We start from the raw sequence: 238876 nt of genomic DNA, 5'->3' as shown, positions 1-238876 counted from the left end.
TCCATTCTGTATCCCTGTAATTTCTGCAGCTAATCCACCCATTCTGTATCCCTATAACTTCTGCAGCTAATCCATCCATTCTGTATCCCTGTAACTTCTGCAGCTAATCCATCCATTCTGTATCCCTGTAACTTCTGCAGCTAATCCATCCATTCTCTATCCCTGTAGCTTCTGCAGCTAATCCATCCATTCTGTATCCCTGTAGCTTCTGCAGCTAATCCACCCATTCTGTATCCCTGTAGCTTCTGCAGCTAATCCATCCATTCTGTATCCCTGTAGCTTCTGCAGCTAATCCATCCATTCTGTATCCCTGTAGCTTCTGCAGCTAATCCATCCATTCTCTATCCCTGTGGCTTCTGCAGCTAATCCATCCATTCTGTATCCCTGTAGCTTCTGCAGCTAATCCATCCATTCTGTATCCCTGTAGCTTCTGCAGCTAATCCATCCATTCTACCTCTCTTATTAGAGTCTGTCAGGTCATATTATCTCCTGATGAGATTTGTTGTACGTTGTCAAACCTATTTTGGGGATTTCCTCCCTAATAATGCAATGCCTGTTTCCAAATCTTGTTCATACATATTCTCGATGTACATGTAATATGTGTGTGCTTTCACATTGACAGCATTACCTCAATGTCTCCCAACATGTATTGTTCAACAGAGCATGACAAATATTTCCGCAACTTTTGAGTACTCTACAGTGAAACCTTTCCATGACGACCTGCTTATTGACTCATATCAACCTGCCATGGTGATGCTGAGCTAGATGCACAGGCAATGCTTTCTAGGTGTTCTCAGAGTAACACCTTGGCAACCGACAATCCGACTCACAATCACAACCAGCATATACCTGCTACTAGAGCAGGTACATGTCAGGTATGTCAGCTCAGCCTAGCAGAGTAGACGGAAAGCCAAACCAGTGAACCATATCATACTGGAGTTTAACTTTCACACCTTTTCCCACTTTCTAAAAGTGGAGAGCTCTTCGTCTAAAGAAGTGCTGAGACGGCAACGAGAGATGATAATCAACTTATTGTAGTTTGCCGTGAACTTCCCAAAGCCCAGAGGCAAATGGAAATTAGGGATGTTGATTCACTTTGTCAGTGTCAAGCATGGTGTCAAGCTCTCTGTCGGCTTTGATCAGTCACACTGCTTTGACTGACAGTGATCTATTCCCTGTGAAATGAAGAGAATGGAAGTGTTGAGCTGACTCTACTGTTTCAGAGAACATCGAGGAATTAAAGATAATGAAATCAAACAGTAGAATGAAATATTACTCAATATCCAGTACAATTACTCATCCAAACGATTTGTCATCAAATAGGCCTAACCGTAAAATGTGAAAAAGAGGATTCTTCCAAACTTCTGAAATACCATCAAATAGTAATTCCATTACCACACAGTTTGGTGAAAATACCCTTGACAAAGGGGTCATTTTGACAAAAGAAAATAGGGCATAACAAATGCACACACACAACCACACAGAAAAGACAGTTCACTCTGTGTTTTACATTCACTGTATGTAGCAAGTGTAGCCTATTCACCAGTCAACTGTCCTCTGTAACAGGTTCTCTCCTCTTTCTCCTCCTGACAGTGATAGTCGGGAACACAGAGACAGACAGGCAGGCAGGGGGAGAGAAGAGACTGAAGAGGGGAGAAGACGAGGAAAGCAGGCAGGTAGACTGGCAGGCCGGCAGGGAGGGAGACACATAGGGAGAATCTCAATTGCACACTTCTCGCGTCCTCTCTCCTCGCCTCCTTCTCATAACTCATTGGAAGAGAAAGACAGAGGTCCCTCCACTCTGACCTCCAATAGGTTTGAGAAGGAGGCGAGGAGAGAGGACAGGAGGACTATGCAATTGAGATTCTCCCATAGACAGCGTGGCAGGAGGAGGGGAGATGGAAGTAGAAAGGGGAGGAGAAGAGGAATGCAGGCAGTTAGGCGAGGGAAGCAGGAAGACAGGGATGCAAAGAGACGGAAGAAGAGGGGAGGAGAAGAATGAGGCAGGCAGGACGAGAGAGGTGACAGACAGGAGGAAAGTGGATCTCAGTCCAGACTCATTTCCACCTCCAGTGGAGGGAGACCGCCTACTTAGCCTGTCTGTGAGGAGGCCAGACCTCAGGCACGATAACAGATCACAGCCCATCAGGCAGAGGAGTGAGCTCAGATCAAACTGATTGGCAAGGAGTGAGGTTGGAGGTTTGAGACACATCTCCCTATTTCCATCTCCATATAATTATCTATGTCGGCACCCCCAAAGTAGTTCCTCCACTACCTAGTTTTTTCTCCTATAAGCACATTGTACCTACAGGGTGATACTGTATCTCACTTAAGGTGAAATGCTGTGAAGCATATCCCAACATCTACCTTCTCACAATCTACCACACTTGGATAATATAGCCGGAGGGATCCTCATTTAACTCCACTTAAATCACTATCAACATAACTTTATCTGGCAGGACGAGAGGGAGAGGGGTGAGGAGAAAGAGAGAATGAAAAGAGAGCGAGAGGAGAATGTGATGTACTAGCCTCCTGGGTGCAGTTGGGTTCTCTGGGACACGAGTAAACCACGTTCAATGTGGCAAAGAAATGAACTTGATGTCAAGAATACAAAGCGTTATGTTTGGGGCAAATGCAACACACATCACTGAGTGCCACTCTTCATATGGTGGCGGCGGCATCATGTTATGGGTATGCTTGTCATTTGCAAGGACTAGGGAGTTTTTTAGGATAAAAAGACACGGAATAGAGCTAAGCACAGGTCAAATCCTAGACGAAACCCTAGTTTAGTCTGCTTTAGTCTGCTTTCCAACAGACACTGGGAGACAAATTCACCTTTCAGCAGGACAATAACCTAAAACACAATGACAAATATACACTGGACTTGCTTACCAAACGACATTGAATGTTCCCGAGTGGCATAGTTACAGTTTTGATGTTAATCGGTTTGAAAATCTATGGCAAGACTTGAAAATGGCTGTCTAGCAATGATCAATAACCAACTTGATAGAGCTTAAAGAATTTGAAAAAGAATAATGTGCAAATATTGTACAATTTAGGTGTTACTTACCCAGAAAGACACACAGCTGTTGTAAATTCACTCTGTCAATATTATGAGGTATTGTGTGAACATGGGCGGGGAAAAAACTACAATTTAATCAGAGAGAGAAATACCTACCTATCTACATGAGTTATATGCTCACCCTGGTTAGTACTTTGTTTGATTACCATAAAATAAGCATCATTCTAAATCATAAAAGCCCTTGCCCCCGTATGGAAATCCTATTAGGTACCGTCACTAATGTACATAAACTAATGACTCTAATATCCCTCTCTACACCACATGAAATCATTTAAACCTAGTTTACAAAATGAGGAAATTCTCTAGCCTCTATACCATTATTACAGTTTACTGTGTGTGTTATGTATATCTGCTGCTGCAAAATGGATTCACAAACACAACATGTAGGCTAATGGGTTGAGGAATCACCATGGGAGTTTTCATGAATATGTTGTCTAGAAATCAGATGTATTGAATTTACATCTCTATTTTGAAGGTTAGAAAGAGTTGATATTGCAGCTAATCCTTATTGTAGACTATAGATGTAGTGGATGTTTTCTAGGCCTAGTAATATCTGCAAGATAAACATCTCATATTTGTTCTGGATTAGGCCTGGGCTACTTTGTTTCTCTAAATTGGTACATTACAGTGCATTTATTCCAGCCAAACAGTCCTAGCACAAACTTGCAGTTCAGTATTCTAAAAAATTTGATGAAAATAAACTAGGCTTTAGTTTAATCGCTGATTCGCACTACACTTCTTTCTCTTCACCCAATAATCTAAAACCGAAATGTATTGCTTCTCCTATTTTCCCCTCTACAGGCTAATGTAATGTCACAGCTAATATAATCTCAGTTGACGTGACAGACACAATTTATTTCCCAACATGCTCAAAGAGAGCGAGAGAGAAAGAGATTCACTCCTGCTGCCTCAGCTAGTCGTATCCCACCTGGGTGAAAGCCACCAGCGGAAGGAGATCTTGTTCCAACTAGCACACGGTGCTCTGCGCTGAGCTCATTTAGACACCGCTATACAGCTCGTCTCTCTGTGGTACCGGTAACGGAGGAACAGGATGAGACCAGATTAGACACATCGCTACTGTTGTGACTATTATGGCACAACAGCACCAGAATTGTATCTATCCATGTATTCAATATGATCATTTATCATCTATAATTACTACAGTAGTATTACCTAGTTATAGATTACATGTACCACATGAGTTATCTATTAGATATATCTATTTATTGTAATTAGATTAGGTTTGTCTGAGACTAGCTTTGTTGGCTTAGTTTTCCCCAGGTATATCATTTTTGGCAAAAGATGAACTCTGTAGGTGCTTTTGAAGTCAACAGTTGAAGTTCAGAGAGTGAGAAAGTTCAGTGGGTTCACAGATATAAATAAGAAAAACCATCCAGAACCTTCTCATTAGTGTTGACCTGCCGTATAATTATGACTGCACACTATCTCAGTGGAGTGGTAGGAAATAGTATAAAGAGCATTATGGCAGCTGAATTTCCTCCAATGTTGGCAGATGAAAAGAGTCACAGAGACAGTGGAAGAGACCCAAGGATAAGCAGGCAGGAAAGAAAATGATAAGAAAATGCGACTAATACAGTATGACTCAAATTAAATGTACTAAAGGCCATTACATCACCTCAGATCCTTTACGCTCTGGTGGGTTTGGACCTCCTCAAAGCCTGTCTAGCCCTGCAGATGTCAGGCTATCTCTGCTCTCGAACAACAGGAGGCACTTTGACAACTGGCTGGACCAATGGTTGAAAATAGCAACAGTTGTGGGGATTGAATTAGAGAGAGGGAGAGGAGAGGATGCGACCGGAAGCGAGAGGCAGTCTAGTGGAAGCAAGTGTTAAGAGGTGACAGACAGCCTGCGGGGAGAAGTCGATAGGGGATACATATCTCAGAGGACTCAATTACATCTGCAAACATCTGCTTTCAATCTCATCAGAGCTGGGGCCAGACCAAGAACAGCAGCACCAGATGGCTGCTAACATGTTCTACATGGGCAGACAGTGCACTACTTTTGACCCTATAACACCCTATTTCCAACAAAGTGCACTACTTTTGACTGGAGCGACACACTCTTAGAAAGGGTTCCAAAAGGGTTCCTCAGCTGTCCTCATAGGAGAACCCTTTTTGGTTCCAGGTAGAACCCTTTTATGTTCCAGGTAGAACTCTTTTGGGTTCTATGTAAAACCCTCTGGAGAAGTAGTTCTACATGGAACCCAATAGGGTTCTACCTGGAAGCAAAACATTTTTTTCCAAAGGGTTCTCCTATGGGGACAGCCAGAGAACCTTTTCAGGTTCCACATTGCCACCTTGGTTTTCAGTTGGAAAAACAGTTAATGGATTAGGATGAAACTACTACATGTTTATTTCTTTAAAGACTGCGTATACCCTTCTGAAACGACTAGAACATTTGAATATCTGTAATATATTGGTTAAGAAATATTCTTTGTCGTTTCACCTGAAAAAGCACAAGAATGAGGATTTTGACACCCACTATCTCAGGGTGTTTTCACATATAATCCTCTTTAAAAGAACCAATCCCAGTCCTCTCTTTAAAGTGAACTCTGGGGTAAAAAAAAAAGCTAAATAACTCAGTTGTCTTTGTATTCACACTGCCCTTGCCTTCGAGTGAGGACTTAACTATTTTGCCAGTTCACCTATTTCGTGGTCCGAGTCCTCTTTGCATTTGCATTGCTATGTTTAGAAAGGAACCAAGATATTTTTCCAACATTCACTAAATTCACTTTTTTACAAAGTGCAGGACAAAACATTCCATCAGAATGTGTTATTGGACAGCTAGATATACCTACTTACATTTTAATAGCTAATATATTGCAATTAGTTTCAAGATTAGACAATAATTGTAATCAGAAGATACTATTAACATATACATATTATTGGTAACAGAATAAATATCAGAAGAATAACTGCAGATTAAATAATGCTGTAATTGAAAATTGTACACTCAATGTACTATAGGCTACTGACCTTTTAAGAGCTAGAATAGATTTTGTACTATGTTGTGATTCTCACCAAATATGCTTTTGTCTTCTCAGATTATTCAAGCCCCAAAATCGAGTAAACAGATTATGAAGCTATCACAGCCTATAGATCACATTTTGCAAACAAATAATCTGAACAAAAAATTCCATTAATATTTTACTTCTGTGCATCTGTCACGTCCTGACCATAGAGTGCTCTTATTTTCTATGGTAGAGTAGGTCAGGGCGTGACTGGGGGGTTTATCTAGTTTCTTTTTTCTATGTTGTGTTCTAGTTTCTTTTTTCTATGTTGGGTTTTTTGTATGATTCCCAATTAGAGGCAGCTGGTCATCGTTGTCTCTAATTGGGGATCATATTTAAGTAGTTGTTTTTCCCACCTGTGTTTGTGGGAGATTATTTTTGAGTTAGTGCATGTTGCACCTCTGTCGTCACGGTCCGGAACCTCCAGCGGCGGTCGGCGGTCCGGAACCTCCAGCGGCGGTCGGCGGTCCGGAACCTCCAGTGGCGGTCGGCGGTCCGGAGCCTCCAGCGGCGGTTGGCTGTCCGGAGCCTCCAGCGGGGGTTCCCGGTTCGGAGCCTCCAGCGGGGGTTCCTAGTTCGGAGCCTCCGGTGCCGATCCACCGATCCACGGTCCAGGTCCTCCGGCGACGATCCACGGTCCGGGTCCTCCGGCGACGATCCACGGCCCGGAGCTTTCGGCGACGACCCCCGAAAGAGAGCTGCCTCCAATGTTGACGGATCTGCAGGATGAGAGGGTTCTTCGTCTTGCACCAGAGCCGCCTCCAATGCTGGCGGATCCGCAGGATGAGAAGGTTCTTCGTCCTGCACCAGAGCCGCCACCAACACTAGACACCCCCCCAACCCTCCCTTTTGGTTTCAAGTTTTGCGGCCGGAGTCCGCACCTTTGGGGGGGGTACTGTCACGTCCTGACCATAGAGTGCTCTTATTTTCTATGGTAGAGTAGGTCAGGGCGTGACTGGGGGGTTTATCTAGTTTATTTTTTCTATGTTGGGTTTTTTGTATGATTCCCAATTAGAGGCAGCTGGTCATCGTTGTCTCTAATTGGGGATCATATTTAAGTAGTTGTTTTTCCCACCTGTGTTTGTGGGAGATTATTTTGAGTTAGTGCATGTTGCACCTCTGTCGTCACGGTTTGTGTTTTGTTTATAGTTTATTGTTTGTCTTGCAAAGTTTCACATTCAAATAAAAGATGTGGAACGATACTCACGCTGCGCTTTGGTCTCTTTCATACGACATCCGTGACAGCATCCTCGACAATCCCTAATCAATATCCAAAACCAACACACGTTTTTTTTTGCGAACCTGGGGTGTAGCCAAACAGTCAACTAAAATTAGAGTTTCTATTGAACAAATTCAGTTAGGTTCCTCCCTGTTTCGTTCCATCTGCTTCTGTTTAAAAAAATCATTTAGCAACAAAATTGGCATAATGAATACGCCCCTGCATATCATTATCTTCTCTTTTTTTGTGGCATCAATGTGAGGGGTTATGGCAGGGGAAATGGTGTTGCAGTAATCTAGTGTGAGGGGTTATAGTAGGGGAAACAGTGTTACAGTAGTCTAGTGTGAGGGGTTATAGTAGGGGAAACAGTGTTACAGTAGTCTAGTGTGAGGGGTTATAGTAGGGGAAACAGTGTTACAGTAGTCTAGTGTGAGGGGTTATAGTAGGGGAAACAGTGTTACAGTAGTGTAGTGTGAGGGGTTATAGTAGGGGAAACAGTGTTACAGTAGTCTAGTGTGAGGGGTTATAGTAGGGGAAACAGTGTTACAGTAGTCTAGTGTGAGGGGTTATAGTAGGGGAAACAGTGTTACAGTAGTCTAGTGTGAGGGGTTATAGTAGGGGAAACAGTGTTACAGTAGTCTAGTGTGAGGGGTTATAGTAGGGGAAACAGTGTTACAGTAGTCTAGTGTGAGGGGTTATAGTAGGGGAAACAGTCTTATAGTAGTCTAGGGTGAGGTGTTATGGCAGGGGAAACGGTGTTACAGCAGTCTAGTGTGTGTGCGGGAATAATGACAAGTGACCCTGGGGAGCTTTGTGTTCACATTGCCCTAAAACAGGGAACCGGACCGCGGAATTCAAGCGAACTGAACTCAGACCACCTCTAGAAATGGTCTCAGTTCGGTTCGGGGGCTCTTTTGAGAAATCTGAGTTCCTTTTGAGTGTTCACACTGCAAACCTCATTGAGTTCACAAAAACTGACTGAAAGGGACCAAGTGTGACAACACCCTCATGCTCTTCTGAAATCGTTTCTGTTGTTAGAAACAGATAAGATTAGCATTCCTGCTAAATAATTTTCTTGAAATATAATTTCATATCTCAGAAATTAAGTTAATTGAGTGCATCCAAATTGGCCATTTTAATTCATAGGATGCATATAATATTCAAACGTTGTTCTAACAATAAGTTAGACATGGGGAATCCCAAGGAGTGGTAAAAAGCCATCGACTGACCACCCCACACCCCACCCCACCCCACGCCACTCCCACCCCACACCCCACCCCACGCCACTCCCACCCCACACCCCACGCCACTCCCACCCCACACCCCACCCCACCCCTCTCCGTACCAATGTGAGTAAGACCTTTAAACAGTTTAACTTTCGCAAGGCCGCGGGGACAGAATACCAGGACCCGTACTCCGAGCATGGGCTGATCAGCTGGCAAGTGTCTGCACTGACATTTTCAACCTCTCCCTGGCCCAGTCTGTAATACCTACGTGTTTCAAGGAGACCACCATATTCCCTGTGCCCAAGAATGCCAAGGTAACCTGTCTAAATGACTATCGCACCGTAGCACTCGCATCTGTAGCTATGAAATGCGTTGAAAGGCTGGAACACCATAATCTCAGAGACCCTGGACCCACTCAAATTTGCACAATACCCCAACATATCCACAGATGAAGTCATCTTTATTGCCCTCCATACTTCCTTCTTCCACCTGGATAAGAGGAACACCTATGTGAGAATGTTGTTCATTGACTATAGCTTAGCATTTAACACCATAGTGCCCTCCAAGCTCAGCACTAAGCTCAGGACCTTGGGATTGAACCCTTCCCTCTGCAGCTGGATCCTGGACTTTCTGACGGGCCGGCCCCAGGTGGTGAGGGTAGGCAACAACACAACCACAACACTGACCCTCAACACGAGGGCGCCTCAGGGGTGCGTGCTTAGTCTCCTCCTTTACTCCCTGTTCACCCACAACTGCGTAGCGGCACATGACTCCAAAACCATCATTAAGTTTGCTGACGATGGTGGTAGGCCTGATCACCAATGTCAATGAGACAGCCTATAAAGGGGAGGTTAGTGACCTGACAGTGTGGTGCCAGGGCAACAACCTTTCCCTCAACGTCAGCAAGACAAAGGAGCTGATCATGGACTGCAGGAAACAAAGGACTGTAGTGGAGCGGGTCCTCTGTGTCCACATCACTAAGGAATTAACATGGTCCACATACACCAACACAGTCGTGAAGAATGCACAACAATGTCTCTTCCCCCTCCCCCTCAGGAGGCTGACATTATTTGGTACGGGCCCTCTGATCCTCAAGAAGTTCTACAGCTGCACCATTGAGAGAATCTTGGCTGGCTGCATCACCGCTTGTTATGGCAACTGCTTGGCATCTGACCGCAAGGTGCTACAGAGGGTACAGCGTACACCCCAGTACATCACTGGGGCCGACCTCCCTGCCATCCAGGACCTCTATACCAGTTGGTGTCAGAGAAAGGCCCTCAAAATGGTCAAACACTCCAGCCACACAAGTCATAGACTGTTCTCTCTGCTACCGCACTGCAAGCGGTACCGATGCACCAAGTCTGGAACCAACATGACCCTGAACAGCTTCTACCACCAAGCCATAAGACCACTAAATAGTTAATCAAATTGCAACCCGGACTATCTGCATTGAACACCCTTTGCACTAACTCTTTTGACTCGTCACATACAGTGTATGCTGCTGCAACGGGCTTATTATTGCTCCTAGTCACTTTACCCCTACCTATACGTACTTAACTACCACAATTATCTTATACCCCTGCACATTGACTCTGTACTATTAAACCTGTTTATATAGTCACGTTATCGTTACTCATTGTATATTTATTCCTCGTCATTATCTTTTTCTATTTTTCTCTCTGCATTGTTGGGAAGCATTTCACTGTTAGGCTACAACTGTTGTTTACAAAGCAAGTGACAAATAACATTTGATTACATTTTTTTATTTGACAAATCGTACAACTTAAATTACTTTCTATGAACGGGGGGGGTCACCAAATGAACTGAGAATACATTGCAAAGTATGAAGAAACAATACTCTGAGCTGATGCTGTATACTGGTTGTTGGGTTGGGATTGGCTTGGTGATGATGAAAACCCTTCATAGGCTTAAACTCTAATTTCAGGGTTAGAGGGTTTCGCAAATGGAAAAAAACACCCTTCTCCTATTTTATAAAATATAAATGCAATATAAATATAGCAGTATGATTAATATTCTATACACCGTTACTGTATCCTCTCTGCAGCTACTGTAACCTTGTAGCCTCGCCTTACCAGATTCCCCATACAGACAACACTCTGAATAATTTAGCTGTTGATTGGAAAATATATTGGCGAGGCTGGAGCAGGATGATAGGGGTTGTAATTTGGGGAGCTGATGCACATTGAGGAACAAGCTAATGCAGATGTCATTGTGAACAGACAGAGGTAAACATGGGTAGTGTTCAGTAGAGAGAAAATGGTTTAATAAAGAATGAAATGGGGACGCACTACCTGAATAGTCCAATGAAAAAAAAAACGTTTTGATTGTGTGCCCTTCTGAACATGACACAGTTTCTGCTTTTTCATGTTTAATATATTAGCGATTCAACCCTTTATACTCTTATTCATTACACTTTGATAGTATGCTGATCAGTCTTTGATTTTGAATGTGCACTACTCCCCCTCATAAATAGCATAGTGTACTATCAGAGTGTGCCAGTTCAGATGACTTGCAGTATTCTGCCTTGTCCTTGTCTGGTTCACCTCAGTGTGTCCTGCTCGACTAACCCCTACTGCTGCTTGGAATGCATTTTCATTCTTATTACATCAATTTCCCCTGGACTCCTTGAGAGCTTCCAGAGGGCTGCCATCCACTGAATAGACTATGGTACTGTTGTGTACTGTTGTAAACTGTACTGTGCTAGATGAAATGGGTTTGTGCGCAGGCTTTTGTCTGTGTGTGTGTGTGTGTGTGTGTGTGTGTGTGTGTGTGTGTGTGTGTGTGTGTGTGTGTGTGTGTGTGTGTGTGTGTGTGTGTGTGTGTGTGTGTGTGTGTGTGTGTGTCCTCGCAGAACAGGTCAATGTCACCGGATCATTAGAAATAACATTCTTTATCTACCAGGTTTTGCAGCTACACTTGACAAGGGGGACTATTGTCAAATGAATCAAGGTGTACGGTGCATGTTGGAACAGATAACCCCATTACTTCCCAGAGTGACTGAGAGACTCTACTGTATTAATAATTAAAAACAGTGATGCTGTTGTCAAAGTTCATAAATCAAATCTCACAGCCAGGAGAAGGACAGAGACGGAAAGAGCTCTCTTGTGAATTGTATACCCTTCACAACAGTACCTTGTTGTGTGAATTACAGAGAAGTTACCTTGTGACCTTTCAGTTTGTGATGTTAACGACGACTTCTTCTACCTCTCTTGTAACAAATACAGTATGTCCTGTCCTATAATTTTGCCAAAAATATATTACTTAAAAGATAATTTACTAAATTAGACAGTTATGCTAATGTTCCATACAATTTAGACATGGGAGTTTCTGTTTTTCCTAAGGAACCGTATAATAACAAACATTATATTTTTAGAAACCAAATGAACTTGCCCCACCTCAACCCAGCTAGTAAATACATGTGCATCTTGTAAGTGGGTGTGGAGAGAGAAAAAGTGTGCGCGCCTGCGTGTGTGTGTGTGTGTGTGTGTGTGTGTGTGTGTGTGTGTGTGTGTGTGTGTGTGTGTGTGTGTGTGTGTGTGAACCTTTCGTGAGTGTATATAGCCACTGTACTCAGGACACTATGGCACCCAAGTGATAAATTGTTGACAACCTGCAGTAATTACTGATCTAGGATCAGATAGCTACAGAGAGCATGTTCAGCAGAGATAGATGAAACCCAAGATTGTATTCAATCTACTGTCTCATCACTAATAATACAGTGTCCCTGTTGATCAGTGCACAACTCTGTTCAAACCCAGGATAGGTAATTGGGCTCAATCTTCTCTGGGTGCGTAGCTTATTTGAAAGGAGAGATTCACCATCAGTAACCTGCTGCTGGTGACTTTCAAGTCCTGTTATCGCTGTGCCAAGACTCACATCTTTTATATATGACAGCAATGAGCAATGGTATCTTTGTGAATAAATGTAAATAATTGATTGGGTGTTTGTGTATCGCTGTGGGTGACTGTTGTCTGTATTTTCAAATGGAAACAAATCATTCCCTTTCATATGATTGAATGACTCATGTATATGATGTGAATGGGGGTATTTTGTTTTGTATTCATTAGTGATTTAATTGACATAGGAAATTAAAACGATAATTCATGAGCAATTAGCAGCTTTTATTTCTGCAGCTGCTTGTCCTCTAAGACCATGTCATGTGTTTGCTAGAGCAGCGTTTCCCAATCCTAGTCCTGGAGACCCCAAAGGGTGCAAATGTTTTTTTTCCCCCTTGCACTAAACACCTCATTCAAATACTGTAATCAAAGGCTTGATGGTTTGTTCATTATTTGAATCAGGTGTGTAGTGCTAGGGTAAAAACAAAAATGTACACCCTTTGAGGTCCCCAGGAGTAGGATTGGGAAACGCCGCTCTAGAGCTGTCCAACTGAGCTGTTAGCCAACCTGAACATGACTTCCTCCAAAGGTCTCACATGTCCTTTGGCTGTTTGCCCCTCGCACTGTCATCTTTGGTTAGCTCAAAGCAAGACAGATAATATTCTGTCTATTCTATTCTATTCCATCCCTCATTGAATTGGATCAAACCTAGCTAAAACATACTGTAGTTTAAATCAGAAGTGCACCTTTGAACTTAATAATTATAATAACGTAAGTGCTTCACATTCAAGGCCTAAATATAATTGCACTTTAGATAGCTATTAACAGTGATTACTTTCTACCACAGCGTCTTCTTATAGCTCATTGCCCGTCATAGCCCTGCATGAGAACAGTGCTTCAGATGTATTTTAAACATGTCTGAAGCCCTGATAGTTATTTCTGTTGCAGTGCGTCAGTCAGTCACCTCCTCAGAGGCTGCAGTCTATCCCAGTTTCCATAACAAACCACCAATCAGCCATTCATTACCGGCAGAGGAACCCAGGTGAGTCCACTCCCATCCAATCAATGACTCTAATTAATCAATTTAGAACCCAGGGCTTGTGGGTAATCAGTTGAGTGCTGCAGCCCCTCAACTGATGTTGTTCTCTACATCTGTCTCTGTTCTAGGGGAAAGCTGCTGTGCATTGCTGATAGGGTAGGCTGAAATAGCTATGGAATTGGAATTGAAGTGGAATTAGACTGTTTGAACTTTTTGAATTGGAATTGCATAACATGCAGACCACACCGCTCATGTCGCATGCCCGAGCGTTGCAAAATAAATGTACACATACTTGTTATTCAATCATTGCACCCACACTGCTCGCGCGCCAACGAGCGTCTGCATTGCCAAGCGGTTCAAAATAAGTCAGTTCTATTTGTGATGCTGAATGCGGTGCAACAGCAAGCTAGCTAAATAGGACAAATTAGCTAGCAACTGCAAGCTAGCTAACTAATTTGCCATAAATGTTTAATGCTTTTCATCCTGTCCCGAAATTAATAAAATTGGTTCAGAGTTTGTTTTGATATTTCAACCTGTGTGTCATGATCGCGCTTGGTGTGGGGGGACAAAATCAATTTGCGCATGATGGCGCACACACACGCACGTCCGGTTTGTGCATGGTGTAAGAATTGTAAAAACATTTAATCATTGAATTCAATATTTGTACATTTACAAGATAATAGAATTAACGCACATAGTTTCAAAAACGTACTGTATGATTTGTTTTTAATGGCCCTATATTTCCAGTATAGCTAGGTTGTCTGAAAAGGGAGATGATCAGCCTGAAAACCTGATGGAATTCAATTCTAATTGGAATTTGTGAAATTATTGAGGATAATATTGAATTGGGAATTGAATTATTGGAATTTGCCTAACATTGGAATTCAGAGGAATTGAATTATCGCTGAATTCGAAGACCTGGAATTTGAATTGAGTTAAATGTAATTTACAGAAAGACAGAATTTAATTTCTGTAGAATTGAATTTGTGGAATTGACCCCAACCATGATGGGGAGAGTTTAGTTTTGTGAGAGACATTATCGTTTTGTCTCTGCAGACGCTCAGTGACAACTTGTGAATGTCACCGTTTTAGCATTATGTTTAGAAAGCCCCAGGTTAGAATCACTCGGCTGGCAAGGGAGCAGAGGTGTTGGAGAGACATGCTCAAATGGAAGAAGTGAGACAAATGCTTGTTAAATACCCCTCTGGCTCATTAGCTGCAGCATCAGTTGTATAGTATAGTTATTTACGTGTTACTTTTACAGTACCTCTAGAATAAGCATCTCCACCTGTACAAACGTTAACAAAAGAAGACTAGCTAGAGTAAATGGTATATCCTGTAGGCATTATACTACAATATTACATTTACATTTAAGTCATTTAGCAGACGCTCTTATCCAGAGCGACTTACAAAATGGTGCATTCACCTTATGATATCCAGTGGAACAACTACTTTACAATAGTGCATCTAAATCTTTTAGGGGGGGGTTAGAAGGATTACTTTATCCTATCCTAGGTATTCCTTAAAGAGATGGGGTTTCAGGTGTCTCCGGAGGGTGGTGATTGACTCTGCTGTCCTGGCGTCGTGAGGGAGCTTGTTCCACCATTGGGGTGCCAGAGCAGCGAACAGTTTTGACTGGGCTGAGCGGGAACTGTGCTTCCTCAGAGGTAGGGGGGCCAGCAGGCCAGTGGTGGATGAACGCAGTGCCCTTGTTTGGGTGTAGGGCCTGATCAGAGCCTGAAGGTATGGAGGTGCCGTTCCCTTCACAGCTCCGTAGGCAATCACCATGGTCTTGTAGCGGATGCGAGCTTCAACTGGAAGCCAGTGGAGAGAGCGGAGGAGCGGGGTGACGTGAGAGAACTTGGGAAGGTTGAACACCAGACGGGCTGTGGCGTTCTGGATGAGTTGTAGGGGTTTAATGGCACAGGCAGGGAGCCCAGCCAACAGCGAGTTGCAGTAATCCAGACGGGAGATGACAAGTGCCTGGATTAGGACCTGCGCCGCTTCCTGTGTGAGGCAGGGTCGTACTCTGCGAATGTTGTAGAGCATGAACCTACAGGATCGGGTCACCGCCTTGATGTTAGTGGAGAACGACAGGGTGTTGTCCAGGATCACGCCGAGGTTCTTAGCACTCTGGGAGGAGGACACAAGGGAGTTGTCAACCGTGATGGCGAGATCATGGAACGGGCAGTCCTTCCCCGGGAGGAAGAGCAGCTCCGTCTTGCCGAGGTTCAGCTTGAGCTGGTGATCCGTCATCCACACTGATATGTCTGACAGACATGCAGAGATGCGATTCGCCACCTGGTTATCAGAAGGGGGAAAGGAGAAGATTAATTGTGTGTCGTCTGCATAGCAATGATAGGAGAGACCATGTGAGGATATGACAGAGCCAAGTGACTTGGTGTATAGCGAGAATAGGAGAGGGCCTAGAACAGAGCCCTGGGGGACACCAGTGGTGAGAGCGCATGGTGCGGAGACAGATTCTCGCCACGCCACCTGGTAGGAGCGACCTGTCAGGTAGGACGCAATCCAAGCGTGGGCCGCGCCGGAGATGCCCAACTCGGAGAGGGTGGAGAGGAGGATCTGATGGTTCACAGTATCAAAGGCAGCAGATAGGTCTAGAAGGATGAGAGCAGAGGAGAGAGAGTTAGCTTTAGCAGTGCGGAGAGCCTCCGTGACACAGAGAAGAGCAGTCTCAGTTGAATGCCCAGTCTTGAAACCTGACTGATTAGGATCAAGAAGGTCATTCTGAGAGAGATAGCAGGAGAGCTGGCCAAGGACGGCACGTTCAAGAGTTTTGGAGAGAAAAGAAAGAAGGGATACTGGTCTGTAGTTGTTGACATCGGAGGGATCGAGTGTAGGTTTTTTCAGAAGGGGTGCAACTCTCGCTCTCTTGAAGACGGAAGGGACGTAGCCAGCGGTCAAGGATGAGTTGATGAGCGAGGTGAGGAAGGGGAGAAGGTCTCCGGAAATGGTCTGGAGAAGAGAGGAGGGGATAGGGTCAAGTGGGCAGGTTGTTGGGCGGCCGGCCGTCACAAGACGCGAGATTTCATCTGGAGAGAGAGGGGAGAAAGAGGTCAAAGCACAGGGTAGGGCAGTGTGAGCAGGACCAGCGGTGTCGTTTGACTTAGCAAACGAGGATCGGATATCGTCAACCTTCTTTTCAAAATGGTTGACGAAGTCATCCGCAGAGAGGGAGGAGGGGGGGAGGGGGAGGAGGATTCAGGAGGGAGGAGAAGGTAGCAAAGAGCTTCCCTAGGGTTAGAGGCAGATGCTTGGAATTTAGAGTGGTAGAAAGTGGCTTTAGCAGCAGAGACAGAAGAGGAGAATGTAGAGAGGAGTGAGTGAAAGGATGCCAGGTCCGCAGGGGAGGCGAAGTTTTCCTCCATTTCCGCTCGGCTGCCCGGAGCCTTGTTCTGTGAGCTCGTAGTGAGTCGTCGAGCCACGGAGCAGGAGGGGAGGACCGAGCCGGCCTGGAGGATAGGGGACAGAGAAAATCAAAGGATGCAGAAAGGGAGGAGAGGAGGGTTGAGGAGGCAGAATCAGGAGATAGGTTGGAGAAGGTTTGAGCAGAGGGAAGAGATGATAGGATGGAAGAGGAGAGAGTAGCGGGAGAGAGAGAGCGAAGGTTGGGACGGCGCAATACCATCCGAGTAGGGGCAGAGTGAGAAGTGTTGGATGAGAGCAAGAGGGAAAAGGATACAAGGTAGTGGTCGGAGATTTGGAGGGGAGTTGCAATGAGATTAGTGGAAGAACAGCATCTAGTAAAGACGAGGTCAAGCGTATTGCCTGCCTTGTGAGTAGGGGGGGAAGGTGAGAGGGTGAGGTCAAAAGAGGAGAGGAGTGGAAAGAAGGAGGCAGAGAGGAATGAGTCAAAGGTAGACGTGGGGAGGTTAAGTCACCCAGAACTGTGAGAGGTGAGCCATCCTCAGGAAAGGAACTTATCAAGACGTCAAGCTCATTGATGAACTCTCCAAGGGAACCTGGCGGGCGATAAATGATAAGGATGTTAAGCTTGAAAGGGCTGGTAACTGTGACAGCATGGAATTCAAATGAGGAGATAGACAGATGGGTCAGGGGAGAAAGAGAGAATGTCCACTTGGGAGAGATGAGGATTCCAGTGCCACCACCCCGCTGGCTCGATGCTCTAGCGGTATGCGAGAACACGTGGGCAGACGAAGAGAGAGCAGTAGGAGTAGCAGTGTTATCTGTGGTAATCCATGTTTCCGTCAGCGCCAGGAAGTCTAGGGACTGGAGCGTAGCATAGGCTGAGATGAACTCAGCCTTGTTGGCTGCAGACCGGCAGTTCCAGAGGCTGCCGGAGACCTGGAACTCCACGTGGGTCGTGCGCGCTGGGACCACCAGGTTAGAGTGGCAGCGGCCACGCGGTGTGAAGCGTTTGTATGGCCTGTGCAGAGAGGAGAGAACAGGGATAGACAGACACATAGTTGACAAGCTACAGAAGTGTTGTTTCTTGTATTATTGTCTCCTGTGTCTTTAAAGAACTGTTTCACTTTGATATCCTTTTTCTTCTGTCCTGATTTTCTCTTTCTTTTCTTCTGTTAACTAGATATTCTTTGTTGTTCTTCGTTAGCTAGCTAGCTTCTTCCAAAAGAGATATAGTTATATATATAGCACACAAATGAATAACTTTTTTCCAAACGCGTCTCTCTCTCTCTGAAGGACATCCTGAGACGTCTATGTTTCATATTCAAATCATATTCTAGTTGTATCTATATGCTGAGGAAGTTCTATCACTAGAGGGAGGGAGAGTGGCTCACTACTATATGCTCATGGATTCCCTACAGCACTCAACCAATTTCCATTGTTAACTTCACACGGGCCAGAACAGGCCGTAACGTAAGAAAGGACACAATGTCACCTTCATGTACTATTATTTTATATTCGCTTCAAATTAGAGACATTTGCAATTTTAGGTCACGCATGTCCGGTGGAGAGAAGCGCTGATTATGAATATATCTATATGATATATGACTACACCTAGTAAGCCAAGTGTTGGTCATATCAATACCAAAATCCTAATTACATCTAACATGTCACAAAGGAGGAATGCAAAGAAAACTGTTACATAATTAAACCAATCAACAGGCTAATCAGTGGACCCCATTACCCTGTAGTAATTACCAACTGCTCTAATGGTCACACTGACCTTGGTCATATGCACACATACACAAACACACAGGTATACATATGTACACTAAGACAGATAGAGATGCTTTGACATTCATTCGTGTGGGCTTTATTAACCTTGTATAGAAAGAGAGCAACATGATTCATTAATCAGAGCCCTTCAGCAGTCATTAAAATGTGTAGACTAAAAAAAGAAAGAGAGGGAGGAGAGAGTTTGTGGATGAAGCCAATGAAACATATACGGTAAGACTGATCAACACTGAAGTCTGTCCATATTACAAAAATCTAAGTACAATATTAACCTCACTTTAATTCATTCCATTCAAGTCACACAGAGCAATGATAACTTATTCACCGTACCATTTGAGCCTATGAATGTCAAGTATGTAATATGGGATATGCATTAGAAACATGTTAGACATTATAACATGGCTAAAGAGTAGATCTCTCTCTCTCTCTCCCCCTTTACAGTTGATGTATTTGATGAAACGTGAGCAGCTCAATTCTCCTACTGACATAGAGGCCTCTGCTTCTCTCTGCAGCACAGTGCTTAATAGATGAATCAAAGAGATTGATTGAAACCCACTCACCTGGCCCCTCGAGGCCCCCTGGGCTCAAATCACTGACTGAAAGGTAACAACCCTGACAAGCAGCAGTTGTTCAAGTTACCATGCGCCTGATTGAATGGTGGTCTCAATCTCTCAGAGGAGAGCCAGGCCAAGTTGAAAATACATGGTAGAGAAAAAGAGGGAGAGGTAGGAGAGAGGGGGAGGGAGGGCGAGAGGAAAAGAGAAAGTTGGTGAGGGAGGGATGAAAAGAGAAAGAGAGGGAGATTCAGGAGCAAGGGGGAGGGAGGGCGTGAGGACAGAGAAGGTGAATGGCAAATAGGAAAGCATTGGAGGGTCGTTTGATCAAGGCCAATAACAATCCTTAGGCACTGAACATTGATTCAAAACAGCGTCTTCCTTACAACTCACATTGAATTCTAACCCATAGGCCTAAATATGTATTAAGAGACATGTTGAGAGAGGTGCGTTGCCACTCATTATCCCAGTCAGAAATGAACTTATATTCACACTCTCACTGAAAAATGCTTCCCAATGCGTTTTTCCCCTGCAGAAATAATGCACCTACATGCATTTATTTCCCGGTGAGAAATCTATTCTTATGTAGAAGACACAGGCCACTCTTTCTCTGTTTGTCTCAGTGGCTGTGTGTGTGCTTGGTTTTCACTTCTATATGTCCACTGGACTTTTAGTATCAGTCCTTCTTGGAATATGTCCGAAACGCCACCCTGTTCTGTATATACACTACCGTTCAAAAGTTTGGGGTCACTAAGAAATGTCCTTGTTTTTGAAAGAAAAGCAAATTTTTTGTCTATTAAAATAACATCAAATTGATCAGAAATACAGTGTAGACATTGTTAATGTTGGAAATGACTATTGTAGCTGGAAACAGCTGATTTTTAATGGAATATCTACATAGCCGAACAGAGGCCCATTATCATCAACCATCACTGCTGTGTTCCAATGGCACGTTGTGTTAGCTAATCCAAGTTTATCATTTTAAAAGTGTAACTGATCATTAGAAAACCCTTTTGCAATTATGTTAGCACAGCTGAAAACTGTTGTTCCGATTAAAGAAGCAATAAAACTGGCCTTTAGACTGAGTATCTGGAGCATTAGCATTTGTGGGTTCGATTACAGGCTCAAAATGGCCAGAAACACAGAACTTTAATCTGAAACTCGTCTGTCTATTCATGTTCTGAGAAATGAAATTGCCAAGAAACTGAAAATCTCGTACAATGCTGTGTACTACTCCATTCACAGAAAAGCGCAAACCAGAATAGAAAGAGGAGTGGGAGGCCCCGGTGCACAACTAAGCAAGAGGACAAGTTCATTAGAGTGTCTAGTTTGAGAAACAGATGCCTCACAAGTCCTCAACTGGCAGCTTCATTAAATAGTACCCGCAAAACACCAGTCTCAACGTCAACAGTGAAGAGGCGACTCCGGGATGCTGGCCTTCTAGGCAGAGTTCCTCTGTCCAGTGTCTGTGTTCTTTTGCCCATCTCAATATTTTATTTTTATTGGCCAGTCTGAGATATGGCTTTTTCCAGTTGAGGACTTGTGCAAAAGGGTTTTCTAATGCTCAATTAGCCTTTTAAAATGATAAACTTGGATTAGCTAACACAACGTGCCATTGGAACACAGGAGTGATGGTTGCTGATAATGGGCCTCTGTACGGCTATTTAGATATTCCATAAAAAATCAGCTGTTTCCAGCTACAATAGTCCTTTACAACATTAACAATGTCTACACTGTATTTCTGATCAATTTGATGTTATTTTAATGGACAAAAAATGTGCTTTTCTTTAAAAAACAAGGACGTTTCTCAGTGACCCCAAACTTTTGAACGGTAGTTTATATAGTGCACTCCTTTTGGCCTGAGCCCTTTGTGGTGCACTATAAAGGGAATAGGATGCCATTTCAGATTAGCCTCTGGTCTCAGTGTGGACGTGTCATTTTTCAGCCCATCTTCCTGATTCTCCATGCTGGTAAATCCAAAGAGGCAGAGTGAATGACAATCAGGCTCCATCCTCTCCTGAAGTTCTCACACTGCCAGCACATACTTGATCAATGCAGATGAGGTGATTTATTTCATATTTCTCATCGGAACATGATCAAAGTGTTACTCAAGTGTTTCGGCTTGCACCTGCCTCTGTACTTATTTCGGTTTTATTCTACAATAGCCTGGAATGACTTGGCTTATAGCTAGCCCCCCTTATATCAAGGGTTTCTCGAAGAAAATAGACTTAATCCCGTTCCATTCCATCCATGTAGCTAACAAAGACAGACAGCATGGCCGGTTACACCATGTCCACTGGCCAGCCAGCACAGACAAACTGAGACAGACAATGGATTTTCCCAAATCGCACCACATTCCTTTTAAATTGCATTACTTTTGACCAGAGTCCTATGGGCCCTGGTTTAAAAGTAGTGCACTAACTAGGAAATAGGGTGCCATTTGGGATGAAGCCACAGAGAAACAGCCATAAAGAATGGGTCATTTAAAAATAGGCACATCTTCCTGGAACAATGAGATGAGAAGCCAAATATGCCATCAGCTGGTTAGACTACAGGGACAGCTGGGAGGGAGGGAGGGATGGATTATCAACCTACTACAGTTGGGTCTTATTGAGGAACAAACATTTTATGAATTAAACATTTAATTCATTTCTGAAATTATAGGTTTTTCGCTTTGTAAATATCTATTTTAACCTGGATATAATGAAGCTACTACAGTACAATAGATCTAAGAAATGTAGTCTTAGTTGTGTTCCCAGGTTGCCTGTGTCTATCCAAATCAATCAGGATTGGTGCAGTTTCAACTTAATTTAACCAATCACAACCCATGTCCTACATAAGGATCAGTGAGTGCACTGGTGCGGGAACTTTGTTGGCCTCCATGCAAGCCCACATCTTATACCAGGTGCCACCTCTCATTGACCTGTCACACCTGAAAATGGGTATACATATGGTTTAGAGTCGCAAAATCCTCTGAGAGAGTTACCCATTCTCCTCACGTAAATCTGCTTTACAGGGTTGTGTGTTATTGTGATTTTATGTATTTACCACTAAACGGTAGAGAGACATTTATCCAAACTCCTGTTTGGGTCAAAAGGCTTATTTGCTTCCGGATACAAATGAATCAAATTCATAACGTGGACTGACAGATAATTCATATTAATCATACAAGATTAAAGAGGGCCCCGGCACTTGTCTTAATTAATAGTGAAGTGACAATGTCATTTTTGTGTGTACCGTTGGCGAGAGAGGGTTCTACAATGACCCCTGTAGCTTTGTCAACGGGCGAGTTATCTAAATGTGTTTTATGGACACAATTTGCTGTCAGGCAGGCACACGGGCGGGCGTGCTGGGAAGTGGGGAATAGAAATACTTCAGCTGAATATCAGCTTCCACCGGCTGCATATGTGGTCTCAGAGTTTCATATTTAGTATTAAGTTTTATTAGTCAGTTGAGTGGTATCTGTTTCAGAGAAAAGGGATAGCCTCAGCGTTTGCCTTTCATGTTCCCTCCCTGCGGTTTTACCATTACCATTATTCATGTAGATGCTCCATTGTTTATTGATTACGGCCTCATCAATTGTGAAAGAGTATAGCGACGGAGCAGGCCTAAAAGCCGCCTCAAATAGATTAAGGCTGGCAAGCCGAGAGCAGAGCGTGCACTGGCTACCACAGAAGACCCCCCGCTCTTCTCCCCCTCCGGATGGGTTATTCGGAACACTCTGCAGAGACCATGCATCTTCACAAAATGAAATTAACAAAACACAGGCGCTGAGAAAATGAGAGAAAGACACACAAAGATGCACACACACAAGCATGAAAGCATCCAGTCACACAACGCACAGTCACGTCACAGCTGTTACCCCTCATTCCCTTTTCCGTGGTTTTCAATTCAAATGTAATATGGTTATTATGATGATGTCTTTTGATCATGCTTGGTAGCGCCTACAGATAATTGAGTTGTTTAGATTACAAAAAACATGTCTCTCCATTCTATTATCAACCAGACTGCTGCCTGCCAGTGGTGCTCATGTAGTCAAACAGACCTCAGTTTCTTATACGTGTGTGTGTGTGTGTGCACGTTGTGCCTGAGTGCGTCCGTACATGCGTGTGTATGTTGTCATCACACTGATGAGAATAAGGTAGGACTGGTAATGCGGCAGCAGGAAGAGGGGAGTCCAGGTCATTTGTCTTTGTTGGGCGTGGTGATGCCTTGTTATATATCACAGAAAAGATGAATGCAGTTAATAGACTGTGACACAACCATTAACTACAGCTGTAATAGAAGTGTAATGGAATCAAACACAGCCATTCTTCCCCACGGCGCAGCGCAGCATGACACACACACACACACACACACACACACACACACACACACACACACACACACACACACACACACACACACACACACACACACACACACAGACACACACAGGTAAATGTTGGTTAAGGATCATCCACCCAGCCCAGCATTCAGTGGGCACCCGTGTCTTCTCTCTTTTCCCTGTTTTCTCTCCCTTTCTCTCTGTCTGTCTCTCTCTCTCTCTCTCTCTCTCTCTCTCTCTCTCTCATGATGATCCTTGAAATCAGGGCCTGCGTTATGTGCGGGCCTTAGGGGACCTGGGCCGCCCTACTGTACCGCCTTGGTTGACCCCCCCCCCAAAAAGAAAGACGCATCAATCTCAGATAAATCATCCGAGTGAGCAAAACAGCGCCCCTCTGTCTCAGTATTTGTAGCTCATGTATCTGATGCTATCTGGAACAAAAGAGTATGACATTTCATACAGTTCATTAGGTACACCGATCTAGTACTGGGTCAGACCCCCCTTTGCCTCCAGAACAATTTATTCAATTAAATTGGTATCAAGGGACTTAACGTGTGCCAGGAAAACATTCCCCACGCCATTGCCGTTGACACCAGGCAGGATGGGACCATGGACTCATGCTGCTTACGCCGAATCATGATGTAACAAGAACCAGGATTTGTTGGACCAGCCTATGTTTTTCCACTCCTTAATTGTCCAGTGTTGGTGATCGCGTTCCCACCGGAGCTGCTTCTTCTTGTTTTTAGCTGACAGGAGTGGAACCCAGTGTGGTAGTCTGATGCAATAGCCCATCAGTGACAAGGACCGACGAGATGCCGTTCTGCACACCACAATTATTTTCCTGTTTGTGGCCCGCATGTTAGCTTGCACGATTCTTGCCATTCTCCTTCGACCTCTCATCAACAAGATGTTTTCGCCCACAGGACTGCCTCTGACTGGATGTGTTTTGTTTGTCGCACCATTCTCTGTAAACCCTAGACACTGTCGTGCGTGAAACTGCACCTAGCACCGACGATCATACCACGTTCAAAGTTGCTTTGGTCACTTGTTTGCCCATTTTAATGTTGAATCGAACAGAAGCTGGATGCCTGTCTGCCTGTTTTATATAGCAAGTTATGGCCACCATTTTTGTGAACGGGGTGGTGTACCTAATAAACTCGGATGCTTTCTTCGGTGAGATAGGGTTTCCACTAGTTACCACAGCAACAAAGTCCAAATCGGCTGTCATAAAAAATCATGAAAACAAAAATGTGCTTTTTGGTCTTAATTTAATGTTCATGTTAGGCATAAGGTTGGCAGTGTGGTTAGGGTTAGGTTTAAAATCACATTTTAAGAAGATAAATTGTAGAAAGAGGGGTTTTATGACTTTGTGGCACAGTGGTAACTCTTGACGACCATCGTTTCAGCCACTTGTGAATTGAAAGTAGCGTGGGGGGAGCGGCGTGAAAATATTTCTGGAAAATGTATTTGGATAACTTCTAAATAAATTATTTAATTGCTAAATAAATTCTATGAAAATTATAGAATGACAAATTAAATAAATATGTAGGCTATAGGTGGGTAAATGGTGGTTTCTTCCCTGTCTTCTTTCTCTCTGGCGGTGGTGCGAATTACTAAATAACTGTAGGCGTGTGTGCAGTGGCCAGTCGGTCAGAGACTTGACCACTTCGAGAGGTCCAAATCCGACGTAACAAAAACAGCCACAGACAGAAAACTCTCCCAGGGGTTGCTAAAATGGCTGTCCTCAAAACAGTTTGTTATGGACTTGGGGCTCATGTATGACACACTTGAACTTGCTCTACTGTCCGAGTGCTTGGCTTACAGAAACGTACCTCCTCCATTGCGTATGCAGACAAACTGATCCACTGCAGGAAACTTATTTTCATACCAACAATATCTAGGATCCAAATTCACCATGGGTCTTCCTTGATGTTCATAAAACTCCACAGACTCCCTCTTGCACAGTGGAACCCAGAATGTACAGTGCCTTCAGAAAGTGTTCATACCCCTTGTGTAACGGGGTGAGTGACTGGTTGCCAGGAAGTCAGGCGCAGGAGAGCAGAGATGGGTGATAACAGGAGAACTTTAATATACACCCTGGCCCAAAGGCACAGGTGAGGCAGCACAAAGCACAACCACGGTAACATGAACCGGATTAAATAAAACAAACAAACCTAGGTTTGAAACAAACCTAGCGCAAGCCAGCCTGTAGCGTAAAACCCTACACAAAGAACAATTCCACACACAGACATGGGGGAAACAGAGGGTAATATACATTTAGTCTGATGAGGGAATGTGAACCAGGTGTGTGGGAAAACAAGACAAAACAAATGGAAAATGAAAGGTGGAGCGGCGATGGCTAGAAGACCGGTGACGTTGACCGCCGAACGCCGCCCGAATAAGGAGAGGGACTGACTTCGGCGGAAGTCGTGACACCTTGATTTATTTCACATTTTGTTGTGTTATAGCCTGAATTCAAAATTGATTAAAAGAATTGTCTTGAAAAATGTCTTCAAAATGAAATACAGATATCTCATATACATATAATTGAAGTCAGAAGTTTACATACACTTAGGTTGGAGTCATTACAACTCGTTTTTCAACCACTCCACAAATTTCTTGTAAACAAACTATAGTTTTCGTAAGTCGGTTAGAACATCTACTTTGTGCATGACACAAGTAATTTTTCTAACAATTGTTTACAGACAGATTATTTCACTTATTATTCACTGTATCGCAATTCCAGTGGGTCAGAAGTTTACATACACTAAGTTGACTGTGCCTTTAAACAGCTTGGAAAATTCCAGAAAATGATGTCATGGCTTTAGAAGCTTCTGATCGGCTAATTGACATCATTTGAGTCAATTGGAGTTGTACCTGTGGATGTATTACAAGGCCGACATCATGGGAAAATCAAAAGAAATCAGCCAAGGCCTCAGAATAAAATTGTAGACCTCCACAAGTCTGGTTCATCCTTGGGAGAAATTTCCAAACGCCTGAAGGTACCACGTTCATCTGTACAAACAATAGTATGCAAGTATAAACACCATGGGACCACACAGCTGCCATACTGCTCAGGAAGGAGATGCGTTGTCTTGTAGAGATGAACGTACTTTGGTGCGAAAAGTGCGAATCAATCCCAGAACAACAGCAAAGGACCTTGTGAAGATGCTGGAGGAAACAGGTACGAAAGCATCTATATCCACAGTAAAACGAGTCCTATATCGACATAACCTGAAAGGTCGCTCAGCAAGGAAGAAGCCACTGCTCCAAAACCGCCATAAAAAAGCCAGACTACGGTTTGCAACTGCACATGGGGACAAAGATCATACTTTTTGGAGAAATTTCCTCTGGTCTGATGAAACAAAAATAGAACTGTTTGGCCATAATAACCATCGTTATGTTTGGAGGAAAAAGGGGGAGGCTTGCAAGCCAAATAACATCATACCAACCGTGAAGTACGGGGGTGGCAGCATCATGTTGTGGGGGTGCTTTGCTGCAGGAGGGACTGGTGCACTTCACAAAATAGATGGCATCATGAAGGAGGAAAATAATGTGGATATATTGAAGCAAAATCTCAAGAGACATCAGTCAGGAAGTTAAAGCTTGGTCACAAATGGGTCTTCCAAATGGACAATGACCCCAAGCATACTTCCAAAGTTGTGGCAAAAAAGCTTAAGGACAACAAAGTCAAGGTATTGGAGTAGCCATCACAAAGCCCTGACCTCAATCCTATAGAAAATTTGTGGGCACAACTGAAAAAGCGTGTGCGAGCAAGGAGGCCTACAAACCTGACTCAGTTACACCAGCTCTGTCAGGAGGAATGGGCCAAAATTCACCCAACTTATTGTGGGAAGCTTGTGGAAGGCTACCCGAAACGTTTGACCCAAGTTAAACAATTTAAAGGCAATGCTACCAAATACTAATTGAGTGTATGTAAACTTCTGACCCACTGGGAATGTGATGAAAAAAATACAAGCTGAAATAAATCATTCTCTCTACTATTATTCTGACATTTCACATTCTTAAAATAAAGTGGTGATCCAAACTGACCTAAGACAGGGAATTTGTACTAGGATTAAATGTCAGGAATTGTGAAAAACTGTGTTTAAATGTATTTGGCTAAGGTGTATGTTTACTTCCGACTTCAACTGTAAGTATTCAAACCCCTGAGTCAACCCCTACATCACCTTTAGCAGTGATTACAGCTGTGAGTCTTTCTGGATAAGTCTCTAAGAGCGTTGCCCACCTGGGTTGTACAATATTTGCTTTATTGTTTTTGAAATTCTTCAAGATCTGTCAAGTTGGTTGTTGATCATTGCTAGACAGCCATTTTCAAGTCTTGACATAGATTTTCAAGCTGATTTAAAACTGTAACTAGGCCACTCAGGAACTTTCAATATCACCTTGGAAAGCAACTCCGGTGTATATTTGGCTTTGTGTTTTAGGTTATTGTCCTGCTGAAAGGTGAACTTGTCTCCCAATGTCTGTTAGAAAGCTGAACCAGGTTTTCCTCTAGGACTTTCCCTGTGCTTAGCTCTATTCCGTTTCTTTTTACCCTAAACAACTCCCTAGTCCTTGCCGATGACCAGCATACCCATAACATGATGCATCCACCACCATGCTTGAAAATAAGAGTGGTACTCAGTGTTGTGTTGTGTTGGATTTGTCCCAAACATAACATAACGCTTTTTATTCAGGAAATAAAGTTAATTTCTTTGCCAATTTCTTTTGCAGTTTTACTTTAGTGCCTTATTGCAAACAAGATGCAGGTTTAGAAATATGTTTTATTCTGTACAGGCTTCCTTCTTTTCACTCTGTCATTTACTTTAGTACTGTGGAGTAACTATAGTGTTTTTTATACATCCTAAATTTTTCTCCGATCACAGCCATTAACCTGTTTGGGATAGGGGGCAGTATTTTCACGGCCAGATGAAAAAATGTACCCGAATTTAAACTGGTTACTACTCTTGCCCAGAAACGAGAATATGCATATTATTAGTAGATTTGGATAGAAAACACTGGAGTTTCTAAAACTGTTTGAATGGTGTCTGTGAGTATAACAGAACTCATATGGCAGGAAAAAACCTGAGAAGATTCCAAGCAGGAAGTGGCCTGTCTGAGAATTTGTAGTTCTTCTTTCTTGTCCCTTTCGAAACTACAGTATCTGTGCTGTTACGCAGCACTTTCTAAGGCTTCCATTGGCTCTCTAAAGACTTCAGAAAGCGGATTGAGGTGTCTCCTGACTCTGGACAGATAATAGGAGCTCAGTTTGTCAGTGGTCTGCCTGGTGACTAAGAGATTGTATATGTGCGGTCCCGCGACCATGCTGTTTTTTCTTTCCTCTTTGAATGAATACACTATTGTCCGGTTGGAATATTATTGCTATTTTACGAGAAAAATACCATAAAAATTGATTTTAAACAGCGTTTGACATGCTTCTAAGTACGGTAAAGGAACATTTTGAATTTTTTTGTCTCCATATGAGCTCGCGCATTACCCTTTGGATAGTGACCTGAACGCACAAACAAAACAGAGGTAGTTGGACATAACTATGGATTATTTGGAACAAAAACAAAATTTCTTGTTGTTTTTGTTCCAAAAAACAACTCCCAGAAGTCCTGGGAGTACATTCTGATGAAGATCAGCAAAGGTAATACAATTTTTCTAATAGTAATTCTGAGTTTAGTGTGCCCCGAAGTTGGCGGGTGTCAAAATAGCTAGCCGTGATGGCTGAGCTATGTACTCAGAATATTGCAAAATGTGCTTTCGCCGAAAAGCTATTTTAAAATCTGACATAGCGATTGCATAGAGGAGTTCTGTATCTATAATTCTTAAAATAATTGTTATGTATTTTATCAACGTTTATGATGAGTAATTTAGTAAATTCACCGGAAGTTTTGGGTGGGAATGCATGTTCTAAACATCACATGCCAATGTAAAAAGCTGTTTTTGGATATAAATATGAACTTCATTGAACAAAACATGCATGTATTGTATAACATAATGTCCTAGGAGTGTCATCTGATGAAGATCAAAGGTTAGTGCTTCATTTAGCTGTGTTTTGGGTTTTTGTGACATATATGCTTGCTTGGAAAATGGCTGTGTGATTATTTGTGTCTATGTACTCTCCTAACATAATGTAATGTTTTGCTTTCGCTGTAAAGCCTTTTTGAAATCGGACAATGTGGTTAGATTAACGAGAGTCTTATCTTTCAAGTGGTGTAAAATAGTCGAATGTTTGAAAAATTTAAAATATTGCATTTTTTTGGTTTTTGTATTTTGCGCCATGCGACCCCATTGGCTGTTGGCTAGGGGTTCCGCTGGCGGAACGGGGTTCCGCTAGCGGAACGCCTAGATGTAAGAAGTTAAACTCTAAGGGTTTTAAAGTCATCATTGGCCTCATGGTGAAATACCTGAGTGTTTTCCTTCCTCTCCAGCAACTGATTTAGGAAGGATGCCTGTATCTTTGTAGTGACCGGCATAGCCACGGGAAGTAGGGTTGCTGAGGCTGCTGCAGAACCCCCTGAAAAAGTCAAAAAGTAGCGCTACAGATGGCTATATTGGTACGTTAATACAGGAGTAGTAAAGGCCTTACTACTCCTGTATTAGCGTACCGATATAGTCATCTGTAGCGCGGGCAAAAAAAAAAGTATTTCAATTTCTAAAAACAGGATTCCACCTTGACATTGTGGGGTAACGTGTGTAGGCCAGTGACACACTATTTCAATTGTATCCATTTTAAATGCAGGCTGTAACACAACAAAATGTTGAAAAAGTCAAGGGGTGTGAATACTTTCTGAATGCACTGTATGTGACCACTTTGTTACGGTGCAGTCCTTTCAGCACCGCGATTCAAATCGCTTAACATAACCCTCATCAAGTTCTGTTGCCTAACCCTCATCAGTTCTGTTGCCTGACCCTCATCAAGTTCTGTTGCATAACCCTCTTCAAGTTCTGTTGCCTAACCCTCATCAGTTCTGTTGCCTGACCCTCATCAGTTCTGCTGCCTGACCCTCATTAGTTCTGTTGCCTGAACCTCATCAGTTCTGTTGCCTGACCCTAATCAAGTTCTGTTGCCTGACCCTCATCAGTTCTGTTGCCTGACCCTCATCAAGTTCTGTTGCCTGACCCTCATCAGTTCTGTTGCCTGACCCTCATCAGTTCTGTTGCCTAACCTTCATCAAGTTCTGTTGCCTGACCCTCATCAGTTCTGTTGCCTAACCCTCATCAGTTCTGTTGCCTCACCCTCATCAGTTCTTTTGCCTGACCCTCATCAGTTTTGTTGCCTGACCCTCATCAGTTTTGTTGCCTGACCCTCATCAGTTCTGTTGCCTGACCCTCATCAGTTTTGTTGCCTGACCCTCATCAGTTCTGTTGCCTGACCCTCATCAGTTCTGCTGCCTGACCCTCATTAGTTCTGTTGCCTGAACCTCATCAGTTCTGTTGCCTGACCCTAATCAAGTTCTGTTGCCTGACCCTCATCAGTTCTGTTGCCTGACCCTCATCAAGTTCTGTTGCCTGACCCTCATCAGTTTTGTTGCCTGACCCTCATCAGTTTTGTTGCCTGACCCTCATCAGTTCTGTTGCCTGACCCTCATCAGTTTTGTTGCCTGACCCTCATCAGTTCTGTTGCCTGACCCTCATCAGTTCTGTTGCCTGACCCTCATCCGTTTTGTTGCCTGACCCTCATCAGTTCTGTTGCCTGACTCTCATCCGTTTTGTTGCCTGACCCTCATCAGTTCTGTTGCCTGACCCTAATAGTCCTACTAATAATGTGTTATTATTTGTATTACAAATAGAAGATGATCACTTCTCACAAGGGTGCTTGTTTAGTAAAGTTAGATCAACGCTTCATCAACGTCTTGCAAGGTCACATAATGATTCATTAGTATTTTATATAATATAACCAGACATGATAGCATATACTGTTGGCCTATAACATGCTACATTAAAAACACCTCCTCAGTCATTTCTTCTCTACAGCTGAATAGTGTCACGGCTGTCTTCAAGAATGGACCAAGGCGCAGCGGGAATGTGGATGCTCATCTTTTAATTACTTTAGAATAAAGCATACACGGGAAAAAACAAGAAACACGACAGTACAACAGTCTTGCAGGCTATACTAAACGCAGTGCAAAAACAACTACCCACAAAACACAAAGACAAACACACCCTACTATATAGGACTCCCAATCAAAGGCAACTCAACACACCTGCCTTCAATTGGGAGTCCAACCCCAATTAACTATACATAGAACCACAGACATAGACCAGTGACAAACCCCATACACATACATCAACTCCCCTCTGCCACGTCCTGACCAAACTACAATAACCAAATATCCTCTATACTGGTCAGGACGTGACAGTACCCCCCTCAAAGGTGCAGACCCCGGAATGCACCTACACAAAACACAGAAAAAAAACCAAAACAACAAACAATCCCCTAAACAACAAGGGAGGGAAGGGAGGGTGGCTGCCGTCAACGACGGCACTGTGCTACACCCCCCCTCCCCAACCCACCTATATAGGAGGCGGCTCAGGTGTGGGACGTGGACCTCGCTCCACTTTCGGCGTCGCCCACTTAGGTGGCGTCGATGGCTGCGCCGGGCAGACGGACCACTCTGGCTGGGCCGGAGGACAGGCGGGCCACTCGGGCTGGGCCGGAGGACAGGCGGGCCACTCGGGCTGGGCCGGAGGACAGGCGGGCCACTCGGGCTGGGTCGGAGGACAGGCGGGCCACTCGGGCTGGGCCGGAGGACAGGCGGGCCACTCTGGCAGCTCCGGGCAGTCGGGCCACTCTGGCAGCTCCGGGCAGTCGGGCCACTCTGGCAGCTCCGGGCAGTCGGGCCACTCTGGCAGCTCCGGGCAGTCGTGCCACTCTGGCAGCTCCGGGCAGTCGGGCCACTGGCAGCTCTGGCTCAGGATTCACCAGGCTGGGGAGACATGAAGGAGGCCTGGCTCTGGGTGCAGGCCCTGGACTCACCAGGCTGGGGAGACCCGCTGGAGGCCTGGTTTGAGGAGGTGGCACAGGAGAGACCAGGGTGGAGGAATCCACCGGAGGACTGGTCCTTGGAGGAGGCACAGGCTTGACCAGGATGAGGAGACCCACTGGAGGACTGGTCCGTGGAGGAGACACGGGCTTGACCAGGATAGGGAGACCCACTGGAGGACTGGTCCGTGGAGGAGGCACGGGTTTGACCAGGATGGGAAGACATGCAGGAGGCCTGGTTCTGGGCGTAGGCACAGGACGTGCAGGGCTGGGAAGACATGCAGGAGGCCTGTTTCTGGGCGCAGGCACAGTCTTCACCAGACAACCAGCACGCACCTCAGGACGAGTATGGAGAGCTGCCTCAGGTGACATCATTTCATCGACAGGCTCCGTAGGGCGAATGCCGTGCCTTATGCACCAAACTAGCAGCTCTCTCATCTCTCTCTCCTTTAATCTTCCCATTAATTCCTTCACAGTCTCTGCCTCGTACCCCTCGCTCACCTCCAATGTCAGCCCGGCTGGCTCTGGTTCCGACCTCGGCTCCGCAGACTGTCCCGTGTGCCCCCCCAATTTTTTTTATTGGGGCTGCCTCTAGTGCTCGTTGCGCTCTCTCTCCTCATAGAATCGCCTCTCCACTCTCGCCGCTTCAATCTCCCACTGCGGGAGGCGATAATCCCCAGCCTGAGTCCATGGTCCCTCTCCGTCCAGGATTTGTTCCCATGTCCACGAGTCCATAACGCTGTACTCCTGTTGCTCCCTCATCCTCCGCCGCTTGGTCCTGGTTTGGTGGGTAGTTCTGTCATAGAAAATGTAGTTTTGTTGAAGGGAGGACCAATACGCAGCGGGAATGTGGATGCTCATCTTTTAATTACTTTAGAATAAAGCATACACGGGAAAAAACAAGAAACACGACAGTACAACAGTCTTGCAGGCTATACTAAACGCAGTGCAAAAACAACTACCCACAAAACACGAAGACAAACACACCCTACTATATAGGACTCCCAATCAAAGGCAACTCAACACACCTGCCTTCAATTGGAAGTCCAACCCCAATTAACTATACATAGAACCACAGATATAGACCAGTGACAAACCCCATACACATACATCAACTCCCCTCTGCCACGTCCTGACCAAACTACAATAACCAAATATCCTCTATACTGGTCAGGACGTGACAAATAGTCAAAAAACGAATCCTCATGTGGCCAAAACTCAACAGCACGCACCATTGGGCAGGATATCTGCTTTGATTGAAACAAAATATGCATACAAGAAAGACTAATAGTTTGTTAACGCCATCTGTTTTAATTCACTCATAAAACAGTAATTCACTAAGATCTACAGTAAATGCATATTCCCATGAAACGTATTGAGATCAAATGAATGGTATGCAGTGTGGACATTTCACCAGTAAAATGTGAGGAGTTGTCATTCAGTCTGTTTTGAAATGAGGTCTACCTAGCGGTGTTTGATGGTATTAAAAATAGAAAATGTTCTTGAGACAGACAATGTGTGGTCATTGGCAGACGTTGCAATTGGAGGGTGCATTTCATGCATCAAATCAAATCAAATTTAATTTGTCACATACACATGGTTAGCAGGTGTTAATGCGAGTGTAGCGAAATGCTTGTGCTTCTAGTTCCTAGTTCCGACCATGCAGTAATATCTAACAAGTAATCTACCAATTCCACAACAACTACCTTGTACACACAAGTGTAAAGGAATAGGCATAGGCCTATTCTACCATGATATTCAATAGGCTACGTCTGGCATTACAAACTTTGATTGAGAAATGATGACCTCATTGAAAATATATTTTTTGTACTCCCTCACATTAGAAAAATAGCAATACACCACTGGAACTGAAGGAAGATTGGAGGGTGCACACAGACAAACGTGCGAAGGTAACCTATTATTTGTTTGACAATCAGATGAAAACATGACGGTAATACATTTTTACGGTTAAATTACGTCTTTACTATAAAACCCGTTAAAAATAAAGAAGTTTCCGTGAAAAAAACTTGCCCCCCTATGGAAATCAAATGCCCATCCAACTGTGCCAGCCCTACTTGGACTCCCATCTCCCCCATTTCAGAACATCAAAGCCCTGACAGAAAGTAGTTGATTGTCAGTTTTTCTCCCAATGTTCTACACACAGTGATGACATTGGCTTTTCACGCCTGTAACATCTTCAGAACATATATAATATAATATACAATTCTATGCATTGCATGAGTATCCCTCCTCAGGGATTTTCATAATTGTTTTAGTCCTTGTGTGTATGTTCCAGGATGAAATTACCTTATTGATTGATGAAAACATTAATGATACCTCCTGAATTTTCAGGGGGAAAATGGAACTTGTATATTCTACTATGGAGACAGAATGTTTTTGGAAAATCTTAATTATTATAATTTTTTTTAATTAACTAGCCCAATTAGGTTTACAGAGGTGGAATCCCATAATACGTGTAAAGTGGTAAAAAGAAATGTAGCTCGTTGTGCTAGACATTGTAAAGTTAAACGATAAGTAGGCTAGCGTATCATTTATTTAGGTGTGCATGCTTTTATCCTCCGAGAAAACAACAGTTTTAAAGGGGGTGTGGCGGATTAGGATACACCTAAGCATCCTCCGCTGGCATAGGCAATCACGGAAAGAAAAAAACTACTCCATTCAGCTATTAACAAATCAGCACTCTCCGACCAATTATCGGTTTCTGGGTCACGGAGGAGAGAAGGACAGAGTAGTCGAAGAGAGGATGGACGAGTCGAGGAGAGGACAGACTTTTACCCAATTGAGAAAAGGCCCATCTCTCTCATGATGATCCTTGAACTTCCATCTCCCCATCTCAGAACATCAAAGTCCTGAGATAAAAGTAGTCGATTGTCCATTTTTCACCTAATGTTCTACACACACAGTGCATCAGACAAGATCCATTGATGTTGGCTTTCATCCCTGTAACATCTCCAGAACAGATACCGTAAAATTGTATGTATTGCTTGAGTATCCATCCTTGAGGATTTTCATTACTTTGTGGGTCCTTATTGATTGTTGAAAGCATTACTGCTACAGTTACTGATACAGTAATGCGTTTCAGGGGGAAAATAGAACTTGTGTACTCTGCCACAGAGACAGAAAATCATTGGAAAATGGAGATCTTTCTATTAATGTATAAAAATGATCTGCTTATATTGTACTGACACTGATGTCTGCAGAGATCTTTGGCGCTATGGATTGAATCCAGCCCTTACGCTGTCTCCTTAGCTCAGTGTTCTTCACTCCTGGTCTAATGCATTCACAGGATCTAGAGCAGGGTTTTGTTCAAGCCTAACACTAACTCACAATTCAATGGCTCAACACAGCATTACTGTACAGACTGTTGTCTGGTGAAGATAAATCAAACACAAACCCTCAATCTGCTGTATACTGACCTCTACTGCAGTGGCGGTTCTAGATCATTTCAACTGGGGGGGCCAAGCTGGGGCTTGGCCCAGTTGTACTGTTAGAGGGGCCAGTTACATTAGACGTTATTGTTGTCATATCGTTTTCTTCACTGCATTGCAGGAATTAGCAGGCAAAAGACCATGTTCATAATCATTAGTGGTCCGCGTTGAACGATAGCAAAAATTAGTTATGTAAAAATTATTTCATACTCCACATTTAGGGGGGCCACAAGGGGGTCCAGAATTGTTGTCACTGGGGAACTGGCCCCCCCTGGCCTCCCCCCCCAGAACCGCCCCTGCTCTACTATATCTCTTGCTGTTGTGAGAGAGAAGAGTCATTGGTCTCCAATGTACCATCCACACGGATCCTGTTCATGTTGGAGCTGCCATGTTCAGAGCCTTGACCCAGGATATGCAGCAATTGCCTGATAAGAGATGCCAATTTTTGTTACCGCGACATTGCGGCACTCAAGGCCGCTAGCATTCTGGTTAGAAAACAGTCACCGTTCAGGTGTTAGCATTACCAGGAATGCTGATAAATGCTTGAGTTCCAGAAGCAGGCATTGTTTTTAAAGGAGAGTAGAAACACGAAGCAGGGAGACAGGCAGCAGGCTGACAGGCAGCAGGCAAGAAAGTAGGCAGGCAGGCAGGAACACTGGTAAACAGGCGGACAGACAGGCAGGTAAATAGGCAGGCAGGTAAGCAGGCAGGCAAGCAGGAACGCAAGCAGAAAGGCAGGTAAGCAGACCCCTTTATGTATAAAAAAAGATATATACAGCACTGTTCAAAAGTTTGGGGTCACTTAGAAATGTCCTTCTTTTTGTCCATTAAAATAACATCAAATTGATCAGAAATACAGTGTAGACATTGTTAATGTTGTAAAGGACTATTGTAGCTGGAAACGGCAGATTCTTTATGGAATATCTGCATAGGCGTACAGAGGCCCATTATCAGCAACCATCACTCCTGTGTTCCAATGGCACGTTGTGTTAGCTAATCCAAGTTTATCATTTTAAAAGGCTAATTGATCATTAGAAAACCCTTTTGCAATTATGTTAGCACAGCTGAAAACTGTTGTTCTGATTAAAGAAGCAATAAAACTGGCCTTCTTTAGACTAGTTGAGTATCTGGAGCATCAGCATTTGTGGGTTCGATTATAGGCTCAAAATGGCCAGATACAAAGAACTTTCTTCTGAAACTCGTCAGTCAATTTTTGTTCTGAGAAATGAAGGCTATTCCATGCGAGAAATTGGCAAGAAACTGAAGATCTCGTACAACGCTGTGTACTACTCCCTTCACAGAAAAGCGTAAACTGGCTCTAACCAGAATAGAAAGAGGAGTGGGAGGCCCTGGTGCACAACTGAGCAAGAGGACAAGTAAATTAGAGTGTCCAGTTTGAGAAACAGACGCCTCACAAGTCCTCAACTGGCAGCTTCATTAAACAGTACCCGTAAAACGCCAGTCTCAATGTCAACAGTGAAGAAGCGACTCCAGGATGCTGGCCTTCTAGGCAGTGTCAGTGTTCTTTTGCTCATCTTAATCTTTTCTTTTTATTGGCCAGTCTGAGATATGTATTTTTCTTTGCAACTCTGCCTAGAAGGCCAGCATCCCGGAGTCGCCTCTTGAGTGCATGTGCAAGAGTGTACCACAGAAGTGCCTCCAGCCTTTTGGGGGGGGGGGGGGGGTCTATGCGAGATTTTATTGTGGGCCCCCCCTCACCTTGCGGGCAAAACATTTTTGTGCCCCCCTCTTGGCAGTGGAAAATTTGCTTTGCAGTGTTAAAGTTAATTTCCTGTGTGGAGAAAATGTTGGCATTTTAAAACTAATTTTGTGCAATTCTACTCATTTTGCCACGGGGCAGAGAGAAAATGTTGCAGTTTCAAAGGTAATATCCTGCAATTCTATACATTTTGCCATGAGGTGAAGAGAAAATGTTGCAGTTTTAAAGCTAATTTTCAGCAATTCTACACATTTTGCCATGACTTATGCCATGTTCATATGATATCTGAGTGCGAGGGACTAACAAAATCAATGGGGGGTCCGCTGGACGTCAGGGCCCCTGGGAAAATGCCCTAGAGGCTTGGTTGGTAATTTGGGGATGATTATTGGAAGGTTTAGCTGGACTAGCTTACCTAGCAATAAAAAAAAAAGTTAGCTGACATGGGCTAATTGAGTGACTGTCAGTGACTGACATAACAAGTGGAAAACTGCTGATGTACTAGCAAAGTTAGACATTGCACCTTGTGTCTTCTACTTTTTAATAGAGGTGTTATAACTAATGACGTACATCATTGCCATTAACACAGATCCCAGTATTTAGTAGAAATGAAACAGAGGGGCCAGTGTAGCCTAGCTACCCCTGTGGTCTTTCAAAGATACTCAAACAATTTTCAAGACCAGCAACTTTCAACTCTATAAAAATTGATCTGTGTGTCGTGAGAGATAGACCTATTTGGGATCCCTCAGGCGTGAAATCTTTGTGAAATGGGTGTATCAATCAGAAAGATAGAGAGAGAGAGAGAGAAATGGAAAGGGAGAGACAGAGAGAGAGAGAATACCTCTTTAATTTAGTAATTGTCTCAGCTCTCCAACCCCCCCCTAGAAGATAAGCCATGAGGGAAGACAGAGGGGAGAGGAGAGCCAGCCTGTCTCTACACCAGGCAGGATATATCACTCTTTACTAGACAGTCATTCTACAGTCTACTCACACTGTAAATATAGTCAATAATAGCACTACTGTCACAGCATTATATTTACTTATCTTCCTCCTACTCTGCAAACACTCTACGCTAATATTATATATCCCTCGCCTATCTTCCTACTGTATGATATGAATATAATCCAAATATATGAGAGTATTCATTTAAATGAACAGCCAAACAATGAGATGTCCTCAGTACACATTCCTTTCATCTTCCAGTTCTAATGAGAGACTATGAAGCATGTTTACCACACATCCTCCCTCCGTCACCTGCAGCTACACTATCGATAATCTTTATGAAAAGAAGAAAGGGAGAGACGGAAGGGGGGGAGAGAAAAAGTGAGAGAGAGAGTGAGCACCTGAGAAAGAGTGGGGGCAGAAATATAATTGCGTTCACTCCCTAGAAGACAACTCTCGACAACAGAGACAACTGAGCAACGGAGGTTATGTCGAATAGAACCGGGGACATATTTTTGCAGAAGCGCAATACAGACCAATTTCTGGACCAACAAAGAACCACAGCCATGGATGAGACCAGCGAGTGAATTAACAGCATAGCGCTGTATGAAAAAGGCAAAACCATTTAATTTACACTCTGGTACAGTGGCTGCTGGTTGCTTAACTATTTCCAGAATCCAGATATCTAGATCTATATTAATCTTCAGAACATATCTGTGTCCTCCTTTTACAGTAGTGCTGCTAGTTGAGAAATTCCATTCTCCCTCCGTTCAGATTGAGGATCTGAACTGAAAACCCGATTACTGTAGCGTGAACGCTAGTTCAATTAGCCTTGTCTGATCCATAATGTGGCTAATTGCTGTCCTATCAGACCAAATGAAATGTGCACTACGGAGTCATTGTGCATCATCAACCCAGATTTTATCACTTCCCTCTGAATCATCTTGACTAATGAAAGAGGGTGAGATGGAGTGGCTGGCTGGGGTGGTGACAGTGGGGTGCGAGCTGGGGTGGTGACAGTGGCTGGCTGGGGTGTTGACAGTGGGGTGCGAGCTGGGGTGGTGACAGTGGGGTGCGAGCTGGGGTGGTGACAGTGGGGTGCGAGCTGGGGTGGTGACAGTGGGGTGCTAGCTGGGGTGGTGACAGTGGGGTGCGAGCTGGGGTGGTGACAGTGGGGTGCGAGCTGGGGTGGTAACAGTGGGGTGCGAGCTGGGGTGGTGACAGTGGGGTGCGAGCTGGGGTGGTGACAGTGGGTGCGAGCTGGGGTGGTGACAGTGGGGTGCGAGAGAGAAACCGTTGGTTTCTACAACCATTATTCACTCCTCTGGGCTGCTTTAACAAAGTAGCCAAAGCAACCTTTATAGGATGAAGGCTTCATTTGTCTTAATCTAAGGGGAAGAGGGTCAATGTGGGACCTCTCCGGACCTCTCTCATCCTGCGCCCCCATGGTGGACGGTTTCAGCCCATCTGAACATGTGAAGATGGCTTTGTAATGGGCTTCATTCATTTGAACTGACACACAGATTGAAAATAGATTTATTTTGTACAGTGCCAAACCAAAAGCTGCGAGAGATAGCGAAATTAAAATCCGATTGAAAATAAATGGCTTTTTCAAATTCTTTCTGTAAACCTCAACTGAAATGAAGTTAACCCCAACAATGATATGCATCCTTCTCCTCCATACATCGCTTCAGTATGCGGTCATGAAACATCAGCTAACCACTACATTTCTTTTCCCAGGGCGGCCTAGCCCAGTCCATGGATGTGAACCAGTGAAGACTTTCATTATGCTGTTCATTGGAGCAGTAATATGGTAGTCTACTGGGGACATTGGCTTCTTTAGCTGCTCTAGTTGTCTGTATGGGAGGGAGGGATCGCTGTGAAGGCACAAGCAGCCCAGAGGAATAAGAGACTGAGCCGTTAGAAGATAATATAGCAGATAACTGGGCCCCATCCCTCCTCTCATTCTTCCTCCCATCCCTCTCTTTCTACCGCTCCAGTGTTATCTTTCACTGAACGCTCGGGACAGGACAGGACAGGACTAGAAAGGGGTTTTGGACACTTTGTCATTTTGTGTGTGTTATAACGGCGTTGTAGATGCTTTTTAACTGATGATATACGTTTAGAACTGATAGCATAGGCGCTACATACTGTACATATTTGATCTACTATGGCTGGTAGTGTTATAAAGCAGAACATGGAGGACCTCACTGGGCACAGGAGATTATAGCATCGATGACTGTTTCTAATTTCCTTCATTTCCTCTAATATAGAAGAGTCTGGTTCAGACAGTCAGGAGGATACTGTCCTAAGCTCAATGAGGATTAGCTGATGAAACTAAAGCTATATAAACTCTACCAGCAGGGCCTACCATAGTCTCAATTTGTTTCAGTCTATAGCTTAATTAGGGACATAATTACAAAAAAAGGATGATTTGATTGATTAATTTAAACATAGCTAATATAACTCCTGTTAGCTAGATTAAAGGCAGCGTTTATTAACAGACATTAATAATTCTCCCAGGGAGGCTTTTTTTTTTTTACCAGTACTAATCAAGTGGCCAGCCCTCAACCCTCCTGACAGCCAATTAAAAAAAACCTGGCAGGCGTTCATTATTAGCAAATGCAAACCTCAGACTGCAAAACTTCAGCTTCAGCTGTCATGTTACTGTACTGTACTGTACTACATGGTACTACTTCCTCCTTTCTTTCGCTCTGCTCTCCTGCACCAGCTACTAATAAGACATGGTAGCTTTAAGACATGGTACAGTACTCTCTACTCTCCTGCTATACACCAGATAGGATTATTATATGCTAATTTGAAATAACATTTTGTTTTGTTTACTCTATCTGATAAGACTCAATATTCACATTACACAATCCTCAAATGATTTTAAACCCTGCCAAAAATATGCCCAAGAGTCCATTTAGATTTTGTTCTGTTCTGTTCCAGGTCATTTCTGACAAACGAAGGGAAGGACCCACCACGACCACCGGAACATGTTGAGTACTGTACATATTTGACACTACACTCTTAGAAAATAGGGTCCAAAAGGGCTAGAAAAAAGGTGTTATCTAGAACATTAAAAGGTTCTTCGGCTGTCCCCATAGGAGAACCCTTAAAAAAAAATTGTTTTGGTCCAGGTAGGATCCTTTTGGTTTCAGGTTGAACCCTTTTGGGTTCCATGTAGGACCTTTTCCAGAGAGGGTTCTACATGGAACCCAAAAGGTTTCTATATGGAACCAAATAGGGTTCTCCTATGGGGACATACAAAGAACCCTTTTGGAACCCGTTTTTGTATCTCTTAATGAAGTGTATCTGTTAAGGAAGCCACTTGTAGGGGAAATGTGCATTTCTCCTCAAGTCCAATCATTAGTCATATAGGGAACGAGATGGTGCTTGACAAAACCACAGTGCATACTATAGCATAAAGCAGTGCAGAACGTCAGGAATAAGTACAGCACAGTGGGCCACAAGTGGGTCAATTCATTCTCTTATCATAATAGCAAGGTTGATGTCTCTAACAACCATGTCTCTAATATTAACCTATTTATTTTGATTGGTTTTGAAGTTGAAGAATAAAAAGGGAACACCTAAGTAACAGGAAATTATTGGCTTACAAATGACCAGGAACCAATCAGCAATCAGTGTTTGGTTTGGTATTGCTACAACCAATCAGTGTACAGTTTTAACTTTGTGTGTCTGCATCCAGAAACTGGTTCAGTTATGATAAAAACCAAAATAGCCAGGACATAGTTAACACCCCTACTCTTACAATAAGTGCCATGGGATCTTTAGTGACCACAGAGAGTCAGGACACCCGTTTAACATCCTATCCAAAAGACAGCATCTTACGCAGGGCAATGTCCCCAATCACTGCCCTGGGGCATTGGTATATATATATATATATTAATATCAGTGGAAAGACCACTTCCAGCAGCATCTGGTCTTCCATCCAGGGACCAACCAAGACCAACCCTGCTTAGCTTCAGAGGTAAGCCAGCAGTGCAATACAGGGTGGTATGCTGCTGAAGACCGTCAAAGTTATATGGTAGCTCATTTTTCCTATGCAATGACAGTTCTATATAACAGTAATTCCCACATTCAATACTCCATTTATCTCTTTATACCCCCACCTCTCTCTCTCTCTCCAGCTCTCTCTCTCTCTCTCTCTCTCCAGCTCTCTCTCTCTCTCTCTCTCTCTCTCTCTCTCCAGTCTCTCTCTCTCTCTCTCTCTCTCTCTCTCTCTCTCTCTCTCTCTCTCTCCAGCTCTTTCTCTCTATCTCTCTCTCCAGCTCTCTCTCTCTAGCTCTTTCTCTCTCTCTCTCTCTCTCTCCAGCTCTCTCTCTCTCTCTCTCTCTTCGTTGAAATTGGAATTCCGCTGCTGATGTGGCCACTTTTTGAAACCCGTCTCATTTTGAATCGCAGACCTTCACTTCTTCATTAGACCAATCAATAATTGGAAACTGTGGGGAATCAGTGGCGAGGCGAGTGAGAGGGAGAATGATTCATGTCAAGGTATTTCTTAATTCAACCCAGAGGTCAGTGAAGAGCAGATGTCACCTAGGTTTTTGGACAAACAAATGGATGTGTTTCAAGCCTTCTTGACAGGCAGGGCCCCTCATGATCAAACGACATCATTAACATTTCAATCTGCCAGCTGGAAGATAACACAGCAGCCATTTTGAGACAGGCCAGTTAAATGTCTGGGGGGAGTCAGTAATGTTGGTGATTCTTCACATTTGATCTGAATCTGACCAGTGGTATAATCTGTAAACTGTACTGACCCTATGGGAGTGTACTCTTAATGAATGAATGTAACTTATTTGAATGTAACTTGTTTTTCTATAGTTAGTATCTGCGGGCCTACATGTTTTTCTATCAGGTCAACTGGGTGGTCAGACAAACTCTTGGCCTTGTGTATAACGATCTCTTTGGTTCTCAACCCAAGAAAAATGATTGAATGTGCATCTGACGAGGTACTTGAAGCTGACCACAATTTCCGTCCAGAACACACACATATTATTGCCTGATGACCCAAGCAGGACCTCGCTTGATGTATCCTTCCACCGTCACAGCTGCTTTAAATATAGACCCCCTGTTAATGGGAGGGAAAGAGAGCGTATTGCTTCCCGGTGTTGACAGTGGGTGTAAATGAGTTATAGAGCCATTTCCCTCAGACACACCAGATCACTGGCAGGTAATTGTGAGGATGGAGAGGAGAGGAAACGCATCACAAAAGGCAGAGGGAGAGAGAGAGAGAGCAAAAGAGAAGGGTGACTTGCCTGATGCAGTGTAAACCACACACACACGGACATACAGTGCCTTTAGAAAGTATTGACACCCCTTTACTTTTTCCACATTTTGTTTTGTTACAGGCTGAATTTAAAATAGATTAAACTGAGATTTTTGTGTCACGGGCCTACACACAGTACCCTATAATGTCAAAACAGAATTATGTTTTTAGACATTTTTACAAATTAATAAAACATGAAAAGCTGAAATGTCAATAGTCAATAGTCAACCCCTTTGTTATGGCAAGCCTAAATAAGTTGAGGAGTCAACGTCACATACGTAGCATGGACTCACTGTGTGCAATAATAGTGTTTAACATGCTTTTTTGATGACTCCTTCATCTTTGTACCCCACACATACAATTATCTGTAAGGTCCCTCACTCGAGCAGTGAATTTCAAACACAGTCTCAACCACAAAAACCAGGGAGGTTCCCCCCCCCATTTAGAATTCAGGCTGTAACACAACAAAATGTGGATTAAGTCAAGGGGTAGGAATACTTTCTGAAGGCACTCCTCCTCTTCAAGCCCTGCTCTGTGAGTAATATAACAAACATTTCACCCACGCCTCCATCTTTTCAATGGAATCACGTCTCTGTGTGCTTGTGTGTGTCCGTGCATGTGTGTGTGTGCACAAGAAGGAGTGGGGGGTCAGATACGATGTGAGAGGTTTATTGATGTGTACAATTATGGCTGGGGCATGGATGTAGGCTGTGAGCCATACAGAGAAGAGACAGGCTGGGGTGTGTTACTAGTGCCTCAGAGCCACAATGGACAACCAGTGGTGACAGAATCATAGCTAGGGACATGCATCTTTATCAGTGCCTCAGAGCCGCAATGGACGACCTGTGATAACAGAATCATAGCTCCTACAATTACCCCAGTTGAACAACAGGGATATCTGCAGGGCTCCCACCCCTCTCTCCGCATCCCCTGGCTGAACAATATACCCCTGAGAAATATTATAAAAAATGGGATGTATTATAATAACAGTGGATAGTTTATGTGCCCCTCCATCCATTCTCTGCTTTATGAAGTTAAAGCATGTAAGCGGCAGGGTAGCCTAGTGGTTAGAGTGTTGAACTAGTAACCGAAAGATTGCAAGTTCAAATCCATGAGCTGACAAGGTACAAATCTGTCGTTCTGCCCCTGAACAGGCATTTTACCCACTGTTCCTAGGCCGTCATTGAAAATAGGAATTTGTTCTTAACTGACTTGCCTAGTTAAATAAAGGGGAAAAAATACAGATACAATGTAGGCAGAGACAAATCTATGCATACTGCTCTCAGACTTGGACCTGATCTGTGAATTGAAAATACATGTTGTTATGAAGAAATGTACATAGAATTGCTGCCCCAAAGCCTTTTCTCATACCACTTGATGTTGCACAATTGAACTGTATCTCGTACTGATAGCTGGAGATATCAACTTGATGTGTTGTCATTTTAAGAAAAGGGATGGAAGGGAATGGAAAGCCCATGTTAGGTCTTGTGTCTAATCAATCACATGTTGGGCAGCTGCCTTCTAGCTATTTCCACGGGTAGGCGATTAATACCATGGTTGAATGATTGACCAATGCTAATTCAATTAACTTTTTCAATCTGAGTTAAATCTATTCAGAAGCCCCAATTTGCCTGCTTACTTGCTTTAGTTAAAAGTGGAGTGAGTAAAGAAGGACAAAGAAGGATTGCTCTAGGCTCTTGTCACAGAGAAATACAGTGTAGCAGCACTCATCAGTTATCCATTTATCTAGTTTGTAGATTCCTTGTTTTATGCTCATTGTATTTTACCGATTTTACATCCTCTGTTCTGTTTGGGTTTTAAAGTGATTGCAATCACAAATCAAATGTATTATTCCTCAGTTGCTTTGTCCCAGCACCCAGACTGTCTGCTGAAGAATCTGAATTTAAATTCTACCTTCCTCGAAGTTCTAAAATCTACAGCATCATTACAACAGTAGATACAGTCCAGTTTTGTGACTGACAGACAGAAAACACCAGGAGAATCTTCAAAATTGTCCGCTATTTGATCCATGTAAGGAAACTTGACCTCCGATTAGCCATGATAGATGGGGTCATCTGAGTGTTTCACCAGACAGACACAGAAACAGACCAAGAAATGGACCACGGTGCATTGCTGTCCTGTCTGTCCTCATTGTTATCAATCCACATACAGACAGACATTACCTATCCAGATCCCATGAAGATCAGATCAGCTACAGTCAGACCGAGGTCTCCAAGATGGCGTAGCAGTGCAGACGTGTTTTGTTCGTCCTCTCGTGTACTTTTGTATTTTTCGGCCTTTTTTGTATATATATATTTCGATTTTTATTTTCAATCTCTTTTCCATTTTAACTCAATTATACCTTCCGGTAACCTGCCTCTCACCCAATGTGATACAGAACCGCTATTATTTTCAATTTTTAGACCTTATAGCAAGAGCCACCTAGCCATCAGAAGCTAACCAGCTAATTTATCTACTAGCTATTTAGTCATTGTTAGCCACTGCTAGCGGCCTTTACCTTCTGCACAGAAACCAGCCCTTTTTTAGCTTGGATAATACTCGCCAGCCTACCAGTATCGGACTGTCTCTCCACTACAACGCCGGATTCCTGCCGTAATCCCTGGACCATTAGTCCTGATCTTCACAGCCAGCTAGCACCCACCGAGTTACCCAGTACCGAAGCTATCCCTGAGGCCCACCTTCCGGCCTACTCAGTTGTTCACCCCAACTCCACCCAAACGCGGCTAGAACCCACTACTCCACCGGATCCTCGCCGTAAGCTCTGGACCTTGGCACCAGATCACCGCTGCTACCGAGTGGCTGTAGTGGCTAACGCCCCATGCCCTGAAGCTAGCACCAGTTAGCCGTGAGCCAGGCGCATCCCCCGGCTAGCAAACTAAATTACTATATCTACAATACCTCTTTCGCCATCTGGCTTGGATCCTTTGTCGTCACGGCACCCCACCGCACCACCACGACTGGTCTGCCGACGAATACTCCATCCGCTGTGCCTCCAACCGGCCTCTGTCGGACGTCGGAGCAGACGCTTCTACTAGCCCCGGGCTACTAACTTTAAGCGCCGTGTCGCCCGCGCGCCCGCGGAGTAGCGACTACTCCGCGGCATTCTTGTTCCATCTATCGCTGCCCCCTGGACCCTATGATCACTTGGCTACATAGCTGATGCCTGCTGAACTGGCCATTTATCACGGTACTCCATTCTGTTTATTATTTGTTTATCTGTCGGCCCCAGCCGCGAACTCAGGCTGTGTGTGTAGTTAACCGACCCTCTCTGCCCAGTCATCGCCATTTTACCTGTTGTTGTTGTTTTAGCTGATCAGCTGTTGTCTCACCAGTTGTTGTCTAGCTAGCTCTCCCAATCAACACCTGTGATTACTTTATGCCTCACTGTATGTCTCTCTCAAATGTCAATATGCCTTGTATACTGTTGCTTAGGTTACTTATCATTGTTTTAGTTTACAATGGAGCCCCGAGTTCCACTCATCATACCTCTGTTACCTCCTTTGTCCCACCTCCCACACATGCGGTGACCTCACCCATTATAACCAGCATGTCCAGAGATACAACCTCTCTTATCATCACTCAGTGCCTGGGCTTACCTCCACTGTACCCGCACCCCACCATAACCCTGTCTGCACATTATGCCCTGAATCTATTCTACCACACCCAGAAATCTGCTGCTTTTATTCTTTGTCCCCAACGCTCTAGGCGATCAGTCTTGATAGCCTTTAGCCGTACCCTCATCCTACTCCTCCTCTGTTCCTCGGGTGATGTGGAGGTAAACCCAGGCCCTGCGTGTCCCCAGGCACCCTCATTTGTTGACTTCTGTGATCGAAAAAGCCTTGGTTTCATGCATGTCAACATTAGAAGCCTCCTCCCTAAGTTTGTTTTACTCACTGCTTTAGCACACTCCGCCAACCCTGATGTCCTTGCCGTGTCTGAATCCTGGCTTAGGAAGGCCACCAAAAATTCTGAGATTTCCATACCCAACTACAACATTTTCCGTCAAGACAGAACTGCCAAAGGAGGTGGAGTTGCAATCTACTGCAGAGATAGCCTGCAAAGTTCTGTCATACTTTCCAGGTCTATACCCAAACAGTTCGAACTTCTAATTAAAAAAAATAATCTTTCCAGAAATAAGTCTCTCACTGTTGCCGCCTGCTATCGACCCCCCTCCGCTCCCAGCTGTGCCCTGGATACCATTTGTGAATTGATCGCCCCCCATCTAGCCTCAGAGTTCGTTCTGTTAGGTGACCTAAACTGGGATATGCTTAACACCCCGGCAGTCCTACAATTTAAGCTAGATGCCCTCAATCTCACACAAATCATCAAGGAACCCACCAGGTACAACCCCAAATCCGTAAACATGGGCACCCTCATAGACGTTATCCTGACCAACTTGCCCTCCAAATACACCTCCGCTGTTTTCAATCAGGATCTCAGCAATCACTGCCTCATTGCCTGTATCCGCTATGGGTCCGCGGTCAAACGACCACCCCTCATCACTGTCAAACGCTCCCTAAAACACTTCTGTGAGCAGGCCTTTCTAATCGACCTGGCCCGGGTATCCTGGAAGGATATTGACCTCATCCCGTCAGTCGAGGATGCCTGGTCATTCTTTAAAAGTAATTTCCTCACCATCTTAGATAAGCATGCCCCTTTCAAAAAATGCACAACTAAGAACAGATATAGCCCTTGGTTCACTCCAGACCTGACTGCCCTTGACCAGCACAAAAACATCCTGTGGCGGACTGCAATAGCATCGAATAGTCCCCGTGATATGCAACTGTTCAGGGAAGTCAGGAACCAATACACGCAGTCAGTCAGGAAAGCAAAGGCTAGCTTTTTCAAGCAGAAATTTGCATCCTGTAGCTCTAACTCCAAAAAGTTTTGGGACACTGTAAAGTCCATGGAGAACAAGAGCACCTCCTCCCAGCTGCCCACTGCACTGAGGCTAGGTAACACGGTTACCACCGATAAATCCATGATAATCGAAAATTTCAATAAGCATTTCTCAACGGCTGGCCATGCCTTCCTCCTGGCTACTCCAACCCCAGCCAACAGCTCCCCCCCCCCCGCAGCTACTCGCCCAAGCCTCCCCAGCTTCTCCTTCACCCAAATCCAGATAGCAGATGTTCTGAAAGAGCTGCAAAACCTGGACCCGTACAAATCAGCTGGGTTAGACAATCTGGACCCTCTCTTTCTAAAACTATCTGCTGCCATTGTTGCAACCCCTATTATCAGTCTGTTCAACCCCTCTTTCGTATCGTCCGAGATCCCTAAAGATTGGAAAGCTGCCGCAGTCATCCCCCTCTTCAAAGGGGGTGACACCCTAGACCCAAACTGTTACAGACCCATTTCCATCCTGCCCTGCCTATCCAAAGTCTTCGAAAGCCAAGTTAATAAACAGATCACTGACCATTTCGAATCCCACCGTACCTTCTCCGCTGTGCAATCCGGTTTCCGAGCCGGTCACGGGTGCACCTCAGCCACGCTCAAGGTACTAAATGATATCATAACCGCCATCGATAAAAGACAGTACTGTGCAGCCATCTTCATCGACCTGGCCAAGGCTTTCGACTCTGTCAATCACCGTATTCTTATCGGCAGACTTAATAGCCTTGGTTTTTCTAACGACTGCCTCGCCTGGTTCACCAACTACTTTGCAGACAGAGTTCAGTGTGTCAAATTGGAGGGCATGTTGTCCGGACCGCTGGCAGTCTCTATGGGGGTACCACAGGGTTCAATTCTCGGGCCGACTCTTTTCTCTGTATATATCAATGATGTCGCTCTTGCTGCGGGCGATTCCCTGATCCACCTCTACGCAGACGACACCATTCTGTATACTTCTGGCCCTTCCTCGGACACTGTGCTAACTAACCTCCAAACGAGCTTCAATGCCATACAACACTCCTTCCGTGGCCTCCAACTGCTCTTAAACACTAGTAAAACCAAATGCATGCTTTTCAACCGTTCGCTGCCCGCACCCGCCCGCCCGACTAGCATCACCACCCTGGACGGTTCCGACCTAGAATATGTGGACCACTACAAATACCTAGGTGTCTGGTTAGACTGTAAACTCTCCTTCCAGACTCATATTAAACATCTCCAATCCAAAATCAAATCTAGAATCGGCTTTCTATTTTACAACAAAGCCTCCTTCACTCACGCCGCCAAACTTACCCTAGTAAAACTGACTATCCCACCAATCCTCGACTTCGGCGATGTCATCTACAAAATAGCTTCCAATACTCTACTCAGCAAACTGGATGCAGTCTATCACAGTGCCATCCGTTTTGTTACCAAATCACCTTATACCACCCACCACTGCGACCTGTATGCTCTAGTCGGCTGGCCCTCGCTATATATTCGTCGCCAGACCCACTGGCTCCAGGTCATCTATAAGTCTATGCTTGGTAAAGCTCCACCTTATCTCAGTTCACTGGTCACGATAACAACACTCACCCGTAGCACACGTTCCAGCAGGTATATCTCACTGATCATCCCCAAAGCCAACACCTCATTTGGCCGCCTTTCATTCCAGTTCTCTGCTGCCAGTGACTGGAACGAATTGCAAAAATCGCTGAAGTTGGAAACTTTTATTTCCCTCACCAACTTTAAACATCAGCTATCTGAGCAGCTAACCGATCGCTGCAGCTGTACATAGTCCATCTGTACATTGCCCACCCTATCTACCTACCTCATCCCCTTAGTTTTTATTTTATTTACTTTTCTGCTCTTTTGCACACCTGTATCTCTACATGCACATCATCATATGCTCATTTATCACTCCAGTGTTAATCTGCTAAATTGTAATTATTTGCTCCAATGGCCTATTTATTGCCTACCTCCTCATGCCTTTTGCACACACTGTATGTAGACTTTCTTTTTTCTACTGTATCATTGACTTGTTTATTGTGTTATTGGCTTGTTTATTGTTTACTCCATATGTAACTCTGTGTTGTTGTCTGTGTCACACTGCTTTGCTTTATCTTGGCCAGGTCGCAGTTGTAAATGAGAACTTGTTCTCAACTTGCCTACCTGGTTAAATAAAGGTGAAATAAATCAAATAAAATAAATCTCAATTCCTCACATCCTATCTCCTTGCCTCCTCTGAACCGTATTGGAGTAGAAGGTCCAAGGTCTCTCCCCTTGGACATTCTTTTCCAATGCATTTTGAGAAGGAGATGAGGAGAGGATGTGAGGAATAAAGGAAGTAAGAATTGAGAAAGAACCTCTGACCTGACATTCATCTTGAATAACAGCAGCAGCCCCATACGGACATCAAACCCCAGAATAATCTCAGAATAATCCATCAATATGTCCATCAATAGGCTGTATTCACTACCAGGCTTTAAGGATCAACCCCTCTGTTTGTATTGCACCCTGGCTGCGTCCAAAATGGACCAAGGCTCAAAAGTAGTAGCTTGTGATTTTTCTTTTTTTAAAGCTTTATGACTACTTAGTCATGTTAATCAGATTGTGGACTTCAGGTGTGAGGATTTGGTGTTTGTTGTCTTCTGAAATAAATTAGCTTGGGGATGTGTTTGAGGTTAGCGTGATAGAGCAGAAACAAGTGGTGGAAATGTGTGAGGCGATGTCTGGCTACAGAATGTTTTATTCACCATGCACCTCAGCTCCTTTATTTTGCTCTCTCTTTCTCTATCACTCTCTCTATCTCTCTCTCTATCTTTCTCTATCTCTCTCTCTGTCACTCTTTCTCTATCACTCTCTCTCTCTCTCTATCACTCTCTCTCTCTATCTCTCTCTCTATCACTCTCTCTCTCTATATCACTCTCTTCCGCTCTCTCTCTTTTTCTCTCTTTCTCTCCCTCTCTCCCCTCTTCCCTCTCTCTCTCTCCCTCCCCTCTTCCCTCTCTCTCCCCCCTCTCTCTCTCTTCCCTCTCTCTCTCTCTCTTCCCTCTCCCTCCCCTCTTCCCTCCCTGTCTGGGTGTGCCATATTTTTATTCTTGATGTTCTGGTGGAGGTTGAGTGCTGTGCTGCTGATCGCCCAGCCAGCCTCACATTCCCCTCACGTCATCACTCTAATGCAATCAAGGCCAACCACCTGCCCCTGTTCCCACCTCCACTTAACAACAGGCCCTTTGTCTCAGCAGACGCACAACGAAACAGGGCCCTGTGCCCTAACACTTGGACTCCATTTATATTTAGACAGCGCCCAACAGGTTTGTACCGGATAGTGCCCAACAGGTTTGTACCGGCTTTGTGTGTGTATGTGGGAAGGAGAGGTGTGTGTGTTCAAGGAGGGGGAAAAAGGGATGGATGGATAGGTAGGTTGGTATATATTAGGAGGGGGGTGTACAATAATGGTGACAGGGTGGTGACATTAGGCGGCTTAGAGACTTAAAGGAGTAGTTCACTATTTTACAACTTGATGTTACATGGTTCCTCATCCTGAAAGTAGTCTATGGACCAGGAAAAAACGTAATCTATGGTTCAGTTGTCTTTATACAGCCATTACAAACGTCAGCTAACTTTAGCCATCGCCAGCTAAAAATCTATGGAAGTGATGGGGGCATGTGAGCATGTTTAGAAAAAATCATGTCCAAATCACCTGAAATCAATTCCAAATTTGGTTTGATGTTATTTAAAGGTGATTTGGCCATAAAAAAAAAACATTCTCAAAGCCCCCACTACTCCATAGATTTTTAGCTAGCAGTGGCTAAAGTTAATTTGGAATGACTGTTTGAAGAAAACTGAACCATGGATTACAGTTTCTCCTGGTCCATAGACTAATTTCAGGGTGACATCAAGTTGTAAAATAGTGAACTAGTCCTTTAAGTCATATGGGAAATAAGAGCAGACTGGCTCTGTGGAATGCAGAGAGAGATCAATATGCTCTTTGAATTGCAAAACACAGATAATGCTGCTTAGATATCAGTCGTCTACAAGACAAAATGTCAGTCGCCTGCCGCTGCAGTACATTTCATATCACTGGTGATTACATTTGAAGGGTTTACATGTATCATATTTGACCCACATAAACCATACTCTCTAATAGTTAAATGTTCAGACACATCACTAAACATACAATAAAATACCTTACCTCGTAAAATAAGTGTGAGGCAAAGATTTAACAGCAGGCCAGCAGTAACATGTTTCACATCATTCTAGCATGGCATAATAAACAAATGCTCTTAGCTGGAATAGTTTCAATTCACCATACAATGTTGCCTTTTCTGCATTTACAGGGCTAACACCATTTCTTAAAAATGATTTTGGCTCACTGATCGCTGAGAGAACCCAAATGGGCTCGGAGGTGAGACTTTATTGTAATATTCCATGACACCTGATAAGGAAAAGGAGAGGAGAAAGAACTGCTCTCTCTCTCTCTCTCTACGTGTTTGTTCAATAAAGCTTGTGTTCGGGGAAAAACAGCAGCAGTCTCTGTCAGTTTAGCCTGAGGGAAAGTACCGCGGTGTTGAGGCTATACCACCAAAAGGTCAGTCCGTTCTGAGTCTGATGAAAACGATCTTTTCTGGTAACAGTCAGTGCCATTCAGATGGAGCTAGCATCATCTTATAAAGTACAACACAGTGGCGGGGGCAGCCCAGGAGGATTTGGTATATTGGATATTGAAATCAGTGTTAACACATCGGTTTGACCTGTCATTGGAATGAATGTAGATAGGGATATCACTGGGAATCAGTTGCCAACCTGTGTTTTCCCCCAATGTTCCCACTCTGTCTCTTATCTCTCCTCTTTTGTTCTTTATTTCTTTCCTCCCTCTTCCTCTCACCCCCTCTCTCTCCCCACTCTCTCTTTCTCTCTCTGTCTCTAGCCCACCCTCCTCTCATTTCATTCCTCCCTCGTTCCTCTCTCACCCCCTCTCTCCCCCTCTCTCTCTTTCTCTCTCTGTCTCTAGCCCACCCTCCTCTCATTTCATTCCTCCCTCGTTCCTCTCTCACCCCCTCTCTCCCCCTCTCTCTCTTTCTCTCTCTGTCTCCAACCCCCCCCCTCATTTCATTCCTCCAGTACACTGTGTCATTGTGGGGAGAGATAACAGATCTGAGGTCAGTGTTAAATGGATCCCCGCCTAATACTGACCTATTACTGACTGAATGAGTCAGAAAGTCCCCTTCACACACACACACACACAGTGCTGTAATTGAGGTTGTAAAGTGAGACAGGTCAACATGTTGTTCCATTTCAGTCGGTCGATTGGTATAACATACTATGGGGAGTCAACGACCAATCCTATTCACCTGAAGCAAACAGAAATCACACCCAATGGGCCAATGGATGCCGAGCCCGCCCTCGGAAGCCTCTCCTTCCTGGTTATGATACCGGGGATCGGATCCATTTCCTCAATTCTTCGCTCTTCAACTCGCATGAAGGAAGAACATGCCACGCAATTTACAAACTTTTCAAGCACAGAAAGGCTACGAGATTCAGCTCTGACTTAGGTGTCTGTTGGTGGGGAGAGAGTACTTGTCCCCCTAGATGTTGTGAGTTTTCGGTCTTGGAATTGGTTTTTGTGTTTGCGAAAAGCTACTTTCTGCTCTAGTTGTGTAGCCAGTGCCTCCTTGCTTGGGTAAGATGGCCAGTCGTAGGAGTAAGTTCAAAAAGGCTAACTAGCCAAGTTGGAACCTCCGACTGTGCCCTAGGATTAGGGTTTCATTTCACAATTAAAATTAAAAATACTCACAAGTGCTGTCCTTTTGCCAGGGGTGGAAACACGCTCGGGAGGCCTTGGTTCGGACCAGTTTGTGTGACCATTGTCTTCGGCTCGGTTCAACTTCCATTGTAGTCGGGCTGACTTTGAGAGGAAGATTGGTGGTGGGAGTTGATAGGGGTGACATCTCAGCTGAGTTGGCTCATTCTGGTTCCTCTGGCAGTATTCAGAGTCCGGATTCCATTTTGTACTGTCAAAACTATGGTTATATGTAGAAACCAGACAGCATAGTTTAAATTAAGCCTCTAAAATTGATAGGTCAAAATATCCCTAAGCAACCAGGAGAGAGTGAGCAGTCAGTTATATACACAACATGACCAAAGGTATGTGGACACCTGCTTGTTGAACATCTCATTCCCCAATCATGGGCATTAATATGGAGTTAGTCCCCGCTGTGCTGCTATACTTTCTTTCATTCAGCCACAAGAGCATTAGTGAGGTCAGGCACTGATGTTGGTCGATTAGGCCTGGCTCGCAGTCAACATTCCAATTCATCCCAAAGGTGTTAGATGGGGTTGAGGTCAGGGCTCTGTGCAGGCCAGTCAAGTTCTTCCACACCAATCTCGACAAACCATTTCTGTATGGACCTTTCTTTGTGCACGGGGGCATTGTCATGCTGAAACAGGAAAGGGCCTTCCCCAAATTGTTTCCACAAAGTTCGGAAGGACAGAATTGTCTAAAATGTCATTGTATGCTGTAGTGTTAAGATTTCCCTTCACTGGACGCGTAGATGAGCAGGACAACAAAATGGGTCTTCTGGAAACAATGTTGCAAACTTTAGAAGGTGAACTGAACAGCAAGAAAACAGAATGAGATGAAACAAAATGAGAACATTGTACCTACCAGAAGACAAGGAAAAAGGAGACCTTTCCAGCTACGTGATCAAGCTAATATCGGAGGAGCTTGGCATGAATGTATCACCGGAGGAGCTGGAGCGATGCCATCAGATCATTGTGAAACAGAAGAAAGTTAAATACCCTCGCATGGTAATCTATAAGCTGTGGAACTATCTGACCAAAGTCAACATTCTGGAGGCACATGGGGAAAGGAGATTCAAATCCATGGCCAGTCCATTCCATTCCTCCAGGATGTGTCTGCTAAACTGAGGAAAAAAGTAAGCAATTAATTCCGATCAGACAGTCACTGTAGGAAAAAGGAATCAAGTCTCAACTCCGATTACCGACAGTGCTGTGGGTATGAAAAGGAACACAGAGGAAGGAGTTCCCAAGCGCCAATGAATCCCTAAACTCTTTTTTGGTTACTACATGATTCCATATGTGTTATTTCATAGTTTTGATATCTCCACTATTATTCTACAAAATAGAAAATAGAAAATATAGGTGTGTCCAAACTTTTGACTGCTACTGTATATATATATATATATATATATATATATATATATATATATATACATATATTATATATATATAAAATATTGAGTTTGGCCTTTACTACTATAGCCCATAGAAACACAATGAATAACACATTCATAAATGGCAAAACAGACAGTCCAAAAATATATCATAAGGAATTTTAGTTTTTTGGACACATATTTAACCCCTTTTTTTTGGCACAAAACTACCTCCAACCTTCCATTCATTTTTTAAACTGGTACTGGTTACCATCAAACGAGTCCCGTGACACTTGTGGAGGTCGTAGAGCAAAACAGAGAACACCGTTGTGTTTGCGAGAATCTCCCTTTCCCATAGGGGGGGTCAAACGTTTGGACACTACAGACAAAAGGTTGGGTGCGTCAATACTCTTAAGGAGTGTATTTAATTAACCCTCTTCTAAACACAAAGCCTCTACAGTATGTGGTAATTATGCCCTGAGGCCAGTCATCTATGATCCAAAGAACCCCAGTCTTAGCTATAATAAACTGCTATGCTATTGCAAAACACTTATTCAGCCTAGTCTGCATGCTTCAGCTATCAGTTTCCTCCCCTCCTCCTCCTCCTCCTCCTCCTCCTCCTCCTCCTCCCCTCCCCTTTCTCTCCCTTCCTTCTCTCCCTGGTTCCCTACCCCTCCCTGTGTTTATTTATCAATTCTGTTTCGGTGGCTGACTGCACCTAGTCTCCACACCTTTATTATCACAGCAAAATAAAACTGCAGCAACAGGATTTGAACATTTAGTCCATAAGGATAGGCTATTAGTTGGACAAAAAGTAAGCCACATGAAAAGTGCAATACTGTTAATATAATATAACCGTGCGTTAATGTGTATTTTCAGTGAATTTATATAAATCACGAACTTCATCTGCAGGAAAATTTTGGGCAACAAAAGAGTGATCAAATGCAGATCCTACACCTGTATGTATGGGGTCATATGGAGCATATGGAGGGAGGATAGAGGCATGTGTGTGGAGTTTATTTTGGAGTGTGGGCCTCTCCAGGAATAGGTCCCGGTATTGTATAGACCCCCTCTACCTCGTCCTGGCCTAAAGCCAAATAACAGTGTTTTTTCGTCGTTGTTATTTTGACTTCCAGTGTTCTAAATATACTGTAGGTCTGGGCAGAGAAATGATTCTGTGTCGTTGCTTTGTGGAGTCGATCTGATCTTATTTTACCTCAGAAAAGCAAAGGAGTGAGTGTGTAATAACATCACAGATGTTAGGATCAATGGTATTCATTCTTTAAAAAACACATTTAATTATACAATCAATCTTTTCCAACGGTGATTGATATTATCAGTGAACCCTAATCAAAGTATATTCTTTGCTGACTTTCCAGTAAAATCTCATCATGTGTCATGTAATTTAGAACCACTTTTGGGTTCTTTTCCAACAATGCAAAGATAAATAATAAAATAAAAAATAGAAATAGTGGCATGAGGAACAAATATACAGTGAATAACAATAACGAGCAAAAATAACATAGCTATATACAGGGAGTACCAGTACTGAGTTTATGTGCAGGGGTACGAGGTAATTGAGGTAGCTATGTGTATATATAGGCAGGGGTAAAGTAATGAGGCAACAGGATAGATGATAGACAGTAGCAGCAGTGTGTGTGTGTGTGTGTGTGTGTGTGTGTGTGTGTGTGTGTGTGTGTGTGTGTTGGGGTCTCAGTGTAAGTATGTGTAAGTGTGTTGGTAGTGTCAGTGGAGAAAAAGGTCAATGCAGGTAGTCTGGGTAGCTATTTTGTTAACTACTTAGCAGTCTTATGGCTTGGGGGCGTAGAAGCTGTTCAGGGTCCTGTTGGTTCCAGACTTGGTGCACTGGTACCGCTTGCCATGTGGTAGCAGAGAGAACAGTCTATGGCTTAGGTGGCAGGAGTCTTTGTCAATTTTTTGTGCCTTCCTCTGACACCGCCTGGTATAGAGGTCCTGGATGGCAGGGAGCTCGGCCACAGTGATGTACTGGGCTGTACTCAGCACTCTCTGTAGCGCCTTGCGGTCGGGTGCCTTGCAGTTGCTGTACCAAGCGGTGATGCAGCCAGTTAAGATGCTCTCAATGGTGCAGCTGTAGAACTTTTTGACGATCTGAGGGCCCGTGCCAAATCTTTTCAGCCTCTCGAGGGGGAAGAGGCACTGCCTTTCTCTCTTCACAACTGTGTGGGTGTGTGTGGACCATGTAAATTCCTTAGTGATGTGGACAACGAGGAACTTGAAACTCTTGATGTTGATGGGGCGTGCTCACCCCTCCGTTTCCTGTAGTCCACGATCAGCTCCTTTGTCTTGCTGACGTTGAGGGAGAGGTTGTTGTCCTTGCACGCCACTGCCAGATCCCTGGCCTCCTCCCTATAGGCTGCCTCATCATCGTCGGTGATCAGTCCTACCACCGTTGTGTCGTCAGCACATGATGTCGGAGTTGTGCATGGCCACAAAGTCATGGGTGAACAGGAGGAGACTAAGAACACACTCCTGAAGGGCCCCCGTGTTTATGGTCAACGTGGCAGATTGTTGCCTACTTTCAACACCTGGGGGCAGTCCATCAGGAAGTCCAGGATCCAGTTGCAGAGAAAGGTGTTCAGTCCCAGGGTCCTGAGCTTGGTGATGAGCTTGGAGGGGACTATGGTGTTGAATACCGACCTGTAGTCAATGAACAGCATTCTTACATAGGCAATCCTTTTGTCCAGGTGGGTGAGGGCAGTGTGGAACGCAATAAAGATTGCGCTTTCTGTGGATCTGTTGGAGCGGTATGCAAATTGTAGTTGATCCAGCGTCTCTGGGATGATGGTGTTGATGTGAGCCATTACCAGCCTTTCAAAGCATTCATGGCTATGTATATAAGTTCTATGGGGCGATAGTCATTTAGGCAGGTTACCTTGGCGTTCTTGGGCACAGGGGCTATGGTGGTCTGCTTGAAACAAGTTGGTATTACAGACCGGGTTAGGGGTAGTTTGAACCTTTCTGTGAAGACACTTGCCAGCTGGTCAGCGCATGCTATGAGTACGGGTCCTGGTATTCCATCTGGTCCCTCGGCCTTGTGAATGTTAACCTTTTAAAAGATCTTAATCCCATCGGCTAAGGAAAGCAAGATCACACATTTGTCTGGAACAGTTGGTGCTCTCATGCATGGTTCAGTGTTGCTTGCCTCGAAGCGAGCATAGAAGACAAGTAGCTCGTCTGGTAGGCTCATATCACTGGGCAGCTCGTGGCTGGGTTTCCCTTTGTAATCTGTGATAGTTTGCAAGCCCTGCCACATCCGTTGAGTGTCAGAGCCGGCGTGGTAGGATTCCCTCTTAGTCCTGTATTGACGCTTTGCCTGTTTGATGGCTTGTCGGAGATTGTAGCGGGATTTCTTATAAGCATCTGGATTAGTGTCCTGCTCCTTAAAAGTGGCAGCTCTAGCCTTTAGCTCAGTGCAGATTTTGCCTGTAATCCATGGATTCTGGTTGGGGTATGTACGTACGGTCACTGTGGGGAAGACATCGTTGATGCACTTATTAGTGAAGCCGATGACTGATGTGGTAAACTCCTCAATGTTATCGGATGAATCCCGGAACATATTCAAGTCTGTGCTAGCAAAACCGTATTGTAGCTTAGCATCTGTTTCATCGGGCCACTTCTGTATTGAAAGCGTCACTGGTACTTCCTGTTTGAATTTTTGCTTGTAAGCAGGAAGCAGTAGGATAGAGTTATGGTCTGATTTGCCAAAGGGAGGGCGTTTCTGTGTGTGGAGTAAAGGTAATCTAGAGTTCTGTCGCCTCTAGTTGTACATGTGACATGCTGGTAAAAATGTGTTAAAACGGATTTCAGTTTCCCTGTATTAAAATCACTGGCCATGAGAAACGCAACCTCTGAATGTGCATTTTCTTGTTTGCTTATTATGGCCCTATACATCTCGTTGAGTGTGGTATTAGTGCAAGCATCGGTTTGTGACGGTAAATAGATAGCTATGAAAAATATTGATGAATTCTCTCTTGGTAAATAGTATGGTCTGCAGGTTATCATGATTAGCTCAGACTACCCATGAAAAACTGAGCATTTTTATGTTGTGTGTGGAGGCCCTTATAAACATTCTTGTGATTAGAAAACATTTCTACCCTCAGTATTTATACTCCTTTCTGTTTATCACACACGTTTGTGAAAAGTGAAGAGTTAAATCACTGCTCCTTCATTGTAAATCAAAGAAGGATGACAGCAAAGCTAAAATAGAGACACAGCAAATGCAGTTTTGGATGGGGCCCAAAAGTAATTAAGCGATAAAAGGAGTAGAGAAAGAGAGAGAGCGAGAACGAGAATGAAAGCGAGAAGGAGCAGGAGAGAGAGTGAGATAGAGAAAGGTGGAAAGAGAGTGAGGAGGAAAGTGAGAACAAGAGAGAGATGGAAATTGAGAGAGAAGAGGGAGAGTGGAAGAGAGAGACATATGAACACATTAGGTTTGAGATTTGGCCAATACCATTAACAGCATGATATATGAAGCCAGTCAGAGCGGCTATATCCTCTCTCATACACCCACCACCCTCCAGCAGGAATAGCTTCTTGGCTTCTTCAGGGCTCTACTAACTAACTACAGCATAGCTCACCTCAGGAGGCCCCCTGTCTCTACTACCACCCACTGTCCTCCCCCTTCTCCCCTTGCCATCCACTGTTCTCCCCCTTCTCCCTCTGCCCCCCTCGCCCGTCTCCCCCTGCCCCCCTCGCCCGTCTCCCCCATCCCATTTACCTGGCTGCTGACTGTGCATCTCATATCTCTCCTCTCATTTCTCTCCCACTCAGAGACAGAAAGAGAGAGCAGTGCAGGTAGTATAGCACAGCTTGTTGCCAAGGGCCCTTCTTTATTACTCTAGCTGTCTGTCTGCCTGTCCTGCAGTGTCAACTTGACCAGCTCCCATCCTCATTGTCAGCCGCAAACACAAAATGGCTGAATAAATATATATATACAGTTGAGAGAGATGGCAGGCTGTGCGGCACAGCTCGGCTTCACTATAGTCAGATAAGTTATTTGTTGAATGTGTGAAAAGGATGAAAGGTCAGGGTGACAAAAGAAAAGTGGTGTTCGTCAGTCATGTCATACACTGTATCCATGACCCTTCCTTCAGCCGTGTTGCGGTAAATGGGGATTAGAAGGCAGTTTTAGCATTCAACCAACCTACAGTAAATGTGACCACACAACTATGCCAAATGACGCACAATCAAAATGTTCCCTGAAGGAGGGAACAAGGTATAACATACTATGGGGAGCCAATGACCAATCCTATTCACCTGAAGCAAACTGAAATCAAGCCCAACGGGCCAATGGATCCCGGGCCCACCCTTGGAAGCCTCGCCTTCCTGGCTATAATACCGGGACTTGCATCCATTTCCTCAATTCAGTACCGCTCTTCAGTGAGCCCAAACCCCATGACGGCGTGAAGCCAAAATATTTTATACCTCATTCCCTTCAGGGTACAGTAGTTATATTCATAACTGTACGCTCCCTTTGTCGGTCACTCGATATAACATAGTATGGGGACGTACAATCACGTCCAAGCCGGCTCAGAGGGTACCAAACTAGGAGGCTCACGGCAGCCCAACGGCTCCAGGCTTCTCTTACCCGAGAAGCCTGAACTGTCAGAGCCTCATGAGGCCTGAACTGTCAGAGCCCAGCCAGCAGCATACCACCCTGGCTTGCTTCTGAAGCTAAGCAGAGTTGGTCCTGGTCGGTCCCAAGATGGGAGACCAGATGCTGCTGGAAGTGGTGTTGGAGGGCTAGTAGGAGGCACTCTTTCCTCTGGTCTAAACAAAATATCCCAATGCCCCAGGGCATTGATTGGGGACACTGCCAATTGGGGACACTGCCCTGTGTAGGGTGCCGTCTTTCGGATGGGAGAGTAAATGGGTGTCCTGACTCTCTGTGGTCACTAAAGATTCCATGGCACTTATTGTAGGGGTGTTAACCCCGGTGTCCTGGCTAAATCCCCAGTCTGGCCTTCATACCATCAATCACCTAATCATCCCCAGCTTACAATTGGCTCATTCATCCCTCTCCCCTGTAACTATTCCCCAGGTCGTTGCTGGAAATGAGAATGTGCTCGTATGGAGCAGTGCGTATTCCCTGTCGCACAGGAACACTTATCTTCCCAGATCTACTTTCCACCCCTCGGTCATGGCCCAAATATGGGACCGGTTTGGCAGGGCCGAAGTAGTGTCTTAACTATGAAGGAATTAATGTTCTTAGTTTTATCCTTTAAAAATAGACACTTAAAAAGATTTTGGGGATGAGTATGCACAGTTTCGGCATGTACCCATTGTTCCTCTTTAGTTCCTCTTTAGCGCCAAACCCACTGGCTCCAGGTCATCTATAAGTCGTTGCTGGGTAAAGCCCCGCCTTATCTCAGCTCACTGGTCACCATAGCAGCACCCATCCGTAGCACGCGCTACAGCAGGTATATTTCACTGGTCACCCCCAAAGCATATTCCTCCTTCGGCCGCCTTTCCTTCCAGTTCTCTGCTGCCAATGACTGGAACAAACTGCAAAAATCACTGAAGCTGGAGACTCATATCTCCCTCACTAGCTTTATTAAGCACCAGCTGTCAGAGCAGCTCACAGATCACTGCACCTGTACATAGCCAATCTGTAAATAGCCCATCCAACTACCTCATCACCATATTGTTATTTATTTTATTTTGCTCCTTTGCACCCCAGTACCGCTACTTGCACACTCCTCTTCTGCACATCTATCACCCCCGTGTTTAATTTGACATATTTTAATAATTTCACTACTACGGCCTATTTATTGCCTCACCCCCCTTATCCTACAGTGAGGGGAAAAAGTATTTGATCCCCTACTGATTTTGTACGTTTGCCCACTGACAAAGAAATTATCAGTCTATAATTTTAATGGTAGGTTTATTTGAACAGTGAGAGGCAGAATAACAACAAAAAAATCCAGAAAACCGCAGGTCAAAAATGTTATAAAATGATTTGCATTTTAATGAGGGAAATAAGTATTTGACCCCTCTGCAAAACATGACTTAGTACTTGGTGGCAAAACCCTTGTTGGCAATCACAGAGGTCAGACGTTTCTTGTAGTTGGCCACCAGGTTTGCACACATCTCAGCAGGGATTTTGTCCCACTCCTCTTTGCAGATTTTCTCCAAGTCATTAAGGTTGAGGCTGACGTTTGGCAACTCGAACCTTCAGCTCCCTCCACAGATTTTCTATGGGATTAAGGTCTGGAGACTGGCTAGGCCACTCCAGGACCTTAATGTGCTTCTTCTTGAGCCACTCCTTTGTTGCCTTGGCTGTGTGTTTTGGGTCATTGTCATGCTAGCATACCCATCCACAACCCATTTTCAATGCCCTGGCTGAGGGACGGAGGTTCTCAGCCAAGATTTAATGGTACATGGCCCCGTCCATCGTCCCTTGATGCGGTGAAGTTGTCCTGTCCCCTTAGCAGAAAAACACCCCTAATGCATAATGTTTCCACCTCCATGTTTGACGGTGGGGATGATGTTCTTGGGATCATAGGCAGCATTCCTCCTCCTCCAAACATGGCAAGTTGAGATGATGCCAAAGAGCTCCATTTTGGTCTCATCTGACCACAACACTTTCACCCAGTTGTCCTCTGAATCATTCAGATGTTCATTGGCAAACTTCAGACAGGCATGTATATGTGCTTTCTTGAGCAGGGGGACCTTGCGGGCGCTGCAGGATTTCAGACCTTCACAGCGTAGTGTGTTACCAATTGTTTTCTTGGTAACTATGGTCCCAGCTGCCTTGAGATCATTGACAAGATCCTCCCGTGTAGTTCTGGGCTGATTCCTCACCGTTCTCATGATCATTGCAACTCCACGAGGTGAGATCTTGCATGGAGCCCCAGGCCGAGGGAGATTGACAGTTCTTTTGTGTTTCTTCCATTTGCGAATAATCTCACCAACTGTTGCCACCTTCTCACCAAGCTGCTTGGCGATGGTCTTGTAGCCCATTCCAGCCTTGTGTAGGTCTACAATCTTGTCCCTGACATCCTTGGAGAGCTCTTTGGTCTTGGCCATGGTGGAGAGTTTGGAATCTGATTGATTGCTTCTGTGGACAGGTGTCTTTTATACAGGTAACAAGCTGAGATTAGGAGCACTCCCTTTGAGATGTTTCTATAATTTGATTGGAGTCCACCTGTGGTAAATTAAATTGATTGGACATGATTTGGAAAGGCACACACCTGTCTATATAAGGTCCCACAGTTGACAGTGCAAGTCAGATCAAAAACCAAGCCAGGAGGTTGAAGGAATTGTCCGTAGAGCTCCGAGACAGGATTGTGTCGAGGCACAGATCTGGGGAAGGGTACCAAAATATTTCTGAAGCATTGAAGGTCCCCAAGAATACAGTGGTCTAAATGATTCTTAAATGGAAGAAGTTGGAACCACCAAGACTTTTCCTAGTGCTGGTCGCCCGGCCAAACTGAGCAATTGGGGGAGAAGGGTCTTGGTCAGGGAGGTGACCAAGAACCCGATGGTCACTCTGACAGAGCTCCAGAGTTCCTCTGTGGAGATGGGAAAACCTTCCAGAAGGACAACCATCTCAGCAGAACTCCACCAATCAGGTCTTTATGGTAGAGTGGCCAGATGGAAGCCACTCCTCAGTAAAAGGCACAAGCCCACTTGGAGTTTGCCAAAAGACACATAAAGGACTGTCAGACCATGAGAAACATGATTCTTTGGTATGATGAAACCAGGTTGAACTCTTTGGCCTGAATGCCAAGTGTCACGTCTGAAGGAAACCTGGTACCAGCCCTACGGTGAAGCATGGTGGTGGCAGCAGCAGGCTGTGGAGATGTTTTTTCAGTGTCAGGTACTGGGAGACTAGTCAGGATCGAGGTAAAGATGAATTGAGCAAAGTACAGAGAGATCCTTGATGAACACCTGCTCCAGAGCGCTCAGGACCTCAGACTGGGGCAAAGGTTCACCTTCCAACAGGACAACGACCCTAAGCACCCAGCCAAGACAACGCAGGAGTGGCCCAGCCAGAACCGGATGGAACATCTCTGGAAAGACCTGAAAATAGCTGTGCAGCGACACTCCCTGTCCAACCTGACAGAGCTTGAGAGGATCTGCAGAGAAGAATCTCCCCAAATACAGGTGTGCCAAGCTTTAATCGCTGCCAAAGGTGCTTCAACCAAGTACTGAGTAAAGGGTCTGAATACTTATGTAAATGTGATACTTCCATTTTTTAGGTTTAATACATTTGCAAAAATTTCTAAAAATATTGTTTTTGCTTGTCATTATGGGGTATTGTGTGTAGATTGATGTGGAAAAAAGGTATTTAATACATTTTAGAATAAGGCTGTAACGTAACAAAATGTGGAAGAATTCAAGGGGTCTGAGTTCTTTCCAAATGCACTGTAAATGTAATTAAAGTATAATGGCTAGTATAATGGCAACGAGAGACGGAAATGGGATGAGTGGAAGAGCCCTGGACACCTCAGAGAAGTGTCTGATGCCTTCCAGTCACCCCATCCCTATCCCCCAGCTAAAGCCCCTCTCCATTCTCACCAATAGCCACCACTGAATCTTAGTTATTATGACAAACAAGGAATAATAATGATTTGACATCCTTTCCTAATCTGTCCTGAACTCTTATTCATTTTACAGCAGGTTTGCAAGTCACACATTTTTTTATAAAATGACATTGTTATATATTTAAGTCCTTCTTTCTCTCTCCCAAACCAAATCCACCCCCCCCCCAGTTCTCCCCTATTTACTCCACCCAAGCCAAGCTTATCCTGACCTCCTATCTTTACTCGCCCTTACCCACCCAAGCCAAGCTTGTCCCACCCTCCCTTCCTTTAATAACCTTTTAGAGCTAGGACAACTTCCTGTGAAACTGGAGGGCGCGCAATTCAAATAAATAATTATAAAAATTATGGATATTAAACATTTAGGTACATATAAGTGTCTTATATTGGTTGAAAGCTTAAATTCTTGTTAATCAAACTGCACTGTCCGATTTACAGTAGCTATTACAGCGAAAACATGCCATGCGATTGTTTGAGGACGGCGCCCCACATCAAAATATTTTTCCACCGGCACAGGTTTCATAAATTCACAAATAGCGATTAAATATTCACTTACTTTTTGAAAATCTTCCTCTGATTTGTCATCCAAAGGGTCCCAGCTATAACATGTAGTGTCGTTTTGTTAGATAAAATCCTTCTTTATATCCCAAAAAGTCAGTTTAGTTGGCACCATCGATTTGAGTAATCCACTCGTTCAACATGCAGAGAAAGGAATCCGAAAATCTATCCCTAAACTTTGTGTCAACAAGTCAAAATAAGTTTCTATTTACTCCTCAGATACCCTAAAATGTAATCAAACTATAATATTTCTTACGGAAAGAAGTATGTTCAACAGGAAACCGATTTTAGCAGGTGCGTCCTGTCTTCATGGCGCACGCAAACACGAATTTCCAAGACTGTGTCCTTCTGCTAAAACTGATATTTCTTATTCGTTTTTGAAGTTACAAGCCTGAAAACTTGAACATAGACTGCTGACACCCCGTGGAAGCAATAGGAATTGCATACTGGGAGATAATTTTTATTATGACCTTATACTTGCCATTCTAAGAAGATGGTTTCTCCCCCCAAAAATATTCTGGTTGTTTTTTCTTTGGATTTTCTCCTACCATATCTATTGTGTTATATTCTCCTACATTACAAACTTCAAAGTGTTTTCTTTCCAATGGTACCAATTATATGCATATCCTGGCTTCAGGGCCTGAGCAACAGGCAGTTTACTTTGGGCACGTCATTCTGGTGGAAATTGTGAAAAAAGGGGCCTAGCCCTCACCCTTGCCCCCCATGCCAAGCTTATCACCACCTCCAATCCATGCTCTCTCTTACCCACCCAGGCCAAGTTTATCACCACCTCCCATCCATGCTCTCTCTTACCCACCAAGGCCAAGTTTATCCCAACCTCCCGTCTTTTCCCCACTTCCTTTATGCTGCAAAGAAACCACTACTTGTCACGCCCTGACCATAGAGAGCCTTTTTATTCTCTATGTTGGTTAGGTCGGGGTGTGACTAGGGTGGGTGAACTAGTGTGTTTATTTTTATGTTGGACTGGTATGGTTCCCAATCAGAGGCAGCTGTTTATCGTTGTCTCTGATTGGGGATCATATTTAGGCAGCCATTTCCGCACTGTGTTTTGTGGGATCTTGTTTTTGTGTAGTTGCCTGTGAGCACTCCTGACGTCACATTGCGTTCATTCTTTATAGTTTTTTGTGTGTTTCATTGATTAAACATGTGGAACTCTACGTACGCTGCGCCTTGGTCCAGTTCTTACGACAATCGTGACAGAAGATCACACCACACCAGGACCAAGCAGCGTGCCCGGGAGGAGAAGGTATCCTGGGCTTGGGAGGAGATAAAGGAGGAGAAGACATCCTGGACGTGGGAGGAAATTATGGCTGGAGACGAAAGCCTTCCTTGGAAGCAGACGCAAGGAGAGAAGGGAGGACAGCGACAACGCCGGGGTTCGCGGCCACGTAGAAAGCCCAAAAGACAACCCACATTTCTTTGGGGGGGGGGGGGGTACAGTCACGCCCTGACCATAGAGAGCCTTTTTATTCTCTATTTTGATTAGATCGGGGTGTGACTAGGGTGGGTGAACTAGTGTGTTTATTTTTATGTTGGCCTGGTATGGTTCCCAATCAGAGGCAGCTGTTTATTGTTGTCTCTGATTGGGGATCATATTTAGGTAGCCATTTCCCCACTGTGTTTTGTGGGATCTTGTTTTTGTGTAGTTGCCTGTGAGCACTCCTGACGTCACATTGCGTTCATTCTTTATTGCTTTTTGTGTGAGTTTCATTGATTAAACATGTGGAACTCTACGTACGCTGCGCCTTGGTCCAGTTCTTACGACGATCGTGACACTACTAAAGGACACCAATAATAATAAGAGACTTGCTTGTGCCAAAGAACAAGCAATGTACATTAGTCCAGTGGAAATCTGTCTTTTGGTCTGATGAGTCCAAATTATAAATGTTTGGTTCCAACCAGCGTGTCTTTATGAGACGCAGAGTAGGTGAATGAATGATCTCCACATGTATGGTTCCCACCGTGAAACATGGAGGAGGAGGTGTGATGGTGTGGGGGTGCTTTGCTGGTGACACTGTCTGTGATTTATTTTGAATTCTAGGCAAACTAGGCTAACTTAACTAGCATGGCTACCACAGCATTCTGCAGCAATACGCCATCCCATCTGGTTTGCGCTTGGTGGGACTATCATTTGTTTTTCAACAGGACAATGACCTAACACACCTCCAGGCTGTTTAAGGGCTATTTGACCAAGAAGGAGTGTGATGAGTGCTACATCAGATGACCTGGCCTCCACAATCACCCGACCTCAACCCGAATTGAGGCGGTTTGGGATGAGTTGGACTGCAGAGTGAAGGAAAAGCAGCCAACAAGTGCTCAGCATATGTGGGAACTCCTTCAAGAATGTTGAAAAAGCATTCCAGGTGAAGCTGGTTGAGAGCATGCCAAGAGTGTGCAAAGCTGTCATCAAGGCAAAGGGTGTCTTCACTATTATTCTACAATGTAGAAAATAGTAAAAATAAAGAAAAACCCTTGAATGAGTAGGTGTGTCCAAACTTTTGACTGATACTGTATATAAAAGAAAGAAATTGTGGGGGGTGGAATACCTACAGGGATAACAATCTTAAAACTATTCGCTAAGACTTTAAGAGGTTAAATAAGAAGCCTTTCTCGTCCATAAACGTATGTAAGAATGGTCTCGTCTTCTACACCCAGATGGGGCGAACCTATAGGGAACTAGGCCATGAAGAGCACTATATTCCATTCCTGTACATCCTCCTCTGAATATTCCATTCCTGTACATCCTCCTCTGAATATTAGATTCCTATATATCCTCCTCTGAAAATGCTAAATGCTTGAATACATAATATACATTGTGTTAAGCAATTATCATCCTTGTGTGAGCCACAAAGCAAAGATGGCATGTTGCTTGATTGCATTTTACAGCTTTCAGAGTGCACTGCACTCTTCTCATCACAATACCTGTCTCTCTTTACACACATAATTGGCACCTTAAGAAATTAAACAAAATGGAAAGGTTCAAACAGATGGAGGGAAACTGTCCCACATGTAAAATCTACAGTGGCTTTACAAGTGTCTGGCAATTAAAAGCTTTGAGTCGTTGTAATTCATACATAGACAATGACAAAATATTCCAAAGGTGTTCATCTTAATTCACATTTGAAATGGCACCCTATTCCCTACTGTGCCATATAGGGAATAGGGTGCCTTTTCAACCTAGCATATACTAATGAAGTCATTATTGGCAGTTAAAGGGGCCATTTAAATGATCATCTCCACGTCCCTTCAATTCAACAGCGGCTGGCCTGTGAACCCCACTCGAAATAATTAAAACATGGAAGACTTGAAGATGGAGAAAAGGAGGTGAATTAGCCAGGGCTGGATGGATGTGTATTGATGTCAGTTGGGTAGGCATCTGCTGCGGGAGGGATAGAGGGAACAAATTAAGGAGTAATAAGTGGACGTTGTGTGGCTTATTGGGGCCAACAGAGGGCAATGTTATCTGTAATATCCATTTAAATCTGCCATTATCAGATGCAGCAGCACATCAGGGATGGAAATGAGGCTTGTTCCATGGATGTTCCATTCAACCCCGGTCACGCCAAGGGCAGATTCCCACAAATCCAGCTACCACACAATACATATGTAGCGTTTTGGAGCGCAATGATGAGGAGGGGTGGTAGAGAGGGGTTGGAGAAAGTGAAGAGGAAAGGCCAACTGAAGTCCACTTCTCTGATAACATATAGAAATGTCAGCATTTCTTATTTTTCCTTTTAAAAGCTTGAGGGTGACTTTCACATCTTAACTTTATGTATTTCCATTCCATATAGTGGTGTGTGTCCCAATGATGTAATTCCTAACCAACCACTCCGATACAGTACCAGTCCAACATTTACCTCATATTTCAGCACAGAAGCTCACAAAGTAGTGCATTCACACCACTTTAAAATCAAGTAAGCAACATTCTTCCCAATTGCAACTTTAATTCCTTTCCCACCAAAACCACAGCCCTGACCTGACCAAGCTCTAAAGCCTATCAGAGCCTATTTCCCACCAAAACCACAGCCCTGACCTGACCAACCTCTAAAGCCTATCAGAGCCTATTTCCCACCAAAACCACAGCCCTGACCTGACCAACCTCTAAAGCCTATCAGAGCCTATTTCCCACCAAAACCACAGCCCTGACCTGACCAACCTCTAAAGCCTATCAGAGCCTATTTCCCACCAAAACCACAGCCCTGACCTGACCAAGCTCTAAAGCCTATCAGAGCCTATTTCCCACCAAAACCACAGCCCTGACCTGACCAACCTCTAAAGCCTATCAGAGCCTATTTCCCACCAAAACCACAGCCCTGACCTGACCAACCTCTAAAGCCTATCAGAGCCTATTTCCCACCAAAACCACAGCCCTGACCTGACCAAGCTCTAAAGCCTATCAGAGCCTATTTCCCACCAAAACCACAGCCCTGACCTGACCAACCTCTAAAGCCTATCAGAGCCTATTTCCCACCAAAACCACAGCCCTGACCTGACCAACCTCTAAAGCCTATCAGAGCCTATTTCCCACCAACCCTATATAACAAATAGACATATCACCCACTGCTAAGATAGCATAGATGAAGATAAGGATTTGCTAGGTCACTGTACTCCCCAATACATATAAGACAGGGGTGTCAAACTCATTCTGCAGGTTTTTGGTGCTTCCTTTCAGTTAAGACCTAGACAACCAGGCGAGGGAAGTTCCTTGCTAATTAGTGACTTTAACTCATCAATCAAGTCCAAGGTGGAGCAAAAACCCGCAAACACTCTGCCCTCCGTGAAATGACTTTGACACGTGGTATAAGACATCAATCTATGTTCATTTACCCCAAATGATAACCTCTGCTGTGCCTAGATACCATTGTCATCTCACATAAAGAGCATTTAGTTGATGTGTTGTGGACAATAAGACAATAGGGGAAAGGTTTATAATTTTGTTTCTATAATACATGAATTGAGTTGTTTCGCTAAATGTATTGTCTCTAGTATTAAAACACACAGGTGTGAGGGTTATGAGACAGATTGAAGATTTACAGAAACGTTCTTCCTGCGATGTTCTGAAACATGACACGGTGGGCTGCAACGCGACTTAATCAAGAGTTGTGTAACATATTTTTTATAGGGCAATGATCAGTAAAATAGCAAGAATACTAAGGTTGAAAGGTTGAAAGAACTTCACAATCCAGTTAGTCTTTCAGGCCAGGGGGTTTGTGAGGATTCACTGACCCATTGACTGCACGCTATCTTCATGCCTACCCAACTGACATCAATACACATCCATCCAACCCTGGCTAATTCACCTCAGGTAGGAGAGGAAGCTAGAATAGCCAATTGTCGGGAAGATGTAATTGTGGGGCGATGGGCAACAAAAGCCTTGTTATTGTTGTCATCTGGCGGAGGGGGGAAGGGGCTAGGTCATTCCATATCCAGACACATGTCACTGGTTGTCCTGTCAGCTGTGCCAGCCAGAGATAACACCGAGCAGTGTGTCAAGTAAAGGGCATTCTAGGTGATGTGTTGTGGCCAATAAGTCAATGGGGGAAACGTCTATTTGCTTCAATTAATTCATTTAGAAATGTATCAATAATTGTATTGATTGTTTCCCCTCATCTCACAGCAGTCTTTACTGGTACAGGTGGCCAATGGTATTGGACCACCTGTAAAATGTTGTCTTCCTCTTACAGGCCAATGATCAGTTACACAACAAGAATACAAAGGTGTTCTTGACTCATATTGAAAGGTTGAATGAACTGCACTGTCCAGTCGGTCATTCAAGCCAGGGAGTTTGTGAGGATTCACTGACCCATTGACTGACTGCATGACATCACCATCATGCCTACCTGACTGACATCAATACACATTTATTTCACCCTAGGCAAGAGAGAGGAAGGTAGATTGGTCATTGTAGATGATTATAGGGGATGATGGGCAACAAGCGAAGCATTGTCTCTATATAGTCTGAATCAATGCCATCACACACCACTGACTGAAGTTGAATTACTAGTTATTTACTAGCAATTTTTATGAGTTTCTTCAAGGCCTTAAAAGTCAATGTGTGACCCCATGTCATCCCTGCAGAAGGCTACATAGCAATTTGGTGAACTAATCTGTAGTCTATTAAGTAAGGGCTATGTTCCTCCTCCTCTGTCTCACACAATAGGCAAGACTGTAGAGGTCCTTTGTGTTAGGTGAGTGAGTCACTAGACTGTTACTCACTTCCCAGAAAGGCTCCTTTGGTAGGACTGGAATAAACCCATCATTTCTCACTCACTCACTCACTCACTCACTCACTCACTCACTCACTCACTCACTCACTCACTCACTCACTCACTCACTCACTCACTCACTCACTCACTCACTCACTCACTCACTCACTCACTCACTCACTTTAGTACACACACACACAGCTACAAAAACACACACGCAGGCAGGACACACACACACTTACAATTTAGTACTCAGATTCACAATGATCATTACATTCACATCTAATCTTGCCTTTACAGATACTTCATTATTGTACCGCTGAAGAATGGTGCAGCTAAAGTCATTATTGTACCACTGTAGAATGGTGCAGCTAAAGTCATTATTGTACCGCTGTAGAATGGTGCAGCTAAAGTCATTATTGTACCGCTGTAGAATGGTGCAGCTAAAGCCATTCCTGTACCGCTGTAGAATGGTGCAGCCAAAGCCATTCCTGTACCGCTGTAGAATGGTGCAGCCAAAGCCATTCCTGTACCGCTGTAGAATGGTGCAGCTAAAGCCATTCCTGTACCGCTGTAGAATGGTGCAGCCAAAGCCATTCCTGTACCGCTGTAGAATGGTGCAGCCAAAGCCATTCCTGTACCGCTGTAGAATGGTGCAGCTAAAGCCATTCCTGTACCGCTGTAGAATGGTGCAGCCAAAGCCATTCCTGTATCGCTGTAGAATGGTGCAGCTAAAGCCATTCCTGTACCGCTGTAGAATGGTGCAGCCAAAGCCATTCCTGTACCGCTGTAGAATGGTGCAGCTAAAGCCATTCCTGTACCGCTGTAGAATGGTGCAGCTAAAGCCATTCCTGTACCGCTGTAGAATGGTGCAGCCAAAGCCATGCTGCTTTTACTGTAATACAAAATGTCATAACAAAAGGTAATCATGGTGGGCATGATCAGTCGGTCACACGTGGATAATAACCTACAGACTGTTCTTTAACCCATCTCCCATTATCTTCCCTGCAGTTATCATCCAACCATCCTAACCATAACCATCCCTTCAGTAGCTTTACTGCTGGGCCAATTAGCCAAGACATTGGTGTGTTGATTGGGAAGTGGAGAGGCAGAAGATGTGAATATTGCAGCAGCCAACTGTTGTTTCAATACATATCCACACTGTCTGGTATTGCTGTGGTTGTTTTTGTATATACTGTGTGTTGATAATGCGCTGTACAGATACCGCTGATTTGATTGAATGGAGGCCCCTGACTGACACTGACATGTCTCCATGAGGATGCCTCCTTGATTCCATCAGATCCATTTCACTAATCAATAGGCATACATCATCTAACGTAGCTACATACAATATTGTGCCACAATGGATTTTCACCACTAGGATGAGACGCCCTCTTCTTGCACAGCCTGGATTTGCAGGGGGAATGTTTTTAGGAAGAACACAGGCTACAGACACAGGCAGGCAGGCACTTGAGGCTCAGATGGTTGCTGTCCCCCTCTCTCTCCGACTGTGGGAGAGACTCAGCCAATCTGTGCACGGTGACGCTGCACAAGGCTGGATCTAGACGCGCTTCATCATAATATTTAACACACCCAACCTCAATCTCACATGCGAAGGACAGTGATTGTCTTTTTCCTTGCTCACAAGGCACACTGTAGTCTATCTCCGATAAAGAAACCGAATCGGCACCTATCCGAATTATTTGTTTGATTCGTCTCGCTTTGGTTGTTTTGTATTGCCTGTCTTTATTCGGGATTTGCTGTGAACATTGCCATTTATTCTCATCCTGGGTCGCTTACTGTACTTTGCCTGCTGCGCCTTTACACGTTGTTTTATTGTTTCTAGTGGCAAAGGAGGAGTCTTTCGAATAGTCTTCTTTTAAAAATATATTTTGACATTGGTGAATAGCGCTCTCTGCGCTTTTCCTATCCCGGACTGGACCAATGCGTAGCCCGTGCCCAGCGGATCCACGACAGCTCCGTTTCTCACACAGCAGAGTTCACGCTCAATGGCCGGACCGATGTGCGCCAGCAGTCCCCGCCAACATACACCTCTGATGGATCATTTATCTACCGTTTTTGAGCTGCTTTCGGGACCCTTGCACTTCCTTTATACCTTATATTGTGCGTAAAGCCTTGGGGTCGGAGCTGTAGAGCGAAAGCAATTGAGATAATGCCGCTTCCCCAACTCGACCATTGGTCTGAACCGATTCGACCTGTTTTATCTGGGCGCATTCGGAGAATCCTCTCGTTCTGAATCACAAAACGAGCCTGCCGTCTGGATTTCTATGTGGTTGGAAATACAAAAGTTGAACACTGAAACATTTAGTCTACTCAAGACGGCAAGAAGTGAAGATGGTTACGTGTTCAACGTGTATTTCATTAAAGTGGCGTCCAGTGTGATAAACATAATCAGTGATGTAGTGAGTCTGTTCATATGCGTGCTCATCATTTGCAGTAAATACTCGCAACTGCTCAAACAGGGGACTATGAAGATGATACTCTTCAGGAAATTCCGGGTTTTGATTCTCATGGTGTTTCTAATCGCCTGCTCGATGCACATCATGATAGACTTGTTACCAAAGCTGGAGAGGCGCAGCAACAGCGGCTGCTCCTGCTCGCACAAGCCGAGCGAGGACCCTCAGAACTGGGCTAAACACCGAGCCAGGTCGGGAGCGGAGTCAGGCTGGCCTAACAAACACACACTGAGAATCCTCCAGGACTTCAGCAATGAGCCAAACTCTAACATCTCTTCCCATTCTCTGGAGAAGAACCCCAAAGCGGGAAACAAAACGGAAGCCTTTAAACGGCTTGAACATTATGCACAAAATGGTGACAAAAAGAGACGGTTCATACAGGACACTGTGGTCACCAAAAACATACCTGTCAAGGGTTCAAGGTTGCTGGCTCTGTTTGACCACCCGTTATTCAAGAGAGCCTTACCGTCTCTGACCGACGAAGACACCTTGTTCAACGTCAACACAGACATCAGATTTGACCCCGACGCCGCCACAGAGAATCAGGAATGGTAACATATATTTTGTATATATTTATAGACCATCACCACAATCGAAAAGTGATTATTAGCCTCTTTAAATTCAACTCAAGACAAGAGCATAAATTAAACAAACAATACACCTAGGATATTATGTGTAAATTACAAATTTAATCTTGTTATTTCACATTAATAAAGGTGTTTTTACAGAAATGGTTATAGGCTACCTAAACATATTAGCAAATGTCCCTCTTGCAAATTCAAGTCATGTCATGTCAAAACATGTCACCTCTTAACACATGAAACACTAAAACAGCTGAAACACTAAAAAGGAGGGTGGTCCAGGGCTACAGAAAAAAGCATACTCATGTCATAACACGGATCACCTCCTCCTCCCTCCCTTCTTCCCCCCAGGCACGCTGAAGGGAACATGGAGGAGTACACTCCAACAGGAGGAGAGCTGACGGCTGACTCCTATCCCAACTGGCTCCGCTTTCACATAGGGATTAATCGATATGAGCTCTACTCCAGACATAACCTAGTCATCGATGCTCTGCTCAGGGACCTGGTCTCACAGAGAATCACCAGCGTCGGTAAGTGAGAGGAGAGGAGAGGAGAGGAGAGGAGAGGAGAGAAGGCAGCGTCTCTATAGCCTTGTCTCAGATCTGTTTGTACTTTATTCAGCCAAACCTTATGTCATATAGCAGGTTTAGGCAACCCTGGTTCTGGAGTGCCACATGCACTTATTTATTTTGGTTTAACCAACATGGAAGTCCAGGTGTGTTGAATTTAGACATACCCACAGGAAGTGGGGGTGCTGAGGGTGGTGCAGCACCCCCTGAAAAATCAGGATAAAAAAAGCATATATATAAAAAACGATGTATCACCCCCACCCACAAACCGCTATGAATTTATTTTGGACCATGAATTTAGGCAATCACTGAACTGATCAATGATCTCAGTTGGTCAGGTGTGGTGCCTACAGTGTAGTCGGAAGTAAATTCTGTAGTACCCGCGGCACTCCAGGAACAGAGTTGTCTACCCCGTCATTGAGGTTGAGATACTAGCCTGGTTCCAGATCTGAATGTAGCCAACTCCTCTGACTATCATTGTCACAGAGGACTTGGCGAAGGCACATACAGATTTGGGACTGGCTAGTTTCTCCTCCATATGGCACAGCAATAGTCAGAGTAGTTAGCTAAACTAAGCACATAAGGGTCTTTCTATAAACAAGGGTACCAGTGAGAATTTCCCACACTGGACAACTTGTTACAGCTGTTGATAAGTCATTGATAATAATCTGCTAATTTATTTCATGTCATTACATTAAGATATAAGGGGGATCATAGCTATATTTAATACAATTCATAACTTGATGTTTAATTCTTTGTCATGGTTGGTGTCTTGATGGATTTTTCCAAAATCGTGTGACATAAAACATTACTTTTCTGTCCTTGCATTTATGGCAGTGTAAGTTGACGTTATGTCATATATTAAGCATTAATCATTTAAATTAGACAATGAACGTGAACCCTGTAAGAATCCTGGATCTAGCTGTCGGACAGTTTGTTGTATAGAGATCTCAGAAATGCAGTGTAACTACATAACATTTTGTGTCTTCTTATGTTACGGGGTGAAAACAGTTTTCATGTGCACACAAATCCCAAATAATAATTCACTTGCAAAATCGAAAGACGCTAACCGAAAGAGTAACCATAACTTGATATTTAAAACCTAAATTGATACTGTCGTTAACGTGTTTTTTCAATAATTATGCCTAATACTTGTTGGATGCGCATTTGGTGTCCAGCTGATTAGTTACGCTGGGATATTTTCACATGTCATCATCTGTACTAGAAAGGAATTTTCCGAATGACAGTCAAGTGACAAGCAGCTGTTCTGATAGCACATGCGATGCAACAACAGCCCAAGTGCTGGAAAAAAAGGTGGTTTCGAGGAATGTCCAGAATAATTTGGTGTCTCATTCGTTACGCAGGTGAAGACACTTGTGCCTGGATACACGTTGGGTCTAAAATCCCTAGCGAATTTATGTTGATCATCTGTTATCTGCTTGATTTACAGCAGGGTGTCGTTAGATTTAACAGAGAATGCATCAAGGTAATGAGTTCATGTTTTCATATGTTTTTGTGCCTCAGATTGGACACTGTCTACTTTGCGCAATTGTGTAGGATAGACTATTGCGCAACACCCAACACTATTCTGATGAATTATTCTGGATATAATGACAACAAATGACATACCTAGTGGGCTTATTCACAACATGATCTGGTAATGAAATAATATGACAAATACATTTCAGTTTCCATGTTACACCTGCAATTTTAAACAATACAATTTCCTCAATTGTAATTATTGTAGTCAATTTAAAAGTTCTCAAGCTCCCTTATAATTGTGATTACGTTTTTGTTTGAATTTCTGTTGCGGTAAAACCACTTGCGGTTATAATGAGGATGACGACATCTAATGTTGGCTTCAACTTGTCTTTCCATACCAATCCTTCCATTTAAAAAGGAACCTGGTTGTTGCTCACTTTCTCATTATAAAAACAGCGATAGGTGAGATTAGTGGTACTGCTATTCCTGGCTTTATTATGTGTCCTTGCGTCTGCCACATAGGCTACAGAAAAATAGGCATGCATCCAATCTATTTAGTCAGGCGATGTCCACATTATTCTCACATATTTTAGAATGAAATAATAATTGGAATGTTAATGCATTGGCAAGGCCTAAAAATGTTTTTTTTTCTTGAAGTGGTAAAGGGCCTACTTTTTTTGACATTTTTTGCATGCATTTTGCCGGAAGTGGGCCCTATATGTACAATGATATAAATTATACAACTGTGTTACATTGAGGTCCTTGGAAATTACAGTTAAGTGTTTGAAAAAGTCCCTGAAAGTCCTTGAATTTGACTTGCCAATGTCTGTATGATCGCTGCTTAAAGGATGTATAGTATTAGTACTATGTTGTGGTGTTGGTGTAGTTATGGGTCAATTTGCATATATTCACTTTTATTCCTCTAAGTACACAGGTAGAACTGCATAAAAATCTTTTTTATTTTTGTTTCAAACCATTTTGAAATGTTGATCCCAGTGTCACACTTCGGCTCCATTATTCCTAAAAAGACCCATAAACAGATTACATTTACATTTACATTTAAGTCACTTATCCAGAGCGACTTACAGTAGTGAATGCATACATTTCATGCATTTTTTTTGTTTGTTGTACTGATCTGGGACCAGGCTATGTTCTCTCTCCAGATCCACACACAGTGAAACGAGAGGATGCAGGGTGGATTCAGCCTGGTCTGCCAGTATGGTCAGCTACATGCTCCTCCCTCCAGCCCATGTAATTACACAGCTATATGACTGAGTGGCTAGGATGTGAATGTCAATTGAGACTACAAAAGCCAGCAGTTGGTAGTATGGGTTTTGCTTTGTATAGCAGGCCTAGCTACAGTCAGACCTACTTCACTCATGTACAGAAGGAATACAATACAAATGATAAACAAATATTAGATATTGTATATTGATAGTGTATGACAAATTCCATGTTGTAGTTAATAGGTGATATATTTGGTCATGTGAATTTGATGAGTTTATTTCGCTATATCCACCAATATTTCACATTTGTGTTTTTTCACCAGGAAATATTGCCTATGTGTACCTTCATGTGTGTGTAAAATGTTACTGTTGTCAGATTTTTAATTCATAGATTCTAGGGGTCTATTAAAATGTGTTTTCTTCTGCATTGTTTAGCTGGAATGGAGTGTGTCTATTCTGTATATTTGAGTGTGATATTTGGTTGTCTCACCTAGCTATCTTAAGATGAATGTACTAACTAAGAGCATATGTTAAATGACAAAAATGTTGAAATTAAGTATTTTACATGCAGATCTCATATTACTGTATTGATATATATTGATGTCAGAAATGTATCATTTGCACAGTTCTTTATAAAAAAGGTAGTTATTTGTTACATTTGACTGTGTAAAACCTAGCAGTACTACTTATTTATCTGAGAATGAGGCGTATATACACTACCGGTCAAAAGTTTTAGAACACCTACTCATTCAAGGGGTTTTCTTCATTTGTACTATTTTCTACATTGTAGAATAATAGTGAAGACATCCAAACTATGAAATAACACATATGGAATCATGTAGTAACCAAAAAAGTTTTAAACATATCAAAATCTCTATTTTTTTTTATTTGAGATTCTTCAAATAGCCACTCTTTTCCTTGATGACAGCCTTGCACACTCTTGGCATTCTCTCAACCAGCTTCACCTGGAATGCTTTTCCAACATTCTTGAAGGAGTTCCCACATATGCTGAGCACTTGTTAGCTGCTTTTCCTTAACTCTGCGGTTTGACTTATCCCAAACCATCTCAATTTGGTTGAGGTCGGGGGATTGTGGAGGCCCGGTCATCTGATGCAGCACTCCATCACTCTCCTTCTTGGTAAAATAGCCCTTACACAGCCTGGAGTTGTGTTGGGTCATTGTCCTGATGAAAAACAAATGATAGTCCCACTAAGCCAAAACCAGATGGGATGGCGTATCGCTGCAGAATGCTGTGGTAGCCATGCTTGTTAAGTGTGCCTTGAATCTCTTCACCTACTCTGCGTCTCACAAAGACACAGCGGTTGGAACCAAAAATCTCAAATTTGGACTCATCAGACCAAAAGGACAGATTTCCACCGGTCTGATGTCCATTGCTCGTGTTTCTTGGCCCAAGCAAGTCTCTTCTTCTTATTGGTATCCTTTAGTTGTGGTTTCTTTGCAGCAATTCAACCGTGAAGGCCTGATTCACACAGTCTCCTCTGAACTGTTGATGTTGAGATGTGTCTGTTACTTGAACTCAGTGAAGCATTTATTTGGGCTGCAATTTCTGAGACTGTTAACTCTAATGAACTTCATTAGAGTTACCAGCCTTATCCTCTGCAAATCAAATCACATTTTATTGGTCACATACACATGGTTAGCAGATGTTAATGTGAGTGTAGCGAAATGCTTGTGCTTCTAGTTCTGACAATGCAGTAATATCTAACAAGTAATCTAACAAATTCACAACAACTACCTTGTACACACAAATGTAAAGGGATGAATAAGAATATGTACATGTAAATATATGGATGCAGTAGATGGTATAGCGTACAGTATATACATATGAGATGAGTAATGTAGGATATGTAAACATTTTTAAAGTGGCGTTATTTAAAGTGACTAGTGATACCTTTATTAAGTCAATTTATTTAAGTGGCCAGAGATTTGAGTCTGTATGTTGGCAGCAGCCTCTCTATGTTAGTGATGGCTGTTTAACAGTCTGATGGCCTTGAGATAGAAGCTGTTTTTCAGTCTCTCGGTCCCAGCTTTGCTGCACCTGTACTGACCTCGCCTTCTGGATGATAGCGGGGTGAACAGGTAGTGGCTCGGGTAGTTGTTGTCCTTGATCTTTTTGGCCTTCCTGTGACATCGGGTGCAGTACGTGTCCTGGAGGGCAGGTAGTTTGCCCCCGGTGAAGCGTTGTGCAGATCGCACCACCCTCTGGAGAGCCTTGCGGTTGAGGGCGGTGCAGTTGCCGTTCCAGGTGGTGAAACAGCCTGACAGGATGCTCTCGATTGTGCATTTGTAAAAGTTTGTGAGTGTTTTAGGTGACAAGCCAAATTTCTTCAGCCTCCTAAGGTTGAAGAGGCGCTGTTGCGCCTTCTTCACCATGCTGTCAGTGTGGGTGGACCATTTCAGTTTGTCCGTGATGTGTACGCCGAGGAACTTAAAACTTTCCACCTTCTCCACTACTGTCCCGTTGATGTGGATGGGGGGGGGGTGCTCCCTCTGCTGTTTTCTGAAGTCCACGATCATTTCCTTTGTTTTGTTGGCATTGAGTGAGATGTTATTTTCCTGACACCACACTCCGAGGGCCCTCACCCCTTCCCTGTAGGCCATCTCGTTATTGTTGGTAATCAGGCCTACCACCATAGTGTCGCCTGCAAACTTAATGATTGAGTTGGAAACGTGCATGGCCACGCAGTCATGGGTGAACAGGGAGTACAGGAGAGGGCTGAGAACGCACCCTTGTGGGGCCCCAGTGTTGAGGATCAGCGGGGTGGATATGTTGTTTCCTACCTTCACAATCTGGGGGCGGCCCGTCAGGAAGTCCAGGACCCAGTTGCACAGGGCGGGGTCGAGACCCAGGGTCTCGAGCTTAATGACGAGTTTGGAGGGTACTATGGTGATAAATACTGAGCTGTAGTCGATGAACAGCATTCTTACATAGGTATTCCTCTTGTCCAGATGGGTCAGGGCAGTGTGCAGTGTGATGGCGATTGCATCGTCAGTAGACCTATTGGGGCGGTAAGCAAATTAGAGTGGGTCTAGGGTATCAGGTAGGGTGGAGGTGATATGATCCTTGACTAGTCTCTCAAAGGACTTCATGATGACAGAAGTGAGTGCAACGGGGGAGTCATTTAGTTCAGTTACCTTAGCTTTCTTGGGAACAGGAACAATAGTGGCCATCTTGAAGCATGTGGGGACAACAGACTGGGATAGGGATTGATTGAATATGTCCGTAAACATACCAGCCAGCTGGTCTGCGCATGCTCCGAGGACGCGGCTAGGGATGCGGTCTGGGCCGGCAGCCTTGTGAGGGTTAACACGTTTAAATGTTTTACTCATGTTGGCCACGGAGAAGGAGAGCTCAGAGGCTTTGGTAGCGCCGTGTCAGTGGCACTGTATTGTCCTCAAAGCGTTTAATTTGTTTAATTTGTCTGTGAGCAAGACATCGATGTCCGCGACGGGGCTGGTTTTCTTTTTGTAATCCGTGAGTGACTGTAGACCCTGACACATGCGTCTCGTGTTTGAGCCGTTGAATTGCGACTTTACTTTGTCTCTATACTGACGCTTTGCTTGTTTGATTGCCTTGCGGAGGGAATAGCTGCACTTTTTTCATACGACATCTCCGATGCACTTGCTAATGGACTCGCTCACCGAGTCAGCATATACATCAATGTTATTGTCTGAGCCTATCCGGGACATATCACAGTCCACGTGATCGAAGCAATCTTGAAGCGTGGAATCCGATTGGTCAGACCAGCGTTGTATAGACCTGAGCTCGGGCGTTTCCTGTTTTAGTTTCTGTCTTTAGGCTGGGAGCAACAAAATGGAGTCGTGATCAGATTTGCAGGGTGGGTGAGGGCTTTGTATGCACCACGGAAGTTAGAGTAGCAATGGTCCAGAATGCTACCAGCTCGTGTTGCGCATTTTATATGCTGATAGAATTTAGGAAGCCTTGTTCTCAGGTTAACTTTGTTAAAATCCCCAGCTACAATAAATACAGCCTCAGGATGTATGGTTTCCAGTTTACATAGAGTCCAGTGAAGTTCTTTCAGGGCCGACGAGGTATTTGCTTGGGGGGGATGTACATGGCTGTGACTATAATCGAAGAGAATTCTCTTGGAAGATAATGCGGTCGGCATTTGACTGCAAGGAATTGTTTACAACATGAGTCGTTAATCATAAGGCATACACCCCCGCCCTTCTTCTTACCAAAGAGATGTTTGTTTCTGTCGGCGCGATGCGTGAAGAAACCGGGTGGCTGTACCGACTCTGACAACATATCCCGAGTGAGCCATGTTTCCGTGAAGCAGAGAATGTTACAATCTCTGATGTCTCTCTGGAAGGAACTCGTGCCCTAATTTCGTCCACCTTGTTATCTAGAGATTGGACATTGGCAAGTAATATGCTCGGAAGCGTGGATGGTGTGCTCACCTTCTGAGTTTGACCAGTAGGCCGCTTCTTCTGCCTCTCCTGCGGCGACCGTGTTGTTTTTGGTCAGCCTCTGGGATAAGATCCCATGTCCAGGGTGGAGGTCCAAACAAAGGATCTGCTTTGGGAAAGACATATTCCTGGTCGTAATGTTGGTAAGTTGACATCGCTTCTATATCCAATAGTTCTTCCCGGCTATATGTAATAACACTTGAGATTTTCTGGGCTAACAATGTAAGAAATAATACATGAAAAAACAAATAACTGCATAGTTTCCTAAGGACCTGAAGCGAGGTGACCATCTCTGTTGGCACCATCTTTCGCAGCAGAGGAAAATCTGGGTCTTCCTTTCCTGTGGCGGTCTTCATGAGAGCCAGTTTGATCATAGCGCTTGATGGTTTTTGCGACTGCACTTGAAGAAACTTTCTAAGTTCTTGACATTTTCCGTATTGACTGACCTTCATGTCTTAAAGTAATAATGGACTGTCATTTCTCTTTGCTTATTTGAGCTGTTCTTGCCATAATATGGACTTGGTCTTTTACCAAATAGGGCTATCTTCTATATACCACCCCTACCTTGTCACAACACAACTCAAATGAATTAAGAAGGAAAGAAATGTTAAGAAGGCACACCTGTTAATTGAAATGCATTACAGGTGACTACCTCATGAAGCTGGTTGAGAGAATGCCAAGAGTGTGCAAAGCTGTCATCAAGGCAAAGGGTGGCTACCTTGAAGAATCTGAAATAGAAAATATATTTTGATTTGTTTAACACTTTTTTTTCATGTGTTATTTCATTGTTTTGATGTCTTCACTATTATTCTACAATGTAGAAAATTGAAAAAACAAAGAAAAACCCTGGAATGAGTATGTGTGTTAAAACTGTAAATATATTTAAAAAATCCTTACTTTTTTTTCAATTACTAATGTTACTGTCCCCACTACAACAACATCAAATATACTTCAATACATGTCATTTTTTAGCATTCCATTAATTGCTATGGATGATTGCTCCTACTGAGGAGTGCCAATATGTGTTATGCGGAGTGGAACAGGGGAAACCAAGAGCAGACTCAGACGAGGAGACTGGGATGACGTAACCAAGGTATTTATTGAAACACGGGGAGATGGAGTGCAGGCCAGGGAAAGCTCAGGTGGGTTGCAGGAAACCAGGTGCGGAGGCTGAGGCTGGAGCGAGACAGGGTAAGCAGGTCCGGAGGGGAATCCAAGGGAGTAGTAGAGTGGGGAATCCAGGACAGAGTAGCAGGATGACGAGACGTGGGACTGGAGACAGGGACCAGAGTCAGAGCAGGCAGAACTGTAGCGGAGAGGAAAACAGAGTCAGGCAGGGAAACAGGCACAATAGAACAACAGGATCTAACAGTAACAAACGGCTAGAAGCGTAGACTGACTGAGCAGAGATTCCGATCTGGCAGCGTGGAAGTGGCAGGGCTGAGTATTTGTAGAGGTCTTGATTATGGAACAGGTTGCAACTGGTGGGGATCTGCTCAGACTCCAGTACACCTGTCTCCGCCCACACAATCACACACACACACACAGAGAGGGGGAGAGGGAGAGAGTACTGGGGAAGTGGTGGCAGGTCAAGGAGACACAGGATGAGCAGTAGAGGGCGTGGCAGGAGCAGATGTAACAATATGACCGACCGGTGGCTTCAAAAGTGTCTCAATGGCCAATACATAGTATCTGCAATCCGGGGTTTATATACTGTACATAATTGGTTCCGACCCCTCTTTATCTGATTTCTGCCACGGAACTTCCCCAGGTTTCCTGTTTTAGGGAAGCCTGGTATGCGATGAGGCTAAGTCAGGACATCTGATTACTAAGTGAGTATGCAAACAGTCTAGAGACTGAAGCATTGACATTTTCACTTGAACTTTTCGTCCTTTTCTCTCTTTTGTACAGCACCTGTCAACATCTCTTTAACATGAAACAGCATGTAAAATAGGAACATAATTGGAAAATGCCATGGATACCCCCACTCTCAACTTAAACTGGTGACTGAACTAAGATTTGTTAAAGGCAATGGTATTGCTGTTGTGATTAGTTGTGTAGTTTTGGGTACCGGTAGTTAGGAGTACGGCAAACACCTTATTTCATTGGTTCCTCAATATACATTTACCATATTACAATGTAGGCTATGTGTTACAGCACTACTTTTGGTGTCCCCCTCAGGAATTGCTCTTGAGAAAATGTAATGTAATTGTCCCCTCCAAAGTTGATATCAGATTTTCGCCCCTGCAGAGACCCAAAGACAGACAGAGACCGAGAGGCAGACAGACCGAGAGACAGACAGTGAGAGACACAGACAAAGACAGACAGACAGAAGGAAGAAAGAACACAGAGAGAGAGAGAGAGAGCGAATGAGTGAATAAATAAACACAAAGAGAAGATAAGCTATGCCCACTGCCCACAAAATGAGGTGGAAACTGAGCTGCACTTTTTGACCTCCTGCCAAATTTATGACCATGTTAGAGACACACATTTCCCACAGATCACAAAGACCCACAAAGAATTTGAAAACAAATTAAACATTGATAAACTCCCATATTTGTTAGGAGAACTATCGCAGTGTGCAATCACAGCAGCAAGATCTGTGACCCGTTGCCATGAGAAAAGGGCAACCAGTGGAACACAAACAACATTGTAAATACAACCTATATTTATCTGTTTATTTATATTCCCCTACCTACCAGTGGTACTTCAAAACATGTCACATAACAGTTGAAATGCCTTTATCTTTTTGAAGTCTTTGTGAGTGCAATGTTTACTGTTAATTTCCATATAATTGTTTTTTGTTGTTTTTTGTTGTTGTCATATTTGTTGATTGTTTATTTCATTTGCTGTGGCAATGTAAACATGTTTCCCATGTCAATAAAGCCCCTTTGAATTTAATTGAGACAGAGCGGGAGTGAGAGAGAGAGCAAGAGAGACAGAGAGAGACACAGAGAGAGAGAGACAGAGAGAGAGAGAAGAGAGAAAGAGACGAGAGAGAGAGAGAGACAGAGAGACAGAGAGAGAGAGAGAGACAGAGAGAGTGAGACAGAGAGACAGAGAGAGAGCGAGACAGAGAGAGACAGAGACAGAGAGAGACAGAGAGAGAGACAGAGAGAGAGAGAGACAGAGAGAGAGAGAGAAGAGACAGAGAGAGACAGAGAGAGAGACAGAGAGAGAGAGAGACAGAGAGAGAGATAGAGAAAGAGACAGAGAGATAGAGAAAGAGACGAGAGAGAGACAGAGAGAGAGACAGAGGGAGGAGAGACAGAGAGAAGAGACAGAGAGAGAGACAGAGAGAGAGAGAGAGAGAGAGAGAGAGAAAGAGACAGAGAGAGAGACAGAGAGAGAGAGAGAGACAGAGAGAGAGATAGAGAGACAGAGAGATAGAGAAAGAGACAGAGAGAGAGAAGAGAGAGACGAGAGAGAGAGAGAGACAGAGAGAGAGATAGAGAAAGAGACAGAGAGAGAGAAAGAGACAGAGAGAGAGAGAGAGAGACAGAGAGAGAGGTGGAAACTGAGCAGCACTTCCTAACCTTCTGCCAAATGTATGACCATATTAGAGATGCATATTTCCCTCAGATTACACAGACACAAAGAATTCAAAAACAAAGCCAATTTCACCCATATCTACTGGGTGAAATACCACAGTGTGCCATCACAGCAGCAAGATGTGTGACCTGTTGCCACAAGAAAAGGGCAACCAGTGAAGAACAAACACCATTGTAAATACAACCCATATTTATGTTTATTTATTTCCCCTTTTGTACTATTTGCACATAATTTGAAATGTCTTTATTCTTTTGGAACTTTTGTGAGTGTAATGTTTACTGTTCATTTTTATTGTTTATTTCACTTTGGTTTATTATCTAGTTCACTTGCTTAGGCAATGTAAACATGTGTTTCCCATGCCAATAAAGCCCTTAAATTGAATTGAATTGAAATTGAGAGAGACAGAGGAGACAGAGACAGAGACAGAGACTGAGGGAAGAAAGAACAGAGAGAACATGAGGGAAGAAAAGAGAGAACAGAGAGAGAGAGAACAGAGAGCAATGTGATTGCACTCTCCATCCTTCTCCTTCCAGTCTCCTTCCTGGTCAAACAAACACCGTGATATCATCTGTCACTCACTCTAAGTACACTTGATGCTTTCAAGTCAACTGGGAACGCTGAAAAAAACGAGGTCAAGTCATGACGTCAGGGATCTTCAGGTCGGAAAGTCTGAGCCCTAGAAAGATGCCAGAGTTGGATGACAGTTCAAAAAGATTTTTCCCATTCTGAACTCGTTTTTCTTCTCCAGAGTTTCCAGTTGTCTTGATCACACTAAAGTCTGAGATCTCCCCGAGTTCTGAATTCCCAGTTGTCTTGAAAAGCTGTTAGACACACAGTCTGAAGTGAATCAGTGGGAGAGATTGACCATCCTCTGGAGGGGGAAATCATTACATGATTGACTAGATCATATTTGATTGTGTACTCTATAATGTCATTCTGTGAGGAAATGATTCTGCCATACTGTACATTTGCTGCCAATGACTGTTTTCGTTGTTTGTATTTTTTCCAACAGCCATGAAGTCTGGAGGCACCCAACTGAAACTGATCATGACGTTTCAGAACTATGGACAGGCTCTGTTCAAACCTATGAAGTAAGTAGACTGCTTATGCCAACCTACATAGATTTGTGTGTATTGGGTATATGTTGTGTAATTTGTTAGATATTACTTGTTAGATATTACTGCACTGTAGGAGCTAGAAACACAAGCATTTCGCTACACCCGCAATAACATCTGCTAAACACGTGTATGTGACAAATAAGGATTTGATTTGACTGCATATGCCAACCAGAAATGTTTCGCATGGTGATGTATTGTATAGGTTCAATAGGCTATTTGCACAGTTCTGCAAGGGGATAGTCTCAATGTGGTCTCAGAGCATTTCGTAAATCCAAGACACTCCGTTTAGTATGATATGTTTATGATACGTTACGTTTCGTATGGTATGTATTAATGAGTGGATGTCCATCATCCATTTCGTATAATATGATATAAATTACAATTCATATGATATGTTACGAATTGCAATTCGTACAGTTTTTTACGAATTTGCAAAATGTATGATATGTTATGAATTCCAATTTTGTTTTGGGTAACATTAGCTAGGTGTGGCTAACGCTAACATTAGCTAACTAATTAGCTAACCCACCCACCCTGAACGACCAACCAACCACCCACCCTGAACGACCAACCACCCACCCACACCAACCAACCACCCACCCACCCTGAACGACCAACCAACCACCCTGAATGACCAACCAACCACCCACCCACCCTTACCTCAGGGATTCGATCTTGCAACCTTTCGGTTACTAGTCCAACACTCTAACCACTAGGCTACCTGCCACCCCAGATGAATAAAGGTTAAATGAAAACAACAATTATTTAATGCATCCTTATCTGTATCCAGGTTGGCCATATTGTGATGATGATATACTTCCTCATGATAGACTAAGTCCTTTAGTCCTAATCCCTTTCGTGATTGTTGTAGCTAGCTGGGTTTTAAATGTAATTCCTTTTGTTATCGTAATTGTAATTTAATTGAGGGTTAATCATTGTCACCCTCCTGTTGTGTTTGGCCTCAGTGTCAGTGTGGAGGGCTGGGTTAAGCCTGTGGATGATAGCAGGGAGGATGAGGTGGCGGAGGCAGAGAGAAGCTATTCAGAGGCTGTCATAATTACTAACTACTTCAGTCTACTCACATAAAGTCAAGCTAGACGCACCTCAAATCACCCTGACATAACTTTGTGTGTGTGTTTGGGTGTGTGTGTGTGTGCGCGTGTGGGTACGCAGCTGTAACATCGCAAAGAGGCTCAGAGGAGGAGCATACCAACAAATACTGAAATAAAATACAAATCTATCCAGATTATCTCTCCGCGGTACACTAATATTGAACTTAAAACAGAAACAAATCTATTTGTTGTCTGCAGCTGTCAACTCATCTCCGGTAGTAGCCACTTGGTGTTCCTATAATCTAGAGAAAGGAGGGGCAGGAGGAGTATGAGGGTTGTTTTCACTCCCCCGTCTTGATACACTTCATTTAACAAAACATGGCCATCCCAACTGTCTTGACTGCACAGTTGGATGCCGTTCTCCGTCCAGCTGTCACTCCTCCATACTATCCCCAATTTTGTTTGTTTACTATGCTTGTGGGGACTTCTGGTCCCCACAAATATAGTTAATCCCGTCCACACACACACTGACATACACGCACACATACACACATACACACGCACACTGACATACAGTGACATACATGCACACATCGTTCCATAACACCCCACCAACTCACACCTCTCTCCTCAATCTGTTGGCGTGTTGCCACATGGTGCATCAAAGAGACAGAGGTGCAACATCAAAGACTTCACAGGGCATCAGCTTCTCCTCTGAACACAAATGCATCATGGGAGAGATCGGGCTCCTTCTACCAGTAAACCAGCTTCAGAATAGAAAGGCACAGAGCAGAAAATCCAATAGTGCTGCTCTTTATCGATCCCATGTCTGTCTCTCTCTCTCTCTCTCTCTCTCTCTCTCTCTCTCTCTCTCTCTCTCTCTTATCGACAAATATTGAAATACAATCAAAATCCATTCAGATTATCTCTCTGCGGTACACTAATATTGAACTTAAACAAAAACTAAATTACAGAAATGAAATTACGTTTGGGATTTAAATCTATTTGTTGTCTGCAGCTGTCAACTCATCTCTGGTATTATCCCCTTGGTGTTCATACCCTCTCACTCCTTGTATAACTGACCCTGTGGGGACACACAATTCAGTCCCATTCAAAGTCCTATTTTCCCTAACCTCAACCCAAAAACCTAACCTTAACCCAAAAGCCTAACCTTAACCCAAAAACATAACCCTAACCCAAAAACTTAACCCTAGCTCCTAACCATGAAACTAACCCTAATTCTAGCACAAATACTAATTCTAACCTGAAACCCTAAACCTCCTAGAAATAGCATTAGACCTTGAGGGGACTAACAAAATGACCCCAGTTGGTCAAATATTGTTTTGTTTACTATTCTTGTGGGGACTTCTGGTCCTCACAAGTATAGTTAAACACATCCGCACACGCACACGCACACGCACAGGCACACGCACAGGCACACACACACGTACAGGCACACGCACACGCACACGTACACGCACACGCACACGCACACGCACACACACACACACACACACATACACATACACACACACACACACACACACACACACACACACACTCTTGTACAGCTAACCTCGTGGGGACACAGACTTCAGTCACATTCAAAATCCTATTTTCCCTAACCCTAACCCACACTCTTAACCTTACCTTAACCTTAACCCTAACCTTAACCCTAACCCTAGCTCCTAACCCTGACCCTTAAGGTAATTCTAACCCTAACACTAATTCTAACCTTAACCCTAAACCCACTAGAAAAATCATTTGACCTCGTAGGGACGAACAAAATGTCCCCAGTTGGTCAATTTTTTGTTTGTTTACTATTATTTTGGGGACTTCTGGTCCCCACAAGAATAGTTAAACACACACACACAAACACACATACAAACACACACACATTGCCACATGGTGCATCAAAGAGATAAAGCCGCAACATCAAAGACTTCACAGGGCATCAGCTTCTCCTCTGAACAAAAATGCATCATGGGAGAGATCGGGCTTCTTCTACCAGTAAACCGGCTTAAGAATAGAATGGTACAGAGCATATCGCTCTCTCTCTCTCAATTCAATTTAATTTAACGACTTTATTGGCATGAAAAACATATGTTAACATTGCCAAAGTAAGTGAACTAGATAATAAACTAGATAATAAACGATAAAAATTACACTCACCAAAGTTCCAAAAGAATAAAGACATTACAAATGTCATATTATGTACAAATAATTAAAGTACAAAAGGGAAAATAAATAAACATAAATATGGTTTGTATTTACAATGGTGTTTGTTCTTAACTGGTTGCCCTTTTCTTGTGGCAACAGGTCACAAATCGTGCTGCTGTGATGACACACTGTGGTATTTCACCCAACAGATATGGGAGTTTATCAAAATTGGCTTTGTTTTCGAATTCTTTGTGTATCTGTGTAATCTGAGGGAAATATGTGTATAGTCAAAGCTTTCCTTAAGTTTGGTCAGGCATAGCGGTCAGGTATTCTGCCACGGTGTACTCTCTGTTTAGGGCCAAATAAGCCAAATTCTCCGTTTTTTTGTTAATTCTTTCCAATGAGTCAATTCTTTTTGTTTTCTCACGATTTGGTTGGGTCTAATTGTGTTGCTGTCAAGGGGCTCTGTTTGTGAACAGAGCCCCAGGACCAGCTTGCTTAGGGGAATCTCCTCCAGGCTCATCTCTCTGTAAGTGATGGCTTAGCTCTCTCTCTCTCTCTCTCTCTCTCTCTCTCTCTCTCTCTCCCTCTCTCTCTCTCTAGGGGTGCTGTTGATGCAGGTCTCAATGTTCTGTGCTGTGGAGAGGTGTGCTTTTAGAGACGTTACTGTATGTACTTCCATTATGGTTTGACATGTCTATCCTGTGTCTTTACTGTAAGGTTATTGCATCCTGAAGCCTTGTGTTTTGTGAAGAGTTCACAAATCCGTAGGCAATTTGGGGCATGAGTCAAGTCAGTCAGCTTCCCGAAAGCATTGCCCAACCCAGGCATCAGGCCTGTGTGAAAAAGACCTATAAGTCTGATGATTCACCTCTTGACGTCGGCCTTGTCATGTTGGGTGCGTTACAAATGATCTATCCATCCTATTTAGTTGCACAATGAGGTAGAGACACCCACGGTACAGTCTAGTCCACTGGCTTTGTTGGTTAGCCTGGAATCCTAACTGATATCCTCCATTTCACCATGATTCTAGCCTGATTCCAGGCTGTTTGGGGGTATAGAGGGGTAGGTCGGGCGTAAACACTGCATCTGTAACGATCATTATTCTGACAGCCAGTCTGTTTCTCCGTCTCATCTGTTTGTGTGAATGGAGGAGACGTGATCGTCATACATACAGCCAAATTAGCCCCTGAGTACACAGACATCGTTAGTTAGCTGATGAGATCAAATGGGAGGCAGGGTTGGGTGTTGATATAATGATGGCTTCTGTTCCGGCATTCCCGGTTAATTGTATTGTTTGTCAACCACCGCCACTGAGTCATACAGTGCACACAAATCAAACAAATATGCCCTGTCGCTTTCTATGGAGACAAATTGTATAGTCTGTATAGTATCAATCACCCACAGGAACTGGGTAAGAGAGGAATGTTCATAATAAAGACTGGAAGGAAGTTAATGGAATTGTACCTAACACATAGGAACCATCTGTTTGATGTGTCGATGCAGTTCCATTACAGACATTACTATGTGCCCGTCCTCCCCAATTAAGGGGCCACCAGCAGCCTGTGCAATCCATGACTGTATAGTTGATTGATGGACAGTTTGAGAGTAGAGCCAGTGCAATATTTTTCACTGTTTTGGTCAACATATTGACAACACAAAATATAAATAACTCCCTGAAGATATGTCTGTGTAGGCCTGTAACTCACATTAAATATTGAAACATTTCCTAAAAATGGGCAGGATGTGAAACAGTGTTTTATCAAATAGCATCAGCGCTCCAAGCAATGCACTGTATTGAGATGAAAATGTCTGAAATGAATAAGACGTGTCTGAACAGAATGAGTGTTTTTCATTCACTTTGATGGCCACTTGGCTTCTCTCAGAGAACAATGCAGCCACATGACAATACAACGAGCACAACAGTCTGACAATATAGGAATAGTTCCCTTCTATTGTCACTTGTCATTATGTTTCGTCAGCCTCAGAGAGACATTTCAAACTAACACATTCTCACATATCCTCCTCTCTTTTAGTCTCTAATACAATATAAACAGTATTTCACATTCTCATCACATAACACCCCACCTCTCTCTCTTCTCTTTCCCCCTCTCTCTCCCGCACACCTTTCTCTCTCTCTCTCTATTCTCTGTGTTTTACCTAATACAATATAGCTGTAATTAACAATATCTTCTGATCCTGTCGTGGAAATATTGAATCAAATATTTCTCAGATACCGGAACTTGTAAATTCAAATAGACTTTATTATAAAAGTAACAGAAGCCGAGCTGGTCCATGGAACAAGTGAATTTTCTTGTTACAGACCTCAGGTCTTATAGGTTTCCACCTTCAAATTACACACATGGTCATTCCCTCTATGTAGATGATTAACACCCCTTGGTCTCTCACCTCCATTATCTGTCTGTCTCAATTCTTGCTAGTTAACGCCCACATCTGCTCAGTTTAGATTATATTGGTGGCGGTGCCATAGTATTAATACAAAAAAGAATGCATTTATTGCATATATACGTTCCTAATATAAGTGCTTTTCTAATAATACTTGATTAGTACAAACATATGTTCTTATTACAGATACATGGCTTTTGGTGCCTATATTAATTCATTAAGGTACACATTTTCGGCTTACGTTCTGTTTTTACATGTCTAGTGATTAACTCCATGTTGACCCAGCCTGTACACTCCCATGGATTCTGCTAACGTTTTGTTTTTACACGTCCAATGGTTAACTCCATGTTGATCCAGCTCTGTCCATTCCCCTGGGCTCAGCCTTTATTCTGCTTCCACATGTCTATTAATTAACCCTATGTTGAGTCTGCTCACTACTTCTGGGAGAGCAGTATAGATACTGGGAAATCAACCATAGCCATGAATTTTCACCTACAATCCTGATTGTGATTTGGCTTTGACTGGCCTCAGGACAACTGGTTGAGAGGAGATGAATATGAGACAGATTTAAAAGGAGGGGAACTCACACATTATGATGCCAAGAATGACTCAGCTTCAGGCCAGGAACGGTTGATACTGTAGTAGATGTTTAACCTCTAAACCACAGGTTCAGGGTCACATTTAGTTTTATGGTGAACAGATACTGATTCGAGTAAGGTTATCTGAGCCCATGTGGCTCAGTTGGTAGAGCATAGCGCTTGCAATGCCAGGATTGTGGGTTTGATTCCCACGGGAGATCAGTATGAAAATGTATGCACTCACTTCTGGATGAGAGCATCTGGTAAAAGCTGTGGCGATTGAAGAGTCATCTTATGACACAGAGCAGTGATTGTTAGATGGGATGCCTAGCCCAGGCTGTCATTGTAAATATTAATGTGTTTTTCATTGACCTTCCTGGTAAAATAACAAGAATGTCACACTCTTCAAAGCCCTGAGCACAGATCTAGGATCAGCTTAGTTTCACCCTACGATAATTTAACCATTAGGAGGAAACATACCTTAGATCAGTGTCTTAGTACAAGTTGCCTGTGTCCCGAGCGGGAGCAGATATGAAGTGAGTCAGAGAGGGAATAATTCATTAGTAAAGATCCCAGTGTGATCACATGATACAACAGCACTTTGAGCCCAACACTGATTTAGCAAATTACCCCCTAATGTTTTGACAATTTCTCTGTTGTAATAATTGGGTCCTCTGGGCATTGAGTTCAGCGGGGTTTGTGTTGAAGTAATTATAATATGTTTATGAAAGCCTAATGAATGGGAGGCATTGTGAAAGGATAACACGCTTGCAAATGTAACACATGGAGATGTGTGAAACTTACTCCTCAGCCTGAAGTGTCCCCACTTGCACCAGTGAATAGCTAGTTTTTGGAGTAGCGCTGACTGGTAAGACGCTTCAGGAGGGTGGTCACGTGTCCTAGCAAGGCAGAGGTCCTGAGTTGGCGTGATACTCTCTAAGCAAGCAGCGCGATGTCTTTTACAAGTACACACACATTGACACAAATGTGACTCGGTACCGGTAACCCCTGTATTGCCTCGTTGTTGTTATTTTATTGTGTTACTTTTATTACATTTTTTACTTTAGTTTATTTAGTAAATATTTTCCTAACTCTATTTCTTGAATGGCATTGTTGGTTAAGGGCTTGTAAATAAGCATTTCACGGTAAGGTCTACATCTGTTGTATTCGGCGCATGTGACAAATAACATTGTACTTGATTTGATGTGGTTCCCTGTACAGTCCGAGGATGCTCCACACGTGATCGTGTTTAGCCGCGGGGCTGTGTTTAAACCGACCTCCTACTCTCAGACCTACGGTGATCTGACTAGCAGTCTATGGCCCTGTGATGCTGTATATAGGCTAGCTAATGCATAGTGCCCTCCTAGCCAATGCAAACGGTCAATATGGTTTATTGTACAATGGCACAATACTGTCTTTGTGGATTAGGTTTATCGCTACACAATGTGTTGAACAAACAGCAGTGCTATTGAACGTTGTTCGATTGTCTTTTGCCGTATTTATTTAGCTTAGATTTTTAGGGTTGTTTACAATAAGACAGCATTTGATGTGTCCTCCATGCCGTGCCTCTGCTCCTCTCCACTCTCCTCTGCTCAGCATTGTCTGGCGTCACTGAGTCTCATCGTTATAGATGAACACTTCTCGGCCCAGTGTGTCTCCTCACCACACTCTTGATGATTCTGGACATGCTGTGTTCCTAACTGTCACTTTATTTTTAGTTTAGGGAGCAAACAGAGGCATTCTGTGTTCCATTCAGTGATAGCTAGCTAGCTCTGCCATCCATGCATTACTCACAGCTTCCACGCTGTGAGTGTTTAGGCCTTAGAAACATTTATCCAAAAAGCTAAAAACCTCCCTGCAGGTTTATTATTATCAGTTAGAATTTCCACTGTTAAAGGAATGATAACACTTTGTTTTTGTGGTTAGGAAAGGAAAGGTGACAGGTTAGTACAGAATCTGCATAGCAAAGGTTTTGTGTGTGTTTGTCTTTGCGCGCGTGCGCGTACTGTGCGTGTGTGACTCCACTCCTGCCATTTCTGTGTTGTCTCAGAGGCATATTGTTTATGGCTCATCACATTAAGGCAGGCTCTGATAAACCCTCTCATTGTCTCTGGGAAGACAGAGAAGGTTAATCACTCAGTTTTCATGACACTAATGTACACAACTCCTCCTCCTCCCCTCCTCCTCCGAACTCGTCCGTCTCTGTTCTCCTCTGGAGAGAAAAAGAGTCATTTTAGCGGTAGCTCATTGTGTGACTGTGTCAGTTGATATCAACTGTCACCTTGTCTCGTCTCATGGAGAGGGGAGCTCCGTCCCTCCGAGGCAGATAGTGCTGGTCTAGCTATCTATCTGTCTGTGTACTCAGGGGCTGCTCTCAATGGCTCATCAGCCATCGCTTTGATTCTTTTCAAACTACTTCATGGGAAACAGTGCATACTCCTTTCATCCTGACATACCTGGGTAGTAGACGTGCAACAGCTGTGTAACTCTGCCTAACGTTGAGACGCCCCGTGGTTTCTCTTTTCCAGTGCTCTGGCCCTCGTTTATAGGCGTAGGTTTAGCCTAGTTTCCTGCATGTCGTCTGTCTACAGCAACACAGACTGTCTATCTGTCTGTTAACAACCTGAAGCTGTAAAACTCTACACCCCTCAGTCTCTCTCTCTGTTTTATAACCTGTAGTTAGTGTCAGAGAAAAGCCCCTCAGGAGAATCATTAATAGATAATGAAGCAGGGGGTGAAACGCCACGCCGACAGTCCCAAAAAGTCTTGACAGTCAGGTTTAATTATGACACCGCAGGGCCGGTGTCACGTTTTTACTCCTTACATCTCCTCTCACCAGATGGACAGTTGGTCTAATTGGAGTTTTTACTAAGGAGCTGTAAGCTAAGTGATCTGATATGAAATGTTGTGTTGTATAGGTCTATATGCATGTTGTGATGCGTCATTATCTGACAACCGTTAAATCTATTTGCTGCTGTACATGGTAGCTTTGGTCTTTTCCAAAGCTAAGTGATTTGATTCTAAAAACACAATGCTGTGTTCATGTTTTGATGCAGAATAATTGAAAAACATCTAAATATGTATATTGCTGTACGGTGGCTTTAGTCTTTTCCTTAGGAGCTAGATAAACAAATGAATCTGAAACATAATGTTGGGGTGTCGGCCTGTATGCATATTGTGATGCATATTTATCTGAGGAATAAAGAACAGGACAATCTGCATTGCTGTTGTATGTATCTTTGTGTATGTATTTTGTATGTATCATTGTATGTATCTTTGTGTATGTATTTTGTATGTATCATTGTATGTATCTTTGTGGATGGCTGTCAGTCAGCATTCTAAAGTCCCCATATTGTTAGGAATTGAAAACCTGGTCACGGTGTGGAGAAATGCTAGATGCAAAATATAAGGTAAAAAACGTCTATATTTAAAGGTTTGACAGACATAGACAGACATAGACAGACATAGACAGACATATGCATATGGCAAGAGAGACACGTTCCCCTAAGAGGTTTGCAGAAAATCTCTCCCCCTCCAGAGGGGAGGGCAGACCTAAATACTCTTGCCTTATCTGTTCGATGTTTCACCCTTCCGTGCCTGGTGCAAAGCATTAAATCAAGGCTAAGACCGTAGGGTTGAGTAGACTATACATTTTAAACATCTTAATCGTTTAAGAACGCCCATGGCCAATTTTATGGCTCAAGGGCCCAGGTACCAGTTACTAAGACCTGCTTTATCGTGACCTCTGGGATTAAAGAGGGTACCTAAAGGCCAAATTCCAATAGTGAATGATCATCAGAAAATAGCATTCTTAACAATAGACAGTATAATGGGGCTTAAAGATACATCTGCTCACTGCCATAAGCTTTAAATGAGTATAGCGCCTTAGCTCCTTCCCTCACTCTCAAAAGGGATTTTTAACTCCCTGATCTAGCGATGGGAGATGTGGATTGCTCACCCGATTGACCAGCTCCTCCCTTCCTCCCCCTCTTTCCTCCCCTTTCCTTTCTTCGGTGGATAGTCAAAACAAATGATGTAACTGTCCTCAGTGCAAAGCAACGTGTAACATCCCTGTCCCAACATGATTAGTTCTCTAGTCACACCTCTCCTACAGTCCACCAGGGTTGATAAAGGCTTTCTTCTTGGACTCTGTATGTATTAGTTAGATGTTGAATATCATTCATAACTCTCTCTTCACGGTGCTGACCCAGATACAGGCCCAGGTCAGGGTTTTCTCTGCCCTACTCTGATGGTCAAAGAAGACCATTCTAATGTGTTAACATAATGCAGTAGGTTTCAGGGCTTCAGAACATAAAAACCTACACATCTGAACACAAAGCAGCCAGAAGTGTTCCTATATAAATGCATAAGGACACACTTACCATGACAGTTTATTAAGCGTAATGAATAGGCTATGCGTGGGAATGTGACTGTGTCGTCCAAGTGGTAGGCAGTAGTCACAGCTGTTCGGTATGGAACAACAATGAAGAAAATGATTACACTGGGCCTGGAAACTGGTGGCTTATCATTTATAAAATGGTGCTCGTGCGTGTTCCTCCCTCTTATTATCTCCATAGAGTTTAGTAATGTAGGTTGTGAGCTGTGTAAAATGAAAGGATAAAGAAAATAGCATATGGCAACCAGCCCCAACAAAGAAGGTTTATGATTTGCTGTTGCAAAAAAATAAATGACTAGTGTACTTCAGCTTTGTTTGGCCAATCTGGAAGAAAACAGCTTGTGAAACGCATGGTTTTAACTCCATGTATTCGGGACGGACAGTCTTGTTCCTTTTTCAATGGGGAGGGGAAACAGTTATGGTGTTTGTCTAATGGCTTATTCAAATATGAGCTTTGGAATTGAAGCTCTTGTCCAAGCAGGAACTCGTGTCTGGGGGAGTGTCTCGCTCATCAGTCACAGTAATGAGCCAGTGATGAAATCATAAAACAGTGCCAGAAATAGGACTTCATATTGACCTTCTGCCCTACCCCCTTCTTCTCCCTCCCACACAGTAGACATCTTTCATCATCGTCAAGATGGCTGCCACTTGTAGTCTCTCTCTGCAAAACATTAACTCTGTCACACTTTCGAAACACCGATCCAAACAAACTAGTTGGCCAACCATAAATCTAAACGGATTACTTGGCTTTACCATGAAAACATCACATCAGATCAACAAAGTGCTAATACTGCTCCAGCTATGATCACAGTGGTTTTACCATAGAGGAAGTGTGGTGGCTTGGGTTGGGACTATTTTACATTTTAGAGTCTAAAATGACTGTAGAACTTCCTGTGTGAATATGTCATCACAGGCCATTATTTAATTTATGGATGTGTTTTGACATGGGAGGGAGTGTATGGTGAGGCACTGTGGCCGGTTCTGTGGGCTTCGGTTCCCCTGTAGGAAAATATGTGACAGTCATTCAGGAAGAGAGTGACAGAGTAGCACTTATCCCAACACTATAACTGCCACCAGACCTCTCTGCTGGATCCTTCTGGTATTCTGCACCATATTTGGTGGAGTTCTATTTGTTGTAGTTCTATATCTATTTTATGTACAGTATATCTATATATATTGTTCTGTTCTTTAGCTACACTCAGTTCTATTTGTATCATTCATTTAAAAGGGACGTCTATTCTCTTTATTTCTCTCTTTCTCTCCCCCCTTCATCTCTCCCTCTCTCTCTCTGTCTCTATATTTCTCTCTCACCACTTGACTCCCTTTTTCCAGTCCTTCTCCATCCCTTCATCTTGGCAGAAAGCACTGCCCTTCCTCTAATAACAAACATATTTTCTCTTTACCAACCTCACTGATCCAATACGGAGGAAAAGTCCCATCTTAAAATCTCCCTCGTGTTTTCCCCTTCCTTCTCACTTTGTGTTTCGCTCCGTTGACTCTTACCAAAGCAGTTTATCCACATTGTTGGAAAGTGTGAACGGCTGTTTGTGCACTGCCAATGTCGAGGGTGTCGTTTATAATAAATGTTTTCTTCTCTGATAAACGTGTTTTTTTCCCCCCCAATAAAGTGTCCCAGACGGTGCCTGTAAATGTTTAACAAGGTCCGTTTTCGGTTGTAATTTCCACAGTCTATCCTCTCCCCTACTGGTCCTGCTATATTGCTGTGTGTATTATAACACAATGAAAGGTTTGGGTTCTTGTAAAGTCAACCAGAGAGCTTTACGATGTCCTTTTCTCCACTTACATAATAATACAAGGATCTCTGCAGACTGCACTGAGGTTGGGATCCTCCTTTACTGCCTTCACTGTGTGTCCGTCTGGCTCTCTCTTTCTCCCTGGTTCTATTCCACCCTCTCTCTTATCTCCCTATCCTCCTCTCTCTTTCTTCATCTGTCACTCCCTCATCTCCCTCTCAGGGTATCAGAATGGATATTGGCCATGGTGTTTCTCCTCTCTTGTCTCTGCTGCCATACTGCCTGGTCACATGGGCTGAACACCAGGGTTTCTCTCTTATATTTATAGAAGCGTTTCTGTTATCTATCTGCTTACCAACAGCCCCAGTATTCCTCACCCACCAATTGACCGTACTGAGCACTGTGCCTCTGACTATACCACAGGGTTCTGGCTTCTCGCTGTCCCAGCCAACACTATACTGGGTACACACTGGGGTCCCAGATTATTGACAGCCTTTACATAGACCAGCAATAATGACTGTATAAAATAAATCATTCAAATATTGAGCTATATTGTATGCAACAAAAATTGGTAAATATAATTATTTTATACTAATACATTTCTCAGAGAAAGAGATTTAGTTTAACAAGTAATATTTTTTTCTCTTAAAAAGGAAGTGGTCAAAGTTATTGACACCCCTAAAGATTCGTATAAATACAGTAGTAAAACGTTTAGTATTGGTCCCATATTCCGAGCATGCAGTGACTACATCAAGCTGTGACTACATCAAGCAGTGACTACATCAAGCAGTGACTACATCATGCAGTGACTACATCAAGCTGTGACTACATCATGCAGTGACTACATCAAGCTGTGACTACATCATGCAGTGACTACATCAAGCTGTGACTACATCATGCAGTGACTACATCAAGCTGTGACTACATCATGCAGTGACTACATCAAGCTGTGACTACATCATGCAGTGACTACATCAAGCTATGACTACATCATGCAGTGACTACATCAAGCTGTGACTACATCATGCAGTGACTACATCAAGCTGTGACTACATCAAGCTGTGACTACATCATGCAGTGACTACATCAAGCTGTGACTACATCATGCAGTGACTACATCAAGCTGTGACTACATCATGCAGTGACTACATCAAGCTGTGACTACATCAAGCTGTGACTACATCAAGCTGTGACTACATCAAGCAGTGACTACATCATGCAGTGACTACATCATGCAGTGACTACATCAAGCTGTGACTACATCATGCAGTGACTACATCAAGCTGTGACTACATCATGCAGTGACTACATCAAGCTGTGACTACATCATGCAGTGACTACATCAAGCTGTGACTACATCATGCAGTGACTACATCAAGCTGTGACTACATCATGCAGTGACTACATCAAGCTGTGACTACATCATGCAGTGACTACATCAAGCTGTGACTACATCATGCAGTGACTACATCAAGCTGTGACTACATCATGCAGTGACTACATCATGCAGTGACTACATCAAGCTGTGACTACATCATGCAGTGACTACATCAAGCTGTGACTACATCATGCAGTGACTACATCAAGCTGTGACTACATCATGCAGTGACTACATCATGCAGTGACTACCTCATGCAGTGACTACCTCAAGCAGTGACTACATCAAGCTGTGACTACATCAAGCTGTGACTACATCAAGCTGTGACTACATCATGCAGTGACTACATCAAGCTGTGACTACATCATGCAGTGACTACATCAAGCTGTGACTACATCATGCAGTGACTACATCATGCAGTGACTACATCAAGCTGTGACTACATCAAGCTGTGACTACATCAAGCTGTGACTACATCATGCAGTGACTACATCATGCAGTGACTACATCAAGCTGTGACTACATCATGCAGTGACTACATCATGCAGTGACTACATCATGCAGTGACTACATCAAGCTGTGACTACATCATGCAGTGACTACATCATGCAGTGACTACATCATGCAGTGACTACATCATGCAGTGACTACATCAAGCTGTGACTACATCATGCAGTGACTACATCATGCAGTGACTACATCATGCAGTGACTACATCATGCAGTGACTACATCAAGCTGTGACTGCATCAACTTGTTGGTTGCATTTGCAGTTAGTTTTGGTTGTGCTTCAGATCATTTTGTGCCCAATAGAATTGAATGGTAAATCATGTATTGTTATTTTGGAGTCACTTTTATTGTAATTAAGAATATAATATGTTTCTAAACACTTCTACATTAATGTGGATGCTGCCATGATTAAGGATAATCCTGAATAATGATGAACATGAAAGTTACAGAGGGTCAAAGATGATACTACTTGAAATGCTAACCTCTGTTTGGTGAGACAACAATTTTCCCTGACAACAAAAAGTACTTGTTACATTTTGAATGCTTAGCAGGACAGGAAAATGGTCAAATTCACACACTTATCAAGGGAACACGTGGTCATCCCTAATGCCTCGGACCTGGCAGACTCACTAAATACAAGCGCTTCGATTGTAAATTATGTCTGAGTGTTGGAGTGTGCCCCTGGCTACCATACATTTTAAAAACAAGAAACTGGTTCCGACTGCTTTGCTTAATATAAGGACTTTTAAATGATTTACAGTGCATTCGGAAAGTATTCAGACCCCTTGAGTTTCCCACATTGTTTTGTTACATCCTTATTTTAAAATTAATTAAATCGTTTTTTCCCCCCTCATCAATCTACACATAATACCCCATCATGACAAACCAAATACAGTTTTTTTAAATCTGAAATGTCACATTTTTCAAAGATATTCAGTCCCTTTACTCTGTACTTTGTTGAAGCAGAATTGGCAGTGATTACAGCCTCAAGTCTTTTTGGGTACGACGCTACAAGCTTGGCAGACCTGTATTTGGGGAGTTTCTCTCATTCTTCACTGCAGATCCTCTCAAACTCTGTCAGGTTGGAAGGGGAGTGTTGCCGCACAGCTATTTTCAGGTCTCTCCAGAGACCAAGACAATGCAGGAGTGACTCCGGGACACAGCGTTGATCAAGATCTTCAGTTTCTTGGCAATTTCTCACATGAAATAGCCTCCATTTCTCAGAACAAGAATAGACTGACGAATTTCAGAAGATATGGCTTTGTTTCTGACCATTTTGAGCCAGTAATCGAAACCACAAATGCTGATGCTCCAGATACTCAACTAGTCTAAAGAAGGCCAGTTTTATTGCTTCTTTAATCAGAACAACAGTTTTCAGCTGTGCTAACATAATTGCAAAAGGGTTTTCTAATGATCAATTAGCCTTTTAAAATGATAAACTTGGATTAGCTAACACAACGTGCCATTGGAACACAGGAGTGATGGTTGCTGATAATGGGCCTCTGTACGCCCATGTAGATATTCCATAAAAAATCTGCCGTTTCCAGCTACAATAGTCCTTTACAACATAAACAATGTCTACACTGTATTTCTGATCAATTTGATGTTATTTTAATGGAGAAAAACTTACTTTTTCTTTCAAAAACAAGGACATTTCTAAGTGACCCCAAACCTTTGAACGGTAGTGTTGTCAAGTGTCAGTGTGTAGCGGGTCAGACGAAGTCAGGCGCAGGACACAGAACTGAGTAAAAACGTAACTTTACTAAACCGAACATATATTCCACACTGGGAAAACACACCAGCTCACAGAAATACTGACCACTTCACAACGAACAAACACGCACAAAACCATGTGGGAACCAGAGGGTTAAATAGGGAGTAAATTATAACGTAATGGAAACCAGGTGTGTACAATCAAGACAAAACAACATAGAAAAAGAAACGTAGATCAGTGGCGGCTAGAAAGCCGGTGACATCGACCGCCGAACGTCGCCCGAACAAGGAGAGGCACCAACTTCGGCAGAAGTCGTGACAAGTGTATACTGAACAAAAATATAAAACGCAACATGTAAAGTGTTGGTCCCACGCTTCGTAAACTGAAATCAAAGATCCCATACTCAAAAAAAGTGTATTTTTCTCAAATTGTGTGCACACATTTGTTTGCATTCCTGTTAGTGAGCATTTCTCCTTTGCCAAGATAATTCATCCATCTGACAGGTGTGGCATATCAAGAAGCTAATTAAACAGCATGATCATTACACAGGTGCACCTTGTGCTGGGAACAATGAAGGCCACTCTAAAATGTGCAGTTTTGTCACACAACACAATGCCACAGATGTCTCAAGTTTTGAGGGAGCGTGCAATTGGCATGCTGACTGCAGGAATGTCCACCAAAGCTGTTGCCAGAGAATTAATGTTAATTTCTGTACCATAAGCCACCTCCAATGTAGTTAAAAAAAAAACATGGCAGTATGTCCAACCGGCCTCGCAACCACAGACCACGTGTAACCACGCCAGCCCAGGACTTACAAATCCGGCTTTTTTCACCTGCGGGATTGAGACCAGCCACCTGGACAGCTGATGAAACTGTGGGTTTGCACAAACAAAGAACTCTCATCTGCGTGCTCGTCGTCCTCACCAGATTCTTAACCTGACTGCAGTTCGGCGTCATAACTGACTTCAGTGGGCAAATGCTCACCTTCGATGGCCACTGGCACACTGGAGAAGTGTGCTCTTCACAGATGAATCCCGGTTTCAACTGTACCGAGCAGATGACAGACAGTGTGTATGGCGTCGTGTGGGCAAGCTGTTTGCTGATGTTAACGTTGTGAACAGAGTGCCCCATGGTGGTGGTGGGGTTATGGTATGGGCAGGCATAAGCTATTGACAATGGACACAACTGCATTTCATCAATGGCAATTTGAATGCACAGAGATACCATGACAAGATCCTGAGGCCTGTTGTCGTGCCATTCATCCACCGCCATCACTTCATTTTTCAGCACGGTAATGCACGGCCCCATGTCGCAAGGATCTGTACACAATTCCTGGTAGCTGAAAATGTCCCAGTTCTTCCATGGCCTGCATACTCACCAAACATGTCACCCATTGAGCATGTTTGGGATGCTCTGGATCAACGTGTATAAAAGCATGTTCCAGTTCCCACCAATATCCAGCAACTTCGCACAGTCATTGAAGAGTGGGACAACATTCCACAGGCCACAATCAACAGCCTGATCAACTCTATGCAAAGGAGATGTGTCGCGCTGCATGAGACACCAGACACTGATCTACGCCTCTACCTCTTTAAAAAAAATACTATATCTGTGACCAACAGATGCATATCTGTATTCCCAGTCATGTGAAATCCATAGATTAGGGCCTAATGAATTAATTTCAATTAAAGATTTTCTTTATTTGAACTGTAACTAAAATATTTGAAATTGTTGCATGCTGCGTTTATATTTTTGTTCAGTTATTTTGACCAGAGCCCTGTCTGAATAGGGTGCCATTTTGGACGCACCTCGAACCAGACTACGTCTCACTACTGAGACGAACCTTTCTATTTATAAATTATGTTTCAGGGCAGGGTTTAACGGGTTGGTTAAATGTAATTTCAGCAGGGTTGGTTAAACCTTGCCTTGTGCGGCATCTCAAATTAGATAGTGCTCCGACGTCGACAAAAAGATTAACCTCAAATGTGACTCATCACACATAAAAGGCCCAATTCAACCTCCAGATTATGGGATAGGGATTGTGAGTTGTACTGAAGCTAGTCGTGTCATTGGGTGCAGTTATAAGTGGGACACTTGAATGGAGTTTTACAGAGCATCAGACAGTAACAGATGATGTGTGAGTCAGTGGTCACCTTTAATAGGACCTAATTTCACTCCATTTACAGTGGCAAGAAAAAGTATGTGAACCCTTCGGAATTATCTGGATTTCTGCATAAATTGGTCATAAAATTAGATCTGATCTTCATCTAAGTCACAACAACAGACAAACCCAGTCTGTTTAAACTAATGACACACAAATTAATGTATTTTTCTGGTCTATATTGAATACATCATTTAAACATTCACAGTGTAGGTTAGAAAAAGTATGTGAACCCCTAAGCTAATGACTTCTCCAAAAGCTAACTGGAGTCAGGAGACAGTTAACCTGGAGTCCAATCATTGTGACGGGATTGGAGATGTTGGTTAGAGCTGCCGTTTAAAAAACACTCACAAAATTTGAGTTTGCTATTCACAAGAAGCATTGCCTGATGTGAGCCATGCCTCTAACAAAAGAGATCTCAGAAGACCCAGGATTAAGAATTGTTGACTTGCATAAAGCTGGAAAGGGTTACAAAAGTATCTCTAAAAGCCTTGATGTTCATCAGTCCACGGTAAGACAAATTGTCTATAAATGGAGAAAGTTCAGCACTGTTGCTACTCTCCCATAGGAGTTGCCGTCCTGCAAAGATGACTGCAAGAGTACAGCGCAGAATGCTCAATGAGGTTAAGAAGAATCTTAGAGTGTCAGCTAAAGACTTAAAGAAATCTCTGGAACATGCTAACATCTCTGTTGACGAGTCTACACTACGCAAAACACTAAACAAGAATGTGTTCATGGGAGGACACCAGAGAAGAAGCCACTGCTGTCCAAACAAAACATTGCTGCACGTCTGAAGTTTGCAAAAGAGCATCTGGATGTTCCACAGCGCTACTGGCAAAATATTCTGTGGACAGATGAAACTAAAGTTGTGTTGTTTGGAAGGAACACACAACACTATGTGTGGAGAAAAAAAGGCACAGCACACCAACATCAAAACCTCATCTTAACTGTAAAGTATGGTGAAGGGAGCGTCATGCTTTGAAGCTGCTTTGCTGCCTCAGGGCCTGGACAGCTTGCTATCATCGACGGGAAAATGTATTCCCAAGTTTATCAAGACATTTTGCAGAATATAAGGGTATCTGTCCACCAATTGAAGCTCAACAGAAGTTGGGTGATGCAACAGGACAACGACCCAAAACACAGAAGTAAATCAACAACAGAATGGCTTCAACAGAAGAAAATACGCCTTCTGGAGTGGCCCAGTCAGAGTCCTGACCTCAACCCGATTAAGATGCTGTGGCATGACCTCAAGAGAGCGATTCACACCAGGCATCCCAAGAATATTGCTGAACTGAAACAGTTTTGTAATGGGGAATGGTCCAAAATTCCTCCTGACCAGGTCTGATCCGCAACTACAGAAAACGTTTGGTTGAGATTATTGCTGCCAAAGTAGGATCAACCAGTTATTAAAACCAAGGGTTCACATACTTTTCCCACCCTGCACTGTGAATGTTTACACGGTGTGTTCAATAAAGGCATGAAAATGTAGAATTGTTTGTGTGTTATTAGTTTAAGCAGACTGTGATTGCTTATTGTTGTGACTTAGATGAAGATCAGATCAACTTTTATGACCAATTTATGCAGAAGTCCAGGTAATTCCAAAGGGTTCACATACTTTTTCTTGTCACTGTATTTTGTATTGTTGGCCGTAAAAGCCATTGTGATATAGTATTGTTCAGTGGCTGTCTGTCTCTGTCCCATTCCTGACCTAGGGGCTTGGCACAGTGGTGAACAACCATGCTTATTTGAACATATTAGCTCTGTATTGAACAGTTTTTTTCTATTTCTTTGTTTCTTTGTGATGGATCATTGGACATCTACGAAATATGGAAGAAGATAGGGATATTTCAGATGTTTCCTGACTGTTTTAGTGGATGATTTATCCCTGCTTTAGGCTAACATCAAGGGGCAGTGGATATGGGCCGGCATTAACCCTATCAGTCCCGAGATTGGAGCAAAAATGATAATTTTATTTATCTGACTGTCATTTATCTGCATGCCCAGACCTTATATTTAGCCTCACATTGAAGTGTTTCACCATTTTCCTATCAGGACAACCAGGGCTACAAGTAGAACACAAAACAATTTCACATAAACAGTTGCATTCGTGAGGTTTATTGACAAATGTCAACAACAACAAAAAGTCTGCCAAAGCAAAAACCTGATCAAAATAAATGTATATGAATGTTGTAAGTACATAGATTGTTTGCTCACTGGGAAATGAATATCCAACTAGTCAGTGACAACTGTGTGAAGTTTGTGACAGCAACTATGAGTTTATTACAGTATTATAGACACTATGTCCTGGGATTTCCTATGATCTTCTAAGTAGACGAACCACTTAACTTCTAACGATGCTTGTGTAGCTTGTGATAATCATAGAGCAAAATGTGCATGTTCGTGAGAGTCTCAGCTTTTCATAGATAGCTTTAATAGTTTGTAGCTCAAACCATTCGGACACTACAGATGTTTTTGTATAAAAGGCCTGGCCTCGGGCCCCTTCGGGATCCGCCCTTGTTTCACAAACACTGCTCTACTTCAGCCTCCGTTAATCACACAGACTAGTGGTCAGTATCTACGGATGCAGAGGAAATAGACAACCCATAAGTCTGTATCTCAGACACACAATGTTTAAAATGGTCCAAAACACACCGGCAATACAGTGGGACTTTTAATTAATCTGCTTTGATTCCTCTCACGGCACTAATGAAGATATAGCTAACGTGAAAGACAACAAGAGGAATAACTGAGTCCCAATCAGTGGATCGACCTAATCCATACCCCACACACTCCATAATCACACTCATGCACACACACACAGACAGACACACACACACACACACACACACACACACACACACACACACACACACACACACACACACACACACACACACACACACACACACACACACACACACACACACACACACACACACACACACACACACACACTATATGTAGCTGGAGTAGAGTGTCTGTAATGAATGAATAGGGTCAGGCCAGCTATCAGGACTGACTCGGGGGGCTTCCAGAAACTGGATCTGTGATCTCCTTTCTCTCTCTCCGTTCACCTCCCTCCTTTTTTCTCTTCTTTTACCTCAGGGCTCCTATAGGATCATACAGACAGAGGACTCTGTGTTGGAGTCCCACTCTGCTCCTGGCTATCGTCCATTCTGTACTGGGACTGGCTAACTGACTAGTGGGATGTCAGGCAATGGGGTTACATAGGGGCTTCTGCTGGGAAATCCATACAGTCCATTAAAACAGGGTCTAATGTTACACGTAAAGGAGAATGGGCATTCAGCAGGTGGAGGGAAATGCAATAGATAGCAGTCTGTAAGTAAAGAGATGTGTATGTTAAGGTGTGTATGTATAGCTGCTGTAGCAGAGTCACCTCTGCTCCAGCATGTCACTTTGCAGGGTGCCAAGTCCATTTCCCTGCATTAACCATGTTTTAAAAGGCTCTCCTAGCCAGGTAGGTCTGAATGGTCACATTTCAGCCATCCAAATAGTTACATTATTTCTGTACTTATAAAACAATGGAGAATAGGTCCTTACTATATTCTGAAATGAAACCTCTCGACAAGGGTATTTGTATTTATGTTTATTAACCCATCCCTCATCTTCGGAAGGACACATATCTTTTCGGGGGTTTTTTACAGATTTTCTGCTACATATAAATACACACTTTGCATACACATTTTACATATATGTTACTTTTATATAAAGCAATCACATAACAATATACGTTACAAAACATAAACTCTCTAATCCCCCCCCTCAGCCACTCTCAGCCCATCCCACCTATCACCATAGACCACCCTCGTTTGGTTTCCATGTGACATATATTTTTCAATTGCACTGTGATGTTTTACATACCTTTTCAACCATTCTAAAGAGCTAAAGATGAAAACCTTTCCTACGAGTATTACTATATTATTTATTGACTGACTATGGCTTTCCAAATCACCCTACACTGCTATATGTAAGGTTCATTTTAAGTGAATGTTGTGATTTTTTTTTACCATTCCTGAACCTGTGACCATGTTGTTGTGATGTTTCATAATGCTCAATTGTTTAAAATCATTTTCGTATATTATCTCCATTATGTCGTCCATGTAAAAAACCTGTCTGATCAGGATGAACAATATCTGGTAAAACCTTTTTTATTCTATGTGCTATGGATTTCGCCAGGATTCACAATGGACTGGATCTTTATACTTACCACCGGTTCTGTTTTAGTAGTAATGAAATCAGACCTTCTTTTTGAATACCTGAAAGTCTACCATTTTTATAGGAGTAATTAAAACATGCTATTAATGGATCTTTGAGTACATCAAATTAGGTCTGATATCCCTCTACTGGTATCCCATTCCAGACTGAAAAGATTTAATTGCCTCAAAAATATATTCTTTAAGTTGGCCTTCACATAGGTCTTTCTGTAAATTTGTTCATTTTACATTATTATTATTATTAGGAAAGAAATCCTTACAGTTAACATCATTTCGTGGAAATGGAGGAGACTGAAAAGAGAACAAACGCTTAAAATACTTTTCTTCCTCTTTCAAAATATAATTTGGTGAATCATGGATGACTCCTTCATTTGTAATGAATTTCTGTAAATTATTTTTGGTAGCATTTTTATGTTGAAGATTCAAGAAAAATGTTGTGCATTTTTAACAATTTTCAATGCAATTAGCTTTATTTTGGTAATACATTACACTTGATCGTTCTTGAATAAGTACCTCCGATTCGTTTTGTTTTTCCTCTAACCTACGTTGTGCCTCTATAATACAGTTTCCATGACCATCTACCTGCACTGTTACTTCCTCTATTTCCTTTATTAGTCTCATCTCTTTTGACCTAAACTGCTTTTGTTTTAATGATGAGTGTTGTATTGAATGGCATCTAAAAGTACATTTAAAAGTGTCCCATATAATAAGGGGATCTGCTGTACCTATGTTATGCAGAAAAAAGTAAATTATGAATTATTTTGTCTTAGTTAAAAACAAATTGTCATCCAAAAGGCTTTGATTAAATTTCCAATATCCCCGTCCACGTGGAAATTCTGTAAGAGTTATATGGAGGCCAATTAGATGCTGGTCCGATCGCATTCGATCTCCTATTAATACTTTTTTCAACTTTTGATACCAGCAAGAATGAGACCAGGTAGTAATCAAGACGGCTAGCTTGATTAAGCCTCCTCCGTGTATATCTTACTAGGTCAGGGTTTTTCAGCCTTCCTATATCCACTAGTTGTAATGTATCCATGATATTCGTGATCTCCATAAGTGCTTGAGGGTGATAGTTTGTAGTGTGATTTCCTTTACGATCCATTGAGGTACTTAAAACCATATTATAATCTCCCACCATAATAAAAGATTAATGCATTGCTTGTGAGCTCAGTAGGTTATTATATATATTTTCAAAGGAGTGTGGATCATCATTATTTGGCCCATATAGATTAATTAGCCAAATCAGTTTTTGGTCCAATAGCATATTCCAAAGAATCCATCTTCCTTGAGGATCTGTTTGCACAGCTTGCACAATCAGATCAAAGTTTTTATTAATTAGTATAATCACCCATTTTGAGTTTCTTTGCCCATGACAAAAATATATTTCTCCCTCCCAGTCCTTTTCCCACCCAACCTCATCTATATTTGTAGAATGAGTTTCCTGTAAACAATATATATTATATTATTTATCTTTTATCCATTACAATTGTACCTGGCTATACTTATTTCCCCACTTACCATAATGATACTCAAGTTTCAGTTATACTTCCCACATCCAATGTTTGTAAACTTACCATTAAACAGTACCATGATGATTAAGTGTCCATATAGCTGTACCATAATATTTGCACTGTTAAACATACTGTAGCTGCAACTTTGTAAACCTCCAGTTGTCCTAATATTCCACCCACTAAAGCCTCCCCCATCAGACCATCTTCCTGACTCATGACGAACCTTTGCTTCCTAAGGTAAACCATTGGCCGCCAACTGGCGTAGGCCAGATGCAAATATGGGCAGTCCCATGATAACATAATTCAGTACTGCCACCCTTCACTAACACATTCAAGGTCCTACTTTGAGTATTACTATATTATTTATTGACTGACTATGGCTTTCCAAATCACCCAACACTGCTATTTGTAAGGTTCATTTTAAGTGAATGTTTATTGCATATCTATGAAGGTGCTTTTTAAGAGAACTTACCAAATAACATGGAAAACAGTCAATAATGACAATAATAGATCCTATTAATATAAATAATAACAGCACAATATTATAAATCCACAAGGGTCTTAAGTAAGATATTAATAAGTAGCACCATTGTTGATACAATGCTACTACTGTAGGTTACTAGGTTCTTCTGAACTGTGTAAACCCTGGTGGAACTATGGGTCTTAGTCCAGTGGTGTAAAGAGGATCTGAACTGTGTAAACCCTGGTGGAACTATGGGTCTTAGTCCAGTAGTGTAAAGAGGATCTGAACTGTGTAAACCCTGGTGGAACTATGGGTCTTAGTCCAGTAGTGTAAAGCAGGATCTGAACTGTGTAAACCCTGGTGGAACTATGGGTCTTAGTCCAGTAGTGTAAAGAGGATCTGAACTGTGTAAACCCTGGTGGAACTATGGGTCTTAGTCCAGTAGTGTAAAGAGGATCTGAACTGTGTAAACCCTGGTGGAACTATGGGTCTTAGTCCAGTGGTGTAAAGAGGATCTGAACTGTGTAAACCCTGGTGGAACTATGGGTCTTAGTCCAGTGGTGTAAAGAGGATCTGAACTGTGTAAACCCTGGTGGAACTATGGGTCTTAGTCCAGTGGTGTAAAGAGGATCTGAACTGTGTAAACCCTGGTGGAACTATGGGTCTTAGTCCAGTAGTGTAAAGAGGATCTGAACTGTGTAAACTGTGCTAGAGGATGATGGTCAGTACTTCCTCCAGCTTGGCCAGGCAGGATCCCCAGGGGCTAGCCTAGCACTGGAGACACTCATCAAACTGCAGTTTACAGCGGAAGCTCACTGGAAGCGGAAGTTTAGCTTTGTGTGTGTGTGTGTGTGTGTGTGTGTGTGTGTGTGTGTGTGTGTGTGTGTGTGTGTGTGTGTGTGTGTGTGTGTGTGTGTGTGTGTGTGTGTGTGTGTGTGTGTGTGTGTGTGTGTGTGTGTGTGTGTGTTCATCATCTCAAATGACAAGGGAAGAATGGCGCCACGAGTTCACAATTCCTCGTTCTTTGCTCCCACTTCCATCTCTGCTGAATGACTTTCACATGTTCACAGATGCAATATGATTCTCCTGAGCTCTCTGAGTCTGTCTGGAAGTTCATTTACTCTCTGACTGAGCTGGTTTATGGACTGGACAAGGGCAGCATGTGTGAGTTAGTATTGTCCAACCAACAACATTTTGCACTATGTGTCAATGCACTACATGACCGTGCGCATATTTGTGCGTGCATCAGGCCTGGGATGAATTCGAATTGAAGGCAGTCAATTCAGGAAGTGATTTTTTTAGAAAATGTCAAATTAAAAGTAGCTTCTACTCATCAGTTTACTGAGAAGTCATTGAAAATAAATGCCGTTTTTTCACGGTATGAATTGACCTCAGCCTTGGCACTACCATTCCAGTGTTTAATTGCTATATTGTAATTACTTCGCCACCATGGCCTATTTAAAGCCTTAACTTACCTCATTGGCACTCACTGTATATAAACTTTTTGTTTTCTTTTGTTCTACTGTATTATTGACTGTATGTTTTGTTCATTCCATGTGTAACTCTGTGTTGTTGTATGTGTCGAATTGCTACGCTTTATCTTGGCCAGGTCGCAGTTACAAATGAGAACTTGTTCTTAACTAGCCTACCTGGTTAAATAAAGGTGAAAAAAAATAAAAAATAGAAGTGTGTGACTGCCCCACGCAGCTGCTACGAAGATACATTTTGCCTCGACACAGACAGTGTGTCTGTCTGTCTCTGGCTCCGTCCATTAAGCCAGGCCAAGCAGAGCTGTGTAATCTGAAGGAATGGACTGCCCCTGGCACTCTGACGTTATGACTGTGTCATCATTAACCGCCTGCCCGGAATAGCCAGTTGAAGTGTGTGTGTGTGTACGTGTGTATTCACAAAGGAGGCCTGGATGGCTGTATGACTGAGGGCTCCACTCAAATGGCACAAATGATGGTCCTTCTATTGCCAAGTTATCCCATTAACCAACCCCCCCCGGCCCTCAGAATGCCCTAGGAGAATCATCCCACCACTCTGTAGAGTTGTGCTCCTCTCTGCAGCTTAGCTCTCATGCCTACATTTTCCTTTCTTCTCCTCTCCTCTCATCCTCTGCCGCTCCTCTTCTCTCTCAGGAGATTCTTCCTCTGCTCTCCAGACATAGCTAAACCCATCAGACCCCAGCTGAGAGGAATGGAACAGATCGGTTCCAGACAGTTACTCATCCTAAGCTTGTGTTAAAAAGCCCCTGTATATAGTATGTGTAGCCTAGCTGGCCTAGCAGAGAGTCACTGTTCATACACTTTCCATCCCCTTAGATGTATCTCATTTCTACCACTTGAGAAGGGAAGGAACTGCAAGGCTGCATCGTTATAATTATTTTCTCTTCCATTCCCCCTTGAAACAATATGATCTAGCCTCTTACAGTAAGAAGCACCTGTTGTTTATGTCATATCTTCACTGTAAAGCCTTCAAATTCAATTTGGGATCTCCAAGCCAGTTCCACTGCTTTTTTTCATTGTTCCCCTCTAATCAGAGATTGATTTAGACCTGGGACACCAGGTGGGTGCATTTCATTATCAGGTAGAACAGAATAAGTGACCTTAATTCATCAATGAAGTACAAGGGTGGAATGAGTTTGAGTAGGGTGTCCAACTAAACTGCCCAGAGTGGGTGAAAACACGCTTTGGTGATGAAATTTCACTTCCTTATGTTATAAAAGACATTTTACGAAGACAAATATGATTCTGAATGTTCTGAATTGTTCAGTGGGGCCTTTCCCAAACATATCAATGAAATTATAACCAAATTGTCAGATTTGGTAACCTAATACATCCCATAATAAGCACCGTGCTCTGTGGACAGAGCGGTGCCGCTTCTCGCAGTGACTTTTGAGGATTTTACATGTTGTGGTCATCAGCAAAGTTGTTTCAAAAAGCTAAATGAACACGCCATGAGCTGAATCAAATGTAAAAGGCTTGAAAATGAAAGCTTGCAGTACCCTCAGTGCTCCGTTGACATTTCAGAGATCCCCTTGTTTTTCAGAGAACTCTTCGAAAAATAACAGGAATTTCGCATTAATATGAAACGCGTATATACTAAAGATATCTATCTTACCTCTATATTGCTTTATGTCCTCCAGATTCGAGAACGAAGATGATGAGTTCAACGGGGAGCCTGTCGGGTTTGCCTTAATTCTTACATAGCATCCAGCCTAGCTGACGCAATGCTATTTTCCTGTTTGTGGCCACTTTTCTACCACTTATTTCTCTGGCCTCCGTTGATTTAGTCACTCTAATATTGGCCATCCTACAAAGGTACAAACGGTTTATGATAGAGACATGAGGTTTTGACCATTTGTTTTCTTAGAGAATCTACACAATTAACATGTTATTTGAACCATCGGTCAAAAGATGCGTTTTTGATTGGACACCTTATCACTGAGTGTTACACAGCCCTGTTCGCTTCTCTGTAGTGAGAGAAGAGAGTGAGGTCAGTTGTGATTTTCACATATTAGCCTGGTGCAGGAAAACCATCCATTACCCAACATAATTAAAACATAATTGGCTGGGCGGCATGTTGAGAGAGGGGGAGCTGAAAAAATCCCTGTATCTTTTTCTCCCCGCTCACCCCTCTCTCTCACTCTCTTTCTCTCTCTCGTTCTCTCTCTCACTCTTAATCCTTCTCGCTTTTCTCACAAACATTCCTCTCACTCCGTCTCCCTCTCTCCTCCAAACCTACAGTCAGGTCCTAAAATATTGGCACCGTTGATGAAGATTAGCAAAAATAGATCTCTTTGGCCACACACACCAGTAGTGAGTTTGGCGTCAAAATGAGAAAGCATGAGCAGAAAAGAACCCCATACCTACTGTAAAATATGGTGGGGGATCTTTGATGTTATGGGGATATTTTGCTCCCACTGGTCCTTCGGCCCTTGTTAAGGGATCATGAACATTACTCAGTACCAAGATATTTTAGGCAAAAACCTGTCTGAAACTTGGCTGCAAGTGGATATTCAAACAAGACAATAACCCCAAGCTCACATTAAAATCCACAAATAAATGTTTCATTGACAATAAAAGCAACATTAGGTAGATTTGCGAAAACCAACAATCCTTTAACCAGACAAAGGATTGTTGGTTAAGGGCTTGTAAGTTAGCGTTTCACTATATGGCGCATGTGACAAATAACATTGGATTTGATTTAATGTCAAGGATCTGGAAAGATTCTGTATGGAGGAACGATCTAAAATTCCTCCCAATGTGTTCTCCAATTTCATTAAAAAAATGGTATTCTCGCAAGGTGTATTGAAAACAAGGGTGCCAATAATTTTGACCCATATCTTTTTCTGAGTAATTGTATTAGTATAAAACAATATAATTTAAAAAAAACTTTGGAGCATACAATATAGCTCAGTCTTTTTTGCTCATCTTTATCAAGGGTGCCAGTCATTGCAAATCCCACTCATCACAACAACCATCAGCCTGGGATCTCCAGAACACTCTGAACATTCTTCCTTCCCGGTAGCTAATGCCGTCTAGAAGGTAGTGCTGCCTTCCTAGAAATGATTTCCGCCCAGCGATGCCGAGGCAGGGGGGAACATGAATAATGAATGCATACAACAATCAATCCTGCCCACCTGGACATGTATAGTACCCAGAATCCTCCTGTGCTGTTAAGGTTTTGGGGCAGATGAAGCCTGCAGTGGGCACATAAGGGGGGGAGAGGAGTGAGTGAGAGTGAGAGTGAGCATGAGAGAGAGAGAGAGAGTGAGTGAAAGAAAGAAAGAGAGAAAGAGTGAGTGAGAGACAGTGAGAGTGAGCGAGAGAGTGAGAGTGAGCGTGAGAGAGTGAGAGAAGATGTGCTACGTGCTCAGAGTGATAATAGAGAATACCAGACCTGATAATTAGCAGTAATTGCTGTAAAGGGAAACATTCGTTTAACTTCTGTATTGTGTAGGCGATGGGTTTATGTGGTTAAGTTATGATTATTATCTTAGCTATGCCAGAAGAACATGCTACTACAAAGTAGTCTTTGCTGTATATAGTTTGATGCAATAAGGATGCATAAGTAGCTGATTCTTCACCTATACCTGTTTATTGTTCATGCATCAACAAGTAAGTACATACATTATAATTTATATTTTATTATGCCAAAAATAGCAGACTAAACTCCACTCCATGATGAAGGAAGTTCCTGATGAACTCCACCAACGGAGTGGAGCAGAGACCAGGCTTCGTGGACTATAGCTCCGATTACATCGATTCGCCCAATATCAATACTTCAAACAATTTCAATTCTTAAATGCCTACCCTGTACCCATGTTTGGCCTCTTAGTTCTGTGCCTTTCTTTGTTTGTTTCAATCCATACATTTCAGTAAATGCTGTTGCTCTAAAATGGCAACTCAGCGCAAATGCGCATGTGCTAATTGAATCTCAACAAGGAAATAGTCGGTGGTTGTACAGTATTTGATTAACATTTTATTGAAAAGGTATGGATTTCAGCAACAACAAAAAAGGCACGCAACTACAGAGGACAAACATAGGTACAAGGTTGGCATTTCATAATTAGCATTTTTTAAGTATTGACCTTGGGCTAATCAGTGTAGTCGAAGCTAAATTCCACCAAGCCTGGTCTCTGCTCCACTCCGTTGGTGGAGTTCATCAGGAACTTCCTTCATCACGGAGTGGAGTTTAGTTCACTATGTCAAAAGTAGACTCGTCGGAGTAGAGAAAATAGATTTAGAAGGTAGATTTACGTTTAAACCAGCGTAGAGCCATGGCCTCTGTGTTATTGTACTGTAGGGTTGACAGTAGAACTAGTAGAACTAGGCAGAGAGAGACCAAGAGAGAGAGGGAGGGAGGGAGGGAGGGAGGGAGACAGAGGGAGAGAGGGACAGGTAGTGAGGAAAGTGAAGCCCTGGTCACTTGGTGGGTGTCCATTAAGAACAGATAATAGCTTATAGTTTCACAGAGATCACTCTAACAACCTTTTGTCAGTGCAGAACCACTTTCTGAATGCTAGAGTTTCAAAAAGAGGGATTGAGCCAGTCTATGCAAAAAAGAGCACCAAGCAATTTGAGAGGGAAATCTTTTGAGAAGCTTATAGCCTACAACTATGTTTTAGATTAGCTATTGAATTTCGAAAAAGGACCAGTCAGGATAATAAGATGGATTCTGATCATCAAGTGCTTGTTTTGGCAGCAATGCTCTTCAAAATGAATCACCTTCTGAATGAGCTCATGGGACAAAGACCAGAGACCATTCCATTCAACTTAACTTCCAAATGTGGTTTGGGTACATACTGCAGCTAATACAGTCAAGATGAACAACACCACCTTCAGAGACATGGTCGGACCCCCCCAGAGAATTACTACAACCCAAACCTCAGAGGGCAATTCTAATTATAAACAACAATAGCAGTGGGAGTTGTCCTTATCCTGCATTGCAGGATGACAATAGTCAATTCCAATTATGTGAAAAAGGTGATTATGTTATTGTCACAGAAGCAAACTGAACATTTAAGTAGATGCATGGATGCTTGGTGATTGTTGACATCAATCTTGGAGCTGTGGACACAAGCATTTTGCTGCACCCGCTATAACATCTGCTACATATGTGTATGACCAATACAATTTGATTTGATTTGAAAATCAATCTGATCTTCAGCAAGAAAAAATGTACCTTTGGCATTGTGATAGGTGTTATGGAAGTGTGGATCAATTCATCAATACAGTATAGGAGGTCTAACTAGAACAGCACCAGTAGCTATTCTACCTTCTCTATTCTACATGAACTATTCTACGTTCGCAATTCTACCATCGCAAATCTACCTTTGCTATTCTACCTTAACGACCTTCGCTATTCTACCATCACAAATCTGCCTTCGCTATTCTACCTTTGCTATTCTACCTTTGCTATTCTACCTTCGCTATTTTACCTTCGCTATTCTACCTTTGCTATTCTACCTTCGCTATTTTACCTTCGCTATTCTACCTTCGCTATTCTACCTTTGCTATTCTACCTTTGCTATTTTACCTTTGCTATTCTACCTTTGCTATTTTGCCTGTGCTATTCTACCTTTGCTATTCTTCATTTGCTATTCTACCTTCGCTCGCAATCTGATGTCAAGCTCCATGTTCAATACAATGGAGACTCAGTCACATTTGCTCCGCTGGGCTCTCCTTAAAAAACACTCTTTAGCTCTTGGAGTCCCATGCAGGAAAAGTTAGACTAGAATAGCTTGCTAGACATTATTTGTTTTTAGCATTTCTTATATCAATAGACTATTCGAAGAGGGATGCAAGCTCTTTTTTTGCTGAATGTTAAATACAGCAGCCAGAGAAAGAGGAGTCAGAAAGGTATATGAGTCAGCCTACCGATTATACAAATAGGCCCTATTATATTTCTAAATTAAAATCAAATTCACTAGCCTATACTTGTAACTTTGTAGGCCACATGTGCTGCACCAGAATCGCATGTTCTCTTCTGCTTTACCATGGTTTGAACGATGTGCATAGTTCCAGTCCATATAATACAGTATATTTTTATTTAATTTAACGAGGCAAGTCAGTTAAGACACATTCTTATTTACAGTGACGGCCTACCCCGGCCAAACCCTAACCCGGACGATGCTGGGCCAATTGTGCACTGCCCTATGGGACTCCTAATCACAGCCGGTTGTGATACAGCCTGGAATCAAACCAGGGTCTGTAGTGATGCCTCTAGCACTGAGATGCAGTGCCTTAGACCACTGCGCCACAGTACAGTCATACAGTTCACACTCAAAAAGATTTGCCTACTGGAGCTAGTTTAATTTATTTACCCAAGAGAGCATATAGCTAGCTACATCTATGGCTTTCATGTTTTTCTACCGTGCGTAATGTGCAGTAGTCTATATCATATAGGCTATGTATTGGATAACAGCAAAATAATTTGGCCTTTTTTAGGCTTTGGCTCATTAAATGTATTTAATATATGGCTCATCAGGCTCAGGTAGCATCTGGTTTGAATTTTCATGCTAATCAAAGTTCTAATCAAATCCAGACATTTATATGATTTATAATGCTTTTGAATGACACTTCCAGTTTTGGCAGGAAATACCGGGTTACCATAGGAAAAGTGATTTATTCTCGGGGTGGAACATTTGTAAAATACCGGGAAAATATTCAACCTTAGCCAGCATCCCCGTGGAACGCTTTCGACACCTTGTAGAGTCCATGCCCTGATGAATTGAGGCTGTTTTGAGGGGAAAAGGGGGGGGGTGCAACTCAATATGAGGAAGGTGTTCCTAATGTTTGGTGTACTCAGTGTATAGATGAAATCAGTACTTTGAGTGTATTATTCCTTATGGGGGAAATTCAATGAAAACCTATGTTTCACACCTTTTATAATTAAAAGCAGTCTTATCTCTTGAAAACTAAATGCCCTGTCAATGAGGATAACCTGGATAAATTGAAGGTTAAATAATGTATTGAACATAGTTAACTCTGCATCAGAATAGAGTTGAAGCCCAGGTGCTGTAGACTAGAAAGCTTTCATCTCCCTAAAAACAAGCTGTAAGAGTATTATTATTATTCCCTTATGATGAAATTAAATAGAAACCTACAATTTAATGCAACACTCCTTTTTATTTGAAGGCAGTGGTACAACGAAGTGTTGATTCCACACTTCACTCTGCGACATCATTTATTCATGCCCGTTATTCCTTAAAATGAAATGAAGTGAATACCTACACCTTCATGTTTCACGCCTTTTATAATGAATGAGTTTTTTATGAGCCCTTCATTCTGCATCCCTGTGGGGTTAGTTATGTAATATCCTTCAGGTGTTGTTAGAGCTGGCACCATAGAGCCCTCCATCTCTCTTTACCAGCCCCACAGTGGAGCCTCATTTCTGGGCTGAGAGACACTCCACACTCTGCCTCTTTACGTCACAGGGTTGGATGTTATTAGCCTTTTTTTAAATGCTTAGTTGCGTTCTCAAACCCAGTTTTTTTTTTTAATCAAATACATTTTAATTAAATGGAAGCCCTTTATAATTTCCTGGTGGCTTTGATGATGATGTACTGGAAATGGAATGAGAGAAATTATTATGCATTTCTGAGAAATATTCCAGGCTTCAGTAAGACACTGAAGTGTGCTGTCTTATGTTAGATGGTTTGCTGATGTTGAGGTTTGAAATACACAGGTCTGAAAGCTATAAATAATATGCAGTTATAGATGCCATCACTGAACAGGACAGCATAGACCTGAGCTCTGTCTGTAGGTATATGGAGAGAGAGAAGAGATGTCATGTATTCTAGTGCTGTTGCTGCTTATAGTGCAACTCCATGTACAGATGTATGATCTTAATTTGAGCCAAATAATCCTGCAGCACCAGGAAATGTGAATTTTTATGTGGATTATAATGAATGGACATTTCTGTAGAAGTTGATACATTTTTCGTTAGGACAAATCAAGTCTCAAATTTCATAATGGAAATTACAAACTTGAGAAGTCTTTTTAAAACTAAAATACACAACAAGTTTGAATTTTCTGCTTTTCAGGAAAATTCTCAGCAATAAAAGAGTGATCAAATTAAGACCCTACATCTGTAGCTACTGTTGCCTCTTTAGGGAGATGGGAGGTGGGTGGCATGATGAGCTGCTATGCCAGTTCACTGTAGTGCGTGGCTGTGATTTGGGGATCTGAAAGGGTGAGGATAGAGATGGAGATTGAGGAAGGCTGTCAGCAGCAGCGCTAGTGAACTGTAAATCTGTCCCAGATTATGTATAGATGATTGATCCCTCTTTATGGCCTGTTGATGTAGCTGCCTGCCTTGGTATTTACAGGATGTCATTACAACAGGGCCAGGTAGGGGAGGTAGAGGAGGCCTGCTGATGTGGAGTATTGTAGTGAAGGATATTAGGATATGCCTGTCAGTTTATCTACTGTGTGTGTGTGTGTGTGTGTGTGTGTGTGTGTGTGTGTGTGTGTGTGTGTGTGTGTGTGTGTGTGTGTGTGTGTGTGTGTGTGTGTGTGTGTGTGTGTGTGTGTGTGTGTGTGTGTGTGTGTGTGTGTGTGTGTGTGTGTGCGTGTGCGCGTGCGTGCGTGTGTAGGATTACAGATCTCATCCTGTATTGCTTTGCAGGTGCAGGATATGTCAGTCCCTTAGCTGTCTCTTGCTGTCATCTTGAAAGCCTCTCGATGACACAATAACACTGACATGCAGTTCTCCTGTGTTCGCCTTGCAGAGGAAAAACACATTTCATGGTGTCTTGCCACACACATTTACCCTCTAATAACTGTTTCAAACAGGGATTTCAAACAGGGATTTCCATGTAGGTCCTTTTTATATGAACGCAGGCCTTTTGAAATGGCTGCAATGTACCTGACTGAATGTTTATTCTAAGGAGTTTGGTGGTTTAATTCAAAAGGAGGGATATTTCCATCTATTACCCCCCAAGCAAGGTCTAAGAATCTGCAATAGCCCCCAGACTAGTAGTTGTTAGTGTTTAACCCATTGTTTAAATAGCTTAGGAAGTAGACACACAAAAGCACTGCCTGGTGTTTTAGAAGGGAGCTGGGTCAAAAGGTAATGCAGAGAGCTGCCCTGTCAGTCTTTTCGTGTTGACTCTCCTGTCATCTCCAGTCTCTGTACTGTGTGAGAGTGAAACAAACATACCCCCGCTGGGGCTTGAGAAAACAGCTGTCTCCAAAGCCACAAGCCACGCTCTTCCTTTCAGCCTCTCTCCCTCTCCGTACAGTACCCTCCACAGCCACACATAGCCTCTCTTCAACCAGACTCTTCCTTTCAGCCTCTTCCTCTCTCTTCAACCAGCCTCTTCCTTTCAGCCTCTTCCTCTCTCTTCAACCAGCCTCTTCCTTTCAGCCTCTTCTTCTCTCCACAGCCAGTCTTCCTTTCAGCCTCTTCCTCTCTCTTCAACCAGCCTCTTCCTTTTTTTCAGCCTCTTCCTCTCTCTTCAACCAGCCTCTTCCTTTCAGTCTCTTCCTCTCTCTTCAACCAGACTCTTCCTTTCAGCCTCTTCCTCTCTCTTCAACCAGCCTCTTCCTTTCAGTCTCTTCCTCTCTCTTCAACCAGCCTCTTCCTTTCAGCCTCTTCTTCTCTCCACAGCCATTCTTCCTTTCAGTCTCTTCCTCTCTCTTCAACCAGCCTCCTCCTTTCAGCCTCTTCCTCTCTCCACAGCCATTCTTCCTTTCAGTCTCTTCCTCTCTCTTCAACCAGCCTCCTCCTTTCAGCCTCTTCCTCTCTCTTCAACCAGCCTCCTCCTTTCAACCTCTCTTCCTCTCTCTTCAACCAGCCTCTTCCTTTCAGCCTCTTCCTCTCTCTTCAACCAGCCTCTTCCTTTCAGCCTCTTCCTCTCTCTTCAACCAGCCTCCTCCTTTCAACCTCTCTTCCTCTCTCTTCAACCAGCCTCTTCCTTTCAGCCTCTTCCTCTCTCTTCAACCAGCCTCTTCCTTTCAGCCTCTTCCTCTCTCTTCAACCAGCCTCTTCCTTTCAGCCTCTTCTTCTCCCTTCAACCAGCCTCTTCCTTTCAGCCTCTTCTTCTCTCTTCAACCAGCCTCTTCCTTTCAGTCTCTTCTTCTCTCCACAGCCAGAGCCTTTAACCATTCTCCCTCTCAGCTGTGGGATCTGAGGCATCAGGGGGGGACTGAGGAGTGCTGGAGGGTCTTTACTGCTGTTAGAGAGACAGACACACACACACACACACACACACACACACACACACACACACACACACACACACACACACACACACACACACACACACACACACACACACACACACACACACACTCACACTCACACTCACACTCACACACACACTCACACTCACACTCACACTCACATTCACACACACATCTGGACCACTGTGTAGGAGTTGTTAAAAAAGGCCATGGGTGTGTGCTCTGGCTAACAGTCCCTCAGTGGAGTTTTACCTGCCTGGCTGAGTACCTGTCCACACACTGCCTCTCCCTCACATAAACAAGACAGGGCAGACTGGAGCACACTCAGGGCCACAGCCTCCTCCTCCTCCACTTCTTCTCTTCACTACTCTGCTCCTCTCATTCTGACCCAGTCAGTACGTACACACACTGCTCGCTACGCCACCACTGTCTGTCTGAGCACTAAATCAGTATGAGCCACACCAGCCTGCACAGCAGGATACAGTGGTCATGTTCACTAGATAACCTCTCCCATTTCAACTCTGTTTTCAAATGTGGTTGGGGAAAGATACTCTTCGAAATGAGGCGCCTCGTTTCCAACGCAACAACATGATTCAGTTTGCATTATATTTTTGTCATTGCTCTCATAAAAACTATACGCTGCTTTTGTAGATAGACATATCACCGTCAGCCATTAGGGAAGACCTTTCCAATGACCCTCCCTCGGATGTGTGTTGCCTTTCTCCTGTGATCAGCTCTGAGGTCAGGCCTGGCGCTCCAGTGGCCACCTCCTCATCTGTAGGCTCAAAGTCCCTGTGGTCTCTCTCCGGTAGTGCTGTGTGTCTGTCCACAGGGGGCGCAATGTCTGTCTGGGCATACAGCTCAACACCTCCCCCTAGAGCTAGAGAGGTTATAGAAATGTATTGTGTAGAACAGATGTGATTCTCTGACATATAGAATAGGGACTTGTATCAGCTCTATGCATGCCATGTTCTATCTGCAGCATTGTGAACATGTAGCCTTACTAAACAGGCCCCATAAGGACACCATGTTCTATCTGCAGCATTGTGAACATGTAGCCTTATCAAACAGGCCCCAGAAGGACACCATGTTCTGTCTGCAGCATTGTGAACATGTAGCCTTACTAAACAGGCCCCAGAAGGACACCATGTTCTGTCTGCAGCATTGTGAACATGTAGCCTTACTAAACAGGCCCCAGAAGGACACCATGTTCTGTCTGCAGCATTGTGAACATGTAGCCTTACTAAACAGGCCCCAGAAGGACACCATGTTCTGTCTGCAGCATTGTGAACATGTAGCCTTACTAAACAGGCCCCAGAAGGACACCATGTTCTGTCTGCAGCATTGTGAACATGTAGCCTTACTAAACAGGCCCCAGAAGGACATCATGTGTCCTGCAGTCAGCTCCTCATCTTGTGTGTCTGTTTGACAGATGATAGATGACACATAGTGGAGTCAGCCTTTACATGCTCCTCTAGGGAGGAGTGATGCCCTTGTACTTTCACTCTTTAAGTCCTTTACACAGTTGTTCTGCCACATCTCATCTACGGTTTACTGGAGCCCACAGTAAGTATACACTTATGGTTGCCAATATGACTTTGGGACCATGTGACTTCTCTGCCGCTTGTCTGTTCTTTGTTGTTCAGTCAGTGAGAGAGATCAGGTATGAGATGTAGTGTACAGTAATGCCTATGGCTTTCCTGTTGCGTACTGCTACTATTCTCACACTCCAGTGTTTGCAGACAGGCTGCAGACCTATTGGCTGCTGTGGCCCTCCAAGCCGCCATGCTGCCAAGAAGCTGTCTAACCCTGGAGTGTAAACTATGTGTTTATCCCCTGCTTCAGGGTCAAACACAACAGCCTGTGTGTGTGTGTGTGTGTGTGTGTGTGTGTGTGTGTGTGTGTGTGTGTGTGTGTGTGTGTGTGTGTGTGTGTGTGTGTGTGTGTGTGTGTGTGTGTGTGTGTGTGTGTGTGTGTGTGTGTGTGTGTGTGTGTGTGTGTGTGTGTATTTAGCTCCAGCTGTACTATATGTAAAGACAGAAAACTCAGCAGCAGAGTGACCAATAAACTTTGATTTGATTTGACAATCCCCCCCCCCCCTCTCTATTTCTCCCTCTCTCTTTCTCTTCAGGCCGAGGTGTAATACCATGCTCCAGATGGATAGCTTTATTGGCATTTGAATTAGATGTGTATCATAGTAATTACCCAGCCTTCCTGTCTCTGGGCGAGCCACTCATTGACAAAACCGTGTCAACACCGGATCATCTCTGGCCCCGGAGTAGACAATAAGAGGGGTGGAACACACACTTACACACACACACCATGCATGCGCACTCACACATACACACACACATACACACACACACGCATGGGCACATACACACAGTGTCAGGGGGGACACAGCAAGACAGGGTCTTACACAGCCACTGGACCATAAGTTCACACAGTGAAAACATGGTGTGTATTCTGTTGTACTGAAATGGAATCTAAGCTTTTGTTCTGTCTCACAATGAAAGGAATGTGTTAGGAATGTATGAGGTATGATTGTGGATTTCCAGGAGCCTGAATGACCTTGAATCATAGGACGGAATGTTTGCCTAAAGAAAAGGTGTTAAGGGCTAGTAGGCCTACTGTGCTGGTACAGTAACTTGTTTGTACTAATTCCTGAGATGTATTTGATATTCTGTAATGTAGTAAATCTATCAGTTATGATCATAACCAAACACCCTACGTAGACCTAAACACAGTAGCTTTTTCACTGTTGCTATTCTCATCAGGCAAAAACAGTCTGTTTCAATTTAACAGTCCCTGTAGAGTCTTCTTGGAAGGAGAAGATATAATCTGCAGGCTGACTGGCCTTGGAGGATAGAGCGAGAGAGAGAGAGAGAGAGGGAGAGAGATAGAGGGGGAGAGAGAGAGAGAGAGAGGGGGAGAGAGAGAGAGAGAGAGAGAGAGGGAGAGAGATAGAGGGGGAGAGATAGAGGGAGAGAGAGGTAGAGAGATAGAGAGAGAGAGAGAACTGAGTAAAGAAGGGAGGAAGGAGGGGAAAGGAAGCGTTAGTAGAGAGTTAGGAATGCGTTGTGGAGTGTTCCAGGGTTCCTGGTGAGTTATTTAATGGTTGGTGCATATGTTAGCCTCACAGCTGGGGAGAAACAATCACACACAGCTGAGGGCTGCAGAGAGAGAGGGGGGATGAGGTATGAGGGGGGGAGAGTGTGTGAGGAAGAAAAGGAGAATAGTGAGAGACAAAGAGAAGTGCTCGAGGGAGGAAGAAAGAGAGAGGGACGGTGAGAAAGAGGGATGAGGAAGAGAGAGAGCAGAGCGCATTGCCTTGCCAAGATAAGAATCTGTTTCCAATCCTCCTCTCCTCTGCTCACTACCTCTCCTCAGCTGATGAGATACGGCCTGCAGAGTAGGTATGGATGTGGAAGAGGTTGCAGACCTATTTCTCCTGAAACTACTTTCTCTGTATTGTGTTTTGTTCTTCTACAGCTTATGTAAACAACAGAGGCATGTATGAGGCATGTCATTGATTTTACAGTGATGGAAAAGTCCCATCTCAGCTACATTCCTTCTATTAGTCAGCGAAATACCCTGATTACACTTAGATTTTGTATGTCTTGTGGTATGTTTTTTCCGTGAGTCCCTGAGTTCATGAACTGCAATTCAACTTGCTATCATGTCTGTTCTGAAAAACATAACTTCTGAGTCAGCTCGTTGACAATCTACAGGTACCAAAGTGTCTGTTTGTATTTCGTCACCTTCAATGCCTTTGACTACTTTGCACCTCGGTTGGTCCGGTCTGTTGGGCCCTGTGAGAGGGTTAAGCCTTACAAAGCTGCTTTTATACAGAGTCAGAGCTTTCAGTCAGAATGTGTGTGGAATCCAGGGAGGATCATGGGGCTCCAGAAATAGGTAAAGTACGGTAGTGGATTCTCTAACCTTGAGTCTCTCCAGTCACAAACACGAAGCCACAATACGATCCACACAGCTTCAATTGTGGCTTCACCTCTGTTAGAGCTCCAGAGAGGGGCCTTGGTATTGTGGCAGGCAGTGTGTCTTTGTTCCGTATAGGACTTGGCTGAAGTTGGCCTCTTGACACTGATCTGAGGTCACCCTTACAGAAAAAACACATGAATTTCACATGTGATCTCATGTGACGTTAATATGGTGACATGTGACAACATGTTAAAAGCAACTTGTGATAACATGAAACTACAAATGTGAAAACATGATCTCATCTGAATTTTGTTTTTACAACAGGGATGCAAAATGGCAACTAAAACTACATGAAACTACACGAGACAACATGTGAGCTAGAAATAAAACATCCCAAGAACATCATTGCCCTTTCAGAAGAACCTATTTTTGGAACACTTCACATGTGATTTTCCACATTTGAAATCAAGTGGTTTTAGGGAGGAGAAGCTGATCCTAGATCTGTGCCTAAGGACAACGTCTACCCAGAGCTTGTTTTCTTGTAAGGGGCTAAGAGAACGATGTTATAACCCCTGACCTCTGCCCTTTCCCCTGCAGGCAGACCCGGGAGCAGGAGACGCCCCCTGACTTCTTCTACTTCTCGGACTTTGAGAGACACAATGCTGAGATCGCTGCCTTTCATCTGGACAGGTAAATCACACACACACACCTGTACCTGACACCAAAGAATCCACAGGGTGTGTGTGTGTGTGTCAGTGCGTGCGTGCACTGTTTTTATCTCTGTGTGTTTGTATAGGTGTCTCTCTGGCCCCGTTTATACCTGGTACTAACATGCACCCTTGTCCATGTCTTGTCCACATTCTGAATATGCCCATATATCTGGACAGGTGTAGATGATTAAAAGATGCATTAGTGATCTGATTGTGATCAGATCTTCCTGACCACCTCCGGATGTAGTAAGGCACGCATTGTGTCTGGATATCTTACAAGTTTAGACAGATCTGGACAGTGAAATCATCATTATCCCATCGTCTAAAATCATTGTAAGGTGGCACCATTGACTTATGGCATCAATATGTGTCTTAAAATAAATAAAGAATATCTGTCAAAAGATGTGCATACAAGGTAGGACCATTAAATCTGGTCACAATGTGGACCCAGTGGACGGATAAGAGACACATTTTACTACCATGTGTAAAACGCATGTCTGAAAATGTGGGCGCAATCAGTATGTGAACAAGATCAGGAAAAAGGACGCATGTTAGCAGCAGGTATAAACACGCATCATGTCTGTATATCTGAGGAACAGTTTGTTAGCAGGCAGACTTCTGTGTGTTCCTCTATTAAGCTCGAAACATCAGGAGGCCCATGAGTCATACTCACTGAGTTGCTGAGCACTGCCTTCCTGTTGTAATAGGCTGCATCCCTGACACCCTATTTCATACATAGTGCACTACTTTTGCCAGAGCCCTATGGTGCACTATGTAGAAAATAGGGTGCCATTTGGGATGTGGCCTATAACAGTAGAAAGGCCATAGGGCTCCGGTCAAAAGTAGTGCACTATTTAGAGAATAGGATGCTTTTTGGGACTCAGGCAGCATACTACCCTGCATCCCACCCTGCAGCCTCTGAAGCTAAGCAGGGTTGGTCCTGGTCGGTCTCTGGATGGTAGACCAGATGCTGCTGGAAGTGGTGTTGGAGTGCCAGTAGGAGGCACTCTTTCCTCTGGTCTAAAAAAACATTATCCCAATGCCCCGGGCAGTGATTGGGGACATTGCCCTGTGTAGGGTGCTGTCTTTCGGATGGGACGTTAAACGGGTGTCCTGACTCTCTGTGGTCACTAAAGATCCCATGGCACTTATTGTAGGGGTGTTAACCCCAGTGTCCTGGCTAAATCCCCAGTCTGGCCTTCATACCATCAATCACCTAATCATCCCCAGCTTCCAATTGTCTCATTCATTCCCCCTCCTCTCCCCTGTAACTATTCCCCAGGTCGTTCTCAGTCAACTTACCTGGTAAAATAAGGGTTAAATAAAACAAGTAAAAATAAAGGCACACATCTGATTTAACAATGACTGCTGCCAGCCTAGCTAACCCAATCACCCAGCTATGTCTGTCTTTCTGTCTGTCTGTCTGTCTGTCTGTCTGTCTGTCTGTCTGTCTGTCTGTCTGTCTGTCTGTCTGCCTGTCTGTCTGCTTTGGAACTCCACTGGCTTTACAAGGCTTTATGACCTACCTGCCTGTTGAGAACGCATTAATGATCATAGGAAAATCTCCTGGTTGTAAGAGAGGCAAACAAATGGGTATTACTGTATAATAATACTGCCATGGTTACAATCCGTATTATAATAATACTGCCATGGTTACAATCCGTATTATAATAATACTGCCATGGTTACGCTCTGTATTATAATAATACTGCCATGGTTACGCTCTGTATTATAATAATACTGCCATGGTTACAATCCGTATTATAATAATACTGCCATGGTTTAGCTCTGTATTATAATAATACTGCCATGATGGTTTAGCTCTGTATTATAATAATACTGCCATGATGGTTTCACTCTGTATTATAATAATACTGCCATGATGGTTACACTCCGTATTATAATAATACTGCCATGATGGTTAATCTCCGTATTATAATAATACTGCCATGATGGTTTCACTCTGTATTATAATAATACTGCCATGATGGTTACACTCTGTATTATAATAATACTGCCATGATGGTTACACTCCGTATTATAATAATACTGCCATGATGGTTACACTCCGTATTATAATAATACTGCCATGATGGTTACACTCCGTATTATAATAATACTGCCATGGTTACGCTCTGTATTATAATAATACTGCCATGATGGTTACACTCCGTATTATAATAATACTGCCATGATGGTTAATCTCCGTATTATAATAATACTGCCATAATAGTTACACTGTGTGTTATAATAATACTGCCATGGTTACGCTCTGTATTATAATAATACTGCCATGATGGTTTAGCTCCGTATTATAATAATACTGCCATGATGGTTTAGCTCTGTATTATAATAATACTGCCATGATGGTTTCACTCTGTATTATAATAATACTGCCATGATGGTTACACTCCGTATTATAATAATACTGCCATGATGGTTACACTCTGTATTATAATAATACTGCCATGATGGTTTAGCTCCGTATTATAATAATACTGCCATGATGGTTTCACTCTGTATTATAATAATACTGCCATGATGGTTTAGCTCTGTATTATAATAATACTGCCATGATGGTTTAGCTCTGTATTATAATAATACTGCCATGATGGTTTCACTCTGTATTATAATAATACTGCCATGATGGTTTAGCTCTGTATTATAATAATACTGCCATGATGGTTACACTCTGTATTATAATAATACTGCCATGATGGTTTAGCTCCGTATTATAATAATACTGCCATGATGGTTTAGCTCTGTATTATAATAATACTGCCATGATGGTTTAGCTCTGTATTATAATAATACTGCCATGATGGTTACACTCTGTATTATAATAATACTGCCATGATGGTTTAGCGCTCTGTATTATAATAATACTGCCATGATGGTTTCACTCTGTATTATAATAATACTGCCATGATGGTTTAGCTCCGTATTATAATAATACTGCCATGATGGTTTCACTCTGTATTATAATAATACTGCCATGATGGTTTAGCTCCGTATTATAATAATACTGCCATGATGGTTTCACTCTGTATTATAATAATACTGCCATGATGGTTTAGCTCTGTATTATAATAATACTGCCATGATGGTTACACTCTGTATTATAATAATACTGCCATGGTTACACTCTGTATTATAATAATACTGCCATGATGGTTACACTCTGTATTATAATAATACTGCCATGGTTACACTCTGTATTATAATAATACTGCCATGATGGTTTCACTCTGTATTATAATAATACTGCCATGATGGTTTCACTCTGTATTATAATAATACTGCCATGATGGTTACACTGCGTATTATAATAATACTGCCATAATGGTTTAGCTCTGTATTAGCTCTGTATTATAATAATACTGCCATGATGGTTTAGCTCTGTGTTAGCTCTGTATTATAATAATACTGCCATGATGGTTACACTCTGTATTATAATAATACTGCCTTGATGGTTTAGCTCTGTATTATAATAATACTGCCATGATGGTTTCACTCTGTATTATAATAATACTGCCATGATGGTTACACTCTGTATTATAATAATACTGCCATGATGGTTTAGCTCTGTATTATAATAATACTGCCATGATGGTTACACTCTGTATTATAATAATACTGCCATGGTTACACTCTGTATTATAATAATACTGCCATGATGGTTACACTCTGTATTATAATAATACTGCCATGATGGTTTAGCTCTGTATTATAATAATACTGCCATGATGGTTTCACTCTGTATTATAATAATACTGCCATGATGGTTTAGCTCTGTATTATAATAATACTGCCATGATGGTTTAGCTCTGTATTATAATAATACTGCCATGATGGTTTCACTCTGTATTATAATAATACTGCCATGATGGTTACACTCTGTATTATAATAATACTGCCTTGATGGTTTAGCTCTGTATTATAATAATACTGCCATGATGGTTACACTCTGTATTATAATAATACTGCCATGATGGTTACACTCTGTATTATAATAATACTGCCATGATGGTTTCACTCTGTATTATAATAATACTGCCATGATGGTTTAGCTCTGTATTATAATAATACTGCCATGATGGTTTAGCTCTGTATTATAATAATACTGCCATGATGGTTTCACTCTGTATTATAATAATACTGCCATGATGGTTACACTGCGTATTATAATAATACTGCCATGATGGTTACGCTCTGTATTATAATAATACTGCCATGATGGTTTAGCTCTGTATTATAATAATACTGCCATGATGGTTACGCTCTGTATTATAATAATACTGCCATGATGGTTTAGCTCCGTATTATAATAATACTGCCATGATGGTTTCACTCTGTATTATAATAATACTGCCATGATGGTTACACTGCGTATTATAATAATACTGCCATGATGGTTACACTGTGTGTTATAATAATACTGCCATGATGGTTACACTGTGTGTTATAATAATACTGCCATGGTTACGCTCTGTATTATAATAATACTGCCATGATGGTTACACTCTGTATTATAATAATACTGCCATGATGGTTTCACTCTGTATTATAATAATACTGCCATAATGGTTTTGCTCCGTATTATAATAATACTGCCATGATGGTTTAGCTCCGTATTATAATAATACTGCCATGATGGTTACACTCTGTATTATAATAATACTGCCATGATGGTTTCACTCTGTATTATAATAATACTGCCATGGTTACGCTCTGTATTATAATAATACTGCCATGGTTACGCTCTGTATTATAATAATACTGCCATGATGGTTTCACTCTGTATTATAATAATACTGCCATGATGGTTTCGCTCCGTATTATAATAATACTGCCATGATGGTTTCACTCTGTATTATAATAATACTGCCATGATGGTTTCGCTCTGTATTATAATAATACTGCCATGATGGTTTAGCTCCGTATTATAATAATACTGCCATGATGGTTACACTCTGTATTATAATAATACTGCCATGATGGTTTAGCTCCGTATTATAATAATACTGCCATTCAGAGGCAGCTGTCTATTGTTGTCTCTGATTGGGGATCATGTTTAGGCAGCCTTTTCCCACCTGTGTTTGTGGGAGATTATTTTGAGTCAGTGCATGTTGCACCTCTGTCGTCACGGTTTGTTGGTTGTTTCTTTTTTCCTGCCGCAGGTCTTTTCACACAGCAAGCCTTTGCTTTGTCTGGCTCTTGTATGTTCAGACACAACAGTTGTAGTCTACACAGCTGTGATGTGAAGATGGTGATGATAATGTACTTGTTATCTCTTAGGCTTTCACATCTGTGGAATTAAATGTTGTCCCTGACACAACCAGGTCCATTCAAGTGGCACTAGAGAAGCACACTTGCACGCACGCATGCACACACACACAGAGTACATAGAGTATAAAGCTGGATAAAGCTGTGTCTGCCTGGAGGCACAATATCACCATTCAGCAGCAGCAATAGCAGACAGTCTGCCACACATCTGGTACGGCACTAGACCCAGTTGGCACACACACACACACACACACTCAGGCATGCATTGTGGGTAAGGGGGAGAGGAAACCAAAGGCATGAAAAGCCCTGCTTCCTTTCTAAATATAAGGAAGGCAGGGACTAGGGTTAGCCAAAAGCAGCTGTTTAGTTTTTCACATTTGGTTTCTGGTCTAAATGAAAGCTTCAGCATTGCCATTGGGTACGGGCTGACTACTGACGCTGAGGCTGCTTTGTCTGCTGTCCCAGGAGGCCACAGCTACACACACACACATACAGTAATGCACACACACACACACACACACACACACACATACAGTAACGCACACACACACATGCACATACAGTAATGCCCACACACACATGCACACACTTTCCATTTGGGCTTTTAAGCCAGGCTCTACGCTCCATTAATTATCTGATTGGATTAAAAGGGGGAAATGCTGTCTTAAATTTGGTCTCGGCTCCCTTTGAAATGATGTGGGATGGGGGGAAGAGGAGGAGGAGGAGGAAGAAGGGGGAGGGAGGAGGGATAAGAGCAGTGAGTGACGAGGGGGGAAATTGAATCCAGCACTTCTTCCTTGTTTGCATGGCAGATCCCCCATAGGGCTGTGCGGTGCGGTACGGCACAGTAACATCTGACAGCCAGAGGGAAGGAAACATGGCTCACACACACACACACACACACACTTGAATGCACACACAAACCGCACACACACAGTCTCTCTTCTTACACATGCTCTCTGTCACGCTGTGCAACATGACGGGGCAATTTGTAACTTGGAGTGCTTTTGCTCATTCTCTCCCCCCACTTTATCTTTCTCCCCCTCTCTTTCTCCCTCTCTCGCTCTCTCTTTATCTCTCTCTCTCTATTTCTCTCTCTTTTTCTTTCTCTCTATTTTTCTCTCTCGCTCTCTCTCTCTTTTTCTTTCTCTCTCTTTTTCTTTATCTCTCTCTTTTTCTTTCTTTCTCTCTCTCTCTCTCTCTCTCTCTCTCTCTCTCTCTCTCTCTCTCTCTCTCTGAATGAGTGTGTAGCATGCATAGAGACAGGCATGACAGCACTCAGAAAGACAGAGGGAGGAAGGAGGTTCACATTAGAAGATTCCATCTCCACATGTCCCTGGAGTGGTCTCACACGCGCTGAGAATACTGTATGCGGCGAACACACGCATAGTTCATGCATACACACATTCACGGCACGTACACACACATACACATCTGCGCCAACACACTGAAATATTCTGTGCACATTCACACACATACCTGGGCGCACACACAGATGAATCATCCTCAGAGCCACTTGTCCAGCTCTCACGTGTTCTCTAAACACCTGTCTCCCTCCCACATTGCAGTAGAGTAGAATAGAGACATAACATGTAGCAGAACTACACATGGTGTACAGGAAGACATTAAGACCAAGCATGGTTGATTAGATTATTATCATTGCTGATTTAGACTACAGTTACTGTATTTGAGCTGTTGAAGTGAAATAATTTAGATATTTCTGTGATGGCCGCCCTAGGCTGTTACTGAAGCAGTTGGAAGCGGTGTCACAGCTCCCTCTGGTGGTTAATAAGAAACAACAGTGCACTTTACACGTAGAAGGATAGTAGAAATATGGTACCATAGCATGTGGACCTTAAGTATCATGGCATTCCTCATTGGTTGAATTAGTGAGGGAGTGATTGATCATTTCAGGATCTAAAAAGCCAAATCTAAATATCTTCCTCTCTTTGTCCTCTTGCAGAATCCTGGACTTCCGTCGTGTCCCTCCTGTAGCTGGCAGACTGCTGAATATGACTAAAGAGATCAAAGACATGACCAGGGACAAGAAGCTGTGGAAAACCTTCTTCATATCACCAGGTACTAAACCTAGGACAGTAGTCTGAGATTCAAACACAGCCGTCTTGAGCAATGAAGCTGGCGAAGGAAGCTTATGCTGCGTTAAAATCATGTCAGCTGCATTTCAGTTTATGAACAGTAGATGATGCTATTGACCACCAAATGAACAAATCAATATCCCCAACAAATCCGTTCATATAAACTCTAATTTCCCAGCCAACAACATCTGTTTCTATGGGGAGTGTTCGTACTACTGCTCTACAGAGCATGCTCTGTGCGGTAAGCCGGACCAGATCGAGGGTTCCCTGGCTGCCTTCCTCCCAGACCTGGCCCTGGCCAAACGTAAGACCTGGAGGAACCCCTGGAGACGATCCTACCACAAACGCAAGAAAGCAGAGTAAGAAACCAATGCATATGTAGAAAGCATAACATAATAAAATACAAAATACATTTATTTAAAAGAAAAGCATTTACTTTAAGAGTTTGACAAGCACTGAGAAGTACAGGTGAAAAGACAAGTTACTGTAGTTCCAAGAAAATACAAGTGGAAAGACGTGTGCAGGGGAAGTGAGAACCCAACAGGTTTCTAATGACGACCTCTCTGTGTCTGTTTCTGCAGGTGGGAGGTGGACCCTGACTACTGTGAAGAGGTGAAACAGACTCCGCCCTATGACAGCGGCACCCGTCTGCTGGACATCATGGACATGACCATCTTTGACTTCCTCATGGGTGAGACCACACCTCCTAAAACACACACACACTCAGAGCACAGCGACATCCCACTGGGCACAGACGTCAGTTCAGCTAACGTGAATTCAACATGAAATCAACCAAAAATATCATCATGTCATTGGATTTAGGTTAAAAGTTGGGTGAAAGAAGATATTCCAATACGTTGATTTAACGTCATCATATCGAATTTTTGGGTTGAAATGAAAGTGGAAACAGCGTTGATTCAACCAGTTTTTGCCCAGTGAGATGGCTCCATTATAAAATGGCGTCTCTCCTCAGGCAACATGGATCGTCATCACTATGAGACGTTTGAGAAGTTTGGCAATGAGAGCTTCATAATCCACCTGGACAACGGGAGAGGGTTTGGAAAGCATTCCCATGATGAGGTGTCTATCCTGGTGCCTTTAAGCCAATGTTGCAGGTCAGTAACTTTATCAATCTTTTCCATGAACTGACATTTTTGGTGTATCATTGGCATGTATACATCAAGAGCATTTACTTGTGACTGGTGAACCGCAACACACTTAACCTAACTTTTCACTTATCAGGAGTTGACATAGAGGTTAAAACCCATTTTGGCATGGACATTGCTAAGTATTCAACTGGGTGGGACTTCCTATGGGTTAAGGAAGGATCACATAATTCCATCCAGGTCATCAGGAGGGCTCAGCCAATGAACTATACTCGTGAGCAAACATTCCATAACTGTAGGTGGCAGTAAATAGCCAACCTTGGCTTCATACTTGTTCAAACAACACACTTTAGGTGGCAGTATGCACCCTTTCAGTTTGTTTGCTAACTCATAGAAGTAGTAGAAGAAGAAAATTGACTACTTCAAAATGCCTGTGTGCTCACAGACACCATAATGGGACATACACTGAGTGTACAAAACATTAAGAAGACCTTCCTAATATTGAGTTGCAACCCTTGTTCTTGACTCAAACTGATGTGCCTGGGATCTACTACCATACCCCGTTCAAAGACACTTCCATCTTTTGTCTTTCCCATTCGCTCTCTGAATGGGAAACATACACAATCCATGTCTCAATTGTCTCAAGGCTTAAAAATCCTTCTTTAACCCGTCTCCTCCCCTTCATCTACACTGATTGAAGTGGATTTAACAGGTGCCATCAATAAGGGATTATAGCGTTCACCTGGATTCACCTGGTCAGTCTATGTCTTGGAAAGAGCAGGTGTCCTTAATGTTTTGTACGCTCAGTGTATATAAAGATGAAATCTCTATCATTCTCTATGGGAGTTAATGACTTTATATGAAGTTACAATCATAAAGCGTTAATGAACTTCTTCCATTCCCTCCTGACCCCTCCTGTCTCTCCAGAGTGAAGAAGTCGACCCACCTGCGTCTGCAGCTGCTGGCCAAGGAGGAGTACCAGCTGAGTGGTCTGATGTCTGAGTCTCTGCTGAGGGACAAACTGATCCCCATCCTCATCCAGCCCCACCTGGAGGCTATGGACAGACGCCTACGCCACACACTCAACGTCCTGGCAGACTGCATCGAGAAGGAGGGCTATAGTAATGTTGTGGAGGATGACCTGGCTGGGGAGAGGAAGGGGGCTCAGATGCACACATCACCCAGGGGGAGGTAGCTGGGAGGCCTGGACTGTTCTGGAATGGACCAGACTGGATTGGATCGAACCGTACGGAACTAGAGTCGATCAGACTGGACTGGATTGAACTGGATTGGACTGGACCAGATTAAACCGGACTGAACCGGTTTTGACCACCATCCCCATAGGCCCCTTAAATAACAGTGTAACCTCCCAACCAATCGATCATCTCCCACCACAGCACCACAGATCATGAAAGTCTTGCGTGAGCCGCTTGTCTTGTTCAGGAGACATTTTTGAATTCAGTGAATTCCAAGGCTGGTATTATTCCTTCTGCTGTCAACTGAATATTGTGTTTCTACACATTGTTGGGACCTGTCACAGGTGTGCAAACGATATGCGTATCGGAGATCGACTCTGTGTCTTAATGAACAATTTATTGCAAAATGTTTTATAACTTCTGTTGCTCTTTTACATTGTTGTTGATGTGTTTTTTGTATTAATTTAAGAGATATTTCATTGGAGGGTTTACTGCAAAATGTGTCTTCTGCTTTTCATCTTTCAAATGCTTCCTGTCCCGAGAGTATTTATTGTATTTCATATTAATTGGTTGAAATAAATGAGACCCACATCATTTTTCTATCAACAGGACTGGGGGCTCTAGTCAATCTGTATCGCTGAAGCTCCCAAGTGGCGCAGCGGTCTAAGGCACTGCATCTCAGAGCTAGAGGCGTCACTACAGACTCTGGTTTGATTCCAGACTGTATCACAACCGGCCGTGATTGGGAGTCCCATAGGGCGGCGCACAATTGGCCCAGTGTCGTCTGGGTTTGGCCAGGGTAGGCTGTCATTGTAAATAAGAATTTGTTCTTAACTTGCATAGTTAAATAATGGTTAAATAAATGCTCTAGAAATATAAAGTTAATGTGCTATTGAGCTGACATCTGCATTGTTTACCATGAATGCAGTTTCCGCTAATGTGGGAACATTGCCTTTAAATATCAAGCACACTGTAACGCTGAACTTCCACTATACAGATTGAATACAGCCCTGAGTGGTCAGGAGACCAAGAGAGGGAGCGAGAGAGACTCTACAGATGTGCGGTTCTTAGTTGGTCAAGTAGAGGGCAGCTCTAGTGCATGTACAATAGTGGTCTGTAGGTCAGCTGTTTGTTCACCTGCCCACCATTGCTAATAACCCATACGCAACCGCCCAACTATGCTGTAGGCTACGGTCAGAGATGGCAGAACGATTTTTTGACAGGGGTGCAGGATTTTTTCAAAATATGTTTCTGCTTATAATTACCGACATTTCGGTAGGCTATTTGTTAGTCAACTTGTCTATAATTAGACTATAATACATGCTGCTTTTCTTTTGTCATTATATGTGGACCTAGAAGACTAAAATAAACCCTTGCTCACCAGAATAATTTCATCAATTGATAGAATGAATGCTTCTATCTATGTAGTTGACATCAGTAAACTTTTCTTTGTCGTCGCAATTTCTTTCCCGAAGCAAAGACGTTTAGGGACTGGGGAGAAAATGCATTAACAAAAAATAAACAGCAAAGATTTTCTGTGTAAAATGTCCAAATTTTATCAGTTTGACCTGTTGTAAGGAAATAGAAAGCTGTAGAAATGACCCAAGATGTTTCTGATAAGATTTCAGGTCAGCTTGGATACATATTTTATGTGGTTTCACAGGAGGCTGCTGAGGGGAGAAGGGTGCATGATAACAGAGTAAATTAAATGGCAGTTAAGGTGGTTGAAATACTAGACCTATCAGCTTTTATGATGCTGATAAAAATAGCACCTCTACAGAAGGTCCCTAACTGCAGATTTGGATTCTCTCAAGATGCTCTAAGAAATCAATCATATTTCCCCACTCCTGTTTCCGAGTCAAAATGTAAGATACATTTGAATTTGGTGTATTATTTGACTGCAAAAAATGCTTAATTCTGCAGGAGTTAATATTAAGGTCATGTGAAAGGTTATAGACCTACAGTCAATGTCCAGTTTTCAGTTTCCATTTAACCCATCTGAACAGTAGGCTATAGTTCCCTTGACTTGCCATAGGCCTATTTGATGTCCTGGTCTTGTGACTGTTGAATTTGTATAGCACGCCTTGAGTGGGCTCCCGAGTGGCGCAGCGGTCTAAGGCACTGCATCTCAGTGCTAGAGGTGTCACTACAGACCCTGGTTTGATTCCAGGCTGTATCACAACCAGCCGTGATTGGGCCCAGCGTCGTCCGGGTTAGGGTTTGGCTGGGGTAGGCCATCATTGTAAATAAGAATTTGTTCTTTACTGACTTGCCTAGTTAAATAAAGGTTCAATAAAATGTAAAGAATCATCACACATAACATAGTCGGCACTGCAGTCATACTCCTTTGCCACCAACAACTCTCCATTTCGCAGCTTTTATTTTATTGAATTAAACTCCGACATTATCCTTTTTGCCTCAGTGGATCGACTTTAACTTTTTCTGGCTGTTCCCAAAAGCATTTGGCTGTAGGCTGTTTGGTGGGCATACAGTTAGGCTCTAAAGCTTACACAATATGCACTAATGCCAGATAGCCTAAAAAGAATGAATGAAAAACCTAAATGTAGCCGATAGAAATAAATTGCACAAGAATGATACATTTATGGATTTTTGTATGCATTGTTTCCTCATTATTCAACCCACCCCCCCTTCATCCACACAATAGGATGACCCTCAAACCCGCTTGCTCTGCAGATACACTATATATACAAAAGTATGTGGAGACCCCTTCAAATTAGTGCTTTCATCTATTTCAGCCACACCTGTTGCTGACAGCTGTATAAAATCGAGCACACCGCCATGCAATCTCCATAGACAAATAGTGTCAGTAGAATGGCCTTACTGAAGAGCTCAGTGACTTTCAACATGGCACCGTCATAGGATGCCACCTTTCCAACAAGTCAGTTTGTCAAATTTCTGACCTGCTAGAGCTGCCCTGGTAAACTGTAAGTGCTGTTATTGTGAAGTGGAAATGTCTAGGAGCAACAAAGGCTCAGCCACGAAATGGCAGGCTTCACCATCTGGCAGTCCGACGGGCGAATCTAGGTTTGGCGGATGCCAGGAGAACGCTACTTGCCTCAATGCATAGTGCCAACTGGGGCTGTTTTTCATGGTTCGGGCTTGGCCCCTTAGTTCCAGTGAAGGGAAATCTTAACGCTACAACATACAATGACATTCTAGACGATTCTGTGCTTCCAATTTAGTGGCAACAGTTTGGGGAAGGCCCTTTCCTGTTTAAATTACAACAATTAATCTGATTCAAAGTGATTCACACTACAGCATATCCTCCATTGTATTTCTCTTATTTTTCTTTGGCTCATAGATTATTCTATTATTTGAGGACGATTTTAAAATTAAAGTTTAGTCAGTCCTCAATTTTGGTACTAAGAAGCCAAATGTGACACCAAGATTTTTGTAGGATGAATATTCCTTTAGGGTGTGATGTATGTATGATGTCCAGATGTCAATGTTGTCTACAGATATGCAGGATGTACATTTCTTAACTTTCCAACTGCAGATCTGCTTTGCTGGAGAAAACTTTTCAGTTAATGTTACTGAAGGTTCATATATATACAGTAGATAAACCTAGTGCCTGTGCAATGATAGAAATACTTGAATGTTTGGGATCATGACTGAAAGGGTATTTATGGGAACTATTATTTCCTGATCAGAAGCTATATACAGAATACGTGTTTCCATACGTCTGTCTGTGTTGATACTTTATGTATAGACGGAGGTATGGACAACATTAGAGGCTGTGGTTCTGACTGCAGCTAAAATGCTTATTTTTCAGCAGTTCATTGTTTCTGTGGAGTTTTGTTTGCAACATCGTAAAGGTGCAATAAAACAAAATGTGCATTTAAACGTGTCATTTAACTTTATTAGTTATATCTGAAACATAGACTAGATACATTGAAAAATAATGATGAGACGGGGCAAAAGAACTTGAACTTGATTCTGATCCTTGTAGGCAGCACAGACACAGAAGTCATTGGCTGTTACAGAAAAGGAATATCTCAGCTGTATTTGTCTGTATGTTCAGACTACAGAGCCTGGTCAGTAACGATGTCTATAGGCCTACCACAGTACTAATGCAGATGGCCCTCAGCGCCCCAACATGAACATGTTTACAGTTTGGTTTTTGTGTTTTGATAACCTTTCCCTAGCCCCTCACAGCCCCTGGAATGCCTCCACTATGGTTTATAAATGCATCCAAAGGATTGCTCATGAATGGAGGAACCCAGTCTGAGTGTACGCCCCAAATGGCACCCTATTCCCTTTATAGCGCACTTATTTTGACCAGCACCCTATTGGCCCTGGTTAAAAGTAGTGCACTATGAAGGGAATATGGTGCTATTTGGGATGCGTTCTGAGACAAACATCTAAGGGACAGGGACCACAGGCCTAACTAGGGTAATCAGCCCCACCGCAGACAGGCGGCAGAGGAAACATCGTCATGGGAATGAGCCAGGGATCCGACCAACAGGACACCTTATCTGATCCTGATCCCACTCATTTACCCCTGCACTGCCCCGATGAAGGGACCGTAGAATAGAACTGCTAAAGCCAACAGACTGGGCATAGTTCTGGAATCTGGTTCTAATTCTATGATAGAGTGACTCTCCTTGTTTGACCACGTGGGCAGTCAACCCAAGCCCTGGATTTGCTCCTGAAAACGGTGGTGCAATTGATTTCACTGCATCACTAATGAAAGGGAATAAGTGTACTGGCATTTTAGAATAGATCTTGGGTTTTGGCAATTAGAGTAACTGGTTAATCACTTTATTTGCTAAATAATGTTGAGGGAGACCAACCACAGGTCACAGCGGTCAGTGACATACAGAGAGGATATGCCATGGCTCCAAATGTAAAGACAATATATTTGAGAGATGTGGACACTTCATTGTTTCAAATGGGTTGACACCTGATTAAACACACCACATTTGCTGGTATGGGCCTACCTAGGCTGCCAGCAATTAGGGTGTAGCTGTGCATTTTACAAATTAAACAAAATAGCTCAAATAATTTTGTTTCAAAATGTGCCCAATTCCATGATCTAAGAATAGTTTTATTTTATTTGGACATGGACATCTAAAATGTTCAATCTTATTTGCCACTTTAAAATTGACCTGAGTGTTGACCCTTTCTTTGCCCCATTAGTATCGAAGGAGTAAACACAAAATTGCATTTTTAAACTGTTCTGGTCGCATCGATAGAAGAACACAAAGGGTCTCTACAACAATTAATCTACTGGATCACAGCAGGCCACACACGGAGGCCTCGCGCCCGCGGGCTGTTTTCTCCGGTCTCCGTCGGCCGCCGGGAGAGACCAAAATGCCCTGTTAGGAGCCCTTCAGAACACACATCCCCTCTTTTAGTCACGGAAACACAATTTATGGCCATTATACAGCATTATAGATTGCATCTACAAAACTATCCTTGTTGACTAAAACGTCTGTGACACAAGGAAACCCCCCCACCCCCCCCCAAAGAAATAACTGGTTGAGAAAAAAAGTCGGACAAGCACAACATACCACAACACAACACACACTCTTTAAAGAGTTAGGCTAAAGAAAAAAATAGGAAGAGAGAGATGGAGATGTAAGGAGGTTGTTTGTTAGTATTGGATTAGTTGTTTAAATCATGTTTGGTAGATTAGACTATAAAAAGAAACAAAACAAAACATAAAGTCAACAATCGAAATAGTCTATAGACCACCCAGATTCAAGCGAGACAGAGATTAGTCTAGCTACCAGTTGATCACGCCCCGGGTTCAGACGTTCATGTGGACAAGCTGCATGCGTCGGGCTGGCCAAGTCATTTGGTGCATGGCATGTCTTATCCGCGCTAGCCTAGCCTACCTGGGGACCAACCCAACAGTGAGGCAGTCGATGAGGAGGAGAGTGGGGGTTCCAAGAGATCTATTCATCACCAAAGGGGGAAGGTATACTTCATTCAGTATGCCACCACTATGAGTAGAGTATGTTAGAGTAGAGTAGAAGAACATTGACATTATCTGTAAAGAAAACAACTGCTTGGTATTATTGGTCTAAATTTGGAGGGTGGTAAAATCTGCAATTTATTTGTTAATTAGATGAAGCAGTCCTATAATAGCCAGTGTGGAAGTGTAGACATGTTTGATAACTCGCAGTATCCATATAACTGCTTCAACTATGATGGAGACGGATACCCTTCCTGCAGCACGGATGAAGACAAGAAGATGTGTCGACCTGCTTACAGGTAGAATGCTTATGATTAATATAATGAATTAATAATGGAATTATTATATGATATCATTATTATATTTTAAATAATGGAAGCCTTATTCATGATCTAAGATATTACATTATGTTTAGTTAGTTCTACTGAAAAAATACAAAACAAATTCATATTATTTTTGTATTTTATAGACCATAATATAAATCACAAATGAATGCAACGCAAGCCATTTCAAATCTAAAACCTAAATATCAAATGTTGTTGTATTATTTTAATCAGATGATTGTGGAATCTCAACACTATCCAATTTGAATTAGTATCATAATTAAGAATATTAGACCACTTACCCTGAATGTAACTTTAATCAGTCTTATCAAGATATTATTGGGCAGGGTTGTGTAGGTTACTTTATAAGTGTAATATTTTAAGGTTACTAGTTGCCTGTCCAAAATTGTAATCAGTAAAGTAACTTTTGGATTACCAAAAATCAGTAATGTAATCTGTTTACTTTTACTTATTTTTTTTTAATAACTTTCCCTTTAAGCATCATTAGAAGAAGACAAAAGCTTGGTGTGTCCTCTCTGACTTGTGTTCAGAGTTGAATTTTTATTTAACAAGGCAAATCAGTTAAGAACAAATTCTTATTTACAATGACAGCCTACTCCAGCCAAACCCAGGCCAATTGTGTGCCGACCTATGGGACTCCGAATCACAGCTGGATGTGATACAGCCTGGATTCAAACCAGGTATTATAGTGACTCCTCTTGCACTGAGATGCAGTGCCTTAGACCGCTGTGCCACTCGGGATCCCATAACAGCCTGATCAGGCGGAACAAAGCTAAACATGTGCCTTCTTTCAATGCTGAATTGAATGTCATTGAGAAAACAGAAACGTTTCATAATGTATTTTTTTTGCCAACATCCTTTCTGAATTTAAAAGTAATCCAAGAAGTAATCATCTAGTTTTTCAAAAGTATCTGTAATCTGATTATAATATTTTTGCTGGTAATGTTAGTGATTGCAGGTTTTTGTCATCAGATTACATGTAACTGATTACATGTAATAATTTACTCCCCAACCCTGTTCTTGGGAATATCAATGTGAACACCAAGAAATATTCATTCAAATAAATCTTTGTACTTTTTGTAACTCTGTCTGCCCTCTCTCTTCAGTTACATAGCGTTGATAGCCATGGCCATCCAGCAGAGTCCAGAGCACCGGGTCACCTTGTCAGGGATCTATGAGTTCATCATGAAACGCTTTCCCTACTACAGGTAAGGAGCTTCACATGTCTATTTAACTTCACATGTCTATTCAACGGTCATTTTCCTTAAAAAGTGGCTGGATACCTTTCACAAATTCAGTTTGACAGAGTAGTGTATGTACTGTTTCCTTTATCCACTACAGGTCCAACCAGAGGGCATGGCAAAACTCCATACGACACAACCTCTCTCTCAACAGCTGCTTCATTAAGGTGAAGGACTTTTTAACATATGTTGTGCGATGATAGTTGATCACTTGATCAAGAATCATTATCAAACAGAGTAAGATACACATTTTATTACTTTCTTCAATATAAGTTTAACTTTATATCAGTCAGAAGAAAACAAGACTATAATATTTTATCCTTGTTGATTCAATATTGTATGAAACGTTTAAAAATATATTACAATAATATGGTCGCAAATGAGACAGTGAACAGTCATACACGTTTACATGCACATTTACAAATGTACTCTATGAATTGTAAGCGAATGCGTCTTTTGCACACTGTAGCCTATAAGCAAAAAGGATAACAGACAAAACACTGTTTCAATACAGTACTGTATGTTGCTTTCACATTTGAGCGTGATCACAAATAGCCTATTATGGGTTTATTTCTACTTTCTTATTTGTGTTTTCTTTTTAAACATATCTTTTTTTTAGGTTCCCCGTACGGAGGGAAACGAGAAGGGGAAAGGCAACTACTGGACATTCGCCACTGGCTGTGAGTCCATGCTTGACCTCTTCGAGAACGGCAACTTTCGGCGTCGCCGGCGCCGACGCAACATGAAAATGGGTTTCAGAGAGCCTGGGGAGCCTTTCCTCCCAGTAGACAATAACAAGAACAATAACATCAACAACCAACACGGCAGCTCCACCAGGCGGTCCGATCCTAACCCTAACCCCAAACCAGACTCCTTCTGCCCCATCAGCCCTGACCACAGACCAGGTCACCACACCCCCCTCAACCCAAACCAGCAGGATAAACCAGAACCGGAGATTAAATTCAGTATTGACTACATCCTCTCCACCCCCAACCCCCCTCTGCCGGGCTTCAGACCCCCACGTAGTGGTACAACAGCGGCCCCCATACACGCTCTGGAGCCCCAACACCTGAACCTGCACTTCTGGACCATGTGAGTGTCATAGCCTTGCCTATAAAGAGAGATACTTCATCTGAAAGACTGGATGGTTTTTCCTCCAAATCTGAATTAGGAAATTAAAAGATCCAAAGACTGCCTCCTTGTGCAAGGGGAGATTTGATTGACTTGTCCTGTAAATAAAGAATATAGAGAGGTCCAGTATTGTGCAATGGATCCTGGCTGATTATACTAAATGTACATGACTCTACACTCAAATTAAGCTTGTACAGTGTTCATAGTCTTGTCCCAAGGCATAAAGGTTTACATACATCTGTATTCATAAAGTAGGATGTTCTGTTATGAGGGTCTGTGAAAATAATTATTTGCCTATATTATATCATTACTATTTTAAGGACAGAAATAAATACACTGAGTATGCTCAACTGTATGAGAAAGCTGATAAAACTGAAGGCAGTGTGACCTGTGACTTCATCATCATCATCATAACCAGTATCAATATTAAAAGATAACAATCTCAACAATTGTTTTGGCTGGTGAAAGTGTCAAAGCAATGAACAGGGTGAAGTGTACATGTCACAAGCTGGTGCTCAGCCCGTCAAACCTTATTGTTGTGATTTAAGGCAATTATCATGGGGTTAATCAACCCAGGCCCTCTCCAAACCTCCTAATCTTTCCCTATGACCTTTTCAATTCCCCTGAGAATGACACATTCCACATTTAATCCAGACACATTAGAATACATTATATACATATATTGTATGAAGGAGACTAAAACATGAGGTCTACTCCGCTAACATGTATTTCCCTGTTAGGAGAAGGGATATCAATCATAGCAGGGTTTCTCTTGCTTGTTTGAAGGGACAATTTTCAATTTAACCTTTATATTATGCCGTGACTGCATCATTCAGGACAGGAGGGTTTCAACAGAACACAACAACACACTTAACATGAGTGGCATTTAATATAGCATTACACTTGCAAGGTGAGAGCGAGATGTGACCCTAGTCAAATACAAGAAGGGGGCCGTGCTGCCATAACAACACTGCCGAAACTCCCGCCCGCCCGCCCGGCCTGACGCAATTATAATTAAACACACCGGCGTATGCTTCCTTTCAAATCCTGTGATCGATCAATGATATTAACATTCATACCTGCTTGGCCCTCCAGCCAACGTCTAGCACCACCACTGTTATGGATCAGTAGGTTTCCATTAACTAAGCTGTTGCTGTAAGGTGGCGCTGTGGATGTATTTGGGTAAATTAACTTAGCATAAAGTGCTGCAAGGCTGGGTCTGCTTCTGCGTCGGTTTGTATTGAGACACCAAAGAGAAAACACACATGCAGGAGAAAAGTACTATTATTGTGTCCTAGAATGGCCTCTATTAAATGACCGTTCCAAATTCAAAGTATGTGTGTCATGTTTGATTTATTTTAATTGGGAAATAGTTTTCAAGAAATATTTTTTATGCATTTTGAGGCTATCAATATTTTCATAGAACTTTTATGTCTTATTGAGCTAAATACCTCTATGAGAGGGAAATTTGGTCTGGGAAAAATAATATGGAAATGTTTATAATTTTCTGTATGTGCTCACTTCTAGTTGTGGCTATTGTGTACACTCTTAGAAAAAAGATGCTATCGAGAATCAGAAAGGGTTATATGGCTGTCCCCATAGGAGAACCCTTTGAAGAGACCATTTAGAACCCTTTTGAAGGTTCTGCGTGGAACCCAAAAGGGTTCTACCTGGAACCAAAAAGGGTTCTCCTATGGGGACAGCCTCAAAACCCTTTTGGAACCATTTTTTCTAAGAGTGTAGGTAGGTAATGTTGAAATGTGTAGCTCAGGGCAGAATGAGTGAAATGGGGAGGAGGAAATTGGGAAAGCAATGATCTGCAACGTTAATAACATCTCAATCATAAACACAAATAGGTCATTTAATCTACAGCGTGTGTTTTATAATTGGATTTTTTCATTCTTGGGAGTAATTTTGATTATGAATTTAATTATAAATATTTGTGTGTTGTTGTTGGTGTTTTAAAAACAACAACAACAACATAGTATATGTTTATATACGAGGGAGGCTGTGTAATTTCACCTTACTTGACTAACAACCATGATTTCCTTGAGCTGTGGTAGGAGGGGATTGGAGGGGCAAATGGATGTACAGTTTGTTATATGGGACATGCTTATGTACCAGAGGCCTACAATGGAAAGCAGGCTGCTGGGTAATGATATCAGGCTTCTAGCTAATGAAGATTGTTGAAATAGCCTGAGGAGACAGAAAGTACTAACACGTACACACCGATGGCTTTTGCCCTTTGAAGCCATTTGAATCCACATGTACAAATCAAAAGGGCCAGAGGTAGATTCGGCAGGGTGGAATATTCCACAGTTCTGAAATGGGTTTTTAAATGTGTTTGCGAATGAGAATATCAACACTGGATGTCAAATCAATGTCAGTTTAGACGTGTTTACAGTTAGATTCTATTTACTGTAGATCTTCCAGGCCCCTGTTTGGCCCCTGCTACTGGAGACCTGTGGAGGATGTCCCTGTTAGGAACACCCAAAACTGGGGTTTAAAAAGCAATTAGAAGGGTGTAAGAAATGAACCAGGATATAGAAGAAATATGGAAAATAGGCCTTATTTTACACCACTACAACTCTTCTTTGATCATTTGTATAGTAACGATAGCCATTTAATGATAGCCTTTTTAGTGGCACTTGGCTTCAGTGAGTATGAAATAAAATAGTGAGTTGTTTGTTACTATGTAATTACTGTAGCTTGCAATTTCTGAGTAAATTCCAAGTAAAAATCGAACTGTAAAATAAAGCGTAATAGCCCTCATTTCCATTTGAACCCGCCTCATTTCATATATCCTCCAGTTAAGTGCCTGCTTGTCCCAGTCAGGAAGCCGTGCAGCTTTAGGTTACAGTTGAAGTCGGAAGTTTACATACACTTAGGTTGGAGTCATTAAAACTTGTTTTTCAACCACTCCTCAAATTTAACAAACTATAGTTTTGGCAAGTCGGTTAGGGCATCTACTTTGTGCATGACACAAGTAATTTTTCCAACAATTGTTTACAGATTATTTCACTTATAACTCACAGCTTGGAAAATTCCAGAAAATGATGTCATGGCTTTAGAAGCTTCTGATAGGCTAATTGACATCATTTGATTCAATTGGAGGTGTACCTGTGGATGTCTTTCAAGGCCTACCTTCAAACTCAGTGCCTCTTTGCTTGACATCATGGGAAAATCAAAAGAAATCAGCCAAGACCTCAGAATAAAATTGTAGACCTCCACAAGTCTGGTTCATCCATGGGAGCAATTTCCAAACGCCTGAAGGTACCACGTTCATCTGTACAAACAATAGTACGCAAGTATAAACACCATGGGACCATGCAGCCGTCATACTGCTCAGGAAGGAGACGCGTTCTGTCTCCAAGAAATGAACGTACTTTGGTGCGAAAAGTGCAAATCAATCCCAGAACGACAGCAAAGGACCTTATGAAGATGCTGGAGGAAACAGGTACAAAAGTATCTATATCCACAGTAAAACGAGTCCTATATCGACATAACCTGAAAGGCCGGAAGAAGCCACTGCTCCAAAACCACCATAAAAAAGCCAGACTATGGTTTGCAACTGCACATGGGGACAAAGATTGTACTTTTGGAGAAATGTCCTCTGGTCTGATGAAATAAAAATAGAACTGTTTGGCCATAATGACCATTGTTATGTTTGGAGGAAAAAGGGGGAGGCTTGCAAGCCGAAGAACACCATCCCAACCGTGAAGCACGGGGGTGGCAGCATCATGTTGTGGGGGTTCTTTGCTGCAGGAGGGACTGGTGCACTTCACAAAATAGATGACATCATGAGGGAGGAAAATTATGTGGATATATTGAAGCAACATCTCAAGACATCAGTCAGGAAGTTAAAGCTTGGTTGCAAATGGGTCTTCCAAATGGACAATGACCCCAAGCATACTTCCAAAGTTGTGGCAAAATGGCTTAAGGACAACAAAGTCAAGGTATTGGAGTGGCCATCACAAAGCCCTGACCTCAATCCTATAGAAAATGTGTGGGCAGAACTGAAAAAGCGTGTGTGAGCAAGGAGGCCTACAACCTGACTCAGTTACACCAGCTCTGTCAGGAGGAATGGGACAGAATTCACCCAACTTATTGTGGGAAGCTTGTGGAAGGCTACCCGAAATGTTTGACCCAAGTTAAACAATTTAAAGGCAATGCTACCAAATACTATTTGAGTGTATGTAAACTTCTGACCCACTGGGAATGTGATGAAAGAAATAAAAGTTTAAATAATCATCCTCTACTATTATTCTGACATTTCACATTGTTATAATATTTTATGTTAAAATAAAGTGGTGATCCTAACTGACCTAAGACAGAGCATTTTTACTAGGATTAAATGTCAGGAACTGTGATAAACTGAGTTTAAATGTATTTGGCTAAGGTGTATGTAAACTTCCGACTTCAACTGTACGTCCCAAATGGCACCCTTTTCCCTATATAGTGCACTATTGTTTTTACCAGGACCCATAGGGATCTGTTAAAAACGTATGCACAAATAGGGAATAGGGTGCCATTTGGGACTCAACCTTAGTAAGACCATAGACAGAACAGAACATGGTGTCCAATTCAACGTTTGATGGATCAATCTGAGACATCCACTTGTTGTTGCAGAGTCAAAGTTATGTAAACCAACTTCAAGAACGTTATCTGTAACAACATCTGGGGTAAACAGCAGGCTGCTTCAAAAAGCTTCTGGATCTCACAGACACGCTAACTATATTATTCACATCATATTGTCCCATATTTCAGAGTTCACACTTCACAGCAGTTGTACTTTGGGTGAAAATAAAAGGATTCATATGCATTTACCATGAAAGGATAGATGAGAAGACCGACATCATGTCCACAGATGACATGACAGAGAGCATGATATTCAACAGTTTCAGAATGTCAGACCTTGACTTTATTTCATTCTTGCTCGCAATTGTAAAGACTGAATTACACAGAGTGTCATCACGACACAGCTCTGTGTTGCATGGAAGGAGCATTGCACACCATGTACACACACATGCAATGCAACTACAATGCACCCCAGCCCTGGTCAACACACACACACAAGTCAGATTTTGCTGCTTTGCTATGAGTGAATGGGCTGATTGATGGTAGTTGGTCCCAGTCCCGATCCTTTCCAGCGCTGCTTGCACATGGCCATTGGCCTCAAACCCAGTTTGGCCAGCAGAGGCTGCTCACAACCTAGAATGGAAACTGTTGTCATGTTTCCATTGAAACTGAAGGGAGAGTAGAGAAGCATACTTTATGACATTCATTCTATTTCGTTTTTTACACTGCCACTATCAGTGGCTTCTACCACAGATGAAAGGTTATCAGTATCTTTGGTACTACTACCTACAGCAAAGATCCATTGTTGGTTATGGAATCCATTGTCCCGGTACCCCCTGTATATAGCTTCACTACTGTTATTTTATTATTGTTGCTCCTTAATTGTTTTTTTCTATTCTTCATTTTTATTTTTTTGTATTCGGCACATGTGACAAATACAAGTTGATTTGATTTGATTTGAACAGCACATTGAAAAAGGGGAGGGAAAAGGGGAGGGGCAAGAGACCGTTGAGGTTGATAGAGGCTGGCTGACTGTAGGCCCACTTGTTATTCATTCATGTCGTTGGTGTAAGAAGGCCTATGCTGTGCTCAGACTGCTCCCTCTACACACATACTTTAATCAAGAGCTCTTTGGTTTTAATAATTTAATTGATTAAGAAATCTCTGTATCTATTTCAATCAGTGAGAGTGCAGAGGCAGCTCTCCTCTCTCAGATGTCCTGTTATCACTATCACATTACTGGACAATACTTAAGTACACAATGCAGTACTCAATCTCTTGTGGCATTGCCACATGTTGTTCTTAGGTTAAGAATTCATAAAGGTTTTGATTCCTCTAGTTATTATAATGAAAGTGTTTGTGGGATCGTTCAAACCATACACGTTTTCCAAAATTACAGTGCATAGCGCAGCCTTAAAATAAGGATTATTTTACAAGATTGAGATAATTCAGTGAATAGCCAATATAATATGAAATAACACTCTGCAAAAGACATGCACATTGCCACAAGAACAACATCCATCCATCGCAACATGATATAGATTCATACAATGCAAATAATATTAAGATTTACCTTCTAAAGTGAAATCCACACGGTTATGGAACAGAATAGAACTTGTGGACACATGAAGTCTGCAATCATGTGTAAAACATGAGCTGTACAATATAGCACACCCCTCTTTTTGACCGGGCAAATACAGCAGGCAGAGTGGAGCAGACTGAAGAGCCAGCCATGTTCTAGGATGAGGCGATCCTAAACGACCAATGGGAGAGTCTCTAGACGACTGTCAGTTAGGGCCTGCCCCCCCCCCCCCAAGGAAGGAATGGGGCTGAGAAAGAAAATGGCCAAGGGGTGAGGATTGGAGGGGATACAGTGGTTCCACAGCAAGATGAATGGTCAGGGGTTACTATAGGCCAACTTACACTAGTGTACTGTCTGTGAGGCAGAAACCATGGGAAGGATTCCTTCTGTTTCCACAGTACTGCACAGTAATGTACTTTGATTTAAAATCATGCACCGCCAAAACTGCACACAAATGTATCAGACAAGAGGTGACAGACTAGAATCAACATAAAACTATAGTATGAAACAAACAAACTATGAAATAAAGTTGGAGCAGATCACGTACTACTATAGTGTTTTATTGGAGTTCAACACATGCATGAGTCAAACAATATAGAGCTAGATAAACTCAGGAAACAGCAGCAGCCTGCACACAAGAACATAAAAGTCCCTTTGTTTAACCATACACACATATTCTTTCTAAGAGCAGGCTTTGAGGTGACCACCTGGCAAGCTAATATTTATATTTGCCTTAATTATACATGATCATGTATACAACCATAGTTCCACTGAGCAAGCCAGACCAATATCAAGCTATACATTTTATACTACGCATACTGGATTGTACACACAGCAATATATTTTTACTCCTCCAATACATCAAATGTATAGGGCTACTGTCTCAGAGCAGGGCAACACTTGTACACGCACACTTTAAGTATTTCCATTCAGAGAGATGGGAAAACCTTTTAATAATGTGCAATGTCAACACTTCTATCAAAGAGTCTTTCAGAAGCGAGGTCCTTTTTCTGACGCCCATGTTGTTTATCAATGTACTGCTGGTTCATCTAACCATGGAAAAAATTTAACTCAATAGGGTTCTTTGCTTACAGTTACAAACAAACCAATCACAGAGTGGACACTTGTCATAAATAGTGACATTAAAAGTTACTGTAGAGTGAAATTTATCCGGTACATTTTTAACATTGAATCAGCATAAGAAATGATCAAACTCCATAAAACAGCAACAAAACATGTTTAACACACAATTCACATGAAAAACCCTAATCTCTCCCATAAAGAAGTTAATGTCATTCTGCTTTTGTACAATAAAACGATTTCAAAAACAGAGATCAGAAGAAAATCCTAAATAAATTACTCCAACACTTCTGTCAATATTTTGCAACATTTTCCATTGATTACAGATATGTTAAATATACCAACCCACAACTAGATATTTTAACAAAATAAGGGTAGAATAAGGTCGTGAGTGACTGTCAAGTGTTACATTGTTTTAAACTCATTGTGATTGTATGAAACAGCATGTGTATTATCATCAAGAAAGAGAATAAAGATCTTGGTTTGCAATACTCAATGTTCTTGCTCATACTAGCAAGTAGTGTTACCGTTTCTGAAAACATGAATGTCACTTCTTCCAACCAGAGACCAAACAGATCCCCTTTTCCTAAATTCCCTTCATGGTATTCATAACCATCCCTTCTATAGGTTCATTCTTTCACGTCCACTTTGTAAAACGTTGGTCCATAAATTAAAGTTATTATTCAATACCAGACATACAATGTTCCGTCTGTTCAGTTTGTAGTGAAGACTACTAAAACAGGGCTTTAACAAGAAACGGTTATCTTTCTCAGACTGACTGATACAGTATTACGTCTGACTGAATCTTACAGTATGATACGGTAGTGCATCCACTATGGATGTGACGCCATCATGCTCAGGTCACATGACTTCTTCTAGACTATGCTTTCCCAGCAGCACTGTACCTGTACTGGTCCTTCAGCATATGGATAAACAGAAAATCATTGTCAGGTAGATGGTACTACTTATTTGTTAAGCTAAACATAACACCGCATTTAACATAACAGTGCATTTTCTTAAGTGATGTTAATTCATCATCTGAAAATAAATCAGAAATCGTATACATCTCCAAAATAACATTCTAGAATTCTAAGCTGGTAAAATAAATCAATCTCTAAAGGCGTAGATAAGATGAGAGCATCAATCCCTAGAAATACTTCATCCCTTGAAAGCAAAATGCCCTGTAGTGTAATTCTGTAGTGGAAAAATCACATTTCCATTTTTCCACTTCCCTTTCCTGTTGATACCCTTTTTGGGTAAAGGCTGTGAAATGTTATATCCAGGTAGAAATACTGTAACAGGCTCCAATGCCCTCATAACAGATCTCCCGTCTTCCACCATTTCTTTCCCTTATTCTGCTTGATTGAATATACACACACAGTGATTCTACATGTCATTATGCTACAGTTATACTAACAAAGCCACACTCAAAACCATGAAGTTAAATTGATGAAACGAGACAACCAGTCAGGAGACAATAGAAAATATAGACTAGGAATTAAACGCATAGTAAAAACATACAATGATCCAGCATATTCCCCATGAATATATCTCATATTTTAACGCTACCTGCCCCCATCTGACCTACAATAAAAAAGGATAACAATAATTGTACCTAGTTTTCATTGAATTCCCTTTGACGACCCTTCAAGGGATTGAAGGGTGGATGGATCTGATAATGCATGCAGTAGAGAAGGGGACGACAGGATAGGGATGGCTTCTTGCTGCCATAACGGAGCAGAATATGGGTAGTACTGTAGGTTGGGTATGTCTCATATTACCCTTCAGAAGAAGACCAGCCCCGGGACAGAGTGAGCTGCTGGTTTAAAAAGATGTCCGCTGTTGTTGATACTACACAGTTCTTCAGAGGCTGGAGACTGTTCCAAACCATCAACTGGTAGATAAGGAATGTTGATTATGGAATAACGTGGCGGTCTTCTCCCGAATGAAGCTGGTTTCTTTCTGAAAGAGGGGGAGGGATATCAAAATCGAGGGTTCCCTTTGTAGTGTAGTAAATCAATGCGTTTCTGGGTAGTAGAGGGTAAGTTTTGAAGGTAGAGAGATCCAGAGGGGGAGGATGAGAAAATATGTGTGTGCTTGTTACAGATAAAAGTCTGGGGACTGAGGTCGTTGGCCAGGTCAGAAGGTTAAAAGGTCTCCTAAGCGAGGGGTTTTCAAACCTCTCCTCTGGGACCCACAGTCGTTCCATGCATTTGAACTATTCAAGAGCTAACACACCTGATTCAACCTGTCAACTAACTATCAAGGCCTTGATTAGGTGAATCAACTGAGCTAGTTCCGGGCTACAACTAAACTGTGAAACGTCTGGGAGTCCCCGAGGAGAGGTTTGAAAACCACTGTACTAAGCGAACAGGGCGTCATCTGGTCTTTCAGCCTTCTTCTTGAGTGAGCCTGTAGTTGCACCAGGGTCACCACTAGGGGGCGAGGGGAGGCTGGGCACCGTCTCTGCTGCCTTCGCCCGCTCCTCCAGAAACTTGTCAAACTCTAGAAGTGGAGGAAGAGAGGGATCAGAGGAGAAGAGGTAAGCATATTACACATGCTAGCCAGAGGTGAATCATGTTTCCTACCTTCACTGGTCACCCCCTCTTCTCCCTCATCTCCTTGCTGTTGAGGAAGTGAAACAAAGTTACACATTTGTCCCTCACTGACCAAAGTGTGGAAACTATTTTAAGGACAATCCAAACTTACACAATCACCCTCACCATAAATCCATTTATGTTAGAGAAGTTCAATAAATACAAAGTATTACCACATTCTTACATCAAATGAATTAAGAAAAAACAACCATGCACCAAAGAGGACAGAAACCCTTCAATACTGAAGTCATTTGTTCAAGCCAGGACACACCGTTAGTATTGAAGACTACACAGGAAGCTACAATGGATCAGACACGTGATTGGTCAAGGATGAGGAAATGTGTTGAAGGACAAAGAAAGTGGAATGTGTTACAATTAGATTTCTGAAGAACAAGCAGTCCAGAAATTGAGGGATGCAACAGGAATAAAGGAGAAGAGAAAAGAAAAGGCAGAATAAAATCATGATGGTCTCACCAAGTCGGTACACAGCCACTCCTCTATGTCATCCATGACAGAGGATTGGCCAACGGGAATCTACAGGGCAACATCATGGACAAACAGTGCAAAAATAAAATAAAAAAACAAAAATCCCAAACAAAATGAAACAAAATGGCAGAGAAAACACAAAAAGAAAATCAACTTAAATATAATTGAAATATAATGCAAAAAGGAATACTAGAAACTCAAACAACGAATAAAAATGCTAACAGACCATTGCATTTGATAAAATGATACAAAGACCTCTGCCATTGATCGATGACATGAAGAAGTACCAATGGCACACATGAAACAGAGAGCCATGCTTTGCAATGCCATGCAGTGACAGTGAATATGAAGAAGCAACATCTTGAAGGCTGTATGAAACGCTGTGGGTGTGGGATGGACATGCACTAGATGAGACTAGTCTGAGTTAGTGTAAGCTTTGGAAGATTGGTTATAGAGGAGGCCAACAGCGCACCACACACACACACACACACACACACACACACACACACACCACAGCCAAGCATTGTGGAAAATAAGGTATTGCCCATAGGGCTGACCCCATTTAGTCGACTGGTCGATTGTTTGGTCGATAGGCTGTTTGTTGGCCAACAGAGATTTTGTTGTTGATCGGTCGCAAATTGATTTCTTTTTTTTTGGGGCACACGAGAAACCTGTGATTCACGCCCGTCTCAGTGAGTGGACTAATCCATTGTGCAGGCTGCGGGGGTGGCACAATCCATCACTAAGACATACTGTATGCGCTACTGAAATGATGCAACACTAATAAAAGATTATTGTATAACAAATGTATTTTCCGAATTGTTTGGCTTATTACGAAACATTTGCCATACATTCCCTTTCATTTAACTGTGTATCCGTCTGATTTCTTTGCGGACGGCACACACAAATGATCCTAATTGTAGCCTACGGTACGTTTAGACCAGAAGAGGTGCCTCTGCTTGACAACTCTTCGCTCCAAAAGATTGGCTGCTTTGTGGGCGTGAACCTATTCAAGTAAGTAAGTAAACACATTTTGAAAATGTACAATTTGTTTTTTTTAACTGGTGTGTTATTAGCTAGCTGGCTAGCTACAGCAGGCCACTGTGTGTAAGGCTAATGAGCTACTTGTTAGCTAGCTAGCCAACATTCCATACTATAGCTAAGTGAAATATCATCAGCTAGTTAGCTTCATATTACACTGAACAAAAATATAAACACGCATCAGCTCAAGAAGCTGATTATACAGCATGATCATTACACAGGTGCACCTTGTGCTGGGGACAATAAAAGGCCACTCTAAAATGTGCAGTTTTGTCACAACACAATGCCCCAGATATAGCTCAAGTTTTGAGGGAGCGTGCAATCGGCATGCTGACTGCAGGAATGTCCACCAGAGCTGTTGCAAGAGAATTTAATGTTCATGTTTACCATAAGCCGCCGCCGACGTCATTTTAGAGAATTTGGCAGTGCATCCAACCGGCCTCACAAATGCAGACCACGTGTAACCACGCCAGTCCAGGACCTCCACATCTGGCGTCTTCTCCTGCGGGATCATCTAAGACCAGCGACCCAGACAACTGATGAAACTGTGGGCTTGTAAACCCGAAGGATTTCTGCACAAACTGTCAGAAACCATCTAAGAGAAGCTCATCTGTATGCTTGCCTTCCTCACCAGGGTCTTGATCCGACTGCAGTTTGGAGTCGTAACCGACTTCAGTGGGCAAATGCTCACCTTCGATGGCCACTGGCACACTGGAGAAGTGTGCTCTTCACAGATGAATCCCGGTTTCAACTGTACTGGGCAGATAGCGTGTTTGGTGTCGTGTGGGTGAGCGGTTTGCTGATGTCAACATTGTGAACACTTTGCCCCATGGTGGCAGTGGGGTTATGGTATTTGCAGGCATAAGCTACAAACAAACACAATTACATTTTAAATCGATGGTAATTTGAATATACAGTGGGTAACGTCAGACAGGTCCACAGTGTCTCCCGACCACTCCTGTCTCAGTCTCCAGTATTTATGCTGCAATAGTTTGTGTGTCGGGGGGGCTAGGGTCAGTCTGTTATATCTGGAGTATTTCTCCTGTCTTATCCGGTGTGAACTCTCTCTCTCTCTCGACAGCAGGCGCAGTAGAGATACTCTGAACGATCGGCTATGAAAAGCCAACTGAGATTTACGCCTGAGGTGCTGACCTGTTGCACCATCTACAACCACTGTGATTATTATTATTTGACCCTGCTGGTCATCTATGAACATCTTGGCCACGTTGTTATAATCTCCACCCGGCACAGCCAGAAGAGGACTGGCCACCCCTCATAGCCTGGTTCCTCTAGGTTTCTTCCTAGGTTCTGGCCTTTCTAGGGAGTTTTTCCTAGTCACCGTGCTTCTACACCTGCATTGCTTCCTGTTTGGGGTTTTAGGCTGGGTTTCTGTATACAGCACTTTGTGATATCAGCTGATGTGATGAGATCCTGAGGCCCATTATCGTGCCATTCATCCACTGCCATCACCATGTTTCAGCATGATAATGCACGGCACAATGTCGTAAGGATCTGTACACAATTCCTGGAAGCTGAAAATGTTCTTCCATGGCCTGCATACTCAGACATGTTTGGGATGCTCTGGATCAACAGCGTGTTCCAGTTCCCGCCAATATCCAGAAACTTTGCACAGCCATTGAAGAGGAGTGGGACAACATTCCACAGGCCACAATTAACAGCCTGATCAACTCTATGCGAAGGAGATGTCTCACACTGCATGAGGCAAATGGTCACACCAGATACAGACTGGTTCTCTGATCCACATCCCTACCTTTTTTATAAGGTATCTGTGACCAACAGATGCATCTTTCTCTTCCCAGTCATGTGAAATCCATGACTTTTTTTAAATGCCCAATTTCCTTATGGTTCATATAACACAGTCAAATCTTCTAAATTGTTTCATGTTGCGTTTATATTTTTGTTCAGTGTAGCTTGTTATAGGCCTATTTATCATTGTAAATTAGACTCATGTTCCAAATAGATTTGTAGACAACAGCAATTGAAGAGGGTGAATGTATTTCCTGCTCCAGCTGTCAGAAAAGGGAGTAGGTGTACTAGTTAGATAAAGCAGGTTGTAGGATGACATTATGAAAAAAATATTCTCCAGTTTTAGGCCCTAGAGAGGAAAAATATGAAGACAGAGATAATATCCAGTGCTTAATTATAATAAAATGAAACCTGTTTCTTTGAGAGCTGTGAAGACCTGTCTGCAGATGAAGATGTATTTATTAAAAGAACCCCATTAGCTGCTAAGGTCACAACTACTCTTCCTGGGGTCCAGCAACATTAAGGCAGTTATATACAATAAAATATTACACTTAACACAACAGGGGTGTTCCCTCAGGCCACTACTCTATCACATATCTACAATGAATGTCCCAAGAGACTGCTTGCACATCCTTGTATGCCATTATGTGTACTTACGTAAGCAAAATGTTGTATACAATACAAAACATACTACAGCAGGCCAATCCTTCTGCAAGAGGTATGCAGGCTTCTGTTCCAGCCCAGCACTAACACACCTGATTTAACTTATCAAACCTAATGGAGTTGATAATCAAGTGTATTATTGCTGCGCTGGACTAGAAGTGTGCTCACCCAGTAGATCAGGGATCAGAGGAGCACGGTTGGCCCCCTCGCGTATGGACTTTTGTTCACCAAGTAATTATGCTTTCGTAATAGCCTACTTACTAAGTTGTCTAACATATACAAATAAGTTAGATTGTACATTTTGATTCATCGAAGTGATGTGTTCAAACTTGTTAACTTAAAATATTATTCAAGATGAACTATTTTCAATGTTCATTCATCACAGATCACAATTCTGCAAAAACAATTGTCTATTATGTCTGTGTTGCTTTCTCAAATGAACATTACCTTTGTGTCCAGTTGTGAGCTCTCCAAATCGTTTTTATTTGATTGTCACTGTCTCAGGGTATCAGCCATGTGAACCCATTATGCAGCTTATCATAATGGCATGCATCACCAATGCAGCCATAGGCCTACAGTATGATGGCATAACGGGTATGTGCAATCAATGTGCCCATTGTCATTGTACATCTGAAGCAGAGAACAGCTAAACTCAGTTTCCATATTGATGAGATCGATAATGCATGAGGCTAAGCGTATTATTATTATTTTTTTTTTTTTCAAAGCTGGCTATTTTTAGGCTAATTAAAAATGTCAAAAGAAAAATGTTGCATGGGGAGTGTTGTAATTCTACCTCGTTTACTTGCCGAGAATGATTTTAGAACACAGAGACAAAAATCAGAATATCAAATGGCATGGAGGATTGCAGAGATGATGTTGATCAAATCAAATTTAAAATGTGTCACATGCACCGAAGACAACAGACCTTACAGTGAAATGCTTACTTACATGGTGGGTCAAGAGATTTGCAAAGCTACAATTTCCTTTACCCATTCATGTGAATGTAGGCCTATTTATTTTACAGGAAGTAAGCTATAATTATCAATGTCATTAGACAATGAAAGAGCCATAAGATAATGAAAATCATAATGTTAAGATACCATAACCCAATTAGTAGCATATTACATGGGAAATACAAGCTTAGCGCAGAACTTACAATGTTATAGTTTCTGTTACTGGTGATTTCTATCCTTTGGTGGGAAATTTCACAATTTGGTGACTTTGATCATAGTTTTGATGTCTAGGTTGCTTCATGTTCATAGCTAGCTAGCAGCACAAGCAAACAATGTGCAAATCTCTTCACCCACCAACAGCAAAAATCTCTGCAATCCTCCTCCATGCCATTGCCCTTATGATTTTGTCTCTGTATTCTAGCAAAGCAAAATCATATAGAACTGGAAAACCTGACACAGCAATGATTGACGTTCCTCCATCTGTTTTGGTTGTGCTTGTCTGGAACTAATGACAGGTGGAACAGTTCCATAAAAAGGAAGATTTAAGCAAATATCTGCCCCTCACCTGATTGGTTAACAGCAGCGGTGGCCGCGTACAGTTTGCATAAAGTAGAGCTGAACTTTCTATCGCACTACTAGCAGGGTTCACGCCGCTCACCTTCCCCGCTCACCTTCCCACAATCCCCTGTGCATCGCTCCGCGTGCTCCCGTTAAATGAATGGGGGCGGAACTTAGTCTGGCGAATTCGGAAGCGGTGTAAACCCTACCAGTACATACCGTAGCTACTTCATACTCTCATTAGGCCAAACTAAGACATGTCGAAAAGGTCTGTAGTATGGCAGCATTTCATTGTAGTAATGGATGACGCCAAAAAAGTGGAATGCAAACTCTGCAAACAGCGGTTTGCTTACCATAGTTCGACAACGAATATGACATATCACTTGAAAACAGTAAGTTAGCCTACTTTGTTTTTCTAGTTGCATGCCAAAACATTGACAGGGTTTATATGCATGTGAACATCTCCAAATAATGTAATAACAATGGTATACATAATTCATTCAAATGTAGGCCTACTTAAATGTTAAACTTCGTGTATTTATAGGCGCATCCCCAGTACAGCACGAGCGCCTCAGCTGCTAGCTCAGGTTTAACCCAAACCAATTTGGACCAGAATTCCCCAATCTCAGAAAAAAGAAAGAGAGAGATAACCGATGGTATCGTGGACTTCATTGCCTTGGACATGCGGCCCGTTAACCTGATAGAGGGCGTGGGATTTAAGGACATGATGAAAATCTTGGAGCCTGGTTACACTGTTCCAAAGAGAGAGACCGTTATGCATGCTCTGACAGCGAAATATGAGAACACAAAAGAGAAGGTTTTGGAGTCTATCAAAAACAGCCAGGCAGTAAGTTTTACAACCGACATGTGGACCTCACTGAGAATGGAGTCTTACATGACCGTAACTGCCCATTTCATTACGGAGGCCTGGGGACTGCAGTGTCTTGTGCTGGAGACAAAGCAAATGGAGGAGAATCACACCGCCGCCACCATTGCGCAGAGACTTGGCGAAGTGGCCGACAAATACGACATCCCAGGATGTAAAAGGGTCGCTGTGGTACACGACAACGCCGCAAATATGGTTTTGTGTGCAGATATACTGGGGCGGGAGGAGAAATGGGCAGGCGTTAAAGGAATCAGATGTGCTGGACACACCTTACAGCTGTGCATCAACGCCACTCTCAATCAAGACCCCATCTGTCGCACTGTGGTTGCAGCCAGACACCTTGTGGCTCATTTTAAGAAGCGAACAAAAGCCAGAAAGGGACTAAAGGAGAAACAAAAAGAACAAAAGGTGGTTGAACATGTCCTGATCCAAGACGTTTCCATGCGGTGGAATTCTTCTCAGACCATGTTAGCGCGTCTGATAGAACAGAGATGGCCTGTAACAGCAGTGCTCTCCGACCCCAACTACACTGGGAAAAATGAACGCAACCTTAATCTCACCCCAGCGCAATGGGACATGGCAGAGGACATTTCAAATGTGCTGAAGCCCATTGTCACCCTGACTGAGCTGCAGTCCGAGGAGGAAAATGCGTCCTTATCTGCAACCATACCCATGCTGGCCAACCTCAAACGCCGCCACTTGGCACTAGTGGAGGACGACAGCCCCACCACTAAGAGTCTTAAAACAAGGCTGGTGGAGGAATCTGACAAAAGATGGCAGGTCAAAGACCGACTTTTTGAGAGTAGTATATACGTCCAAGCAGCAGTCGTAGACCCCCGCTTCAAGCTGCTTTCGTTCCTTGACGACGCAAAACGGGACGTAGCCTATATCAACGTGTCCCAGCTGGCCGACCGGTTGAGCGCTGAGGGAGACAGCTCTACACCCACGGATGAAGAGGTACCCGCACCAAAAAGAAAGAAAACGGACAAGGAGCGGGAGATTGATATGCTAATGTGTGGAGATGAGGGAGAGAAGGAGTTTCAGGGGGATAGCAAAAAAGAAGTTAAGTATTATCTCCAAGATAGAACGAAAGTCGACGCTGGACCACTAGCTTGGTGGGGGAAAAATGAGGACAGGTATCCGAAGCTGGCCAGAGCTGCGAAATACCTCCTCTCGATTCCGGCGACCTCCACTCCATCAGAACGGATCTTTTCCAAGGCAGGGTTTATATTCAATAAAACGAGGAGCTGCCTTCTGCCCGAAAATGTTGACAAGCTGGTGTTCCTGTCGCATAACTTGAAAAGATTAGGGAAGTAGGCTACCAAGTCTGTGCAAGTAGGCTAGTCCGATACAGCTGACAGATGGAGAAGATGAAGCTATTATGCTAAATGTTTGGAATATCCTATGCTTATTTTTGTAGCCTAGGCCAATACGAGCCATTTTATATGTTCAGCATTATAGTTTAAGTTGATACAATTTGGAGCTACAACTTGCCCTTTATTTTCTTATTCATGCATTTTAGTCATAATTAAACATTTACTGTTCAACTCTGTTGATTGAATACTAGGCCTGCTGCTCATTATTTTAATTAAGCACAATTTAAAAATTGTTATGACCTTAATTGGATATTTCCATATTTGAGAGAGAGAGCCGGTGATAAGCTTAGCTTTTGTTAACCTAGGCTACTGTAGGTATACTTCAGATTGTTTAAGTATGATAAAGACCTTAGAAAGTTGTTACCTGGTGGTGGTAAAAACAATAACGCCCCTGTGGTGTATAATCAGAGGTCCAGGCAGACAAAATATGAAATGTTCATTTCTAGTGACTTGAAAAAGACATGGGCAAATTTACAAGGCTTTAGATGGGCCTTGCAGAGTTGCATGGCACAGTCCAATCTGTTTTAGGGCCACGGCCATTCATACTGTACTGCACACCAGTGTGACATATGTTCAATTAAACAACCATTTTGTACTCCCTCTGCTACTGTATGAGTAATTTCCTAGTATTTCTAACTTCCCATGTCAGGTTGTTACTACTGCTGCTCTACGTACTGTATGGGTTGAAACTAAAACATAATATTTTCAACTTAGTAACCAGCAACATGCACAGTTAAACTGATATATAAAAAAAGTAGGCATGAAAGGTCAAACAAAAGTTCATGAAGCTCCACTCTACAAAAGTATCACAAAATATGGCTGCCTCTCTCCTGCATGATATGAACACATGAAAGACACCCGAGACCATTGGGGGGGAGGGAGAGAGAATTCACAAAAATCTGAACTCATCATGAGAGGCTGAAGTAGCTCTCTGGTTTGTGTACCGACATCCATACCCACACCTGGAGTCAGAGCTGGCCCTAGCCTTCTGGGGGCCCTCCCCACCTTTGTAATTCAACCATGATTAGTAGTAAGTTTAGATAGCTGGCTAGACAATTTTACCAATATTAAAAAAATAAATAAAGAAATGTAGCTCACATGGGCTAATTGAGTGACTATCAGTGACTGACAGGAAAAACTACTGATGCACAACCACATTTCCAAATTGCACTTTGTGTATTCTACTATTCCAACTCTCAAAAGTAAGTTCAGTGAGTTATTAAAATGTTTATTTGACTTGCTTCTAACATTAGGGGGGCATGTCCCTCAATTTCCCCTTCTAAAGTTCTAAGGAAAGGGGAATGGAACAATAATCAAATCAACATCAAATGGTATTCTCTCATCCAGCAGCCTTTTCCTGACATGGCAAACATGTCTGTGTAGCACACAGTTCCCCACTCCTCTGCCACAGGTGTGTGGAACTGGCTCATTAGGAGTGCTGTTGTGGGTGTGGTGCGCGGCCGATGCAGTGGCCCTCCAAGATGCTCACTGAAGATTCAGTTCAGCTCTTTCTCCAGCGTTGGAAAGCGGTTGCTGTCCACCGTTCTGAAAGAACCTTCAGTGCGCTGTTGAATTGGGTCGTGAACAGGTTCTTGATCTCTGGCTCCCTCTTTCATAATTTTTGTTTGAATTATTTCAACAGTGTGCTTAAAGCATCAGACAAGCTCGGTGCATATAGTTAGTTTTCTGAAAACACATAGGGTGTGTCTATGTATGGAAAAATGCACATTTAAAATAGTTCCACCAATCGATTGGTCGGTTGACTAAGATTATTATATCTAATTTTTTTTTCACGTCAGGGACAGCCATTCCGACAGTTTAACAGCACATTGTATGTAAAAGTTAAACGTCATCCTTAGTGATGTTAGGGGCGGCAGGTAGCCTAGTGGTTAGAGCGTTCGGACAGTAACCGAAAGGTTGCTAGATTGAATCCCCAAGCTGACATTCAGCTCCTGAACAAGGCCGTCATTGTAAATAAGAATTTGTTCTTAACGGACTTGCCTAGTTAAATATTTTTTTTTATAAATAATACACTTCCAAAGAGGTTGGCCAGCCAGTACTCACCCCTCCTGCAGGCTGCTGCCTGACTTCCAGAAGAGGCAGCCCAATCCCACATACAGCATTAAGGTCCTCTAGAGGAGCTCTGCCAGGAGAGAGCTAGTGTTCAATGACCAGACAAACACAACATTCAGATAGAAATGTATTGTGTGGAACATATCATTATCAGTCTTGTAGAATAGAGAATTGTGTATGCTCTACCCATTACAAGCCTAGGAGGTAAGGGCTAGTCTCTGAATGGGATACCAAGTGTGATGCGTTCTTACGTCACGAGTGTCTCGGTGGTCAGAGGCAGAGCTCCAGTCCTGGTCTGGGCGAACATGTCAAAGTCGTCCTGAGGCTTACAGCTGGGCAGAGAGCTCAGAGTGCTGCTCACACTGTCACCCACATCTGAGGCACAACAAAAGGACATCAGTTATATTGTTCAGACATAATAAAATATGAATTGCATGTGTTAAGAACATGTTATTTTGCTGAATGACCTGGTATATAGGTCAAAGAGAACAAATTAATCAGCATTCTTACAGTAGATTTGTCTTTTACTAAATAGACTTGGATGGGGTGTATGTACAGTAACAGAGTCCAGGGAACATACCAAGGCCGGCTAGCCGAGAGGCCAGGGAGGCAGGTGATGAAGGCCGTGCAGCCGGGGCGGTGTAGAAAGGGGGCAGGCTGGACGGGGGAGTGGTGGTGACCATGTTGCTGACGACAGCAGGAGAGCCAGGGCCCAGGTCTATCAGGTTGTCCTCTGTAGCCTCACTGAGGACCTGCAAACCAGAGATATGAGAATGAGTGTGAGAGCGCGCGTGAGGGAGAGTCAAATCAAAATCAAATTTTATTAGTCACGTGCCAAATACAACAGGTGTAGACCTTACAGTGAAATGCTTACTTACGAGCCCCTAACCAACAATGCAGTTTAACAAAAACACAGATAAGAATAATAGATAAAAGTAACAAAAGTATTTAAAGAGCAGCAGTAAAATAACAATAGTGAGACTATATACAAGGGGGTACTGATACAGAGTCAATGTGCGGGGGCACCAGTTAGTTGAGGTAATATGTACATGTAGGTAGTTATTAAAGTGACTATGCATAGATGACAGAGTAGCGGTGGTGTAAAGGGGGGAGGGGCACTGTAAATAATCTGGGTAGCCATTTGACTAGATGTTCAGGAGTCTTATGGCTTGGGGGTAGAATATGTTTAGAAGCCTCTTGGACCTAGACTTGGCGCTCCGTGTGGTAGCAGAGAAAACAGTCTGACTAGGGTGGCTGGAGTCTTTGACAATTTTTAGGGCCTTCCTCTGACACCGCCTGGTATAGAGGTCCTGGATGGCAGGAAGCTTGACCCCGGGCCGTTCACACTACCCTCTGTAGTGCCTTGTGGTCGGGGGCCGAGCAGTTGCCATACCAGGCAGTGATGCAACCAGTCAGGATGCGCTCGATGGTGCCGCTGTAGAACCTTTTGAGGATCTGAGGACCCATGACAAATCCAAATCTTTTCAGTCTCGAGGGGGAATAGGTTTTGTCGTGCCCTCTTCATGACTGTCGTGGTGTGCTTGGACACGTTGAAGAGTATGAAAGACCACTTTTAGGAGCCCACTCCAAACCAACTGCCAATTACATTTCCCATTATAGTCACTACAACAAACAAAGCGACGAACTAGTCGCGAAGGGGAGGGGGAATTACACAAAAAGGGCCCGACACCTGGCATTTGTTTTGTTCATCAATTTGACCAACAACAAAATGATTAGCTAGAACAGAAAGGTTCAGGCAAATAAAGCACATACGAATGTGAGAGGTCAAGGAAAATCCTAGGTTAGCTGGAGAAAAGCATGAATATGCCCATGAATGAGGAACAGTTGTAGTTTGTGGGAGTTTTGGTTAAGGGGGTAGGTACTCAGCCAGAAACAGTTAGTAAGAGAAATGCAATAAGATTTGATTGTGGTGAAGAATGAGCTGTTGTGTGCCTCTATGATTTGTGTGCAGCGCCTAGTTGCCACAGAAACAAACTTTGCACTGGGTGTCGTTTTTTCTTTTGGCTGTGTAAGAGAACCTTGAGAAAGATGGGTGGTTGTGGGGTAGGGGGCATCTTTAGACATTAGGTAGATGTTGCCCCTTAGGCACAGATCTACGATCAGCTTACCCTCCCTGAATCCCAACTTTAACCATACAGGGAGGAAAAATCTAAACTGATCTTAGATCAATGTCTAGCGGCAACTGCATCATACGCCTAGCTTTCAGACTGTCTCTGGGTCAGTTACTGAGGGGGCTGTGCAGTTAAAACATGCCATATGGAGCAGATGGGATATACAGGGTCAATATCATTCATTGATGTTTTAACAGTGTCACTTGGTGTCCAAATACATGTGACATACTAATTATGGGGGTGACTTTCATACTTGCCTGTTTTAGCTAGCCATAAAGAAAAAATTACCATTAACATGCCTGGGCAACACGCCACAGTCAGCATGGGCATGATATTAATGGTACGGACAGCGACAGATGATCTAACATGCCTTAGCCTACATCTCTAGACAGAACAGTCGGTCTTTTAGTCAGACTCAACGACGTTACAGAATGAAAACTTTTGTAAGAAACAGGCATGCTATGGAAGACAAAGTATCAAGCAGAGATGGGAATAATATGATGCAAAGTATCAAATAGGAATAACATTATGCATTTGCATGCGTCAACCATGTACAAATAAGGAAGTGATGTCCTAGTTTGTGTTTGTGGGGGTTACTGCCTATGGCCGTCACTGCTAACTCACCCCATTGTTGATACCCTGAGATGCTCTGCCTGACCGGAACCTCTCGTACCTGAGAGAAAAATTTAAATAACATATCAAAATAACTGGTCCACGCTTGTTCATAACGACTGTGTTACATGAAGTCATCCATGCCTCTCATAGGAGAAAGGTGTTATTTGAGACAAATGTTAGCCATCGCTCAGTGATGAGAGATGTTAGTGTATGTGTGGGAGCTAGCCTACCTGTCGTAGCGTAGGAAGATGTTGTTGAGGTCGTCGTTGACGTGCAGTAGTTCCTCTGTGACCTCCTCGTTAGACACACAGGAGATGAGCTCCACTATCCTCTGCTGCATGGCCCGGCATGTCCGGTTCAGCTCCTACAAACAGCACACAGGTTTACACACAGCAGCATTACCCAGTCTGACTGTATAAAGGGCTAGACCCGGAGTTGTAAGAGATCTGAAAGGATCTGATGGCATTAGTGCTTTCATTGTGTACCAACTGCAGAAAAAGGAAACTACCTGTACCAACATTGAAAGCATTCTCTCTAGTGGCCTGTGGGAATACCCTTTTCTGTCAATCATCTTTCCTGTTTGTCAAGAAACCAGACCCTATAAATGAACTAACAATACCAGGGTCGAAGCTGACGTCATACAGAGAAAGGGGGTTGGAGTCTAACCTGCAGGAGCTCGTGGTCCGAGGGGTCCTCCTGTCCAGGAACCATCTCTGTCAGCATCTCTGACATCACCTTGGTGTTGCCACGCACGATGTCCAGCTCACTGCGCAGCCGGCAGATCTGGACAGCAGAGGGAATAACATGCCAACTCCTCTCAGATCCATCTCCTTGAACCTTAGAATGCAAGCTATCCAGAAAATGTTTAAATACTTTTCACAAATCTGTGAAGGGAACAGATCTTGCAACTAATGGCTATTCACTGACTCAGTACCTGTTCAGGTGAGGGGTTGATAGACCCAGAGGCACCAAGGTTGGGGACCTGAGGGGTGGAATAGGTGGGAGGGACAGATGCTGCAAAGGGTGGGGCGGAGACAGCATGGGGAGGAGGCTGCTGGTGGGGGATAGGCTGGGCTGGGGGAGGGGCGGTGGCCTTCAGTGTGGGTTGGTTCACCTCAGAGCCAGTCGACAGCTTTAAATGAGAAAATAAATAAACATTACAACAAAATAGTAGATGGATTCTCATACTCAATATAGAGTAAGGAAATGCATGCAAATGGAAGTGACCGTCCTACTCGTTGAGGAGTGTGGATTGGAGACAGGGTCTCCAGGTCAGACATGGGGAACTCGATGCCTTTCCTCTTCAGCTCCTCATAGATATGGACCACACCCGTCAGGTCTGGACTACTCCTGAACGCGTCAGCCCACGCCTGGGAGACGGGTCGAATGAGAAAGACAAACGTTATCTTAACCTTGTCATGTCTCTCAGTGCTTTATTCAGGTAGCCCTTTACACTTGTACCCATATACGGGTTGAAAATGGCAGATTTTGACACCGATAAACGCCTTAATTGGAACACAGTGGCTGCACAGTAAAATCCTATACATGATGTCAGAGCTCTGGCTCTGCGCTTCACAGGGAAAGGCTGTAAATGAAAGAAGACTATGTATTTTGAAAGAGACATTCCCATATTATACTAAATAGTGCTTTGATGTCATAAAAGCAAGAAAAACACCCATGAGTCCAAATGTGCACTCCACATTTCCATATTATAAAACTCATGTCATAGTGTCAACGTTTATGATCACTATGTTTGATGTAATTACAAGATATGGCGTCACCCTGGGTTGTTCTGAACAGAATGAGTGTCTATTGTGAAGAAAATTTGCCACGGTACACACACCTCAATACACTCATGACTCATTTCAATGCGCAGTAAAATAATGAGCCGTTTCCTGAATTGCACTGTGAAAGCCCAACACCGTAACATTGTATAACTTAGCTAGTCACCTGAACCAGATTCACAACGTACAGTTTTTTTGGATTGCATAAACAATTGTGTGATGGCGGGGATGCAAAGTGTGCTTGCTCCATTTCCTCAAGTGCACAGCTGGGGGGGAGGGGGCACATTATAGTTTAAGACTTTTCTTTGAGTCATAAGTGCATTTAAATGACTTAGGAACTGTGCACACTTGAGGTGAGGTGTGTGACCAACTGGAAACACCAGTTAGTCCGCTCACTCAGACCCTTATTTAGTTGTCTTATGTTGCACTTATACATCATTTTCCTGGAATATTCTTATGTTACAGAAATGTATCCAGAGTATTTTCAGATTTTGATGTCAACAAATGATGCGAAAAGTACAGTAACGTAAAATGCAACTAAAAATCAACAGTTTGGATTCAGTCTTGTGTCAGGTGAACTGTTGTCCTCACCTTTGGTCTAATAATTTTTCCAGAATCTCTTAACTATTACTTTTCAATCGCTACCATGGTTATGCATATGCTTTTCATTTCTCTAGAAGAAACATTTTAATTTAGCCCTATTCATACATGTGTAGAGAATTAACTGGTCAAAGTATTTAGGTCAAGGGTGTCACAAATGACATTTACACTATCACAAAAGCTCTTATTGGCTGAGCTAGGAAGCATGTGAGCATCTTGGGTGTATCATTACACATTCATCCTTGTGAGAAAACAGTGCCGCGTTTGTAATAACACTTGCATGTGGTCTGGTGAAAACCATTCAAGTTCCAGCAACAGCCGCCATCTTAGTGGGAAACTAGAGGCCACCGGAGGCAATCGGCCAGGGTTACCTAAGATCCCCATGGTAACCAGAGAACACCTGGCTGCAGGTAGCACAACACCTGAGGCTCTGCCTGAAGAACACTGGATCCCCCAGGGCTGCAGCCACAGGCAACCAACACCTTTCTCTCCTCAACTAGCTCATTCAAAGCAGTACAATATTCTCTGAAAGCACTTCCATCTATTTGCTCAAGGACAAACTATCATCATCATCATCTCCTAACAAAACTCTGTCAGAATACTTAAAAAAAGTGGTTTATCAATAAAAGCGTCTTCAATTAGCTTTATCACCAAAGTTGTCACAAATAAATAAAAACATGTCATGCATAAACTCTCTCACCCATAAGTGCGTGATCCCTTACCTGGATCAAGGCGAGCACTTTGTCTTGTACGATAGTGGGAGGGTTGTTTTTGGGGGAGATGATTTTTACAAGCACGCCGTCTATGAAGTCTCTGCTGGTGACAAGGGCATGAAAACGATGACCGCAGTTCTTCACACATGTCTCCAGGACGGTCAGTGCCAGCATCACCTCCCTGTAGTTCTTGTTCCCGTTCAGCCTCTTCTTCATTGCCCTGATGGCATCCTTGGGCCTGCAGCATCAAACCGCAAAGAACAGGGTCAGATTGGGAGAAGACAGACACACATGATAACTACAACATGATAACTATAACATACCATCTACTACAGCGTTGTAACTGCACCACCAAGCATCATTTCACCATTTTGACTGAAATAATGTTATTAATACTTTAAAGGATTTACTAAAAATTGTCTAGGCTACACTATAATGCAGATACATCATTAACAGTGGTAGGTGTGGCCTTCCCTTGAATTTCTGATACAGAGGGCTTTAACAAACTGATGTCATATTATGAGATAACTGGGAGTAGGGGTAAATCCACCTTCCCTAATTTAACACCCACTTATCAAACAGAAAATGGACTTCAACACTTTTACAAACAAGTTTAATGGACCAGATAGCTATCCAAGCCCTAGATAGTAGGCCAGCACTTGGATCAAATCCATTATTGCTTCTGATAAGAGGCAAGGCAAACTGAGCAAGAGACCTTCACAGAGAAAGTGTGGCCATATTCACATGTAGTTAAGTCACTACAGACAAATTATCAAGTCCATGTCACACAGCTCCAGAATAGGTCTAAAGTGTGTTTTTTAATTCACATAATTCATTAGCCTAGTTTATGCACTTTTCTACTCACCCATCCTCGGTTTCATTGATGATGTCACATATTTCCATATTGAGGGCCCAGTCCTCACTCTGAAGGGAGCCATCAGTGGCTCTCTCTAAAGACAGAACATTAAATTCCCTCTCGTCAGAGCAGTAGAAAATTGTCATTTGAAAACAATATCCTTTTCACGATTGCAATGATCACACATGCTAACTTATTAGCTAGCTAATTAGCGCAGTAACAGCAACGCTATACTAATTTAGCTAGCTAACTTACTAACTTAAGTTAGTTACCCAGTCATGTACTGGGTAGGCTTGCTATGCCCCCATGCCTTGGGTTCTCGAGAGCTGGCTAGCTAATTTAGCAGTGGTCCAGCTGTCAAATACATGACATACCACATGGTTCATTCGAATAGCTAGCCAGCCACATACAAACAGCTATCGCGACCAGATACAGACAGTAACGTTAGTTAACGTTAGCTAGTTAAACTTAAGTAGCGAGTGTAAATGAATAAGGTGCAACAAACGGAATATGCCCACCACGACCTAGCAAGATTACCACGAACTATTGCTTATGCTTACATTGATGAATATATAACTAGTTAACAACATATTTATTACCAAATATCTGAAGCTAACCAGCTTGGAAATAACCAAAATGAATGCTAGTCAACTGGTTAGCGACGCGTATGGGTCGATAGCCAATGAAGTTAGCTAAGTAAGAATGAAATGTCATGACGATTCAAAAACGTGAAACACGATTATCTACAGATTCCTTTCAATTACAGTTTGTTTAACTTACCAATACAATGTCCCACCGGAGTACTGTATGGATTTCCCAAAAGGAACTCCATCTTGATCGACAACAAACAATTTGTACGAGTCAGTTAATGGAAAAGGTACAGTAAGCCCCGCCCATCAAGCAATTTCATTGGCAGAGACATCCAGTAGGTCAATCTGATTGGGCAGCATAAACGTCGATCATTACATTGCAGACTATAGTAAATAATGGCAACCATCACTGCATTCATGAATCTAAAACAGGACTACATGAAGAAAAACGAGATAAAAAAAAAGGTAATGGTGAAAAAATGTTTGTGTCTTATTTCCAATATGGTTATGTAAACAGTAGATTTTACAATCTGGCAGTGCACACAATCCAAAGTATGTTTACATAGAAAACTTCTCATATCCACAAGTGATTTTACATTAGGATTTCAAAATGTTTGCTTTCAAAAATAACAGAACAGTGTTTCCATGTGTCATTTTTATTCTAATGCATTTAGGGTTTGATTCAATGTAGTTTGACAAAAAAGCTGGTGATGTATGTAACAGCTGTGCATGTAACAATAAACATGTTTTAGTCAGTTTGACCCATTGATAGATGACATTTCTACTGAAGCAACAGAAAAACTAAGTCAGCTTTGCTACAAGCTACTAAGCATAATAGTGTGAGTGAGAGAGACATCTGGGCTGAGACAGGGGGAACAAGGAATTAACATTCCTCCCCTGAAGGGACAACACTCACTGTTTCCATAGAAACATGCAATGTTCCCAAAAGTCACTGATGACTGAGAAAGTGATTCAAAACACAAACTGTAGAAGAGATGGCCATCATAATACTTGCCTGCTGCCAAGTTGTACTTTATAGGGAAGGAGTGTCAGAGAAGACTGTTCCTCTTTACTGACATTTAATTACACAGATCTCTCTCTTTCTCTAAAAGCCAACTGACATTTACTCCTGAGGTGCTGACCAGTTGCACCCTCTATAATCACTGATTATTATTTGACCCTGCTGGACATCTATGAACGTTTGAACATCTTGAAGAACGATCTGGCCTTAAAGGCCATGTACTCATTATTCATGTGCAATGAATAATGTGGAAATTTAGCAAGTTGAGGAGACAAAACTGCTTGGAGTAACCCTGGATTTTAAATTCTCATTGTACAAACTTATTGACACAATAGTAGCTAAGATGGGGAGATGTCTGTCCATAATAAAGCACTGCTCTGCCTTCTTAACAGTATCAACAAAGCAGGTCCGACAGGCCCTAGTTTTGTCACACCTGGACTACTATTCAGTTGTGTGGTCAAATGCCACAGAGGGACTTAGGAAAACTACTATTGGCCCATAATAGGGCAGAATAGCTGGCCCTTAAATGTACACAGAGCTAACATTAATAATATGCATGTCAATCTCAAAGTAGAGGAGAGATTGACTTCATCCCCACTTGTATTTGTGAGAAGTATTGACATGTTGAATGCACCGAGTGGTCTGTTTGAACTACTGGCACACAGCTCGGACACCCATGCATACCCCAAAAGACATGCCACCAGAGGTCTCTTCACAGTCCCCAAGTCCAGAACAAACTATGGGAGGCGCACAGTAATACATAGAGCCATGGAACTATACTGCTCAAAAAAATAAAGGGAACACTTAAACAACACAATGTAACTTCAAGTCAATCACACTTCTGTGAAATCAAACTGTCCACTTAGGAAGCAACACTGATTGACAATACATTTCACATGCTGTTGTGCAAATGGAATAGACAACAGGTGGAAATTATAGGCAATAAGCAAGACAACCCCAATAAAGGAGTGGTTCTGCAGGTGGAGACCACAGACCACTTCTCAGTTCCTATGCTTCCTGGCTGATGTTTTGGTCACTTTTGAATGCTGGCGGTGCTTTCACTCTAGTGGTAGCATGAGACGGAGTCTAAAACCCACACAAGTGGCTCAGGTAGTGCAGCTCATCCAGGATGGCACATCAATGCGAGCTGTGGCAAGAAGGTTTGCTGTGTCTGTCAGCGTAGTGTCCAGAGCATAGAGGCGCTACCAGGAGACAGGCCAGTACATCAGGAGACGTGGAGGAGACCGTAAGAGGGCAACAACCCAGCAGCAGGACCGCTATCTCCGCCTTTGTGCAAGGAGGAGCAGGAGGAGCACTGCCAGAGCCCTGCAAAATGACTTCCAGCAGGCCACAAATGTGCATGTGTCTGCTCAAACGGTCAGAAACAGACTCCATGAGGGTGGTATGAGGGCCCGACGTCCACAGGTGGGGGTTGTGCTTACAGCCCAACACCGTGCAGGACATTTGGCATTTGCCAGAGAACACCAAGATTGGCAAATTCGCCACTGGCGCCCTGTGCTCTTCACAGATGAAAGCAGGTTCACACTGAGCACGTGACAGACGTGACAGAGTCTGGAGACGCCGTGGAGAACGTTCTGCTGCCTGCAACATCCTCCAGCATGACCGGTTTGGCGGTGGGTCAGTCATGGTGTGGGGTGGCATTTCTTTGGGGGGCCGCACAGCCCTCCATGTGCTCGCCAGAGGTAGCCTGACTGCCATTAGGTACCGAGATGAGATCCTCAGACCCCTTGTGAGACCATATGCTGGTGCGGTTGGCCCTGGGTTCCTCCTAATGCAAGACAATGCTAGACCTCATGTGGCTGGAGTGTCAGCAGTTCCTGCAAGAGGAAGGCATTGATGCTATGGACTGGCCCGCCCGTTCCCCAGACCTGAATCCAATTGAGCACATCTGGGACATCATGTCTCGCTCCGTCCACCAACGCCACGTTGCACCACAGACTGTCCAGGAGTTGGCGGATGCTTTAGTCCAGGTCTGGGAGGAGATCCCTCAGGAGACCATCCGCCACCTCATCAGGAGCATGCCCAGGCGTTGTAGGGAGGTCATACAGGCACGTGGAGGCCACACACACTACTGAGCCTCATTTTGACTTGTTTTAAGGACATTACATCAAAGTTGGATCAGCCTGTAGTGTGGTTTTCCACTTTAATTTTGAGTGTGACTCCAAATTCAGACCTCCATGGGTTGATAAATTGGATTTCCATTGATTATTTTTGTGTGATTTTGTTGTCAGCACATTCAACTATGTAAAGAAAAAAGTACTTAATAAGATTATTTCTTTCATTCAGATCTAGGATGTGTTGTTTAAGTGTTCCCTTTATTTTTTTGAGTAGTGTATATTCCACATCAATTAACTAATGCAAGCAGTAAAATCAGATTTAAATAACTGATCAAAATTAATCTTACAGAACAGCGAGGAGATACACATACAAACTAGATTTTTTGTGTTGTAGGTATATTTATATTTTACCTTTATTTAACAAGGCAAGTCAGTTAAGAACAAATTCTTATTTTCAATGACATCTTAGGAACAGTGGGTTAACTGCCTTGCTCAGGGGTAGAACGACAGAGTTTTACCTTGTCAACTCGGGGATTTGATCTTCCAACCTTTATGTTTACTAGTCCAACGCTGTAACCACTAGGCTACCTGCCATCCCAGGTAGCCTAGGTAGGTAGCCTATATGGTAGTAGAGTAGTGGCCTGAAGGCACACAATGTGTTGTGAAATAACTGCCTTAATTTTGCTGCGTCTTGTGCATGTATTGTGCATGTATTTTTTATCTTGTGAACATGCGTCAGGTGATAGAAATCTGAACGCACTACAAGCGCTTTGAAAAGAATACTTTCCTCATTCCTACCGCACGGATAACCAGTAAAGTACATTAAATATTATATTATTCAACATTCTGGCTTGTTGAAGTCATGAGAAGTAATTTTCCTGATTCAAACGCAAATCTTTGCCCGATGTAGTATTCAATGCAATTGAACATCAGGTTTCCAGGCAACTACATTTCTTGCTCTTTGGGCTGGGTTTCTGTATAAGCATTTTGTGACAACTACTGATGTAAAAAGACCTTTAGAAATACATTTGATTGATTGATTGATTGACAGACATAAAATATGATGTGTTTTTATTCCGCAAAGGACAACACCAGAGATAAACACAAGTCGTAAGGAGTTGGGATTTCTTCCCAGTCAGAGGCCAGTACACTGCCTTTGTTGTCTTTGCTCTTAAGAGTCCTGTCTGAGTTTGTGTTGACTCAGGGAAGCACTGAATGTCCTCCTTAGTCTTGCATGAGTTTGCGTTTGACCGCTGAACTTTCAGAAGAGAAATGTACAAACAGAGCCCCTGCTGCTGTACGTGACCTCAGCTCATACAGGTCAACATCATGAGCCCACTCTACATTTCCCCAATGCCCGATCTATGGAGAGAGAGAGAGAGAGAGAGAGAGAGGAGAAAAATAAATTAGTAAGAGAGAAAGAGATTCAATACATATCCACAACGCTTTTAGAATCTCTGTATGTGCATTGTTTCTGTGGCGAGTTCCTACCTGGAACTCCTCCTCTAGTCGTGACAGCAGCACGGCCTGCTCCACTGTAATGTGTTTGTCTATTAACGCGAAGGCAAGCACCACTGACTTCAGCTGGGTGATCACATACTCCAGACCTACACACAGGAGGTCACAAAGAATATTAGTAGTCGTGTACAGTCTATTTAACTGAGACTCTGCATTATTATGTGATCATAAATACCGGTGCTACTTCTGAGTGCAAAGCAAGAGCCTCTACCTGAAGTGGCCCTGCAAACTGAAAATAGAGATGATTCTCTCTCCATTTTCAGTCCATTGGTCTAGGCAAGAGGCTGATTCCTTTTAGCACCCACATACAGTAGAGAATTTGCACGGGACGGGTCGGGAGTACCTCTAATGACTCTTAGATGTTTTTACCTGTCAGGGACCAGAAGTTATAGGAACCCAGGTGCTGACGGAAAGTATCCATCGTCGCCTGTGGGATCTCTGGCCCCAGTATACTGGTGGAGGAGCCAATGACTACGTTGTACCTGAAAGAGAAAAACATTCATTCAAGTTTTCTCAAGACAATGCTACAAATCTCTGTTTCCCTCCTTTGCTGAAGATCTCTTTTGGAAGAAGCTAGCTAGCTAACGAAGAACAACAAAGAATATCTAGTTAACAGAAGAAAAGAAAGAGAAAATCAGGACAGAAGAAAAAGGATATCAAAGTGAAACAGTTCTCTAAAGACACAAGAGACAATAATACAAGAAACAACACTTCTGTAGCTTGTCAACTATGTGTCTGTCTATCCCTGTTCTCTCCTCTCTGCACAGGCCATACAAACGCTTCACACCGCGTGGCCGCTGCCACTCTAACCTGGTGGTCCCAGCGCGCACGACCCACGTGGAGTTCCAGGTCTCTGGCAGCCTCTGGAACTGCCGGTCTGCAGCCAACAAGGCTGAGTTCATCTCAGCCTATGCTACCCTCCAGTCCCTAGACTTCCTGGCGCTGACGGAAACATGGATTACCACAGATAACACTGCTACTCCTACTGCTCTCTCTTCGTCTGCCCACGTGTTCTCGCATACCCCTAGAGCATCGAGCCAGCGGGGTGGTGGCACTGGAATCCTCATCTCTCCCAAGTGGACATTCTCTCTTTCTCCCCTGACCCATCTGTCTATCTCCTCATTTGAATTCCATGCTGTCACAGTTACCAGCCCTTTCAAGCTTAACATCCTTATCATTTATCGCCCTCCAGGTTCCCTTGGAGAGTTCATCAATGAGCTTGACGCCTTGATAAGTTCCTTTCCTGAGGATGGCTCACCGCTCACAGTTCTGGGTGACTTTAACCTCCCCACGTCTACCTTTGACTCATTCCTCTCTGCCTCCTTCTTTCCACTCCTCTCCTCTTTTGACCTCACCCTCTCACCTTCCCCCCCTACTCACAAGGCAGGCAATACGCTTGACCTCATCTTTACTAGATGCTGTTCTTCCACTAATCTCATTGCAACTCCCCTCCAAGTCTCCGACCACTACCTTGTATCCTTTTCCCTCTTGTTCTCATCCAACACTTCTCACTCTGCCCCTACTCGGATGGTATTGCGCCGTCCCAACCTTCGCTCTCTCTCTCCCGCTACTCTCTCCTCTTCCATCCTATCATCTCTTCCCTCTGCTCAAACCTTCTCCAACCTATCTCCTGATTCTGCCTCCTCAACCCTCCTCTCCTCCCTTTCTGCATCCTTTGATTTTCTCTGTCCCCTATCCTCCAGGCCGGCTCGGTCCTCCCGTCCTGCAACCGTGGCTCGACGACAAACTCAGAGCTCACAGAACAGGGCTCCGGGCAGCCGAGCGGAAATGGAGGAAAACTCGCCTCCCTGCGGACCTGGCATCCTTTCACTCCCTCCTCTCTACATTCTCCTCTTCTGTCTCTGCTGCTAAAGCCACTTTCTACCACTCTAAATTCCAAGCATCTGCCTCTAACCCTAGGAAGCTCTTTGCTACCTTCTCCTCCCTCCTGAATCCTCCTCCCCCCCCTCCTCCCTCTCTGCGGATGACTTCGTCAACCATTTTGAAAAGAAGGTTGACGATATCCGATCCTCGTTTGCTAAGTCAAACGACACCGCTGGTCCTGCTCACACTGCCCTACCCTGTGCTTTGACCTCTTTCTCCCCTCTCTCTCCAGATGAAATCTCGCGTCTTGTGACGGCCGGCCGCCCAACAACCTGCCCACTTGACCCTATCCCCTCCTCTCTTCTCCAGACCATTTCCGGAGACCTTCTCCCCTTCCTCACCTCGCTCATCAACTCATCCTTGACCGCTGGCTACGTCCCTTCCGTCTTCAAGAGAGCGAGAGTTGCACCCCTTCTGAAAAAAACCTACACTCGATCCCTCCGATGTCAACAACTACAGACCAGTATCCCTTCTTTCTTTTCTCTCCAAAACTATTGAACGTGCCGTCCTTGGCCAGCTCTCCTGCTATCTCTCTCAGAATTACCTTCTTGATCCTAATCAGTCAGGTTTCAAGACTGGGCATTCAACTGAGACTGCTCTTCTCTGTGTCACGGAGGCTCTCCGCACTGCTAAAGCTAACTCTCTCTCCTCTGCTCTCATCCTTCTAGACCTATCTGCTGCCTTTGATACTGTGAACCATCAGATCCTCCTCTCCACCCTCTCCGAGTTGGGCATCTCCGGCGCGGCCCACGCTTGGATTACGTCCTACCTGACAGGTCGCTCCTACCAGGTGGCGTGGCGACAATCTGTCTCCGCACCATGCGCTCTCACCACTGGTGTCCCCCAGGGCTCTGTTCTAGGCCCTCTCCTATTCTCGCTATACACCAAGTCACTTGGCTCTGTCATATCCTCACATGGTCTCTCCTATCATTGCTATGCTGACGACACACAATTAATCTTCTCCTTTCCCCCTTCTGATAACCAGGCGGCGAATCGCATCTCTGCATGTCTGTCAGACATATCAGTGTGGATGACGGATCACCAGCTCAAGCTGAACCTCGGCAAGACGGAGCTGCTCTTCCTCCCGGGGAAGGACTGCCCGTTCCATGATCTCGCCATCACGGTTGACAACTCCCTTGTGTCCTCCTCCCAGAGTGCTAAGAACCTTGGCTTGATCCTGGACAACACCCTGTCGTTCTCCACTAACATCAAGGCGGTGACCCGATCCTGTAGGTTCATGCTCTACAACATTCGCAGAGTACGACCCTGCCTCACACAGGAAGCGGCGCAGGTCCTAATCCAGGCACTTGTCATCTCCCGTCTGGATTACTGCAACTCGCTGTTGGCTGGGCTCCCTGCCTGTGCCATTAAACCCCTACAACTCATCCAGAACGCCGCAGCCCGTCTGGTGTTCAACCTTCCCAAGTTCTCTCACGTCACCCCGCTCCTCCGCTCTCTCCACTGGCTTCCAGTTGAAGCTCGCATCCACTACAAGACCATGGTGATTGCCTACGGAGCTGTGAAGGGAACGGCACCTCCATACCTTCAGGCTCTGATCAGGCCCTACACCCAAACAAGGGCACTGCGTTCATCCACCTCTGGCCTGATGGCCCCCCTACCTCTGAGGAAGCACAGTTACCGCTCAGCCCAGTCAAAACTGTTCGCTGCTCTGGCACCCCAATGGTGGAACAAGCTCCCTCACGACGCCAGGACAGCGGAGTCAATCACCACCTTCCGGAGACACCTGAAACCCCACCTCTTTAAGGAATACCTAGGATAGGATCAAGTAATCCTTCTAACCCCCCCCCTTAAAAGATTTAGATGCACTATTGTAAAGTGGTTGTTCCACTGGATATCATAAGGTGAATGCACCAATTTGTAAGTCGCTCTGGATAAGAGCGTCTGCTAAATAACTTAAATGTAATGTAAATGAAGATGACATACAAATACATGTCCAGTGAACTTTCTGTAAGGTAACTCACAGAAAATGAGTCAATGATCATGATCACCAACCTGTCTTCAATCCAGTTCAACACAGGGTCCCATTCATTATTCTGAAGCTCAACTAGTGATGGAGGCTCCTCAACTCTGTAACTGCAAGGGGACAACATACTCACACAGTTTCAATACCTATGCAATCACACACATGAACGATCTATAGAAATCATTACTGATGAAGGGAACCTAAACCCTCATGCTACTACAAAGATCTCTGTGTACCAGACAGTGTCAGTCTCCAGATACTTGAGGGCAGCAGTGATCATTTGGTCCTTGCTGCGGAACGTGGGGTTATCGAGGGCTGTGTTGCAGAGAGTGTTCTGGAGGAGAGAGAACAAATCTGAAATTGCACCCTTTCCCCACATATAGAGCATTAGTTTGAATCCAGGCCCAAGTCAAAAGCTCTAGTGAAAGTAGTGCCCTGTATGGGGTACAGTGACCATTTCAGATACAGCCAACATGAAGCGTTGAACAAAAGTACTGAGGTGAAAGGTCATACCATATGCATGCTGTAGAACTTGAGCATGTCTTTCTGAGTGTCCCATTCATTCGCCACGGCAATGGCTAAGGCTTGGTTGGGGGCTGTGAACAGCTTTCCTCCAGGTGTTTTCAGTTTCCGCCGGTCCAGGTTGATCTCAAACATGCCACCTGCAGACCAATAATCAAGGTTAAATAAAAAAAGGAGTTCTGGAATTCTTAGCACTCAGACTTCTTATTTAAATAATTTCAAGAGAGAAAATCCCTCACTCTCCAAGTCCCGCTACAGCACTCACCCTCTCCGTGGGATATGCTAACATCCTCATAGAATTTCTTTCTTTCTGTTGATGAGAGCAAAACAAAGTAAACATGACAAGAAACGTGCAACCTCCATGGTGCACATGGCCATGATCACTGTAAACCAGCAAGCTCGAGAGCCTTTTCTTGATATTTGATGAAACAAGTGGCTGGTGCATCTCTTACCTGTGACAATGGAGTAGGATTCTGAGTTCACAGAGAGCAGAGGGAGCAGCTTAAACATTTGACCTCTTGGGCAGACAGTGGGGGGAGAGAAAGCATGCCCCAGACAATTGTGAAATCTCACAAGATTCCTCAGCATCGTGTCAGTGACAGAGATGTTTTAACAAACAAGTTTCCCCAATTGAAGTGGGGTTCAAACCTACAGTTGATTGGCTAACTGAAGTAACGTTAGCTAACAGGAATGATGAATTCCGGATAGTGTCGCTTTTCAAAATGCAGGACACACTACTGTTGCTATAAGAAACGACTGACGAAGAGTAGTTGAAGGTTGACTGATCTAAAACGAATCATTTAGAGAAATACGATCGTATTTGCACACACCTCTCACTGCATCGCATTTTCGTGTGTGACCTTTCGTGTTTGGCAGATTTCCCAGATACATGGGAAATGTAGTTCCATTGTTGTTATAAAATCAAACAGAATGGAAGAGTGCCAGAGCGAAAAGGACTACATCCTCAAAAGTCATTGATAGCGTTGCGCTAAATAAGCCAATGAGCATCGCGCTTTTAGACTAGTGCATCCCTTGGCTAATGAGAGAGGAGGATGCTGCTGTTTTGTGACGCCTGCGACGAAGTCCATTTACTTTTCTGGAGCTTGGTGTGAGTGACTGAAGTGTTAGATTTGAAGGGATTTGGATGTAGGTGAGCCGCCTCATTCGTGCTCTCTGTACCATCTTCCTACATCTATCGCCCGGACGGCCACTGACTGCGGTCGGTGTCCTTCCCGCGGTACCAGAACCATGCCCGTCCCCGCTGGATACCTCAGTAACACCCCCATGGCCTTCAAGTCCTCGGCCTCGCTTATCCCACCTCCCTTGATCAACACCCACCAGCCCGGTGTTGTCGCCTCGCTTCTCTATAGCGGCTCCAAGTTCCGAGGACATCAGAAGAGCAAAGGCAACTCCTACGATGTCGAGGTTGTTTTGCAGGTCCGTTAGATTTATGAAACTTTCATTTGCCAGTCAGCTGACGACTAATTTTGCTGACAAACATGTCAAAACACGTAATGATTGGCAGCTTCCAGAAGGAGTGTTCATAATCACCGTCCATGAAACCTAGATGTTAGGTGACCCTATCATTAATTGAATTCACATTCTAGTGACGGTAGGTGAGATGGCATTAGTAGTGAAAATGTTATTACCAGAATGGGATTCAGCTGTGTTCAGATGCATCGTTGGCTCATATGACATCAATGGAAAGAAGTTACACAATAAATGATCCTTCATTCCACTATCTAGCTAGTGAACATTTATATAGTGTTTTTAAGTCTTGTGTTGTTTCTTTCAGCATGTGACCATGGAAGACTCATACTTGTGTGGCTACTTGAAGATCAAAGGGTTGACAGAGGTGAGAATGATTTACTTGATACCGAAAAGAGGTTGAATAAAGGTTTAATCTAACCCCTTTATTTTAATCATGGTTCTGATTCCCAGCATAACTTGTTTCTCTTTCTGTTGTTTTCTTCTATAGGAATACCCCACGCTGACTACGTTCTTTGCAGGGGAGATCATCAGTAGGAAGCGTCCATTTCTAACCAGGAAGTGGGATGCAGATGAGGATGTGGATCGCAAGCACTGGGTAAATCGAATATGCGATCATTAATTTCATTGAGCCTAATTCAGTAATTGAATTGAATAGTCTGATTCCACCCACGTTGATCTGCTTTAGACCTCCGTGCCAAATGAAGTACGAGCTAATCTTGCCAGGTGAGAATGTGAGGGCGTCATCCCCCTCATTAATGTTTTTTGGTTGCTGTTAATTTCTCGTGGACAGACTATGTAAAATAAATAGTATTGTGATGTCTGTCAAAGTCCCTGGGATGTGACGGCTAACAGGCTAGTTTTGGTGTTCCGCCACTGGTTATTTGGTCGTATCAGGATTTGGTGAATGTGGTGCTTAAAGTGGGGGCAGAGATTTCAAGCAATGAGGGGATTCGATTAAGCTGGCCCAGGTGGGTGGACTTTGCACCGGGTGAAAAGTGATTGAATTTGTTTGGAACCTGGGGGGGGGGGGTCTGATAATGGTAGCTTTGTCAAGCAAGAACAATAGTTATGATTGTAAACATTGTATTGTTCCAGCAAAAGGACACTGTGTACTGTGTTGTTTTAACGATTTTCTATTTGGGCTCCAGGGCAAATTCCAGGCCTTCTACCAGTATGCAAAGACGTTCAACTCGGATGAGTTTGACTATGAAGAGCTGAAGAACTCTGACTACATCTTCATGAGGTGGAAGGTAAGCTCAAGCCAGACCGCATGTTACCTATTCCTCCATTACCAAGGAAAAGCTGAAGCATGGATATGAGGTTTGGCAACATGTCCTCTATATATACTGTTATAATGATGTACTAACTGTTGTATTCTCCTCCACAGGAGCAGTTCCTGGTCCCTGATCACACCATTAAAGACATCAGCGGTGCTTCCTTCGCTGGTTTCTACTACATCTGCTTCCAGAAGTCCACAGCCACCATAGAGGGGTACTACTACCATAGGAGCTCAGAATGGTAACAGGAGACTAGATCCTAACTGGGTCATTGATGAACATGTGATAAAACTGGTTCAGATGTATCCAGGCCTTGTGAACTTAGAACATAATCCTGTGCATCATCAGTTCTGATGCGTTTCTTTTTTCTTTAAATGAATATTTAATTTGCTCAGGTTATCAGGGTCAGAATGCAGTTCATGCCCTAATTCTGTGGGGCGTGAATTTCTTTTTTTAATATATTTTTTTCAACTAATAAAAAATAAATATCTGTTCTCTGTACAGTAAGAGTTGAGGGCTTGGGGTTGATTTGATTTGGGACTGGCCAATGCATCGCTCCTCTCCTGACTTTCTGCACTAAATAGCCCTCTCCCTCACAGGTACCAGTCTCTGAACCTCACCCATGTTCTGGAACACAGTGCAGCCATCTATGAGTTCCGGTGACCCAGGCATTGTGGCTTTGTTGGCTCAGAAAGACTTTAAGGCCTGCAGAAGCTACATGAAGGAGACATGAAGACTGAGAAGGACTGGGGAAGGAAGGGTAGAAGGGGGACATGAAAACTGTGTTGTTACTATTACCAAGAGGATGTGCTTTTCTGTCTGAGGAAGAAAAGGAAATGGAATGATGGATTTATTGATGGACAGATGCAGGTCTGTTGGACTGGTTCTTTCACAGAGGAAGGTATGGACGGATGGAGGAGACAGAGGGAAAGGACTGCTCTGCCCCAGCCAGGGCAGGCAGGAGCTTCAGTCCTGTGGGATTGGGGCAGAGAGCCATAGCAGTGTGATGCTTTATCATTTCTTCATTTGTTTTAACGTCTCTTTTTAAAAGCTTGTTGACTTTCACTCTGCTGCGTCAAGGTCCGGTCATGAGTTATGGAAATGGAGACTTCAGTACTACAACACTTGTCTTTGGACACTTTATAAATAAAGCTGGGGTTTTCCTCTTGCAACTGGGGATTTGTCTGCTTTTATCCAATTCTCATCTGAGCTTAACAGATATTGGACAAAGATTCTTCTGCTCTACTCTATCAAACGCTGGATCTCTTTTGAAGCTAAATGTCAGCGTGTGGAATAATGTTCAGATGAACTACACTCCGTCTTTTGGATTGAAGCTTTAAACACTTCATAGCTCATTGAATGACAGTGTTATTGTTTTATTTTCAATCTAGGCTAACTCTTCTGATTGCCTGCAAAGAGATTTTGCAAGTTACCTCTTCAGCTCCCCGTTGTAAAGCTTCAGACGACAGAGCAGTGACTGTCTGGAGGTCCGTGCTCTGTGGAAAAGACAAGTGACATTTGTGAGTGCTTGTTGTTCTTGTAGTGTTGGTTTCATTTGCACACGTTGTGTTTAACTCGAGTGCAACCCTTCTAATCCAGTACACATGTGTAATGTTGGTTGGATTTAAGATGGAATCATATGTTACTAGGCCCATGCAGTCAGCAGCATTTTACTTTTCACTCGCATTCATTAAAACAAAAATACTTTTGTCACCAACTTCTGTTTTCCTTGGGTGTCCATGCCCCTTCATTGTTAACTATGCAACATTATGCAACATCGTTCGTTATGCAACAGCGTCATTCTTGACTTCAACCATACATCTCCAAGTTTCAAAAACCAGATGTATTCTATAAAATAGTATGAAAAATGTCTTATCATTAAAGGAAATATTTTGTCTAATTGCCCTTTTCAAGCACTACCCTTCCACATTTGCCCTGTCCATGCAATGGTGCCATCTTTTTAAAGTGTATCAAAATGTATTATACCAGTATGTTTGTGAGTATGGACCGAAAGCAGATTGGTGTGGTTTGACTGGTTGTGAAGAATGGAGTAAATCATATCAAAACACCCCTTATTATGTTTTTTTCTTTCAAGACTATTGTATGAACTGTACTTCACTGACATACTAGTAATGGGTCCTGTTATATTACTGCATAAAAACACAATGAACTAAATATTATTCTAGCTGGACAAATACACAGTATGTCAAATATTAAGAACCCCTGCTCTTTCCATGACAGACTGACCAGGTGAATCCAGGTGAAAGATATGATCCCTTAATGATGTCACCTGTTAAATCCACTTCAATCAGTGTAGATGAAGGGGAGGAGACGGGTTAAATAATTATTTTTGGTGTATGTGTGCCATTCAGAGGGTGAATGGACATGACAAGTTTTAAGTGCCTTTGAATGGAGGTATGGTAGTAAGTGCCAGGTAAACCGGTTTGAGTGTATCAAGAACAGCAACGCTGCTGGGTTCTTCATGCTCAGCAGTTTCGCTTGTGTGTCAAGAATGGTCCACCAACCAAATAACATCCAGCCAACTTGACACAACTGTGGGAAGCATTGGAGTCAACATGGGTTCACTCCAATGCTTCCCACACCTTGTAGAGTCCATGCCTGGACGAATTGAGTCTTTTCTGAGGCAACTCAATATTAGGAAGGTGTTCCTAATGTTTGGTATACTCTGTATTCTGAGCTACATCAAGGTCAAGAATGCACAGCTGGATAACGTGTGGCCGTTTTGACTCCCTAGCTGTTCCCACCTATCTAATACTACCCTCTAGCGGTGATACCAGTTTGTTACACATTGTTGTTGGGTCTATGCTATCTGGAATGCTTTGGACGTCTATACCTCCCATTGAAGTAGACATTTAAAATGGTAAGGGTTATGGTTAAGGTTTAGGGTAGGGTCGTCCCAGGGATGCCAGATAACACTAGCCAATGTTGCTGTCAATAGTTTACAACACAGTATTCAGGGTCTTAATGAAAGTAAAGATTCCAAGGCCAAAAAACATTCCTTACCCCAGGACAATAAAGAAAAGGAGCACTCTGTTTCTGCATAGATCTATTCATTTATTGACAGGACAAACAAGCAGGCGTACGTTTTGGCATCATTGCCTTCATCAGAGCCTTGGGGGTCAGTGAAACTAACAAGTAACCATTTCCAATGCCTAACTCAGATTCTGTCTTTCTTAGGTTAGTTAACCATAAGGTACACTATGCTTCATAGATATCCCCTCCTGTGCTGTGCTGTGATGAAAAGGAGCGCTGCAGGGTACTGAGTTTCCTGAAGTCCCGCACAGAGATGGAGGGACCGGGCGAGGAAGAGGGCGGACGGGGGGGAACAAAAATATAAACGCAACATGTAAAGTTTTGGTCCTATGTTTCATGAGCTGAAATAAAAGATCCCAGAAATATTCCATACACACAAAAAGCTTATTTTTCTCAAATTCTGTGCACAAATGTATTTACATCCCTGTTAGTGAGCATTTCTCCTTTGCCAAGATAATCCATCCACCTGACAGGTGTGGCATATCAAGAAGCTGATTAAACAGCATGATCATTACACAGCTGCACTTTGTGCTGAGGACAAAAAAAAAGCAAGTCTAAAATATGGATTTTTGTCACACAACACAATGCCACGTATGTCTTAAGTTTTGAGTGAGCGTGCAATTGGCATGCTGAATGCAGGAATGTCCATCCGAGCTGTTGCCAGAGAACTGAATGTTGTCATTTTCCTCCAACGTTGTTTAAGAGAATTTGGCAGTACGTCCAACCGGCCTCACAACCGCAAACCACATGTAACCACTCCAGCCCTGGACATCCATATCCGGCTTCTTCACCTGCGGGATCGTCTGATACCAGCCACCCTGATGGCTGATGAAACCGAGGAATATTTCTGTCTGTAATAAATCCCTTTTGTGGAGAAAAACTAATTCTGATTGGCTGGGCATGACTCCCCAGTGCAAGGCCTGGCTCCCAAGTGGGTAGGCCTATGCCCTCCCAGGCCCACCCATGGCTGTGCCCCTGCCTAGTCATGTGAAGTCCAGGGATTTGGGCCAAATTTATTTATTTAAATTTACTTATTTTCTTATATGAACTGTAACTCAGTAAAATGGTTGAAATTGTTGTATGTTGCATCTAGATTTTTGTTCAGTATAGAAAGTACTTTCTCATTTGGGTCAAATACAGGAGAGAAATGCATGTTACGTACCTGAAGATTGCGAGCAATTGACGGATAGTGAACTTGAAATTGATCCTGACAAGTGAGGAATAAGAACCTGTGTCATGAGGTGAAGGCTTCCGAGCAAGGTCTGACTTAGTATGAGGCCCCAGACAGATGCCAGTCTGTGCACTGTGCACCTGCCAACTTTCCTTCAATTCGCAAGTGGCTGAAACTTTCACCAGAGAAAGAATCTGAGTGAAACAGCTCCTCTCCACCTTACTACATGTAGCCCATGTATCTGATGCTGTCTGGGCAAAAAGAGTAGGACATACTCTTTTTGGCCAGACAGCGTCAGATCCATGGGCTACACATACAGCGCCTTCAAAGTATTCACACGATCACTCACACCCCTTGACTTTTTCCACATTTCGATGTTACAGCTTGAATTTAAATTGAGATTTCGTGTCACTGGCCTACACAAAATACCCCATAATGTCAAAGCGGAATTATGGTTTTAGTATTTTTTACAAATGAACTGAAAACCAAAATAAGTAAATGAGTATTCAACCCCTTTGTTATGGCAAGCCTAAACAAGTCAAATAATAAGTTGCATGTACTCACTGTGTGCAATAGTGTTCAACATGATCTTGAATGACTCTCTGTACAACACACATACAATTATCTGGACGGTCACTCAGTCAAGCAGTGAATTTCAAACACAGATTCAACCACAAAGACCAGGGAGGTTTTCCAATTCCTTGCAAGGACGGGACCCTACTGGTAGATGGATTAAAATAAAAAGCAGACATTGAATATCCCTTTGAGCATGGTGAAGTTAATTATACTTTGGATGGTGTATCAATAAACCCAGTCACTACAAAGATACAGGCGTCCTTCCTAACTCAAGAAGTAAAAAAGAAGGAATGAAAAAAGAAGGAAGACTACAGAATAAAAATATTCCAAAACATGCATCCTGTTTGCAATAAGACACTAAAGTAAAACTGCAAAAAAGCATTCTAAGAAACATACTTTATGTCCTGAATACAAAGTGTTATGTTTGGGGCAAATCCAACACAACATATCACTCTTCATATTTTCAAGCATGGTGGCTGCCTCATATTATGGGTATGCTTGTCATTGGCAAGGACTAGGGAGGTTTTTAGGATAAAAAAACGAATAGAGCGAAGCACAGGCAAAATCCTAGAGGAAAACCTGGTTCAGTTTGCTTTCCAACAGACACCGTGAGAAAAAAAGAAAAAAATGCACCTTTCAGCAGGACAATAACCTTAAGCAAAAGGCCAAATATACACTGGAGTTGCTTACCAAGACGACATTGAATGTTCCTAAGTGGCCTAGTTACAGTTTTGACTTAAATCGGCTTGAAAATCTATCGCAAGACTTGAAAATGACTGTCTAGCAATGATCAACAACCAACTTGACAGAGCTTGAAGAATTTAAAAAAGAATAATGTGCAAATATTGTACAATCGTTAATACCACTGACAGCTGTTCAGTATGGCTTATATCTGACATGCAGTCCATGATGACAGCAAAGTGTTTTGCCTTCTTAATCTTCTCAACATTGGCATCTTTTTGTGCAGCCAGAGCTATCAGTTTATTTTGGATACTCTTGCTAAGATAATTATCAATTATTTACTGATTTTCAAACTATCTCAAACGTTCAGTCATTACATGGTCAAATTGTGCCATTAGCTCCACCTGCCCAAGGAAGTTGCCATTTCTTGGCTCGTGTATATCCTCTAAGTGTCTACAAAAGGCTTGGTTTCATTCAGTCAAATGACAGATCAATGGCAAGCAATCTCCTCAAAACCATCTTCCAATGATTTACCTCAAGTGCCATTAACTCCTGGTTGATTGCGTCAATGGTTGTGCCGGTTTTACATTTTTCCGTAAGTTGGCGCCAACTCTCCATGTTTTGTAAATGCTCAGTACAAAGCTCATGTGCTTTCAAATTGGTCCCGATATTCTTCCAGCAACGAAAACCATCACTGCTCAAATTAGTCTATTTTTCCCCAAATTTGGACAATTAAAACGAAACGCGGCTTCAGCTCTACTTGAATACACAAGCCATGTCCGTGTATTGTTTTTCCTCTCTTTATCATACATTTTTCATAGTTGTCACTACTAAATCTTAAAGGGACTGCATCCCCCACTTTGAGGGAATACTGTTTTGGCCCCTGTTTGACAAGATCACACTTCTGTTTGTCAGACAGCGCCTCTGGCCACATCATCACTTAAACACACAGTAGGTGCATGTGTTGATCTCTTTGTGACTCTGGAAGAACAAGGGCTAGAGGTGAATAAGGCTCTGAAACCAAATTTGCATGATTTGCATCTTCCTCTCCGAGCTTTTGCTCTGCTTCGACATTAGCTACCGCTGTGCTACTACTAGTGATAGCCTGTAGTTCCAATGACGATTAGTCACCGACAGCAGCAGTGGCAGTAATGCTACTGGTTAAGCGCTGGTTAAGCGCCAGGCCTGGGCCTGTCTGGGCTCATCATTATGTCTTCTGCCTCCACGACGAAGGTAGTATTATCAGCGGCACCTGTCTTTTTACAAAGAAAAATACGTTAACTTCGGTAATTTTTCTGTTCAAATTAAATTTCCTTATTTAATTTTTTCTCTGTCCCTCTCTTCTGAAAGCGCCTCATCACAGAGTCTTTGCTGCATCTTACCTTCAATGAAAGTCACATTTGCAATCATATCGAGTAAAACAATGCACACAGGCAGCACAGTCATGGCTAGAAGGGATCCACCTTTTTTTGAATTAACGTCAAAAGTAGATTTTTCTTTGGTGCATTTTATCTTACCCTAACCCTTTTCCTAACCATAATCGAATTCTACTAACCTGCTACGTTAATTCTCGTAACCTGCTGCGTAAGTTCTCCTAACCTGCTACAGCAGAGGGAGCAACAGCGCCTCTTCAACCTCAGGAAGCTGAAGAAATTTGGCTTGTCACCTAAAACACTCCCAAACTTTTACAGATGCACAATCGAGAGCATCCTGTCGGGCTGTATCACCGCCTGGTACGGCAACTGCACCACCCTGCACCACCCAATTGCAAGGCTCTCCAGAGGGTAGTGTGGCCTGCACAACGCATCACCAGGGGCAAACTACCTGCCCTCCAGGACACCTACTGCACCCGATGTCACAGGAAGGCCAAAAAGATCATCAAGGACAACAACCACCCGAGCCACTGCCTGTTCACCCCGCTATCATCCAGAAGGCTAGGTTAGTACAGGTGCATCAAAGCTGGGACGGAGAGACTGAAAAACAGCTTCTATCTCAAGGCCATCAGACTGTTAAACAGCCATCACTAACATAGAGAAGCTACTGCCAACATACAGACTGAAATCTTTGGCCTCTTAAATAAATTGACTTAATAAAGGTATCACTAGTCACTTTAAAAAACACCACTTTAATAATGTTTACATATCCTTCATTACTCATCTCATATGTATATACTGTATTTTATACCATCTACTTCATCTTGCCTATGCCGCACGACCATCGCTCATCCATATATTTATATGTACATATTCTTATTTATCCCTTTACATTTGTGTGTATAAGGTAGATATTGTGAATTTGTTAGATTACTTGTTAGATATTTGTCACGCCCTGACCTGAGAGAGCCGTTTTTCTCTGTTTAGTTAGGTCAGGGTGTGATATGGGGTGGGCATTTTATGTATTGTATTTCTTTGTTTTGGCCGAGTATGGTTCCTAATCAGAGGCAGCTGTCTATCGTTGTCTCTGATTGGGAATCATACTTAGGCAGCCTTTTCCCACCTGTGTTTGTGGGTAGTTGTTTTCCATTTAGTTATCTGTTGCCTGACGGAACTGTTTGCTTTCATTTTGTTTAAGTGTTTCGTTATAGTAATAAATATGAGCACTTACCACGCTGCGTTTTGGTCCCCTTCTCATTATGACTAAAGCCATTACAGAACTACCCACCAAAAATGGACCAAGCAGCGTGCCCAGGAGGAGCAGGGATCCTGGGCTCGGGAGAAGAGAGAATGGAGGACGCCCTGGACCTGGGAGGAGATAATGGCAGGTGACAAGACCCTGCCATGGAAGCAGGTGGAGACGGAGCAAGCGGAACGGCGACATTACGAGGAGCTAGCTCAACGACGGAAGCACGAGAGGCACCCCCAAAACTTTTTTTGGGGGGGGGCACACGGGGAGATTGGCAGAGTCAGGGTGGAGACCTGAGCCAACTCCCCATGCTTACCGTGGGGAGAGTAGGACTGGTCAGGCACCGGGTTATGCGGTAATGTGCACGGTGTCTCCAGTGCGCAGCCACAACCCAGTGCGCTCTGTGCAAGCTCCCCGCAGTGGCCGTGCTAGAGTTGGCGTCCGTGCTAGGGCGTCCTCCATTCTCTCTTCTCCCGAGCCCAGGATCCCTGCTCCTCCTGGGCACGCTGCTTGGTCCATTTTTGGTGGGTAGTTCTGTAATGGCTTTAGTCATAATGAGAAGGGGACCAAAACGCAGCGTGGTAAGTGCTCAGCGTTCCTGGTCTCCGGCGCGTCTCTTTGGCCCAGGTTATCCTGCGCCAGCTCTACGCATGGTACCCCCAGTTCACCAGCACAAACCAGTGCGGCCTGTTCCAACGCCCCACGCTTGCCGGGCTATGGGGGCATCCAGCCAGGACGAGTTGTGCCAGCAATACGCTCCAGACCTCCAGTGCTCCTCCACAGCCCAGTATATCCTGCGCCACTTATACGTACTGTGTCGCCAGTGCGCCTGCACAGCCCAGTTCATCCTGTGCCAGCGCCCCGCCCTTGCCGGACTAAAGTAAGCATCCAGCCAGGACGGTTTGTGCCAGCCCTAAGCTCCAGGCCTCCAGTGTGCCTCCACGGCCCAGTATGTCCTGTGCCTGCTCTGCGCACCCGGCCCCCAGTGCGTCTCCCCAGTCCGGTGAGACCTGTTCCAGCTCCATGTAAGAAGCCTCCAGTGATGATCCATGGTCCGAAGCCTCCAGTGATGATCCATGGTCCGAAGCCTCCACTGATGATCCATGGCACGAAGCCTCCACTGATGATCCATGGCCCGGAGCTTGTAGTGATGATCCATGGCACGAAGCCTCCAGTGATAATCCATGGCCCGGAGCCTCCAGTGATAATCCATGGCACGAAGCCTCCAGTGATAATCCATGGCCCGGAGCCTCCAGTGAAGATCCATGGCGCGGAGCCTGCAGTGACGATCCATGGCACGGAGCCTGCAGTGACGTCCCCCAGGCCGGAGCCTCCAGAGACGTCCCCCAGTCCGGAGCCTCCAGCGACGGTCCCCAGTCCGGAGCCTCCAGCGACGGTCCGCAATCCGGAGCCTCCAGCGACGGTCCGCAGTCCAAAGTCTCCAGTGGTGGTCCGCAGTCCGGAGTCTCCAGTTGCGGTCTGCAGTCCGGAGTCTCCAGTTGCGGTCTGCAGTCTAGCCCCTCCGGCGCTGATCCATGGTCCGGTTCCTCCGACGATGATCCACGGTCCGGCTATACAAAAGCGTAGGGATCAGCGGGAGCCTCCAGTGACGTCCCCCAGTCCGGAGCCTCCATTGACGTCCCCTAGTCCGGAGCCTCCATTGACGTCCCCCAGGCCGGAGCCTCCAGAGACGTCCCCCAGTCCGGAGCCTCCAGCGACAGTCCCCAGTCCGGAGCCTCCAGCGACAGTCCGCAGTCCGGAGCCTCCAGCGACAGTCCGTAGTCCGGAGTCTCCAGCGGCGGTCCGCAGTCCGGAGTCTCCAGTTGCGGTCTGCAGTCTAGCCCCTCCGGCGCTGATCCACGGTCCGGTTCCTCCGACGACGATCCACGGTCCGGCTATACAAAAGCGGAGGGATCAGCGGGCGGAGTGGGGGCTACACCCTGAATCGGGGCCGCCACCAAGGGTAGATGCCCACCCGGACCCTCCCCTATAGTTTCAGGTTTGCGGCCGGGAGTCCGCACCTTTGGAGGGGGGGTACTGTCACGCCCTGACCTGAGAGAGCCGTTTTTCTCTGTTTAGTTAGGTCAGGGTATGATATGGGGTGGGCATTCTATGTATTGTATTTCTTTGTTTTGGCCGAGTATGGTTCCTAATCAGAGGCAGCTGTCTATCTTTGTCTCTGATTGGGAATCATACTTAGGCAGCCTTTTCCCACCTGTGTTTGTGGGTAGTTGTTTTCCGTTTAGTTATCTGTTGCCTGACGGAACTGTTTGCTTTCGTTTTGTTTCTTTGTTTAAGTGTTTCATTATAGTAATAAATATGAGCACTTACCACGCTGCGTTTTGGTCCCCTTCTCATTACGACGAAAGCCATTACAATATTACTGCATTGTCGGAACTAAAAGCACAAGCATTTTTCTACACTCGCATTAACATCTGATAACCATGTGTATGTGACCAGTACATTTGATTTTGATTTGATTTAACTGCAAAAAGTAATTTGACAAAAGCTGGACGCTTTCTATCCATGACCCGGCAGAACTCAGGGTGAAATAGTCCATTATAAATATGAACCAGTCCGCGGGTGATTAATTACACTTGTTTCTACTAATTATGATACAACTGTGGATTATATTAATACATTATTTATCTATTATGAATTATTATTTGGCTTTATGGATTAATTTACATATTTGGAGGCCTTTTCTGTAAACAATGTGGCCTCATTAACCTGGGCACAGTGGCCAAGCAAAAACCCCTTCCCTCCCCATTTGTTTTGCAACTTTGAAGCTTCCCACATATTTTGCTTGTCACAACTTCCGCCGAAGTCGGCCCCTCTCCTTGTTCGGGCTGCGTTCGGCAGTCACGTCCTGACCATAGTAAGTTGTTAGTTTCTATGGTAGAGTGGTCAGGGCGTGACAGACATCACCGGCTTTCTAGCCATCGCCGCTCCATTCTTCAATTATCTATTGGTTTTGTCTTGTTCCATTCACACCTGGTTTGCATTCCCCAATCACACTAATTGTATTTATTCCTCTGTTCCCCCTCATGTCTTTGTGTGAAATGATTTGTGTGTTACGTGTTGTATGCACTAGGCTAAGCGTTTGTTATTTTCCGTGTGTTTTCACGAAGCTTATTTGTATTGCTATACATTTATGTTGTGTGACATTTGTGCGCGCTATACACTTTGCCTTGTTGGCTGGAGGAGGTTTTTGCCGCAGCTGCGTCCATCTGTATATCTCTCCTGCCGTAATAAAGTGTGCGCCTGTTCACAATTCTCTGCTCTCCTGCACCTGACTTCGCCACCAGTACGCACACGCCTGACATTGCTGCTGCTGGACCAACCTGCTGAAGCAAGACAGAATGACAGCGATGAGCTGAGCAACCCATGACAGCTTGAACCACCCAGTTTATAATTCCAGCTCACAAGGGCCCTTGATGATGTGAGGCCTGAAGCAGTTGCCTCTTCTGCCTAATAGTAAGTCTGCCACTGCTTCCAAGCATAATGATCAGGAAAATACCCAAGAGGACTCTGTCCCAGTGGGAGTACGATTCATGGAGAAAGTGGATCCATGTCTTTTGGCATCTATTTGTGGTAAGAACGAGTTGGATTCTGTCAATTTGGTCAAAGTATCCAAAGGTGGATTTTTTTTGGTGTGTGTCTGCTGCTCAGAGGGAGAGTGCGCTGCGTGTTTCAAGACTCGGGACGAAAGCGGTGTCCTGCTTTGCTCTCCGGAGCAGAGTGCCGCTTAAAGCAGTGATAACTGGGTTGGGGTCGAGTGTTAAGGTGGATCAATTGAAGTTGGCAATCCCTGGTGTCTGTGATGCACGCTGTTTGGTGTGACACAGACCCGGTGGTGAGCACGAGACTGACGAGACCCTGTCTGTCCTTCTGAGTTTTGATGCAGTGTTTCCAGGCTAAAATCATGTTAGGGTATGTAAGTTATCCTGTGAGAGCTTTGTTCCAAACCCACTAAGGTGTTTCAGGTGCCAAGTTTATGATCATATTGCAGCAGTATGTAGAAGGGAGATTCCGAGGTTTGAGAAGTGTGCAGGAGGGCATGGGGCAAAAGTGTGTAGTTTTGGTGAAGAAATTGGAGAGTTTCAATTGTGGGGGTGGCCATGTTGCTGGGAATCAGAAATGTTCTGTGCAAGGAGACAGATTGAAGTTTCCAGGGTGAAAGCAGTGCAGAAAGTGTCATGTGGAGGCAGTTAGGAAAGTATAGGATGGTCGGCAAAGGGTAAGGGAGCCTGAGAGGATCACTGAGTAGTAGACCAGTACAGAGTGACCCAAACAGTTTGTGCTTTAGTAAGGTTGGCTTCTTGGCGTTTATTGCTGTGGTCATTAACTGTACCTCACAGATGGAAGGGAAATCCTCCCCTAAAAAATATTTTTATATGGAACTCGGTCCAGCTTTCAACTTACTCTTGAAAGTTGTAATAGTAGAATGACATTTGTTTTATTGGCTAGTGCATCATCAGCTTTCCTCTTGTCATGTCAGTGATTGGATACCTTAGAGAGCTATTTATTCAGTATATTTCTATATTCAGTGTAGTGTTCTTTATACAGTATGGTGCACTCCACTGGATTAATCCCAGGTCAGTGCTCCAAGTCAGGACCAAAGCTTTTGCTATTTTTCAAATGACCACAAGAGAACAGCATAAAACTTGTAGAGCAAAGCCTGTTGATACAACCCTGCTATCTATTCTTTGATAATACAGTATGAAACATTAAAAGAAAAGAGTTTACAGGATAGATTAATAAACTGCTTATTTGTGAAGGTATCATTGCATAGAAATGTTTTTAATGTCATATTTATATATAACTCACATAACCACATTTTCTGGTGTCACCCAACATTTCTATTCCCCAGAGTTTCGTGATGACCCATAGAGAAAGAACGCCCCTGTCCAGGTAACAAACCACTGTCAATCAGTCCATGAATCCTCATACCTCATCCTTTGTCCTGTGCCCTTGTCATAGACATAACATTTATGTTGTAGCTCCAGGTAAATCTACTGTCCTGTAGATCTGATGTGGTAATGTAGGTTAGTTGGCACATTTGGTTTGATAACATAAATAGTAGCAGGTCTGGAAAACCCATCCCTCTCTTTCCCATGGTATGCGGTGGAGGAAAAACCCATTGTCTCATGTTCACACCAACACAATGGATCTGTGTAGGCAGGTCAGTGTTGCTCTGCGGTGACACAAGGGCCTGGCTTGTACTTCCTGACAATCAAAAATGTATTACTGGAATGATATAAAGTTTTTATGTTCCTGTGTTCCAGCCAGTGGAGACTGGTAAGGAAATGACAGCTCATATTAATGGCTGGAATGGAGTAAATGGAATGGTATCAAACATGTGGTTGATACCATTCCATTGCGTATTCCACCCATTACCATGAGCCGTCCTCCCCTCAGCAGCCTCCACTGCTCCCAGCGTAGTGTTTTAATTAAATAATATGGCTTGTTTGTTAATTAAGAAATAATGCCCGGGGAGGTGTGGTATATGACCAATATACCACGGTTAATGGTTGTTCTTATGTACAACGCAACAGGGAGGGCCTGGACACAGCCCTTAGCCGCGGTATATTGGCTATATACCACAAACTCCCGAAGTACCTTATTGCTATTATAAGCTGGTTACCAAGGTAATTAGAGCAGTAACAATCAATGTTTTGTCATACCCGTGGTATACGGTCTGATATACCACGACTGCCAGCCAATCAGCATTCAGGGCTCGACCCACCCAGTTTATAATTCTAGTTGTGTAAGGCTCAGAGATAGATGATGGGTGTATGGATGTTCTACTGAATGTTAAGTACAGAGATAGGGATGAGGCAGAGGGCAGGGCATGAGATCTACATTTTTATACAACAACAAATAATAGGGAGCAGCCTTAATGTGATGAGGTTGTTTTAGAAAGTGCTCATCAGGGTTCCGTTTCAATTCCAGTCAAGTTAATCAAGTCCATGGCCGTTGTGGTCCAGCGGTTACAGTGACTGACCCTGGCACGCCGCACACGTATGCCGGAGTCGGCATGGGTTTGAATCCGTCCCACTACCCTTTGACTCACCCTCTCCCATCTTTCCAACACTTTACTATCTCTTAAATAAATAAATAAATTACGAAAGGAGTGGGTCTGCACCACTCCTTAAAACATACCTTTAGAAAGTAAACCAAATTCTCATTCCAAATGTTCCTAATTGAAAAGCATTATAGAGAATAGGAATTGGAATTTCAGTCTACTTCCTGAATTGACTCGCATTTCAGTGGTGCTCATGCATTTTACCTGGCATTGCAAGTGACAAAAGGATCTTTCCTTTTAAGGCTGCATAATTTGTAATTGACAAATTATTCAAGGGTTTTTTTGTGTGTAGTACACACAACGTATTGCCAAAAGTAAAACTTTCCCTGCACAGGGACTCCATATCTTCAATGAATGACAAATACAGTATAGATAAACTTCCTCCTTGACCTCGCTGTTACAGTACATACAGCTTTACACTCTTCTCAGAAACCATTACTCACGCCACTCCCTTCTCCTCAGCTTCATTGGTTTGGTCATGGTCCGATACAGAGAAAAGATTATATAGCCTTCACAGATCCACTAAAATAACAGAAAGTAAGTTTAGCAAAGGTAACAATGCTTAAGTGAAGTGGTGAATCAGTTGACTCATAAGAACTCTAATCTTATTCAATATGCACAGGATGTTCAACCGCTTGATACAATATGTCAATTCTTTGGGTAACTTTATGAATGCACATTGTATTTTCCAAGCATATTTTTCTTTATGACTAAATGTTTATTCTAATCAACAAACATTCTGACATGTCCTGGTCATTAATCTTATCGGGATCTGTATTGTTTTTGTTTCAGTGGTGTGTTATTCACATTTGAGGATTAGAAATCAGGGCTGGCAGTCACTGTTACCCTCTCTCAGGTGTGGCTGCCTGGATGAGGTAAGGAACATTCTGCATGTGACCATTCTGCAGGATGTGAATGAAAATAAAAAATATTCCTGTTTCCTCAACCTCAACAAAAAGTGTTTATGAGGCTCATTGAGAGGTAATTATTAACACTATTTGTTTCCCACTTTGACTACACCTGTGAGTGTTTGCCACACACACACACACACACACACACACACACACACACACACACACACACACACACACACACACACACACACACACACACACACACACACACACACACACACATTTCATGGGCAATACCCTTCTATTGTTATTATGTCTTAGTTAACATATTTCATATAAACACATTTACTGGAGACGAAGGAGTCACAAAGTGGCTATAAACATGTACTGTTATTTCACATCAGGTTACAAATACAATAAGATTAAATACATTCATCTACAGTAAAATATGTATTATGTTAATACACTATACAGTTTACAGCAAAAGTGGGTGGTGAAGTATCCAATGCCATTTTTTAAAATCATGAGTCAAAATGCACATAATATAATGTAATGTAATATATAATAATGTAATAATGTAAATAATGTAATATATAATAATAATAAAAAATATAATATATGCCGTTTAGCTGACGCTTTTAAGCGACTTACAGTCATGTGTGCTGACATTTTACATAATGGGTGGTCCCGGGAATCGAACCCACAATCGTAGCATTGCGAGAGCCAGCCACATGCCTGATACAAACAAAACCAAAGGCCTGCACACACAGTTTCCATCTTTCAAAGGTCCCCCCATTACCTACCTCCTCAATAGTATTCTACCAGCCTCATTATCATATTCTCTACCAGTACCAAAAAACGAAGATGGCAACAAAGCTGGTATAGGAATTGTTTTCTATTTGTGCAGATTTCCAACACTTTTTGATAGTAAAGGCCCTCAGAATACTGTGATATTCTGTATGGCCATAATATGGCCAAAAATTCTGAGTGATAATAAGAAAAGGTAAGTTAAGGTTCCAGGTCATGAACTGACTGGAGGAAAGGATTTCACCAAAGTGTTAGTGGTATTTGAAAGTACAATGCACGTGCCATGCATAAGCTTTTCTGGCAGGTCGCTGGTAAAACAGTGCCACGCACGGCTCTGGTTCCTCCTCTGCTATTGTCTGTTGTTGAGCAGAGACGCTGATGCTTGGATAGATAACGTGTCTGGTTGGAATAGGGCACATACAGTACCAGTCAAAAGTTTGGACACCTACTCATTCAAAGGTTTTCCTTTATTTTTTACTATTTTCTACATTGTAGAATAATTATGAATACATCAAAACGATTAAATAACACATATGGAATCATGTAGTGAAAAAGTGTATGTGCGTGCATGCTTACAGGATTACGTACCTGCATACAGAATGTGCATGCATATGATGTGCTCATGCACGTGTTTGTCCTGTAAGACAGTGTGCAAATCCTCCCAGAAACAGCCAGTTACCCACTTGTGTCCCGTGTCCAGCCCAGCAAGGCACATGTGGCTCTGCTCCAGGTGTTTCACCAAAGTGTTCTTGGTATTTCAAGGTAGAATGACAGGTTGCTGGCATGTCAGTCCCAGTGCCATGCCCAGCTCGGGTTCCTTCTCAACTATTGTCTGTTGTTGAGCAGAGATGCTGATGCTTGCATAGATAAGGTGTCTGGTTGGAATAGGGTAAATGTTGAGGCCGTCTGCTCTCTTACTGGTCCTTACTGCTGAATAGTGTCTGTTCCAGGTACATAGGAGTCAAAATAACAATACTGGAGGCGATGGTGACCTGCACACTGTCAAAAAAAGGAATACATTCAAAACTGAGGCTTAAATGCTAAATAAATGTGTTTGTTTGTACATCATGGTGCCCAAAAAATCATGCAAGAAAGTGCATAAATAAAAGTTGAAAACAAAAAAGAAACATTTCGGCCTCAGGCCATCTAAAGTCCATCCTCAGCATCCGGTTGGAACAGGGCACATAGCTACAATATTCACTGCCAAACACACATTTTTATATACAGTATATCAACTACATAGACCAGGAATAGATTTTGTCTATTTAAAATATATTTTTGTATTGCACTGCAGACATGGATGACAGTTAGATATTTCCTGCCATTTTGTCTGTAGGTTCCCCAAGTAAAATCCATATCCTATTACCTCTGAGTTCTTATCTGCAAACATTTTGTGAAAGTTAATGGGAACAGCCTAGGGGAACAGCCTTCTAATTAAATTCTGGTCATTACTAACTTCACATTCCCTAATCAGTATCTAACACAGTAACATTTATAAAATATTGACATGAGAAATACATTTTAAATATGAATTAGTACCTGAAATTATTCAACACAGGGATGTAGCATCAGCTTGAGTCAGTTGTAATGAATAAGCTGGTGAGCTCTATAGTCCCTTATAGGAATTCCTAGACATTACAAATCAAACTACGCACAAACAGACATCAATATAGCACACTGATCGTATTATCACATTCAGAAAAAAGTATAGCATATTGCTTGCTGGTAAACATTATGATGCTGTATTATTATTTAGTTATGGCACTCAGTGAAGGCTGCTGAGGGGAGAACGGCAAATGGAATAGCATCAAATACCTGGAAAACATGTTTGATGTATTTGATACCATTCCATCTCTTCTGCTCCAGCCATTTCCACTAGCCCGTTCTACCCAATTAAGCTGCCACCAACCACCTGTGATGGCACGAAGACACATTTAATTCTATCCCAGTCTCAGATAAAGATGTAAAAGTACTATACGTCCTCCAAGACTTATGATTACGGAATGTCATCCAATTTGTATGATATTGTACGACCGGGTAAGACATATGATACTATACTTCCTCCAATTCTTATGACATTGTACCACCAATATTCATTTCACAATGAAATGTACCATAAAGTAAAATAACATACTAATTGGAGGGGTACAAATTTACATCCCAAATGCTACGAATTGCACTGAGGCCAGGTTGCATAGAGAGGAGCTCACTACAGCTGAATCACATTAATATCCACATTCCGTAGATGGCAGCTAAAAATCGATGCACGAAAGGTGATAGTGTGTTTTTTTTTTTTTTTTGTCAGATGAGTGAGCTTTAGGTCGCTAGTACTGTTGTGGGCGGAATCGGCATGGTTACATTGCACTTCTAAATTAAATGCCTAAAATGAAACGGTAAAGTGTATTATAGCATCAATGTCACTACTATTACACCTCTATGAGGTGCATGCGTGCATATGTGCATGCGTGCTTACACTGCAAAACCTTGAAACATGTGACACGTTTATAACCTAAATGTCTGTATTTAAAACAAACAATAGACATTTAGATTAGCCAATAAGACAGACATTTTAGAATGGAAAGTTAAAAAGCAAAAAAAATATAGATACGTTAAATAGAAACAACTAGATTAATCATTTTAAAAGCTTCTATGAAAATCTATATAAATCAGAATTATACAACAGCGGGACTGATCCTACTGCCTTCTTAGACTCAAAAACCCTAAAGCAATTATCAGCAGACAAAAAAAGAATCATTAAAAACAGGTCTCCCAAAAATAAATATTAGACACTGTTAAAACAGCGCAGAGAAAAAGGAATGGATGGTTTTCCCACAGAATTCTGTTTAACATTTTGGGACAAAATCGCGCCCCTATTTACACAAATGACAACACACATCACTCAATTCAGTGCTTACTACTTCCATGTATCAAACAGTTATTTCAGTTATTAAAACCTGGAAAATCTGGAGAGTCCCTTGCTGATTATAGACTAATACGTTTAATAAATTGTGACAATAAAATAACAAAGCTTATAAGCAACAGAATGGCAAGAGTCTTACCAGACTTTATTCAAACAGGGTTTATAAAAAATGGATACCAAAAAAATACAAGAACATATTTCAGTTTAATAGAATACGCTAAAAAAACAAGACAGATTCATCAATAATGGCCATTGGAAAAGTATTTTGACCGTCTTGAACAGCCTTTTCTATTCAAAACTTTGGCAGCTTTCAACATTCCAACTGAAAGAATAAATGTAATAAAAATATTATATAAGTGTCCTAAAGCAAAATTATACACAAATAATACATTGTCAGATGAAATTGCTTTAGAAAGGGGCACAAGACAGGTATGTCCTCTCTCCCTCCTCCTGTTTGCACTGGCAATTGAACCGCTTGCAGAAATAATTAGACATGACCCAAACATAATAAGTATTGGTAAACATTAATATATACTAAAGTTATTTGCAGATAATCTCCTGATATACCTCACCAATACTGAACTCAATGCCTCCCCGCTGATAATATTTTCAGAATACTCAAAAATCTCAGGATATCAAATGAATGTGGAAGAAAAACAAAATAATGGCAATAGGAAAAATAAAACTGATGATCTACAACAATCGACAGGTAGCCTAGTGGTTAGAAGGTTGCAAGATCGAATCCCCGAGCTGACAAGGTAAAACTGTCGTTCAGCTCCTGAAAAAGGCAGTTAACCCACTGTTCCTTGACCGTCATTGAAAATAAGAATTTGTTCTTAACTGACTTGCCTAGTTAAAGGTGAAATTTAAAAAAAATACTTTGGATTCTTATCCTGTCACAGCTGCCTGAAGAATGGGACCAAAGCGCGTGTGTATCGTTCCACATTTTATTATAACTGTGAAACTATGCAAGACATACAAAATTAACTAATGAACAAAACAACAAACCATGACGAAGAGATGCAACATACACTTACTCAAAATAATCTCCCACAAAACCTAGTGGGAAAAACAACAACTTAAATATGATCCCCAATTAGAGACAACGATGACCAGCTGCCTGTAATTGGAGATCACCCCCCCAAAAAAACATAGAAATATAAAAAATAGAACCCCACATAGAAATACATAAACGAGACAAAAAACCCAACATAGAAAAAAGAAACTAGAACCAACAGACATAAATAAACTAGACAAAACCCTCTGTCACGCCCTGACCTACTCTACCATAGAAAAATAAAAGCTTTCCATGGTCAGGACGTGACACTACCACCCCCGAAGGTGCGGACTCCGAACGTACAACCCCAAACAACAACAAAAAAAACAGGGAGGGTTAGGGTGGGTGTCTAATGTCGGTGGCGGCTCTGGTGCAGGACGAAGAACCTCACATCCCGCGGATCCTCCTGTATCTGAGGCGGTTCTGGGGCGGGACGAAGAACCATCTCATCCTGCTTATCCACCAGCATAGGAGGTGGCTCCGGTCCCCCGCTCCGCTAGCTGATCCCTCCGCTTTCGTGTCACCGGACCGCGGATCATCGCCGGAGGCTCCGGACTGCAGACCGCCGCTGGAGACTCCGGACCGTCGCTGGAGACTCCGGACTGCAGACCGCCGCTGGAGGCTCCGGACTGCGGGCCGTCTCAGGAGGCTCCGGACTGCGGGCCGTCTCAGGAGGCTCCGGACTGCGGGCCGTCTCAGGAGGCTCCGGACTGCGGGCCGTCTCAGGAGGCTCCGGACTGCGGGCCGTCTCAGGAGGCTCCGGACTGCGGGCCGTCTCAGGAGGCTCCGGACTGGGAGCCGTCTCAGGAGGCTCCGGACTGGGAACTGTCGCCGGAAGCTCTGGACTGGGAATGCGCACTGGAGGCCTGATGCATGGGGCTGGCACAGGTGGCGCCAGACTGGTAACACGCACCTCAGGGCTAGTGCGTGGAGCAGGAACAGGACACACCGGACTGGACAGGCGCACTGTAGGCCTGATGTGTGGTGCTGGCACAGGTGGCACCAGACTGGACAGGCGCACTGGAGGCCTGATGCGTGGGGCTGGCACAGGTGGCACCAGACTGGTAACACGTACCTCAGGGCGAGTACGGGGAGCAGGAACAGGACACCCCGGACTGGGCAGGCGGGGAGCTGACTCAGGTGGCATCTGACGGCTAACATGCTCCTCAGGGAAAATGCCGTACATACTACGCCAATCCAACAGCTCTCTCTCATCACCCCCTCCACTATCTCACAGTACTCCTCGCTCAGTCTCTCCCAGTATTCCTCTTCGCTCTGACTCACCCCTCGGCTTCGCCGACCAACCCGTGTGCCCCCCCCAAAAAAATTATTGGGGCTGCCTTTCGTGCTTCCGTCGTTGCCGTGCTAGTTTCTCGTATCGTCGCCGCTCTGCTCTCGCTGCTTTAATCTCCTCCTTCGGACGGCGATACTCCCCGGCCTGCCTCCAGGGTCCTTTCCCGTCCAGGATTTCCAGCCCTGTCCATTTGTCCTGACCACGCTGCTTGGTCCTTTGGTGGTGGGAGATTCTGTCACGGCTGTCTGAAGTATGGGACCAAAGCGCAGCATGTGTATCGTTCCACATTTTATTATAACTGTGAAACTATGCAAGACATACAAAACAACAAACCGTGACGAAGAGGTGCAACATACACTTACTCAAAATAATCTCCCACAAAACCTAGTGGGAAAAACAACAACTTAAATATGATCCCCAATTAGAGACAACGATGACCAGCTGCCTGTAATTGGAGATCATCCCAAAAAACCCAACATAGAAATACAAAAACTAGAACCCCACATAGAAATACATAAATGAGACAAAACTCCCAACATAGACAAAACCCTCTGTCACGCCCTGACCTACTCTACCATAGAAAAATAAAAGCTTTCTATGGTCAGGACGTGACATATCCCCTACATTTGAAGTCTGTGGCATACGGAACTGTAATTAGCATAATAAAAAAATCCCCATCAAAATTTGTCAATTTAAACTATTTTTTGTTGCATGGGCTGCGTCTCAATCCACTGCATCTGCGGATGTCGCCCTTCCGCATCTCTGGTGAAAGGTGGCAGAGCTAGAGCGGTGTTTGTCAGACCATGAGACATCGCGAAAATCGGTCTTCGGCCTACAAACTATTCTCAGTTTTGCTCTACCACCCCCACAAGCTTCACCTGTTTGAAATTCACTGCTCGAACCTTACAGATACTTGTATGTGTGTGGTACATAGATGAGGTAGTCATTAAAAAAATCATTTTTAAACACTATTATTGCACACAGAGTCCATAACACAGGGGTTGAATACTTATTGACTTAAGATACTTCAGGTTTTCATTTTTTATTAATCTGTACAAATTTTGAAAAAAGTTATTTCATTTTGACATTATATGGTATTGTGTGTAGGCCATAACATCTCTATTTAATCCATTTTAAATTCAGGCTGTAACACAACAAAATGTGGAAAAAGTCAAGGGATGTGAATCATTTTTAGGCACTGTATACCTCCTAAGTGTTCAGATTTTAAACATTAGTGTTTACTTTCCCATCGTCCTGTTTAGAGTGCATTTCGTCATTAGAAATTGACGTGACTTTTATTCTTATCATTTTTAGGAATGTCTGTCACCTTACCTATATTTCAGCACAACTGGAACGGACATTTGATTCAATAAATATTTTCAATCGCATGGTGTTATTGCTACTCGACTGTGAGTTAATTTCCATGAACTCTCTCAGAGTGAAAAATATGTGGGAGGGGCCAAATTATCATATTTCCCAAAATGCTTTGTTGCAGGTGGATTTTTTTTTAATAGTTTGTTTTAATATTTATGTTTCCTCATGCACATTGATTGGTGAATTAATCTTATAAATTTTTCTAAAATAATCCAATCTGTGAGGGGTGGATTTATTGCACCTATTACTTGTTGATACAGTTTAGATGATTTAGGTAGTTTTCACCACAGCAGTCATCCCGAGTGCAGGTTGTGGGGGATAAAATATTTCAAGTCATGGATATTCTCCCTCTGGCTGGATTCCGATAGGAATTACCAATCACTTCACAAACCAGTGTATTGTGATTTGCAGGTCTGATTTGGCCCATGATCCAATATTTTCAGACCACAATGTCGAGGATAACTAGGCCATAACGAAAGGCCTTATGAAATGTATAATATGTGGTCATAGAGGGTTTACTTTTAATTTAAACACATTCACTTAGGCAGTCACTTGGTGAAGGCTTCAGGAATGGAAGGAATTGAAAGCAACATCCACGTAAAAAACACTGTCATAGGCGGGTATCTCTGAATAAACGTGTTCATGTGTTTAAAAAGTTTAACAGGCAGCGAATAAACATGTTCTGGTGTTTACAATCTAAACACTGTGACACGTTTTCATTGAAATTCTAAATGCCTTGACGCTTTTGAAGTTATACTATGCAGAAATCACGCTGCCATTTTCTGGTTGCTAAAACTCTAACAATTCGCCTAATTTCAGTTTATGTGAAAAAATAACATAGTATAATGTAGAGAATCATTGTACCATCTAAATCTCTGTGAAATATATTTTCCATAACCAAAAATGTTGTTGTTTCAGCTGCTTGAAGCTGGTGAACAAAACTGAAAGAAAAATAAGAAATCTACCACTTCTACGTTATATATATATATATATATCTCTCATTTTTTTGTGAATTTGTTCGGGTCCCCCAAAAAGTTACATTTTTCCACTTTGAAAAATGTTTAGTTATGTGTTCAGATCCTAAACACTTGGTTTTACAGTGTATGTACATGCATGTTCACACACGTTACGTTGTCCCCATAAGACAGTGAGTAAATCCTCCCAGAAACAGCCAGTCATCCCCCTCGTGTCCTGTGTCCCGTGTCCAGCCCAGCGAGGCACATGTGGTTCTTCTCCAGGTGTTTGTTGACGTCCACTCAGGTCCTGACAGAGCTGACCTTTACTGACGGAGTCTGGGGGAGGGGTCCTGGCACCCCTTCAGACGCTCCCAAAGCCTGCACCCCTCAGATCCAACCCCCTATCACCACCCTCACTTTGAAGAGACACCTGGGACTGTCTCCCCCATCTAGTCATGACGGGGGAAATTAGAACCGGATGACAGGTGTGGAGTGATTGCACATGCAGCAGGAGGATTTTTATTAGGAGTCAGATAAACAGAGCCAGGGCCAGAGGTCTGTGGCAGCCAGGGGAAACAAAACAATTTGGCCCAGTTAGAAAGGTGCAAATGAGGAAGGTTGGTACTAGTAGATTATTAAATCAAATTTTATTTGTCACATACAACAGGTGTAGACCTTACCGTGAAATGCTTACTTACAAGCCCTTAACCAACAATGCAGTTCAAGAAATAGAGTTAAGAAAATATTTACTAAATAAACTAAAGTAACACAATAAAATAACTATAATGAGGCTATACACAGGGGGTACCGATGCCGAGTCAATAGGCGGGTGTACATGTCCTCTGTATCATCACAACTTTTGGAGATATTTCAACAAAGCTATTTTGTGGTAAATTGATAACATTTGACATTTTGAAAATGTTTTTTAAAATATACAAGTAGGAAAGCCTCAAAATAAATAATCCACTTGTTTAGACAGAAACATTTTGATACTGATACCAGGGGCCAGATATCTGGGGCTAGTTACCCCTTTATGGTTAGCGCTAGTTTATGCTAACTTGCTAGCTAGGAACTTCATTAGTAGTAAATGCTAGCCAGCTAGCTAGTTAGCATAAACTGCTAGGACGGCTAGCTAGCAACCTTACTACCAGATCGTTTGAGGTAAAATACTGTAATAAAACAGCAGGGAGCAGGGAGCAGGCCTCGAACCCTCGACCTTCTTGCCCGAAGTACAGCGCGCTATCGACTGTGCCGCAAAAGCATCCTCAAGCGGCAGAGTCAATATCCGCGCTTATAAACACAGGATCGTTACAATACATTAAAAAGATAACGTAACTTAATAGCAGTTGTAAATGTTTCCACTAGTGACTGATAGCTTTACAGTTAATGTTACTTTATAGCCTTTTAGCTATTTTACACAGCATTTTATGTCATATAGCTAGATAGCTAGCTACATTTTTAAGAGCAAGCTTTTCAATTGGCATCTCTCCCTCTGTTTTAAGTCACAGGAGGGGACTGGATTCGATGTGAGCAGTGCAGGTGGTGGGACTGGAGTTGGGACTGGATTAGATGTGAGCAGTGCAGGAGGTGGGTTCGTGAGTTGGGACTGGATTCGATGTGAGCAGTGCAGGAGGTGGGTTCGTGAGTTGGGACTGGATTAGATGTGAGCAGTGCAGGTGGGTTCGTGAGTTGGGACTGGCTTAGATGTGAGCAGTGCAGGAGGTGGGTTCGTGAGTTGGGACTGGCTTAGATGTGAGCAGTGCAGGAGGTGGGTTCGTGAGTTGTGCTCCAATTTGACTGGGGATAGTTTTATTTGTGACATATGTACAAATTAGAAATATGCAATAGCAGAGCATAAGAGATGCATCAATGTTACACTGAATTAATTAGTTAAGTTATTGTTATTAAATGTTATATTCCAAGTTATATTCCATTCCAATGAATACTTTTTTGTATGAATTAAAAACAACTATTGAAAACCTTTTGCTCCTGAATGTCATTTTAACATTTTAGTGCAATTGTACATAATGGATTGTACAGAAAAGAAACAACAAAGAAAGAACAAAGACAATTAATGTGCAGGTGAGTTAAAAAGAGGGACTTTACAAAAAAATGGCCAATTATTTCCCTTTATAGTTTATTTGCCTAAGCATGACCTTCATCCACATACCAATTATTTTTCCAAACGTTGCTTTTTTGTGTCAGCAATTAGGGGGAGGGGGGGGCTAGTTACGCCCCTAGTACCCTATGCCTACAAATTAATCGATGAGTAAATGTAGTGCTAGCCTGCTGCCTACCCATTACCAAACCCTTGTTTAACTTTATACATTGATTTATTGGTTCATACTGAATACTGTACTATCCACCGTTTCTTCTGTAATTGATTGTTCTGGGTGGTGAACTGGGTGGTTAAAATTGACCGATATAAAAAAATCTATCGAAACCGTCCAATTCACTTCTAGACAAGGCATGCAAATATGTATTCCCTTTAGCCTACAGCCCACAGCCAGGTACAAAGCGCCACCGAGACGATGATGTTGTTGCATATGCCACGTGTTTTAAATATTTATTCACGTGCACAACCAACGAACTCAGTGCAACCTGGACCGTTCCGGCAGGCTGCTGGTGTGATAACCGACTCCGCCTCTTCTCCCAAAGTATAAATTGTACTCACGCAGCCGATAGAGTGTAAAACAAGAGACTGGAGAGGAGACCATTACCAACGAAAAAAAATAGGTCAATAATCTCAGACATGGGAGACCAGATGCGCTATGCCATCAGTGTCCGGATTATTGGAGTGATGCACAAAGAGGCATCTAAAATCAAGGTAAACCACTATATAAACTAATAGTGTAATGTGTCTGTTGTTTGTGTGTGTTATTCCATTTGTGTGAATATAAAGTTATAAATGTTTCCTTATATCTGTATTCGTTGAATTTTTACATAATTATAAATTAATGTCATAAAAACTAATTCTACAGATGTTTATGACCTCCGTTCTGTGGTCTGATGAGAGTGAAGTCATTGTCTACAGATCATTGTTGGATTTTAAGGAGTTTCACGTAAGTTTAAAACTTAACCTGTACTTCAATAAAGAAAATAAAAAAGTAATTATTCATCTTTATCAGCGGATGTGTTGACAATTTGTCATTCAAAACCACTATCCCTACTTTTATTTCAACAGAGGCAATTGAAGAAGAGGTTTCCCCTTGAGAATCCTTTCCGCAAGAGAGACCGAGTGATTCCCAAATTCAGAGGTAAATCAACAACATCACAAAAGTCTCATCTTTGCCTCACAATCTACCCCCAAGCAATTTCAACTCTCCTTCATCACTCTCCTATCTCACCTCCTCAGGTTCAGGTTGTTCTTCTTCCTATTTTATTCCTATTTTTTATTTAACCTTTATTTAACTAGGCAAGTCAGTTAACAACACATTCTTATTTACAATGAAGGCCTACCAAAAGGCAAAAGGCCTCCTGCGGGGACAGGGCTGGAATTAAAAATAAAATAAAATAAAAATATAGGAAAAACACACATCATGACAAGAGAAACAATACAACACTACATAAAGAGAGACCTAAGACAACAACATAGCAAGACAGCAACACATGACAACACAGCATGGTAGCATCACAAAACATGGTACAAACATTATTGGGCACAGACAACAGCACAAAGGGCAAGAAGGTAGAGACAACAATACATCTTTCAAAGCAGCCACAACTGTCGTAAGCGTGTCCATGATTGAGTCTTTCAATGAAGTGTCCTAACTCAATGAAAAAGTGTAACCCTTCAATTAAAAAATATAGAAAACATTTTCCATTCTTTCTCTTCACTAAATATGGAAGACATTTTCCTTTCTTTCACTGCAAATACTGAGTGCGGAGCTGACCTTTTTCATTTTCCTCTTCTGTCTACCCCAGCCATAGCTATGAGGAGAAAGATCCAGGAGAAGGATCCTAGTTGGTCAATGCGTCGGATGAATTTACTGGAAAACTACTGCAGCAAGCTGCTCAGGTGTGACTCCGTGGTGAGCTGCAGTTCAGAGGTCACCCAGTTCTTTATGCCCAAAGACCACGACCTGCAGGCAGACTTCACCAAAAACAGGTAAACACTTTACAAACATCCCTCCTTTTTATGTGGGCGTTTCAGCCTATCAAGTCATTTTTCAGCCTTCTTATTTCACTACACTTATTATTAAAAATCGTACTGAATGAGACCGTCTACTCTACTTACTAAATGACAACAACATTTTATGCACCTAGCACTAGGGCCTTCTCATGAAAAATACTTTCAGAGTTGCAACTTGCAAGGTTGCCTCTGTTCCTCTGTCTAAAGAAACACCCAGCAGATAGAGATGGGCAAAACATTACTAAATACAATTACAAAATAGAATAAAGATCAATGCATAAAAATAAATGACAACATACTTAAATACTTAAAATACAGAAATACATTTGCAAGTTGCCAGCCGAACAGCAACAACATTCTCAGTAATGGTTACAGAAACGTTTTAGTTGCTATGACAGTGATATGTTGTTATTTATCTACCTTACTTGAATGCACTGACTGTAAGTCACTCTGGATAATTGTCTGCTAAATGACCAAAATGGAAATGGGAAAATGAACTGCAAAGCGCACTGGGTATTATTATTAGCCTTGTTCCGTTGCGAAGCTCATTAGAATACTATTCGGCATGCTTTGCAATTGTTAATTTTTACATATACATTTATATTTAGTTTAGCAGACGCTCTCATCACACCATAGTGGCATCCGAATTCTGATGTTAATGCAGGGTGAAAGGGGGGCACAAAATTGTGAACTGCAACAACAAAAAAAGTATAGAAAAGTATTTTGCATTTTGAAAATACAAATTACAGCTCTCGAAAGTATCTTGTTACAAAATACATTGGAATGTAGTTCAACCCAGTGTAATACAAATTACATAATACTCAGAAGTAATTGAAATGCATATTTCAAATACAAGTAACAAAAATACTGCCCATCTCTGCCAGCAGGTAAAACATTAACAATGTCTGTTGTCTCCTCTCCACAGCGTCATGATCCTACCATCGGAGGATGGGCTGGAGGACATGAGCGGGCAGCGTCTGAGCCTGGGCAATGTGACACACCCTTTTGTGAGCCAGTCTTACTGTTGTGTGGGGCCCTATGACACCAAGGACACTAAGAACAGGCCCTTTAAAGTGGCCTTGGGTGAGAGGCTGGACGTGCTCATCAAAGACCCAGCAGGTTAGAGTCCTCTTTGATCTAGTTTACAATTTGAACATAGGTTAGCCCACATTTAATTTCTCCCTCCACTGTTAACCTGGGATAGGCTCCACTTTCAAGCGTTGTGTGGAGAAGCATGGAAGTCAAGACTAGTCTAATTAAGATACATTTATGGGATAATAGATACTTGCATCCATCATTGTAAATAAGAATTTGTTCTTAACTGACTTGCCTAGTTAAATAAAGTTTAAATAAAATAAATATAAATCCTCGTATATACTGTCTCTGTTTATGTGTGTTCATTCAGGCTGGTGGCTGGTGGAGAACGAGGATAAACAGTTGGCCTGGTTCCCTGCTCCTTACCTGGAGATGTGTGAGGCAGAGAAGGATGAAGATGAATTGGATGGAATTCCCTTGGGGGGTAAGATACTTTTGAATCTATATTGATACATATCCTGTCCACAGTCCAAACTTAATCACAGTAAATGTTGTGAAAGTTTGTTTAATATACTAAGCCTACTATGGATTGCAGTTAGCTTATGGATAAACCATTCCAAACGTTCAGTTTTGTGGTTAGAAAATTCCACAGCCAGCCAAACACTAGGGGGAAGTCCTAAACTAGATACCATTTTTAAAATTTTATTTCACCTTTATTTAACCAGGTAGGCCAGTTGAGAACAAGTTCTCATTTACAACTGCGACCTGGCCAAGATCAAGCAAAGCAGTGCAACACAAACAACAACTCAGAGTTACACATGGAATAAACAAACGTACAGTCAATAACACAATAGAAAAAAATCTATATACAGTGTGGTGCAAATGAGGTAAGATCAGGGAGGTAAGGCAATAAATAGGCCGTAGTGGTGAAGTAATTACAATTTTTCATTTAAACACTGGAGTGATAAATAACCCTCATCCCAACATAGTAGAGAATGACCAGTGATGTATATAAACCCTTTTATTGCTGATGCTATGTATTGGCCATTGAGAGGCTTTTAAGCCACTGGTCGGCCATATTGGCACGCCATAGTAGGAGCAGTCCTCCACGGAGTACCACAGTATGAGTCATAATACCCATTAAAACCTAGTGGTCAAATAGGGAAATGGTTCCAATCATTTTTCCACCATTCATTCATTCATTCATTCGCCTGTATGAATGAATGGTGGAAAAATTATTGGAACCATTTCCCTGCTTGACTGCTATGTTTTATGGGTATTATGACTCCACTGTGAGGCTCTATACGATTGCATGTATTTAAGTATATCGTTTTTGTTGTTGTGGGGCCAGTAACATTTGTAATCTAAAACAATTATACTTTAAAAAAATGTTTTTATGTATTTTTTATTTGACCTATTTATGTTTAGCTCACATAATATAATGTACAAGTATGCATTAAGGTGACTGTAATAGAATACATGTGGCAAAACGAATATAGACATTAGTAAATGCATTTCTATAGCTTACAAAATATGCCGGCACGGTGTCCTCCAACACAGTGCCCCCTATCGGTCATGTAGTGTATATAAATCATGGAGAATGACAGACAGATTGCATTCCAGATTACAAGATTGCATTACAAAACGTTCTGTCATGGTTTTGAGATTTCTCAAGATCCAATATCAATAAATGCCCTGAAGGCTTGCTGTAGATGATGTAGAAAGGAATCTCTGTTTTAATCTGCTTCCTGGTTTGTCCCTCAGGAACTCTCTACTGCGCTGTGAGGAGTTACTCCACAAAGAAGCCCGACGAGGTGCCTGTTCCTATTGGCTCTGTGGTCGAGGTGCTGAGGAAATCAGACGACGGATGGTGGCTCATCAGGTATGTCAACTTGTAACCTGACTCTGTCTGCCTGTCTGCCTCTCAGAATGCTACACAGACAAAGCAACCAACACTGGTTGTTGGGTATGTAATACAAGACCATGCAAACAATGTACAACCTCTCATTGTCTTAGCTGAGATAGTGTGGCAGGAGGTATGTGGGAGGAACTGTTGAATGCATTGTTGCTCCAAACATGATTATGGCCACCAAAGGTTAATACCTGAAATAAAATGACATAAATCAGGGAATCCTGTGGTTTTCTTACAGAGGTATTTGGTAACTAATAACAGTAAGGAGAGTAGGGATAACATAACACTTGTTGGTGGTTCCCTTTGACAAATGACGATTGATGGTAACGAACAGCGCCACTTCAATGTTCTGTTAAGCAAAGACATGAGGGTCATGACCAGAAGATGTCCTCTAATCAAAAACAAACTCTTTGAACCCTGAGTGACACAACTCTTTTCCCCTCCAGGTATAATGGCAGAACGGGCTACTCTCCCTCCATGTACCTGCAGCCTTACAACAACCCACGTGCTGGCCTCCACAACCTGCAGAGGAAGCTGCACAGCTCCTCTCTCAATCTGGCAACCCACATGGACAGCTCTACTCTCAACTTGGCATCTAGCAGAGACAGCCAATCTGGCAACTGTTACCCACCCACCCTGTATGAGGAGACAGTGCTGCAGCAGCACACATCAACCCAGCCCAGGGATGATCCGTACCGGGCCTCCCGTCTCCAGAAGACCCGCTCTCTGGAGCTCCTGTCTGAGACCCGTCCCGACATGGCCGTCCCTCCATCCAAAAGAGGGAGAGAAGAGCTTGAGTCAAATCTGGATCCAGCAATCCGCAAGAGCAGCATCAGCTGGGCCAAGTCCTCCGACTCTGACATCAGCTCGTCAGGCCGGAATGTCAGGACGTCTTCTTCCAGCTGCAGTGAGGAGGAGTCCCAGAGCCCCCCAAACAGCCCCAGGTCTTCACCCCAGCCAAGGGAGAGCAACAATGGCCGCAGCATCCCAGATAAGAGTCTGTCAACCAGCCCTAGCTCCAGGTCTGAGACTGGGTCCTGTAAGATGCCCACCGCTGCACCCAGGGTGCCCCCGCGACCCAGAGCCCAGGAGATCCTGACCCGGTGTACCACCATGACCCGCAAGGCTGCCTTGGCCTCCAGAGGGAGGCTGTTCTCCCTGCAGGACCCCGTCCAGACCCACTAGAAAGGCTGGGAGCGGTGGTGGGGGAACTGGGTGATGGGGTTAGGGTTATGGGGAGCCGTGGGTGGTGGAGAGTGGGGTTTTTGGGGTTAGGATTACACTATTCTCTCCTGGTCGACTTTACATGAAGCGCAATACTTTGAGTATGGCTTGCAATAATAGGGTTACATTTGCATAAAAATGCCTATTCTGTATGTTACATTAACCATGATTCCATCCAACCATTTTTATGTGAGTAAAGTACCTGTTGAATTAAAAAACTCACTACAGGACTGATGGAAACGGTATAATTGTTAGTAAACTTTCTAAATCTCGACAGAACAAAATACGTAAGACGGGAATACGTTTTTGTCTGTGAAATACACTACATGACCAAAAGTATGTGAATACCTGCTCGTCGAACATCTCCTTCCAAAATCATGGTCATTAATATGGAGTTGGTCCCCCCTTTGTTGCTTTACCAGCCTAGTGGAAGGCTTTCCACTAGATGTTGTAGCAGTACTTCCATTCAGCCACAAGAGCATTAGTGAGGTCGGGCACTGATGTTGGGCGATTAGGCCTGGCTCACAGTCGGCGTTCCAATTCATCCCAAAGGTGTTAGATGGGTTTGAGGCCAGTCAAGTTCTTCCACACCGATTTCGACAAACCATTTCTGTATGGACCTCGCTTTGTGCACAGGGGTATTGTCATGCTGAAACAGTAAAAGGCCTTCCCAAAACTGTTGCCAAACAATTGGAAGCACAGAATCGCCTAGAATGTCATTGTATGCTGTAGCGTTAAGTTTTCCCTTCACTGGAACTAAAAACAGCCCTACACCATTATTCCTCCTCCACCAAACTTTACAGTTGGCACTATGCATTGGGGCAGGAAGTGTTCTCCTGACATCCACCAAACCCAGATTCGTCCATCGGACTGACAGATGTTGGATCGTGACTCATTACTCCAAAGAACGCATTTCCACTGCTCCAGAGTCCAATGGTGGCGAGTCTTAAACCACTCCAGCTGACGCTTGGCTTTGCACATGGTGATCTTAGGCTTGTGTGCGGCTGCTCGGCCATGGAAACCCATTTCAGTTATTGTGCTGGCGTTGCTTCCAGATGCAGTTTGTAACTCAGTAGTGAGTGTTGCAACCAACCGAGGACAGATGATTTTTACACGCTTCAGCACTTGGCAGTTCCGTTCTGTGAGCTTGTGTGGCCTACCACTTCGCGGTTGAGCCATTGTTGCTCCTTGACATTTCCACTTCACAATAACAGCACTTACAGTTGACCGGGGAAGTTCTACCAGGGCAGAAATTTGACAAACTGACTTGTTGGAAAGGTGGCATTCTATGACTGCCACGTTGAAAGTCACTGAGCTCTTCAGTAAAGCCATTCTACTGCCAGTATTTGTCTATGGAGATTGCATGGCGGTGTGCTCGATTTTATACACCTGTCAGCAACGGGTGTGGCTGAAATAGCCAAATCCACTCATTTGAAGGGGTGTCCACATACTTTTGTTTATATAGTGTAGATCATGCATCAAATGCTGTGGAAATGCTTTAATGCGCATTTGTTGAGGAATAATCCTCATGTGGCAGTGAACTTTCAGTCACGTGATGCTATGTTGTGTAGTCCTCCCACTACGACTTGGAAAAGCACACCGTTTATTAGTCTACAGATTCAATTAGTAATGATGAACCTCACAGGGTGGTGAAAGTGCATGGTGATGATGAGTTTGATACTCCTTAAAATATCGAGGGTCCTAATTTTATGCTGGTGACGTGTTGATCGGGGCTTGACTGTCAATTGACAAATAAATATGATCTTGCTTTTATCCATAATCAGATTTAAAGATGGGATGGAAACACATTGTACTTATTTTTTTTATTAGTTAAGTGAAAAATGATGACTAAGTGATTTTTATGTGCGCTACGTCATTACGCACAGCTTTTCATTTTCATGAAGCCAGGTAGATGTAAACAGACAAAAGGTAAAATGTGGATATTTTTGGGGTGAGCATATTCAAATATTTGCTTGAAAATCTTTCGACAAATTGATGGAAATCTAGCTAATGTTGAACTTTAAAATGGGCTGACAACTTTCTGATGTTATTTATAATTGATAAACTATTGCTATTTAATTATACTTATTTAAATTAGCATGACATGCTCACAGGTTATAAAGGTAGAAATGAATTGGCTACGAGTCTTAACCTTTTAAAGCCACACTCCTTAATTCGTGCATACCCTTAAAGAGTAGGCCCGAAACAAAAAAAGAATTTCACATACAAATAATACTTATTTTACTAGTCACTACTACTACTCCTATTACTACACGGTAACAGCTGAAACAAGCACACAAATGTTCACAAAAATGTCCCTTTTCTATTTTGAGATGAAACATTATATTCTGATGATATTTTCATGCACCTTTCCTGTCTGTATGATTTTAATATGAAGGAATGAGACACGGTTGTCTCTGAAAGATATGGGATGACACAGAATTAAATATAGTATGCGTGTATGATATCATTTGTATCTATTTTACTTTAATATTATAGAATGATTTTCATTATGATGTCGAAATTGCTCATTTGTTCCCGGAGGGACATTTTCAAGGGGGTTCAGTTTCAATGTATTATTGAAATGCATGGAAATGCTCTAGTTATACCCCTTTAGAGTTGACCAATGACTGGTTTGTTTGTTGTAGCCTACATATCATTCTTCTATTGGTGTCTGAAGTCACTGTTATTCCATACTGGAATTTTACTGTAAGTATTTACCATTACTGTCTGTATGCCTTATATGCAATCAACATTATCCTATAAACTGAATTCAATGTATTGGTCTTCTCTCTTTCCAAGTCTTATTTTTTACAGTGGTCATGTTTCATATATCTTCCACCTGTATAGTAATTTTGTATTGTATTTTACAGTATCTTATGTATTGTAGTGGTCCTGTACATGGCTCAGTTCAAAAGAGCATGGCACTAGCAACACCAGAGTTGTGGGTTCGATTCCCACTGCGGTCACATACCAAAATGTGTGCACTGTTGTCACTTTTGATAAAAGTGTCTGCTACGTAATGGCATATATTAGGGTACAGTACCGTATTTCCCCCACCCATCAAAAAGGCCCCAGCAACTTCATTTTGGACACATGTTTACTGTGTAGGGGATGCATTTCTTTCTTGTTGTGGACTTTCTGGATAATTTGCGTATTGGTATTGTATTACTGCGCTATAGGAGCTTTTTGCTGCACCTGTACGAGACCAATAAACATTGATTTGATTTGTTACATGTTTTGATTTATTACAAAAAATATCAGGTTTTTTTTCAACTTAATTAAAAGTCAAATCATAGTAGTAATCGTCATAGTAGTACATTCAACTATATACAATTGAAGTCGGAAGTTTACATACAGTTAGGTTGGAGTCATTAAAACTAGTTTTTCAACCACTCCACAAATGTCTTGTTAACAAACTATAGTTTTGGCAAGTTGGTTAGGACATCTACTTTGTGCATGACACAAGTCATTTTTCCAACAATTGTTTACAGACAGATTATTTCACTATAATTCACTGTATCACAATTCCAGTGGGTCAGAAGTTTACATACACTAAGCTGTCTGTGCCTTCAAACAGCTTGGAAAATTCCAGAAAATGATGTCATGGCTTTAGAAGCTTCTGATAGGCTAATTACCATAATTTGAATCAATTGGAGGTGTACCTGTGGATGTATTTCAAGGCCTACCTTCAAACTCAGTGCCTCTTTGCTTGACATCATGGGAAAATCAAAAGAAATCAGCCAAGACCTCAAAAATAATTGTAGGCCTCCACAAGTCTGGTTCATCCTTGGGAGCAATTACCAAACGCCTGAAGGTACCACGTTCATCTGTACAAACAATAGTACGCCATTATAAACACCATGGGTGTCACGTCCTGACCATAGTAAGATGTGATTTTCTATGGTAGAGTATGTCAGGGCGTGACAGGGGGTGTTTTGTGTTTTTCTATGTTTTCTATTTCTATGTTCTTAGGTTCCAGTTTTTGTATTTCTATGTTGGCTTGTTTGGGATGATCTCCAATTGGAGGCAGCTGGTCCTCGTTGTCTCTAATTGGAGATCATATTTAAGTAGGGGTTTTTCTTCCTGGGTTTTTGTGGGTGATTTTATATTTTGAGTAGTGTTTGTTTCTCTCTGCATCACGGTTTGTTGTTTTGTCATTTCAGTTATTTATGTTTTGCAAAGTTTCACAGAAAATGTGGAACTACAACCACGCTGCACTTTGGTCCGATCCTTTCGACAGCCGTGACAATGGGACCACGCAGCCGTCATACCGCTCAGGAATGAGACGCATTCTGTCTCCTACAGATGAATGTACTTTGGTTCAAAAAGTGCAAATCAATCCCAGAACAACAGCAAAGGACCTTGTGAAGATGCTGGCGGGAAAAAGGTACAAAGTATCTATATCCACAGTAAAACGAGTCCTATATCAACATAACCTGAAAGGCTGCTCAGCAAGGAAGAAGCCACTGCTCCAAAACCGCCATAAAGAAGCCAGACTACGGTTTGCAACTGCACATTGGAACAAATATCGTACTTTTTGGAGAAATGTCCTCTGGTCTGATGAAACAAAAATAGATCTGTTTGGCCATAATGACCATCGTTATGTTTGGAGGAAAAATGGTGAGGCTTGCAAGCCGAAGAACACCATCCAAAACGTGAAGCACGGGGGTGGCAGCATCTGTTGTGGGGGTGCTTTGCTGCAGGAGGGACTGGTGCACTTCACAAAATAGATGGCATCATGAGGGAGGAAAAGTATGAGGATATATTGAAGCAACATCTCAAGACATGTAACGGCTGTCTGTAAGAGGGAACCAAGGTGCAGCAGAGGATGTGTTCATCATTAGAATTTTAATACAAAAAAACAAGAGAACACTACAAAATGAACAAAAACGACAGCAAACAGTCCTGTTAGGAAAATACTCTAAACAGAAACAATTACCCACAAAACCCAAAGGAAAAACATGCTCCTTATGTGTGACTCCCAATCAGCAGCAACGAGCTTCAGCTGTGCCTGATTGGGAGCCACACACACGGCCCAAAACAAAGAAATACCAAAACATAGAAAAAGGAACATAGAACGCCCACCCAATGTAACACCCTGGCCTAACCAAAATAAAGAACAAAAAACCCCTCTCTATGGCCAGGGCGTTACAAGACATCAGTCAGGAAGTTAAAGCTTGGTTGCTAATGGGTCTTCCAAATGGACAATGACCCCAAGCATACTTCCAAAGTTGTGGAAAAATGGCTTAAGGACAACAAAGTCAGGGTATTGAAGTGGCCATCACAAGCCCTGACTTCAATCCTATAGAAAATTTGTGTGCAGAACTGAAAAAGCGTGTGTGAGCAAGAAGGCCTACAAACTTGACTCAGTTACACCAGCTCTGTCAGGAGGAATTGGCCAAAATTCACCCAACTTATTGTGGGAAGCTTGTGGAAGGCTACCTGAAACATTTGACCCAAGTTAAACAATTTAAAGGCCAAATACTAATATAGTGTATGTAAACTTCTGACCCACTGGGAATGTGATGAAAGAAATAAAAGCTGAAATAAATAATTCTCTCTACTATTATTCTGACATTTCACATTCTTAAAATAAAGTGGTGATCCAAACTGACCTAAGACAGGGAATCTCTACAAGGATTAAATGTCAGGAATTGTGAAAAACTGAGTTGAAATGTACTTGGCTAAGGTGTATGTAAACTTCCGACTTCAACTGTATCATACATTTTATGTTTCTACTTTAAAGACATCATTTTCATGATGTAGTTCTCAATCAGTAGTTGACAAACCAGTTGACATGTCAAATCTATAGGGTTACCAAACATTCAAGTGATCATCAATTGAGAGCAGTCAGATTAAGTAACAATACATTTATTTTAACAAAAGAGAAGAGAATCATATCAAAAGTAATGTGAGCATTGCATTGTGAAAGGCAATTACTTTATAAGTATTTCTAGACAAAACACTGACTAAGTTTGGTGAAAAAGTGTGTTGTATTTAGTCAATTGAAAATGTGCTTAGAGTTTTGAAACAACTGCCTTTTTGATGATCTGTTTTGAGTTTTGTACTAAGAGTTGTGAAAATGTAACACATACTTGTGAAAATTGCACCAAAGCAATAAGAAAACATTTGGTAAACCTATAGATTTTACATAGAAACTGGTAAAATTATCTCCCCTTGGAGATGGGATCTATACCACATGGGATATAAATTATGGAAATGTTATGTTCAGTCAATTTTAATGGGAAATGCAAGTGTGTTGCCTAATGTGAAAACAGTATAATGTACTGTAATTTACAATACTGTGGCATACTACATTCAAACGGCAATTTTGAAACATGTTTCCAAAAATGTTTTGCTATTGGAATTATTTGGTTGTTAAAATAATCAAATTGAGAAGATGTCATTATGTTGTGTTTTGGTCATTTAACCAATGTACTCATTATATTTCACAGTAAACATATATTTTGGATCAATGGTTATGTGGTGAAAGACTTCTACAAACAAAATGAATGCACAACGAATGGTTTTGAATGGAAAACTGGCTGCATTACAAGTGTTACCAGTTTGGAGTTTTGTACTAAGAGTTTTGAAAATTCACCACATACTTGTGAAAATAGTACCAAAGCGATGGAAAAAAACCTGTAACACAGGTGGAGGCAGATGACAAACACACAAATGAAAAGGAGAAGATAAAACACGCTAAGATTCTGATTCAAATGATACACTTTTTCTTGTACTCTTTTATCTTTCCAAATGAGTTCAATTCCATTCATTTCAAATGGATTCATTTTCAAGGACCCTCTTATCCAGAGTGACTTACACGAGCAATTAGTGTTACGTACCTTGCTCAAGGGCTCATCGACAGATTTTTCACCTAGTCAGCTCGGGGGTTCAAAACAGCAACATTTTGGTTACTGGCCAAACGCTCTTAACCGCTAAGCTACCTGCTAGCTTACTTAAACTGAATAATGAAATTCCTTAAATGCAGTCATAGGGATTGCCATGACACTTTCAGCCATTTTAATATGAGATTGTAGATTTGCTTCTGACTGAGGTGAGAATAACAATATTGTCACGTCCTGACCAGTATAAGGGGTTATTTGTTATTGTAGTTTGGTCAGGACGTGGCAGGGGTGTGTTTGTTTTGTGTTGTCGGGGTTTTTGGGTAGTGTTCTATGTTTTGTATTTCTATGTTCTATTTTCTAGTTTTTCTATTTCTATGTCTAGTTTATTGTTTTGACCTTCAATTGGAGGCAGCTGTTACTTGTTGCCTCTAATTGAAGGTCCTATTTAGTAGGGGTGTTTTTCATGGGTTTTTTGTGGGTAGTTGTTCCTTGTTTAGCTGTGTGCCTGACAGGAATGTCTTTCGTCGTTCTTTTTGTTCATGTGTTTTTATTTCATTTCTTCAATAAAAGATAAAATGAGCATACACATTCCCGCTACATTTTGGTCCAATCACTACGACGCCCGTGACAGAACTACCCACCACAAACGGACCAAGCAGCGGAGGAAGGAGCAACACCAGGAGAGGAGCTATCTGGAATCGTGGACATGGGAGGAAATTCTGGACGGGCTGGACCATGGCACCAGGCTGGGGAATACGTTCGCCCTAAGGAGGAGCTGGAGGCAGCCAAGGCGGAGCGGCGCCATTATGCCTTATACGCGCCGATTGGACAGTATGAGAGGCACCCCCAAAACATTTTTTTGGGGGGGCACACGGGGAGTGTGGCTAGGTCAGGCAAGGGCCCTAAGCAAACTCCCCGTGCTTTTTATGGGGAGCGTTTGGCAGTGAGAGCGCCGGTCTATGCGGAAGTGCGCACGATTTCGCCCATGCGCACGCACAGCCCGGTTCGAGCGATCCCAGCCTCCCGTAAGTGCCGTGCTAGAGTGGGCATCCAGCCTGGGAGAAGTGCGCCGGCACAATACATCTGGCCACCGGTGCGTCTCCTGGGCCAAGGCTACCCTGCGCCTGCTCTACGCACGGCAGCCATCAGGCCTCTGCACAGTCCAGTTCGCCCTGTGCCAGCACTCCACCCGTGCAGGGCTACTGTGACTACCCAGCCAGGATGGGTGGTGCAGGCTGTGCGCTCCAGACCTCCAGTGCTGGTTCATGGCCCGATGTATCCAGTTCCTGCTCCTCGTACTAGCCTCAAGGTGCGTATCCCTAATTTGGCATCTCCAAAGCCAGCACCACGCACCAGGCCTCCAGTGCGTCAGCCCAGTCCAGTACGTCCTGTTCCCGCTCCTCGCACTAGCCTTGGGGTGCATGTCCCCAGTCTGGTACCTCCAGTACCAGCCCCACGCACCAGGCCTCCAGTGCGTCAGCCCAGTCTAGTACGTCCTGCTCCTGCTCCTCGCACTATCCCTGTGGTGCGTGTAAATAGTCTGGCGTTTCCAAAGCCAGCCCAACACATCAGGCTTTCAGTGCGCAGTCCCCGTCCAGAGCTTCCGACGACAGTACCCCGTCCAGAGCTTCCGGCGACAGTACCCCGTCCAGAGCTTCCGGCGACAGTTCCCCGTCCAGAGCTTCCGGCGACAGTGCCCCGTCCAGAGCTTCCGGCGACAGTACCCCGTCTAGAGATGGCCCACAGTTCGGAGCCTGCAGAGATGGCCCACAGTTCGGAGCCTGCAGAGACGGCCCACAGTTCGGAGCCTGCAGAGACGGCCCACAGTCTGGAGCCAGCAGAGACGGCCCACAGTCCGGAACCGACAGAGACGGCCTACAGTCTGGAACCGGCGCAGCCAGAGTCGCCCTCCAGTCCGGAGCTCCCAGAGTCGCCCTCCAGTCCGGAGCTCCCAGAGTCGCCCTCCAGTCCGGAGCTCCCAGAGTCGCACATCAGCCCGAGGTCTCCAGCGACGCGCATCAGCCCGATGTCTCCAGTGACGCGCATCAGCCCGAGGTCTTCAGCGATGCGCCTTAGTCCAGAGACTTCGGGAGGGGTAAAATATAATAAACAGTTAGCGGGGGTGGACAGGTTAGGTTGGGGAGTAAGGCCGGAGCCTGAGCCACCTCTCTTGGGCCAATATAACTAACTATTTTGCCAATTGGACTGGTCCCCCCTACCACACGGAACCCCACTAATCTACAGACGGAATCGCACGAGGTGGCTATAAACAGACCTCCTCCATCTTCTACCAGCTTGCTACCTATGGCTCGGCTAGCTATCTAACTCTCACTGGACCCTTTGATCACTCGGCTAAGCATGCCTCTCCTTAATGTCAATATGCCTTGTCCATTGCTGTTCTGGTTAGTGTTTATTGGCTTATTTCACTGTAGAGCCTCTAGCCCTGCTCATTATACCTTATCCAACCTCTCAGTTCCTCCACCCACACATGCTATGACATCTTCTGGTTTCAATGATGTTTCTAGAGACAATATCTCTCTCATCATCACTAAATGCCTAGGTTTACCTCCACTGTACTCACATCCTACCATACCTTTGTCTGTACATTATACCATGAAGCTATTTTATTGCCCCCAGAAACGGCTCCTTTTTCTCTCTATTCCGGACGTCACAGACAACCAATTCTTATAGCTTTTAGCCGTACACTTATCCTCATACTTCTCTGCTCCTCTGGTGATGTAGAGGTGAATCCAGGCCCTGCAGTGCCTAGCTCCACTCCTACTCCCCAGGTGCTCTCTTTTGATGACTTCTGTAACCGTAATAGCCTTGGTTTCATGCATGTTAACATTAGAAGCCTCCTCCCTAAGTTTGTTTTATTCACTGCTTTAGCACACTCTGCCAACCCGGATATCCTAGCCGTGTCTGAATCCTGGCTTAGGAAGTCCACCAAAAACTCTGAAATCTTCATCCCTAACTACATTTTCAGACAAGATAGAACGGCCAAAGGGGGCGGTGTTGCAATCTACTGCAGAGATAGCCTGCAGAGTTCTGTCCTACTATCCAGGTCTGTACCCAAACAATTTGAACTTCTACTTTTAAAAACCCATCTCTCTAAAAACAAGTCTCTCACCATTTCCGCCTGCTATAGACCACCCTCGGCCCCCAGCTGTGCTCTGGACACCATATGTGAACTGATTGCCCCCCATCTATCTTCAGAGCTCGTGCTACTAGGTGACCTAAACTGGGACATGCTTAACACCCCAGCCATCCTACAATCCAAGCTTGACGCCCTCAATCTCACACAAATTTTTTATGAACCCACCAGGTACCACCCCAAAGCCGTAAACACTGGCACCCTCATAGATATCATCCTAACCAATTTGACCTCTAAATACACCTCCGCTGTTTTCAACCAAGATCTCAGCGATCACTGCCTCATTGCCTGCATCCGTAATGGGTCCGCAGTCAAACGACCTCCACTCATCACTGTCAAACGCTCCCTGAAACATTTCAGAGAGCAGGCCTTTCTAATCGACCTGGCCCTGGTATCCTGGAAGGATATTGACCTCATCCCGTCAGTAGAGGATGCCTGGTTATTTTTTTAAATGCCTTCCTCACCATCTTAAATAAGCATACCCCATTCAAGAAATTTAGAACCAGGAACAGATATAGCCCTTGGTTCTCCCCAGACCTGACTGCCCTTAACCAACACAAAAACATCCTATGGCATTCTGCATTAGCATCAAACAGCCCCCGCGATATGCAACTTTTCAGGGAAGTTAGGAACCGATATACACAGGCAGTTAGAAAAGCTAAGGCTAACTTTTTCAAGCAGAAATTTTCTTCCTGCAACACAAATTCAAAAAAGTTCTGGGACATTGTAAAGTCCATGGAGAATAAGAACACCTCCTCCCAACTGCCCACTGCACTGAGGATAGGAAACTCTGTCACCACCGATAAACCCACTATAATTGAGAATTTCAATAAGCATTTTTCTACGGCTGGCCATGCTTTCCACCTGGCTACCCCTACTGCAGTCAACAGCACTGCACCCCCCACAGCTACTCGCCCAAGCCTTCCCCATTTCTCCTTCTCCCAAATCCATTCAGCTGATGTTCTGAAAGAGCTGCAAAATCTGGACCCCTACAAATCAGCCGGGCTAGACAATCTGGACCCTTTCTTTCTAAAATTATCTGCCGAAATATTGCAACCCCTATTACTAGCCTGTTCAACCTCTCTTTCGTGTCGTCTGAGATTCCTATAGATTGGAAAGCAGCTGCTGTTATCCCCCTCTTCAAAGGAGGGGACACTCTTGACCCAAATTGCTATAGACCGATATCCATCCTACCCTGCCTTTCTAAGGTCTTCGAAAGCCAAGTCAACAAACAGATTACCGACCATTTTGAATCCCACCGCACCTTCTCCGCTATGCAATCTGGTTTCAGAGCTGGTCATGGGTGCACCTCAGCCACGCTCAAGGTCCTAAACGATATCGTAACTGCCATCGATAAGAAACAATACTGTGCTGCCGTTTTCATTGACCTGGCCAAAGCTTTCGACTCTGTCAATCACCACATCCTCATCGGCAGACTCAATAGCCTTGGTTTCTCTAATGAATGCATCGCCTGGTTCACCAACTAATTCTCTGATAGAGTTCAGTGTGTCAAATCGGAGGGCCTGTTGTCCGGACCTCTGGCAGTCTCTATGGGGGTGCCACAGGGTTCAATTCTTGGGCCAACTCTTTTCTCTGTATACATCAATGATGTCGCTCTTGCTGCTGGTGAGTCTCTGAACCACCTCTACGCAGACGACACCATTCTGTATACTTCTGGCCCTTCTTTGGACACTGTGTTAACAACCCTCCAGACGAGCTTCAATGCCATACAACTCTCCTTCCGTGGCCTCCAACTGCTCCTAAATACAAGTAAAACTAAATGCATGCTCTTCAACCAATCGCTGCCTGCACCTGCCCGCCTGTCCTGCATCACTACTCTGGACAGTTCTGACTTAGAATATGTGGACAACTACAAATACCTAGGTGTCTGGTTAGAATGTAAACTCTCCTTCCAGACTCACATCAAACATCTCCAATCCAAAGTTAAATCAAGAATTGGCTTCCTATTTCGCAACAAAGCATCCTTCACTCATGCTGCCAAACATACCCTCGTAAAACTGACCATCCTACCGATCCTCGACTTTGGCGATGTCATTTACAAAATAGCCTCCAATAGACTGCATCCAGTTTGTTGAGTAGTGTATCACAGTGCCATCCGTTTTGTCACCAAAGCCCCATATACTACCCACCACTGCGACCTGTACGCTCTCGTTGGCTGGCCTTCGCTTCATAATCGTCGCCAAACCCACTAGCTCCAGGTCATCTGCAAGACCCTGCTAGGTAAAGTCCCCCCTTATCTCCGCTCACTGGTCACCATAGCAGCACCCACCTGTAGCACGCGCTCCAGCAGGTATATCTCTCTGGTCACCCCCAAAGCCAATTCCTCCTTTGGCCGTCTCTCTTTCCAGTTCTCTGCTGCCAATGACTGGAACGAACTACAAAAATCTCTGAAATTGGAAACACTTATCTCCCTCACTAGCTTTAAGCACCAGCTGTCAGATCAGCTCACAGATCACTGCACCTGTACATAGCCCATCTATAATTTAGCCCAAACAACTACCTCTTCTCCTACTGTATTTATTTCATTTTGCTCCTTTGCACCCCATTAACTCTTTTTCTACTTTGCACTTTCTTCTACTACAAATCTACCATTCCAGTGTTTTACTTGCTATATTGTATTTACTTTGCCACCATGGGCTTTTTTTGCCTTTACCTCCCTTATCTCACCTCGTTTGCTCACATTGTACATAGACTTATTTTTCTACTGTATTATTGACTGTATATTTGTTTTACTCCATGTGTAACTCTGTGTTGTTGTATGTTGTCGAACTGCTTTGCTTTATCTTGGCCAGGTCGCAATTGTAAATGAGAACTTGTTCTCAACTTGCCTACCTGGTTAAATAAAGGTGAAATAAAATAAATAAATAAAAACCTCCATAGTAGGAGGTTGGGGAGTGGGGGGTGTAGCACAAGAACAGTGGCCACCCTCCCTTCCCTCCCTTTAGTTTGGGATTATTTTTGTTTTGGGTTTATTTTTGTGTTTTTGTTTGGGGGGTGCTGTCACGTCCTGACCAGTATAAGGGGTTATTTGTTATTGTAGTTTGGTCAGGACGTGGCAGGGGTGTGTTTGTTTTGTGTTGTCGGGGTTTTTGGGTAGTGTTCTATGTTCTATTTTCTCTATTTCTATGTCTAGTTTATTGTTTGACCTTCAATTGGAGGCAGCTGTTCCTTGTTGCCTCTAATTGAAGGTCCTATTTAGTAGGGGTGTTTTTCATGGAGTTTTTGTGGGTAGTTGTTCCTTGTTTAGCTGTGTGCCTGACAGGACTGTTTTTCGTCCTTCTTTTTCTTCGTGTGTTTTTGTTTCGTTTCTTCAATAAAAGATAAAATGAGCATACACATTCCCGCTGCATTTTGGTCCAATCACTACGACGCCCATGACAAATATGTTATGTAACATGGTTGTTTTAGGCAGCTAGCCTAGTGGTTAGAGTGTTGGGCCAGTAACCAAAAGGTTGCTGTGCTGACAACTCTGTTGTGCTGCCCCTGAGCAAGGCAGTTATCCCACTGTTCCCTGGGTGCCGTGGATGTCGATTACGGCAGCACCCCGCACCTTTCTGATTCAGAGGGGTTGGGTTAAATGAGGAAGACACATTTCAGTTGAAGGCATTCATTGTACAACTGACTAGGTATCCCCCTTTCTCTTTGTTCTCTACCAGTCTTGCCTGTCATAGTGATTAAGTCTCCTTGGCCTGGACACTGCTGGATGATAAACGAGTTCGTCTCTCAAGTTGTTGTAGTTGGCAATAACCTCTCTCTGCATGTTGAGAACATGACTCATAAATACAGTAAAATGGATTCTTATTAGACTAAATCTAAAAAATATATTTTTGGACATAAATGTCTCTTAAACGTATCATACTCAATATAAATCTTCATGGACAATATATGTTTTGCTTTTCAAAGCAAGAAAAAGAAAAAGCAGTTTATGACCCATTTATTAGCATGTTAAATAATTAAGGTATTCTCATAGTTTCTCTCTGAGAAATAGGGGACTCACAGAAGCAATCCATGCCTTATCACAAGCAGATTACAGTAGCCCACTGTATCTACATAGTGAAAAATCTGTCAATAAAACAATAAAGGAAATACATAAAAGAGAAGAATGTGGAGTTTCCAATTCATTACATCTCTGATTGTGTCTATAATTCGCACTATTGCTACTAAAGCAAATCAACAGTGTACTTTAGGAGTGGCATTTGCGGTCAGTAACAAAGGGTTAATTGTGTTGACATTATGACTCCTTTATCCAAACACAAGGAAGAACACTGATAAAACATGTAGATGCTGGGAAGAGTAGATACATTTTGTCACATGGCACAGTGCCATGCTTCCTTACTGCACACAGGTGTTGCTAAAAGACTGATGGCTTATTGGGCAAATGTGAACATATTTAATGGAAAGTGATGGCAAAGACGAGGGAACGTTCCTGACGGGAATTGTTTAGGGATCAATGATTTACTGGTGGGAATGTTTTTAAGGGAAGGTTAATACTGTAAGACAGATAATAAAGATTTGTATGCATCAGGAGATTATTCGATTGACCTTTAACTCAACTCACTGCTGATATATAAAAAAACATTCCCATGTCTCCAATTTACTGGATGCTTGTAACATTTTTCCAGTAAGTGAGATCAGTGCAATGTACTCAAAGCATGCCACAAGTTGGAATCCATTCAATTAAGAATAAAGGAGGGATCAGCATACATATGGCGCTTCAGAAACGTGACTTAATAAGACAAGTCAAAGCATCATCTCAGTCATCTCACTCGACAGGCCAGGTATCTGCAGATACTCGTCACACAAGCATCAATAATAATCAGTATCCATAATTCTCACACTACCAACATTGCTGAGCAACAACTTCGCCCTGTTTCCATCCTTACCAGATGTTTATAAACATTTAGCCAGTAAGTGAGATCTGTGCATTGTCTTTCCAAGCATACATAGCAAGTTGGTGTGTTTCCAAGATTCATAATCCACATAATAATTTACATTTCCTGTTGCTACGGGTATTATTTTCCTGCAGTAGCAAACTGGCTCAAATTAAGATCCTACATCTGTAAACACCACAGGTTTTCAAAGATGCAAAATAATAGCACGCGTTTAAAAACCTTGGCTCTCATGAAAACCTTCAGCCAATGTCACAGACAAAAGTACTGAAATTCATGATATATAAAGTAAGCTACATAATGAAGTTGGCTGTTACTGCCTTTAAAAGGCTATTAAACTTGAAAGTGTACTTTTTATTGAATAGAGACCTCAGCTGAGCTCTGAAAGAAGCCTATTCATAGTTGCCCATTCAATGTGGCAGTCAGTCAGAGCAATAGCTAGAGAATGTGTTTGGTTTGGAAGCTCTAGAGCCAGCCGCCAGTCAAAGCCCTATTTCCGTTTCCATGGCAACATCCTGTCAAAGCAGTAAAGAGAGGGAGAGAAAAAAAGACCCATGTGGTGAAGTCACTAGCGCTAGACATTATGAGTTTTGAGCCAAACAGTAAGTACTATAGTGTGGGCCCTAGAACTTCAGAGAAGAGGAATGACATGGTGTAACGACCGTCGTTAGGAATGGACCAAGGCGCAGCGGGAATGTGGATACTCATGTTTATTGATAAAAAAACAAGTAAAGTATCCACTGGAAAACCAAAAAAACAATACTCACAACGGCAACAGTGTGGCAGGCTAAAACAAACGCAGTGCTCACAAACAACTACCCACAACACCAAAGAAAAACACACACTCCTATATAGGACTCCCAATCAAAGGCAACTCAACACACCTGCCTTCAATTGGGAGTCCAATCACCCACACAACATTTAACGAACACAAACCACATCCTGACCAAGACTAACACAATTACGCCCTCTGCTGGTCAGGACGTGACACATGGAGCTGAATGATTATTGGTCAGTTGATGTCTTATTTCCAGGGTGTTTTAGCAGTGTATTGTTGTGGCTCGGCACTAATGACTATTTGTTTGTGTATGTGTTTGTGCTGTTGACATGTAGGCTAGTCCTAACTAAGGGAGTGAGGGGCTGAGCTGTGGGAATGAAAACAGTAGCATCTGTGACCTCATGACAATTGGAAACAGAGCAGTGAAATATGGTGAGTTAGAAAATGTAAATTATAATGAATAGTGACTTTACGGATGGAATATGGATTATGATTTTCGAGAACAACTTTGTGTCTAGAGAGCTACAGGTATCCAAAAATACATCTGCTGGTTGATATTGAATGGGGTCGTTGAAAGGAGCACATGGAAAATCAAATATAAAAAAGTGCCTGGACCTTGTAAATCGTCAACCACATAACCTTGTTGGGTGGGGATTTGATTCTTCTGTGTTCCTTTTCATGGATTCTGATTTATTATAACAAAGTGGCTTTCATTTGACTAACTTACTGCTTTTGACATTCCTTTGATTTAGAGCTACCTAAAGAAGAACAATCATATTTCCTAACTAACTTCTCTCGTGTGTGTGTGATTGTGGGGGTGAGTGTGTGTGTTTCAGAGTGGGGGTTACGACGTGCCTTATTGCTTAACTATACCACAGGTCTATATAATCTACCAGTCTAACTGTCTATCCTGCCCTCTATCCACAATTCATAGTGACAATAGTGGTAGGTGGATTGTTTGTCCAGATCTGCAATAGTCTAACTAGCAATCATACCACACATAAATGCATTCAAAGCTGCATACATTTTCAATATTAATCCACAAGAACAATTAGGAATAGCTGATAGGCAGGGGAGAGGCAATGTGCGTTATTGCGCATGAAAAAACAGTGAAGACCTAAGACATGCAGCTCAGAAAGCTTGATCTTGTTAAGGGACAATACAAGTATCCAACCTAGACTAGCCTACAACACCACAATACAATTATCCTACCTAGACTAGACTACAACACCACAATACAATTATCCTACCTAGACTAGACTACAACACCACAATACATGTCACGTCCTGACCAGTATAAGGGGTTATTGGTTATTGTAGTTTGGTCAGGACGTGGCAGGGGGTATTTGTTTTATGTGGTTCGGGGTTTAATGGGATATGTATTTATGTAAGAGGGGTGTTTGATTTATGTGTTCCGGGGTTTTTGGGTAATGTTCTTGTTTTGTATTTCTATTGTTTTCTATGTTGTGTATTTCTTTGTGTTGGCCTGGTATGGCTCTCAATCAGGAACAGCTGTACATCGTTGTTGCTGATTGAGAGTCATACTTAGGTAGCCCTGTTTCACCTGTCCCTTTGTGGGAAGTTGTATTCGTGCACTGCTATGTTTAGCCTGCAGAACTGTTAGCTGTCGTTCGTGGTTTCGTTTTGTTGTTTTGTGCGGTGTTCGTAATAAAGTAAATATGAGCATTCACGTACCCGCTGCATTTTGGTCCACTTCCTACGACGGCCGTTACAATACAATTATCCTACGTAGACTAGCCTACAACACCACAATACAATTATCCTTCCTAGACTAGACTACAACACCACGATACAATTATCCTACCTAGACTAGCCTACAACACCACGATACAATTATCCTACCTAGACTAGCCTACAACACCACGATACAATTATCCTTCCTAGACTAGCCTACAACACCACGATACAATTATCCTTCCCTAGACTAGCCTACAACACCACGATACAATTATCCTTCCTAGACTAGCCTACAACACCACGATACAATTATCCTACCTAGACTAGCCTACAACACCACAATACAATTATCCTTCCTAGACTAGCCTACAACACCACAATACAATTATCCTACCTAGACTAGCCTACAACACCACGATACAATTATCCTACCTAGAATAGCCTACAACACCACAATACAATTATCCTTCCTAGACTAGCCTACAACACCACGATACAATTATCCTACCTAGAATAGCCTACAACACCACAATACAATTATCCTTCCTAGACTAGCCTACAACACCACAATACAATTATCCTACCTAGACTAGCCTACAACACCACGATACAATTATCCTACCTAGAATAGCCTACAACACCACAATACAATTATCCTTCCTAGACTAGCCTACAACACCACGATACAATTATCCTACCTAGAATAGCCTACAACACCACAATACAATTATCCTTCCTAGACTAGCCTACAACACCACAATACAATTATCCTTCCTAGACTACAACACCACGATACAATTATCCTACCTAGACTAGCCTACAACACCACGATACAATTATCCTACCTAGACTAGCCTACAACACCACGATACAATTATCCTACCTAGACTAGCCTACAACACCACAATACAATTATCCTTCCTAGACTAGCCTACAACACCACAATACAATTATCCTACCTAGACTAGCCTACAACACCACGATACAATTATCCTACCTAGAATAGCCTACAACACCACAATACAATTATCCTTCCTAGACTAGCCTACAACACCACGATACAATTATCCTACCTAGAATAGCCTACAACACCACAATACAATTATCCTTCCTAGACTAGCCTACAACACCACGATACAATTATCCTACCTAGACTAGCCTACAACACCACAATACAATTATTCTACCCAGACTAGCCTACAACACCACGATACAATTATCCTACCTAGACTAGCCTACAACACCACAATACAATTATCCTTCCTAGAATAGCCTACAACACCACGATACAATTATCCTACCTAGACTAGACTACAACACCACAATACAATTATCCTACCTAGACTAGCCTACAACACCACAATACAATTATCCTACCTAGACTAGCCTACAACACCACAATACAATTATCCTACCTAGACTAGACTACAACAACACAATACAATTATCCTACCTGGACTAGACTACAACACCACAATACAATTATCTGTATCCCATGAGACTCCTTCTCCAGCTATATAAGCCAGTGTTCCTTTGTAAGAAATAGAGCTGAGGGCTATATCATATGTTGGTTGTTGCTGAGAGAGCTGATGGTTATGTTCTGTGTTAGTTTGTTGCTCAGTCAGATAGAGATTATTTGATGTCCTGTGTTGTTTCTCAGAGTTTTTTTGGTGAAATTGTAATATTCTGTTTCATTTGTTCCCAGGGGGGAAGGGGAAGGAACCTAGGGAGTGCTTAGGCAAGAGGCCTGCGGGCATACATAACCCATAGTATTTATTGTCTATACACACTAGGTAAGACCTGGGCGGACCACCCCCTGTATTTTGGTTAGTGCACCAGGTGGTGCTAAGATAGGTAAGTAGTGGGTAGGCAGGTAAGGTAGGAGAGGGGGCTGTCTTTGCTTTGGTTCCGTCCAGCCCCCTTTCCCCAAAATTACCGTGTGACGGAATAAATTCCCTGTAAACGGTAATTCTCTGCCTTTGTCATCCTTACTTGCACCCACAGTCCCATACCTCTTTCACACCACGGAGAGTTGAGTTGTAGCAGGGTGTTGCATTCCCTCTTCCTAGAGCCGTATGTAACACCTACCTAGACTAGCCTACAACACCACAATGCAATGATCCTACCTAGACTAGACTACAACACCACAATACAATGATCCTACCTAGACTAGCCTACAACACCACAATGCAATGATCCTACCTAGACAAGCCTACAACACCACAATACAATTATCCTACCTAGACTAGACTACAACACCACAATGCAATGATCCTACCTAGACTAGCCTACAACACCACAATGCAATGATCCTACCTAGACTAGACTACAACACCACAATGCAATGATCCTTCCTAGACTAGACTACAACACCACAATGCAATGATCCTACCTAGACTAGACTACAACACCACAATACAATGATCCTACCTAGACTAGCCTACAACACCACAATGCAATGATCCTACCTAGAATAGCCTACAACACCACAATACAATGATCCTACCTAGACTAGACTACAACACCACAATACAATGATCCTACCTAGACTAGACTACAACACCACAATACAATTATCCTACCTAGACTAGACTACAACACCACAATACAATGATCCTACCTAGACTAGCCTACAACACCACAATGCAATGATCCTACCTAGACTAGACTACAACACCACAATGCAATTATCCTACCTAGACTAGACTACAACACCACAATACAATTATCCTACCTAGACTAGACTACAACACCACAATACAATTATACTACCTAGACTAGACTACAACACCACAATACAATTATCCTACCTAGACTAGCCTACAACACCAATATACAATGTATACTTGCATTATTGTTTTCAAGTGAGTTTCTACTAAAGGCGGCAGTGAAAATTTAATTTGAATAACGGTGCAAAGGCCTTGTGATGTTTCATTCCATTTGGATTAGTTGTGGGTCTACTCTCGACAGTTTATAAGTTCTAAAATGGCACTAGCAGTCCAGTATATTACTTCTGATACTGAGATGTGCTGTCTGTAGAGGATCGTCATTCTCCCAAGTCATCCTATAATAATGTGGCCACATATGCCCCCAACAGGCCTAGATATTAAGGAAAGCTAAACAAGCGAACTGCTACAACCTCCAATCTGAGAAACTGATCCTAGCGCACCTAGAACATAACGCTTCATTATAGCCCAAATATGTGTCATTTCATCTTCAAAATGTAGTACCTTTAGATGTGGCAGAAACACAGGTACAATGTTTGAATCTGATTAGACTACTTCAAAAGTCTCCTGGAGGCATGTGCACGTTCGTCCAAAATATAAGTCCAGCATCCTGAAAATGGCTTGACATTGACACCCTAAAGACTCAAGTACGCTAGTCCAGCATCACTTTGATTATGCCTGCACATCATGGTTCACCAGAAGCCCCAAGCATCTAAACAATAAGCTAAAGACCAGCCAAAACAAGCCTTTAAGAATTGTGCTTGAATTCTCCCCTTGTGGAGGTCAAACATGTTAAGCAGCTAAGCAGGCTGTCTGTGGAAAAAAAGAGTAGTATTAATTGAACTTGGTCTGGTCCACAGAATTATTACGGACTCCAGATACCTATCTAACTATTTTTTATTTGTTAGAGATCTTCACCAGCATAATACCAGAGCCAGAGACTTGAATACTCACTGTTTAAATCTATCTGGTAAGAACACATTTTTAGATACCAATTTGTTGAGTGGAACAAACTACCACAGTAACTCAAAGCCATACCAACCATAATCACTTTTTAAAAGAATGTTAAAATCTGGCTAATGAATGAACAGTATAACCTTTTAGTCTGTATCTATGTAATGTATCTGTATCTATGTAATGTATCTGTATCTATGTAATTGTATATGTATCTATGTAAATAATAGGGACCACAATGGAAATAAGTCCCAAACCTAAAAAAATATTTGTACTGTGTGTATATACAGTGCCCTCCTTAATTATTGAGGCAGTGAAGCATTTTTTTATTATACTCCAAAAGTTTGGATTTGAAATTGAACAATGACCATGAGGTTAAAGTGCAGACTCAGCTTTAATTTGAAGCAATTGTTCGTACATGTTCGCCCCAATTTTAGGGGAGAAAATCGTGAATATTCATGAGTGAGAAAGTTATCAATGGGGGTATGATATTAGTGCCTCTGTGACTTTCTCACTCATCATTATTC

At 42.9% G+C, this 238876-nt stretch overlaps 7 protein-coding genes and 1 long non-coding RNA gene across 10 annotated transcripts; 5 read left to right on the top strand and 3 right to left on the bottom strand.

The window, feature by feature from the left end:
* The first annotated feature begins 73869 nt into the window (after positions 1 to 73869).
* LOC106589575 (extracellular serine/threonine protein kinase FAM20C) lies at positions 73870 to 141121 on the top strand. Its single transcript, XM_014179708.2, has 9 exons — positions 73870 to 75381; positions 75763 to 75941; positions 87705 to 87783; positions 128363 to 128455; positions 135725 to 135840; positions 136036 to 136216; positions 136439 to 136548; positions 136831 to 136972; positions 137891 to 141121. The coding sequence occupies exons 1-9, from the start codon at positions 74642 to 74644 to the stop codon at positions 138156 to 138158; spliced, it is 1908 nt and encodes a 635-aa protein (XP_014035183.1). The 5' UTR covers positions 73870 to 74641; the 3' UTR covers positions 138159 to 141121.
* A 2743-nt stretch (positions 141122 to 143864) lies between these two features.
* On the top strand, positions 143865 to 148463 carry foxl3 (forkhead box L3). Its single transcript, XM_014179707.2, has 4 exons — positions 143865 to 144399; positions 145551 to 145652; positions 145786 to 145852; positions 146305 to 148463. Exons 1-4 carry the CDS (start codon positions 144254 to 144256, stop codon positions 146779 to 146781), a joined length of 792 nt encoding a protein of 263 aa, XP_014035182.1. The 5' UTR covers positions 143865 to 144253; the 3' UTR covers positions 146782 to 148463.
* A 3251-nt stretch (positions 148464 to 151714) lies between these two features.
* LOC106589249 (uncharacterized) lies at positions 151715 to 153090 on the bottom strand. The gene is made up of 2 exons (XR_001324814.1): positions 152968 to 153090; positions 151715 to 152062 (listed from the first exon to the last, which is right to left on the bottom strand). It is a non-coding gene; the product is annotated as an uncharacterized lncRNA (long non-coding RNA).
* A 425-nt stretch (positions 153091 to 153515) lies between these two features.
* On the bottom strand, positions 153516 to 174057 carry tom1l2b (target of myb1 like 2 membrane trafficking protein b). 2 transcript variants are annotated; one of them, XM_014179701.2, is made up of 14 exons: positions 173937 to 174057; positions 173166 to 173250; positions 172310 to 172538; positions 170439 to 170573; positions 170138 to 170335; positions 169870 to 169986; positions 169434 to 169567; positions 169213 to 169261; positions 167037 to 167208; positions 166708 to 166831; positions 166448 to 166526; positions 157128 to 157187; positions 156645 to 156681; positions 153516 to 156561 (listed from the first exon to the last, which is right to left on the bottom strand). In XM_014179701.2, the coding sequence occupies exons 1-14, from the start codon at positions 173986 to 173988 to the stop codon at positions 156419 to 156421; spliced, it is 1614 nt and encodes a 537-aa protein (XP_014035176.1). In that variant the 5' UTR covers positions 173989 to 174057; the 3' UTR covers positions 153516 to 156418. The 2 variants fall into 2 exon arrangements, with proteins under 2 accessions (XP_014035176.1, XP_014035177.1); XM_014179702.2 differs by lacking the exon at positions 157128 to 157187.
* On the top strand, positions 162212 to 164981 carry LOC106589569 (E3 SUMO-protein ligase ZBED1). The gene is made up of 2 exons (XM_014179700.2): positions 162212 to 162513; positions 162666 to 164981. Exons 1-2 carry the CDS (start codon positions 162379 to 162381, stop codon positions 164322 to 164324), a joined length of 1794 nt encoding a protein of 597 aa, XP_014035175.1. The 5' UTR covers positions 162212 to 162378; the 3' UTR covers positions 164325 to 164981.
* Positions 174058 to 177899: 3842 nt separating the features above from the next.
* atpaf2 (ATP synthase mitochondrial F1 complex assembly factor 2) lies at positions 177900 to 183653 on the bottom strand. Of its 2 annotated transcripts, XM_014179703.2 has the most exons (8): positions 183206 to 183651; positions 183019 to 183063; positions 182745 to 182893; positions 182468 to 182565; positions 182261 to 182341; positions 178733 to 178845; positions 178337 to 178452; positions 177900 to 178207 (listed from the first exon to the last, which is right to left on the bottom strand). In XM_014179703.2, the coding sequence occupies exons 1-8, from the start codon at positions 183339 to 183341 to the stop codon at positions 178070 to 178072; spliced, it is 876 nt and encodes a 291-aa protein (XP_014035178.1). In that variant the 5' UTR covers positions 183342 to 183651; the 3' UTR covers positions 177900 to 178069. The 2 variants fall into 2 exon arrangements, with proteins under 2 accessions (XP_014035178.1, XP_014035180.1); XM_014179705.2 differs by lacking the exon at positions 182261 to 182341 and having other exon boundaries at positions 183206 to 183653.
* Positions 183654 to 183717: 64 nt separating this feature from the next.
* Positions 183718 to 187589, top strand: LOC106589573 (glucose-induced degradation protein 4 homolog). Its single transcript, XM_014179706.1, has 6 exons — positions 183718 to 184190; positions 184549 to 184608; positions 184732 to 184839; positions 185393 to 185494; positions 185632 to 185762; positions 186121 to 187589. The coding sequence occupies exons 1-6, from the start codon at positions 184002 to 184004 to the stop codon at positions 186182 to 186184; spliced, it is 654 nt and encodes a 217-aa protein (XP_014035181.1). The 5' UTR covers positions 183718 to 184001; the 3' UTR covers positions 186185 to 187589.
* Positions 187590 to 211637: 24048 nt separating this feature from the next.
* Positions 211638 to 217856, top strand: noxo1b (NADPH oxidase organizer 1b). Its single transcript, XM_014178968.2, has 8 exons — positions 211638 to 211802; positions 211957 to 212037; positions 212160 to 212232; positions 212900 to 213083; positions 214033 to 214226; positions 214513 to 214626; positions 215907 to 216024; positions 216501 to 217856. The coding sequence occupies exons 1-8, from the start codon at positions 211728 to 211730 to the stop codon at positions 217237 to 217239; spliced, it is 1578 nt and encodes a 525-aa protein (XP_014034443.1). The 5' UTR covers positions 211638 to 211727; the 3' UTR covers positions 217240 to 217856.
* The last annotated feature ends 21020 nt before the right edge of the window (positions 217857 to 238876 follow it).

Source organism: Salmo salar, chromosome ssa28 (genome assembly GCF_905237065.1).
Source record: "Salmo salar chromosome ssa28, Ssal_v3.1, whole genome shotgun sequence".
NCBI classification, from domain to species: domain Eukaryota; kingdom Metazoa; phylum Chordata; class Actinopteri; order Salmoniformes; family Salmonidae; genus Salmo; species Salmo salar.
Note: the sequence above shows the minus strand (reverse complement) of the source record. Positions and strands in the feature narration are given on the sequence as shown.

Bases quoted from the DNA above. Each gene is read 5' to 3' on its own strand.
- LOC106589575 (XM_014179708.2), top strand. From the start codon at position 74,642: ATGTGGTTGGAAATACAAAAGTTGAACACTGAAACATTTAGTCTACTC. The intron at 75,942-87,704 runs GTAAGTGAGAGG...TTTTTCCAACAG, and splicing joins ACAGAGAATCACCAGCGTCG to CCATGAAGTCTGGAGGCACC. The intron at 136,973-137,890 runs GTCAGTAACTTT...CTGTCTCTCCAG, and splicing joins CCTTTAAGCCAATGTTGCAG to AGTGAAGAAGTCGACCCACC.
- foxl3 (XM_014179707.2), top strand. From the start codon at position 144,254: ATGAAGCAGTCCTATAATAGCCAGTGTGGAAGTGTAGACATGTTTGAT. The intron at 144,400-145,550 runs GTAGAATGCTTA...CTCTCTCTTCAG, and splicing joins ATGTGTCGACCTGCTTACAG to TTACATAGCGTTGATAGCCA. The intron at 145,653-145,785 runs GTAAGGAGCTTC...TATCCACTACAG, and splicing joins AAACGCTTTCCCTACTACAG to GTCCAACCAGAGGGCATGGC.
- LOC106589569 (XM_014179700.2), top strand. From the start codon at position 162,379: ATGTCGAAAAGGTCTGTAGTATGGCAGCATTTCATTGTAGTAATGGAT. The intron at 162,514-162,665 runs GTAAGTTAGCCT...GTGTATTTATAG, and splicing joins TGACATATCACTTGAAAACA to GCGCATCCCCAGTACAGCAC.
- tom1l2b (XM_014179701.2), bottom strand. From the start codon at position 173,988: ATGGAGTTCCTTTTGGGAAATCCATACAGTACTCCGGTGGGACATTGT. The intron at 170,336-170,438 runs GTAGGACGGTCA...TCTCATTTAAAG, and splicing joins CAATCCACACTCCTCAACGA to CTGTCGACTGGCTCTGAGGT. The intron at 166,832-167,036 runs GTATGTTCCCTG...GTTGTGCCTCAG, and splicing joins CTCTCGGCTAGCCGGCCTTG to ATGTGGGTGACAGTGTGAGC.
- atpaf2 (XM_014179703.2), bottom strand. From the start codon at position 183,341: ATGCTGAGGAATCTTGTGAGATTTCACAATTGTCTGGGGCATGCTTTC. The intron at 183,064-183,205 runs GTAAGAGATGCA...TCTCATCAACAG, and splicing joins ATCCTACTCCATTGTCACAG to AAAGAAAGAAATTCTATGAG. The intron at 178,453-178,732 runs GTAAAAACATCT...TCCTGTGTGTAG, and splicing joins TAACTTCTGGTCCCTGACAG to GTCTGGAGTATGTGATCACC.
- LOC106589573 (XM_014179706.1), top strand. From the start codon at position 184,002: ATGCCCGTCCCCGCTGGATACCTCAGTAACACCCCCATGGCCTTCAAG. The intron at 185,495-185,631 runs GTAAGCTCAAGC...TCTCCTCCACAG, and splicing joins ACATCTTCATGAGGTGGAAG to GAGCAGTTCCTGGTCCCTGA. The intron at 185,763-186,120 runs GTAACAGGAGAC...TCTCCCTCACAG, and splicing joins TACCATAGGAGCTCAGAATG to GTACCAGTCTCTGAACCTCA.
- noxo1b (XM_014178968.2), top strand. From the start codon at position 211,728: ATGGGAGACCAGATGCGCTATGCCATCAGTGTCCGGATTATTGGAGTG. The intron at 212,038-212,159 runs GTAAGTTTAAAA...TTATTTCAACAG, and splicing joins TGGATTTTAAGGAGTTTCAC to AGGCAATTGAAGAAGAGGTT. The intron at 214,227-214,512 runs GTTAGAGTCCTC...GTGTTCATTCAG, and splicing joins GCTCATCAAAGACCCAGCAG to GCTGGTGGCTGGTGGAGAAC.